General features: G+C 47.4%; 6 protein-coding genes and 1 long non-coding RNA gene across 12 annotated transcripts in view; 4 read left to right on the forward strand and 3 right to left on the reverse strand.

Annotated features, from left to right (window-relative positions):
* LOC140390138 (uncharacterized) overlaps positions 1-8954 on the reverse strand; it is a 12057-nt gene extending 3103 nt beyond the window's left edge. Inside the window, exons 1-2 of one of the 2 annotated variants that reach the window (XM_072475070.1) lie at positions 8819-8954; positions 701-1919 (exon numbers count right to left, since the gene is read on the reverse strand). In XM_072475070.1, the coding sequence (XP_072331171.1) occupies positions 701-1279 (579 nt within the window). In that variant the 5' untranslated portion in view covers positions 1280-1919; positions 8819-8954. Of the gene's footprint in view, positions 1-700; positions 1920-8553; positions 8737-8818 lie in introns of those variants that run through there. The other variant, XM_072475071.1, reaches the window with a different exon arrangement.
* A 69693-nt stretch (positions 8955-78647) lies between these two features.
* On the reverse strand, positions 78648-101360 carry LOC140390147 (uncharacterized). 3 transcript variants are annotated; one of them, XM_072475085.1, is made up of 5 exons: positions 101316-101360; positions 82900-84556; positions 82648-82776; positions 81105-81261; positions 78648-81021 (listed from the first exon to the last, which is right to left on the reverse strand). In XM_072475085.1, the coding sequence occupies exons 2-5, from the start codon at positions 84001-84003 to the stop codon at positions 80273-80275; spliced, it is 2139 nt and encodes a 712-aa protein (XP_072331186.1). In that variant the 5' UTR covers positions 84004-84556; positions 101316-101360; the 3' UTR covers positions 78648-80272. The 3 variants fall into 3 exon arrangements, with proteins under 3 accessions (XP_072331186.1, XP_072331184.1, XP_072331185.1); XM_072475083.1 differs by having other exon boundaries at positions 82648-84556; XM_072475084.1 differs by lacking the exon at positions 101316-101360 and adding an exon at positions 98330-99266 and having other exon boundaries at positions 82648-84556.
* Positions 101361-118696: 17336 nt separating this feature from the next.
* Positions 118697-143360, forward strand: LOC140390159 (uncharacterized). Its single transcript, XM_072475102.1, has 6 exons — positions 118697-118945; positions 119762-121078; positions 136553-137321; positions 138023-138214; positions 138301-138457; positions 138548-143360. The coding sequence occupies exons 2-6, from the start codon at positions 120294-120296 to the stop codon at positions 139234-139236; spliced, it is 2592 nt and encodes an 863-aa protein (XP_072331203.1). The 5' UTR covers positions 118697-118945; positions 119762-120293; the 3' UTR covers positions 139237-143360.
* On the forward strand, positions 134727-178057 carry LOC140390149 (uncharacterized). Of its 2 annotated transcripts, none has more exons than XM_072475087.1 (5): positions 134727-134752; positions 170884-172398; positions 175298-175405; positions 175741-175897; positions 175991-178057. In XM_072475087.1, exons 2-5 carry the CDS (start codon positions 171358-171360, stop codon positions 176746-176748), a joined length of 2064 nt encoding a protein of 687 aa, XP_072331188.1. In that variant the 5' UTR covers positions 134727-134752; positions 170884-171357; the 3' UTR covers positions 176749-178057. The 2 variants fall into 2 exon arrangements, with proteins under 2 accessions (XP_072331188.1, XP_072331187.1); XM_072475086.1 differs by lacking the exon at positions 134727-134752 and adding an exon at positions 169339-169377.
* A 14716-nt stretch (positions 178058-192773) lies between these two features.
* Positions 192774-210744, forward strand: LOC140390153 (uncharacterized). The gene is made up of 4 exons (XM_072475096.1): positions 192774-192928; positions 194027-195541; positions 207652-207744; positions 208080-210744. The coding sequence occupies exons 2-4, from the start codon at positions 194501-194503 to the stop codon at positions 208257-208259; spliced, it is 1314 nt and encodes a 437-aa protein (XP_072331197.1). The 5' UTR covers positions 192774-192928; positions 194027-194500; the 3' UTR covers positions 208260-210744.
* Positions 210745-233329: 22585 nt separating this feature from the next.
* LOC140390151 (uncharacterized) lies at positions 233330-244268 on the reverse strand. The gene is made up of 2 exons (XM_072475094.1): positions 240870-244268; positions 233330-239029 (listed from the first exon to the last, which is right to left on the reverse strand). Exon 2 carries the CDS (start codon positions 238565-238567, stop codon positions 236930-236932), a length of 1638 nt encoding a protein of 545 aa, XP_072331195.1. The 5' UTR covers positions 238568-239029; positions 240870-244268; the 3' UTR covers positions 233330-236929.
* A 42-nt stretch (positions 244269-244310) lies between these two features.
* On the forward strand, positions 244311-256380 carry LOC140390160 (uncharacterized). Of its 2 annotated transcripts, none has more exons than XR_011934570.1 (3): positions 244311-244477; positions 253370-254971; positions 255981-256380. It is a non-coding gene; the product is annotated as an uncharacterized lncRNA (long non-coding RNA). The 2 variants fall into 2 exon arrangements; XR_011934571.1 differs by lacking the exon at positions 244311-244477 and adding an exon at positions 252477-252498.
* Positions 256381-279283: the final 22903 nt, after the last annotated feature.

A 279283-nucleotide genomic window follows, 5' to 3' on the forward strand; every position in this document is an offset into this window, starting at 1 on the left:
GCACCAGGGACCCGGGTTCAATTCCAATTACTTAAATTGAGTAACTGGAGTTTGCACGTTCTCCGCATTCATGTGTGGGTTTGCTCCGGTTGTATCATTTCTTTCCCCACAGTCCAAAGATGTGAAGGTTAGGCGGATTGGCCAAATTGCCCCTTAGTCCAAAAGGTTAGGTAGGGTTACGAGGATAGGGTGGGACGTTGGCCGAGGTAGGGTGCTCTTTCCAAGGGCCTCCTTCTGCACTATAGGGATTTTTTGATCTGGTCAAAGGTTAAATTGATCTTTTTGAAACGATTGGACTGATGGGGAGAGGTTTGAGACAGATGCTGCTGAGACAGACAATGCTTTGGAAGGACAGCTCCCCTGTGTGAGCACTGGAGGGTAAACAACATAGACAACTCTGTGTAAGGGAAGGTGAGCCGCAGTATGAATGAGCTGGTATCTCATGAATGAGGTGATAACCTTGAGAATGATTTGTCACACACCTCACATACGAATGGTTTGTCACCAGTGTTCGCAGAGGGCTGATTAATCATAGAATGATTTGTTGTATACCATACATGTGACTGGTTTATCTCCTGTGTGAATGTGTTGCTATGCGCAGGGGGAAGGTGATTTAAGGAATGATTTGTAACATACCGTACATATGAATGTGTCAGTGTATGCAAGAAGCCAATGATTCCGAAAATAAATTGTCACACACCTTGCATGGGAACGGTATCTCCCCTGTGTGAATCCTCTGGTGTGCCTGAAGATGGGACGATTGGTTGAAAACTTTCACACAAAAATCACATTTGAAGGGTTTCTCCCTTGTGTGAGTGCGTCGATGCTGACGTAGGATCGATGACTCTGAGAATGATTTGTCACGCACCTCGCATTTGAAGGGCTTCTCCACGGTGTGAATCCTCTGGTGTATTAGAAGATGGTAATTTTGGTTGAAAGTCATCGCACAAACATCACACGTGAAGGGTTTCTCCCCGATGTGAAGACGTTTGTGTTTACTGAGGTTTGTTGACCGTGTGAATGATTTGTCACACACCTCACATGTGAAGGGTTTCTCCCCTGTGTGAATCCTCTGGTGTGACTGAAGGTTGCAATTTCGGTTGAAAGTCATCTCACAAACAGCACACTTGAAGGGTTTCTCCCCGGTGTGAAGACGTTGGTGTTCACTGAGGCTTGATGACCGTGTGAATGATTTGTCGCACAGCTCACACGTGAAGGGTTTCTCCCCTGTGGGAATCTTCTGGTGTGACACAAGATGGAAATTGTGGTTGAAAGACATCTTACAAACATTACACCTGAAGGGTTTCTCACCTGTAAATGCGTTGGTGTTTACAGACTGTCAATGACATTGGGAATGATTTCTTGCACACCTCACACATGAATGGTTTCTCCCGCAAGTGAATGGTGCCTCGGGAGATTCCTAGACATCACAAAACCTTCATCGCAAATATCACAACTGAATAGTTCCCCTTGTTTGTGTTAACAGTAGTTGTAACAAATGCACCTAAGATCATCAAATGAGTCCCCGATGCACGCCTCACACTTGAACAGCCTCCCACCTGTAGGAATGAGTCAGTGGTTCATGAATGATTAACGCTCTCACCACACTTGGAGCCCACTCACACTTCTTCTCAGCCTCACCCTGACCGATCACCCACAGCCAAACCTTCGGAAAGGTTGATTCTGATGGAAAGTTCCACACCACTGACCAGTTTCAGATCTGATGATATGTCAAAGCTCCCTGACCCGACCGATTCACAGATGATGGTTTCACTGCCCAACCTTCTCTGTGTTGAGCAATTCTGTGAAGGGACTGGATGTCATCTCACAGTTGTGCAGTTCATCTTTGAGTGATGGTCAGGATCTATCTGCGGTGTCTATCCTCTCTGTATTCTCTGGTGTCATATGGTGCAATCCTTCTGTAAAACAGCAAAAAGAAACATGATTTCCTCCAACTCCCTCTCCTCCTTTGCTGAAGGGGCTGACTCCTCAGTTAGAGACTGTAGCACAGCGAGTGTCAGTCTGCTATTCCCCTGTGTGGGGATCAAGTCCTTTCTTTTTCCTGACTTGACTGTCACACAGCCTCTGCTTCCAGCAGGGACACTGGACAGTGCCCCGGAACAGAAAATGTGGCTACTTTCTTTCCTCCACCTAGATTCCCATTCTTCCCAGACACTGTGAGGTCAATGGAAAAGAAAGTCGGGCGGAGTAAAACAGTCCATCAATTCACCATTTGCTCTTGTTGTTCTGGCAAAGACCAGTTTTATCCTCCGAGTATGTGTTTAACACAAAAAGTACGAGACTTCTGGTGGCGCGCTCGTTGAGAAGGGGCTTCCGTCGGTCCGAGATAATTTGGCCTTTTTTGGAGGTTTCCCCATTGTTTCGCCGATTGGGATTTCTTCGGCTGTTGGGGTCTGAGCTGGGCGCTGGGTCGGGCCGGTTTGGAGCCTGTGAGGAGCCCCACTGGAGTATCCAGCGGCCGGAGGAGCAGGGGGCATCGAGCTCGAAGTGAGTGGTGGGGGCAGAGCTTGGCACAAGGCGAGGCCAGAATCCAGGACACGATGTAGAGGGGGAACAGAGCACGTTGGGTAGCCCCCCGCTGAAAATGGATGTTTGAAGTCCGTTCCCAGGGGAAGAAACGTTTTATTTTTGAATTTTAAAAAATATTTAAAAACATTTTTTTATTTTACTTTTTTATTTCTATTTTATTATTTATTTATTTTAAGATTGAAGAATGAAGGGGGAAAATAATAAACCGTTAAAGAATGTCAAAAACAGCTCTGAAGGGAGGAAGTGCAGGTTCGCCGTCGAATGAGAGGACCAGTAAAAGCGTTGACAAGATGGCGGATATCGGACTGAGTGGTAGGGTCAAACTACTTCAGTGGATAGGATGACCGAGGTGGTAGCTGTGGAGCTGGAAAAGCAGTTTGCGAGGCACATGGAGGCGTTGAGGAAGGAGATAGCGGTCGCACTGAGATCATTGGTGGAGGAGGCAATCGCCCCGGTGAGGGTAGCTGTGGTAAAGACATCGGCCGAGGTGAGAGAGCTGGGCGAGAAGATGAAGGAAGTGGAGGAGGTTGTGCCACGGCACAGCTACCAGCTCACCTCGATGGGGGACGAGCTGCGGAGGTGATGGATGTCAACAGAGGACTCCGAGCAAAGCTTGAGGACTTAGAGAACCGCTCGAGGTGGCAAAATCTGAGAATTGTGAGCTTGCCCGAAGGGGCAGAGGGCTCAAGGCCAACAGAGTACTTTGCTAAGATGCTGGCGGAGTTGATGGGAGAAGGTGAAGGCCCCTCCCGGTATAAACTGGACTGAGCTCATCGGTCATAAGGCTGAAACCCAAAGTAAGTGAGCCGCCGAGAGCAGTAATTATCTGCTCCCATAAATACCACATGAAGGAGAAGGTGTTAAGCTGGACGAAGCAGAAGCGGGAGGTGCAGTGGGCTGGCGCTGGAGTTCGGATTTACCAGGAATTGATGGTGGAGTTGGCGAAGAGACGAGCGGCGTTCAGCCGAGTGAAGGCAGCAATGTACAATTTGGTATGGTATACCCGGCAAAGCTGAGGGTGACACCAACAACTTTTATTTTAAAACATTGGAGGCGGCTGAGACGTTCATGAAGGCAGAAGGCTCGGGACAGAAGTGAGGAGTGGAGCTGGAAGAGAGATCGTGGACTGTGATTGGGGAGCTGGAAACTGTATAAATGTTCTAACTTTCTTTTTCATTGACCTGTATTGTAACTTACTTCACATTGTTATAGAGTTTAAGTTTTTGTTTGGTTTGATTGGCATTTTTGTTGCGAAGGTTATTGAATTGTATGGGTTAGATTGTTTTTCTTTTGGGACTGGGTGGGAGGGGACGGTATGGTTTTGGGGGGGGGGGCGGGGGGCACCCGCACTAGCCAACTAAATTTGGCTGGTGAATGGAGCTGAGGTGAGAGGAGGGCTGCGGACATTGGAGCCTGGTTAGCAGGTTTCGATGGGCCTACGAGGTGAGAAGGTGGGGGGGAGGGAGAAGAGAGGATCGATACTGGGTGAGATTTCTTCGAGGAGAAGTGCAGGGGGGGGTTCTGGGAGGGGGTTTGATGTTAATAATGGAAAGGGATGGCTCATGGGGCAGGGTCTGGTGGTATGATGATGGTGGATAAGAAGGGATAATGGTGGGGGGCTGAGACACACCCAGTTAGGATAGTCACGTGGAACGTGAGGGGGTTGGGAGGCCCAAGTCAAGAAGTCAAGGGTGCTTGCGCATCTTAAAAGTTTGAAGGCCGATGTAGCAATGTTGCAGGAGACTCACTTAAGGGTGAAGGATCAAGTGAGACTTAAAAAGTGCTGGGTTAGTCGGGTGTTTCACTCTGGAATGGACAGAAGGGCTAGAGGGGTAGCGGTAATGGTCAGCAAAAGGGTACAGTTCCAGATGGAGAAGGTGGTTGCAGATCAGGGAGGTAGGTATGTGATTGTAACAGGGGCGCTGGAGGGGAGGTTAGTGACGCTGGTTAGTATGCATGGTCCCAATTGGGATGATGTGGGATTCACGAAGAAGGTGTTTGGGGCCATCCCCGATTTTGACATATACGAACTGATGAGGGGAGGAGGGGGGTCAGGAACTTGGTGCAGGAGTCAAGGTTGGACAGGTCACAGACGCGCTCGCTGGTCCCATCAGGGGGGGGGGGGCGAAGGCGTTGGCTGGGCTAATGGTAGAAATGGGAGGGATGGACCCTTCGAGGTTTCTGCATCCGAGGAAGCGGGAGTACTTGTTTTTCTCGGCGATCCATAAAGTGTGCTCGTGGATCAACCTTTTCATGGTGGGAAAGGTGCTGCTGGCTGGGGTTAAGGGGTCGGAGTACTCGGCAATTGCAATATCAGATCATGCTCCGCATTGGGTGGATATGGTGCTGGAGAAGGGGGTAGCACAGAGACCAGGTTGGAAGATAGATGTGGGACTGTTGGGGGAGCGAGAGTTCAGTGACAAAATTGAAAAAGTAGTCAAGGAATATGTAGGTTTTAACTGCACGGGGAGGTGTCAAAGTTGTCTGGGAGGCTCTAAAGGCAGTGGCGGGTTGTGAGATGATCTTGAGGCTAGGCTAGACAAAGAGGAGAGGTTGGAGCGTCAGAGGGTAACAGATGAGATGCTGGAAGTAGATAGCAGGTATGCAGAAGATGGGGACCCAGCGAAGTTGGGAAAGAGGAAGGAGCTTTGACCGACTATCTACCAGGAAGGTGGTATGCCAATTGAGGCAAGCAAGGGTGCAGTTTAAGAACATGGAGATAAGGCGGGTCAGCTCAGGAGGGAGGCTGCGGCAAGGGAAATTGTCCAGATGCGGGACAGAGCAGGGAAGTTGGTGGAACACCAGATCAGATTAACAAGGTCTTCAAGGAATTCGATGAGAGGTTGTACAGGTCAGAGCCACCTGGGGGAGGCAGGGAGATGCAGGAATTTCTAGATGGGCTGGAGTACCCGAGGTTAGCGGCTGGGGGCAGGGCTTCATTAGAAGGGGTGACAGTGGAGCAGGAGATAAAAAGATGCGATTGGGAGGATGCAGTCGGGGAAGGTGGCGGGGCGGATGGGTTTCTGGTGGAATATTGTAAAAAATTCAAAGATAAGCTGGTACCGCTGATGGTGGGAATGTTTGAGGAGTTGATAGGGAAGGGGATGTTACCACAAACTTTGGGGCAGGCATCGATTTTCCTGTTGCTTAAAAGAGATAAGGATCCGACAGAGTGTGGGTCATATAGGCCCATATCACTTTTTCAACATAAATTTAGAGTACCCAATTCATTTTTTCCAATTAAGAGGACAATTTAGCGTGTTCAATCCACCTACCTTGCACATCTTTGGGTTGTGGGGGCGAAACCCACGCAAACACGGGGAGAATGTGCAAACTCCAAACGGACAGTGACCCAGAACCGGGACCGAACCTGGGACCTTGGCGCCGTGAGACTGCAGTGCTACCACTGCACCACCGTGCTGCCCCCATATCACTTTTAAACGTGGACTCAAAGATATTGGCAAAGGTACTGGCAGGTAGGCTAGAGGAGTGCCTCCCGAAGGTGAGAGATGAAGATCAGACGGGGTTTGTGAGAGGGAGGCAGCTCTTTTCGAACATTAGGAGGGTATTGAACATAGTTATGGCATCGGCGGAGGGGAAGGAAACAGAGGTGGTTGTGGTACTGGACGCCAAGATAGCATTTGACAGGGGAGAATGGGGGTACTTGATGGCAGTTCTGGAGCAGTTTGAGATTGGACCATGATTTGTGTACTGGGTAAAGCTACTGTATAAGGAGCCAAGGGCGAGTTTCCACACAAATAACATCATCTCGGAATACTTTTCTCTCCACCATGGGACTGGGCAGGGATGTCCTATATTCCCCCCTGCTGTTTGCACTCACGATTGAGCCATTGATCAACGCGTTAAGAAGTTTGGTGGTATAGAAAGGAATAGTGCGGGGGGAGGTGGGGCAGGGGGATAGAGCAGAGGGTGTCCTTATATGCCGATGACTTGTTATTATACGTGTCAGAACCGAGTGTGTCAATAGAGGGAATACTGGAGCTGCTTTGGGTATTTGGGTAGTTCTCGGGGTACAAATTAAATCTAGACAAGAGTGAATATTTTGTGGTGTGTCGGCGGGGGGGGGGGGGGGCAGGGTTGGTGGGCCGCCATTCCGTAGGGCAGGGACTCACTTTAGATACCTAGGGGTGCATGTTGCTCGGGATTGGGGGGGGGGGGGGGGGGGGGGGGGGGGGGGAAGGGCTCCATAGGTACTACATTTCTAGTTTGGTGGGGAGGGTGAAAGTTGATCTTGCAGGGTGGGATGGTCTCCCTGTGTCACTGGCGGGTCCGATACAGGCGGTTAAAATGAATTTTTGCCGCGAGTTCTGTTTATTTTCCAATGCCTGCCGATTTTACTGCCAAAGGCATTTTTTAGAGAGATTGAAAGGATGATTATCTCGTTCATATGGGCGTGCTGCTTTAATGAATTCTATACTAGCGTTGAGGATGGGATTGGTCGGGCCGTCCTTGGTCCTGCCTTCACATAGATTTTGCAGGTCCGCTCCAGGGAGCGATGTTCCTCATCGTCCTAGACGCTCACTCCAAGTGGATGGAAGTCTATAAAATACAAAATATGACAACCCTAGCCACTATCCACAGGCTGTGGCAATCGTTCAGCGCGCACGGGATACCGGAGGTGCTGGTCTCGGACAATGGGACATCATGCACAACTGTGTGTTTGCGGCGTTCATGACCACAAACGGGATACAACATGTACATACCGTCCCTTACCACCCAGCGTCAAAGGGAGTGCTGAAGCGCAGAGTCCAGACATTCAAAATGAGGAAGCAGACTTCGGGGTCTTGGGTGACGCAGCTGGCACATTTCCTTTTTTGTTGCAGGACAATGGCACACGACCCGCTGAGGGTCGCTCCAGCCAAATTGCTTTTGGGCTGTCACCTGCGGATGCATTTGAGTTTGGTTCTCCCGGACACTGGCGGGAAAATCCGCTGGGGACAAGATAGAGCTGAGGCTGAGGTCGGATGGCATCCGCCTTTATGCACCTTCGCTGTAGGAGACCTGGTGCACATCCAAAACTTTGGGGAAGGTGTTACATGTACGCCAGACATCGTGTTGGCCCAGATAGGATTGGTCTCTTATTGAGTGAGGGCACAAAGGCGCCAATCGAATCGGCACATGGATTATCTCCAAGGACGCATCCCTGAGACCCCAGATCAGATTCTGGAGGGTTTCAGAGCAAAACCACCCCGAGTTTGATTTAACCTTCGACCCAGCTGCCGCCATTGGCCCCGGCCACATCTGCTGTGGAGAAGCCGGTTTTGGACTGAAGACACCGAGGTGCTGGACGAAGTCCCATTGAACTTCGAGTCCGAGACTGACATGGACATATTGCCACCACCAGAGCCACTTGTGTCAGTGCCCCCAGCTGACTCCGTGCCGACAACCCCGTCAAGATGCTCCATGCAGAAACACCACTCCCCAGTCTGGTACTCCCCTCCAGATGCCGCAGGCTAGCCCCCAATGGCTGTTCTCTGTCTCAGACAACGAGGGGTTCCTTGGACCTGGTCGCTGACATGGACATATATCCGGGCATGGCGGGGGATGGTGGCTGCAGTGTTATATCCCTCTTGGAGGTCATGGGATTAGGGCTATTAGATTCCCAGTGACCTCTCCTGAATAAGAGGTCCCTGGTAACGAGGGGACAGGGTTTTCCCCTTTAACAGGGGATTAGACCACTAGAATAAAAACCCCGACCTGCTCCAGGAGACTATATCGTAAATAAAGTTAACCTTTGTTTTCTACCTGCTTGGTCAATGTGTGCTGCTTTCGCAGAATCTGCACCTGGGAAACTAGACACACTGCACTCACTCAGACTGCACATCCCAAATTCAGCTCTCACACACAGCACTGGGCAAAACAATCAAATCCAAGCCCAGGCTTTTGGGAAAGGTCGAGGCCTTCAGGTAAAATCTTTAAAGAAGACATTAAAAGACATTTCAATAAATATATCTCTGCCCCTCCCAGATAATTACACCTCACCTTCTCATATTCAGTAATGACCCATCAACAAAACTCAGTCTGTAAATCAGAAGAGAAATGCTTCCAATAAACACTCAATACCCAACACACAGCCAATCAAACAGCTCAGCACAAAGCACCGAGTAAACAGGTCTCTGAGCTGGATCTTCTCACACAGCATAAGGGGCATTTCAACACCCGATTGTCCACAGGATAGTCAGACTGCCTGAACATTAGTATGGATATTGTGCAATGTAATTCTTCTAAATTCTGCTCCTTCACTCACCATCTCCTGACTTGGTTTGGAGTCCCTACAGGAAGTGAAGCAGCTGTGGTAGAGGAAGAGGAGAGAATGGGCAGAGTGGGTGGGCTCTCTGATTGACGTCTCTCACAGCCAATCCAAATATTTCTGCAGGAACAGGAGTTTCCTGAAGTTTGGGAAACTGACCGGGGAAACGGAGGCGACATTGAGCAGCAGATCAGGTGGGGCAGCATAGTAGTTAGCGCAAATGCTTTCACAGCTCCAGGGTCCCAGGTTCGATTCCCGGCTTGGGTCACTGTCTGTGCTGAGTCTGCACGTTCTCCCCATGTGTGCGTGGGTTTCCTCCGGGTGCTCCGGTTTCCTCCCACAGTCCAAAGATGTGCAGGTTAGGTGGATTGGCCATGCTAAATTGCCCTTAGTGTCCAAATTGCCCTTAGTGTTAGGTGGGGTTACTGGGTTAGGGTGGAGGTGTGGGCTTGGGTGGGGTGCTCTTTCCAAGAGCTGGTGCAGACTCGATGGGCTGAATGGCCTCCTTCTGCACTGTAAATTCTATGAAATTAAACTTGTCATTGTCCCATCTAAATAAAACTTCACTTATTGCAACTGCTGTCTCAGTTCCCCTGGTAAACATTTGACAGAGATTTATCGTGTGGGAATAGCATTCTTCATCCTCGGAGGCTTTCAAACTGACATCATCAGTGTGGGATGTGTAGCCTCGGATGTGTTTGACAGCAGATCAGAAGAGGAAGACCCACAGCATTCAAGGCAGTGATAATATACATGGTGTAATCAGCACATGCACAGGAGAGGTCCAGAGTCAGGAGATTGACCCAGTGATTGTGGGGTGTCTCTACACCTGGGAGAGTGACTTGGTGACTCAGGGAGTGTGCTGGAGCTCATTGAGTGAGTCGATGCCCCAGGTTTGATGTCTTACAGCCCTGCCTTGTCCAGACGTTACCTGCTCTGGAGCTTTAACTTCCCTCAGCTCCAATTACGGAGACTCATTCACCCCTTCCAGTTACTCTCCTGGGATATCCTGATACATTCAATTCTTCTGGACTGTACCAGTCCATTCACCTCTCCCAGGATGTCCCCTCTCTTTTCCTCTCACAAGATGTCCCGCTCTCTTTTTCTCTCCTGTGATGTCTCGATTCGTTCTCCTCTCCTGGAATGTCCCGGTTAAATCTCCTATCCCCAGATGTCACAGCCCCAGGTGTTTGAACATCCAAAAACTGAGTGTAATTGAAGAGTCGCCAAGAATAAGAATCTGGCCAGGCATATGTCGAGTGAGCCCAAGGTCTGCTTTTTCAATTCTCTCATGAACGTTTGTGATGTGTTAGGCAGGTAGGTTCGATGTGGACTGCATTCGATGCAGGGAAGCTAGAAACAGACCTGTAACACTGGAGAAGATCCAACACTGTTTTATTCAACAATAGAACTGATATACATATTCAGCTGTGGGTCGACACTATGCTGAACTGACTGGAGACCTTGTAATAGCCTTACCAGACTTACTGGCTACCGCATGGTGTTTTCACTTGCTAGCTCGTGGACTCTGACTGTCTCAGTGGCTGGGTCCCGAGAAAGCGGGAAACCTAGTGCCCACTGGCTTTATAGTGGTAGTGTCCTGTCTGGTGATTGGCTGCACTGTGTTATGTGCTTACTGGTCATCCTGTGTGTCAATCACTGCCTGTCTGCATCTCATTATTTACGTGAGTGGATATTATGACATCTCCCCTTTTTTTTTAGATCAATAAATACTAAGGTGTGCGTGCGTATATCTATGCCTGACTATATACAAAAGGTGTCTAAATGAACGTATATACATAGGAAGGTGTCGATAGTGCAGATACATGGCAAACGAAACAATATTTACAAAGGTTAAATTGATGAAGTCACAAAATGTACAAAAGTGCAGTCTATAGATTCAGTCTTTGTGGTGGGCGACGAATTCTTGTCGATCGCCGCAGAGGTGGATCAGGAGCCGCCTGCACGTGGTTGGGTGGGATCACTGCCATCGCGGTGGTCGCATGTGCCGGCAGGATTGCTGGTAGATCGGTGGCCTCGTGGCAGGGTTCGTCCGGAGGAAGCATCGTAGGTGGCGGGGCACTTTGGTCAGGTAGCGGGTGTGGAACTCTTCACAGTGCCCGTCTGTTGCACCGTAGCAGGGAGCCATCAGCCATGCGGACAAGGAACGATCTTGGGGCCACTTGTTTGATCACAACAGCTGTGGCTGACCAGTCGCCCTCAGGCACCTGGACACGAACATGATCAGTTGGGGCCAGCTCGGGTAGATCCGTGGCATGAGCATCGTATGTGGCCTTCTGTTGGGCATTTTCTGTAAGACCGTGAGGTGGTCAAGGTCTGGAACATGGATGGCTGGCTGGAACTGTGGTCCTCAGAGTGCGATTCATGAGCATCGGCGCTGGAGACAACCCAGTGGACAGTGGGGTTGCCCTGTATGCCAGCATCGCCAGGTTGAAGTCGGAGCCTGAGTCTGCAGCTTTGCACAGCAACCGCTTTACAATATGGACCCCTTTCTCGGCCTTTCCGTTTGACTGCGGGTAGTGGGGACTGGAAGTTACGTGACGGAAGTTGTAGGACTGTGCAAAATCAGACCGTTCCTGGCTGTAAAAGCAAGGACCATTGTCGCTCATTACCATGAGCGGAATCCCATGCCTGGCGAACGTTTCTTTGCAGGCTTTGATTACCACCTTCGACGTGAGGTCGGACAGTTTCACCACTTCTGGGTAACTGGAGAAGTAGTCGACCAGGAGTACGTAGTCACGCCCCTTGGCATGGAAAAGGTCTACACCTACTTTGGACCACAGAGAGGTCACGATCTCGTGCTGTTTCCTTGGGTTGAGCTGGCTGAAACTTCTGACAGGTAGGGCAGTTGAGGATTGTGTCGGCAATGTCCTGGCTGATGCCCGGCCAATAGACCGCCTCCCGAGCTCTGCGTCGGCATTTCTCGACCCCAAGGTGACCCTCATGGAGTTGGCCCAGCACCATAGCCTGCATGCTCTGAGGAATTACAATCCTGTCGAGTTTCAGAAGGATTCCCTCCACCACCGTCAGGTCGTCTTTTACCATAAGACCATAAGCCATAGGAGCGGAAGTAAGGCCATTCGGCCCATCGAGTCCACTCCACCATTCAATCATGGCTGATTTCAACTCCATTTACCCGCTCTCTCTCCATAGCCCTTAATTCCTCGAGAAATCAAGAATTTATCAACTTCTGTCTTAAAGACACTCAACGTCCCGGCCTCCACTGCCCTCTGTGGCACTGAATTCCACAGACCCACCACTCTCTGGCTGAAGAAATTTCTCCTCATCTCTGTTCTAAAGTGACTCCCTTTTATTCTAAGGCTGTGCCCCCGGGTCCTAGTCTCCCCTGCTAATGGAAACAACTTCCCTACGTCCACCCTATCTAAGCCATTCATTATCTTGTAAGTTTCTATTAGATCTCCCCTCAACCTCCTAAACTCCAATGAATATAATCCCAGAATCCTCAGACGTTCATTGTATGTTAGGCCTACCATTCCTGGGATCATCTGTGTGAATCTCCGCTGGACCCGCTCCAGTGCCAGTATGTCCTTCCTGAGGTGTGGGGCCCAAAATTCCTCACAGTATTCTAAATGGGGCCTAACTAATGCTTTTTTAAGCTTCAGAAGTACATCCCTGATTTTATATTCCAAGCCTCTTGAGGTGAATGACAACATTGCATTTGCTTTCTTAATTACGGACTCAACCTGCAAGTTTACCTTTAGAGAATCCTGGACTAGGACTCCCAAGTCCCTTTGCACTTCAGCATTATGAATTTTGTCACCGTTTAGAAAATCGTCCATACCTCTATTCTTTTTTCCAAAGTGCAAGACCTCGCACTTGCCCACGTTGAATTTCATCAGCCATTTCTTGGACCACTCTCCTAAACTGTCTAAATCTTTCTGCAGCCTCCCCACCTCCTCCATACTACCTGCCCCTCCACCTATCTTTGTATCATCGGCAAACTTAGCCAGAATGCCCCCAGTCCCGTCATCTAGATCGTTAATATATAAAGAGAACAGCTGTGGCCCCAACACTGAACCCTGTGGGACACCACTCGTCACCGGTTGCCATTCCGAAAAAGAACCTTTTATCCCAACTCTCTGCCTTCTGCCTGACAGCCAATCGTCAATCCATGTTAGTACCTTGCCTCGAATACCATGGGCCCTTATTTTACTCAGCAGTCTCCCGTGAGGCACCTTATCAAAGGCCTTTTGGAAGTCAAGATAGATAACATCCATTGGCTCTCCTTAGTCTAACCTATTTGTTATCTCTTCAAAGAACTATGTTACGTTATAGAACTGGGGACATTGTCCCTTCTGCCAGCCATTGGTAAGGCGCTGCGTCACACGCTGCAGCAGAGGATCCTTGGCCATCTCCTCACGAATTTGGACCACCCGTTCGTCAGAGGCCGGAAGGTTGGGGGCACACAACTGCACTTGGGCTTCTATGTGGCAGATGAAGTCACTTTGTTCACACGGTGTGGTAATGGACCTGGATAGGGCATCTGCAACGATCAGCTCTTTGCCTGGCGTGTAGACAAGTTCGAAGTCGTAGCGGCGTAGCTAAAGAAGAATTCGCTGTAACCGAGGTGTCATGTCATTTAAATCCTTCTGGATTATATGGACTAGAGGCCTGTGGTCCGTTTCTACTGTGAATTTTGGCAGGCCGTAAACGTAGTCGTGAAACTTGACTACCCCTGTCAGGAGGCCCAGACACTCCTTCTCAATCTTTTTTTTTTTTATTAAATATTTTATTGAAAATTTTTGGTCAACCAACACAGTACATTGTGCATCCTTTACACAATATTATAACAACACAAATAACAATGACCTATTTTATAAACAAAAAATGAATAAATAATAAATAACAAAAATGAAAACTAGCCCTAATTGGCAACTGCCTTGTCACAAGTAACACTCTCCAAAAATATAATTTAACAGTCCAATATATAATTATCTGTAGCAACGACCTATACATACTATACAGTATATATTAACAACCCTGAGAGTCCTTCTGGTTCCTCCTCCCCCCCCCCCCCCCCACCCCTCCGCCCCCCCTCTCCCCACCCCCCCCCCCCCCCCCCCGATCCTGGGCTGCTGCTGCTGCCTTCTTTTTTCCCATTCTGTATATCTTTCTGCGAGGTATTCGACGAACGGTTGCCACCGCCTGGTGAACCCTTGAGCCGACCCCCTTAGGACGAACTTAATCCGCTCTAGCTTTATAAACCCCGCCATGTCATTTATCCAGGTCTCCACCACCGGGGGCTTGGCTTCTTTCCACATTAGCAATATCCTGCGCCGGGCTACTAGGGACGCAAAGGCCAAAACATCGGCCTCTCTCGCCTCCTGCACTCCCGGCTCTTGTGCAACCCCAAATATAGCCAACCCCCAGCTTGGTTCGACCCGGACTCCTACCACTTTTGAAAGCACCTTTGTCACCCCCATCCAAAACCCCTGTAGTGCCGGGCATGACCAAAACATATGGGTATGATTCGCTGGGCTTCTCGAGCACCTCGCACACCTATCCTCCACCCCAAAAAATTTACTGAGCCGTGCTCCAGTCATATGTGCCCTGTGTAATACCTTAAACTGAATCAGGCTTAGCCTGGCACACGAGGACGACGAGTTTACCCTGCTTAGGGCATCTGCCCACAGCCCCTCCTCGATCTCCTCCCCCAGCTCTTCTTCCCATTTCCCTTTTAGTTCATCTACCATAGTCTCCCCTTCGTCCCTCATTTCCCTGTATATATCTGACACCTTACCATCCCCCACCATTGTCTTTGAGATCACTCTGTCCTGCACCTCTTGTGTCGGGAGCTGCGGGAATTCCCTCACCTGTTGCCTCGCAAAAGCCCTCAGTTGCATATACCTGAATGCATTCCCTTGGGGCAACCCATATTTCTCGGTCAGCGCTCCCAGACTCGCGAACTTCCCATCCACAAACAGATCTTTCAGTTGCGTTATTCCTGCTCTTTGCCACATTCCATATCCCCCATCCATTCCCCCCGGGGCAAACCTATGGTTGTTTCTTATCGGGGACCCCCCCAAGGCTCCAGTCTTTCCCCTATGCCGTCTCCACTGTCCCCAAATCTTCAGTGTAGCCACCACCACCGGGCTTGTGGTGTAGTTCCTCGGTGAGAACGGCAATGGGGCTGTCACCATAGCCTGTAGGCTAGTCCCCCTACAGGACGCCCTCTCTAATCTCTTCCACGCCGCTCCCTCCTCCTCTCCCATCCACTTACTCACCATTGAAATATTAGCGGCCCAATAATACTCACTTAGGCTCGGTAGTGCCAGCCCCCCCCTATCCCTGCTACGCTGTAAGAATCCCTTCCTCACTCTCGGTGTCTTCCCGGCCCACACAAAACCCATGATGCTCTTTTCAATCCTTTTAAAAAAAGCCTTCGTGATCACCACCGGGAGGCACTGAAACACAAAGAGGAATCTCGGGAGGACCACCATCTTAACCGCCTGCACCCTCCCTGCCATTGACAGGGATACCATATCCCATCTCTTGAAATCCTCCTCCATCTGTTCCACCAACCGCGTTAAATTTAACCTATGCAATGTGCCCCAATTCTTAGCTATCTGGATCCCCAGGTAACGAAAGTCCCTTGTTACCTTCCTCAACGGTAGGTCCTCTATTTCTCTACTCTGCTCCCCTGGATGCACCACAAACAACTCACTTTTCCCCATGTTCAATTTATACCCTGAAAAATCCCCAAACTCCCCAAGTATCCGCATTATTTCTGGCATCCCCTCCGCCGGGTCCGCCACGTATAGTAGCAAATCGTCCGCATACAAAGATACCCGGTGCTCTTCCCCTCCCCTAAGTACTCCCCTCCACTTCTTGGAACCCCTCAACGCTATCGCCAGGGGCTCAATCGCCAGTGCAAACAATAATGGGGACAGAGGGCAACCCTGCCTTGTCCCTCTATGGAGCCGAAAATATGCAGATCCCCGTCCATTCGTGACCACGCTCGCCACTGGGGCCCTATACAACAGCTGCACCCATCTAACATACCCCTCTCCAAAACCAAATCTCCTCAACTCGTCCCACAAATAATCCCACTCCACTCTATCAAATGCTTTCTCGGCATCCATCGCCACTACTATCTCCGTTTCTCCCTCTGGTGGGGCCAGCATCATTACCCCTAACAACCTCCGTATATTCGTGTTCAGCTGTCTCCCCTTCACAAACACAGTTTGGTCCTCGTGGACTACCCCCGGGACACATTCCTCTATTCTCATTGCCATTACCTTGGCCAGGACCTTGGCATCTCCATTTAGGAGGGAAATAGGTCTATCGGACCCGCATTGTAGCGGGTCCTTTTCCTTCTTTAAGAGAAGCGATATCGTTGCTTCAGACATAGTCGGGGGCAGTTGTCCCCTTTCCTTTGCCTCATTAAAGGTCCTCGTCAGTACCGGGGCGAGCAAGTCCACATATTTTCTATAGAATTCGACTGGGAATCCATCCGGTCCCGGGGCCTTTCCCGCCTGCATGCTGCTAATTCCTTTCACCACTTCTTCTACCTCGATCTGTGCTCCCAGTCCCACCCTTTCCTGCTCTTCCACCTTGGGAAATTCCAGCCGATCCAAGAAGCCCATCATTCTCTCCCTCCCATCCGGGGGTTGAGCTTCATATAATTTTTTATAAAATGTCTTGAACACTCCATTCACTCTCTCCGCTCCCCGCTCCATCTCTCCTTCCTCATCCCTCACTCCCCCTATTTCCCTCGCTGCTCCCCTTTTCTCAATTGGTGTGCCAGCAACCTGCTCGCCTTCTCCCCATATTCGTACTGTACACCCTGTGCCTTCCTCCATTGTGCCTCTGCAGTGCCTGTAGTCAGCAAGTCAAATTCTACATGCAGCCTTTGCCTTTCCCTGTACAGTCCCTCCTCCGGTGCTTCCGCATATTGTCTGTCCACCCTCAAAAGTTCTTGCAGCAACCGCTCCCGTTCCTTACTCTCCTGCTTCCCTTTATGTGCCCTTATTGATATCAGCTCCCCTCTAACCACCGCCTTCAACGCCTCCCAGACCACTCCCACCTGGACCTCCCCATTATCATTGAGTTCCAAGTACTTTTCAATGCACCCCCTCACCCTTAGACACACCCCCTCATCTGCCATTAGTCCCATGTCCATTCTCCAGGGTGGGCGCCCTCCTGTTTCCTCCCCTATCTCCAAGTCCACCCAGTGTGGAGCGTGATCCGAAATGGCTATAGCCGTATACTCCGTTCCCCTCACCTTCGGGATCAATGCCCTACCCAGCACAAAAAAGTCTATTCGCGAGTAGACTTTATGGACATAGGAGAAAAACGAGAACTCCTTACTCCTAGGTCTGCTAAATCTCCACGGGTCTACACCTCCCATCTGCTCCATAAAATCTTTAAGTACCTTGGCTGCTGCCGGCCTCCTTCCAGTCCTGGACTTCGACCTATCCAGCCCTGGTTCCAACACCGTATTAAAATCTCCCCCCATTATCAGCTTTCCCATCTCTAGGTCCGGAATGCGTCCTAGCATCTGCCTCATAAAATTGGCATCATCCCAGTTCGGGGCATATACGTTTCCAAAACCACCGTCTCCCCCTGTAGTTTGCCACTCACCATCACGTATCTGCCCCCGTTATCCGCCACTATAGTCTTTGCCTCAAACATTACCCGCTTCCCCACTAATATAGCCACCCCCCTGTTTTTCGCATCTAGCCCCGAATGGAACACCTGCCCCACCCATCCTTTGCGTAGCCTAACCTGGTCTATCAGTTTCAGGTGCGTTTCCTGTAACATAACCACATCTGCCTTAAGTTTCTTAAGGTGTGCGAGTACCCGTGCCCTCTTTATCGGCCCGTTCAGCCCTCTCACGTTCCACGTGATCAGCCGAGTTGGGGGGCTTCCTACCCCCTCCCCTTGTCGATTAGCCATCACCTTTTTCCAGCTCCTCACCCGGTTCCCACGCAGCTGTATCTCCCCCAGGCGGTGCCCCCCCGCCCATCCTCTCCCATACCAGCTCCCCCCTCTCCCCAGCAGCAGCAACCCAGTAATTCCCCCCTCCCACCCCCCCCCCCGCTAGATCCCCCGCTAGCGTAATTACTCCCCCCATGTTGCTCCCAGAAGTCAGCAAACTCTGGCTGACCTCGGCTTCCCCCCGTGACCTCGGCTCGCACCGTGCGACGCCCCCTCCTTCCTGCTTCTCTATTCCCGCCATGATTATCATAGCGCGGGAACCAAGCCCGCGCTTCTCCCTTGGCCCCGCCCCCAATGGCCAACGCCCCATCTCCTCCACCTCCCCTCCTCCCCCCATCACCACCTGTGGGAGAGAGAAAAGTTACCACATCGCAGGATTAGTACATAAAACCACTCTTTGCCCCCCACATTCGCCCCACCACTTTGTTCGAACGTTCTTTTTAATAACCCGCTCATTCCAGTTTTTCTTCCACAATAAAAGTCCACGCTTCATCCACCGTCTCAAAGTAGTGGTGCCTCCCTCGATATGTGACCCACAGTCTTGCCGGTTGCAGCATTCCAAATTTTATCTTCTTTTTATGAAGCACCGCCTTGGCCCGATTAAAGCTCGCCCTCCTTCTCGCCACCTCCGCACTCCAGTCTTGATAAACGCGGATCACCGCGTTCTCCCATTTACTGCTCCGAGTTTTCTTCGCCCATCTAAGGACCATTTCTCTGTCCTTAAAACGGAGGAATCTCACCACTATGGCTCTGGGAATTTCTCCTGCTCTCGGTCCTCGTGCCATCACTCGGTATGCTCCCTCCACCTCCAACGGACCCGCCGGGGCCTCCGCTCCCATTAACGAGTGCAGCATTGTGCTCACATATGCCCCGACGTCCGCTCCCTCCACACCTTCAGGAAGACCAAGAATCCTCAGGTTGTTCCTCCTTGCGTTGTTTTCCAGTGCCTCCAACCTTTCCACACATCGTTTCTGATGTGCCTCCTGCGTCTCTGTCTTCACCACCAGGCCCTGTATATCGTCCTCATTCTCGGCTGCCTTTGCCTTCACGACCCGAAGCTCCCGCTCCTGGGTCTTTTGTTCCTCCTTTAGCCCTTCGATCGCCTGTAGTATCGGGGCCAACAGCTCTTTCTTCATTTCCTTTTTGAGCTCTTCCACACAGCATTTCAAGAACTCTTGTTGTTCAGGGCCCCATGTTAAACTGCCACCTTCCGACGCCATCTTGGTTTTTGCTTGCCTTCCTTGCCGCTGTTCTAAAGGATCCACTGCAATCTGGCCACTCTCTCCTCCTTTTTCCATCCGTATCCAGGGGGGATTCCCTTCTGGTTTACCGCACAGTGTTTTTAGCCGTCAAAATTGCCGTTGGGGCTCCTATCAAGAGCCCAAAAGTCCGTTTCACAGGGAGCTGCCGAAACGTGCGACTCAGCTGGTCATCGCCGCACCCGGAAGTCCTCCTTCTCAATCTGAGCATACCGTTGCTCAGTGGGCTTCATGGCCCTGGAGGCATACGCCACTGGAGCCCAGGACGAGGAGTCATTTCGCTGAAGGAGCACCGCCCAATACCGTCCTGGCTTGCATCAGTCGATATCTTGGTTTCCTTGGTTGGGTCGAAGAACGCTAGAACCGGGGCTGTGGTGAGCTTTGCTTTCAGCTCACGCCATTCCTCTTCATTCATGGGCAGCCACTGGAATTCCGTCGACTTCTTGACGAGATGGCGGAGGGCTGTGGTGTGGGATGCCATATTGGGAATGAATTTCCCGAGGAAGTTGACCATCCCGAGGAAGAGGAGGACCGCCTTCTTGTCCTCCGGGGTCTTCATGGCGTTGATCGCCGAGACCTTGTCGGCATCTGGCCGCACGCCCTGCTGCGAGATGTGGTCACCCAGGAACTTAATATCCAATTGACCAAATGAGCACTTGGCCCTGTTGAGCTGGAGACCATGTTCATGAATTCTCTGGAATACCTTCTTGAGGCGAGCGATGTGTTCCTGGGGCGTTGTGGACCAGATAATTATGTCGTCAATGTATACTCGCACCCCCTTGATACCCTCCATCATCTGCTCCATGATGCGGTGAAATACTTTGGAGGCAGATATGACCCCCAAAAGGCATCCGGTTGTAGCAGTAGCGACTGAACATGGTGTTGAACGTGCACAGCTTGCGACTGGACGCATCTAGCTGTATTTGCCAAAACCCCTTGGAGGCGTCCAGCTTAGTAAAGAATTTGGCATGAGCCATCTCACTGGCCAACTCTTCACGTTTTGGTATCGGGTAATGCTCCCGCATGATGTTGCGGTTTAGATCCTTAGGGTCAATGCAAATACGAAGCTCCCCTGACGGCTTCTTTACGCAGACCATGGAGCTGACCCAGTCTGTTGGCTCTGTGACCTTCGATATGTTGCCCTGGTCTTGGAGGTCCTGTAATTACTTCTTCTGACGATCCTTGAGGTGTACCGGCACCCGGCTTGGTGCATGAATTACAGGGGTGGCGTTCGGCTTGAGCAGGATTTTATATCAGTGCCCATTCCATCGACTACACTGTGGCACTGCGTGATAATGTCATCTATGTCGGCTTGCAGTTTCCATCAGGCGAGGCCGTCGCCGGTGATGATGACATGGTGTGGACTCGCTGAACCAGGTTCAGGAGCTTGCAGGCTCGAGCACCGGGCAGGGACACTCTGTCAGGCCCGACGATTTCAGACCGCAGTGTTGCCTTGATCGCCTTGTTGGATACCTCTAGTTGACACGAGTCACTGGCAGCTCTGGCATTGCCATTGTAGTCAAGGATCTGGCAGGCCGGTGGAAGAATGCTTAGTCTGGCGCGGATGGTGTCGAGGTTGGATTTTGAGATGATGTTCGCTGATGCGCCGGTGTCCAGTTTAAATTGGATGCGAGCCTTGTTAACTGTGAGGACAGCACACCACTCGTCGTCGGGATCCACACTGAGGATCAAGAGGCGTTTCGCCGTTGTGGTGGAAGGCAGCGCATGTGTAGTTATGATGCCCACCCGGTATGGGGACTTGATGCACTCAGCATCATGGGCTGTCGGGATCGGAATCTGGCATGCCTTGTTGTATTGAGCGGACAGTCCTGCGCCGCGGCTGGGATCGCTGGCTGCTGAGCAGTGGAGCAGATCTGCAAAGGGCTGCGTAGTGGCCAAGCTTGTCACACTGTAGACACCGGCGTCCTTTTGCCGGACATTACCGCTTTAAATGGGCAGAGCCACAATTCGGACACGTCATGACGCCGATGTCCGCGCGTTCCGCCCTCCATAGCGCATGCGCAGTGCGGTCGGTCGATGTACGCACCTGCGCAGTCGGGTTGTTGTGCTCGTCATCCACTCAGTCGTGGCGCGCATGCGCAGGGACCCGGGAAAAGGGCGCGAAACGGCCACTCTCCTCGATGCTCAGGCGCTGCATTTGTGCAATGGCCTGCAACCGTTCCGCCTCATGGGAGGTCAGCTTTGCAGTTTCTGCTGCCCTGATGTGGGAGTAACGATTCGTAGCATGCTCATGGACAACGCACGTCTCGATAGCGACAGAGAGGGTCAACTATTTGCCTTTCAGAAGCTGCTGCCGAAGGGAGTCGGAGTGGACCCCGAAAACGATCTGATCCCGGATCATGGTATTAGCCTATCCAATAACCGCTTGAAAGTTCCTAAAGTGTCCAACTCCACTATCACAGCAGGCAGTCCATTCCACACCCTACAAGTCATCGAGTCATAGTTACATGACTGCGCTAGGATGCGGCGATGGGTCATGAAGGACTGGTTCGAGCCCCGGCTGCCCCTGCATCGTTTGGCTCTGCCAGCCCTGTCTGCACCATTGTGTCAGCGCCCTCGCCAATGCTCCTCTGTGATTGGGCCATGCTCTGCAGCGCCACAGCCATTCCCATCTGAGAGCGGGACATAAGACCATAAGGCATAGGAGCAGAATTAGGCCACTCGGCCCATCGAGTCTGCTCCGCCAGTCAATCATGGATGATATTTTCTCATCCCCATTCTCCTGCCTTCTCCCCATAACCCCTGATCCTCTTATTAATCAAGAACCTATCTATCTCTGTCTTAAAGACACTCAGTGAATTGGCCTCCACAGCCTTCTGCGGCAAAGAGTTCCACATTCACCACGCTCTGGCTGAAGAAATTCCTCCTTATCTCTATTTTAAAGGACCGCCTCTTTAATCTGAGATGGTGTCCTCTGGTTCTAGTTTTGCCTACAAGTGGAAACATCCTCTCCACATCCACTCTATCCAGGCCTCGCAGTATCTTGCACGTTTCAATAAGATCCCCACCCATCCTTCTAAACTCCAACGAGTACAGACCCAGAATCTTCAAACGTTCCTCATATGACAAGTTCTTCATTCCAGGGATCATTCTTGTGAACCTCCTCTGGACCCTTTCCAAGGCCAACACATCCTTCCTTAGATATGGGGCACAAAACTGCTCACAATACTCCAAATGGGGTCTGACCAGAGCCTTATACAGCCTCAGAAGTACATCCTTGGTCTTGCATTCTAGCCCTCTTGACATGAATGCTAACAGTGCATTTGCCTTCCTAACTGTCGACTGAACCTGCACATTAACCTTAAGAAAATCGTGAACAAGGACTCCCAAGTCCCTTTGTGCTTCTGCCTCTGAAGCATTTCCCCATTTAGAAAATAGTCTGTGCCTAGATTCCTCCTTCCAAAGTGCATAACCTCACACTTTTCCTTATTGTATTTCATTTGTCACTTCATTGCCACATGTCCCACAGCACCTCATCAACGTCAGCCTGGTACTGGGTCACGTCCCCCAGCGAGTCGGAATTTTCCCTCAGCCCTCAGCCATGGCCGTCACCGACTGTGCTACTCCTTGGACACCTGCCAATGTCGTTCACCAGGCTCTCCACTGCGGTCGCCACCCTAGCAGTGTTGGTCTCGGTGCCACGCATTGCCGGTGACATCTCCTACACTCGTAGCCTCTGGGACTGGAGTGTCGCTGACGTCACCCTCTGAATGTTCCGGTCGCTCCCTAACTTTTTAATCAGCTCCGAGTATACCTTTCCATCGGCTCAACACCTGTCTGGGACCCAACTGGGTCCTGAGATCCAGTAGACTATCAACTGCTGTCTCGTCTGGGCGTTCCTACCTCCACCTGATGTACATCAGCAACTTTGTGATGCTCACCAGATGGTGCCCCAGTCGCCTGTCCACTATCATTTCCCACCGAGGTGCATGTATCAGCGCTGGTGGAGGGTGGGATGACAGCTGTGAGGCGTCAATCCTCTGAGGTGATCTCATGGGAGGCAAGGGAGGGGGCCACCACGAATGGGCCAGCATCGTCAGCTGGAGGACCTGCGGGATAATGAACATGTGGTCAGTTGGAGAGTTGGTCAGTATGCCAATAGCAACTCATGTTTGACAGTCCTCCGGATGGAGCACAATGGATCCTCACCTCTGCAGCGTGCGTCAACCTCCTCACTGGTGACCTCTCTGCCCCCAGTCACCCCAGTCTCCTCCAGTGCACGTTCCTCAAAAGTGGTAAGAATTTCTATGTCCGGCATCCCTCCACCAGTCTGGGCCCTCTCCAAGTGATTGTGGGAGAGCTTGGCGGGCTGTGGGGATATGCTCACATGGGGGCAGAAAGATAGGTTGGTGGTGGGGGGGTGGGGGGGGGGGGGAAGTGTACACTCACCCATGCTGGCCTTCTTGCGACACTGGAAGTCAGTCCTCCTAGACACACTTCCCAACCTCATGGCTACCGCCACTTTGTCCCAGGCGGCACTGGCTGCCCTGTAGCTCACACTCTGGGACCCTCGGGGGAACAGGACAACCTCCTGGCCTCTACCGCATTTAGGAACCTCCCCAGGTCAGTGTCTCCAAATCTTGGGGCCGGTCCTCTGGGCGCCATGGCTGTGAGCTGACTGGGGTTGGCTGTGCATGTGCTGTTTAAGTGCTGCTTGATCTTGTTAGCAGGGGGCTGGCGAGCCCAATCCCATCGAATCGGCTGGTGAGTCTTCATTTGCGGCGTGAAGCTTTTGGGGCCTCATTAAGTGGGCCAGGTAACGTTGGACAGTGTTCCCGACCTCGCCGGGAAGCTCGTAGCAGTTCCCGCTCGCTACCACATGTAATTGAAAATGTGGAAAGGTATGTAATTTGAAACATGAAAGTCTGGCAATACCTGATCTAAGAAACATGAGAGAATGTAGGGAAAAATCCCACGAAGTGTTAACAGCAGCTGCAGGAGAGGGCTGTGAAATGCAGATAGCCTTTAACAGATAGTCAAGCATGCTCAGCAAACAAAACAAGTGGTCTTTCAAGTCACAATCGAGAGAATTTTAGTACACAGCTAAAAGCTATGTTTTGCACCTCCTTTTGAAGTTCGGTAAGCAGGTGGAAAAGAATGGATAAGGTTTTCAGCTGAATTAGGTGACAAATGTTTAAATGTGGGCAAGTCTTTTAACTCACCACCAATTGAATTTTTAGTATAAAGCTAAAAGCAACATTTCACACCTTCATTGAAATTAAGTAAGCAAATGGAAAAAAATGAAATGAAAAGTTGAATTAGGTGACAAATGTTTAAAGGTGAAATTCTGCTGACACCAGGTGAATATGGGAAGCTGGAGACAACGTGTCTACGAGAACACAAATTAGACCCAAATCAAAGTCAAAATTATGAGCTGGGGACACAATTTGATAATAATAAAACTATAGAAATGACAGGAACCAGAAGTGACACCCCTCTGGGATCAAAGCATTTTTGAACATCACAAAAGAAACAATGTAATCAGAGATCTATGAGCTGAGGTCATGCTCAAAATGAATACTTAGTTGTGTGAGAAAAATTTAGATTAAAGGTACCTTTTACAATCCAAGTGAAATAAAAGTTACTTTACAATAAAGTCATAAAAACCTAATATCTGTTAGAAAGATATATAAACCCTGAGAAAGGGGACGGTATGCAGAGAAGCAGAGAAGGAACAAGAGTCAGCGCAGAGTCAGCTCAGAGTCAACTCTCATAGCTCGGTCACGGGAAAGGGACAGAGCAAAGCAGCCGAGCTAAAACAGCTAATACATCTGAGAAAGACCAAAAGCTAAAGAAGAGAGAGAGCCAGCTCTCACAGCTCGGTACATGTGAAAGATAGAGCATAGCAACTGAGCAGAACAGTGAATCCATCTGAGGAAGACCAAAAGCTAAAGAAAAATGATTGTCAAGGTGGACCTGAAGGTCTCTTCAACCAACCAGGAGCATCCAGAAGCAAGATCTTTTTACTTTTCTGTAAAGACAGGGATTGCATCTTTCAAAAGAAAAAATATAATAATGAAATAACTTAAAATTTTAACCTGAAACAGTGGTTATTACAAAGCCTACTTTACTTACTTAGCAACACAGGACCCACGATATCAATGCTACTAAGTGGTAAATAGGTAAAATTCTTCTGTGAAGGTATGGGTTATACCAGGTGATAACTTGAAAATATAGTTTGACCTGAATAGCACCCACCTAAGCCTGCACAGGAGTCAGGGAGTGAGAATCCCCGTTCACCATTTAGAATATCGACCCTTTTTGGTATAGGGGGCAGTCTAAGAATAGTGGTGAGTTTTTAACTTCACACACGAAGAAATCTTTTGGGAGAATCGCGCCCTTCATGACAGAACTCACACTGATAGGGTTTCTCACCTATGTGAATGCATCGATGGACCAGGAGATGCACTAACTATCTGAGAGCCTTGTCGCATATCTCTCACCTGAATGGTTCCTCCTCCATTTGGATTCACAGATTTTTCTTTTTAAATTTAGAGTACCCAATTCATTTTTTCCAATTAAGGGGCAATTTAGTGTGTCCAATCCACCGAGCTTGCACATTTTTGGGTTGTGGGGGGCGAAACCCACGCAAACACGGGGAGAATGTGCAAACTCAGCACAGACAGTGTCCCAGAGCTGGGACCTCGGTGCCATGAGCCCGCAGTGTTAACCCACGGGGCCACCGTGCTGCCCATGGATTCTCTGATTGACCGAGAGGTTAAATGTCTGTGTGAATAATTGCTGTACACTACACATGTGAATGGTTCCTCCCGTGAGCGTCCTCCGGTGAATCTAGAGATTGGAGAAATAGAAATACATCTCACAACTTCACCCATGAAGGATTTCTCCCACTTGTGAATTGTCTGCTTCATTAGGAGTGTCAAAAACATCGCAAAACCACTTGTACGGTGTCTATTCTGTGTGAATGTATCGGTGGGCACGGAGGGACGATCACTTTGAGAATGATTTGTCACACCTCACATCTGAATAGTCCCTCCTCTGTGTGAATACATCAGTCATTCACCGATCACTGTGTGAAGGTTTGGTCTTATACCTCACACTTCCCACGTGAATGGTTTCTCCCCTGTGTGGATTGTCTGATGGATGTGGATGCTTGATAACAGTGAAAATGATTTCTCACATGCCTCACATGTGAATGGTTTCTGCCTGTGTGAATGTGTTCATGTAAGCGGAGTTTGTTAACTGTGAAAATGATTTGTCACACACCTCACACATGAATGTTTACTCCCTGGTGTGAATCCGTGATGATTGTGGACATTATTTGAATGTGAGAAGCATTTGTCACACACATCACACGTATACGGCTTCCGCCCAGTGTAAATGCGCCAGTGATTCATGAGTGTCGATAATGTGCAAAGGTTTGATCACGCACCTCAGACTTGAATAGTTTCTCATCCATGTATCTGTCCTTGTGTGACATTACAGATGCACCTAAGAGATCCTATGAGCTTGTGGAGCCCTCCTCCTCCATCTCCCACTTTCAGTCTCTCACCTGTATGAATGAGTCAGTGGTTCATAAGGCTTCATGAATGATTGAAGCTCTCACCACACAAACCTATTTATATCACCCGATTGCAGATCCTTCTATTCCTTTCTCCCTCATCTACTTACCTGACTTCCCATCAAATACAGTGAAACTGTTTGCCTCAACCATTCCCTGGGGGAGCATGTTCCACATTCTAATCATTCCCTTGGGAAACAGGTTTCACCTGAATTCCTCATTGGATTTATTATTATTTTTTAAAAATATATATTTATTAAAGTTTTTTAACACAATTTTTCTCCCTTACAAACAATAACCCACCCCCCCCCCCCCCTCGTAACAAAAAAAAAAGAGAAATCGCGCAGAGCAAGATATATACATGGCAAAATGATATATTTACACAGCTTTGTACACTGGCCCTCTCCCGTACGGGCCAGTTTCCCCAACCCTTCATGTTATCTCTTGCTCATCCACCCTCCCAGGCAGCCCCCCTTCCCCCCCCCCCCCCCCCCCCCCCAAGGTTGCTGCTGCTGCTGACCGACCTTCCTCTAACGCTCCGCAAGATAGTCTAGGAACGGTTGCCACCGCCTGTAGAACCCCTGCGCAGACCCTCTCAAGGCGAACTTAATCCTCTCCAACTTTATGAACCCAGCCATATCATTTATCCAGGCCTCCAGGCTGGGGGGGCTTCGCCTCCTTCCACATTAGCAAGATCCTTCGCCGGGCTACTAGGGACGCAAAGGCCAGAATGCCGGCCTCTTTCGCCTCCTGCACTCCCGGTTCGTCCACTATTCCAAATATTGCTAGCCCCCAGCTTGGCTTGACCCGAACTTTACCACCTGAGATATTGCTCCCGCCACTCCTCTCCAGAACCCCTCCAGTGCCGGGCATGACCAAAACATATGGACATGGTTCTCCGGGCTCCATGAGCACCATCCACATCTGTCCTCTACCCTAAAGAACCTACTCAACCTCGCCCCTGTCAAGTGCGCTCTGTGGACCACCTTAAATTGTATCAGGCTGAGCCTGGCACAAGAGGAGGAGGAATTAACCCTACCTAGGGCATCAGCCCACAGACCTTCCTCGATCTCCTCCCCCAGTTCCTCCTCCCATTTACCCTTCAACTCTTCTACCAGCGCTTCCCCCTCTTCTTTCAACTCCTGGTGTATTTCCGACACCTTGCCCTCCCCGACCCATACACCCGAGATCACCCTATCTTGAACTTCTTGTGCCGGGAGCAACGGGAATTCCCTCACCTGTCGCCTCACAAAAGCCCTCACCTGCATATATCTAAAGGCATTTCCCGGGGGTAACTCGAACTTCTCCTCCAGTGCCCCTAGGCTCGCAAACGTCCCGTCGATGAACAGGTCCCCCATTCTTCCAATCCCCGCCCTATGCCAGCTCTGGAACCCCCCGTCCATCTTCCCCGGGACAAACCGGTGGTTACCCCTGATCGGGGACCACACCGATGCTCCCATTGCACCCCGGTGCCGTCTCCACTGGCCCCAGATCATTAGTGTTGCCGCCACCACCGGGCTCGTGGTATACTTTGTCGGGGAGAGCGGCAGCGGTGCCGTCACCAACGCCCCCAGGCTCGTTCCTTTACAGGACGCCATCTCCATCCTCTTCCATGCCGCCCCCTCTCCCTCCATAACCCACTTGCGGATCATCGCCACATTTGCTGCCCAGTAGTAGCTCCCCAGGTTTGGCAGCGCCAACCCTCCTCGGTCCCTACTGCGTTCCAGGAACCCTCTCCTTACTCTCGGGGTCTTATTCGCACACACAAACCCAATAATACTCCTGCCTACTCTCTTAAAAAAGGCCTTAGTGATCACGATGGGAAGGCACTGAAACACAAACAGAAACCTCGGAAGGACCACCATTTTGACCGACTGCACTCTACCCGCCAGCGAAAGCGGTAACATGTCCCATCTTTTGAAATCCTCCTCCATTTGCTCCACCAACCTCGTCAGATTCAGTTTATGTAGGGTTCCCCAACTCCTGGCTATCTGGATCCCCAGATACCGAAAGGTCCCCTCCGCCCTCCTCAGCGGTAGGTCCCCTATCCCTCTTTCTTGGTCCCATTGGATTTATTATTGACCATCTTATATTTCTGGACCCGTGTTTTGGACTCCCCCAGACAAGTGGGAACATCTTCTCTCCATTTACCCCCAAATTCTTAATTTTATGATTCATCGTTTTAAAGATTTCTCCGATGTCCCCCCCCCCCTCAGCCTTCTCTTTTCTGGGGAAAAGTGTGTCAGCCTGTTCAGTCTTTCCTGATAGTTACAATCTCTTAATTCTCAATAACATCCTCATCAATGTTTTCTGCACCTTCTCACTTCTTTTCTGTCCTTTTCAATATGTTGATATGAACTGTGCACAGCTCTCCAAGTGAGATCTAAACAAGGTTCTAGACAAGTTCAACATCACTTCTCTGCTTTACAATTCTATTCCTCCAAAATTGGATCCCAGTTTTATTGTTTGATTTTCAAAAAAAATGTCCTTGTTGAGCTTTTAATGATTGAAGAATCTGTAGTTCTGCCCTTGCACAACTTGAAAATATGATCTTTGGTCCTCCCTAACCTCTCCAATTGAAATTATTTGTCCACATGAAGTCATGAAGACAAACTGTTGTTATTTTCAAAGCTCCATCAAATCAGCCCATAGTCTCCACTTCCCTAAAGTGCAAACAGCCAGCTCTTGGAATCCAATGGGGCAAAATACTGAGAATGCTGGAAATGTGATAGAGATTCAGAAACTGCTGGAAATGATCAAGTCAGGAAACATCTGTAGAGAGAGAAGCAACCTCTCTGCAGCCTTTGACATGCCCGACCACACTATCCTCCTCCTGCAACTCTGCTGTGTTGTCCAGTCAGTGGGACTGCTGAAACTTGTGGTACTTTTCCCTCTTCAGTTGTATGCAGAGAATCTGCTGCAATGGTGAATCTTCCCACTGCCATCGCTCTGGTTCCTACCAAGGGTCAGTCTCTGCTTTTCAATTCGATTCAGCTGCTCGGGCTTCCTCACATTCCAATTCCTGAACGCACACGGCAGAACTACAGCCCTCATCAGGCACCGCAGGCTGGCTCTCCCCCACTACAAGGCCCTGCGCCCACATGCCGCCCTCACTACAAGGCCCTGCGCCCACATGCAGCATGGGTAATGTAGTTCCGACTGGCTGAGAGTCTCTCCAGTGCATCTGTGTAGTGGAAACCATTTAAGTGCAAGCTAAGTGACAAAGCTACACCAATGCATCCACACAGGGTAGAAGGCATTTACGTGTAAGGTAGGCATGAAATCATTCTTGAATTCGTCGATTCTCTGCCGGCACCAACGCATACAAGATCATTGAACCTCCAGTTCTCTCACAGGAGCCATAGAGGGGAGTAACACTTCAAGTGTAAGGTTTTCGTTGAATCTTTTGTGGCATCTCCGAGCTTCCTGGGACAGCAGATGATTCACACAGGAAAGAAGCTTCAGGCGTGATGTCAGTGATAAAACGTCACCCACTCTCTAATCTCATGCACCACTGCCAAGGTGTTAAGCTGGCATTTTTTACGGGGTCGCAATTGCACCAGGGGTGCCCTGTACGAGTTTTGGGGGGAGTGCGGGGGGTGGGGCTGGGGACCCTCCCATCATGCCTTGGGGTGAGGGGCGGGGGGGGGGTGAGGCTCAGTGATTGCTTCAGGGACTCCAGAGATAAAGAAGCCATTCTAAAACGCTTCAGGAACTCCTCAGTGCACAAAACGGGACAACGTGCAGCCTCAGCTTTGCGATCCCCGCTGAGGCCCCCTATCTAACGGGAGTGCCGTTTTATAGTGTGTTTTGTGGCGCTGCGAGCACTGGAAAACACACAGCTAAATGAGCTCGCCAAGGGACTTTGTTCCCATTTAGTTCAATCATGCCCTGAATCTCTACATAAGTTCACTGCAAAGGATGTTCAGATGTTCAGTGGTGTTGGGACACAGGACAAGAAGCAGCTTTCACTCACAGCAAACAAGGGAATTGACCGCGCACTCGCCCAGGATGTCGTAACATAAATTAGAGGCTTGTCCGGGATTGGTAATGTTCGAAAGTGAATTTGGGGGTACAGAGTAAATTATAAAGAGGCACCAGGTTTGCCGTAATATAACAGTATGTCTATGGAAGTTGCTGAGACAATTCTCCAGGTGGACAACATAACTCTGGTATTTTTGGAGGAGCTTCGCAAAGACCCACTTATCGAATTGGCAAGGGAATTGAAACTGGTTGTACCAGCTAAAGCTAAGAAGGTAATTGATGCAATTGCTTAACATTTGAATATTGCAAATGCGAGGTGATGCATTTTGGAAGATCTAATTCAAGAGCGGACGATACGGTCAATGGAAGAGTCCTGGGGAAAATTGATGTACAGGTCCATTGTACCCTGAAGGTGGCAACGCAGATCGATAGAGTGGTCAAGAAGGCATACAGCATGCTTACCTTCATCGGACGGGGTATTGAGTACAAGAGTCGGCAGGTCATGTTACAGTTGTCTAGGACTTTGGTTAGGCCACATTTGGAACACTGCGTGCAGTTCTGGTCGCCACATTACCAGAAGGACGTGGATGCTTTAGAGAAGGTGCAGAGGGGGTTCACCAGGATGTTGGCTGGTATGGAGGGTGCTAGCTATGAAGAAAGGTTGAGTAGATTAGGATTGTTTTTGTTGGAAAGACGGAGGTTGAGGGGGGACCTGATTGAGGTCTACAAAATTATGAGAGGTATGGACAGGGTGGATAGCAACAAGCTTTTTCCAAGAGTGGGGGGTGTCAATTACAAGGGGCCACGATTTCAAGGTGAGAGGGGGAAAGTTTAAGGGAGATGTGCGTGGAATGTTTTTTATGCAGAGGGTGGTGGGTGCCTGGAACGCTTTGCCAGCGGAGGTGGTAGAGGCGGGCACAATAGCATCATTCAAGATGCATCTAGACAGATATATGAATGGGCGGGGAACAGAGGGAAGTAGATCCTTGGAAAATAGGCGACAGGTTTAGATAAAGGATCTGGATCGGCGCAGGCTGGGAGGGCCGAAGGGCCTGTTTCTGTGCTGTAATTTTCTTTGTTCTTTGTTCTTTGTATTTAAATTTGAAGGCAATGCAGCCAAGGCCATATCCACAGTCAGTAGAATTGGCTAAGATCCAGTGACAGATGAAACAGTTAGAAATGCAGAGAGAAATGGAAATGAGGAAGTTAGAATTAGAAGAGACTTCCAGCAAGGTACTGGAAAGGGGTGGGAAGCCTCCAGACGTGAAGGGATCCTAGTCTGAGAACAGAACTAAATGGTGAGATGTTTAAGTTTCTCTAGGCTCTCCCAAAATTTGAAGAGCAAGAAATAGAAACATTATTTTGGGCTTTTGAGAAAATAACCCAAATGGAGTGGCCAAAAGAGAAGTGGGAATTATCACTGCAGAGTAAGTTGTCAGGGAGGGCACAGGAAGCTTATGGTGCCTTGTCAGAGCAGGACTATAGGGATTATGACTTGATGAAAAAGGCTATTCTAGACGCATATGAGTTGGTTCCCGAAGCATATAGACAAAAGTTCCAGAATTTGAAGAGACCGCCGGGACTGACTTATGCAGAATTTGGGAGGGTTAAACAGAACAATTTTTTTTTTTAAGTACCCAATTATTTTTTTTTCAATTCAGGGGCAATTTTGCATGGCCAATCCACCTAACCTGCACATCTTTGGGTTGTGGGGGGAAACCCACACAGACATGGGGAGAATGTGCAAACCTTACACGGGCAGTGACCCAGGGCTGGGATTCAAACCCGGGTCCTCAGCGCCACAGTCCCAGTGCTAACCACTGCGCCACATGCCGCCCTACATTTTTAACAGATGGGTACGAGCATTGGGAGTTACAATTACCTCTGACCTGAGAGGTCATTCCCTTAGAGGAATTTAAGAATTCCTTAAGAACCCACGTTGAAGACCAGAGGGTACAAAGGCAAGCAGCAATTATGGCTGACATTATGAGCTAATCCATAAAGTTAAACTTTTGTTCCATCACCTCCATTATTTTGAAAAGGATAGGAAGTGGGAGAGTGAAAGTCGGCAGGTAGCCAAGGTAAAGAATGGATAGCTGGGAAGGCTCCGAGATCTCCTCTGCGGATCAAAAGGAGAAGGATTTGGTCTTTCCTCCAGAGAGCTCAGTGGAGGTATTTGTGAATGGGATGGGTGGAAGTTGTATCCCAGTTCAGCTGTATACAGTGCAATTTAGTGTCAGGCCCAGTAGTGGTTGGAGTGGTTAAGAAATTCCCAATGGAAGGAATAAACTTAGTTCTCGGGAACAATTTAACGGGAGTGAAGGCTGTGGCTTCACCCATGGTTACAAAGAGTCCGAAGGAAGTATTGCAGTTAGCCCCTGAAAGGCCGGGAACTAGGAAATCCCATTGGGCAGTAGAGGACTTAGAGAAAGAGATGTTGACGGCTGTTGCGACTGTTTCAGGCGACCATGGTAGTGAACCAGGTCCCAAGCATTTTCAGATTGACGGTGACTGTATGGCTGAGAAATTAGACTTTGACTTTGATTCTGATTATGAAGTGCTGGTGAACAGTTGTTGCAAGAATGTTAGTGAGTACGTGTCAGACAAAAGTTTTGACTTCGACTTAGGTCCTGGTTACAAAGTGATGGTGAATAGTTGTTGCAGGAATGATAGGGAGGAAGAGTCAGACAACAGTCTTGACTTCAATCTCGGGTTTGACTATGATGCAATGATATTGTTCCCGAGTAGACTTATCACCAATTGAGCTCGGACCACTGGCGAGCAGTTCTTCCAGAGCAAGTCAAGGACTTAGTAGCCTGGAGGAAGTGGGTGAAAGGGCCTTGCAAAAAGGTAGTTTGTGACCGCTTCTTGAGATAAACCCATTGCCACTCCCTCCAGGTGAAGGAAGTTCACAGAGCAGAATTGCCCTGAAGGAAAGTACATCTGACAGCACAGTGTCATTTAGTCAGGATGAGGACCGTATGGACTGGGGAGTGATACCAAGTGAGCGGATGGTCGACCCGCATCCTTTTGAAGGTTTACAGCTTCTCCTCAAGGTAGCAGAGGTTAATAGCCAGGAAGGTGGAGTGGTAGGCCATTCATCCTTTTGGGAAGTTAAGGGCAGAGTGGTTGGCAAATCCTGTTGTAGTTCTGCAATCACAGAGGTCAGGAAAACCCAAGCTGGTTGTAGAGTCAGTGAGGTCCCATACTCTGATTCTGAAAGTGGAGATGCAGGCGGTGGTCATGAAAACTCCGATGCAGAGGTAAAAGTTGCCACCCAGGGAATAGTGCCTGTTTAGTCAATTACCTTTGTGAGGTCTGATGCCTCAGCAGCTCCTGTTGCTGAAGGTGGTCCAGTGAAGGCCAAGCGAGAATGTAGAGCTGCTGGAGTAGAAAAGATTCTATTTGCTACCAGTGAACCCCCTATTTCATTCAGTGTTTACAACCCTACTTGTAGTGTAGTTGTAGGAAACCCTCAAAGTTGATGCAGAAGTACATCAGACGGTCAGGAAGGCTCATTACCTGAGGGACAGCAAGAGACAGGTCTAGAGCAGGTGCCAAAGGAATGTAGATGAAGGTGAAGTGAAGCACCATGTGGCACCCTGTTAACCACCCCTGGTGTGGACCTCAAACCTTTTGAACCACCAAAGCCACCTCCGTCTCAACTACAACCACTAGGTTGGCTCAGTTGGAAACTGAGGAGCGATACATGCTGGACATGTTGCAGGAATCCACAATGCTGTGTGATCCACGGAACGCCGAGCAGACTCTGGGAAGTTGGTAGCCATGTCAGCGGGTGAATCGGTGCTGGCCAGCCCGGACGTCTCCGAACTGTTGACTACTTGCATATATAGAGACATTTAAACACCCTGAGCACAGGGGTATTTTGTCAGAGTCATCATTGCAATTATTTGTTGTAAAGAATGTATACAGGCAGGTGAAAGCTCCATCTGGTGGTAAGAACGATTGGAGATGCCAGTATTGGACTGAGGTGAGCACAGTAGAAGTCTTACAATACCAGGTTAAAGTCCAACAGGTTTGTTTCGGAGCACTGCTCCTTCCTATTATGGGCCAGGGATTAGAGAACCCCAAAGTGTATCATGGAGGTCACCTGACCCATAACTTTTAATAGATGGTATGGGGAGCACACGGCCCACACCCCAGGTGTGGTACAGCAGAAATGGAAAAGTATTTTTTTAAAGCAAAACAATGTTTATTCTATGAACTCAAGTTAACTTTTTTAAAACATACAGTGAACATCTTAGCAACCATTAATTCAAATACAACGCCCAAAGACTACAACACTAAATAAACCTTTAAGCTTTCCCTTTTAACATCCATACGACTTAAAAACAAAACCTTTATCAGAAGCACATCAGGTTAAAGTCACTACTGAGAACATTTGTAATTCTGAATTCACCAAATGATCAAGAGATAGTCTTTTGATGCCAGAAAGATCAACAGTGCACCTGCTCTGTCTGGCTTCAGCTCCAACACTGAAAACGCATCCTGCTCAAAAACAAAAGTAAAAATCTGACAGACAGCCCAGCTCCACCCACTCTCTGACATCACTGCAGTAGTAAACACCAATTTCTTAAAGGTACTCTCACTACAGATATTTATATACATACCCATTTATAAACACCCATTTCTTAAAGGTACTCTCACATGACATTCCTCAGATGAATGAAGAGGTAGGTTCCAGAAACATATATATAGACAAAGATGCAAGACGATACTTTGAATGCGAGTATTTGCAGGTAATTAAGTCTTTACAGGTGCAAACAGAGCAACTGGAGAGAGGGATAATCACAGGTTAAAGAGGTGTGAATTGTCTCAAGCCAGGACAGTTGGTAGGATTTCGCAAGCCCAGGCCAGATGGTGGAGGGTGAATGTAATGCAACATGAATCCAAGGTCCCGGTTGAGGCCGTACGCATGTGTCCGGAACTTAGCTATAAGTTTCTGCTCGGCGATTCTGCATTGTCGCGCGTCCTGAAGGCCGCCTTGGAGAACGCTTACCTGAAGATCAGAAGCTGAATTCCCTTGACTGCTGAAGTGTTCCCTGACTGGAAGGCAACATTCCTGCCTGGTGTTTGTCGCGCGATGTCCATTCATTCGTTGTCGCAGCATCTGCGTGGTCTCGCCAATGTACCACACTTCGGGACATCCCTTCCTGCAGCGTATGAGATAGACAACGTTGGCCGAGTCGCACGAGTATGTACCACGTACCTGGTGGGTGGTGTTCTCATGTGTAATGGTGGTACCCATGTCGATGATCTGGCACATCTTGCAGAGATTGTCGTGGCAGGATTGTGTGGTGTCGTGGTCGCTGTTCTGAAGGCTGGGTAGTTTTCTGCAAACAATGGTTTGTTTGAGGTTACGCGGTTGTTTGAAGGCAAGTAGTAGGGCGTTGGGATGACCTTGGCAAGATGTTCGTCTTCATCGATGACGTGTTGAAGGCTGCGAAGAAGATATCATAGTTTCTCCGCTCCGGGGATGTACTGGACGACGAAGGGTACTCTGTTGGTTGTGTCCCGTGTTTGTCTTCTGAGGAGGTAGGTGCGGTTTTTTGCTGACCTCCGACCTCCTCAGAATACAAACACTTTCTTATTTGTTCATCTTTTCTCTTTTTTATTAATAAATAGTATGTTAATGTTTTACTTGCTGTCTGTAATTCATTGGAGCAGTCAAATGTTAAAGATCTTTGGAAAATACGAATGAATTATTGATTATTTCACTTATGCTGGGACTCCGGGGTCTGTGGGGCTGGAATTGACTGCACACTCATCCAGGGTGTTGTAACAATATCAGAGTGAGACAGCTAGTTAGTTTCCATGATCTACCCAAGGCGTGGGATCTAACCCCCTCGCCTTGAAGATCTCTGGCCGTAAAGTGTCATCTCCACAAATGGGAAACCGGACTGTATGGTACCCTTGGGGTTCTCCCAGGGGATCAGAGGCTCCTGGTGCTTGCCCTCTAGGCAGTGTGGCACCCTAGCACTGCTGATGTAACCCAGGTACCTGTGCACTTCCAATCTGCACCCTGGCAGTGCCGCATGGTACCAAGTGGCACTGGCAGGAGCATTGCCAAGGTGTTGGTGGCAAACTGGCATTTTTCCCGCGACAGAGGTCTGGCCTCGAGGTGCCCTGCATTGGTGCAGGGGAGTGTTGGGAGCCTGAGGACCCTCTTATAGGTGAGTTGTGGCTTAGCGGTGGTTCGGGAGTTGTGTCGGGGGAGAGGGGTCGAGAGCTTGGGATGCCATTTTGAAATCTCATCCTGCAATGAGGAGCTTCAGCAAGGAAACGGGACTAAGTGCGGCCTCAGCTGCTCATTTCCCACTGAGGCCCCCAACTTAGCCAAATGGCTTTTCGATAGCGTGGTGTTTCTCAGCGCTCTGAGGGTCGGGAAACACCTGGCTGATCGTGTGCACTACGTGACTCTGGTTCCCATTTGGGTAAATCACGCTCCAAGGCTGATCTGTGACCGAACTCCATATACCAGCCTTTGGCCCATATCCCATAATATCTTTTCTTAAATCTAGTTGTTAAGTTGTTAAGATGAACACCTATTCTAGCTTCAACTGCTGGTCATGGGAGAGAGTTCCAAATCTCTACCACCATTTGAGTGAAGAAGTTATTCCTAGCATTTCTCCTCAACGGTCTGGCCCTAATTTTTAGACTATGCCCCCCTAGTTTTAGACTATCCAACCATTGGAAATAGTTTATCTTTATCTACCGTGTCTTTCCCTGGTAATATGTTGAAGACTTCGATCAGATCATCCCTTAAACTTCAAAGTTCTTTACCCCTGTAGTCCAGGAATCATTTTTGTAAACCTGCATCATAGAATCATATAGCTTACAGTGCAGAAGGAGGCTATTCGGCCCATCAAGTCTGCACCAGCCCCTGGAAAAAGCGCCACAGTTAAGCCCATACCTCCACCTTATCCCTGTAACCCAGTAACCCCACCTAATCTTTTTGGACACTAAGGGCAATTTAGGATGGCCAATCCACCTAACCTGCATGTCTTTGGACTGTGGGAGGAAACCGGAGCACCCGGAGGAAACCCATGCTGACACAGAGAGAACGTGCAGACTCCACACAGACAGTGGCCCAAACTGGGAATCGAACATGGGACACTGGAGCTGTGAAGCAACTGTGCTAACCACTGTGATATCGTGCCGCCCCTCTCGTCGCAAGTCATACTCCCTCCAAGGCCAATATATCCTTCCTAAGGTGTGATGTCCAGAAATGCTGACAGTACTCCAAGTGGGGTCTAACAAGGGTTTTGTATAGCTGCAACATAACTCCTGTGAATGTATATTCCAATCTTCTAGATATAAAGGGTAGCATTCCATTAGTCTTTTTCTTTATTTTTGCATTTACTTGTGACATTTTAAAGATCCGTGCAACTGAACCCCCAAGTCTCTCTGGACATCCACTATACTTAACCTTTTCCCATTTAGAAAGTACCCTGCTCTGTCCCCTTTTTTGGTCCAAAATAGATAACCTCACACTTGCTTACACTGAATTCCATCTGCCACATTTTTGCTCGTTCACCTCGTCTGTCAATATCTCCTTGCAATTTTAGGCAATCATCTAGACTGTGTACAGTGCCGCCTAACTTTGTATCAGCAAATTGGATATATGACTTTCTATGCCAACATCCAAGTTGTTAATGAACAATGTGAATAATTGATGCCCCAACACAGATCACTGTGGTACACCACTAGTCACCTCCTGCCAATCAGAGTAACTACTTATTATCCCTATTCTTTGTCACCTGCCACTAAACCAATTTCTTAACCATGCCCTCAACTCCATGGGCTTCCACTATAGTTACCCGTCTCTAATGTGGGACTCTATCAAATGCCTTCTGGAAGTCCATATAAATAACCCATAGACCTCCCCTGTCCACTACTTTAGTCATCTCTTCAAAAGATTCAATGAGATTGGTCAGGCATAACATTCCCCATGATCTAGCCTTCACAAATCTATGCTGGCTCTTTGTGATCGACCAATGTCAGTTGCCCTATCCCAAATTATAAACTCACAGATGTCTGGCTAAACGGTCTGTAATTCCTGGTTTCCCCTTCTTAAAATGTCGAGTGACATGTGCAATTTCCCAATCCAGAGGAGCTACTCCTGAGTCTAGGGGACTCTGAAAGAATGTAGTTTGGGTATCTACAATGTGCTCCCCTACTTCCTTTCACACCTTGGATGGAAACCGTCAGGTCCTGGGGATTTGTCACTCTTTAGTTCCGTTAATTTTCTAGTTACTGATGCTGTAGTTATGTTAATTGTATTAATTCCCTGTCCTCTACTGACTGTTTTGGGATTTGGCAAGTTATTCTCCTTTTCAGCTTTAAATGCTGAGGCAAAGTATTTCTTCAACATGTCTGCAATGTCCCCATTATCACTGACAATATCTTCATTTTCAGTTTTCAATGGGCCTACATTGCTCTTCACCACCCACTTTCCCTTTATATAATTTTAAAATGTCTGCTTATTAATTTTGATGTCCCTTGCAAATTTCCTTTCTCATTCCTTTTAGGAGCTCTTCGAAGCTGCTTTGTGACCCTTTGCTGGTCTCCGTACGTCATATTCGTCCGGATCTGTGCTGTATGGCATTTTTGTAAGCCCTTTCTTTTAGATTTTATGCTGTCCCTAATCTCTTTAGTTGTCCATGGCTGGTTTTTTTTGTGAAGTGGAGTATATACTTCCTCTGTATTTCTTTAAATATTCTCCATTGTTCTTCAGTTGTTTGACCCATTAACAGATCTTCCCAGTTTACTGTGGACAGTCTCTGTCTCCTCCCGTTAATATCGGCTTCATTAAAGTCTAAAACTCATTTTTTTAAAAGTATTTTTATTGGAATTTTAACACAATATCAAAATTTACATAACACATAAATTTAAAAAACGAACAAGAACAAGAAGCACATCAACAACAGATATACCACAGGTTGTCCCCGCATCTGTGACCATAGTTTTCATAATCACATTTTTTTATTTACAATGGTGTACATAGTTACAAAGGGAACCTTTTATTTACATTCAAAGGTTACTAATGCAGGACGTCCTACCACCAAATTCTTTTCTTTTTTTAATAAATCTTTTTATTGGCATTTCCCATATTTATAAGCAGTTGCATGTATACACATCACATTTTTCTCACCCATGCTAATTTCCTTTATTATACAAAGAGGTTTAGTTTGTCCTTCGTTTAACTAACCCTATGTGCATTTTGTTGCCCTCTGGATCGGTCTATGGTTCCTCCCCCTTCCCGGCTTCGGCTGTGCTTTTCTTTTATTTTCCGGACAGAGTGGAGAGAAAATAAAGAAAAAAGGGGGGGAGTAGCTACCCCCCTCATCTCTCGTGGTTTCCCCGCCTTCCTTCCGCTTGTGCTTGTGCCTATCAGGTCCTCTAGTAGTGTGGTTTCTGGGACCCCGGGGTACCCTACCGTTTCTTTGCGGAGGAAGTGTTTTATTTGGAGGAGTCTCATTTCCTGTCCAATTGCTAGCCTCCACTTCCTCGTCAGTTCGTCTAGTGTCGCCAGTCTGTGCCCTACGTAGAAGTCCCCAACCGTCAATGTGCCCCCGTCCCGCCTCCATTTTTTGAAGGTGGTATCCAGCATGGCTGGGGGGAATCTGTGATTGCTGCATATGGGAGCCATTGGGTACACTTTGGCTATCCCGAAGTGTTGTCTCAGCTGGTCCACGTTCTCAGCGTGGCCGCTACCACTGGGCTCGTTGTGTATCTTGTTGAGGGGGATGGGAGTGCTGCTGTGTCCAGGGCCCGGAGGGTTGTTCCTTTACAGGATGCCTCCTCCATTTGTACCTAATCTGTGTCGGGTTCTTGTACCCATCCCTCATTCTTTCTGCTGTTGCTGCCCAGTGGTTATGAATTCTCGGGTTCTTACCCCCCCCCACACACACACACACACAAATGCCATGATTAGACTGTCTGCGTTTTGGAAAAAGGCCTTGGGGATGAAGATCGGAATGGATCCAAACAGGAAGAGGAACCTTGGCAGTACGTTCATCTTGATCGTCTGCATTCTCCCCGCCAGGGAGAGTGGGAGTGAGCCCCACCTTTGTAGGTCTCTTCTTACTTCCTCCACCAGGCTGGCCAGGTTCCACTTGTGGATCTGTGTCCAGTCTCTGGCTATCTGGATCCCCAGGTAGCGGAATCTGTTCTGGGCTGTTTTGAACGGGAGCCCCTCCAGCTCTCTCCCTCCCCCATTTAGGTTCACTGGGAATGTCTCGCTTTTGCCCAGGTTAAGTTTGTAGCCCGAGAAGGTTGCAAACTCTTTCAGTATTTGTAGCCTTCAGTCCCTCCTGTGGCTTCGAGACATAGAGGAGCAGGTCATCTGCATAGAGTGAGACTCTGTGCTCTCTGTCTCCTCTCCGGATTCCCTTCCAGCTTTTCACTTCCCGCAGGGCTATCGCCAGGCGTTCGATCGCTAGCGCGAACAAGAGTGGGGACAGGGGGCAGCACTGTCTTGTTCCTCTCTGCAGCTGGAAGTGTTCAGAGCTGGTGGTGTTAGTTCGGACGCTCGCTTTGGGAGCGTTGTACAGGAGCCTCACCCAGGTGGTGAACCCCGCTCCAAGCCCAAACCGTTCCAGTACCTCAAGGAGGTATTTCCATTCAACTCTGTTGAAGGCCTTTTCTGCATCCAGGGAGACGATCACCTCTGGTGTTCTCTCCCCGGAAGGGGTCATTATTACGTTCAGCAGCGGCCTGATGTTCGCTGTGAGCTGCCTACCCTTGACAAAGCCTGTTTGGTCCTCTGCGACCACCTCTGGTACACAGCCCTCCAGCCTTTTGGCCAGAACCTTTGCGAGTATTTTCGCATCCACGTTCAGCAGTGAAATGGGTCAGTATGATCCACATTCCGTCAGGTCTTTATCTTTTTTTGGTATCAGTGAAATTGTGGCCTGCGCTAGCGTGGGGGGCTAAAGTCTAAAATTCTAGTTGCTGATTCATGCTTTTCACTTTCAAACTCTACAATGAATTCAATCATTTTTTTTAATTTTTAAAAATGTTTTTATTCTCCATTTTCACATTTTCCTTCAAAATTTACACCCCGCCAATAGGCAACAAACGGTAACAAATACAAAGTCAATACTCTTAGCATCAACAACGATCCCATCCTCCCACCGCCCCACCCAACTGTCAATATATGCCTCAAATAAAACAAACCCTCCCACGGTGGGAGAAAAAAAAACAAAAGCGAAAAAGAAAAAGGAGTCCGGAATCACCCATGGCCACCATTAACCGATAGAGGCCCCCCACCCCCCCCCCACCCCCCCGCCAACACTCAATACCATCTAACCTCCAAAAGAGTACCGTAAATAACACCCAAGAGTGGTAAACCCCCCCTCCCCAACTCCTCCCCCTCCACTTCCTCTTGTAAGACTCCTCCCCCCAACCTCTGTTCCTTCCCCCCAACCTCCACCCCGGCTAGACCACTCGGATCCTGTTCTGCCAGGGTCCGATGGCCGCAGCCCCTCCCCCCACCTCATTCCCGTTCACTGGCCGGCTTAAACCGGCCAGCGTGGAGGCCCCTGCCCGGGTCCCTTTCCCCCTTGCCTGGCCCCAGGAAAAACCCAGAAGTCCCCTTTTAGCACACAAACACCGCATATCCACCTATCCCCCAAAGAGCCCTCATTCTGACTGAAAGTCCCATTTCTTCCCTTGTCCAAATATACACAACGTTGGCTCCTATAGCCCATACACCAGCACGCAGTGAAACAAAAAAGAAAAAAATACAGTCATGAGGCTACATTGATACATGACCATTTCTCAATTCTGCCACAGTCCTTCTGCCTTTGCAAACTCCTCCGCTGCTTCCGCCGTCTCAAAATAAAAGTCCTTGAACTTGTAGGTCACCCTCAGCTTCGCTGGATATACAATGCCGCACTGCACCCTGCTAACGTACAGTGCCCTCTTCACCCGGTTGAAGGCAGCCCGCCTCCTCGCCAGCTCGACCGTAAAGTCCTGGTATACATGTATACCAGCTCCAGCCCACTGCACCACCCGCTTCTGCTTAGCCCAGCACAGGACCTTCTCCTTTACACTGTACCTACGGAAGCACAGCGTCACTACTCTTGGCGGCTCACTCGCCTTTGGAACAGACCTCCACGACCGATGTGCCCGATCCAGCTCATATCGGGAGGGATCCTCCCCCTCCCCCAATAGTTGCGCCAACATCGCGGCAAAACACTCAGTCGGCCTCGGTCCTTCAACGCCTTCAGGCAGCCCCACAATCCTCAAATTCTGTCGCCTGGATCTGTTTTCCAGGTCCTCCATTTTGCCTCGCAGATTCTTGTTGATCTCCATCACCTTCCACATCTCCTTCCCCATCGAGGTAAGTTGATCACTGTGCTGCAGTAGTGTCTCTTCCACTTCCTTCAGCGCCTCCCCTTGCTCCTGCACCTCCGCCACTGCGCTCGCCATCGCCGTCCTCACCGGGGAAATCGCCTCCTCCACCAGCACATTCAAAATCGCCCCCATCTCCTTCCTCATTGCCTCCATATGTTTTGTAAACTGCCTTTCGAATTCCACGGCCATCACCTTAGTTATTTCTTCAGCCGTAAACAATGCGGCCTCCCCTAGCGCTCCAGCCTCCATTTTCTTTACTGACCCCACGGTGACCTTTTCACTCCCCGACGGACTTTCAGCTGCTTTTTCCACGGACGTTTTTTTGCCGGTCTTCGACATTTCCCTTCTTTGTGCTGTCTCCCGACTTTCACTGCCTTCGCTGGCCCTAAGACCGGGCGTTAACCCCCGACAATGTTGTTCCCGAACGGGAGCCCTCCAACGCACAGCTGCCTCCCACCCGCTGTCACCAGAGGTCCCACAGAGAGGGAATCCTTTTGGCAGTGTTCGCCTCACCAATCTGCCCCAAAAAGTCTGTGGAAACTCCTGAAAAAGGTCTGAGAGTCCGTTCCAGACAGGAGCTGCCGAATGCGCGACCTACTCATCCATGGCCGCCACCGAAAGCCTCGTCCCTGCTTCTTCAATGGCCTTGGTGAGATCTTTTCACAGTTGTTCCCTCTGCTGCTAGAATTCACCTTTAATAAAGGCCCTCAAGTCAGCTTGAAGCCTTTAAGCTTGATGAATTCAATCGTGTTGATTCAAGCGATAATCAAACCAGCACCCTTAATACCCAATCCAGCATTTGAAGACCCTTTTACTGGGGTCCAAATTGATTGCGTGAAACCCCTGCCCTTAATTGAAAAGTGTATCTGTTGACCATAATGGATGTATCGACTAGATTTCCGGAGGCCATTCCATTATTACAGCTGAGGGGATTGTAGACGAGTTAACCAAATTTTATACTAGATCGGCTACCAAAAGAAATCCAGTTAGATCAGTTTTCCAATTTTATATCAAAGTTATTCAGAGATGTTATGGACACCTTACGTGATTCATGAAGGCCCTGCCTTCTCAACCTTGTCCCTCGCCTGAGGTGTGGTTAAAGCACCACCAGTCAGGTCTCCCTCTCAAAGAGAAAAGCAGCCTATGGTCATCTGGGACAATGGCAACTTTACCTTACCTTACCTTACCTGGATCGTTTTGGAGTAAATCGATTTAGATCAACTGTGTGTCATCCAGAGTCACAGAGAACATTAGAAAGGTGGCATCAAACTTTATAGATCATGTTGACGGCCTACAGTCAGGATTATCCAGAGGATTGGGATAAAGGAATTCCATTTGTGCTATTTGCAATGAGGGGGCCCCAAATGAATCAACTAAACTCTGTCTTTTTGAATTTGTTTTTAGTCATGGGGTAAGTGGACCACTAAAATCGATCAAAGAGAAATTGGTGAATCAGCGTTCGGAGACTACGTTGTTGAATTTTGTGTCAAACATAAGGGGGAGATTAACTAGGGCTGGTGAATTGGTGAGAAAACATTTAAAATTGTCACACCATGTGATAAAAAAGAGGCGGATAAGAAATAAAAAATTTGTAGTTTGATTATTGTTACCAATGGTAGGTGGACCATTAAAAGCAAGATTTAATGGGCCTTATCAAATTAAAAGGAAATTGAGAGGGGAATTATTTCATTAGAATGCCAGCTAAGAGTGTGTCATATTAATATGCTCAAAGGGTACTTTGATAGAGAGGGATAGAAGGAGGAGGTGTTCATCATTGTAACTCAGGGAGAAGACATAAATCCAGATTATTCTGAATTTGACATTTCCTCCGGGTGCTCCGGTTTCCTCCCACAGTCCAAAGACGTACAGGTTAGGTGGATTGGCCATGATAAATTGTCCTTAAAGGTTAGGAGGAGTTATTGGGTTACGGGGATAGGGTGGAAGTGAGGGCTTAAGTGGGTTGGTGCAGACTCGATGGGCCGAATGACCTCCTTCTGCACTGTATGTTCTATGTTCTATGTATTTCTCAAATTAGATTGGACAATGAGGGAGTGATAAGAAATTGGGATAAACTACTGAGTTACCTTCCACAGGAAAATCAAAGTGACCTGAAAGAGTTATTACAGTCACATAGAGCTATATGTGGGATCAAATTGGGAAACACAGAAGTAATAATACATGATTATCATAGAATTTACAGTGCAGAAGGAGGCCATTCAGTCCATCGAGTCTGCATCGGCTCTTGGAAAGAGCACCCTACCCAAGGTCAACACCTCCACCCTATCCCCATAACCCAGTAACCCCACCCAACACTAAGGGCAATTTTGGACACTCAGGGCAATTTATCATGGCCAATCCACCTAACCTGCACATCTTTGGACTGTGGGAGGAAACCGGAACACCCGGAGGGAACCCACGCACACACGGGGAGGATGTGCAGACTCCGCACAGACAGTGACCCAAGCCGGAATCGAACCTGGGACCCTGGAGCTATGAAGCAATTGTGCTATCCACAATGCTACCGCGCTGGAGATATAGGAAATGCTAATCCAATTAAACAACAGGCTCCGTCCATTAAAGTTGGCACAGGTTCAAAAGGAGATTGTAAACATGCTCAAGAATGATATCATTGGACTTCAGGTGGCGGCCATGTGGTGGACAGCCATGGACTTGGTGGCTCCTGTGCAGGGAATTTTTTTTAACCTAAATGTTCCAATCGGATTTTTCAACACAATCCCAAAGTCCGAGCTCCACTCCGTGAAGGTGCCGGCAAACCTTTTGTGCATGTATTCAATTAAACATAACAGGGGGAAAATAAATGGTCGCAGAATAAATGGTTCTCGGGAAAGCTTTTGAAGGCATGATGGCGATGGGCCCATCGCCTGTACTCCCGGCCCCATGGTCTACAGCACAATTCGTGGATTTTTAACCACCCAATTTCAGAAGCAGAGGATGGAAACCTCCGAAGACCTGGCAAGGCCATCCACCCGATAAAAGCAGCAGTGGAGAAGGTTGAACAGCGATTGGAGTCCCAGGGCGCTTCGCTCCCAAAAAATGGAGGCGTCTGTCGCCGAAAATGAGGACCAGCTGGCTGTAATGGAAGCAGAGATTGAGGAGGATTTTAATCATACCCCAGAGGTGGACCGCGCATACAGGGCATATAAATGTTTTGGTACACTGCTGGGTCCTTTAATGGTACAAATGTACAATGAAGTGCTGCTGGAGAGGGGTTCGCTCCCCCTAAGGATCCTGAGCAATGCGGATCTTACCATCTAATTTCACTACTGAATGTAGATGCAAAGCTTCTGGACGAGATCTTGGCTACCCGTATTGAGGGATGTGTACCAGAAGTGGTTGGAGAGGATTAAACTGGCTTCGTAAAAGGCAGAGTGTTGCCGACCAATATTCGGAGGTTGCTTGATGTAATCATGACCCGCTGGAAGTAATGAGCTGGAGGCTGTGCTGTCAATGGATGCTGAGAAGGCATTTGACCGAGTGGAATGGGCATACCTATTTGACGTTCTGGAGCAATTTGGGTATGGACAGGGATTTGTGAACTGGGTTAAACTGTTGCATATAGCCCCAAAGGCAAGCATCTCCACTAAAGGGTTAGTTCTGAGTATTTCACTCTGCAGCGTGGGACGAGGCATGGGTACCCACTCTCTCTTTTACTATTCGCCTTTGCAATCAAGCCATTGGCAATGGCTCTTCGGATGTCTGAAGAATGATGGGGTATTAAGCGGGGGAGGGGGGGAGAGTAGACTATTGACTTACTTTTTATGAGGATGACCTCCTACTGTATATTTCCAACCCCTTGGAGTCTGTTGATAAGAGCTTGGGAATTTTGAGTTAATTCAGCGACTTCTCCGGATACAAACTTAATACGTCAAAGAGTGAGATGTTCTTGATTGGCTCCGCAGGGCGGGAGGGTGTCTGAGTGGGCTCCCACTTCGCCTGGCTAGGAAGAGCTTTCACTATTTGGGGATTCAGGTGGCGCGGGATTGGGCCCAGCTTCACAAACTCAATCTGACATGCTTAATAGAAAGTTGAAGGAGGAGTTGAAAAGGTGGGACAGTTTGCCTCTATCTTTGTCCGAAGAGTTCGGACTATTTTTTTCAAATTATTTCTTTATTTTTAAAAATAAATTTAGAGTACCCAATTAATTTAGCGTGGAAAATCCACCTAGCTTGCACATTTTTGGGTTGTGGGGGCGAAACCCACGCAAACACGGGGAGAATGTGCAAACTCCACACAGACAGTGACCCAGAGCCGGGATCGAACCTGGGACCTCGGCGCCGTGAGGCTACAGTGCTAACCTACTGCGCCACCCTGCTGCCCCCGAGTTCAGACTATTAAGATGGTGATCCTGCTGAGGTTCCTTTTTGCATTTCAGAACCTCCCAATCTTTCTGCCCAGATCCTTTTTCAGAGAGATTAATAGGCTTGTCCTGGGCTTTTTGTGGGCAGAACGGGTTCCCTGTATTGAAAGAGTTTGCCTGTAGAGAAGTAGACGAGGGGGGTGACCTGGCCCTTCCCAATTTTCAATGTTGCTACTGGTCTGCTAATACTGTTATTGTCTGAAGATGGTTGTTGGACTAGGGGTCGGTATGGTACAGGGTGGAGAAGGCCTCATGTAGAGGGACTTCCTTAAGGGCACTGGTTTCGGCTCCCCTTCATTTTTCACCTGGTAGGTACTCATCAAACCTAGTGGTGGTTTCCACTTTGAGGGTTTGGAACCAGTGCCGGTTATATTTTGGCTTGGAGGGCATGTACAGGAAGGCTCTGATTCGCGATAACCACAGGTTCATACCAGCGAGTTTGGATGTCAGGTTTAAGGAATGGGACCGCTTGGGGATCAAAAGCTTTCTTGGGTGGGAGGTTTGTGGACCTAACTGAGTTGATGGAGGCCTATCAAATGCTCGGCGGTAATGAATTTAGGTACCTCCAGGTAAAGGCCTTTTTGAGCAAGGAGTTGGGTTCGTTCCAGGTATTGCCACTCTTGGGTCTACAGGACAGGCTCCTTTCAGATGATGGGATTGGGGAGGGGAAGATCTCCAATGTATATGCTGAGTTGGCTAGCAGGGAGGAAGTCTTGATGGTAACGGTGCGGCAGAAATGGGAGGAGGATTTGGGAGGCGCGTTGCAGGGTTGGATTTGGGAGGAAGCGTTGCGTAGAGTTAACGCATCCTTTTTGTGTGCTAGGCTTATACATCTTAAAGTTGTGAACAGAGCGCATATGACACCGGCTCGGCTGAGCCGTTTCTTCCCTGAAGTGGCTGATCAATGTACGATGTGCCCAATCCTCTGCGAACCATGTCTACATATTCTGGTCCTATCCGAAACTACTGGGGTTTTGGAAGCGTGTTACGGATGTATTGTCTCGGGTGGTGGGGGCGGTGGTCATGCCTTCTCCATGGGTATCTATCTTTGGTGTGTCTGACGACCCTGGTATGGTTGGAAAGGGGGCCGATGTTGTGGCTTTCACCTCCTTATTAGCTTGAAGAGAATTTTGCTTAATTGGCGGGCCGCAGAACCACCACGCACTGGGTCATGAGTATGAGACCTTGCTGAGTTTCTTCATTTGGAGAGAATCAATTTTGCCATTAGAGGTTCGGATGAGAGGTTCTCCATGAGGCGGAAACTGTTCATCGACTTTTCCAAGAACTACCAGACCTTCAGCAGGGGGGGGGGGGGAATAGTAATTTTTGACTGTTAAGGGGTGGGAGGGTACATTATTTTGCTTTATTCAGGAACAAAAAAAAATTCTCCTTTTTGTTGAGGGCGTTAGTGTCGTGCTTGTGTATAGAGACGGGGTGCCTGTTGTATTGTATTGTTACAGTGCTATATGTATTGTTAATATGTTAAGTGGTGTTTGCTGTTGTTTAGTGTTAAGGACTGTGTGGTAGTATGTATTGGGGGTCATGTGGGACTGGAAGCCCTAATGTCATTGGCTGACAGATCCCGGGTCCTGGTTGACCGTTGACCTCAAGCTCCGCCCTGAAGGTGGAGTATAAGAAGCCGGTGTCTTCCCCCGCAGGCCAGTTTACTATCGAGCTGCTGGGGAACAGACACGCTTAATAAAGCCTCATCGACTTCACTATATTCGTCTCATGGAGTCTCAGACGAACAAAAACTGCAGGTCCTGCACTCGAGGGTGAGCACGGAGATTTTCACCCTCATTGAAGACACCGGCGATTTCCAGACGGCGTTCGCAGCACTCAGAAGTCTCTACGTTCGCCCAGTTAACCAAATCTACGCTCGCTACCAGCTCGCGACAAGACGGCAAGCTCCCGGAGAATCGATGGACGAGTTCTACGCCGCGCTGCTGATTTTGGGACGAGCCTGCAGCTGCCCGTCGGTGAATGCAAACGAACACACAGACATGTTAATGCGCGACGCTTTTGTGGCAGGTATGCAATCCTCCCAAATCCGCCAAAGACTTCTAGAAAAAGAGTCGCTAGGACTCTCAGAGGCACGGGCCCTAGCAGCCTCCCTAGACGTGGCCGCGCGTAATACCCGTGCCTACGGCCCCGACCGCGCAGCAGGCCATTGGGCCCCGTACGTACCCGTCGTGGCAAACCCCCTACCCCCCCCCCCCCCCCAGGACACCCCACAGGCTTGCGCAGTCCAAACGCCGAGTCGCACCGGGGGCGCCCGCTGTTATTTCTGCGGCCAGGCGAAACACCCCCGACAGCGCTGTCCGGCCCGCGCAGCCATCTGCAAAAGCTGCGGGAAAAAGGGCCATTATGCGGTGGTGTGCCGATCCCGCGAGGTCGCCGCCGTCCCGGGGCCACAGGGAGCCCTACAAGCAGTCTATGCGTCCCAACCCCCCCAGCACGCCATGTGCGACCCACAGGCGCAGCCGCTCTGGTTCCCGACCACCGCGGTCCCGGGAGAACTGGGAGCCCTGCACGCCGCCTACACTCCCCAACCCCCCTCCCCGCAGCCCATGTACGACCCGCCGCCGGCGCTACCGCTTTGGGTCCCGGCCAACACTCTCCACGGAGAGGAGGTTTTTTTTCGCGTCCCTAACGCCACCCGAACCCCCGTCCCGCGCCCCACGCCTGACCCGCCGGCGCCACCTACTTGGACCCCGACCACCGCTGTCCCCGGTGAGGGAGCTCCTCGCGCTCCTTGCGCTCGCGGCCCCACGCCTGACCCGCCGGCGCCGCCGACTTGGGCCCCGACCACCGCTGTCCCCGGTGAGGGAGCTCCGCGCGGTCCTAGCGCTCGCGGTCCTAGCGCTCCCCAGACCCCCCAGCACACCATGTGCGACCCGCAGACGCCGCCATTTTGGGTCCCGACCACCACGAGGGGAGGAGGGGCGCCATTGTGCGACCCGCAGACGCCGCCATTTTGGGTCCCGACCACCACGAGGGGAGGAGGGGCGCCGCCATCTTGTAACGCCCCCGACCTGTACAACGCAAGGGGGCGGCCATTTTGTCCACCCCCGCCGCCGTCTTGTGACCCCCCAGCCACGTGCGATGTATGGGGGCGGCCATTTTGTCCATCCCCGACGCCATCTTGGACGGCAACAACGGACCCCACCCCACTACTACAACCACGGCTCGCTTTGGTTACGCTCAATCAGGCTCGGCCACGGACACTCCAGACGACGATGCCAACGATCCTAATTAACAGCCACGAGACGCCATGCCTAGTCGACTCCGGGAGCACGGAAAGCTTTATACACCCCGACACGGTAAGACGCTGTTCCTTGACCACCTATCCCAGCGCACAAAAGATTTGCCTAGCTGCAGGATCCCACTCCGTACAGATCCAGGGATTCTGCATAGTTACCCTAACGGTGCAGGGGAGGGAGTTCAAAAACTACAAACTTAACGTCCTTCCCCAACTCTGTGTCCCCACCTTGCTGGGATTAGATTTCCAATGTAATCTACAGAGCCTTACGTTTAAATTCGGCGGCCCCATACCCCCACTCACTATCTGCGGCCTCGCTACCCTCAAGGTGCAACCCCCGTCCTTGTTTGCGAACCTCACCCCGGATTGCAAACCTGTCGCCACTAGGAGCAGACGGTACAGCGCCCAGGACCGGACCTTCATTCGGTCCGAAGTCCAGCGGCTACTAAAGGAGGGCATAATCCAGGCCAGCAATAGTCACTGGAGAGCGCAGGTGGTAGTAGTGAAGACAGGGGAGAAACAAAGGATGGTCATTGACTATAGCCAGACCATCAACAGGTACACACAACTAGACGCGTACCCTCTCCCCCGCATATCCGACATGGTCAATCGGATTGCCCAGTATAAAGTCTTCTCCACCGTGGACCTCAAGTCCGCCTACCATCAGCTCCCCATCCGCCCAAGTGACCGCAAGTACACAGCCTTCGAGGCAGACGGGCGATTATACCATTTCCTACGGGTCCCTTTTGGCGTCACAAACGGGGTCTCGGTCTTCCAACGGGAGATGGACCGGATGGTTGATCAACATGGGTTACGGGCCACGTTCCCGTATCTCGACAATGTAACCATCTGCGGCCACGATCAGCAGGACCACGACGCCAACCTCCAAAAATTCCTCCAGACCGCCAAAGCCTTGAACCTCACGTACAACGAGGACAAGTGCGTTTTTAGCCCCGACCGGCTAGCTATTCTGGGCTACATAGTGCGCAATGGGATAATAGGCCCCGACCCCGAACGTATGCGCGCACTCATGGAACTTCCCCTCCCGCACTGCTCAAAAGCCCTGAAACGCTGCCTGGGGTTCTTTTCGTACTACGCCCAGTGGTTCCCCCAGTACGCAGACAAGGCCCGCCCCCTAATACAGACCACGACCTTCCCTCTGTCGACAGAGGCTTGCCAGGCCTTCAGCCGCATCAAAGCGGACATCGCAAAGGCCACGATGCGCGCCATCGACGAGTCCCTCCCCTTCCAGGTCGAGAGCGACGCCTCCGACGTAGCTCTAGCGGCCACCCTTAACCAAGCGGGCAGACCCGTGGCCTTTTTCTCCCGAACCCTCCACGCCTCAGAAATCTGCCACTCCTCAGTGGAAAAGGAAGCCCAAGCCATAGTGGAAGCTGTGCGACATTGGAGGCATTACCTGGCCGGCAGGAGATTCACTTTCCTCACTGACCAACGGTCGGTAGCTTTCATGTTCGATAATGCACAGCGGGGCAAAATTAAAAATGACAAGATCTTAAGGTGGAGGATCGAGCTCTCCACCTTCAACTATGAGATCTTGTACCGGCCCGGAAAGCTGAACGAGCCGTCCGACGCCCTATCCCGCGGCACATGTGCCAACGCACAAATTGACCGCCTCCAAACCCTCCACGAGGACCTCTGCCACCCGGGGGTCACTCGGTTTCACCACTTCATCAAGTCCCGCAATCTCCCATACTCTTTAGAAGAGGTCCGTACAGTCACAAGGGACTGCCACATCTGCGCGGAATGCAAGCCGCATTTTTTCAGGCCAGATGGAGTGCACCTGATTAAGGCTCCCCGCCCCTTTGAACGCCTCAGTCTCGATTTCAAAGGGCCCCTCCCCTCCACCGACCGCAACGCATATTTTCTTAATGTAGTGGACGAATACTCCCGCTTCCCTTTTGCCATTCCCTGCTCCGACATGACCGCGGCCACAGTCATTAAAGCCCTGAACAGCATCTTCACACTGTTCGGTTACCCCGCATACGTCCACAGCGACAGGGGGTCCTCTTTCATGAGTGACGAGCTGCGCCAGTTCCTGCTCAGCAAGGGCATAGCCTCAAGCAGGACGACCAGCTACAACCCCCGGGGGAACGGGCAAGTAGAAAGGGAGAATGGCACGGTCTGGAAGGCCGTCCTACTGGCCCTACGGTCCAGGGATCTCCCAGTTTCACGGTGGCAGGAGGTCCTCCCGGACGCTCTCGATTCCATCCGGTCGTTATTATGTACAAGCACTAATCAAACGCCTCACGAGCGTCTCCTTGTCTTCCCTAGGAGGTCCTCCTCTGGAACGTCGCTGCCGACCTGGCTGGCGGCCCCAGGACCCATCCTGCTCCGAAAGCACGTGCGGGCACATAAGGCGGACCCGTTGGTCGAAAGGGTTCACCTCCTCCACGCAAACCCCCAGTACGCCTACGTGGAGTACCCCGACGGCCGACAGGACACGGTCTCCCTGCGAGATCTGGCGCCCGCCGGCAACACGCACACCCCCCCGACACCATCAACCCAACCGCCCCCCTTCCTGCCACCGCCGCACCCCGCGACAGCCCCCTTCCCAGGAGGATCAGTCCCCCTCCCCTTTGCACCGACAGCTGAAACCGTACGGCTCCTGGAGGCGACAACACTGGTACAAGCACCACCACCACCGCCGGGGCCGAGGCGATCGACACGGACGACCAGACCGCCCGACCGACTCGTGGCGTCGATGTAAAACAAAGATGAACTGTTCAAAGAACATTTTGTTTTTTTTCCTATACCCTCTGTAAATAGTTGCAACAGGACGAAACTGTCCAATACTGTACTACCATGTGAATGTTCTATCCTCCCAGGACCAGCCCTGTAAACCCTTACCACCATACGAAGCATCACCCCGCCGGGTTCATTTTTGACAAGGGGTGAATGTGGTAGTATGTATTGGGGGTCATGTGGGACTGGAAGCCCTAATGTCATTGGCTGACAGATCCCGGGTCCTGGTTGGCCATTGACCTCAAGCTCCGCCCTGAAGGCGGAGTATAAGAAGCCGGTGTCTTCCCCCGCAGGTCAGTTTACTATCGAGCTGCTGGGGAACAGACACGCTTAATAAAGCCTCATCGACTTCACTATATTCGTCTCATGGAGTCTTTGTGCGCTACAGACTGTTCCTGTTTTTGTATTCTCTATATGTTTTGGATGTACCTTCAATAAATTATCTTTCAAAAAAAAAGAATGATATAATTGAAGTGAGTTGCAGCAATTTGAGCGCCCTTATTGTGATGGTACCAAAACCAAATGGAAAGCAGCGATTGTGTTCTACAGAAACCTCAGTACAGTTATGAAGTCAGATTTGTATCCTATTCCTCGTTTGGAAAACTGTGTTGAAAAGGTGGGACAAGCGAGTTTTATTGCCAAACTTGACTTGTTTAAATACTGGCACGTACCTTTATCGGACAGAGCGAAGGAAGTTTTGGCTTTTGTAATGGTCTATCAATTTAAGATATGCTGCCGCTTGGAATGAAGAATGCACCAGCAATATTCCAAAGATTAACCAACAAGGTCATTTCAGGACTACAGAATTATGTCGTGTACATTGATAATCTGGTGGTGTTCAGTCAAACCTGGAAGGAGCATTTGGAACATATAAAAAACTATTATTACAAAATAATCTTCCAATATTGCAAAATCTATCCACAATAACTAATATATACCGATGGACTACATGAATAACACATTCCAACCATTTTCAACCCCACTAGCCCCTCCCCTCACACCTATAATTAAAAAAACAAGAAAACCCCAACAGTTAACTAATAACACCCCCCCCCCCCCCACTCCTAATAGATGACGGTGACTAACTCTTTGATAAAGGAAATGAACGGCTGCCAACTCGAGTAAAACTCTTCAACCGACCCCCGATGGTATACTTGACCTTCGCAAGATGTAGGAAATCCACTCGGTCACCCAACCAGACAAAGGTGCTGGGAGGAGTGGGAGAACTCCACCCCAGTAGAACTCATCTCCGGCTATCAATGAGACAAAGGCACGGAATCCGCCTTCACCCCCATCTGTGGCATCGGTGATTCCGATACCCTGAAAATGTCCACCATGGAACAAGGCTCCAGATCGATACCAAGAATCTCTGACATACATTCTCCCCATGTTTGCGTGGGTCTCACCCCCACAACCCAAAGATGTGCAGGCCAGGTGGATTGGCCATGCTAAATTGACCTTTATTGGGAAAAAGTAATTGGGCACTCTAAATTAAAAAAAAGAATCTCTGACATGGTGTTAAAGAAGGAGACCCAAAAGCCAACAAGTTTAGGACACAACCAGAACATATGGGTATGATTTGCCGGTCCCCGAGAACACCTCTTCAACCCCTGATGTAACACGTCCTAGTCCTAGTCAGATGCACCTTTGCACCACCTTGAACTTAATTAAACCGAGACTAGCACAGGAGGAGGTTGAGTAAACCCTCATTCTGCACCCCTCTCTCAAATACCAGACCCAGCTCCCCACTCACTTTTTCCTCCTTACCTTATCCAACAGAGACTGCCCCACAGCCAATATCTGACCAAAGATGTCTGAAATCTTACCCTCGCCCATTTCAGCCAGAGATAGGATCCTATTCATGAGGGAGGGCAAAGGTGCCAAAGTAAATCACATCATCTCCTTATGAAGGAAATCATGCATCTGGAGATACCTAAATAAATTTGATCTTGGGAGCTGGAATTTATCCAACAGCTCCTCAAATTCAACAAACCTACAAACCTATCCTCCACAAACATGTCAAGATGGCCACCAAACCCCACATCAAGAAAGAACAAAGAGCAAGCTACAGTCACCATCAGAAAACCGTCTGTGTCGTCCCAGTTGACCGTGTGCACATTTACCAGAACCACCGGTGTCCCGTCCAGGACACCGCTGACCATGATGTACCGTCCCCCTTGGTCCGTAACCCTCCTCCCTCCGCCTCCCATCCTCCCAACATCACCCAAAAAACAAACCAATGGCCAAAAAGCGAGCAAAACCCCTACCTCAAGCAAAACAAAAACTCCAAGCTCATTATCTAAACCTACCATAAAATAATGAGCTACAGTTACTCCCCAACATTACGTTTCCATTAGCTAAATTTGTCAGCTGGCAGGGCAGCCCCACCCGGAAAAAAGGACAAATACAAAACCTTGACAACAAGCCCTCCGCCCATATACCACTTTAACAAACCTGGAAAAAGTAACACACCCACACCACACAAAAACAATTTTAAAAAAAACTGCAACAAGAAAGCCCAGCAAGTCCCCATAACATGTGTCCACCCCGACAACAAGTCCCCATACAAATAACAATTAACTCGTCTCCAGCCAATGCTTCTTCACAATCGCCTCAGCCTCCTCAGCGCATCAAAATAATTGTCTTTCTTGTCAAAAGTCACTCAGCAGCGTTCAGGGTATACCACCCCAAACTGCTCTCCACTCTTTTTTTTTTAAATATATTTTTATCCAAGGCTTTTTACAGATGTACACAAAAATATCAGAAGACCAAAACATCAACCCGAACAAACAACCACAAATCTCCAATTTCCCCGATACCAAACCCCACCACATCGTGCCTTCCCAAATTTACCCCCTGAGCACCCCCCCAATCCACCCCCCCCTTGCTGACCCCTCAAACCTCCTTGATGAAATCGATGAACGGTTTCCACCTCCGGGTGAACCCCTCCTCCGACCCCCGCAAAGTAATCTTGACCTTCTCCAACCTCGGGAATTCTGCCAGGTCACACATACTTCCCCGCCTTCGGCAGCTCCAAGTCCCAACAACAAGATCCATCTCCGGGCTGTCAAGGAGGCAAAGCACATCGGCCACTCTCCCCACCTGCACTCCCGGATCTTCCGACAGACCGAGTATCGCCACCTCCGGACTCGGGGCCATCCCTTCACCCAGAACCTTGGATATAACGTCCGAGAGCCCTGGCAGTTACCCCTCAGTTTTGGCCAAGCCCAAAACATTTGGACATGATTTACCACCCCCCCCCTTCCCTCCCTGCCTTCCCCCACACCTGTCTTCCACGCCCGCAAAGAACCGACTCGACCTTGCCACCGTCAAGTGGGCCCTATGTACCACCTGAAACTGGATGAGGCTCAACCTTGCACACAATGAGGACGTGTTCACTCTCCGCAAGGCCTCTACTCATGTCCTGGCCTGCCCCTCCCCTCCCAGCCCCTCCTTCCATTTGCGCTTAATCTCCTCCACCGGAGCGCCCTTCCCCTCCATTAATTCCTTGTAAATATCTGACACCCTCCCCTCCCAGCCCCTCCTTCCATTTGCGCTTAATCTCCTCCACCGGAGCGCCCTTCCCCTCCATTAATTCCTTGTAAATATTTGACACCCTCCCCTATACCGTCCTCTGACAACAACTTGTCCTGCAACACCGGAAGAGCAGCCCTGGGAAGGACGGCAACTCTCTCCTCACAAAATCTCTCATCTGCAGGTGCCTAAAGTCGTCCATCTTGAGCAACTCATACAATTCATCCAGCCCCGCAAACTTAAAAAAAAAAAAATTTAGAGGACCCAATTTATTTTTTCCAATTAAAGGGGAAGATGGGGAAAGGATGACGTAGGGAAGTGGGGGGGGGGATGTGGGGAAGGAACAGAGCAGGAAAAATTAGTTGGGTTTCGTACGGGCTTCAGCAAGTGAGGAACAGGCTGCAGAAACAAGATGGCGCCGCAAGCAGCCACTTTGGAGGGTCCCTAAACAAAGGGAGACCCTGGAGCACAGGGGTGCACCCACCAGGTAAGTATGATTGATCCCGCAGGAATGGGGGGACAAAAACCCTCCACCAGGATTATAACCTGGAATATTAGGGGACAACGGCCCACTGAAAAGATCCAGAGTCTTTGCCCACCTAAGAATCCTGAAAGCCGACATGGTCTTCCTGCAGGAAACACACCTGAGGGAGAAGGACTGACTGCGGGGTAAGTGCTGGGTGGGACAGATGTACCATATATGTTACGGGGTGAGAGCTAGGAGAGTAGCCAGCCATATTGATTAGTAAGAGGACGAGGTTCACTGCGACAAGGACCGTTACGGACCAAGGGGGACGGTACATCATGGTCAGCGGTGTCCTGGACGGGGCACCGGTGATTCTGGTAAATGTGCACACGGTCAACTGGGACGACACAGGCTTCATAAAAAGACCACGGAGGAAATCCCCGAATTGATACGCACCGACTGATTATGGGGGGCGGCTTCAACTGTGTAGAAGACCCACTGACGGACCGATTGAACCCCAGATCGGGGAAAAGGACGGCATGGCTAGGGAACTGGGAACCGATGGGGCAGTGGTCCCATGGCGGTTCCTGCACACCAGTAAGAGGGAATTCTCGTTCTTTTCGCCAGTCCACAAAGCATACTCGAGAATAGACTTCTTTGTAGAGGGGAAAGTGGTGCTTCCAGAAATAGAGCAGAATATTCCGCGAACGTTATCTCCGACCACAGTATGTCCACATTATGTGAATGTGAGGTTGGAGACAGGCTGCAACCAGTGCCCCATGTGGAGGTTCGACATGGACCTGCTGGTTGATAACGTCTTCAGCCAAAAAAATATCACAAACCATAAGCGAGTATGTTACAAATAACCGGAACGGGAATGTCTCACCTTCCACGTTCTGGGAGGCACTAAAGGCGGTGATTAGAGGAGAGATTATAGCCTACAAGGCTTGAAGAGATAGGGAAGAGAGGGCGGCCAGGCAATAACTGATCGACTCCATTCTGGAGGACAGTTGAAAATACTCCGAAGCTTCGACCGTTCAGCTGCTGGCGGAGAGAAAAAAGCTACAGATGGACTTTAACCTGCTATCCACCATGAAAGCAGCGCACCAACTCCATCAGACATGGGCGACTTTCTACGAACACGGGGAAAAGGCTGGCCGCCTACTGGTTCACCAGCTGAGAAAGCCGGTAACCATGAGGGAGATAGCATAAATGAAGGGTAGCAGAGGCACACTGGTAATCAAGCAAAAAGATGTCAACCGAGCATGAACCGCCATGAGACCTTCTACCGAGGGTAGTACACCTCCCAGCCCCCCGACAGAAATACGGAGATGAAACAATGGACTGGATATGCCATTCGTGGGGGGGCAATAGGACTGGGAGAGATCTTGGAGAGTATCAGCTCCATGCAGGCGGGGAAGGCGCCAGGACCTGATGGGTTGCCAACGTCACCCACAAGCGAGCAGGGTACAATACCCCGAACTTCACCCCCTTCTTGTAGAGGGCAGGCTTTATCCGATTGTACCCGGCCCTCCGCCTAGCCAGCTCCACACTCAGGCACTCGAAAATCCACAGCTCACTCCCCTCCCAGGTGCACCTCTCGGTCTGCCTCGCCCACTTTATCCACGATGGCAGGTTGGCACAGTGGTTAGCACTGCTGCCTCACAGCTCCAGGGTCCCTGATTCAATTCCGGCCTGGGGTGACTGTGTGGAGTTTGCACATTCTCCGCGGGTCTGCGAGAGTTTCCTCCGGCTGCTCCAGTTTCCTTCCATCTAAAAAATATGCAGGTTAGGTGGATTGGCCACGTTAAATTGCTCCTTAGGGTCCAAAAAGGTTAGATGGGGTTACAGGGATAAGGTGGAGGCATGGGACTAAGTTGCATGCTCTTTTCATGAGCCGGTGCAAGCTCGATGGGTCAGTAAATTCTATGATTCTATGAAACAATGAAGCCTCACCACCATCGCCCTCAACAGTTTCCCCACCTGCAGCCTCTTCCTCAGCCCTCGTGCGCCCAATCCACCTTAAAGGGCCGGTCAATGGTCCTCTCTCCCATCAGCTTCTCCAGCATTCTCGTCACTAACTTGGCGGTCTCTGCTCCCTCGATGCCTTCAGGCATCCCAGCAATCCTCAAATTCTGTCTCCTGGAGCAGTTCTCGAGGTTCACCAATTTCGCTCTCAGTCTTTTCTTGCTACTCAGCACCATCCCCATCTCCAACTCCAGTGTCAGCTGATCCTTGTGCTCCAGCACCGACTTCTCCACCACCTGCCTCTGCTCCACTCACTCAATCACCGCCTGAAGTGGCTCCACCAGCTTGGCCAAATCCTCTAAGGCCTCTTTCCTCTGCTGCTGGAATTTGCCATTTAAAAACTCCACCAGATGCTCCGTCGATCACTGGGTGGGCAGCGCTGCCTCCCTTTCCCTCCGCCATCTTCACCTGTGTCACAGCACAAAACCTCTCCTGCTCCAATTGCGCTTTCTTTCTCGTACCACTTCTCATCCACTGATCCATAAACCAACCTCACCAGAGGAGTATTACCTTCCCTGGGCACTCATACACCTTTTGCCCTCAAACATCCAACACTCGGGTGGGGAAGGACCGACAAAGTCCACCTTGAGCGGGAGCCACCGAATATGTGACCACGCACTCCATGGCCGCCACCGGAAATCCATCAACCGCAGAATGCAGCCTTGGCCTTGATAAATCCCGCCCACCATTTGGGCAGCCCCACTCCCACAACGTGATAGAGCCTAATCGCGTGACCTTCCCGTTTGTAGTCCCAGTGCTCCTTCGCCCACCAATCGTTCCTTCTCCTGGTAGCTGTGGAATAGAACATAGAACATAGAACAATACAGCGCAGTACAGGCCCTTCGGCCCACGATGTTGCACCGAAACAAAAGCCATCTAACCTACACTATGCCATTATCATCCATATGTTTATCCAATAAACTTTTAAATGCCCTCAATGTTGGCGAGTTCACTACTGTAGCAGGTAGGGCATTCCACGGCCTCACTACTCTTTGCGTAAAGAACCTACCTCTGACCTCTGTCCTATATCTATTACCCCTCAGTTTAAAGTTATGTCCCCTCGTGCCAGCCATATCCATCCGCGGGAGAAGGCTCTCACTGTCCACCCTATCCAACCCCCTGATCATTTTGTATGCCTCTATTATGTCTCCTCTTAACCTTCTTCTCTCCAACGAAAACAACCTCAAGTCCATCAGCCTTTCCTCATAAGATTTTCCCTCCATACCAGGCAACATTCTGGTAAATCTCCTCTGCACCCGCTCCAAAGCCTCCACGTCCTTCCTATAATGCGGTGACCAGAACTGTACGCAATACTCCAAATGCGGCCGTACCAGAGTTCTGTACAGCTGCAACATGACCTCCCGACTCCGGAACTCAATCCCTCTACCAATAAAGGCCAACACTCCATAGGCCTTCTTCACAACCCTATCAACCTGGGTGGCAACTTTCAGGGATCTATGTACATGGACACCTAGATCCCTCTGCTCATCCACACTTTCAAGAACTTTACCATTAGCCAAATATTCCGCATTCCAGTTATTCCTTCCAAAGTGAATCACCTCACACTTCTCTACATTAAACTCCATTTGCCACCTCTCAGTCCAGCTCTGCAGCTTATCTATATCCCTCTGTAACCTGCTACATCCTTCCACACTATCGACAACACCACCGACTTTAGTATCGTCTGCAAATTTACTCACCCACCCTTCTGCGCCTTCCTCTAGGTCATTGATAAAAATGACAAACAGCAACGGCCCCAGAACAGATCCTTGTGGTACTCCACTTGTGACTGTACTCCATTCTGAACATTCCCCATCAACCACCACCCTCTGTCTTCTTTCAGCTAGCCAATTTCTGATCCACATCTCTAAATCACCCTCAATCCCCAGCCTCCGTATTTTTTGCAATAGCCTACCGTGTGGAACCTTATCAAACGCTTTGCTGAAATCCATATACACCACATCAACTGCTCTACCCTCGTCTACCTGTTCAGTCACCTTCTCAAAGAACTCAATAAGGTTTGTGAGGCATGACCTACCCTTCACAAAGCCATGCTGACTATCCCTGATCATATTATTCCTATCTAGATGATTATAAATCTTGTCTCTTATAATCCCCTCCAAGACTTTACCCACTACAGACGTGAGGCTCACCGGTCTATAGTTGCCGGGGTTGTCTCTGCTCCCCTTTTTGAACAAAGGGACCACATTTGCTGTCCTCCAGTCCTCTGGCACTATTCCTGTAGCCAATGATGACATAAAAATCAAAGCCAAAGGTCCAGCAATCTCTTCCCTGGCCTCCCAGAGAATCCTAGGATAAATCCCATCAGGTCTCGGGGACTTATCTATTTTCAGCCTGTCCAGAATTGCCAACACCTCTTCCCTACGTACCTCAATGCCATCTATTCTATTAGCCTGGGGCTCAGCATTCTCCTCCACAACATTATCTTTTTCCTGAGTGAATACTGACGAAAAATATTCATTTACTATCTCGCCTATCTCTTCAGACTCCACACACAATTTCCCATCCCTGTCCTTGACTGATCCTACTCTTTCCCTAGTCATGCGCTTATTCCTGACATACCTATAGAAAGCTTTTGGGTTTTCCTTGATCCTTCCTGCCAAATACTTCTCATGTCCCCTCCTTGCTCGTCTTAGCTCTCTCTTTAAATCCTTCCTCGCTACCTTGTAACTATCCATCGCCCCAACCGAAACTTCACACTTCATCTTCACATAGGCCTCCTTCTTCCTCTTAACAAGAGATTCCACTTCCTTGGTAAACCACGGTTCCCTCGCTCGACGCCTTCCTCCCTGTCTGACCGGTACATACTTATCAAGAACACGCAGTAGCTGATCCTTGAACAAGCCCCACTTATCCAGTGTGCCCAACACTTGCAGCCTACTTCTCCACCTTATCCCCCCCAAGTCACGTCTAATGGCATCATAATTGCCCTTCCCCCAGCTATAACTCTTGCCCTGCGGTGTATACTTATCCCTTTCCATCATTAACGTAAACGTCACCGAATTGTGGTCACTGTCCCCAAAGTACTCTCCTACCTCCAAATCCAACACCTGGCCTGGTTCATTACCCAAAACCAAATCCAACGTGGCCTCGCCTCTTGTTGGCCTGTCAACATATTGTTTCAGGAAACCCTCAACAAAGAACAAAGAACAAAGAAATGTACAGCACAGGAACAGGCCCTTCGGCCCTCCAAGCCCGTGCCGACCATACTGCCCGACTAAACTACAATCTTCTACACTTCCTGGGTCCGTATCCTTCTATTCCCATCCTATTCATATATTTGTCAAGATGCCCCTTAAATGTCCCTATCGTCCCTGCCTCCACTACCTCCTCCGGTAGTGAGTTCCAGGCACCCACTACCCTCTGCGTAAAAAACTTGCCTCGTACATCTACTCTAAACTTTGCCCCTCTCACCTTAAACCTATGCCCCCTAGTAATTGACCCCTCTACCCTGGGGAAAAGCCTCTGACTATCCACTCTGTCTATGCCCCTCATAATTTTGTATACCTCTATCAGGTCGCCCCTCAACCTCCTTCGTTCCAGTGAGAACAAACCGAGTTTATTCAATCGCTCCTCATAGCTTATGCCCTCCATACCAGGCAACATTCTGGTAAATCTCTTCTGCACCCTCTCTAAAGCCTCCACATCCTTCTGGTAGTGTGGCGACCAGAATTGAACACTATACTCCAAGTGTGGCCTAACTAAGGTTCTATACAGCTGCAACATGACTTGCCAATTCTTATACTCAATGCCCCGGCCAATGAAGGCAAGCATGCCGTATGCCTTCTTGACTACCTTCTCCACCTGTGTAGCCCCTTTCAGTGATCTGTGGACCTGTACTCCTAGATCTCTTTGACTTTCAATACTCTTGAGGGTTCTACCATTCACTGTATATTCCCTACCTGCATTAGCCCTTCCAAAATGCATTACCTCACATTTGTCCAGGTTAAACTCCATCTGCCATCTCTCCGCCCAAGTCTCCAGACAATCTAAATCCTGCTGTATCCTCAGACAGTCCTCATCGCTATCCGCAATTCCACCAACCTTTGTGTCGTCTGCAAACTTACTAATCAGACCAGTTACATTTTCCTCCAAATCATTTATATATACTACAAAGAGCAAAGGTCCCAGCACTGATCCCTGTGGAACACCACTGGTCACAGCCCTCCAATTAGAAAAGCATCCCTCCATTGCTACCCTCTGCCTTCTATGGCCTAGCCAGTTCTGTATCCACCTTGCCAGTTCACCCCTGATCCCGTGTGACTTCACCTTTTGTACTAGTCTACCATGAGGGACCTTGTCAAAGGCCTTACTGAAGTCCATATAGACAACATCTACTGCCCTACCTGCATCAATCATCTTAGTGACCTCCTCGAAAAACTCGATCAAGTTAGTGAGACACGACCTCCCCTTCACAAAACCGTGCTGCCTCTCACTAATACGTCCATTTGCTTCCAAATGGGAGTAGATCCTGTCTCGAAGAATTCTCTCCAGTAATTTCCCTACCACTGAAGTAAGGCTCACCGGCCTGTAGTTCCCGGGATTATCCCTGCCACCCTTCTTAAACAGAGGAACAACATTGGCTATTCTCCAGTCCTCCGGGACATCCCCTGAAGACAGCGAGGATCCAAAGATTTCTGTCAAGGCCTCAGCAATTTCCTCTCCAGCCTCCTTCAGTATTCTGGGGTAGATCCCATCCGGCCCTGGGGACTTATCTACCTTAATATTTTTTAAGACACCCAACACCTCATCTTTTTGGATCACAATGTGACCCAGGCTATCTACACCCCCTTCTCCAGACTCAACATCTACCAATTCCTTCTCTTTGGTGAATACTGATGCAAAGTATTCATTTAGTACCTCGCCCATTTCCTCTGGCTCCACACATAGATTCCCTTGCCTATCCTTCAGTGGGCCAACCCTTTCCCTGGCTACCCTCTTGCTTTTTATGTAAGTGTAAAAAGCCTTGGGATTTTCCTTAACCCTATTTGCCAATGACTTTTCATGACCCCTTCTAGCCCTCCTGACTCCCTGCTTAAGTTCCTTCCTACTTTCCTTATATGCCACACAGGCTTCGTCTGTTCCCAGCCTTTTAGCCCTGACAAATGCCTCCTTTTTCTTTTTGACGAGGCCTACAATATCATTCGTCATCCAAGGTTCCCGAAAATTGCCGTATTTGTCTTTCTTCCTCACAGGAACATGCCTGTCCTGTATTCCTATCAACTGACACTTGAAAGCCTCCCACATGTCAGATGTTGATTTGCCCTCAAACATCCGCCCCCAATCTATGCTCTTCAGTTCCCGCCTAATATTGTTATAATTAGCCTTCCCCCAATTTAGCACATTCATCCTCGGACCACTCTTATCCTTGTCCACCAGTACTTTAAAACTTACTGAATTGTGGTCACTGTTACCGAAATGCTCCCCTACTGAAACATCTACCACCTGGCCGGGCTCATTCCCCAATACCAGGTCCAGTACCGCCTCTTCCCTAGTTGGACTGTTTACATATTGTTTTAAGAAGCCCTCCTGGATGCTCCTTACAAACTCTGCCCCGTCTAAGCCCCTGGCACTAAGTGAGTCCCTCCTGCACACACTGTACAAAAAACGACCCATCTATTGTACTCGAACTATATCTTTTCCAGTCAATATTTGGAAAGTTAAAGTCTCCCATAATAACTACCCTGTTACTTTCGCTCATATCCAGAATCATCTTCGTCATCCTTTCCTCTACATCCCTAGAACTATTAGGAGGCCTATAAAAAACTCCCAACAGGGTGACCTCTCCTTTCCTGTTTCTAACTTCAGCCCATACTACCTCGGAAGAAGAGTCCCCATCTAGCATCCTCTCCGCCACAGTAATACTGCTCTTGACTAGCAGCGCCACACCTCCCCCTCTTTTGCCTCCTTCTCTGAGCTTACTAAAACACCTAAACCCCGGAACCTGCAACATCCATTCCTGTCCCTGCTCTATCCATGTCTCCGAAATGGCCACAACATCGAAGTCCCAGGTACCAACCCATGCTGCCAGTTCCCCTACCTTGTTTCGTATACTCCTGGCATTGAAGTAGACACACTTCAAACCATCTACCTGAACACTGGCCCCCTCCTGCGACGTCAAATCTGTGCTCCTGACCTCTATACTCTCATTCTCCCTTACCCTAAAACTACAATCCAGGTTCCCATGCCCCTGCTGCATTAGTTTAAACCCCCCCAAAGAGCACTAACAAATCTCCCCCCCAGGATATTTGTGCCCCTCAGGTTCAGATGTAGACCATCCTGTCTGTAGAGGTCCCACCTTCCCCAGAAAGAGCCCCAGTTATCCAGAAATCTGAATCCCTCCCGCCTGCACCATCCCTGTAGCCACGTGTTTAAATGCTCTCTCTCCCTATTCCTCATCTCACTATCACGTGGCACGGGCAACAACCCAGAGATAACAACTCTGTTTGTTCTAGTTCTGAGCTTCCATCCTAGCTCCCTGAAAGCCTGCCTGACATCCTTGTCCCCTTTCCTACCTATGTCGTTAGTGCCAATGTGGACCACGACTTGGGGCTGCTCCCCCTCCCCCCTAAGGACCCGGAAAACACGATCCGAGACATCACGTACCCTTGCACCTGGGAGGCAACATACCAAACGTGAGTCTCTCACGCTCCCACAAAATCTCCTATCTGTGCCCCTGACTATAGAGTCCCCAATTACTAATGCTCTGCTCCTCTCCCCCCTTCCCTTCTGAGCAACAGGGACAGACTCCGTGCCAGAGGCCCGTACCCCATGGCTTACCCCTGGTAAGTCGTCCCCCCCACAAGTATCCAAAGCGGTATACTTGTTTCTCAGGGGAACGACCGCAGGGGATCCCTGCACTGACTGCTTTTTCCCAGCCCCTCTTACAGTTACCCACCTATCTCCAATCTTTGGTGTAACTAATTCCCTGAAGCTGCTATCTATGACCCCTTCTGCCTCCCGAATGATCCGAAGTTCTTCCAACTCCAGCTCCAGTTCCCTAACTCGGTCTTGGAGGAGCTGGAGATGGCAGCACTTCCTGCAGGTAAAATCAGCAGGGACACTAACTGCATCCCTCACCTCAAACATCCTGCAGGAGGAACATTGCACTCCCTTCCCTGCCATTCCTCTAACTTTCTACCAAGATCTGGCTAACAACTAAATTAAATTTTTATAAAAAATAATAATAATATAATAAAATATGGTACTTACCTCAGCCCAATGGGTTTTATTATTAGGTTAGAGGAGGAGGGCGGGTGGGAGACACTACACGTGTAGTGTCTCGGGTTTCCTCTCCACCAGAATTTATTGGTGAGGGTCTTCCCAGACGTCCGCGGGTCGACTTCCTGTTCCCGCCTAAAAAACTAATTTAAAAAAAAGAAGAATCTGACTGTCCTTGGTGGGTCGCCTGAACAGGGCTTCTACCAGAGTGATCGTTGGGCCCGATCCAGCTCGGGAGGGGACGATGCTCCACTCTCATCTCTCCAAACATCATCAACATAAATTCGGTCGGATTTGGACCCTCTGCTCCCCCCAACAGCTCCACGATCCTGAGGTTCTGCCTCCTGGAGCGATTCTCCAAATCATCCACCTTGGCACCAGGCAGCATTGTCATTTCAGCCTCCAGCAAGACAATCCAGTCACTCTGATTTGAAAGAGCCTCTTCCACATGCGCTTTTACCTTATCTAGAACAGCGCCAAACGAATCGTTGCCAAAGCCACCTCTGTTGAATTATAGATAGCTTCAGAGACAGCCTTCCACTGTTTTTTGAACTCCGCTGCCAAGATGCCTGTAAGCATCTCAATCGTCAACAAAGTGACCTGTAACATGACATCAGCTTCCACCATTTTATCGACAGGTGAGCTTCGAGAGGCTTCCAAATCGGACTCTGATTCTTTGTTTGCTAGCTTCTTGGACCTAGAACCTCTGGACATTTTTCTTGTGTGGGACTCTTATCCCATCAAATTATTCAAATTTTACCACAAACACCACCAAAAACTAGGCGAAAAGGGGCCAAAAACAAAACACCTAGGCGGGGGCCACCTCGGTGCGACTACTTCCTTATGCCGCCACCGGAAGTCTGAATTAGCGTTTGGAATACTTATAGAATCGACTACAGTTGGTTGGATTGGTGGTCAGCTTGGCTAACAGTGAATTTGCGAAAGCTCAAGCACATTCTTAAGTCATATGATTGGACATGGTCAGGTGGCCCCATGGAATGTGAAAATGAAAGCTATTGGGGAATTTCCGATACCATCAACGAGAAGAGAGGTTCTGAGATTTCTGGTTTCTGTCAGAAACTTGTGCCAAATTTTAACAGTGTGGTTGCTCCACTGACTGAACTTCCGAAAAAACGCAGGAAATTTCAGTGGTCGTAAACATGTCAGGAGGCGTTTAATAATCTGAAAACTGTGTTAACCACCGCATCAATGTTGGCGACACCTAATTATGGCGAACATTTTAAGGGAGCAATTGATGCGAATGATGTGAGTTTGGTGTTGCACTGTTACAGGAAGACGACAAAAGAAGCTTATTTTTCTTTTAAAATATTCATCAATGGAAATATTCAACCATCAAGGAGATATTGGGGGCGATTCTCCGATATTGAGGCCAAGTGTTCGCGCCGTTGTGAACGCCGTTGCGTTTCACGACGGCACAAACAGGGCCCGGACACGACCTATTCTGGCCCCCCCAGGGAGCCAGCACGGCGCTGGAGCGGTTCACGATGCTCCAGCATCCTTACGCGGCGCCAAATGGGTGCCACGCCAACCCGCGCATGCGCAGTTGGGGCAGCCCAATCCTGCGCATGCACAGTTGGGCCGCACCATCCTGCGCATGCGCAGGGAACGTCTTACGCACGCCGGCCCCTCACCAACATGGAGCTGGTGTTCTGTAGGCCCGGGGGGGGGGGGGGGGGGGGGGAGGGGAGAGGCAAGCCCGCCGATCGGTGGGCCCCGATCGTGGGCCAGACCCCATCGGAGGCCACCCCGGTGAAGGAGCCTCCCTCAACCCCCCCCCCACCCCCACCCCCACAGGCTGCCCTCCTAGTGTTCCCGCAGAGTTCCTGCCGGCAGCGACCAGGGGTGGATGACGCCGGCGGGACCCTTTTGTGTCGTAGCGACCCCTCGCCCCTTCCGGCCGGAGAATCACCGCTTGCCGGTTCTCCAAGCGGCCCAGTGCGAATCGTGCACCGCTAGTTTCCGGGGGGTGGGAGAATCACATGCGAGGGTCGTGGTGGCGTGGCACGATTCACGCAGCGCCCCAGCAATTCTCCCACCCGGCGTTGGGGGGGGGGGGGGGGGGGGGGAGGAGAATAGCGTCCATTGTGTTTGGTATTGGCATTGCAAGATTTTGACATATATGTTGCTAACATTTCATTGAAGACAATTGTATATAGAGTATAAGATATTAATATTTTTGTAGAAGTTTACAGTTCGAAATGGAAGACTGTTTAAATGGAGCTTACTGCGGCAAGTATCTGACTTAAAAATTATATATGGAGCAGGAAGAGAAAAGTTGATTACTGATGCTTTGTCATGACTGTGAAATGGGAGAAGACTGGAACGTTCAAAGTTGGAAAAGAAAGATTGAAATAGACTCTACTCATGTTTAAATTTGCATGCTTAAATGTAATATGTGTATCTTATAGAGTAATGAGTAATGTTTTGAGTTGAAAGGCTTTGTAAAATGAAACCGTCTTTCAATATTGCTGGTTCATTTTTTTAAGAGGGGAGGTGTGATAAATGTCAGAATTTAAGATATATATTGTATTATATGTATCTGGTGCAGTAATGGTTAAACGCCTGGATTAGTGTGTGGCTATCTCTACTGCTGTGATGGTTTTTAAAAAGCCTGGTTTAAAAGACAGGTAGACATCTGTGTGCAGAAGGAATAATTAAAGCATCCTAAAAATAAGATCATAATTCATTCCAACCATGTATATTGTTTACCTAAACAGGGCTAATAGAATTTTGTTTATCGAAGAATGTTCTGGGGAAGAGATAGTTCAAGACATTGTGTTTAGCCTTAGTAACCCAGTTCGTGGGATGGAGGTGATGTAGTTAATGTGAGGAACCAGCAGCTAAAGCAGTCAGGTGAGTTTTCAGGAAATAACATGCTATGTGAACAGAGCAGGAGCTTTTTGCCAAATGCTTGGGAGTTAAACAGTAGTTTGACACAGTCAAGAAGCTGCAAGCTGTTCCCTGAAGGATCTCTCTCTCTCTCTCTCAAGCAGTTTATCCAATACATTTCTTTACAGCAAGTATTCCTAGGTTTGCTGTGTTTAAAAGTGGGGTTTGACCTGAGATGGGTTTGCTTGATTGGAGATGAAAAGAGAGAAGTAAGAAGTTAAAGTCTTTCATTCTATTGTTAAATATTGTTTAATTAGTCATTGTAAGCTATTTCTCATGATGGTAAAGTTAGGTTAATCCCGTGTTAGTAATAAAGTTTGTTTTAATATACCATATCCCTATTTGCACATGAAATCACTCCGAATCAGCAGCACGGTGGCACAGTGGCTAGCACTGCTGCCTCACGGCATTGAGGACCTGTGCTCGATCCCAGATCCGCGTCACTGTCCGTATGGAGTTTGCGCATTCTTCCCGTCTGCGTGGGTCTCGTCCCCACAACCCAGAAATGTGCAGTGTAGGCAAATTAGCCACAATAAATTGCCCCTTAATTGGAAAAAAGTATTGGGTACTCTAAATTTAAAAAAAGAAATCACTCTGGAATGAAGTATCCTTTCCTCATAGTCTTACAAATTAAATTAAATATTGTGGTTTCTGTCTGGTATCCTGGCAACTATTGGGGTCTGGTTTGGGATCGGAATACTGTCAACCTGTCTAATCATCTGAAACACCTCAATAAAACTACCCATTGATTTTCCATGTGACCACGGGATCTCTGTAACCTTTGGTGATAATGGCTTGTATGATGGAAACGAGCTCCATCCTGTGTCGCTAAAGTTCGGTGTTATTTCTGACCATCGGAATTGGGAGCCAGACTAAAACACAGGTAATTAAAAGAAACATCTGTCTGTAATATTCTGAGTTTCCCCTGATGTGTGTGTGTTAGGAAAGTGAGCCAACTCTCAGGAGTGGGTATGGCGTAGAATTGGACCCTGCATTAGTTGGTGATGTGAGTCATAGACAGATCCTCTTCAGGTGACGGGTGTGTGGTAAACCACTGTTACACCTGTATTAGGTGATGTAAGGTAGGACCTGTACTACAGGTTCGCCGGTAGCCCCTGCCTGTTGACTCCGCCCAGTACGAGGAGTATAAATATGCGTGTCCTCTATTCAGCAGCCATTTCGCCAGCTGCTGTGGGAGGCCACACATCTTACTGCAATAAAGCCACAGGTGTATCCAACCTGAGTCTTTGTACAATTGATCGTGCATCAATTTATTGCAGAGGGAGAATGGGACGGTTTGGAGGGCCATCCAACTGGCCCTACGGTCCAGGAACCTCCCAGCCTCTCGCTGGCAGGAGATCCTCCCTGATGCACTGCACTCCATCTGGTGCACTACTGTGCACCGCTACGAATAACACACCCCATGAACGTCTTTTTGCCTTCCCTAGGAAGTCCACTTCCGGGGTGTTGCTCCCGACTACCGGTCCTGCTCCGTAGGCACATCCGACTCCACAACCCCCAGTATGCCTATGTGGCGTACCCCGACGGCCACCAAGATACTGTTGCCCTCAGGGACCTGGCACCAGCAGGTTCCACTCATACACACTTCCCCGGCCCGGCGCCACCCTCCCCTCCCCCGGCGCCCCCAACTTTAACCCCACCAGGACCATCCCTCCTTCCCCTGCCCACGCAAGAGGATGAAGAGGGTTTCGGCACAGTCCCAGGGTCACCCGACATCAGGCCAGCACCGACGTCGCCGCCACCGTTATGTCGCTCCCAGCGGAACATCAAGGCACCAGACCGGTTGAATCTCTAATTGCCACCGGACTTTCAAAAGACATTTTTTTCTCTCCTAGTAAAACACTGTACATAAATTCACTACTGTATATAGTTCTCCACCACCCCCGCCGGACTCATTTTAACAGGGGGTGAATGTGGTAAACCACTGTTACACCTGTATTAGGTGATGTAAGGTAGGACCTGTACTACAGGTTCACCGGTAGCCCCTGCCTGTTGGCTCCGCCCAGTAGGAGGAATATAAATATGCGTGTCCTCTATACAGCAGCCATTTCACCAGCTGCTGTGGGAGGCCACGCATCTTATTGCAATAAAGCCACAATTGTATCCAACCTGAGTCTTTGTACAATTGATTGTGCATCAGGGTGTTTGATTAATATCATGGGTAATGTTTGTACTCTCTGAAGTTAAAAACTCACCACTATTCTTAGAATTCCCCCTATACTCTAAATGGTGAACAGGGATTCTCACTCCCTGACTCCTGTGCAGGCTTAGGTGGGTGCTATTCAGGTGAAACTATGTTTTCAAGTTATCCCCTGGTATAACCCATACCGTCACAGAAGAATTTTACCTACTTACCACTTAGTAGCATCGATATCGTGGGTCCCGCATTGCTAAGTAAGTAAAGTAGGCGTTGTAATAACCACTGTTTCAGGTTAAAACTGATTTTTTAATTATATTTTTTCTTTTAAAAGCTACAATCACTGTCTTTACAGAAAAATAAAGATATTGCTTCTGGATTCTCCTGGTTGGTTGAAGAGCCCATCAGGTCCACCTTGACAATCACTCTTCTTTAGCATTTGGTCTTCCTCAGATGTATTCGCTGTTCTGCTCGGTTGCTATGCTCTATCTTTCCCATATACCGAGCTATGAGAGCTGTCTCTCTCCCTCTCTTCTTTAGCTTTTGGTCTTTCTCAGATGTATTAGCTATTTTAGCTCGGCTGCTTTGCTCTGTCCCTTTCCTATGACCGAGCTATGAGAGCTGACTCTGAGCTTCTCTGCTTGCTTCTCTTGTTCCTTCTCTGCCTATCGTCCCCTTTCTCAGGGTTTATATATCTTTCTAACAGTTATTAAGTTTTTATGACTTTATTGTAAAGTAACTTTTATTTCACTTGGATTGTAAAAGGTACCTTTAATCTGAATTTTTCTAACACGAGTAAGTATTCATTTTGAGCATGACCTCATCTCATAGATCTCTGATTACATTGTATCCTTTGTGATGTTCAAAAATGCTTTGATTTCAAAGTGGTGTGACTTTTGATTCCTGTTATTTCTATAGTTTTATTATTATCAAATTGTGTCCCCAGCTCATAATTTTGACTTTGATTTGGATCTAACGTGTGTTCTCGTAGACACGTTGTCTCCAGCTTTCTTTAATTTACCTGATGTCAGCAGAACTTCACACCTTTGTCACCTAATTCAACTGAAAACCTCATCCATTCTTTTCCAGCTGCTTACTTAACTTCAATGAAGGTGTGAAATATTGCTTTTAGCTTTGTACTAAAGATTCGATTGGTGGTGAGTTAAAAGACTTGCCTCACATTTAAACATTTGTCACCTAATTCAGCTGAAAACCTTATCTGTTCTTTCCCATCTGCTTACTTAACTTCAAAAGGGGGTGCGAAACATTGCTTTTAGCTGTGTACTAAAATTGACTCGATTGTGACTTGAAAGACCTGCTTGTTTTGTTTGCTAAGGCTGTTTGACAAAGGTTACCTGCATTTCACAGCCCTCTCCTGCAGCTGCTGTTAACCCTTCATGGGATTTTCCCCAACATTCTCTCATGTTTCTTAGATCAGGTATTGCCAGACTTCCATGTTTCAAATGACGTATCTTTCCATATTTTCAATTACATCTCCTGTCTGGGAGGACTACTATCCTGTGTATGATGAGGGAGTGGGGGAGGAGTCTCTACAGACCCGAGTTCCCTCAGCCCATCAGATCTCGATGTAATAACCATGTGATATGATCACGTACACTTTTCAAAGTTTCATTTCACATTCTGGGAAAAATCTCACGTCATTTTCAAATGATTATTTTTGGTTGATTCTAAATTTAGTGCAAGGTGAATATTGTGTTGTTAATCTGCTGTATTATCAATATTCTGTATAGATTTATAACTCACCATAAATTTACATTCTTTTAGCCTTAACCCAAATCTATTTTGTGTTGATTGGTCAGCATTGTGTGTTCCTATTCACTGAAGCACTCAGCAGTCCACAGTAAGAGTCCACAAGATATTGGTCATTGTCACTGTGGGCTGGCATACTTTCTCCACAGTGGGTTCATAATTTTCACTTTACAGGAAGAATAACATTTCCCAAAGGAAGAAGGACTCGCATTTATCTATCAATGGTCGCACATTAAGACATCTTAAAGCACTTGACAGCCAATGTCATGAATGATAATAACAGAATAATTCTGTTGTATTATATTCAGTTTCTACGGTGTTAAGCCCCAAGGCTGTGTACAGAATGCTTTTCCCCTTGTAAACCTGCAGCCTGAAAGTTTGATTTGGTTTAAAGTGGTAACTAATTCGAGCTGCAGGTGTCAGTGTTGTCTTTGTGTCTGGGTTTCAGAGGAGGTGTTGTTTATTGATGCCTGTGTCTGAGGCAGCTCACAAAGAGAAACTAGTGGGATGTTCAAGAATTGTTTCAAGTACTGGCTACACATGGGAGTGGTTCACAGTATTCCCCAGAGAGACACAGAGAATGGTCACCATCATCCTAGTGTACTGCACACTGAACAATATCACTCTCAAACAAGGTGTAGACTGAGACAGGAACCGAGAGAGGTGAATGGACCGGGACGTCCTGAGAAAGGTTAATGAATGAGGTGAATGTTGCGCCTCTGAAATGAGAGCAATGGGAAGCTGAACCTTCACAGAAGTTGACCCTGAGACAGAGCAGGGATCTCAGACATGAACACGAGGGGACATCAAAATAATAACCCCCGACTCCGGTTGCAACATGGAGACGAAGGTCGCATGTTTGGTAGCTCCTGCCAGAGTAGTGTCTTTTTTTAGTGTTTGGGAAAATTCTTTGGTGAGAATCTGTAGGACGGTCTGAGGCATTTATAGAATGTCAAAAACCGGAATAAAGAACCCAGGGGAAAAGTGGGTGAGCGAATGTCCGCTGGCAAGCGTGGTGAGGAGTTCAGCGGGAATAAAAATGGCGGGAGAGAGACTGTCGGGTAGAGCCACACCTATCATGGTGGAAAAGATGGCTGAACTGATGGCCTGAGAGTTTGAGCTGCTGTTATTAAAACATTTTGAAAGGCATTGGACCAAATGATGTCCTCGCTTAAGGAGTGGGTGGGGGGTCACCCTTGCCCTGATGAGAAAGGAGTTGACGAAGACTTTGATGCCATGGGAGCAAGGAGAGAAAATGAAAAAGGGGGGGGGGGGGGGGGAGGAGGCATTGTCGCAGCACAGCGACCAGTTCACCTCAATGGGTGAGGAGAGGAGTTGCAGAAGGTGGCAGTGATCAACAGAGGGCTGAGAACTGAAGTAGAAGACCTGGAGAACAGGTCAAAAGGCAGAATCTGAGGATTGTGGATGTGCTTGAGGGGCTGGAGGCCTACAGGATACTTTGCTGACATGCTGCCAAAGCTGATGGGGGAGGGGGAGGCATGGGTATATGTATATACCAGGATCTAACGACAGAGCTGCCAAGGAAACAGGCGGCCTTTGGTCGAGCTGAGGTTGAGTTGAATAAATGCAATGTATGGTTTGGTGTGGTCTACCTGGTGAGGCTAAGGATCCCGCACAACGGCAGGGACTGCAACTTTGAGACAGTGGCGGAGGCGATGGTGAGCAGAAGGACTGGGACTGGACTGAGTTTCAAGTTTGACAGTTTCTGACTGGGTTTTTCTTAATGTTGTTTATGTCCTTTTATGGATGTTATGTGCAGTGGTTAGCACTGCTGCCTCATATGCCGAGGACTAGGGTTCGATCCCGGCCCTGGGTCACTGTCCGTGTGGAGTTTGCACATTCTCCCCATGTCTGCTGGGTCTCATCCCCACAACCCAAAGTTGTGCAGGATAGGTGAATTGGCCATGCTAAATTGCCCCTTAAATGGAAAAAAAAATAACAGGGTACTCTAAATTTATTCTTAAAAATGGATGTTATGGTGAACTGCTTTGCATAAAAGATGTTTGGGCTGAGGTGGTTTGGGAAGGACGATTGGAATTGATGGTTGATTGGGTTTTGGCATTTGTTTGGATGTCAGTTATTGGGAGTTTGGAAGAGGTGGGTATGAGGGCTTTGGAGCTAGTGTGTTTTTTCGATGTGGGCAACAGGGCTCTGGCAGGCGTCGCCATGCTAGCAAACGTAATGTTGGCTAGTGAAGGGGCCTGAGGTAGGGGAGGGACAGTGGCACTTTCTGATGGGCCTGAGAGCTGTGAATGGTGGGGGGAAGGGGATGATACTGCGTGGTGTTTTCAAAGGAAGTCGTGGAAGGATTTCTGGGAAGGGGAGGCAGGTGGCAGCGACTGGGCCAGGGCCGGGTCTCGCCTGCTAGGCGGGGCCTGGGATGATGGTCATGGCAGGGAGGAAAGGCGGTGAAGTGAGTGACACCCGGTTGGAGTGGTAACATGGAACTTAGGAGGACCGGTGAAGAGAGCGCATTTTTTCTCGCACTGAAAGGGCATGATAATGGATGTACTGTTACAGGGGACTCATCTGAGGGTAAAAGACCAGAAAAGGCAGAGGAAGGGCTGGGTGAATCAGGTGTTCCATTCGGGCTTCGTCAGTAGGGCCCGGAGTGGTGGCGATACTGGTGGGTAAACGGGTGAGTTCCAAATGGAGAAGGTGGTGGCAGACCAGGTACGTGATAGTAACAGGGGCGTTGGAAGGGAGGCTGGTGGTGCTGGTTAGTGTACATGCCCCAAATTGGAGCTACCAGGTTTGTGAGGAAAATGCCAGCAGCCGCACCTGATTTGGATACTCACCAGTTGATATTGCCGGCCACGCTCGCTGGTCCCTTCGGTGGGGGGGGGGGGGGGGGGGGGGGGGGGGGGGGGAGAGGGAGATGGGAGGTTTGGATCCGTGGAGGTCTTTGCATCCACGAGATAGGGAGTACACGTTCTTTTAGCCAGTGCTAAAGGTCTTCTTGAGGATCAACTTTTTTGTGGTGGGAAACGCTGCTAGCTGGGGTAAGGAAAGCAGAGTACTCGACGATCGTGATATCGGACCATGCTTCACACTGGGAGGCTGTGATCTTCGAGAAGGGCCAGGATGGGGAAGGTGTTTGAGGGGTTTGTGGACTTTAACCAAAATGGGGCGGTGTTGCCGTCAGAGATTTGGGAGGCGTTGAAGGAGGTAGTGAGGGGCAAGGCCATTTCATTCAGGGCGAAGGGAGGTGTGAGAGCAACCACAGCGGTTGGTAGAGAAGATTTTGGACGTAGATGGAAGATATGCGGAGGAACCGGAGCTGGGGGTTTTGGTGAGGAGGAAGGAGTTGCAGGCGAAGTTTGATCTTCTATCCATGAGGAGGGCAGTTTGGCAGCTGAGGCGAGTGAGGGGCTTTGTCTATGAGTATGGTGAAAAAGCAGCAATAGGGAAGATGCAGTCAGGTAAGGCATCAGGGGCGAATGGATTCCTGGTGGAATTTTATAAAAAATTCAAGGAAAAGTTGGCACCGCTGGTGGTAGAAATATTTGAGGAAGCGGTTGTAAGGGGAGCATTGCGGGAGACGATGATGCAGACACCCATCTCATTATTACTCAAAAAGGAGAATGATCTGGTCGTACAGGCCCATTTCACTACTGAATGTAATGCTAAGATATTGGCAAAGGTGTTGGCACCGAGGTTGGAGAAGTCTTTTCTCAACGTGGTGGGGAAGGATCAGACGGGGTTTGTCAAGGACATGCAGCTGTTGTCAAATGTGTGGTAGTTGTTGAATGTGGTGCTTTTTCTGGCATAGGGAAAGGAGCTGGTGGTGGTAGCATTAGATGCGGAGAAGGCATTTGGAGTTATTTGTTTGCGGTGTTGGAGAAGTTTGCCTTTGTGCCTAAAATTGTGGGAAGGGTGGAATTGTTATACAAGGACCCGACAGCATGTGTGTGGACGAATGATACGAATTTGGGGTACTCTCCACTATTTCAGGAACAAGGCAGGGATTCCCATGTCCCCTCTTCTCTTTGTGCAGGCGATTGAGTCCTTGGCCATTGGGCTGAGGGACTCAGACTTATGGAAGGGGATAGTGAGGGTGGGTGGGTGGAGCATAGGATGCCTCTGTACGCTGACGATTTGCTGCTGTACATCTCTGATCTTAGCTCGACGATGAGGGACATAATGGGGCTGCTGAGGGAGTTTGGGGCGTTTTCGGGTACAAGTTAAATTTAGAGAAGGACAAATATTTTGTGGCATCTTCTCCATATAACCCAAAATTTAATCCCCTATCAAAATTCATAGTCCCACTTCAAACTGTCCGTAACAATCAAACTGTGAAATTGCATGCATCCAACTGTGATCATGAATGGTTGTGAAATCTGTCATGCAGAACTAATCCAGTCAATCCTGGAGGTTTAGGTCATCAGACAGAGTGAAAGGCATTTTAACATTCCAAACAGTTTTTTCCAAGAGCTCAAGGCAGGAGTTTTAAATGCCTTTTGAGCTTGACAGATCCCTTTGATAGTTCATCTCAACATTTTTGGCAATTATTTTCAATGAGCTCCCAGTTCCAATGAGTTATTGCAGTTATCACACACATTCATTGCCAACTTTTAGTAATCTCAAAGAACATCTTACTTTTCCCAACTGGCACCTTAGCTGCCACAAATGTGTCTGGGGACCAGAACTAAAGGGGTACCATTCATCTCCACAAGGGCACTCTATTCAAACAAATCCATGGAGTTCAGACCAGCTCCTAATGAGTCAAATCTGCACACGTTGGGTTTCAGACACCTCTCACCCCAAAACCATGTCACAAGCTCTTGATGTAGTTAAAAAAAATTTTTTTAAAGAGTACCCAATTCTTTTTTTTCCAATTAAGGGGCAATTTAACACGGCCAATTAACCTATCCTGCACATCTTTGGGTTGTGGGGGTGAAACCCACGCAAACACGGGGAGAATGAGCAGACTCCACACAGACAGTGGCCCAGAGCCGGGATCGAACCTGGGACCTCGGCGCAGTGAGGCAGCAATACTAACCACTGCGCCACCCGTGCTGCCCGCCCAGTTGATGTATAACTGGACTGGAGGATCCCCAGAATTGAACCCTGGCTCATAAGTCCCTAACTTCTACTTTTAAAAAAATCAAATGTGGAGGAACAAAATCACATGACTGTGAATTAGTTTTAACAAGAATAATTTTTTTAATGAAACATGAAAAATGAATTATAATACAATTCTCAGTCACTCCTCCTTTAGGGCAGCAATCACACACAGGTTTTAAGATTAACACAGATGACAAAGTACATTTGAAGTTACAATGGTCTCATTAACAGTTAGTGTCTGGATTTCGCCTCAGAATCTCCCCCGATGATTGTCATGTGAGAGTTTCCAAACTCCACTCCCAAAATACATTTGAAAATCTTCTCTCGTAGTAATACTTTTACTTTGCAGTTTTCATTCCGAACCCTAGTCCAGATTTTACAAATGATACTCTTTCACAAAGCTTCTGCTCCACTTTAAACAGTGCCTCCCTTCCAGGAATTTGTACCAACCCCTTTAGGATATTGTTGGCTTGTGTGTCTTCCACTGTAACACAAATTCTGATTTCCAACTAATACTTTCTTCCCAAACACTTTAAGATTTGTTTCCGGGCAGCATGGTGGCGCAGTGGTCAGCACTGCTGTCTCATGGCGCCGAGGACCCCGATTCGATCGCGGCCCCAGGTCACCGTCTGTGTGGAGTTTGCACATTCTGCCCGTGTCTGTAACACAAATTCTGATTCCAACCAATACCTTCTTCCCAAACACTTTAAGATTTGTTTCCAAGAAGGTAATAAGCTATTCCAAACTTAAGAATTACTTCAGAGACCTTTCTTGAGCATTCTCACCAACCAATTCCTGCTCAGTCTGTGACCTGAAATGAACAGTACCGGGTTCTGCTCCCCATTCCTCTTTGTTTCTTTAACTTCAGACCAGGCGGAAACTTTTCTTCATTTCTCGAACTTGCATAATGAGCTGCTCGTTAGATTTCTGTCACTGGCTGTCTCAACCATTACTCTGTTGTATGGTTTTTCTCAGAGCAAAGCTGAGAGAGATGTTGTATCTCTAGCTGCTCATCACCAACTGCCTCTGGCTTCCAGCTAAAACTAAAGGACAAAGAATGCACGCCCGCTGTCTCTCCAATGGCCTCTAGTTGCTACGAAAGAGAAAATGCTGGAAAATCTCAATAGGTCTGGCTGCATCTGTAGGGAGAGAAAAGAGCTAAAGTTTCGAGTCCAATGACTCTTTGTCAAAGCCTCTGGTTGCTAAGCAACTATAATTATTCTTTATGTTTACCTCTCTATAAAAACAATAGAATCCCAGCTGGAACTGAAACCAACCCTCACACATACCAACATCTTTGTCCAGAATGAAATTTAATTACAGGTTCTTTTCCAGGCACAGAAACATTAAAAGAAACCTACCTAAAACCAGACCTTATTTCTAATGTTGACCAATACACATATAAATCCCATAAAACTATCTTTGGTTTCTGAACACATGAGTGGAAACAGCTACCAATTTCTATGAACAGCTGACTCTTTGAAATGTACAAACCACAACCCGGACCATTCTTGATCGCAGGAAAATGGGAGATGCTGTGATCTGGGGGTGTGACTTCCAGATTTAAACCTCTTCATTTTCCTCACAATGGGAGGCTCTCTGTCGTGGCAACAATCCAGACCAAAAAGAGAGAAAAATATTCCTCATGATAAAGGAGGGTGGAGATAAAGGTAGAGGTGGCGGTGTTGGAGGGAGGGACCCTACTTCGTTCTGTGTCTCCACCATCCATATGATGTGACCTTTCCTGTACGAGAGGCATGTCCAGGAGCAGATGTCTCTGCACTGGGCTGCTGCTTGCCAGAAGGCGCTACAGTCTGAGACAGAATCAGCCTCATTTCATTCAAAGTTTCATTGCTTCTTTGCAGAAGCTGACCAAGAAACTCATTCTGCCGCTGAAGAATCTCATTGTTTCTTTGAAGATTATGCTGAAGAATCTCATCATTTCTTTGCAGATTCTGTCTAAGCTCCGTCTTAAATTCAGCCAAAGTCTGCTGAAGCAAGTTAGAAGTGGCCTGATACCTCTCTGAACTTTGAATTGGTTCTTGATGTAAGCGCTGAAGAGGTTTAAGATCATCTTCATTTTCTTCACCAGCATGGGCCTGATGTTGTCTGCATGCTTGTGGGGACGGCGGATTTTTTGCTCCCAAAGTTGCAGGTTCCTCAGCTCTGGAAGGTTCTGAACGCCCTCCCTCCACCACAGCAGCCAGATCATCACAGGCCTCCTTCTTCAAACAAGCCACAATGTTTAACTTGAACTCACCAGCACCACCCTCCAAATCAGACATCTTATCCTCCTGACACTCCTCTCCCTCCTCCACTGCAGCTGCCATGCCACATTGCTGTGAAGTATTCACCTCCGTCCCTTCCTCATCAGCCCTTTCAGGAATCTCGGACGCTGCTGCCAACTCTCCTCCATCACCATCTGATGTGTCCATGGACACCTGTGTATCTGTCAGAAAAAGAAAATCACAATTATTATCTTTTATAAATTATCGCATAAATTAACTTTCCTCCTAATGGTTTAAACATCACCTTTGCTCATCACCATATCTGATCCGCAATTGGTTAGCGTGGGGTTGGAGAGGCCAAACAGCTTCCTTGTGAACTCCTCCTGTTCCGTCTGCTCCTTGATGTATGGAACCCGCCCTCCAGTCAACGAGCGCTCCTGGGCGTTATGGGCCAGCTTTACCTAAAGGAAGAAATGAAAAATGAAAAAGAAATCATGGTCCAGACTTTGCTGTGCTGTCTTGTGACTCATTTTCCGAGTGTTGGAGAGTTTTCAGCCTGCACCCAGGGGGACTTCTGATAGGAGATCAATCTTATGACAAAGTCAGAGCCATCTCCAAGGCATTTTAAAAAAACTTTTATAAATTTAGAGCACCCAATTAATTTTTCCAATTAAGGGGCAATTTAGCGTGGCCAATCCACCTAGCTTGCACATTTTTGGGTTGTGGGGGCGAAACCCACCCAAACACGGGGAGAATGTGCAAACTCCACACGGACAGGGACCCAGAGCCGGGATCGAACCTGGGACCTCGCCGACGCGAGGCCGCAGTGCTAACCCACTGCGCCACCGTGCTGCCCTTTTCTCCAAGGCATTTACACATCATAGTATTAGTTTAAAATATCTTGTGACTGGTCTGTATTTTCAATTCCAAAATGATTTAAAGTCTAACAAATGAACATATTTATATATTTAATATTTAGGTATTGCTCTCTTATCCATCGGAAATTAACTTGTGCATCAGCAGCAGCTTCTGTACAGATTGATGTCTTCATTTGGTGATGTTTGGCGATCACCCTGTGGTATGGAGGCACAGTGGTTAGCACTGCTGTCTCACAGCGCCAGGGACCCAGGATCAATAGCAGCCTTGGGTGACTGTGTGGAGTTTGCATGTTCTCCCTGTGCCTGCGTGGGTTTGCTACGGTTGTTCTGGTTTCCTCCCACAGTCCAAAGATGTGAAGGTTAGGTAGATTGACTATGCTAAATTGCCCCTTAGTGTTCAAAAGGTTAGGTAGGGCTGTGGGGATAGGGTGGGATGTGGGCCCGGTAGGGTGCTCTTTCCAAGGTTCAGTGCAGACTCAATGGACCAAATGGCCTCCTTCTGCACTGTAGGATTCTATGATCTGGTCAAAGATTAAACTGACCTTCTTGAAACGATTGGACTGATGGTGGGGGAGGATGAAGACAGATACTGCTGACACCGACAGTGCTTTGGAAGGCCAGCTCCCCTCTGTGAGCACTGGTGGGTAAACAACACATACAGCTCTCAGTGTAAGGGAAGCAGGTGAGCCGCAGTGTGAATGCTCTGGTGTCTGTGGAGATCTGATGACCGTGAGAATGATTTGAAGCGCACCTCACACGTGAATGGTTTGTCACCAGTGTGAGCAGAGGGCTCATCAGTCAGAGAATGATTTGTCACATATCATATATGTGAATGGTTTGTCTCCTGTGTGACTGTGTTGCTGAGTGCAGAAGGAAGGTGATTCAGGAAATGATTTGTAACATTCCGTACATATGAATGTGTCAGTGTACGCAAGAAGCCAATGAGTCCGAGAATAATTTGTCACATACCTTGACTGGGAGCGGAGTCTCCCCTGTGTGAATGCGTTGGTGCTGACGGAGGGTCGATGACTGCGAGAATGATTTGTCACACACCTCGCATGTGAAGGGTTTCTCCCCTGTGTGAATCCTCTGGTGTGCCTGAAGATGGGAAGATTGGTTGAAAGCTTTTTTACAAAAATCACATTTGAAGGGTTTCTCCCCTGTGTGAGTGCGTCGATGCTGACGTAGGGTCGATGACTCTGAGAATGATTTGTCACACACCTCGCACTTGAAGGGTTTGTTCCCTGTGTGAATCCTCTGATGTGTTAGAAGGTTGGAATTTCGGTTGAAAGTCATCGCACAAACATCACACGTGAAGGGTTTCTCCCCGGTGTGAAGACGTTTGTGTTCACTGAGGCTTGATGAACGTGTGAATGATTTGTCACACACCTCACATGTGAAGGGTTTCTCTCCTGTGTGAATCCTCTGATGTGACTGAAGGTTACAATTTCGCTTGAAAGTCATCTCACAAACATCGCACCTGAACTGTTTCTCTTGCATCCCTGTGTGAAGACGCTTGTGTTGAATGAGGCTTGATAACCACGTGAATGATTTGTCACACACGTCACACGTGAAGGGTTTCTCCCCTGTGTGAATGCGTTGGTGCTGCCGGAGCGTCGATGAGAACGAGAATGATTTGTCACACACCTCGCACTTGAAGGGCTTCTCCCCGGTGTGAATCCTCTGGTGTGATAGAAGATTGCAATTTTGGTTGAAAGTCATGGCACAAACATCACACTTGAAGGGTTTCTCCCCGGTGTGAAGACGTTGGTGTTCACTGAGGCTTGATGACCGTGTGAATGATTTGTCACACAGCTCACACGTGAAGGGTTTCTCCCCTGTGTGAATCCTCATGTGTGACAGAAGGTTGAAATTTTGCTTGAATGTCAGCTCACAAACATCACACCTGAACTGTTTCACTTTCTCCCCTGTGTGAAGACATTTGTGCTTACTGAGGCTTGTTGAGCGTGTGAATGATCTGTCACAAACCTCACACGTGAAGGGTTTCTCACCTGTGTGAACACGCTGATGTACACGGAGAATACATGACAGCGAGAATGATTTGTCACATACCTCACACGTGAAGGGTCTCTCCCCTGTGTGAACACGTTGGTGTTTATGGAGGTTCGATGACCATGCAAATGACTTGTCACACACCTCGCATGTGAAGGGTTTCTCACCTGTGTGAATCCTCTGGTGTGACACAAGATGGAAACTGTGTTTGAAAGTCATCTTACAAACATTACACCTGAAGGGTTTCTCACCTGTGTGAGTGCGTTGGTGTTTACGGAGTGTCAATGACATTGAGAATGATTTCTCACACATGAATGGTTTCTCCCTCAAGTGAATGGTGCCTCAGGGGATTCATAGACATCACAAAATCCTTCATCACAAATATCACAACTGAATAGTTTCCCTTCCTTGTGTTAACAGTAGTTGTAACAAACGCACCCAAGAAGATCTAATGAGCCTGTGGAGTCCCCAACGCACTCGTCACACTTGAATAGCCTCCCACCTGTAGGAATGAGTCAGTAGTTCATGAGGCTCGATGAATAATTGAAGCTCTCACCACACTTGGAGCCCACTCATCACATCTTCCCAGTCTCACTCTGACCGATTGCCCAGAGCTGAACCTTCGGGAAGATTGATTCTGATGGAAGGTTCCACATCACTGACCAGTTTCAGATCTGATGATCTGTCAATGTTCCCCGGACCCGACTGATTTCCAGATGATGGTTTCACTGCCGAACCTTCTCTGTGTTGAGCAATGCTGTGAAGGAACTGGATGGCTTTGCACAGTTGTGTAGTTGATCTTTGGGTGATGGTCAGGATCTATCTGCAGTGTCTATCCTCTCTGGTGTAGTACGGCGCAATCCTTCTGTAAAACAAAAAAAGGAAATATGATTTCCTCCAACTCCCTCTCCTCCTTTGCTGAAGGGACTGACTCCTCAGTTAGAGACTGTTCCACAGTGAGTGTCAGTCTACTATTCCCCTGAGTGGGCATCAGATACAAGTCCTTTCTTTTTCCTCACTTGACTGTCACACAGCCTCTGTTTCCAGCAGGGACACTGGACAGTGACCAGGATCAGAAAATGAGGCTATTTTCTTTCCTCCACCCAGATCCCCATCTTCCTAGGCACCATGAGGACAATGGAAAAGACAGTCGGGCAGAGTATAAAACAGGCTATCGATTCACCATTTGCTCCTGCTTTTCGGGCAAAGCACTCAGGAGAAATCTTAAGCAATGGAGATTTTGAAATTTCTACGTGTTTTCCCAAAATCTTTTGAGAAAACTGAGGGCAGCATGGGAGCACAGTGGTTAACACACGTGCATCACAGCGCCAGGGTCCCAGGTTCAGTTCCCGGCTTGGGTCACTGTCTGTGCAGAGTCTGCACGTTCTCCCCGTGTCTGTGTGGGTTTCCTCCGGGTGCTCCGGTTTCCTCCCACAGGCCAATGATGTGGTTAGGTGGATTGGCCATGATAAATTACCCTTAGTGTCCAAAGAAAAAAGGTTTGGTGGGGCTACTGGGATAAGGAGGCGTGGGCTTAAGTAGGGTGCTCTTTCCAAGAGTCGGTGCAGACTCGATGGGCCGAACGGTGTAATAGAACATACATACAATGCAGAAGGAGGCCATTCGGCCCATCGAGTCTGCACCGACCCACTTAAGCCCTCACTTCCACCCTATCCCTGTAACCCAGTAACCCCTCCTAACCCTTTTGGACACTAAGGACAATTTATCATGGCCAATCTACCTAATCTGCACATCTTTGGACTGTGGGAGGAAACCGTAGCACCCAGAGGAAACCCACGCACACACGGGGAGAACGTGCAGACTCCGCACAGACAGCGACCCAACAGGGAATCGAACCTGGGACCCTGGCATTGTGAAGCCACAGTGCTAACCACTATGTTACTGCGCTGCGTCCTTCTGCACTGTAAATTCTATAATCCAAAACACAGTGAACCTCCAGTGGCAACCATGGAGTGAGTGGCTGCACATAATGTAGCTCCTCCCTGAGGAATTTGGCCCTTTCTGCCCATTATACGGGGGTGCTGCAGGTGGAGAAAGTGCTCCCAGTGCAGAACAAGATATTATCCTTTGCTGGGTGATGTCAAGGAGTTGTCAAACAAGAGCTGTGTTGAACAAAGGGCATTCTTTGGTTCAGGAGGACACGCATGGCTCAACAAGGATGGTATTTATGGTGTTGTTGCCCACACAGTGGTCAACAGAGGAGTTAGTCAAATTTTTCTCAGATGAATTTGAAGCCTCCGAGGACCCGGCGAGAGTGGCAGAGCCAATTCAGGCTGCCCTGGAGAGTTTGGAACAGAGGCTAGAGGCACAGAATGCGAGGCTTCAGGAAGTGGAGGAGACGGTGGTTGACCACAAAGATCAGATGGCCTCTTTGGAGGAAAAAATGTTGATGATGGCGGGGTGTCAGAAGAAGTTGAGGGCGAAGATTGATGACCTGGAAAATTGCTCAAGGAGGCAGAATTTAAGGATTGGATTGGATTTGTTTATTGTCACGTGTACCGAGGTACAGTGAAAAGTATGTTTCTGCGAGCAGTTCAACAGATCATTAGGGATTGTGGGGCTGCCGAAAAGCATTGAGGCACGAAGGCCATGGAGTATGTGGCGAGGATGTTTGGGACGTTGGTGACTGAGGGGGTCTATGACCATCCTTCAGAGGTCGATCGGACTCATTGATCATCGAGGAGGAGGCCGAGAGCTGGGGAGCTGCCGTGGGCGATCATCGTATGGCTCCATCGGTATTTGGTCAAGGAAAGGATCCTGATGTGGACAAAGGAGACTCAGGAAAGCATCTGGGAAGGGCATGCTGTCCACATCTACAACAACCTAGGCTCGGAGCTGGCCAAGAGAAGGGCCAGGTTCAACAAGGCCAAGGCTGCGCTTTTGAGGGGCAAGGTGCGATTTCAGATGATATACCCAGCTCACCTGTAGGCCACACATGGGGTAAAAGAGCGCTAAAAGAGTACCTTTTTTAGAGATTATATTGGGGGACATTTGAGGACTTGGGTTTCTGGGTGGGTTCACCTGCAAGGCTGAACTGTGGAACTCTACTCGTGGGGGAAGGGGGGGAATTGTTTGTCTTCATGTACTATTGTTACCCACTTTGTATTGTTAATGTGTAATAGTAGGGTTTTGTAATGTTTGTTGCCCTACGGATATGGGGTTATGTGCGGGACATAGTGGGAAGCGCAGAGGAGTGGAGGAGTTTGTGGTTACGAGGTGGTAGGGTGGAGCGGGGTATAAGGGTTTTTTTATTATAAGGGAATTGTGTTTTTAGCCTTGGGTGGGGGTCACCTGGCTATCAGAAATGCTAGGTAACAGAAGTTTGGTGGAGGGGGGGGGGGGGTGCTGCAACTGGCTGCATGCGGAGGTGGCATTGCTCACTTTCTTGTTCTTGATTTAGGAAGCAAGCCTGGGGTGGTGGAATTTTTTGTTTGGATTGGGGGGTTTGGGTGGGGGGTGGGGGTTGGTTGCTGACATGGAAGGTTTCTTTATTGAGTAGTTGGTGGAGGGGGAATGGCATCTTGGGAGGAGCCAGGAGGTGGTGATATAGGAGCCTGGGGGAGTCCATTAAGATTTGGGTAATGCTGATCGGCGTTGATTGGGTGTGGGGGGGGGGGAGGTGCATGTCTGGAGCCCCCCCGACCAGATTGGTTTCATGGAATGGGAGGAGGCTGAATGGGCCAGTTAAGAGGTCTCAGGTATTCACCCATTTAAAGAGTTTAAAGGCGGATGTGGTTTTTATGCAGGAGACTTACTTGAGGGTTAAAGGTCAAACGAGGTTGATAAAAAAGGTGGGTGGGAGAAGTGTTTAATTTGAAGATGGATATGAAGGCAAGGGGGGGCAGTGGTGTTCATTAGTAAGAGGGTGGCTTTCTCGGCAAGTAACATAATAAGGGACACGGGGTAGATAGGTGATGGTGAGCAGAAGGTTAGAGGGAATGCCCTGGTGTTGGTGAATGTCCACGTCCCTAACTGGGATTTGGACTTCATGAAGAAAGTTTTAGCAAAGTTTAAAAAAAAATATATATTTTTATTCTTCTCCTTTTTCATATTTTCTCCCAAATTTACACCCACCAACAATAAACAATAATCAGCAACAAATATGTCAATCCCCATATCAAAAACAACGATCCCATCCTCCCACCAAACCCCAAACATTAACCCGCATGTTTACATAAACAAATGACAAAAAGGAATCGGGGATCACCCATAGTCACCCTTAATACACACAGCCCCCCTGCCCCCAACCTTCCCACCCATCCCCCCCGACTAATGTTCAATGTTATCCGGTTCTTGAAAGTGCATAATGAATAATGCCCATGAATTGTAGAACCCCTCCATCCTTCCCCTCAGTTCAAACTTAACCTTCTCAAGAGTCAAGAATTCCAACAGGTCCCCCCGCCACGCCAGGGCACAGGGTGGAGAGGCTGCTCTCCATCCCAACAGGATCCGCCTTCGGGTGATCAACGAGGTGAAGGTTACATCATCTGCCTCCGCACCCGTTTCTACCCCTGGCTGGTCCGACACCCCGGATATGGCCCCCCGGGGACCCGGGTCCAGTTTCACGTGCACCACCTTGGAAATTACCCTAAAAACCTCCTTCCAGTAATCATCTAGCTTTGGACAGGACCACAACATATGAACGTGATTAGCCCCCCCCCCGGCAATGCTCACACACATCTTCTACTCCTTCAAAGAATCGGCTCTTCCTCGCAAGTTTTAGCAATGTTACCAGACTGGGATACGCACCACTTGATTACGGGGGGAGGGGGGACCTTAACACTATCTGAAACTCTGGGTTGGACCGGTCGTGCCCCACGTCCTTGAAGGTGTTGGGGTGGCAAAAGAGCTGCTGGGGTTCATGGAGCGGATTTGAGGGGGGGGGGGGGGGGGGTGATCCGTGGCGGTTTGGCGCCCGGGGGCTCAGGAATTTTCTTTCTTTTTGCATATGCATCAGGTGTTCTCCCGTATTGACAGTTTTGTTCTGGACAAGACACTGCTGGTTGGGGAGGTTGGTTCGGAATATTCAATGATTGTTGTGTTGGATCAGTTGCCGCATCTCAGACTTGTGTGTGGAAAAGAGGAGCTCCCAGCGACCACAGTGGAGGTTGGATGTGGGGCTGCTGGTGGATAAGGGGGTTCGTGAAAGAGTTGGGGTGGCTATAGGCAGCTATGTCTAGCTGAACAAAAGTGGGGAGGACACTCCCTCTGTGCTGTGGGAGTCTTTGAGGGCAGTAGTTAACGGGGAGCTGATATTGATTAAGGGATAAGGATGAAGAAGCATTTTTGGATTTCGGCGGCAGCGGTGCGCAGGGGCCTTCTTGGAGGTGAGTAGTGTATTTAAAAGCCTTACCTTTACAGGAGCAGCCCTTTGGATTTCGGCGGCAGCGGTGCGCAGGGGCCTTCTGGGAGGTGAGTACTTACTTTAAAAAGCCTTGCCTTTACAGGAGCAGCCCTTTGGATTTCGGCGGCAGCGGTGCGCAGGGGCCTTCTTGGAGGTGAGTAGTGTATTTAAAAGCCTTACCTTTACAGGAGCAGCCCTTTGGATTTCGGCGGCAGCGGTGCGCAGGGGCCTTCTGGGAGGTGAGTACTTACTTTTAAAAGCCTTGCCTTTACAGGAGCAGCCCTTTGGATCTCGGCGGCAGCGGTGCGCAGGGGCCTTCTGGGAGGTGAGTAGTGTATTTAAAAGCCTTACCTTTACAGGAGCAGCCCTTTGGATTTCGGCGGCAGCGGTGCGCAGGGGCCTTCTTGGAGGTGAGTAGTGTATTTAAAAGCCTTACCTTTACAGGAGCAGCCCTTTGGATTTCGGCGGCAGCGGTGCGCAGGGGCCTTCTGGGAGGTGAGTACTTACTTTAAAAAGCCTTGCCTTTACAGGAGCAGCCCTTTGGATTTCGGCGGCAGTGGTGCGCAGGGGCCTTCTTGGAGGTGAGTAGTGTATTTAAAAGCCTTACCTTTACAGGAGCAGCCCTTTGGATTTCGGCGGCAGCGGTGCGCAGGGGCCTTCTGGGAGGTGAGTAGTGTATTTAAAGCCTTACCTTTACAGGAGCAGCCCTTTGGATTTCGGCGGCAGCGGTGCGCAGGGGCCTTCTTGGAGGTGAGTAGTGTATTTAAAAGCCTTACCTTTACAGGAGCAGCCCTTTGGATTTCGGCGGCAGCGGTGCGCAGGGGCCTTCTTGGAGGTGAGTAGTGTATTTAAAAGCCTTACCTTTACAGGAGCAGCCCTTTGGATTTCGGCAGCAGCGGTGCGCAGGGGACTTCTTGGAGGTGAGTAGTGTATTTAAAAGCCTTGCCTGGTCCCGTGTCTGTTCTTCTTTTCTGTTTTATTTGTTTTTATATAAGGCGGGAACCGGAAGTTCGACCCGCGGACCTCTGGCAAGTCTCCCCCCCCCACCAACCAATAAATTCTGGTGGAGAGGAAACCCGAGACACTACACGTGTAGTGTCTCCCACCCGCCCTCCTCCTCTAACCTAATAATAAGACCCATTGGTGTAAGGTAAGTGCCATATTATATTATTATTATATTATTTGCATTGTGCAGGTCAAGGTTCGGAGGTGAAGGAGCAGTCTCTGTCAGCGAGAGAACCTGTGAACATCTAAGACACTCAGAAGGTAAGTAAGTTATTTTTACTTTTATACCTTTTTTCAAATTGTGTGTGTCGGGGGGAAACTAAAGTGACATCACAGAAAAGCTGTGGCCAGAGTGGCTGGTTGGGATTCTAACCTAAATTTAAAAAAAATTTGAGTATCTGGGAACTAATTAAACATAATAACTTAATTATAATTTGGAGGATATCTAAGCCAGAGATCGGAGAGTATTATAGTTAGCTATCGCATTTCTATTAGAAATCTAGTGCTAGGAAACAGATAGTTGACAGTAACTTTGAAATTTTAAAAAAAGTATTAAAAAAAAAAGACAAATTTTAATTAATTGACGCAATGTCAGTTAGAGAGGTGCTGTGCTCTGACTGTGAGATGTGGCCGGTCCGGGAGGCTTCCAGCGTCCTGGATTGCTTCATCTGCAGAAAGTGCACCCAACTGGAGCTCCTCACAGACCGCATGGTTCGGTTGGAGCGGCAATTGGATGCACTTAGGAGCATGCAGGTGGCGGAAAGCGTCATAGATCGCAGTTATGTAAATGTGGTCACACCCAAGGTGCAGGCAGAGAAATGGGTGACCACCAGAAAGGGCAGGCAGTCAGTGCAGGAATCCCCTGTGGTTGTCCCCCTCTCGAACAGATATACCCCTTTGGATACTGTCGGGGGGGATAGCCTATCAGGGGAAAACAGCAGCAGCCAGAGCAGTGGCACCACGGCTGGCTCTGATGTTCAGAAGGGAGGGTCAAAGCGCAGACGAGTAATAGTAATAGGGGACTCTATAGTCAGGGGCACAGATAGGCGCTTCTGTGGACGTGAAAGAGACTCCAGGATGGTATGTTGCCTCCCTGGTGCCAGGGTCCAGGATGTCTCCGAACGGGTAGAGGGAATCCTGAAGGGGGAGGGCAAACAGGCAGAGGTCGTTGTACATATTGGTACTAACGACATAGGCAGGAAGGGGCATGAGGTCCTGCAGCAGGAGTTCAGGGAGCTAGGCAGAAAGTTAAAAGACAGGACCTCGAGGGTTGTAATCTCGGGATTACTCCCTGTGCCACGTGCCAGTGAGGCTAGAAATAGGAAGATAGAGCAGATAAACACGTGGCTAAACAGCTGGTGTAGGAGGGAGGGTTTCCATTATCTGGACCACTGGGAGCTCTTCCGGGGCAGGTGTGACCTGTATAAGAAGGACGGGTTGCATCTAAACCGGAGAGGCATTAATATCCTGGCCGCGGGGTTTGCTAGTGTCACACGGGAGGGTTTAAACTAGTATGGCAGGGGGGTGGGCACGGGAGCAATAGGTCAGAAGGTGAGAGCATTGAGGGAGAACTAGGGAATAGGGACAGTGTGGCTCTGAGGCAGAGCAGACGGGGAGAAGTTGCTGAACACAGCGGGTCTGGTGGCCTGAAGTGCATATGTTTTAATGCAAGGAGCATTACGGGTAAGGCAGATGAACTTAGAGCTTGGATTACTACTTGGAACTATGATGTTGTTGCCATTACAGAGACCTGGTTGAGGGAAGGGCAGGATTGGCAGCTAAACGTTCCAGGATTTAGATGTTTCAGGCGGGATAGAGGGGGATGTAAAAGGGGAGGTGGAGTTGCGCTACTTGTTCGGGAGAATATCACAGCTATACTGCGAGAGGACACCTCAGAGGGCAGTGAGGCTATATGGGTAGAGATCAGGAATAAGAAGGGTGCAGTCACAATGTTGGGGGTATACTACAGGCCTCCCAACAGCCAGCGGGAGATAGAGGAGCAGATAGGTAGACAGATTTTGGAAAAGAGTAAAAACAACAGGGTTGTGGTGATGGGAGACTTCAACTTCCCCAATATTGACTGGGACTCACTTAGTGCCAGGGGCTTAGACGGGGCGGAGTTTGTAAGGAGCATCCAGGAGGGCTTCTTAAAACAATATGTAAACAGTCCAACTAGGGAAGGGGCGGTACTGGACTGGTATTGGGGAATGAGCCCGGCCAGGTGGTAGATGTTTCAGTAGGGGAGCATTTTGGTAACAGTGACCACAAGTCAGTAAGTTTTAAAGTACTGGTGGACAAGGATAAGAGTGGTCCTAGGGTGAATGTGCTAAATTGGGGGAAGGCTAATTATAACAATATTAGGCGGGAACTGAAGAACCTAGATTGGGGCGGATGTTTGAGGGCAAATCAACATCTGACATGTGGGAGGCTTTCAAGTGTCAGTTGAAAGGAATACAGGACCGGCATGTTCCTGCGAGGAAGAAAGATAAATACGGCAATTTTCGGGAACCTTGGATGACGAGTGATATTGTAGGCCTCGTCAAAAAGAAAAAGGAGGCATTTGTCAGGGCTAAGAGGCTGGGAACAGACGAAGCCTGTGTGGCATATAAGGAAAGTAGGAAGGAACTTAAGCAAGGAGTCAGGAGGGCTAGAAGGGGTCACGAAAAGTCATTAGCAAATAGGGTTAAGGAAAATCCCAAGGCTTTTTACACGTACATAAAAAGCAAGAGGGTAGCCAGGGAAAGGGTTGGCCCACTGAAGGATAGGCAAGGGAATCTATGTGTGGAGCCAGAGGAAATGGGCGAGGTATTAAATGAATACTTTGCATCAGTATTCACCAAAGAGAAGGAATTGGTAGATGTTGAGTCTGGAGAAGGGGGTGTAGATAGCCTGGGTCACATTGTGATCCAAAAAGACGAGGTGTTGGGTGTCTTAAAAAATATTAAGGTAGATAAGTCCCCAGGGCCTGATGGGATCTACCCCAGAATACTGAAGGAGGCTGGAGAGGAAATTGCTGAGGCCTTGACAGAAATCTTTGGATCCTCGCTGTCTTCAGGGGATGTCCCGGAGGACTGGAGAATAGCCAATGTTGTTCCTCTGTTTAAGAAGGGTAGCAAGGATAATCCCGGGAACTACAGGCCGGTGAGCCTTACTTCAGTGGTAGGGAAATTACTGGAGAGAATTCTTAGAGACAGGATCTACTCCCATTTGGAAGCAAATGGACGTATTAGTGAGAGGCAGCACGGTTTTGTGAAGGGGAGGTCGTGTCTCACTAACTTGATAGAGTTTTTCGAGGAGGTCACTAAGATGATTGATGCAGGTAGGGCAGTAGATGTTGTCTATATGGACTTCAGTAAGGCCTTTGACAAGGTCCCTCATGGTAGACTAGTACGAAAGGTGAAGTCACACGGGATCAGGGGTGAACTGGCAAGGTGGATACAGAACTGGCTAGGCCATAGAAGGCAGAGGGTAGCAATGGAGGGATGCTTTTCTAATTGGAGGGCTGTGACCAGTGGTGTTCCACAGGGATCAGTGCTGGGACCTTTGCTCTTTGTAGTATATATAAATGATTTGGAGGAAAATGTAACTGGTCTGATTAGTAAGTTTGCAGATGACACAAAGGTTGGTGGAATTGCGGATAGCGATGAGGACTGTCTGAGGATACAGCAGGATTTAGATTGTCTGGAGACTTGGGTGGAGAGATGGCAGATGGAGTTTAATCCGGACAAATGTGAGGTAATGCATTTTGGAAGGTCTATTGCAGGTAGGGAATATACAGTGAATGGTAGAACCCTCAAGAGTATTGAAAGTCAAAGAGATCTCGGAGTACAGGTCCACAAGTCATTGAAAGGGGCAACACAGGTGGAGAAGGTAGTCAAGAAGGCATACGGCATGCTTGCCTTCATTGGCCGGGGCATTGAGTATAAGAATTGGCAAGTCATGTTGCAGCTGTACAGAACCTTAGTTAGGCCACACTTGGAGTATAGTGTTCAATTCTGGTCGCCACACTACCAGAAGGATGTGGAGGCTTTAGAGAGGGTGCAGAAGAGATTTACCAGAATGTTGCCTGGTATGGAGGGCATAAGCTATGAGGAGCGATTGAATAAACTCGGTTTGTTTTCACTGGAACGAAGGAGGTTGAGGGGCGACCTGATAGAGGTATACAAAATTATGAGGGGCATAGACAGAGTGGATAGTCAGAGGCTTTTCCCCAGGGTAGAGGGGTCAATTACTATGGGGCATAGGTTTAAGGTGAGAGGGGCAAGGTTTAGAGTAGATGTACGAGGCAAGTTTTTTACGCAGAGGGTAGTGGGTACCTGGAACTCGCTACCGGAGGAGGTAGTGGAAGCAGGGATGATAGGGACATTTAAGGGGCATCTTGACAAATATATGAATAGGATGGGAATAGAAGGATACGGACCCAGGAAGTGTAGAAGATTGTAGTTTATTCGGGCAGTATGGTCGGCACGGGCTTGGAGGGCCGAAGGGCCTGTTCCTGTGCTGTACATTTCTTTGTTCTTTGTTCTTTGTAAAGGTTGGTGGAGGCCATTTTAGCAGATCGGGGGTACTCGGCAGCCCCGAAGAGGTTGTTGAAAGAGCCGAAGAAGTTCCAAATGGAGTTTGATCTTATGTCTACGGGAAGGCGGTGGGGCAATTACGTTAAGTATGGAGGGAGTTTTATGAGCATGGGGAGAAGTCCAATAGGCTACTGCCGCAGCAGTTGAGGCGGCAGGCGGCGACAAAGGAAATTGGGCAGGTTAAGGATTCTGGGGGCAGGATGGTCACCAAGGCAGGGAAGGTGAACAGAGTGATTGAGGCCTTCCACCAGGCGCTGTACAGGTCAGAGCCGTGGAGGGGAACTCGGGCATGAAACAGTTTTTGGATGGCTTGGATTTCCTGGTGGTGGAGGAGGGTAAAAATGCAGAGGTTGGACGCTCCATTTGGTTTGGAAGAGATGATGAGGTGCTTCGTGTCGATGTAGCCCAGGAAGGCCCCGGACCTAGGTGGTTCTCAGTGGAATTCTACAAAGGTTTGCCATAGAGACGGGGCCACTCCTAGTCAAAATATTTAATGACATTGGATAAGGAGGGGCTCCCGCCCATGCTGGCACAAGCATCAATCTCACTTATTTTAAACAAAAACAAAGATCCGGAGGATGTGGGTCGTATCGATCGATAGCGCTTTTGAACATGTACGTAAAATTGCTGGCTAAGGTGTTGGCAACCCGCCTGGAGGGTTATGCCTGGGGTGATAGCTGAGGGCCAAATGGGATTCATGAAGGACATCAGTTATCGTCAAACGTTAGGAGGTTGTTGAATGTGGTGATGACACCCCCGACGGGTCAGGAAAGCGAGGTGAGAATATCCTTGGACACAGAGAAGGTGTTCAACCGGGTTGATTGGCAGTATCTTTTTGAAGTACTTGGCTCTGCCAAACGTATTGAAGCATTCCTGGGCGGCAAATGTTGAGAAGGTGCGGCGGTGGGTTGTGGAGGGGTCAATTTGGGGGCATTTGAGGAGGTGTTGTACAGCGGGGACAAGTCTGAGGGCACTGTTGATGGCACCCTTTCTTTTCATAGTAGCCTCATTGAGAGCCTGGAATCAGCTCAGGCAGTAATATTTTTGTATATTTAGAGTATCCAATATTTGATTGGGGTGTTTGGACTGAGGCCCTGCAGATGAGGCCATGCAGAGCGGAAATGTGGCCCCCTCTTCTGTGCGATTGAGGTTAATTCAATTTAAAGTGGAACGACTGAAGCGGAGATGAGCGCGAGACGACAACGGCAGCGAGATCCGTCAGGGAGAAGCAAGTGACAACACCAACACCAGACCCATTCGCGTATTGCCCTCTGTAATTGTTTCTCCGGCACCCAAATGTATATTTACCTCCCTGGTCTCCACCCCCCCCCCCCCCCCCCCCCCACCCACTTCCTCCCCACCCACAAACAGTTGCCTACTTATGTGTTGTAAATAATTTTGCCAGTTGTACAGAGTTGCTGCTGTTGAGCTGGTGCACAATACCCTACCAGTTATTCTATTTTCTTTTTTACTTTTTTTTGGTATGTTTGGGTGTGCCCTTCTCTTCTGTATATGTATATATATATATATATATTTCTTATTCTGTGTACATAACGGTAAATATACTTTGTTCAAAAAACCAATAAAAAAACATTTATAAAAAATTCAATTTAAATTGGTGCATCGAGCGCACATGACAAAGTCACGTGTGAGTCAATTTTTTCTGGAGGTGGAGGATAGATGTGGGTGGTGTTTGGGGGGGGGGGGGGGGTGGGGGAGAGTGGGGTTTGGCGAGCCACACTCACATGTTTTGGTCCTGCCAGAAATTGGTGGAGTTTTGAGACCTTCTTGGGGAGCATGTCAGAGATTTTGGAGGTTTAGGTGGTTCCGAGGCTGTGGGTGGCGATATACAGGATTTCGGAGGATTTGGGAGTGCAGGTCGGGAGAGAGGCTCACTTGTTGGCCTTTGCCTCCCCGATAGCTTGGCGGCAAATCTTGTTAAGGTGATCCGGAGCCTCCAAAGTTGGAGAAGATAAAATATGCCATGAGAGGGTCAGAGGAGGCGTTCCTATCAAAGTAGAGGTTGTTAATCTCCATCTTTAAGGGTAGAACGGTGGCGCAGTGGTTAGCACTGCTGCCTCACGGCGCCGAGATCCCAGATTCGATCCTGGCTCTGGGTACCATTCCGTGTGGAGTTTGCACATTCTCCCCGTGTTTGCATGGGTTTCACCCCCACAACCCAGAGATGCGCAGGGCAGGTTGATTGGCCACGCTGGATTGCCCCTTCATTGGAAAAAATGAACTGGGTACTCTAAATTTATTGAAAAAACTTTGATAGGGACCAAGCCCAACAGGATGCCTGGGCAACAGGTTTCTCTGCCATCGCCGGGATGCCCGAGGTCCAGGGGCCGATAGACTGCACGCATGTCGCCTTGCGCTCACCGGGCCTTCTGGGAATGCCCTACTGTCATGGGAATGTCACTTTAAGAAATGTTTGTCTTCTCAAGTGGCTGCAGTGATGTCAGTGTGTGGGTGGAGCTGGGCTCTGGCTCTGCGTTTTACTTTTGTTTTGAGCTGGAAGCTGTTTTTGGCTCTGAGTTTTACTTTTGGTTTTCAGTTGGAGAGCTGCATTCAAACCAAGAAGGTTTGGTCTCTCTCTCTGCATGCTAAAGAATGTCTCCAGATCACTTGATAATTTCAAAGTAATACCTGTGTATGTAAGGAATGCAAACCTACTGTTTTTGTAGGCAAAAAGGGTGTTTGGCTTATGAATGTTGTTAGGAAAGTTACTAAGGGTTACCTATAGAGTACTGTATCTTTGGGGGGGTATCAGTGTTGATAGTTGATAAGATGTTTACTGTGTGTTTTTAAAATATTAACTGGATTCATAGAATAAACATTGTTTTGTTTAAAAATATTTCAGATCTCTGTTGCATAACACCTGGAAAGTGGGCCCCTGTGCTTTTCATAACCAAAATCTATTAAAAGTTGTAGGTCAGGTGAACTCCATTATATACTTTGGTGTTCTCTAAACCCTGGCCCATAATACTACGTTAACAGGCAGTGGTTCCACTCTCTGAACATGCAGCTCGTGTGTGACCACCACATGTAGATCATGCACGTGTGTGCAAGCTGCCCAGGGAGTGTGCACAACAACTACATCCTGGGGCAGTCAGATATCCCCGGCCACATTAAATTGCCTCTTAATTGGAACAAAATGAATTGGGTACTCTAATTTTTTTTTTTTTAAATCTCCATCTGTAAACATCGGGCAGAGCGGTGTGGGGGCGGGAGGTTGGTTTTTGGGTTTTTGTGTGCCATAGTCTTACTTTATGGTTTACGTTTATGGTGTGGGGTGCAGTAAGATAGTAGGGAGGTTTTGTTTCATGATAACTGCATGAAGGTGATTGTAGTTTGGCCTTTGCATAGAAAATAAAAAATGCCGCAAATACATTTGTTTGTAAAAAGAAAACACATTGGGCGGGCAAGAGGAAAATATTGTTTCAATGTAATTGATTGAAGGATTCTGGGTAATGCTGGTGTTATAACCCTCATGGAGGTTACGGTATCAGGATTATTAGATTCCCGGTGACCTCCACTGAATGCGACCTCCCACAGTAACAAATGGGCAGGGCTTCCCCTAAAACAGGGGATTAGGCCACTGGTATAAAAACCCTGACCTGGGAGCAGGTCGAGGAGGGAGAACCTTCATGGAATGTAGATTGTACATCGTCAATAAACAATTTTCTACCTGCTTCGTCAATGCGTGCTGCTTTAGTAGATTCTACACTGGCGACGAGGATGGGATTGGCCGGGTCGACCTTGGTCCCGCCTCCACATAGATTTTGCAGGACCATCCCGGGGAGCGATGTTCCTCATCATCGTAGACGCTCAGTCCAAGTAGATGGTGGTCGTGAAATTACAAAATATGACTACTCGAGCCACCATCCACAGGCTCTGGCAATCCTTCAGCATGCACGAGATACCGGAGGTGCTGGTCTCGGAGAATGGGACATCGTTCCCAAGTGTAGAGTTTGGGGCGTTCATGACCACAAACGGCATACGACACATACATACCGTCCCTTACCACCCAGCGTCAAACGGAGTACTGGAGCGCGGAGTCCAGACATTCAAAAACTGAATGAGGAAACAGACGACGCCACACGCCACAACGAGGATCACTCTGGCCGAATTGCTGACTGACTGGCCGGTGCCTGTGGACGCGTTTGAGTTTGGTAACACCGAACACTGGCGGGAAAATCCGCCGGGGCCAAGATAGAGCTGAGGCTGAGGTCGGAGGGCATCCGCCTTTATACACCTTCGTTGCAGGAGACCTGGTGTGCATCCAAAACTTTGGGGAAGGCGTTACATGCAGCCCAGGCGTTGTGTTGGCCCAGATAGGATCGGTCTCTTATTGAGTGAGGGCATAAAGGCACTAATCGAATCTGCACATGGATTACCTCCAAGGGCGCATCCCTGAGACCCCAGATCAGATTCCAGAGGTTTTGGACCAAAACCACCCCAACTTGATTTAACGCGTTCGACCCAGCTGCCGCCATTGGCTCCGGCCACACCTGCTGTGGAGAAGCCGGTTTTGGACCGAGGACACAGGGATGCCGGACAAAGTACCACTGAACTCCGATTCAGAGACTGACATGGACGTATTGCCACCACCAGCCACTTGTGTCAGTGCCCCAGCTGATGGTGGTTGGGGGGGGGGGTTTAATCATGGAGGTCACGGTGTCAGAACTATTAGATTCCCACTGACCTCCCCTGAATACGAGCTCCCAGTAATGAGGGAGCACATTTCCGCTTCAACAGGGGATTAGACCACTAGTACAAAAACCCCAACCTGCTCCAGGAGACTATATATTGTAAATAAAGTTAACCTTTGTTTTCTAGCTGCTTGGTCAATGCATGCTGCTTTAGCCTGGGAAATTAGATACACGGCACTCACTCAAGACTGCACATCCCAAATTCGGCTGACACAACACTGGCCAAAACTGGACGGCACGGTAGCATAGTGGTTAGCACTGTTGCTTCACAGCGTCAGAGACCCGGGTTTGATTCCGACTTGAGTCACTGTCTGTGTGGAGTGTCCACGTTCTCCCTGTGTCTGCGTGGGTTTCCTCTGGTTTCCTCCCAAAAGTCCCAAAAGACATGCTTGTTAGGTGAATTTGATATTTGAATTCTCCCTCAGTGTACCCGAACAGACGCCAGAGTGTGCCCATGAGGGGATTTTCACAGTAACTTCATTGCAGTGTTAATAATGTAAGCCTACTTCTGACACTAATAAAGTTGATTATAATAATAACTATCAAATGCATGCCCAGGTTTTTGAGGGTCGCTCCAGCCAAATTGCTTTTGGGCTGTCGCCTGCGGATGCATTTGAGTTTGGTTCTCCCGGACATTGGCGGGAAAATCCGCTGGGGACAAGATAGAGCTGAAGCTGAGGTCGGATGGCATCCGCCTTTATGCACCTTCGCTGTAGGAGACCTGGTGCACATCCAAAACTTTGGGGAAGGTGTTACATGTACCCCAGACATCGTGTTGGCCCAGATAGGATCGGTCTCTTATTGAGTGAGGGCACAAAGGCGCCTATCGAATCGGCACATGGATTACCTCCAAGGACGCATCCCTGAGACCCCAGATCAGATTCTGGAGGTTTCAGAGCAAAACCACCCCGAGTTTGATTTAACCTTCGACCCAGTTGCCGCCATTGGCCCCGGCCACACCTGCTGTGGAGAAGCCGGTTTTGGACTGAAGACACCGAGGTGCTGGACGAAGTCCCATTGAACTTCGATTCCGAGACTGACATGGACATATTGCCACCACCAGAGCCACTTGTGTCAGTGCCCCCAGCTGACTCCGTGCCGACAACCCCGTCAAGATGCTCCATGCAGAAACACCACTCCCCAGTCTGGTACTCCCCTCCAGATGCCGCAGGCTAGCCCCCAATGGCTGTTCTCTGTCTCAGACAACGAGGGGTTCCTTGGACCTGGTCGCTGACATGGACATATATCCGGGCATGGCGGGGGATGGTGGCTGCAGTGTTATATCCCTCTTGGAGGTCATGGGATTAGGGCTATTAGATTCCCAGTGACCTCTCCTGAATAAGAGGTCCCTGGTAACGAGGGGACAGGGTTTCCCCTTTAACAGGGGATTAGACCACTAGAATAAAAACCCCGACCTGCTCCAGGAGACTATATCGTAAATAAAGTTAACCTTTGTTTTCTACCTGCTTGGTCAATGTGTGCTGCTTTCGCAGAATCTGCACCTGGGAAACTAGACACACTGCACTCACTCAGACTGCACATCCCAAATTCAGCTCTCACACACAGCACTGGGCAAAACAATCAAATCCAAGCCCAGGCTTTTGAGAAAGGTCGAGGCCTTCAGGTAAAATCTTTAAAGACATTAAAAGACATTTCAATAAATATGTCTCTGCCCCTCCCAGATAATTACACGTCACCTTCCCATATTCAGCAATGACCCATCAACAAAACTCAGCCTGTAAATCAGAAGGGAAATGCTCCCAATAAACACTCAATATCCAACACACAGCCAATCAAACAGCTCAGCACAAAGCACCGAGTAAACAGGTCCCTGAGCTGGATCTTGTCACACAGCATAAGGGGCATTTGCACACCTGATTGCCCACAGGATAGTCAGACTGCCTGAACATTAGTGTGGATATTGTGCAATGTAATTCTTCTAAATTCTGCTCCTTCACTCACCATCTCCTGACTTGGTTTGGAGTCCCTACAGGAAGTGAAGCAGCTGTGGCAGAGGAAGAGGAGAGAATGGGCAGAGTGGGTGGGCTCTCTGATTGACGTCTCTCACAGACAATCCAAATATTTCTGCAGTAACAGGAGTTTCCTGAAGCTTAAAAAACTGACCGGGACACGGATGCGACTATTTTTTTTAAAAAAATTTGGAGTACCCAATTCATTTTTTTCCGATTAAGGGGGAATTTATTGTGGCCAATCCACTTACCCTGCACATGTTTGGGTTGTGGGGGTGAAACCCACGCAAACACGGAGAGAATGTGCAAACTCCACATGGACAGTGACCCAGAGCTGGGATAGAACCTGGGACCTCGGCGCCGTGAGGCAGCAGTGCTAACCACTGCACCACAATCCTGCCCACGGATGCGACTATGAGCAGATCAGGTGGGAATTTAAACTTGTCATTGTCCCAACTGAATAAAATCCAGGGTTTCTGTGGCTATGACTCAACCTTCATTCTCACTTCACAGTATAAATATTTCCCACTTTCTCTGTCTTTTAGCTTTGACAAAGGGTCACTGGACTTAAAACGTTAGCTCTTTTCTCTCCCTACAGAAGCTGACAGACCTGCTGAGATTTTCCAGCATTTATCTCTTTGGTAATTCTTATAATTACAGAACTCCCAGGAAGGATTAATCTCAAATGTTTATTAAGTAAATAAATGCAAGGCTGCAAGGCAACGGGCAGTACATCCAGTCCCAGCCGGGACTATCCGAAGATGCCGGTACCCATCCTGGCTGGCTTTTATCGGTCTGCTTTAATGAGCTCCTCTAATAGGCCTCCGCCCCTTAGCGGGGGAGCTTGTATTCCATGAGCCCCACAGGGAGATCAATCGGGTTGTCCCTGTGGGGGTTATTACATCCCTCCCACGACAAAGTCCGTAAGTCCCGCTGTCGCAGAGCATGGAGGCGCCTTTCTCCTTGCTTCACCAGTGGTTGCTCTGCCAACCGTTGCGGAATTCAAATTAATTTACGGGATGTTGGCGTCGCTGGTTAGGCCAGTTTTTATTGTCCATCCCTAGTTGCCCTTCAGAAGATGGTGGTGAGTTGCCTTTTTGAATCGCTGCAGTCCTTGAAGTGTAGGTACACCCACTGTGCTGTTAAGGAAGGAGTTCAGGATGTTGCCCCAGTGACAGTGAAGGAGCAGCGATATATTTCCAAGTCAGGTGAATGACTTGGAGGGGAACCTCCAGGTGATGGGGTTCCGAGGTATCTGCTGCTCTTATCCTTCTAGATGGTAGTGGTCGTGGGTTTGGAAGGTGCTGCCTAAAGAACCTTGGTGAGTTACTGCAGTGCATCTTGAAAATCTGCTGCGAGTCCAGGTGTTCTCTCTGCAGCCAGTTATGACCCAACTGACTGGGTCTGGGCCCTCGCACTGTCAGCGGCAAACAAACGGATTGCTGCCCATATGCAACCGGAGTTGTCGTAGTACCCGCGATGACCAACGGTTCTCCCGTGTATGTTGTCAAACGTGCATCAGTGTCTTTCAGGTCCAGGTGTTGGATTCCTGTCCGGACTTTCTGGTACATATTGACCTATGACCGAGACTGCAGCCCCTGTATCAGTTTCTTTTTCAAGCAGGTGGCCATTAACCTGGACGGTTATTTTGATCAGGGCTAATCTTGGTGTGGAAATGTAGTTTAGCTGCATGCACTTTTCTTCGTTGGTCTGTGCTAGGTGTAAAGCCTTAGCTTTGGGTGGGCACGTCCCTCGACAAGGGCTGCGCACTTACTGATACATACATACATAGACCATACAGTGCAGAAGGAGGCCATTCGGCCCATTGAGTTTGCACCGACCCACTTAAGCCCTCATTTCCACCCTATCCCCGTAACCCAAAACCCCTCCTAACCTTTTTGGACACTAAGGGCAATTTATAATGGCCAATCCACCTAACCTGCACGTCTTTGGACTGTGGGAGGAAACCGGAGCACCCGGAGGAAACCCACGCAGACACGGGGAGAACGTGCAGACTCCGCACAGTGACCCAGCAGGGAATCGAACCTGGGACCCTGGCGTTGTGAAGTAACAGTGCTATCTACGTGTGCTACCATGCTGCCCTTGATGGATCTGGTGTTCCTGGTCCCCACTGTTTCTCCGACCACAGTGTAGTGTAGCACCACTGTGAATCTTCCTCCTGGGGCTCAGAGGAGACACCTTTCCTGGCTATAGAGAGCCTTGGCCAATGATTCTGGACCCAAATTGCTTAATGGTGGCTGGGTCCCTCTTGCTCATCTGAATGGGGTGTGTCCAATGCGATTCATCTCCATATCCAGCAAGCCCTGTTGCTCCTGGACTCCCTTCTCCACGTTGTCAATTGAGAGGGTTATCTTTTTTTTTAAATTTAGAATACTCAATTAATTTTTTCCAATTAAGGGGCAATTTAGCGTGGCCATTCCACCTACCCTGCACATTTTTTGGGTTGTGGGGGCGAAAACCACGCAAACACGGGGAGAATGTGCAAACTTCACACGGACAGTGACCCAGAGCCGGGATTGAACCTGGGATCTCGGCACCGTGAGGCACCAGGGCTAACCCGCTGCACCACCGTGCTGCCCTGTGAGAGGGATATTTTTATGGCCCTTTTCAAGTCCAAAGATGGTTCAGCCAGCAACTTGTGTTGGGTTGCAGAGATCTACGGTAATGCTCTGGGGTCCCGGGTTCGAAGCCCAGCATGGCAGAGGGAGAAATTTGAATTCAATTAAAATTTGGAATTAAAAGTAACCATGAAACCATTGCCGATTGTTGTATAAACCCATCTGGTTCACTAACTTCCTTCAGGGAAGGAAATCTGCCGTCCTTACCCGGTCTGGCCTACATGTGACTCCAGACCCACACAGCAAAGTGGTTGACTCTTAACTGCCCACTCTGAAATGGCCTAGGAAGCCAGTCAGTTTAAGAGCAATTAGGAATGGGCAATAAATGCTGGCCCAGCATCCACATCAAACAAATGAATAAAAGATAAATGGGCTGATGGCTGGTCAGACGAGGATGTTTCAGCGGACAACAGGTCTTGACTGAATCACCCTGGATAAACAGGTGTACCCTGTTTTTCCCTTCAATGAGTTGAGCTCTGGATGGGACAATGGCCGGTTGTGGGAGTATACCTATGCATCTATGCTCGCAGACCAGTATAAAGGAAAGAACATCAGAACAGATCCTGAGTGATAACCTGGGAGTCCCCCAGGCACACCATTGTAAGAAGAAGGAACCCTGGGTTTCGAAGCCCAAAGACATCCACATCGAGAGATCGTAGCCTCATCAGCCTCCTTCACTAAGTTCAGGTAAAACTGAAAGCTCAGCTATGAGTCTGAGTCATACTTTGTCGAGTGAGAGAATTGTGAATAAAATTACGTTAAACCATCTCGCAAATAAGGGCACTTGGGTAAAACTTTTGATTAATACACTGGTTGAAGTATCTGAGATTTCACAGATATACTTCTGACTTTGCTCCCTTATAGCGAAATTCTGCCGTGGTCTGGATGTCCAGAATAACAGCCTGTAGTTCCATTTTTCCTCATCACCATTAATCACAGGAGTCCCAAGAAGGATTTAAACTCAGTGGTTTATTCAGAAAATACATGCGAGGTCGCAAAGCGATGGCCATACATCCAGTCCCAGCCAGGACCATCTGAAGATGCCGGTTCCCATCCTCGGTGGCTTTTATCGATCTGTTTTAATTTGGCCTCCGCCCCTCAGCGGAGGAGATCGTACTCAACGAGCCCCATGGTCTTGTGGGATTATTACAGTAATGTTTGTACTTGCCTGACTGGCAGGATCACGATTCTGGTGAGGGAGTGGCAGTGAGTCTCCAGACCTAAGTTTCCCCAGCCCATCATACCTCGATGTAACAATGGTGTGATATGTTCACATTACAGGCTTACACTCTTCCAAGATTCATTACATGTTCTGGGAAAGATCTTGAGTCAGTTTCAAAAGCTTTGTTATTTTGGTTCTTGCAAGCTGAATATTGTGTTATTGTTTGTCTTCTGTTTTATCAATCTTCTGTACGGATTTAGAACTCACAATGAATTCATTTCTTTAGCTAACCTAAACGACCCGATTTGTCAGCATGGTGTGTTCTTGTTCACTGAAATACTCAGGAGCCTACATTAAGAGTCCTGTATACAATATATGATTAATGTCGCTGTGGCTGGTATACTTTCTCCATGAATGGGTTGACAATTTCCAGTTCATAGGAAGAATGGTTATATATCATCTGCTCCCCTAAATAGCAATCATAGAATCCTAGGGCGCGATTTTTCCAAAAGGGAACACAGTCCCATAGCGAGTGTGTTTATCCACCTGTTTCCTGGCGCTCGCAGTGGCGAGAAACACATGGCTCTTCAACGTAACTCATGCTGTATAAGGGGCCTGAACTGGGAACGCGCGGCCGAGGCTGCACATATCCCCGTTTTGTACAGTTGGGAGCTCCGCTCGCCAGGACACCCCGTGTAGTGAGAGATCGGGGTGTCATGCACCAGCCTGCCAAAAGGGCATGCAGCTAGGGGTCTCCGATCCCCTGGGAGACCCCCCATGAGTGCCGTTCCATCTGGTCCTCATTTGTGGGGACCACTGCAAAACGGCACTTGCCCAAGGTCTCCAAAGCAAAGGGGATGAATCCCAAAGCCTGAGGTACTTTGGGAATCTGAATATCGTTCTAAAATACAGATTGTCAAAAAATGCTCCTGCCAACAATGGGCGTTAGATCTCGCGAGACGTTGCAAGCTGGGGGGAGCGGAGTCTCCCGGATATTTTTGGACACACTGCCATGGTGAGCTGCTTTAACAGTGTGGCCGTTGGATCGCACCCATAGAATCTCTACAGTACAGTCGGCGGCTATTCAGCCCATTGAGCCTGCACTGACCCTCTGAAAGAGCGCCCTATCCATCCCCATAAGCCCACCTAACCTGTAGATCCCTGGACACTAAGGGGCATTTTTTAAATCATGGTCAATCTACCTATGGGAGGATTGGAGGAAACTGGAGCACCCGGAGGTAACCCACACAGACACGGGGAGAAAGTGCAAACTCCACAGTCACCCAAGGTTGGAATTGATTCCGGGTTCCTTGCACTGTGAGGCAGTCGTGCTAACCATTGTTCCACCATGTCACCCCATGTGTCAGCCTTAGTGCTCTGAAGTGAGACTAGAACATGTCACAATATACACCAGTATATCATGGTGCAGACACACACACACACACTGATGGACATGCAGTGGGACCAATCAGCATACACAACACCGCAGCCAATCACCAGTGAGAGCACACGCACTATAAATACAGGGGACAGGAGAGTTCCTGCTCATTCTAGTAGCAGCCAGCTCAGAGCACAGAGCTCACAGCCTGCAACACAGACATTCACCATGTGCTGAGTGCATCACCTGGTTAGGACTAGGCAAGAGTCAACAGTTAAAGCAGGTATTGCACTTACCCACAGTTCAAGTATGTTAATATAGTTAACCTTATAATAAAATAGAGTTGCACCACTTCCAGTGTTGGTGACCTGTTTGTGATCCAGAACACCCAACACATCATGGTACAAGGAGTGGTTGCATAATAGCACTTCTGAGACCCACCTGCAACTAATCAGCATTCCGGCATCCTGAAGTTTGGAGAACATCAACACGCCGCCGCCGCTCCGCATTGCCGGCACCTCAGCGTACAGTGACAACCAGCAACGATACCCAGGCAAGATGTTCAAGATCCGGGTTCCGCAGCAGCTCCATTGCCACGACGATCTCCGTGAAAACTGGCGGGCATTCCGGCAAAAGTTTGAAATCTTCCTGCTGGCAGCCGAACTAGAAGACCTGGCCGATCCTGAAAAAACAGCTTCTCCTCACCATCGCCAGGACCAGAGCAGAAGAAATCTTTTAAAAATTCAAGTTCTCCAAGGGGCAAAACAGGAGCGACTTCCAGGCAGTCCTGGACAAACTCGGCAAATACTGTGAGGAAAACACACTCCAACCAGCAAGAAAAGGTAAGAGAAGCGCCAGTACTCACCTCGAAGCCGAAATCCCGGAGCAGAGAACGATTTTGGTCAGTGGCCATCTTTCTAAAGGGACTGCAGTTGCGCGATGCCGCGCATGCGCAATCACGAAAACGGCCATCAGTAAAGGAACCGCGATCTGCGCATGTGCAAACACCTCCTACGTGCTACGTCATGGGCGCCATGACGTCAGAGGCACCGGACCACGCCCATTTAAAGGGGAAACGTCCCAAATAAAATAAAAAATCTTTTAAAGCTGTAAAATCACCTTCCTTCACCTGGAATGACAGCACAATGCCTCAAATTGAACCAGGAAATGAAATAAACCTCCGACAAACCCTGCAACAGGCAGTTACCTACGCCCAAACCGAGTCCGATTCCAACTTCCCGCAGACCAGTGACACCGAGGACCCGAGGGAGCCTTTTCGAGTCGCTGCTATAACAAAGAACAGGCTGTCCCCGAATCAAAACCACCAGCCGCTGTCGGTGCACAGCATTGATCCAGACGACGAGTGGTGTGCCACACTGAAGGTCAACCGATCCCAGATACGATTCCGCCTGGACACTGGTGCTTCCGCTAATCTCCTAGCATGGTCAGCCTTTCAAACCCTTGGGGTTAAACCAACCATTCTTCCGTCGACATGCCAACCAGTGGACTACAATGGCAACGTCATTCCTGCTACTGGTTCATGCCAACTCGAAGTGACCCACAACTCGCGAAAAGCCATCCTTCCCTTCGAGATTGTGGGCTCCTCGAAGGACTCTGTGCTAGGCGTACAGGCGTGCAAACTCCGATAACCTCGTTCAATGAGTACACTCTCTCTCTCCAGAGGACATGTCTGCCTTCCAGGATGCGGACTTCAGGGCGCAACTCAATGCCATCATTCGAAGGCATGGGCACGCTTCCATACACTTACAAAATCCTGCTCAAACAAGACGCCATGCCTGTGGTTCATGCACCTCGGAGAGTCCCAGCACCCCTCAAGGACCGCCTCAAGCAGCAGCTGCAGGACCTCCAGGACCAAGGAGTTCTCTCCAGAGTGACGGAACCAACCGACTGGGTCAGTTCAATGGTGTGCGTAAAGAAGCCCTCCGGCGAGCTCCGGATCTGCATTGACCCAAAGGATCTGAATCGCAACATCATGAGGGAGCATTACCCTATCCCCAAGCGCGAGGAGATCACGTGCGAGATGGCTCGGGCCAACATCTTCACCAAACTTGACGCCTCGAAAGGATTCTGGCAAATTCAACTAGACAGGTCCAGCAGAAAGCTGTGTACCTTTAACACCCCGTTTGGCAGATACTGCAACAACAGGATGCCGTTTGGGATTATATCGGCATCAGAAGTATTACACCGGATCATGGAGCAAATGATAGAGGGCTTTGAGGGTGTGCGCGTCTATGTTGACGACATCATCATTTGGTCCACCACCCTGCAGGAGCATATCAGTCACCTCCAGCGTGTTTTCAAACGAATACGGGACCAAGGCCTTTGCCTCAACAGAGTCAAATGTTCCTTCGGCCAGACGGAACTCAAGTTCCAAGGGGACCATATCTCCCTGTTGGGTGTGCGGCCGGATGCGGACAAGGTGACAGCCATCACGGCCATGCAGAAGCCAGGGGATAAGAAGGCGGTCCTCCGATTTTTGGGCATGGTCAACTTCCTGGGGAAGTTCATCCCCAACCTCGCCTCCAATACCACAGCTCTCCGGAACTTGGTCAGGACGACAACAGACTTCCAATGGCTTCCCGCCCATGAGCGCAAATGGGAGGAGCTTTAGACCAAGCTTACCACTGCCCCGTATTGACATTTTTTGATCCCACGAAGGAAACAAAAATTTCAACGGATGCCAGCCAATCTAGTATTGGGGCGGTGCTCCTGCAACGCGATGAGGCCTCATCCTGGGCCCCCGTTGCATATGTGTCACGTGCCATGACCCCCACGGAACAGCGCTACGCGCAGATCAAAAAGGAGTGCCTGGGCCTGTTGACTGGGGTCGACAAATTTCATGATTACGTGTACGGCCTCCCCCAATTCACTGTCGAGACGGACCATCGCCCGCTGGTCAACATTATACAAAAAGACCTGAATGATATGACACCTCGCCTCCAGCGCATTCTGCTTAAACTCCGGCGGTACGATTTCCAGCTCCTTTACACCCCGGGCAAGGACCTGATCATAGCCGACGCTCTGTCCAAAGCAGTCAACACCCTGTGTGACCCAGAGGGGTTCGTCTTCCAGGTTGTCGCCCATGTGGCCTTCACGGCCTCCAATCTGCCGGCCACGGATGAACGCCTTATCCACGTTCGCCGCGAGACTGTGGCCGACCCCCTACTACAGCGTGTCATGCGCCACATGACGGACGGGTGGCTCAAGGCCCAATGCCCGCAGTTCTACAATATCAGAGACGATCTGGCAGTAGTCGATGGTGTCCTCCTGAAGCTGGACCGCATCGTGATCCCGCACAACAAAGAACAAAGAAATGTACAGCACTGGAACAGGCCCTTCGGCCCACAAAGCCCGTACCGACCATGCTGCCCGACTAAACTACAATCTTCTACACTTCCTGGGTCCGTATCCTTCTATTCCCATCCTATTCATATATTTGTCAAGATGCCCCTTAAATGTCCCTATCGTCCCTGCTTCCACTACCTCCTCCGGTAGCGAGTTCCAGGCACCCACTACCTTCTGCGTAAAAAACTTGCCTCGTACATCTACTCTAAACCTTGCCCCTCTCACCTTAAACCTATGCCCCCTAGTAATTGACCCCTCTACCCTGGGGAAAAGCCTCTGACTATCCACTCTGTCTATGCCCCTCATAATTTTGTATACCTCTATCAGGTCTCCCCTCAACCTCCTTCGTTCAAGTGAGAACAAACCGAGTTTATTCAATCGCTCCTCATAGCTAATGCCCTCCATACCAGGCAACATTCTGGTAAATCTCTTCCGCACCCTCTCTAAAGCCTCCACATCCTTCTGGTAGTGTGGCGACCAGAATTGAACACTATACTCCAAGTGTGGCCTAACTAAGGTTCTATACAGCTGCAACATGACTTGCCAATTCTTATACTCAATGCCCCGGCCAATGAAGGCAAGCATGCCATATGCCTTCTTGACTACCTTCTCCACCTGTGTTGCCCCTTTCAATGACCTGTGGACCTGTACTCCTAGATCGCTTTGACTTTCAATACTCTTGAGGGTTCTACCATTCACTGTATATTCCCTACCTGCATTAGACCTTCCAAAATGCATTACCTCACATTTGTCCGGATTAAACTCCATCTGCCATCTCTCCGCCCAAGTCTCCAGACAATCTAAATCCTGCTGTATCCTCCGACAGTCCTCATCGCTATCCGCAATTCCACCAACCTTTGTGTCGTCTGCAAACTTACTAATCAGACCAGTTACATTTTCCTCCAAATCATTTATATATACTACAAAGAGCAAAGGTCCCAGCACTGATCCCTGTGGAACACCACTGGTCACAGCCCTCCAATTAGAAAAGCATCCCTCCATTGCTACTCTCTGCCTTCTATGGCCTAGCCAGTTCTGTATCCACCTTGCCAGCTCACCCCTGATCCCGTGTGACTTCACCTTTTGTACTAGTCTACCATGAGGGACCTTGTCAAAGGCCTTACTGAAGTCCATATAGACAACATCTACTGCCCTACCTGCATCAATCATCTTAGTGACCTCCTCGAAAAACTCTATCAAGTTAGTGAGACACGACCTCCCCTTCACAAAACCGTGCTGCCTCTCACTAATACGTCCATTTGCTTCCAAATGGGAGTAGATCCTGTCTCTAAGAATTCTCTCCAGTAATTTCCCTACCACTGAAGTAAGGCTCACCGGCCTGTAGTTCCCGGGATTATCCTTGCTACCCTTCTTAAACAGAGGAACAACATTGGCTATTCTCCAGTCCTCCGGGACATCCCCTGAAGACAGCGAGGATCCAAAGATTTCTGTCAAGTCCTCAGCAATTTCCTCTCCAGCCTCCTTCAGTATTCTGGGGTAGATCCCATCAGGCCCTGGGGACTTACCTACCTTAATATTTTTTAAGACACCCAACACCTCGTCTTTTTGGATCACAATGTGACCCAGGCTATCTACACCCCCTTCTCCAGACTCAACATCTACCAATTCCTTCTCTTTGGTGAATACTGATGCAAAGTATTCATTTAGTACCTCGCCCATTTCCTCTGGCTCCACACATAGATTCCCTTGCCTATCCTTCAGTGGGCCAACCCTTTCCCTGGCTACCCTCTTGCTTTTTATGTACGTGTAAAAAGCCTTGGGATTTTCCTTAACCCTATTTGCCAATGACTTTTCGTGACCCCTTCTAGCCCTCCTGACCTCCTGACAGCATGCAGCAGCTCATTTTGGAACAGCTACACGAGGGCCATCTTGGCGTGGAGAAGTGCCGACGGAGGGCCCGAGAGGCTGTGTACTGGCCCGGCATCAATGAGGACATCGCCAACTCAGTGCTCAACTGCTCCACCTGTCAGTGGTTCCAGCCGGCCCAACCACGTGAGACCCTACACCCCATGAGTTGGTCACATCCCCTTGGTCTAAGGTAGGCGTTGACCTGTTCCATGCGCTCGGCAGGGACTATGTTCTGATTGTAGACTATTTAAAAAAAATTTTTTTTTAATATATTTTATTCAAGATTTTTTGGCCAAACATAACAGTACACAGATTTTCTTTTTAACAACAATAAAGCAATATAAATAACAGTGGCCAGTTTTAAACAAATAAATAAATAATATATAAACAAAACCGAAATGGCAACTGCCTGATCAACACGAGTTACTCTCCAAAGGTACAATCCAACAGTCCAATATACATTACCTAAAACAAATGCCTATACATATACAATGACATCCCTGAGAGCCCGCCCGGGTCCCCCCCCCCCTCCCCCCTGGGTTGCTGCTGTTGCCTTCTTTCTTTCCATTCCCTCTATCGTTCTGTGAGGTAGTTGACGAACGGTTGCCACCGACTGGTAAATCCTTGAGCCGAACCCCTTAATGAGAACTTGATCCGTTCTAGCTTTATAAACCCTGCCATGTCATTTATCCAGGTCTCCACGCCCGGGGGTTTGGCTTCCTTCCACATAAGCAATATCCTACGCCGGGCTACTAGGGACGCAAAAGCCAAAACATCAGCCTCTCTCACCTCCTGCACTCCCGGCTCTTCTGCGACCCCGAATATAGCCAACCCCTAGCTTGGCTCGACCCGGACCCCCCACCCAAAACCCCTGTAGTGCCGGGCAAGACCAGAACATGTGGGTGTGATTCGCTGGGCTTCTCGAGCATCTCCCACACCTATCATCTACCCCAAAAAATTTACTGAGCCGTGCTCCAGTCATATGCGCCCTGTGTAAAACCTTAAATTGTATCAAGCTCAGCCTGGCACACGAGGACGACGAGTTTACCCTACGTAGGGCATCAGCCCATAGCCCCGCTTCAATCTCTTCCCCCAACTCTTCCTCCCATTTCCCTTTCAGCTCATCTAGCATGATCTCCCCCTCGTCCCTCATTTCCTTATATATATCCGACACCCTACCATCCCCCACCCATGTCTCTGAGATCACTCTATCTTGCACCTCCTGCGTCGGAAGCTGCGGGAATTCCCTCACCTGTTGCCTCGCAAAAGCCCTCAGTTGCATATACCTAAACGCATTCCCTTGGGGCAACCCATATTTTCGGTCAACGCTCCCACACTTGCAAACGTCCCATCCAGGAACAGATCTCTCAGTTGTACTACCCCAGCTCTTTGCCATACTCCAAATCCCCCATCCATTCTCCCCGGAACAAACCTATGGTTATTTCTTATCGGGGACCGCACCGAGGCTCCCGTCCTTCCCCTATGCCGTCTCCACCACCCCCAAATTTTTTGTGTTGCCACCACCACTGGGCTTGTGGTGTATTTCTTCGGTGAGAACGGCAACGGTGCCGTCACTATTGCTTGTAGGCTGGTCCCCTTGCAGGACGCCATCTCCAATCTCTTCCACGCCGCTCCCTCCCCTTCTCCCATCCACTTACACACCATTGAGATATTGGCGGCCCAGTAATAATCATTTAGGCTCGGTAGTGCCAGCCCCCCCTATCCCTATTACGCTGCAAGAACCCCCTCCTCACTCTCGGGGTCTTCCCGGTCCACACAAAACTCATAATACCTTTCTCAATTCTCTTTAAAAAAGCCTTCGTGACCATCACCGGGAGGCACTGAAACACAAAGAGGAATCTCGGGAGAACCACCATTTTAACCGCCTGCACCCTACCTGCCAGTGACAGGGACACCATGTCCCATCTCTTGAAATCCTCCTCCATCTGTTCCACCAATCGTGTTAAATTAAGCTGGTGTAAGGTTCCCCAATTCTTGGCTATCCGAATCCCTAAGTACCGGAAATCTCTTGTTACCTTCCTCAGCGGTAAATCATCTATTTCCCTGCTCTGCTCCCCCGGATGCACCACAAACAACTCACTTTTCCCCATGTTCAGTTTGTACCCCGAAAAATCCCCAAACTCCCCAAGTATCCCCATTATCTCTGGCATCCCCTCCACCGGGTCCGCAACATACAACAACAAATCATCCGCATACAAAGATACCCGGTGTTCTTCTCCTCCCCTGAGCACTCCCCTCCACTTCCTGGAACCCTCAGTGCTATGGCCAGGGGCTCAATTGCCAATGCAAACAGTAACGGAGACAGGGGACACCCCTGCCTCGTTCTTCTGTGAATCCGGAAATAATCAGACCTCTGTCCATTCGTGACCACACTCGCCCTCGGGGCCCTATACAGCAACTGTACCCATCCGATATACCCATCTCCAAAGCCAAATCTCCTCAGCACCTCCCACAGATAATCCCACTGTCCTCTGTCGAATGCTTTTTCGGCATCCATTGCCACCACTATCTCCGCCTCCCCCTCTGGCGGGGGCATCATCATTACCCCTAGCAACCTCCGTATGTTCGTGTTCAGCTGTCTCCCCTTCACAAACCTGGTTTGGTCCTCATGGACCACCCCCGGGACACAGTCCTCTATCCTCGTCGCCATCACCTGGGCCAGAATCTTAGCATCTACGTTTAAAAGGGAAATGGGCCTGTAGGACCCGCATTGCAGCGGGTCTTTTTCCTTCTTTAAAAGGAGCGATATCGTTGCCTCTGACATAGTCGGGGGCAACTGCCCCCTTTCTCTAGCCTCATTAAAGGTTCTCGTCAAAAGCGGGGCCAGCAAGTCCATATACTTCCAATAAAATTCCACCGGGAATCCGTCTGGTCCCGGGGCCTTCCCCGCCTGCATGCTCCCAATCCCTTTCACTACCTCCTACATCTCAATCTGTGCTCCCAGTCCCGCCCTCTCCTGTTCCTCCCTCCACCTTAGGGAATTCCAGCTGGTCCAGAAAGCACATCATTCTCTCCTTCCCTTCCGGGGGCTGAGCTTTATATAACCTTTCATAGAATGCCTTGAACACCCCATTCACTCTCTCCGCTCCCCGCTCCATCTCTCCCTCCTCATCTCTCACCCCCCCTAAATCCCTCGCTGCTCTCCTCTTCCTCAGTTGGTGGGCCAGCAACCGGCTCGCCTTCTCTCCATATTCGTACTGTACAACCTGTGCCCTCCTCCATTGTGCCTCTGCATTATCCGTGGTCAGCAGGTCAAATTCTACGTGTAGCCTTTGTCTCTCCCTGTACAGTCCCTCCTCCGGTGCCTCCCCATATTGTCTGTCCACCCTCAAAAGTTCTTTCAGCAACCGCTCCCTTTCCCTACCCTCCTGCTTTCCTTTATGTGCCCTGATGGATATCAGTTCCCCTCTAACCACTGCCTTCAACGCCTCCCAGACCACTCCCACCTGAACCTCCCCATTGTCATTAAGCTCCAAGTACCTTTCAATACACCCCCTCACCCTTAAACATACCCCCTCATCCGCCAATAATCCCATGTCCATTCTCCAGAGTGGGTGCTGTTCTTTTTCCTCTCCTATCTCCAGGTCCACCCAATGTGGGGCGTGGTCCGAGATAGCTATGGCCGTGTACTCCGTCCCTGTCACCTTCGGGATCAATGCCCTTCCCAAAACAAAAAAGTCTATCCGTGAATATACTTTATGAACATAGGAGAAAAACGAGAACTCCTTACTCCTAGGCCTGCTAAATCTCCAGGGGTCTACTCCTCCCATCTGCTCCATGAAGTCCTTGAGCACCCTAGCTGCAGCCGGCCTCCTCCCGGTCCTGGACCTCGCTCTGTCCAGCACCGTATTAAAGTCTCCCCCATTACCAACTTTCCCACCTCCAGGTCCGGGATACGTCCCAGCATACGCCTCATAAAATTTGCATCATCCCAGTTCGGGGCATATACGTTCACTAGAACCACCGCCTCCCCTTGCAATCTGCCACTCACCATCACGTATCTACCCCCACTATCCGCCACTATGGTCTTTGCCTCAAACAGTACCCGTTTCCCCACTAAAATAGCCACCCCCCTGTTCTTTGCATCTAAACCCGAATGAAACACCTGCCCACCCATCCTTTGCGTAGTCTGACCTGGTCTATCAGTTTCAAATGCGACTCCTGCAACATAACCACATCTGCCTTTAATTTCTTTAGGCGTGCGAGTACCCGTGCCCTTTTCATCGGCTCGTTCAACCCTCTCACGTTCCACGTGATCAGCCGGGTTAGGGGGCTCTTTACCCCCCCCCGCCCTTGTCGACTAGCCATCCCCTTTTTTAATCCAGCTCCTCACCCGGTTCCCACGTACCCGTATATCCCCCCGACGGCGCCCTCCCGCCTCGACCACCCCATACCAGCTCCCCCTTCTGCCCAGCAGCAGCAACCCAGTTAACCCCCCCCCCCCCCCCGCTAGATCCCTTTCTAGCGTAGTTGCACCCCCCATGTTGCTCCCAGAAGTCATCAAGCTCTGGCTGACCTCGGCTTCCCCCCCGTGACCTCGGCCCCCACTGTGCGAGGCCCCCTCCTTCCTGCTTCCCTGCTCCCGCCATGATTACCATAGCGCAGGAACAAAGCCCGCGTTTCCCACTTGGCCCCGCCCCTAGTGACCGGCGCCCACAGTTCCTCATCCTCCCTCCCCCCCCCATCCCCCACAACATGGGGAAGAGAGAAAAGTTACAGGGTTGCAAGATTAACAACTTGAAAGATCATCCCCTCCCCCTTTTTCCCCCCTCACCCCACATGATCACCCCACCACTTTGTCCCAAACGTTCTTTTTCTTGCCCGCCTATTCCAGCTTCTCGTCCACAATAAATGTCCACGCCACTTCTGCCGTCTCAAAGTAGTGGTGCTTCCCTTGGTGTGTGACCCACAGTCTTGCCGGCTGCAACATTCCGAATTTGACCTTCCTTTTGTGAAGCACCGCCTTAGCCCGATTAAAACTCGCCCTCCTTCTCGCCACCTCCGCACTCCAATCTTGGTATACGCGGATCACCGCGTTCTCCCACCTACTGCTCCGAGTTTTCTTCGCCCATCTGAGGACCATCTCTCTGTCATTATAGCGGAGAAACCTCACCACTCTGGCTCGAGGTATTTCTCCAGCCCTTGGTCTTCACGCCATAACTCGATAAGCTCCCTCCACCTCCAAAGGGCCCGTCGGGGCCTCCGATCCCATTGGCGAGTGAAGCATCGTGCTCACATATGCCCCGACGTCCACCCCTTCTGCGCCTTCGGGAAGACCAAGAATCCTTAAATTCTTCCTCCTCGAATTGTTCTCCAGCACCTCCAGCCTTTCCACACACCTTATGTGTTGTGCTTCGTGCATCTCTGTCTTCACCACCAGGCCCTGTATTTCGTCTTCATTTTCAGCGGCCTTTGCCTTCACGACCCGAAGCTCTTGCTCCTGGGTCTTTTGCTCCTCCTTTAGCCCTTCAATCGCCTGTAATATCGGGGCCAACAGCTCCTTCTTCATCTCCTTTTTCAGTTCTTCTACACAGCGCCGCAGGAACTCTTGTTGGTCAGGGCCCCATACTAAACGGCCACCTTCTGACGCCATCTTGCTTTGAGCTTGCCTTCCTTGCCGCTGCTCTAGAGGATCCTCCGCAATCCGGACGCTTTCCTCTCCTTTTTCCATCCGTGTCCAGGGGGGATTCCCTTCTGGTTTACCGCACAGTGTTTTTAGCCGTTAAAATTGCCGCTGGGGCTCCTATTAAGAGCCCAAAAGTCTGTTCCACCAGGAGCTGCCGAAACGTGCGACTTAGCTGGTCATTGCCGCACCCGGAAGTCTTGTAGACTATTTTTTGAACTACCCGGAGGTCGTACGCCTGCACGACATCACATCATCGGCGGTCATCCATGCCTGCAAGGAGACCTTTGCTCGTCACGGCATCCCACTCACTGTGATGTTGGACAAAGGCCCCTGCTTCGCGAGCCAGGAATGGTCCAACTTTGCCAGCAGGTACAACTTTGTGCATGTGACATCCAGTCCCCTGCACCCCCAATCCAATGGTAAAGCGGAAAAGGGGGTCCACATCGTCAAACGGCTCCTCTGCATGGCTGCCGATGCAGGATCCGACTTCTACCTCACCTTCCTGGCCTATCGTTCGGCCCCACTCTCCACGGGCCTGTCGCCAGCCCAGCTGCTCATGGGTCGCACCCTCAGGACCACGGTGCCGTCCATTCACGTCCCAGACCTCGACCACGTTCCGGTCCTTCAGCGGATGCCACAGTCTCGTGCACAACACAAGGCGGCGCATGGCGCTCGGGCGACTGGTCTCCCTGCTCTGGCGCCGGATGACAACGTCCGCATCCATCTTCCGGAGGGTGGCTGGTCTGCAACTGCTGTGGTTCTTCGGCAAGTATCTCCCCGCTCGTTCCTGGTTCGTCTGCCAGATGGTTCCATTCGCCGCCGTAATCGGCGTGCCCTTCGTCTCGTTCCACGCTCGCTACGTGATCCTCCACCGGTGCCACGCCCTCCTGTTGTCCCCAACCTGGACCATGTGGAGTGCATCATCTGGTTAGGACTAGCAAGAGTCAACAGTTAAAGCTGGTATTGAATTTACCCACAGTTCAAGTATGTTAATACAGTTAACCTTATAATAAAATAGAGTTGCACCACTTCCAGTGTCGGTGACCTGTTTGTGATCCAGAACACCCAACACATCAGAACCCACCATCTCTCTTCTTTGCCCCTCCCTCCTTTGCCCCTCTCTCCTTCACCCCCTCTCTCTTCTGATCCTCCCAATGCATGTGCTGATCCTACCACTGCATATTATCGCTGCCTTGGATGCTGTTGGGCTTCTTCTTCCGATCTGCTGTCAAACACATTCGAGGATGAAGAATGTTATTCCCACACTAGAAATCTCTGTCACACATTTACCCGGGGAACTGAGACAGCAGCTGCAATAAGTGAGGTTTTATTCAGATGGGACAATGACAAGTTTAAATCCCCACCTGAGCTGCTGCTCAAAGTCGCCTCCGTTTCCCCGGTCAGTTTCCCAAACTTCAGGAAACTCCTGTTCCTGCAGAAATATTTGGATTGTCTGTGAGAGACGTCAATCAGAGAGCCCACCCACTCTGCCCATTCTCTCCTCTTCCTCTACCACAGCTGCTTCACTTCCTGTAGGGACTCCAAACCAAGTCAGGAGATGGTGAGTGAAGGAGCAGAATTTAGAAGAATTACATTGCACAATATCCATACTAATGTTCAGGCAGTCTGACTATCCTGTGGGCAATCAGGTGTGGAAATGCCCCTTATGCTGTGTGAGAAGATCCAGCTCAGAGACCTGTTTACTCGGTGCTTTGTGCTGAGCTGTGTGATTGGCTGTGTGTTGGATATTGAGTGTTTATTGGAAGCATTTCCCTTCTGATTTACAGGCTGAGTTTTGTTGATGGTCATTACTGAATATAAGAAGGTGAGGTGTCATTATCTGGGAGGCGCAAAGACACATTTATTGAAATGTCTTTAAAGATTTTAACTGAAGGCCTCGGCCTTTCCCAGAATCCTGGGCTTGGATTTGATAGTTTTGTCTGATACTGTGCCTGAGAACTGAATTTGAAATATGCAGGCTGAGTGAGTGCAGTGCATCTGATTTTCCAGAGGAATAACAGACTGGTACTCATAGTGGAACAGTCTCCCACGGAGGTGTCAGCCCCTCCCAAGTTCTACGTGCTAGAGAGAGCAGGAAAAGGAGAATAGATCAGATGGGTGAGGTTGCTGGGTTGTGGGGATAGGGTGGAGGTGTTGACCTTGGGTAGGGTGCTCTTTCCAAGAGCCGGTGCAGACTCGATGGGCCGGGTGGCCTCCTTCTGCACTGTAAATTCTATGATCATCAATGATTAATCTAGGACAAAGGTTCGGCACAACATCGTGGGCCGAAGGGCCTGTTCTGTGCTGTATTTTTCTATGTTCAGTAAAGGAGGAGAGGGAGTTGGAGGAAATCATATTTCCTTTTTCTGTTTTACAGAAGGATTGCACCATACTACACCAGAGGATACAGAGAGGATAGACATTGCAGATAGATCCTGCCCATCACCCAAGGAACAACTGAACAACTGTGGGAAGGCATCCAGTCCCTTCACAACATTGCTCAACACAGAGATAGTTGGACAGTGAAACCATCATCTGGAAATTGGTCGGGTCAGGGAAGCTTTGACAGATCACCAGATCTGATACTGGTCAGTGGTGTGGAATCTTCCATCAGAATCAACGGTTTTGACGGTTCAGCTGTGGGCAATTGGTCAAGGTGAGGCTGGGAAGAAGTGTGAGTGGACTCCAATTGTGGTGAGAACTTCAATCATTCATTGAACCTTATAAACCACTGACTCATTCCTACAGGTGAGAGACTGTTCGAGTGTGATTCAGGACTCCACAAGCTCCTAGTTTGCAAGGTGGATCTAAAATAGAATCGAGTCTGCACCAACCCTTGGAAAGATCACCCTACCGAAGCCCACACCTCCACCATAACCCAGTAACATTTGTGTTAGAGGGGCAGCCACATGGCAGGGAAACCATTCAATTGTGAGGTGTGTGACCAAACCTTCACACGGTCATCAACGCTCATGGAACACCGACGCATTCACACAGGGGAGAAGCCATTCACGTGTGAGGTGTGTGAGAAATCATTCTCGCAAACATCAGTCTTCCGCTCACATCAGTTCATTCACACTGGGGAGAAACCATTCACTTGCAGTGTGTGTGACAAAGCCTTCGTAAATTTATCAAACCTCTTGCGCCATCAGTCAGTCCACACAGGGGAGAAACCCTTCAAATGTGAGGTTTGTAATAAAGCTTTTGCAACATCTACGAGGCTCTTGAGACACCAGAGCGTTCACAGAGGGGAGAAACCCTTCAAATGTGATGTTTGTGAGATGTATTTCACACAATATTCCCATCTCCTGTGTCACCAGAGGATTCACACAGGGGAGAAACGTTTTAAGTGTCAAGTGTGTGACCGAGCCTTCACACAGTCATCGACTCTCATGCAACACCAACGCATTCACACAGGGGAAAAACCATTCAAATGTGAGGTATGTGGCAAATCATTCTCTGATACATCCACCCGCCGTGCACACCAACGCATTCATACGGGAGAGAAACCATTCACATGCAATGTGTGCAATAAATCATTCTCGCAGTTGGCAAACCTCCGTGCACATGGACGTATTCACACAGGGGAGAAACCGTTCACATGCAAAGTATGCAACAAATCATTTTCACGGTCATCGACCCTCCATGAACATGAACGCATTCACACAGGTGAGAAACCGTTCACATGTGAGCTGTGTAGCAAAGCCTTCAGACGCTTATCAATGCTCCTGGTCCATCAACGGATCCACACAGGGGAATAACGCTTCAAGTGTGAAATTTCCAATGAAGTCCTCTTGAGACCTTTGCACCTCCTGGGCACCAGTGGATCCATATGGAGAGAAACCATTCAGGTGTGAGATGTGTGACAAGGTGATTACACAGTCCGTTTACCTCCTGATCTCTCACCACACTCACACAGGGGAGAAACCCTATCGGTGTGAGATCTGTAATGAAGTCTTCACACCATTGTTAAACTTCCTCGAACATCAGTGAACCCACACGGACCTCAAACGCGTCTAGTGTGACGTGTCAGTATTGTTACACCCGCTTCTCCTCTCGCCAAACATTGACATCTCCACATGGACATGGAGCCGGCTGACCTGCTTCCCTTACACTGAGAGTTGTCTGTGTTGTTTACCCTCCAGTGCTCACACAGGGGAGCTGTCCTTCCAAAACATTGTCTGTCTCAGCAGTGTCTGTCTCCAACCTCTCCCACCATCAGTCCAATTGTTTCAAGAAGGTCAATTTAACCTTTGACCAGATTGTCAAACATCACCAAAAGACAACATCAATATGAATAGAAGCTGCTGTATAAACTCAGCATCCTTTCAGTGCAGCATCAGGTACAAGTCACTCAGTGACTCACTCAGATCAAGAAGACAATCAGATACTCAGTGGTTAGAAAGGTTTCAGCTTCTGATCTACCAGCACAAGCACCCGGGGGAGGAGCCATTCCTGGTGTAGTAATGGAGGGACTTCAATTAGCCTCAGTATCTCTGATCAATGGAGGGGGAGAATCAGCCAGGAATCCTGTTCCTCATCAGTGAGCCCAGCTGGGAAGTCAGGGGGAGGGCTGGATGTGTCTTGGCTGTGACAGTCTCCAGTGTCTCTCAACATCCACTATCTGGGTCCACAAGTAGAATTCATAGAATCCCTACAGCCAATTGAGTTTGCACCGACCCTCCAAAGTAGCACCCTGCACCCTTCCCATACCGGCCTCCCCGAACAGGCGCCGGAATGTGGTGACTAGGGCTTTTCACAGTAACTTCATTGAAGCCTACTTGTGACAATCAGCGATTATTATTATTCCCTAGATCAAGTCCCGCGCCCATCCCCGTAACCTGTCCTTTACATCCCTGGAAACTAAGGGACAATTTAGCATGGCCAATCCACCTAGCCTGCACATCTTTGGGCTGTGGGAAGAACCGAAGGAAACCCACGCAGACGTGGAGAAAGTGCAAACCACACAGACAAGTCACCCAAGGCTGGAATTGTGATGCAGCAGTGCTGCCCACTGTGCCACCATGCTGAATGGCCACTTGAACAGAGCACTAGAGGACAATCAATGTCCACAGTCCGTACTGCAGGTCAGTACCTTGAGGATTGGAGGGAATGTGAGATAGGAAAGAGGATATTAACCCTTCACCAACAACTTGCATTTCTACATCACCTTTAACATAGTAAAACATCCCAAGGTGTTTCGGACAGACATTATCACAGAAGAATTAACACCAAGACAAAGAAAGATATGAGATGGGGATGTTACCGAGTCTCTGGGACAATTTCCTCAGCCACAGGAAGGTGATTCAGGAGAATGTGACAGGACAAGAGGAAAAACCTCAATTGTTTCCACAGTATGATTTATCGCCCTTGTGGATTTATCTTTGGGTGTCAGCCTTGAGCTGTTGGAAATTCTGCGTCCTTGAGTTATGACCTTGGGTTGTTCTGTCAGGGAATGAAGGTGGATCATTTTTGTCCCAGGAGACCACATAATTACCTCGCAGGGGCAGAGACACATGTATTGAAACGTTTTTTAATGCCTTCCCAATAGAGTTTATCTGAAGATCTCGACCTTTCCAAAAAGCCTGAGCTGGGATTTGATTGTTTTCCCCAGTGCTGTGTCTGAGAGCTGAATTTGGGATGTGCAGTCTGAGTGAGTGCAGTGTATCTAATATCCCAGTAAAACCAGAACCCTTCACTCAGCTAAGGGCGGCACAGTGGTTAGCACTGCTGCCTCACAGCGCCATTGACCCGGGTTCAATTCCGGCCTTGGGTGACAGTCTGTGTGGAGTTTGCACACTCTCACTGTGTCTGCGTGGGTTTCCTCCAGGTGCTCCAGTTTCCCCCCACAGTGCAGAGATGTGTAGGTTAGGTGGCCTTGCTACAATGCCCCTCAGAGTCCAAAAGGATAGGTGGGGTTACTGAGTTCTGGGATGGGGTAGATAGGGTGCACTATCGGAGGGTCGGTGCAGACTCTAAAAGAAAGAACAAAGAGTACACAGGAACAGGCACATCGGCCCTCCAATACTGTGCCGACCATGATGCCCTAACTTAAAAAAATTCTGCCCTACTCGGTCCGTATCCCTCTACTTCCTCCCTATTCATGTACCCATCCAGATGCCTCTTAAATGTTGCGAATGTGCCTGCTTCCACCACATTCTCAGGCAGCGCTTTCCAGGATCCCAACACTGCATGAGAAAACGTAGCCCACATCTCCCTTAAACTTTCCCCCCTCTCACCTTGAACCTGTGTCCCCTTGTAATTGACACTTGTACTCTTGGAAAAAGCCTCTGACTATCCACCGTGCCTCTCATAATTTTATAGACCTCTATCAGGTCTCCCCTCAGCCTCCATCTTTCTAGCGAAGGAAATCCCAGTTGATTCAACTCTCCTCCTCGCCAACACCCTCAAGACCAGGCAACATCCTGGTGAACCTTCTTTGCACTCTCTCCAAAGCTTCCACGTCTTTCTGATGATGTGGTGAGAAGAAGTGCACACAATATTCTAAATGTGGTCTAACCAAGGTTTTATATAGCTGCAACTTGATTTCCCAACTCCTGTACTCAATGCCCCGGCTGATGAAGGTAAGCATGCCATATGCCTTCTTAATCCCTTAGCCACCTGTGTTGCCGCTTTTAGGGAACTGTGGACCTGCACGCCCCGATCCCGCTGTACGTTAATGTTCCTAAGGCTTCTGCCATTTCCAGTATAATTCATAACTAGATTTGATCCTCCAAAATGCATCACCTCGCATTTGTCCTCGCCCAAGTCTCCAATCTATCTATATCCTGTTTTCTCCTCTGACAATCCTTGGCACTAACAGCAACTCTGCCAATCTTCGTGTCATCTGGAAACTTACTAATCAGACCACCCACATTTTCCTCCAGATCATTTATATATATTACAAGTAACAGATGTCCCAGCACTTATGCCTACGGAACAGAATTAGCTACAGATCTCCATTCTGAAAAACACCCTTCCAAAGCTACTCTCTGTCTTCTATAACCAAGCCAGTTCTGTATCCATCTAGCCAACCCACCCCGAATCCCATGTGATTTTAGTTTTTGTAACTTACTAAAGTCCATATAAACTACATTCACAGTCCTGCCCTCATTAATTTTCTTTGTCACCTCTTCAAAAAACACAATCAAGTTGGTGAGACATGACCTTCCCCGTACAAAGCCATGATGCCTGTCACTAACAGGTCCATTTTTCTCCAAATGTGCATAGATCCTGTCCCTCAGAATCTTTTCCAAAAACTTCCCCACCACTGATGTCAGGCACACCGGCCTGTAATTTACTGGATTATCCCTGCTTCCTTTCTTAAACAAAGGCACAACATTGGCTATTCTCCGGTCCTTTGAAACCTCGGGCGGGATTCTCCTTTCCGGGGACTAAGTCCCCATGCTGGCGGAAAAACTGGCGCGAACCACTCCGGTGTCAACAGTCCCCGAAAGTGTGGAATTCTCGGGGGCTAGGTGGATGCCGGATGGGTTGGCGCCACACCAGCTGGTGCCGAAGGGACTGCGCGAGTTAGCGCATGCACTGAAGGGCCGGCGTGATCTCGCGCATGAGCTGAACCACCGGCGTGGTTCTGCACATGCGCAGACTGGCCGGCGTATTCTGGCGCATGCACAAAGGGTTGTCTTCCCCGCATCAGGCATGGCGGAGCCCTACAGGGCCCGGCATCGAAGAATAGAGTGCCCCCACGACCCGTCCGCAGATCGGTGGGCCCCGATCGCGGGCCAGGGCACCGTGCCCCCCCCCCCCGGGGTTGGGCCTCCCCGAGGACCGCCCCAGCCGACTTACCTGCCAAGTCCCGTCATGTGGGACCATGTCTAATCCACGCCGGCGGGACTGACCAGAAACGGACGGCCGCTCGGCCCATCGGGGCCCGGAGAATTGCCGGGGGGGGGCGCTGCCAATGGCTCCTGACCGGCGTGGTGTGAACCCCGCCCCCGCCTGAAAACTGGCGCCGGAGAATACGGCAGCCGGCCCCGGGGCGGGATTCGCGCCACCACCCCGGGGATCATCTGTGGTCAAAGAGGATGTGAAGATATCTGTTAAGACATCAGCTATTTCTCCCCTTGCCTCCTGCAGTAACCTGGCATAGATCCCATCTGACCCCGGGGACTTGTCTACCTTAATGCAATTTAGGATACTCAACACTTCCTCCTTTGATATATTGAAGTTCTCAAGAGTGTTCCCTGACCTCAACATCTGTCATGTCCTTCTCCCTGGTGAATACTGATCCAAAGTACTCAATAAAGATTTTACCCACTTCCTGTGATTCCACGCATAACTTCCCTCCATTGTCCTTGAGTGGGCCTACTCTTTCTCTTGCTATGCTCTTGCACTTAATATATGCATAAAAGGCCTTGGGATTCTGCTTGACCATGTTTGCTAATTCCATGTTTAAATTCCTTCCTACTTTAACTGTATTCCTCAAGGGCTTCGTCAGTTTCTAGATGCCTAGACCTATCGGATGCTGCCTTGTTTGTTTTGACTAAGCTTACAATTTCCCTTGTCATCCATGGTTCCAATCCTGCCATTTCTATCCTCCATTTTTTGGGGAATATGCCTGTCCTGCTCTTCAATCGACTGGCCTTTAAAAGCCTCCCACATGTCACATGTGGACTTGCCCTCAAATAGCCGCTCTCAATCCACATTCCCCAGTTCCTGTCTAATTTGGATGTAATTAGCCCTCACCCATTTAAGTACCCTCACCCGCGGGCCACTCTTGTCCTTTTCCTGACTACCCAAAATCTTATGGAATCTTTTTTACATTCTGCCTCACTATCTTTTCATTGAAACATAGAAAATAGGAGCAGGAGGAGGCCATTCGGCCCTTCGAGCCTGCTCCACCATTCATTATGATCATGGCTGATCATCCAACTGAATAGCTTGATTCAGCCTTCCCCCGATATCCTTTGATCCATTTCGCCCCCAAGTGCTTTATCTAATTGCTTCTTGAAAGCATGTGTTTTGGCCTCAACTACTTTCTGTGGTAGTGAATTCCACAGGCACACCACTCTGGGTGAAGAAATTGTTCCTCCTCTCTGTCCTAAAGAGTGTACCCCGTAGTCTCAGACTGTAACTCCTGGTTCTGGATACCCCCACCGTGGGGAACGTCCTTCCTGCATCTGCCCTGTCTTCTGGTAGAATTTTTTAGATTTCTATGAAATGCCCCCCTCATTCTTACTCCAGTAAATACAATCCGAACTGAATCAATCTCTCCTCATATGTCTGTCCTGCCATCCCAGGAATCAGTCTGGTAAACCTCTAGAACAAGATTGCCAATGATTACATTACACAGAACGCAGTCTAGGATGGCCTGTTCGCTAGTTGGTTCCTCAATTGGTCCAGAAAATAATCCCATACACACTACAGGAATTCCTCCTCTATGGTTGCCCTCATGGTGCCTGGGAAGATGGTGCCTGGGCGGAGGAAATAAAGTTAGCGCTCCAGGACATTATCCAGTGTCCCTGTTGGAAACGGGGTGTGTGACAGTCAAACAAGGAAAGAAAAAGGACTTGTATCTGATCCCGCCCCCATACAGGGAAATAGTAGACTGACACTCACTATGGAACAGTCTCTAACTCAGGAGTCAGCCCCTTCGGCAAAGGAGGAGAGGGAGTTGGAGGAAATCATGTTTCCTTTTCCTGTTTTACAGAACTACACCAGAAATTACAGATAGGATTGACACTGCAGATTAATTCTGAGCATCCTGCATAACTGAGAATGCATCCAGTTCTTTCACAGCATTGCTCAACACAGAAAGTTGGGCAGTGAAACCATCATCTGGAAATCAGTGGGGGAGCTTTGACTTAGCATCAGATCTGAAACTGGTCAGTGGTGTGGAACCTTCCATCAGAACCAACCTTTCCGAAGGTTTGGCTGTGGGTGATTGGTCAGGGTGAGGCTGGGAAGAAGTGTGTGGTGAGAGCTTTAATTATTCGTCAAGCCTCGTGGACCACTGACTCAATCCTACAGGTGAAAGTTTGGTGTAAACTGAAATTGTGTAGTTTGCTTTTTAATCCATCTTCTGCATAGATTAATAACTCACAATAAATTCACTTTTTTAACTTCTCCAAACTATCTGACTTGGCAGTGTGATATTTTCCTATTCATTGAAACTCAGGCCCTTACAGTAAGAGTCCTGTATACAATACATTGGCCAATGTCACTGTGGCTGGTATACATTCTCCCTCAATGGGTTTCGAATTTCCAGTTCACAGGAAGCAGAATATTTCTCGAACAAATAAATACTTGCATTTTTATATCAACTTTCATGAATTCAGGACATCCAAAAACACTTTGGAGACAACAAACTGTGTTTTCAAGTGTAGTCATTGTTGTAATGTCGGAAATATGACAGCCAATTAGTGCATAGCAAGCTCCCACAAACAGCAAGGTAATAATGACCAGATAATCTGTTTTTGTGATGTTGATTGCTGGATCCATTTTGACCAGGACATCGAGATAACGCCCCTGCTATTATACAACATAGTGTCATGGGGTCTTTTACATTCACCTGATAGGGCAGGCAGGGCCTTTTTTAAATGATCTGAAAGATGGTACCTCTGACAGTGCAGCGCTCTCTCACTGGAGTGTCAGCCTCAGTGCTCAAGTCCCTGGAGTGAGACTTGAACGCAAGCTTTCTGACTCCAAGACGAGAGTGCTAACTAAGCCACAGCTGACAATAATTTGTTACCAAAAGAGAAAATGCTGGAAAATCTCAGCAGGTCTGGCAGCATCTGTAAGGAGAGAAAAGAGCTAACGTTTCAAGTCCAGATGACCCTTTGTCAAAGCTTGTAATAATTAGTAATATTTCTGTTGATTTAGATTCAGTTTCCAAGGGGTTAAGTCTCAGGGCTGTGTACAGAATGCTTTCCCTCTGTAAACTGGCAGCCTAAAACGTTAATTTGATTAAAGTGGTAACTAGTTGGAGCTGCATGTGTCAGTGTTGTCTTTGTGTCTGGGTTCCTGAAGCTGTGAAAGGTGGTAAAGTCCCTGGTATCAGCTGGAATGGACATTTTAAGGGATTGTCTTCAATCAGTGCTGCTGATTAGCCATTCTGCATTCATTCACTCATGAAAATTCTATTGTTCAGGCACAGTTCTTACAGTCTGTCGGGAATAAAACTCGAGGAATTAACTACTCTTTCCAAGAAAGCTGAGAGATATTTTTCGTGAGGTTTTTGAGCTTGGTTTCAAATCTCTCTGTAAAGTCTTAGTCAAACGACCGTTCAGAAGCGATGACTGAGAAAAGTTTGATTTATTCTCCTTAGTGTTTACACCTCCTACTCCCCGAAGGATCTCCCAGGTCCGGACCGGGGTATTTATGTCCCAGCAGTCCTAGGAAAAAGGGGGTAGCCCCCCCCCCCCCCCTCATCTGAATAAATCGTACTCCGGTGAGGCCACAGGGACTCTGAGGGTGCAGATCCCTGGGCATCCTGTAGGGATATAACACCCTCCACAAAGCTCAGCGTTGGTTTTAGGGAGGTTTTTGAGGTTATTTTCTAATATCTCCATGGGCTCTCCTCTCCCTATCTCTGTAATCTCTCCCACCCTTCTGGAGTGTCAGCCTGGGTTTTTTGTGCTCAAGTCCTGGAGTGGGGACTTGAACCCCACTCCAGGACTTACAACCTTCTGACTCAGAGAGAAGGTAGTAAGTTCATGTCCAGCTCCAAATTTGTTATTCCACGAACATGGATTGAAGTTGTCAGGGCCACGAATAATTCCTCAGACTCTGGGTTCCCTGAACAAACCTACCCATCATTTATTGAAACACAAACATGTAAAATGAGTGAAGGAATTAAACTGTGAATATTTACACACTGCATTGATCATGAAGCCTGCCTGCAATGTATCTGTAGAACTGCAGGTAGATAAGGTTGTAAAGAAGGCATATGGAATGCTCTCTTTCATTGACAGAGGTATAGAATACAAAAGTAGGGATATAACTGTATAAGACACTAGTGAAGCCACAAGTGGAGTATTGTGCGCAGTTCTGATCACCACATGACAGAAAGGATGTAATTGCTCTGAAAGAGAGTGTAGAGAAGATTTACTGGAATGTTAAGTGTTGGAGAATTGCAAGTATGAGGAGAGACTAGAGAGTATGGGGGAACCAAAGAGAATACTGGAAAATCTCAGCAGGTCTGGCAGCATCTGTAGGGAGAGAAAAGAGCTAACGTTTTGAATCCAGATGACTCTTTGTCAAAGCTATGATACAGAGGAAGTGGGAAATATTTATACTGTAGAGTGAGAATGAAAGATGAGTCATAGCCTCAGAAACCCAAGGAAATGGGGTGCTGATAGCCACAGAAACCACAGGGACAGAGTTCAAATGGCAGTCCCCAGAGAGAACAAAAGGTGTGAAAGGCCAAACAGCAGAGAAACTAACATCAGAGGGTAAACTGTGACATGTAGATGTGGGGGAAGGGGAAGCAAAGGGGACAACGGGTAAGGAAAGGTGGATAAGATGGGGGGGGGGGGGTAAATATATATAAAGAAAGACGAGAGAAAGAAATGGTAAAAGACAGTTAAAATGAAATAGGATGAAAACAAAGGAGTATGGGGTCGTTTTCTTTGGAACAGAGAAGGCTGAGGGGTGACGCGATTGAGCTGTACAAAATTGTCGGGGTAGAAATAGAATAGACTGGAGGAACCCGTTTCCCTTGGCTGAGAGTTCAACAACCAGAGGTCATAGGTTCAAGTTAAGTGGCAGAAGGATTAGAGGAGACATGAGGGAAAACCTTTTTACGCAGAAGGTGGTGGGTGTCAGGAATTTGCTGGATGAGTTGGTGGTGGAGGCAGAGACCCTAAACTCTTTTTTCAAAGTAAGAAGTTTTGCAACACCAGGTTAAAGTCCAACAGGTTTGATTCGATGTCACTAGCTTTCGGAGCGCTGCTCCTTAGGTGAATGAAGAGGTATGTTCCAGAAACATATATATAGACAGATTCAAAGATGCCAGACAATGCTTGGAATGCGAGCATTAGCAGGTGATTAAATCTTTACAGATCCAGAGGTGGGGTAACCCCAGGTTAAAGATGTGTGAATTGTATCAAGCCAGGACAGTTGGTAGGATTTCCCAGGCCAGATGGTGGGGGATGAATGTAATGCGACATGAATCCCAGGTCCCGGTTGAGGCTGCACTCATGTGTGCGGAACTTGGCTATAAGCTTCTGCTCGGTGATTCTGCGTTGTCGCGCGTCCTGAAGGCCGCCTTGGAGAACGCTTACCCGGAGATCAGAGGCTGAATGCCCTTGACTGCTGAAGTGTTCCCCGACTGGAAGGGAACATTCCTGCCTGGTGATTGTCGCACGATGTCCGTTCATTCGTTGTCTGCATGGTCTCGCCATTTTTCAAATACTTGGATCTGCATGTTAAGTGCTGTAAGCCGCAGGGCTACGAGCCGTGTGCAGGAAAATGGGATTAGAAAGGGCACCCGGGTGTATTTAGATTGGCATGGACATGATGGGCCGAATGGCACCCTTCTGTGTTGTATCATTTTTATGGTACCACCGTAAATAAAATTGCTTCAATTGATCACAATTTTTAAAAAAAATTGCTTTAATTCTTCCATGTCCTCTCCCCTCCCTTTCTCTGGAATCTCTTCCACCCCTCAGTACTGCAGTGGAGTGTCAGCCAGGATTTCTTGTGCTCAAGTCCTGGAGCGGGACTTGAACACACAGCCTTCTGAGTCAGAGAACAAGGTCGTGGGTGCAAATCCAACTCTAGATGAATTATTCCACGAACATGGATTAAAGTTGTTGTCAGGGCCACACGAATAATTCCTTTGACTCCGGACCCCCTGGACAAACCACACCCACCATTTATTGAAACACAAGCATGTAAAATGAGTGACGATATTAGCCTGTAGATGTTTGCACATTGCACTGATCATGAAGCCAATCAGATCACAATGTACCATCCTTAAATAAAACTGCTTTATTTATTTTTTTAAAGGTTTCTTTAGTGAAACCCCTTGACAAATATGCAACAACCACCTACACACAGGTTGGTCTTGAGTTTACATTTGTGTCAGTTTTGTTAGCATAATCCGGCTGTAATTGATTGTATCAGGAAATTTAAATCTAAGTTCATTGTCAATTGAACTTTTGTAATTTTTAACATTGGTTTATTAAACATCACCCAGGAAGCTGGCACCAACCACAGAAATGACCATGGCTCCAGATGGGAATAATGAGAGTGGTGAGTTTCTGCCGACTGTGCCTGTTTGAAGTGGCTCTTCAAATTACACTCAGGGGTTTTGGGTGGTCAGGCACCAACTACCTGAGGCTGAAACATTTGGGAAGAGGGAATTAGCCCGGGATATTGCGGGAGGAGTGAATGGACCGGGACATCCCAGGAGAGGTGAATTGATCGGGGGGTCCCAGGAGAGGCAAATTAATCGGGGGGGAGCAGGGGGGCGTCCCAGGAGAGGAGAGTGGACCGGGAATCCCAGGAAAGGAAAAAGGAGTGAGACATCCCTGGAGAGGTGCAGAGATAATGGATGCATTGGTTATGATATTTTCAAATTCTCTGGACTCTGGAAATGTCCCGGTGGATTGGAAACACACTTATTCAAAAAGAGAGAGGCAAAAAGTCGGAAACTATAGACTGGTTAGCTTGATCCCGGTGGTGGGGAAGTTGCTGGAATCAGTCATTAGGGAGGAGATGAACATTTGGAAAGACAAAACTCAATCGCCATTGTCAGCATGGTTTTATGAAGGGAAAGTCATGCTTGACAAACTTGCTTGAGTTCTTTGAGGATGTAATCAGCAAGGTGGATAATGGGGAACCTGTGGGTGTGGTATATCTAGATTTCCAGAAGGTGTTTGGCATGGTGCCACATAAAAGACTAACCCAGAAGATGAGATTACAGAGGATTAGGATAGAGTCGTCGATTGAATTGAGTATCGGCTGACTGACAGAAAGCAAAGAGTTGGGATAAATGGGTCCCTCTCTGGCTGGCGAACTGTAACCTAGCGGGAGGCTGCAGAGGTCAGTCTTCAGACCGCAACTGTTTACAATCTATAAAAATGATCTACAAGCAGGGACAGAGTGTAAGATTTGTGGATGATACTGAAATAGGTGGGAAAGCAGGCAGTGAAGAGGAGATAAAGAGTTTACAAATGGATATAGATAGGCGAGGAGAATGGGCCAAAATCTGCAGATTGAGTTTAATGTGGATAAGTGTGACGTTATCAATTTTGGCCGAATAAATAGAAAGGTAAATTATTATCTAAATGGAAAGCAGATTCAAAATGCGTCTGGGTGTCTTTGTTCGTGAATCGCAGAAAGTCGATTTGCATGTACACCATGTAATAAAAAGGGCAAATGGAATTTTAGCTTTTATCGCAAAAGCACTGGAGTAGAGAAGTGTTGTTACAATTGTATCGATGGTGAGACCACATCGGGAGTACTGTGTCCAGTTTTGGTCTCCTTATTTTAGGAAGGTTGTGGTGACATTGGAGGCAGTTCAGAGGAGGTTCGCCAGATTAATTCCATGAAGGAAAGGGTTGACGGAGGAGGATATATTTAACAATTTGAGCTTATACTCGCTGGAGTTTAGAAGAATAAGAGAGGATCTGATTGAGGTATATAAAATACTAAGAGGGATTGATAAAGTAAATGTAGACCAAATGTTCCCCCTTTTGGGGCAATTTAAGCCAAGAGGCCACAGATATGGGTTGAGAGGCCGTAGATTTAAAACTGAGATGAGTAGGAACGCCTTCGTGCAGAAGAACGTTCTTTGGGGAACTCGCTGCCCAATAGTGCAATGGAATCTGAGTCATTAAATGATTTCAAGAAGGGGATATATATGTTCCTGATATTAAAAAACAGGTTAAAGGGATATGGGAAACAGGCAGGGAACTGGATTTGAGACCAGGAAGAGATCAGCCATGATCTGATTAAATGGCGGAGCAGGCTCGATTGCTGAATTGCCTACTTCTGTTCCCAATACCTATGTACATATTAGGGCGTCCCAGGAGAGGAGAGTGGATCAGGAATCCCAGGAAAGGAAAATGGAGCGGGACATCCCAGAAGGGGAAAATGAACTGGGACATCCCAGGAGAGAAAAATGGACCGGGGCATCCTGTGAGAATAACCCACAGGGCTGAATGAGTCTCAGAAATTGTAGCTAAGGGAACCTGAACATCCACAGAAGGTGTCCCCTGGACAGGGCAGGGCTGTAACATATCAAATCCTGGGGAATCTACTCACAATGAACCCTAGCACAGTACCTGAGTCACCATGTCACTCTGAGGGATAGAGAAGCTCCCTATTTACAGGGCCAATCTCCCTTCGCCAAAACACTCACTCCTGTCTCTCTTCCATGTCTCTCTCCTGTACATACACTGACACCACTACTGTACGCCATCTCTGTGGGTGCTGTGGGTCTTCCTCTTCTGATCTGCTGTCAAACAAAGCCAAGGCGACAAATCCCACACTGATGTCAGCTTGAAATCCTTTGAGGATGAAGAATCATGGGCCGGTTTCTCCGTCCCGCCGCTCCAGATTTCTGGTTCAGCATGCCGTTGGGATGCTCCGTTTCGCTGGCTGGTCAATGGGGTTTCCCATTGTGGGGCAGCCCCGCGTGGTCAGGAAACCCCTAGGCTACCGGCAAAACGGAGCATCCCGACGGCGGAGAATTCAGCCCGCTATTCCCACACTAGAAATTGTAGTGATCTCTGTGTGTGCATGTACACAACGGGTTAATGTGTAATCAGCAGCACCACATGATCACTAGAGGACTGGACCAACAGGGGTATAAAAAGCAACCACATTGTGTCTCCCTCAGTCTCTCGGGTGCACTGCGACCAGGACAATGTCAGAATAGTTCAGATGGCTAGTGGAGTTACGTATAGTTATTGTAGTTAGATCTTGCTAACCTTATCACTAGTAGCAAAGTTAAAGTAAATAATTCATGCACTTGTTGTTATAGTTACACAATAAACCTTTGTTGTTACTGGACGAGTTTGAGTCTTCATCGAGATTCAGAAGACCTCACCATCAACCAAGGATTGAGTAGCACCAGTTACCTACCACACAGGTAACAAAACCAAAATCTGTGTCAAACGTTTACCCGGGGAACTGAGAAGCAGCTGCATTAAGTGAGGTTTTATTCAGATGGGACAATGACAAGTTTAAATCCCCACCTGATCTGCTGCTCAAAGTCGCCTCAGTTTCCCTGATCAGTTTCCCAAACTTCAGGAAACTCCTGTTACTGCAGAAATATTTGGATTGGCTGTGAGAGACGTCAATCAGAGAGCCCACCCACTCTGCCCATTCTCTCCTCTTCCTCTACCACAGCTGCTTCACTTCCTGGAGGGACTCCAAACCAAGTCAGGAGATGGTGAGTGAAGGAGCAGAATTTAGAAGAATTACATTGCACAATATCTACACTAATGTTCAGGCAGTCTGACTATCCTGTGGGGTATCATGTGTGCAAATGTCCCTTATGATGTGTGAGAAGATCCAGCTCAGAGACCTGTTTACTCGGTGCTTTGTGCTGAGCTGTTCGATTGGCTGTGTGTTGGATATTGTGTGTTTATTGGAAGCATTTCCCTTCTGATTTACAGGCTGAGTTTTGTTGATGGGTCATTGCTGAATATGGGAAGGTCAGGTTATTATCTGGGAGAGTCAGAGACACATTTATTCAAATGTCTTCTTTAAAGATTTTACCTGAAGGCCTTGGTTTTCCCAAAAGCATCGGCTTGGATTTGATAGTTTTGCCCAGTGCTGTGTGAGAGCTGAATTTGGGGTGTGCAGTCTGAGTGAGTGCAGTGTATCTAATTTCCCAGGATAATCCAGAACATTTCAGTCAGCTACGCTGAAGCAATATTTTCCTTCGCTTCCAGCATTTCCTGCCCAGTGAGTTTTCTTCAAATAGTTTTGGAAAACAAATTTCAAAATCTCCATTGAATTAGCAATTTTCATGTGTGTTTTTTTTTATATTGAACACATGCTTGGAGGGTAAAGCTGGTGTTTTCCTGCTCAACACGAGCTCACAGTGAATTCATAGATCATAGAATTTACAGTGCAGAAGGAGGCCATTCGGCGCATCGAGTCTGCACCAGCTCTTGGAAAGAGCACCCCACCCAAGCCCACACCTCCAACCTATCCCATAACCCAGTAACCCCACCCAACACTAAGTGCAATTTTGTACACTAAGGGCAATTTAGCGTGGCCAATCCACCTAATCTGCACATCTGTGGACTGTGGGAGGAAACCGGAGCACCCGGAGGAAACCCATGCACACACGGGGAGAACGTGCAGACTCCGCACAGATAGTGACCCAAGCCGGGAATTGAACCTGGGACCCTGGAGATGTGAAGCAATTGTGCTAACCACAATGCTACCGTGCTGCCCATTGAATTGATAGCCCATTTTACACTCCTCCTGACTGTCTTTTCCATTGCTCTCACAATGTCCGGGAAGATGGGGGTCTGGGCAGAGGAAATAAAGTAGCCATGTTGTCTGTTCCTGGTCACTATCCAGTGTCCCTGTTGGAAACCAGGTGTGTGACAGTCAAGTGAGGAAAAAGAAAGGACTTGCATCTGATCCCCACACATGAGACTAACAGAGTGGCACTCATTGTGGAACAGTCTCTAACTGAGGAGTCACCCCCTTCAGCAAAGGAGGAGAGGGAGTTGGGGAAATCATGTTTCCTTTTCCTGTTTTACAGAAGGATTGCATCGTACTACACCAGAGAATACAGAGAGGATAGACACCACCGAAAGATCCTGACCATCACCGAAGACAGAACTGTACAACTGTGGGAAGACATCCAGACCCTTCACAGCATTGCTCAACACACAGGAGGTTGGGCAGTGAAGCCATCATCTGGAAATCAGTCGGGTCATGGGAGCTTTGACATATCATCAGATCTGAGACTGGTCAATGGTGTTGAAGGTTTGGCTGTGGGTCATTCGTCAGGGTGAGGCTGGGATGAAGTGTGATTGGGCTCCAAGTGTGGTGAGGGCTTCAATCATTCATTGCGTCTCATGGAGCACTGATCCATTCCTATAGGTGGTAGGATCTCAAGTGTGAGGTGTGTGTTAGGGATACCACAGGCTCATAGGATGTCCTTACGGTGCATTTGTTACAACTGCTGTTAACACAAGCGCAGCCACATGGAAGAGAAACGATTCAGGTGTGATGTTTGTGATAAAGGTTTTGCGACGTCTACCACACTCCTGCGGCACCAGATGATTCACACAGGTGATAAACCATTCAAATGTGAGGTGTGTGACAAGTCCTTCTCAGCATCATCGACTCTCAATCGACATCAACTTGTTCACACAGGTGAGAAGCCCTTCACATGTGATGTGTGTGAGAAATCCTTCTCAGCATCATCGAACCTCCGTCAACACCAGCTCGTTCACACAGGTGAGAAACCCTTCACGTGTGATGTGTGTGAGAAATCCTTCTCAGCATCATCGACCCTCCGTCAACACCAGCTCGTTCACACAGGTGAGAGACCCTTCACATGTGAGGTGTGTGACAAATCATTCATTTGGTCATCAAGCCTCAGACAACATCAACGCCTTCACACAGAGCAACAAGAGAAACCCTTCAGGTGTGATGTCTGTGAGATGACTTTCACCCGAAATTCACATCTTCTATTACACCAGAGGATTCACACAGGGGAGAAACCCTTTGTCTGTGAGGTGTGTGACAAATCGTTTTCACAGTTAGGCGCCCTCCGTAAACACCAACGCACTCACACAGGGGAGAAACCATTTACATGCGAGGTTTGTGACAAATCATTCTCGCAGTTGGCCAACCTCCGTAAACACAAACGTATTCACACAGGAGAGAAGCCATTCCCATGTGAGGTGTGTGACAAATCATTCTCGCAATTATCGAGCCTCCAGAGACATCAACGCACTCACACAGTGGAGAAACCCTTACCATGCAAGGTATGTGACAATTTATTCTTGGAATCACTGGCTTCTTGCAAACATTCATATGTACCGTGTGTGACAAATCATTTGCTGAGTCACCTTCCCTCTGCGCACAGCAACACATTCACACAGGAGACAAACTATTCACGTGTGACATGTGCGACAAATCATTCTCATGGTCATCAGACCTCCCCAGACACCAGTGCATGCACACTGCGGGTCACCTGCTTCCCTTACACAGAGTTGTCTGTGTTGTTTACCCTCCAGTGCACGCACAGGGGAGCTGTCCTTCCAAAGCATTGTCTGTCTCAGCAGTGCCCGTCTCCAACCTCCCTCGCCATCAGTCCAATCATTTCAGCAAGGTCAATTTAACCATTAGCCAGATCGCCAAACATCACCAAAAGAAGATATCAATCTGTACAGAAACTGTTGCTTATGCACAAGTTTCTCCATGATGGACAAGAGGACAATATTTGATTATTAAATATACATGTTAATTTTTGATAGTTTTTGAGTTGAAAATACAGAAAGATCACAAGAGTATCTTGTTAATTCTACGCGGTTTTGTAAAATGCAATTGTTTTGGAGATGGTTCTAACTTTGTCATAAGATGGATCTCTAATCAGAAGTTCCCCTGGACGCAGCACTCAGAAAATGTGTCACAAGACAGCACAGCAAAGTCTGGATCGTAATTTCTTTTTCATTTCTTCCTTCAGGTGAAGCAATCCTTCAGGTGCAAGGTGTGTGACCAATCATTCTCAAAGTCATCAACGCTCCGTGTACACCAACGAGTTCACACAGGAGAGAAACCTTTCAGCTGTGAGGTGTGTGACAAATCATTCTCGGTGTTATCAAACCTCCACAGACACCAACGCATTCACACAGGGGAGACTCCGTTCATGTATGAGGTGTGTGACAAATAAATCTCATGGTCATCCAAGAGAGTCCAGCAAAGTCTGCACCATGATTCATTTTCCATTTTCTTTTCTTTTAGGTAAAGCTGGCCCATAACACTCAGGAGCACTCGTTGACTGGAGGGCGGGTTCCGTGCATCAAGGAGCAGACTGGACAGGAGGAGTTCACGAGGAAGCTGTTTGGCCTTTCCAACCCCACGATAACCAATGGTGGATCAGATATGGTGATGAGCAAAGGTGATGTCAGCAGCTGAGTGTTTAAACCATCAGGAGGAGAATTAATTTATGTGACAAAAGATAATAATTGTGAATTTCTTCCTCTGACAGATACACAGGTGTCCATGGACACATCAAATGGTGATGAAGGAGAGTCGGCATCAGCGGCCGAGATTCCTGAAAGGGCTGATGAGGAAGGGACGGAGGTGAATACTTCACAGCAATGTGGCATGGCAGCTGCAGAGGAGGAGGGAGAGGAGTGTCAGGAGGGTAAGCTGTCTGATTTGGAAGGTAGTGTTGGTGAGTTCAAGTTAAATATTGTGGCTTGTGTGAAGGAGGAGGCCTGTGATGCTCTCGTTGCTGTGGTGGAGGGAGGGTGCTCAGAACCTTCCAGAGCTGAGGAACCTGTGGCTTTAGGAGCAGAAGCTCCGCCATCTCCACGAGCACATGGACAACATCAGGCCCATGCTGCTGGTGAAGAAAAAGAAGATCTGAAGCCTCTTGAGTGTTTAAATCAGGAACAGGTTCAAAGTACGGAGAGTTATCAGGCCACTTCTAACTTGCTTCAGCAAACTTTGACTGAATTTAAGATGGATGTTAGCCAGAATCTGCAAAGAAACAATGAAATTCTTCAGCATCATCTACAAAGAAACAATGAGATTCTTCAGCAGCATCTACAAAGAAACAATGATATTCTTCAGCAGCAGAATGAGATTCTTTGTCAGCTGCTGCGAAGAAGTAATGAAACTTTAAATGAAATGAGGCAGATTCTGTCTCAGATTGTAGTGCCTACACTCTAGCCAGCAGCAGCCTACTGTAGGGTCAACTGCTGAACATGCCTCTGGTTCACGAGTGGTCATGTCATGGGAATGGGAGACACACAGAAGGAATTAGGGACCCAAGAGCGACACGGTGGTGCAGTGTTTAGCACTGCTGCCTCATGGGGCCAAGACCTGGGTTCGATCCTGGTCCCGGGTCACTGTCCGTGTGGAGTTTGCACATTCTCCCCATGTCTGTATGGGTCTGACCCCCACAACCCAAAATTGTGCAGGGTAGTTGGATTGGCCACGCTAAATTGCCCCTTAATTGGAAAAATAAAGAATTGGGCATTTAATATTAATTTTTAAAAAAGACCCTCCCTCCAGCACGGCCACCTCTGCCTCATTCTCCACCCTTCTGTTTCATTATGAGGGATATTTTTCCCTCTGGATTTTTGCCATACCGAGAGCCTCTCCATTGTGAGGAAAATGGCAGAAAAGGGTTGCATCTGAAATCCTGCTCCCTGATCACAGCACCTCCCATTTTCCTGGGATCAAGAATGGTCTGGATTGAGAATTGCACATTTCACAAAGGCAACTACATAGAAATCAGCAGCTGGCTCCACTCGTGTGTGATAGGAAACCAAAGATAGTTTTAAGGGATTTATATTTGTACGGGTAAATATTGGAATGTACATATTGTCAACCTGAAGTACTGAACTATCAAAGGGATCTTTCTGACTCAATGACCAAAGGCACGGATTTTAAAATGATGTTTGGTGATGCTACACAAGTAGTAGTAGTTGGTGGAAAGGAAAGTGAACAATTTGCAAAAGACCAATCAAAATCTACTGGGAACTGGACGGAGATAATTCAGAAATTGTGAAAAAAAGTTGAAGGATTGGAATGAATGATGAAACTTCAGAGAGAGGAAGTGATTTGACATCGCTCATGGAATTGTAAAGAACCCGTTTGAAATGGGACTGGGAGAAACAAAAAGATCACAAGTTCAAAAATCAAACAAAGCCAAGAGTATGATGTTATCATGAGTGAACATAAGCATTGCAATAAAAATCTTGAAACAGCTAAAAGATTTTGATAAGAGAAGAAAGGAGATGTTAATGCACAACTGCATGGTAGACTTAAATGAAACATTCTTTTCTAATGTGAAAAGTGGAAATCAGAAGAAAAAGAAACACTAGACTTGAGTATTATGTTACCATGTGCAGAGTCTGATAATGTTGTGAAAGTTATCGTCTTTATTTTGGCTAGATCATTGTAATTATATATTATGACATGTAAATGTGTGAACTGAGGAAACTACGTGTGTGATATAATAAGTTATGTGGTTAAATATTTGTGATGTTAAGTTTGGGTAAAGTGGATCTAACACCAGTGTAATTTATTTATTTCAAAGGGGGAGATGTTAGGAAACCAAAGATAGTCTTAAGGGATTTATATTTGTATGAGTAAACATTAGAAATAAGGTCTAGTTTTAGCTGGGTTTAACTTAATATGTTTGTGCCAGGAAAGGGGCCTATAGTTAAATTTCATGCTGGACAAAGGTGTTGGTTTTTGTGGCGGTTAGTTTCAGTTGGGATTCTATTGTGTTTATATAGAGCAACAGCGTGAAGAATAAATATCATAGATTATCATAGAATTTACAGTGCAGAAGGATGCCATTCGGCCCATTGAGTCTGCATCGGCTCTTGGAAAGAGCACCCTACCCAAGGTCAACACCTCCACCCTATCCCATAACCCAGTAACCCCACCCAATACTAAGGGCAATTTTGGACACTAAGGGCAATTTATCACAGCCAATCCACCGAACCTGCACATCTTTGGACTGTGGGAGGAAACCGGAGCACCCGGAGGAAACCCACGCACACACGGGGAGAATGTGCAGACTCCGCACAGACAGTGACCCAAGCCGGAATCGAACCTGGGACCCTGGAGCTGTGAAGCAATTGTGCTATCCACAATGCTACCGTGCTGCCCTATATAGTTGCTTAGCAACTAGTGGGCCGTGCAGAGAGCGAGGGGGGGCTTTCTTTGTTCTTTAGTTTTAACTGGAAGCCAGAGGCAGTTGGCGACAGGCAGCACAAGAGAGAACATTTCTCTCAGCCTTGCGATTATTTAAAAAAAAACATATAATGGAGTAATGGTTAAGACAGCCAGTGCCAGAAATCTAAAAAGGAAATGCGAAATGAAGAAAAGTTTCCACGAGGTCTGAAGTTAAAGCAACAAAGAGGAACGGGGAGCAGAACAGGATACTGTTCATTTCAAGTCACAGAACTGAGAAGAAATTGGTTGGTGAGAATGCCAGAGAAAAGTAATCCTAAAATTTGGAATATCTTACTACCATCTGGGAAATAAATTTTGAAGTATTTGGGAAGAAAGTATTGGCTGTAAATCAGAATTTGTCTAATAGTGGAAGGCTGTCAAGGCAAAGAAATCCTAAAGCGATTGGTACAAAATCCTGGAATGGACTAACCGATAAAAGTGGAGAGGAGGCTTTGTGGAAAAGAATCATTTGTAAAATCTGGACTAGCTTCTGAAATGCAAACTGCTGAGTCAAAGTGTTACTGCAAGAGAAGATTTTAAAACGTATTTTGGGAGTGGAGTTTGGAAACTCTCATATGACAATCATCTGGGGGATTCTGAAGAGAAATTCACAGACACTAACTGTGTGTTACCACAGGCACTGCTGCCTCACAGCACCGAGGACCCGGGTTCAATCCCGGCCCAGATCACTGTCCATGAGGAATTTGCACCCCCCATGTCTGCACGAGTCTCACCCCCACAACCCAAAAAAGATGTGGTGTGCGGGGTAGGTGGATTGGCCGCGCTAAATTGTTCCTTGGGTCCCCAGAAATCTTTGTAGCACCTATGCTGTCCATTGGGAAAAGTAAGATGTCCTTTGAGATTACTAAAAGTAGGCAATGAATGTGTGGAAACTGCATAAACCCATTGGAACAGAGAGCTCATTGAAACTCAAAAACAATTGCCAAAGCTGTCTGAATGATTTGTCATAGGGATCTGTCAAGTTCAAAAGGCATTTAAAACTCCTTTCTTTCATTTTTGGAAGAAACTATTTGGAGTATTAAAATGATTGCCTTCCACCCAGACCCCCTCCTCGCCCAGCGTCCTCCTCACTCATTCCAGGATCACTCGACTCGACTCCCAGACTAGTCTGCCATTCTGGAACAAATATCCAAATTACCAGGTCCTTTCTCCAGGGTTGGGTTTGCTCCAGTCAAACAGCTCAGCACAAAGCACCGAGTAAACAGGTCTCTGAGCTGGATCTTCTCACACAGCATAAGGGACATTTTCACACCTGATTTCCCACAGGATAGTCAGACTGCCTGAACATTAGTGTGGATATTATTGGTTGAAATTCAGAGGAACCTTCATCTATCAGTCACTGAATATTCATTCCTGAACACGTGTGGACATTACAGGGTGCCATCTCTAAAACTGCTCCATCGCTGACAAACATTTGACAGAGATTTATATTGTGCAAATAGCATTTCTCATCTTAAGAGGCTTTCAAATGGACAACTTTGTGTGGGATGTTTATCCTCAGATGATTTTGACAGCGGATCCGAAGAGAATTATCCACAGCATCCAAGGCAACAATGACATGCAGTGATTGGATCAGCACATGTAGAGGAGAGGAAGACAGGAACAAGAGGGAGATAGATGGGGAGAGGGGCACAGCAGAGAGGGATAGAGAACTAGAGCCAGTGTTTGGGCATTGACTCGAGGTGTGAGGTGGGGGTCATTGTGTCGATGTGCCCGTGTGACAGCCCTGTTCTGTCTATGAAGTCTCAACTTCCCTTGGCTCCAATTTCAGAGACTCAAGATTCACGCGATCCATTCCCCTGTCCTGGGACACTCGCACTCTCAGTTTACAGGAGTAAAGCATTCTGTATACAGCCTTGGGACTTAACCCCTTAAAGTATTTCTGTTCTGTTACTTTAAAGTTATTGTCACTCGTGACTTGGTCAGCACTCTTGTCTCCGAGTCCGAGGCTTGTGGATTCAAGTCACACATTACAACACTCATACACTTCAAAAATCTTGTCATTGGCTGTGAAGTGCTCTCTGATAGCTTGAATTTGTGAAAGTTGATACATAAATGCAAGTCTTTCTTTCTAAGGGAAATTGTATGCTTCCTGTGAAGTGGAAATTATGAACCCATTGATGGCAAAAGTATGGGCGCATTGCAGCACTACCAGTGCCATCTTGTTGGCTGGGATAAGTGTGTGTGGGGAGTGTAATATGTATGTGCAGCTGCAGCTTGTCAGCCTCCTGAGTGTCAATTACGGACCAGGCGAATCCCGCACCGTTTTTCATTGGAATCGATTGTGTTCCACGCGGCACCGGTGCTAGCCCTTTAATAGTAGCGGAAGCATTCCAGGTGTGGTGCCAGTTTTTCTGTCGTGAAAGGCCTTGAATTCTGCGTTGGCATGGAGAATCTCGTCCCAGGTCTTTTACACTGGATAGAATTATAGAATTTACAGTGCAGGAGGCCATTCAGCCCATCGAGTCTGTACCGGCCCTTTGCAAGAGCACCCTACTTAAGCCCACGCCACGACCCTATTCTCCATAACCCAGTAAAACCACCTAACCTTTTTGGACACTAAAGGCAATTTATCATGGTCAATCCACTTAACCTGCACATCTAACCTGCCAGCACATCCCAGTTCTTGAAGTCTCCCTTCATCTGCTCCACCAACCAAATCAAATTAAACTTGTGCAGCTAGCCCAACCCTGCGTCACCTGAATGCCCAGGTATCTATAACGCACCGCCACTACCTTAAACGGCACCTCCCCTAACCTCTCCTGCCCTATGGTCTCAATCGGGAACACCTCGCTCTTTCCCATATTCAACTTGTATCAGAAGAAGAGGCCAAAGTCCTCCAAAATCCCCATAATGCCCCCAATGGGTCCAAAATATATAACAAGTTGTCCCCGTACGGCGAAACCCTGTGCTCGATACCCCTTGCACAATCCCTTTCCAATCCCTCGACTCCCTAAGGGCCATTGCCAATGGCTCGATTGGCCCTTCGCAATTGCCTCACTGCCTTCCCATGGACACTAATCTGAACTCCACCTGGAGCCTTTACCTCTCCCTCAGCAACCCCACCTCCGGGGCTTCCGAATTCCTCCTGTCCACCCTCAGAATCTCTTCCACCAGCCTTGCCATCTCTGCTCACTCTGCCTTCTCCCTTTGCGCCTGAATTGAAATAAACTTAGCCCAAACCACTGCCTTGAGTGCCTCCCACAGCATGGTGGCCGTAACCTTCCCCCGTGTCATTGAGCTCCACATAACCCCAGATGGCGGCCCTCACCCGCTTGCATACCTCCTCATCCACCAACAATCTCATATCCAGCCTCCACTGCGGGCGCTAATCCCCCCGGTCCACTCGCAAATCCACCCAGTGTGGCGCGTGGTCAGATACCACAATCGCCGAGTACTCCGGGTCGACCAACCCCATCATCAACACCTTATCCACCACAAAAAGTCAATCCGGGAGTACACCTGCACATGGGAGAAATATGAAAATTCCTTCGCCCTCTGCCTCCCACACCTGCATGGCTCTACCCCCCTCTTCCCCCCCCCCCCCCCCCCCATACACTCCATAAACCCCTTTAGGTCCCTTGCCACAGCTAACACCTTCCCTGTCCTTGGGATCAACTGGTCCAAGCTTGGCCCGATGACCGTACTATATCCCCCCCCCAACGATCAACCGGTGTGTGTCCAGGTCTGGAATCCTCCCCAGCACCCGCCTCGTAAAATCTACATCATCCCAATTAGGGGCATAAACGTTTACCAGAACCACCGGCATCCCCTCCAGCTTCCCAGTCACCATCCCGAACCTCACTCCCGCCCCCAGAATCGGCCACAATATTCCCCACCTCGAATGCCACCTCCTTATTCACCGACACCGCCACCCCCTTCATTGTCATGTTCGGTCCCGAATGGAACGCCTGCCACACCTATCCTTTTCTCAACCTTGTCTGATTCCCTATCTTTAGGTGCATCTCCTGCAAAAAACCACGTCCGCCTTCAGACCCCTCAGGTGCCTGAACACACATGACTGTTTGACCGGCCCATTCAGCCCCCTCACGTTTCACGTGACCAACCTGGTTGGGGGCTCCCCACCCCTTTCCCCTGCTGATCAACCATATCCCTTTTTGGACCAACTCCCAGCCCGTTCCACGTGACCCTCCCGGCCCACCTCGAGATGTCCACCGTCGTCACTTCTTTTCCAACTGCACCACAGGAAACTCCCCCCCCCCCCCCCCCCCGCCCCACCGCAACAAAACAACAACCCCATCCCCCTCCCTAGCACCTGTCTGCCCAGCTAGCATGACAGCCCCCACCCAATGCCTCCAAACCCACCCCAAATTCTAGATTCTGGAAATTCATCCAGAGGTGGGCCGTGTACAGCACTCCAAACTTCACCCCTTTCTTCAAGAAGGCAGCCTTGATCCGATTAAATCCAGCCAGCTCTGCACCCAAGCCTAGATACACCCGCAGCTTGTTCCATTCCCAGGTGCACTTCCTCGTCTACCTTGCCCATCGGAGAAACTTCTCCTTATCCAAGAAGTGGTGCAACTTCTGGCAACCCTACAATCCTCAGATTTTGTTATCTGGAGCGATTCTCCAGATCCTCCACCTTCTCCTTCAGCCTTTTCTGGGTCTACCGCATCACCCCCACTTCGGTCACGAACGTGGCCAGTTACTTCTCGTGCTCCCCACCGCCTCCTCCACTTTTTGGAATGCCCTGCCCTAGGACTCCAGCCTCTGCTCCACTCTTAATACTGCTTTGACCGGCTCCATCACCTTGGCCAGGGCCTCCTCCTCTGCTGGCTGACCTTAAGTGTTTAAAAATTTGACCTGGCTGAAATTAAGTGTTCGACCAGCTGCTCTGTGACCACTGGGCCCTTTGCCCTCCACCATCTTGGCCTGTGGCGCACCACAAAGACTCTCCTGCTCCAACAGGTCCTTTCTTCTCGACCAACTCCTAGTTTGTGGATCAATCCATCCACCAGAGGAGTGACACCTTCTCCTAGCACTCCTAAACCTCTTTCCATCCATGATGAAGTGCTTCGAGAGATGCATCAACTCCATACTCCTAGAATGCCTTGATCCACTGCAATTCGCATACCACCACAACCGATCCACAGCAGACTCCATCTCCCTGGCCTTACACTCATCCCTGGAGCATCTCGACAACAAGGACTCCTAGGTCAGACTCCTATTCATTGACTACAGCTCCGCATTCAACACCACAATCTCAGCCAAGCCCATATCAAAGCTTCAAAACCTAGGACTTGGCTCCTCCCTCTACAATTTCCTGACCCAAAGACCACAATCAGTAAGGATAAACAATACACCTCCTCCAGGATAGTCCTGAATACTGGGGCCTCGCAAGATTGGGTACTTAGTCCCCTACTATAATTCCTATACACACAGACGACTGTGTGGCAAAATTTGACAAGTTGTTTGATGACATGACTGTACTGGTCGGATCTCGAACAACAGGAGGGAGATAGAGAGCCAGGTGGCGTGGTGGAATGATAATCTCTCCCTCAATGTCAGCAAAACTAAAGAGCTGGTCATTGACTTCAGGAAGCAAAGTATCGTACACACCCCTGTCAGCATCAATGGTGCCGAGGTGGAGAGAGTTGACAGCTTCAAATTTCTAGGTGTACACATCACCAACAATCTGTCCTGGTCCACCCATGTCAACACTACGACAAAGAAAGCACAACAGCACCTATACTTTCTCAGGAAACTAAGGAAATTTGGCATGTACACATTGACTCTGTTATCCCCACTGTTATCAGACTCCTGAATGACCCTGTTATGGGCTGAACTGATCTCTTCACACGTCTTCTCTGAGTATATGCACTCCTGTATGCTTCACCCGATGTCTGTATCTATGTATTTACATTGTGTATTACGTATTCCCGAGGTTTTTTTTTCATGTATGTGTTATGGGCCAGGGTTCACCGAGCCCCAAAGTGTATCATGGAGTTCACCTTACCCACAACTTTGAATAGATTGTGGTTATGGGGAAACACACGGGTCTATTCTGCAGGTGTGGTGCACCAGAAATCTACAGTACTTTTAAATTAAAACAGTGTTTATTTATGAAACCAGTTAACACTTTATAAACCCACAGTAACCATCTTATCATCTACAAACACCAATAAATCCCCCAAAGAATACAGTACTCTCGAAGTAACTCTTATTCTTTCCTTGCAACATCCATAAGACAAAAAGAACCGTCTTTAGAAAGAAACCTCACATCAGTTTTAAATTCTTTACTGACAGCAGTTATCACTCTGAATTCACCAAATGATCTGGAGATAGTCTTTAGATGGCAGAAAATCAAAATTACACCTTCTTTGGCTGGCTGCAGCTCCAACACTAAAAGAAAACTAAAAATCACAGACACACCCTAGCATTTCCTCAAAGCGAAGCTAAAAAAGCAGAGCCCAGCTCTACCCACACTCTGACATCACTGCAGCCACTTGAGCAGACAAACATTTCTTAAAGTGACATTCCCATGACATATGGAATGATCTGTTTAGACTGCACGCAGAACAATACTTTTCACTGTACCTCGGTACACATGACAATAAAACTAATCCAAATCCAAAAACTTTGCACCTCAGACGAAAAATACCACCTTAAGTGGGAGCTACCAAATGTGCAACCGATCACTCCATGGCCACCACTGGAAGGCTTGCAAGTGCACATCTAAGTACTTCTGAAATGTTATGAGGGTCTCTGTCTCCAACACCCTTTCAGGCAGCAAGTTCCAAATTCCCACCACCCTCTGGGTAAAAAGGTATTTCTCACATCCCCTTTAATTCCTTCCCCTTACTTTAAAACTATGTCCCCTGATCATTGATCCAGCCGCCAAGGGGAAAGGTTTGTTCCTGTCTATCCTATCTATGCCCTTCATAATTAAAAACATTTTTTTTTCCAATTAAGGGGCAATTTAGCATGGCCAATTCACCCAGCCTGCACATCTTTGGATTGTGGGATGAGACCCACGCAAACATGGGGAGAATGTCTCCACACAGACAGTGACCCAGGACTGGGATCGAACCCGGGTCCTCAGTGCCGTGAAACAGCAGTGCTAACCACTGCAACACCGTGCCGCCTTTGTCTTCCATAATTTTACACATGTCAATTATGTCCCCCCTGTCTCTGAGCAAACGAAAATAATTCAAGTGTATCTAATCTCTTCACAACTAAACTCTCCAGCCCAGGTAACATCCTGATGAATCCCTTCTGCATCCTTTCCAGTTCACTTACATGCCTCCTATAATCTGGATTCCAAAACTGCACACAATACTCCAGCTGTGGCCTAACCAAGGTTTTATACAGTTCCAGCATAACCCCCCAGCTATTAAAATCTAAACCGTGGCTAATAAAGGCAAATATATCAAATGCCTTCTAAATCACTGTATCCACCTGCTCTGCCACCTCAAGGGACCGGTGTACATGCACACCAAGGTCCTCTGATCCTTGGTACTTCCTGCGGTGCTGTTGCTTATCACGTATTCAGGTGCCTTGTTTGTTCAGCCAAGCTCATATCCACACTCCAAAATGTAGGACTTGGCTCCTCCCTCTGCAACTGGATCTTCGACTTACTGACCCATAGATCACAATCAGTAAGGATAAACAACACCTCCTCTACGATAGTCCTCAATACGGGGAGGCTGCGTACATAACCCCCTACAATACTCCCTATACACACACACAGGACTATGGCAAAATTTGGCTCCAACTCCATCTACAAGTTTGCTGCTGACACAAATATTTTTAAAAAATCTTCATCATCACAAGTAGGCTTACATAGAACATACAGTGCAGAAGGAGGCCATTCGGCCCATCGAGTCTGCACTGACCCACTTAAGCCCTCACGTCCACCCTATCCCCGTAACCCAATCATCCCTCCTAACCTATTTGGCCACTAAGGGCAATTTAGCATAGCCAGTCCACCTAACCTGCACGTTTTTGGACTGTGGGAGGAAACCGGAGCATCCGGAGGAAACCCACGCAGACATGGGGAGAACGGGCAGACTCCGCACAGACATTGACCCAGCGGGGCCCATCAAGTCTGCACCAGCCCATTGAAAGAGCACCCCTCCCAAGCCCACGCCTCCACCCTATCCCCGTAACGCAGTAATCCCACCTATCCTTTTTGGACATTAAGGGCAATTTAGCATAGCCAATCCACCTAACCACATCTTTGGACAAGCCAGTAACACCACTTAACCTTTTAAAAATAATAATAATAATAATCTTTATTGTCACAAGTAGGCTTCCATTAACACTGCAATGAAGTTACTGTGAAAAGCCCCGAGTTGCCACATTCCGGCACCTGTTCGGGTACACGGAGGGAGAATTCTGACTTCTCAGCTGGTACGGGAATTGAATCCGCGCTGCTGGCCTTGTTTGCATCACAAACCAGCTGTCTAGCCCACTGAGCTAAATCAGCCCCACTATATAGTGTGTTGGATCTCGAACAATGATGAGTACAGGAGGGAGACAGAGAAGCTGGTGGAGTGGTTCACAACAACAACAATCTCTCCCTCAATGTCAGCAAAACGAAAGAGCTGGCCATTCACTTCAGGAATCTTCAGACAGGTACACACCACTGTCTACATCAATGGTGCCGAGGTGGGGATGGTTGACAGCTTCAAATTCCTAGGTGTGCACATCACCAACAATCTCCTGATCCACCCACATCGACGCTATGACCAAGAAAGCACAACAGCGTCTATACTTCTTCAGGAAACTAAGGATATTCGGCATGTCCACATTCACTCTTACCAATTATTACAGATGCACCACAGAAAGCATCCTATCTGGCTGCATCATAGCCTGGTTTGGCAACTGCTCAGCCCAAGACCGTAAGAAACTACAGAGAGTTGTGAATGCAGCCCAGTCCCATCATGCAAACCCACCTCCCATCCAGTACCGTACAGATCGTATCATACAGGAAAAAACATAGGACATTTATAATGGGCAGCACGGTAGCCTTGTGGATAGCACAATTGCTTCACAGCTCCAAGGTCCCAGGTTCGATTCTGGCTTGGGTCACTGTCTGTGCGGAGTCTGCACATCCTCCCCGTGTGTGCGTGGGTTTCCTCCGGGTGCTCCGGTTTCCTCCCACAGTCCAAAGATGTGCGGGTTAGGTGGATTGGCCATGATAAATTGCCCTTAGTGTCCAAAATTGCCCTTAGTGTTGGGTGGGGTTACTGGGTTATGGGGATAGGGTGGAGGTGTTGACCTTGGGTAGGGTGCTCTTTCCAAGAGCCGGTGCAGACTCGATGGGCTGAATGGCCTCCTTCTGCACTGTAAATTCTATGATAATCTATGATAAATACAGGCATCGGGTGAGTATACGAGTGTAGTACCAATCAGTAGAGAAGATGTGAGAGGTCAGTTCTGTCCATAACCCACGCAGATACGGGGAGAACGTGCAGACTCCGCAGACACCCATACAGGTCCCTGCAGTTCCCTTCTCCCAAATTGCCCGCGTCCAACAGTTCCTCAACCCGTGAGTGTCTCGGCATCCATGGGTACGTAGTAATTTCCCTACAGAGTAAGTTTTTAAGTTCTGGGTGATTCATTTTCTTTGGGAAGTTGGAACCTCTCCATAAGTTCTTCCAGCGTCGCTAACTCATCATTTATGTCTCAGTTGCTAACTGTCAATGTTCACCCATCTTGCCTCAACCATTTAAAGGTAGCGTCCATTGTTGCTGGCATGAACCTTTGATTGTTACAGATGGGGGCCATGGTGGACATTTCGGTAAGGCCAAAGTATTGCCTCATTTGGTACCATGTCCGGAACGTGGCTACTATAACTGGACTTTGAGTGTTGGTTGGCGGGGAGGGAGTGTTGTCGTGACTAGGGCTTGGAGGGACGTCCCTATGCAGGTACTCTCCTCCAGCTTCACCCACTATGCTCCCGGCTCCTTCACCCGTCTCCTCACCCTCTCAGCTGTGGCTGGCAAGTGGTAGAATTATAGGTTTGGGAGGGCCTGCCTCCTATGCTTTTCCTTTGCAGGACACTTTTTGGGTCCTTTTCGCCCTCCCCCCCCCTCCACCCCTCACATACAACACCATGATCAGTTTGTCTACCATGTTGAAGAAGGCCTTGGGGATGTAGATCGGTAGGGATCTGAACAGGAAGAGGAACCTGGGCAATATGCTCATCTTGATCGTCTGTACTATCCCCACCAGCGAGAATGGGAGTGTGTCCCACCTCTGCAGGTCCCTTTTTACTTACTCCACCAGACTTGTCAGGTTACATTTGTGGATATGTGTCCAGTAATGGGCAGTTTGGATCCCCAGGTAGCGGAATTTGATTTGGGTTTGTTTAATCGGCATTCCTTCCAGCTCTGCCCCTCTCCCTTCAGAGTTCACCGGGAAAATCTCACTCTTCCTCAGGTTGTTTGTAGCCCGAGAAGGCTCCAAACTCTTTCTGGAGCTTCATGATTCCTTCCATGCTAGCTTGGTGGTCCGAGACATAGAGGAGCCATGCTCTCTGTCACCCATCTGGATACCTCTCCAGTTTTAGCCACTGAGGGTGATTGCCAGTGGTTCGACTGCGAGGGCAACAGAAGTGGGGACAGTGGGCATCCCTGCTTTGTGCCTTTGTGCAACTGGAAGTATTTAGAAGTGGTGATAGTCCGCACGCTCACCCTGGGAGCGTGATAGAGGTTTCACCCAGGCGGTAAACCCTGAACCAAGCCCGAACCTTCTATCGGGTACTTCTGCTCAACTCTGCCAAAGATGTCAGGCGGCACAGTGGTTAGCACTGCTGCCTCATGGCGCTGAGGACCTGGGTTCGATCCCGGCCTCCGGTCACGGTCCGTGTGGAGTTTGTACATTCTCCCCGTGTCTGTGTGGGTCTCACCCTCAACCCAAAATGATGCACAGGGTACGTGAATTGGCTCATCCTAAATTGCCCCTTAATTGGAAAACAAGGAATTGAATACGCTAAAAAAAAATTTTAAACATTTTTTAATGAACTGTCAAAGGCTTTGTCTGCATCCAGGGGGACGATCACCTCAGGCGTTCTCTCCCCGAGTGAGGCCATTATGTTCAGCAGGCGTCTGATGTTCGATCTTAGCTGCTTACCCTTGACAAAAGCCCGTCTGGTCCTTTGCAACCACCCCTGCTATGAGTTCACCAGTCGTCTAGCCAGGATTTTGATGTCTACATTGAGCAGCGAGATGGGTTTGTAGGACCTGCACATCATCGACATCGGTCCTTGCACCCGTCTGCAAACACGGCAGGTCTGACACCCCAAATATGGCCTCCAGGGGACCAAGCTCCAAATCCACACACAGGACCTCTTGACATGGTGCTGAAAAACTACCCCAAAATTTCTCCAACTTCGGGCAGGACCAGAACATATGGACATGATTAGCTGGTCCCCTCCCACACCGCTCGCATCCATCCTCCACCCCCTCAAACAGCCGGCTTATCCTCACCTTCATTAAGTGCGCCCTATGCCCCGCTTTTAATTGAGTCAACCCCAGCCTCGCGCATGAGGTTGAGGCGTTTACCCTTCCCAGCACCTCGCACCACCATCCCTCCTCCAAAGCATCCCCAGATCCTCCTCCCACTTAGCCTTAATCCCTTCCATGGATACTTGGGCCGAATTCTCCGTTTCTGAGTCTAAGTGTTGACGCCAACGGAGAACCGTAGACTTTCACATCTAAAAATCTGCACCATACCTGCCCCAATTCTGCTACCAGTGAGAGGCTAGCACTGGCGCCGCGTGCAACACAATCGAAACCCATGGAAAATGATGCGGGAATCGCCAGGTCCACATTGGACTCTCGCAGGGCCGACAAATTGCAGCCATGCTTAAACAATACACCCCCCCCCCACACACACGCACTGATCAGGGCCGAAAAGATGAGACAGGTTGCGCTGGAGCGCGCATATGGCTTGGGCCGGAGGGCACCCAGGGGCGTGCCGGGAGAGTGGGGGAGGAGGTCACCTTTACGACCAGGTGTAAAGCGGGCTGTCAGCAGCATGCTCAGCTGCATGGCTGGCTTGCTGGCTGCGGTAATGGTGTTGCGTACCTATCCACCCCGACTCCACAGCCCAGCTCCTGGCCACCCCCAACTACTCCCTCCGGCCCTGGCAGAAGCCCCATGGCCAGCGGCATGGCTGGCGGCAAAGTATGACAGTGCTGGACACTGTCCGCACACCCTCTCTCAGCAGCCACCACGCCAGGTTGACGATTTATGAGAGCATACATGGATCGTGCCGTCGGGAACTCGGTCCATCGGAGGCAGAGAATCGCAGGTGGGCCCACTAATGATATGTGAACGGTGTTTTAACTACACATGCGTCGCATTGATGCCGTTTTCGAGGAGGCGGAGCATCGCAATTCAGGATCAAAACGGCGCCCGCTGCGATTTTGGAGTCGGGAGCTGTACTCCGCCCAATTACACGCTCCGATTTCGGTGTCGGCTAACAGAATCCCATCCCTTATCTTCCTCCATGACCCTCCCATAATTCGCCGAAATTACCCCAGCCCCATCACCGACAGCATCTCCTCTAACAATGAAGAGGACGGTGCCACCGGAGGCGACGGGAAGACCTTTCTTGTGAAGTTCTACACCTTTGTGTATCTGAAACCCTCCTCACGCTGAAGCTCAAATCCCCCCCCCAAACTCCTCCAAGCTCGCAACCTGCCCTTTCAAAAACAAGTCCTTCATCTCCTTTACCCCCTGTCCTCCCATCCCCGGAACCTCACATCCATCCTTCCTGGATCAAACCTATGGTTCCCACTTATCGGCATCACCATCAAGCCTGCCCTCAACCTAAAATTCTGCCGGAACAACCTCCAACTCTTCAATGTGACTACCACCACAGGACTACCCGAATACTTCCCTGGGGCGAATGGCAGTGGCACCGTTGCCAGTGCCTGTAAACCCTACCCCTCACAGGATCCCACCTCCATCCGCACCCATAAGGCCTCAATCCCACTGCTCCAGCCACGCACCTTCTCCGCATTCGTCACCCAGTAATTTACACCTTTGTGTATCTGAAACCCTCCTCACGCTGAAGCTCAAATCCCCCCCCCAAACTCCTCCAAGCTCGCAACCTGCCCTTTCAAAAACAAGTCCTTCATCTCCTTTACCCCCTGTCCTCCCATCCCCGGAACCTCACATCCATCCTAATAGCAAGTTCGGAAGGGCCAAGGGCCAACCTGCCCCCTCCCCTGACTACTGCCCACTTTGGAGCACCGCTTTCTTTATCCTAACCACCATCCTTGCCCACACAAATGACAAAACCAGCCTATCAGCCCCCTTAAAAAATGACTTTGGGAAAAAGACCGACACACTGAAACAGAAACAAAAACCATGACAGAATGTTCATCTTCACTACCTGCATCTGGCCTGCCAATGACAAGGGGAGACTATCCCCTGCAACAAGTCCTACTTCACCCTTCCCAACAAGCTCGTGAAATTGAGGTTTACGAAGCCAGTGCCACGCCACCTGCACCTCCAAATACTAAAAATGAGTTTTTGCTACCTGGAATGGCAACCCCCACACTCCCACGCCTGGAGAAGATAGCACAAAATATTAACTTTTCCCTAGATTCAACTTATACCCTGAAAACTACTCTAATTTCCTTAGCAACCCCATTATATCCCTCACCGACAAGCTCGGATTTGAGATGTACAACAGCAGATTGTCCCCATTACAGAGTCACCCGATAATTCACCCATCCCGCTTCCGTAAGTCTGAACCCCTCAGCGCAATGGCCAAGGGCTCAATCGCCAGCGCGAACCGAAGCAGCGCCTTCCCCACCACAAAGTACACCTTATGCACCAGTGAAAAAAATGAGTACTCCCTATCTCGTGAATGTAAAAACCTCCAGAGGTCCCCCTTCCATCTCCAGACTCACCCAGCTCTTCCTCAGCCTCATCTGGCCCATCACCCTCAGATGTGTCTCCTGCAACAGCACCACGTCCACTTTCAGGCCCTTCAAGTGCGAGAAAACATGCTCTCTTCACTGGCCCCCGCAACCCGCACACGTTCCACGTCACCACTCTGACCGGGGTATCTCACCCCGCCCCTCCCCCCATACCATTTCCCCAGGCCCCGTCTGACTGGCGAGACCCAGCCCTGGCCCTAGGCACTGTCACTCCCCACCCTCCCAGAATCCCCCAACCACTCCTTCTTGAAAACACCTCACCCAGTATCATCCCCAACCTCCCCACCATTCACACCTCCCAGGCCCATCGAAACCTTCCCATACAGGTTCCAATAACCGCAGCCCCTCCCCACACCTCGCTTCTGTTCACGAACCAATATTGTATTTGCTAGCTTGGTGACCTCTGCCAGAGTCCCTTCCCCCACATCAAAAAAAGTCACCAACTCTAAAGCCCCCCACACTCATTCCCTCGATGCTCCCCACATCCTGCAACACCAGTCCCCTAAACCAGCAAACCAGAAATTCCATCTGTCCTCCAAACCACCTCAGCCCAAACACCTCTTTCACAAAACAGTTAATGGCAAACAGTCATAAAGGCAAAAACCAACATAAAGGAAAGACCAGGCCTAAAACCGTTAAAGTCCAAACTCAGTTCAGTCCGAGGCCTTCTGCCTTCACAAACCCCTCTACCACCGTCTCGAAGTAGTAGTCTCTCTCATTATGCGTGACCTTTAGCTTCGCCAGGTAGACCACATCAAACTACGCATTGTATTTACACAACGCCGCTTTAGCCCCACCGGCTCCAGCTCCGTCGTAAGATCCTGGTCTATACATATTGTTATGGCCCAGGGCTTAGAAACTCCAAAGTGTATTATGAAGTTCATCTGACCTGTAACCTTTTATGTTGAATTTGGCTAGGATGAGTGTAAAAGCCTTCGCTTCAGGGTGATGCATCTGACTTCCTAGGTGCTTTAATCAAAACAAGCTTTATACTTCTTTCTCCTTCTGCAGTCCAAAGCAACAAAACGAAAACTGAAACCAAAAAAAAAAACCCTCTCCCCTGACAGCCACAGCCCAGTTCCACCCACAAAATGACTTCACTGAAGCTGTGCTACAAGTCACATGATAAGAGACCAAACCTTTCTTAAAAGGACACTCATGTGACAATAAACTGTTACCATCCCACTCCATCTCCTATTTTTGCTTCGTCCACCTCAGCACCTCCTTTACCTGAAAATTGTGAAAGCAGACGATCTCTCGGTGGGCGGTTCATTCGATTTTTGGTTTTGGCTGGAGTGACCGGTGGGCTCTATCCAACTCGCAGTGAGTGGGAGAGATCCTCCCCCTTCCCCATCAACTTAGCAAGCATCTCAGCAAAGTATTATTTTTTGTTTGAAAAGTTTGGAATACCCAATTTTTTTTCTCCAATTAAGGGGCAATTTGGCGTGGCCAGTCCACCTACCCTGCACATCTTTGGGTTGTGGTGTTGAAACCCACGTAGACACGGAAGAATGTGCAAACTCCACACGGACAGTGACCCAGGGCCGGGATCGAACCCGGGTCCTCAGCACCGTAGGCAGCAGTCCTAACCACTGTGCCACCGTGCCACCTCAGCAAAGTATTCTGTAGGTTTCTGGCCCTCTAGCCCCTCAGGCACACCCACGATCTTCAAGTTCTGCCTTCGAGACCTGTTCTCCAGGTCCCCTACTTTGGCTCTCAGCCCTTTGTTAATTTCCGCCACCCTCCGCAGCTCCTCACCCATTGTAGGGGACTGTGTGTGGGAAGGTCGGAAGCATTGCTGTGACAATGCCTCCTCCACCCTCTTCATCTTACTCCTGCACCGCCTTTGAAGTCTTCGCCAATGCCTCTCTCATCAGGGCAAAGGCGTCACCCACCCACTCCTTGAATGAGGTCAACATTTCTGTCCAATGCCTTTCAAAATGTTTTGAGAACAGCCGCTCAAACTCCCCGTCCATCATTTTGGCCAGCGTTTCCACTGTGATGGGCACGGTCCCACCCGGTGAACTCTGTCCTGCCATCTTTTCTTCTGCTGAACACCTCACCACGTTCGACAGTGGACATTCACTCACTCCCTTTTTTTCCTGGGTTCTTTTTTCTGGCTTTTGACATTCTTGAAATGCTTCCGACCTTCCCACAACTTCTCTCATAAATATTTTTCCAAAGAACTGGGTGTAAAGAGTCTAACAAAGACATCTCTGGCAGGAGCCACCAAACATTCAACTTCCACACACTTACCACAACCGGAAGTCCCCTACAATCATAAATCTAATGGAGTTATGATCACTGTCTGCAAAATGCTCCCCCATTGATACTTCAACCACTTGCCCAGCTTCATTACCAAAAATTAAGGCAAGAACCATCCCCTCTTCTAGGTCCTTCTACCTACTGGTTTGAAATGTTCTCCTGCATACATTTTAAGAATTCCACTCCCTCTGAACCTTTCACGTCTTAATATTGGGGAAGTTGAAGTCCCCCACTATCAGTACCTTATTACTTTTACCCTTCTCTGAAATTTGCTGACGTATCTGCCCTTCTATTTTTCTCTTGAACTGTTAGGAAGCCGATAGAACACTCCCAATGATGTGATTGCTCCTTTTTGGTTTTTAGGTTCTTCCCATATGAAGAGTCTTCAAAGATGTCATCCCACATTACTGCTGTAATTGATTCCCTGATCAGAATTCTGACACACCTTCCTCTTTTACCTCCTCCCCTATCTCGCCTGAAGATCCTATATCCTGGAATATTGAGCTGCCAATCCTGCCTCTCTCTCAACCATGTCTGAGTGAAAGCAATGACATCACACCACATGTTTTAATTTGTGCCCTCAATTCATCTGCCTTGTTTGTCAGACTCCTTGCTTTAAAATAAATACCATCCAATCTTGCCAAACTCCCTTTTGACTTAACTGGTCTTGCAATTCTATGCCTTTCTGACAAATTTGATGCCTCTTCTAATGTTGGCTGTGCATCTATCCCTGCTGAACCTTCTCTCAGGATCCCAGGCCCCTGCCAAGTTAGTTTAAACTCTCCCCAGCAGCACAATGTCCCCGCAAGGACACTGATCCCATTTCAGTTCAGGTGCAAACCATCTGCCTTGTAGGGGTCCCAATGTCTCCAAAAACGGTCCCAATGTCCCAGAAATGTGAAGCCCTCCCTCCTGCACATTGTCTCCAGCCATGCATTCATCTGGACTAACTTCCTATTCCTATACTCACTAGCATGTGGCACTGGAAGGAATCCAGAGATGACTACCTTCTGGGTTCTGTTTTTTAATCTACTTCTGAGCTCCCTAAATTTTGCTTTCAGGACCGCGTCCCTTTTTCTGCTTATATCGGTGGTACCAATGTGTACCACGATATCTGTCTGTTTGCCCTCTCCCTTCAGTATGGGTTTCCTCTGCGTTCCCTGGTTTCCTCCCACAGTCCAAAGATGTGCAGGTTAGGAGTATTGGCCATGATAAATTGTTCCTTAGTGTCCAGATTAGGTTGTAGGGTTGCAGAGATAGGGCAGGGTGGGGTGGGTGGACATGGGTGGAGTGATCAATTGAAGGGCTGGTGTAGACCCGATGGGCCGAGTAGTCTCCCTCTGCACTGTGGGGATTCTATGATTCTATGAGTATGCACTGCAGCCATTCATTGACATCCTTTACTCTGGTATACTCTTTTGCGGCCACAGAAACGCCTGTCTGTTCCCTTTACAATTGAATCCCCAACCACTATAGCCCTGACATTCTTCCTCCTGACCTCTTGTGCAGCAGACCCACCCATGGTGCCATAAAGCTGGCTGCACTGCTTTCCCCGACACAGTCATCTCCCCTAACTGCAAGCAAAACGGTACATCTGTTAAAAAAGGGGATGGTCACAGGGATCATCGGCACTACCTGCCTCCCTCTACTCTGCCTGGTACTCTGCCTTTTCTGCGTGTTCAATCCTCACCTGCAGTGTGACCATCTCACAGAACGTGCTGTCCATGACCTGCTCAGGTTCACGGATGCTCCCAGCGAATCCACCCTCAGCTCCAGCTCCAAAATGCGGTTCGCCAGTCACTGCAGTTGGACACTTCCTGCACCCGTGGTCGCCAGAGACAAGTGAAGCTTCCATGATTTGCCACGTAATACAGGAGGAGCATATCACCGGTGCAAGCTCTCCTGCTATGACTATCCTTAAGCTCAGAAGCTGAACCTCCACCTACATTTTTGGGGCCCTGAAGCTTGAACTGTTATGGGGCCCCTTCGCAACCAGCAACGAGGTCTGGGTAACCACTGTTATCTTCTTCAATGGGGTTGTTCCACAACAGATTTTTAAAAAATGTAACCACTACACCTCAGATTTTAATCAAAATTGCTGTACTGGATTATCTCACATGTCAAAGTCACTGGTGTGAATAGACATTTCCTATACCTTATATTTTTCGAGTTATGGGGGGGATGAAAATGAGGGAAATGTTATATACATGCATGATGCATCATAGAATGATGAAATAAAACATAGAATAGACCACAGTCAATATAATATTTTATTTTAAACACCTATGAGAATACATACTACATGAAGCACATTTTACACATTTTACAAAATTGTCTTTTTTCTTTTTTTTCTACCAACATATTCACGTACAGTTTTGTCATATGAGAGCTTCCTTGCAATGTCATTTTCTAGAGACAATATGCATAAAGAATTTAAGCGCTCTTCAGTCATGGTAGACCGAAATTTGTTCTTTATAAAGGATAGCTTTGAAAAATTCCTTTCTGCTTCACAGCTCGTGATAGGCATTGTCAAGTACAGCTTAAGCGCAGTAGTAATATTGGGGAACACTTCAATTAGGTGTTGCTCACAAATAAGCTGAAGAACTTCTGGCATTGCATTTTAGATGACGTGTTTTCTTCTGTGTTCTGGGATTTCCTAAGGTGCAAATATTCTTTGAACTGATAACACTCGTTTACTAATTTGTGGTCAATATCATCTTTGTAATAGGATATTATAAGTTTAATACTGTCCTCATCAATTTCAGAATTGTTCACCAATTCTGAGAGGAACTTGAACCTTTTCGCAATCTGCTCATATGGGTCAATCCTCTTGCGTAACTGGATTATCAAGCAGTCATAGAGTTGATATAGAACTTCTATCCTAAATTTGTCAGCTCCTCTCAAAGAAGCAATACCACTTGTTCCATCTGAAAATTTCCTTGTAACAATGCGCTTGGAAGCATCAGAATAACTTGAGGTGATATCTTCACACAAACCTTTTGCTTCTGATTCATAGTGTGCAATCCTATCGGCTGAATTTTCTCTGAGTTCCTTAACGAACGAAAGTAAAGATGATAGCAGAAGATAACCTTCAAATACATCAAAACCAGGGGTTTGGAGTTTCTTACTTGTTTTGTTGAAACGCTCCAGCACTTCTTCCCAAACGACTGTCAAAATACCATATTCCAGCTTTACCAACTTGTGGTATAAATTTTTTGCATCTCGTTTACATTCAGGCTTCTCTTCTGAGTCTTCAAAAATATGTTTGAGAGTTTGTAAAATACCCATATATCCATTTTTAATTGCCCGGACTGCTTCATAGTGTGCAGACCATCTAGTTACACTTAAGAACATAAGAACTAGGAGCAGGAGTAGGCCATCTGGCCCCTCGAGCCTGCTCCGCCATTCAATGAGATCGTGGCTGATCTTTTGTGGACTCAGCTCCACTTTCCAGCCCAAACACCATAACCCTTAATCCCTTTATTCTTCAAAAAACGATCTATCTTTATCTTAAAAACATTTAATGAAGGAGCCTCTAGTGCTTCACTGGGCAAAGAATTCCATAGATTCACAACCCTTTGGGTGAAGAAGTTCCTCCTAAACTCAGTCCTAAATCTACTTCCCCTTATTTTGAGGCTATGCCCCTTGGTTCTGCTTTCACCCGCAAGTGGAACCAATCTGCCCACATCTATCCTATCTATTCCCTTCATAATTTTATATTTTGCTATAAGATCCCCCCTCATCCTTCTAAATTCCAACGAGTACAGTCCCAGTCTACTCAACCTCTCCTCGTAATCCAACCCCTTCAGCTCTGGGATTAACCTAGTGAATCTCCTCTACACACCCTCCAGTGCCAGTACGTCCTTTCTCAAGTAAGGAGACCAAAACTGAACACAATACTCCAGGTGTGGCCTCACTAACACCTTATACAATTGCAGCATAACCTCCCGAGTCTTAAACTCCATCCCTCTAGCAATGAAGGACAAAATTCCATTCGACTTCTTAATCACCTGTTGCACCTGTAAACCAACTTTTTGCGACTCATGCAATAGCACATCCAGGTCTCTCTGCACAGCAGCATGTTTTAATATTTTATCATTTAAATAATAATCCCTTTTGCTGTTATTCCGACCAAAATGGATAACCTCACATTTGTCTACTTTGTATTCCATCTGCCAGACCCTAGCCCATTCACTTAGCCTATCCAAATCCCTCTGCAGACTTCCAGTATCCTCTGCACTTTTTGCTTTACCACTCAGCTTAGTGTCATCTGCAAACTTGGACACATTGCCCTTGGTCCCCAACTCCAAATCATCTGTGTAAATTGTGAACAATTCTGTGCCCAACACTGATCCCTGAGGGACACCACTAGCTACTGATTGCCAACCAGAGAAACACCCATTAATCCCCATTCTTTGCTTTCTATCAATTAACCAATCCTCTATCCATGCTACTACTTTCCCCTTAATGCCATGCATATTTATCTGATGTAGCAACCTTTTGTGTGGCAACTTGTCAAAGGCTTTCTGGAAATCCAGACAAACCACATCCATTGGCTCCCCGTTATCTACCGCACTGGTAATGTCCTCAAAAAATTCCACTAAATTAGTTAGGCACGACTTGCCCTTTAAGAACCCATGCTGCGTCTGCCCCATGGGGCAATTTCCATCCAGATGCCTCGCTATTTCTTCCTTGATGATAGATTCCAGCATCTTCCCTACTACCGAAGTTAAGCTCACTGGCCTATAATTACCCGCTTTCTGCCTACCTCCTTTTTAAAATAATGGTGTCACGTTTGCTAATTTCCAATCCACCGGGACCACCCCAGAGTCCAGTGAATTTTGTTAAATTATCACTAGTGCATTTGCAATTTCCCTAGCCATCTCTTTTTGCACTCTGGGAAGGATTCCATCAGGGCCAGGAGACTTGTCTACCTTTAGCCCATTAGCTTGCCCATCACTACCTCCTTAGTGATAACAGTCCTCTCAAGGTCCTCACCTGTCATAGCCTCATTTCTATCCGTCACTGGCATGTTATTTGTGTCATCCACTGTGAAGATCGACCCAAAAAACCTGTTGAGTTCCTCAGCCATTTCCTCATCTCCCATTATTAAATCTCCCTTCTCATCCTCCAAAGGACCAATATTTACCTTAGCCACTCTTTTTTGTTTTATATATTTGTAGAAAGTTTTAGAATCTGTTTTTATGTTCTGAGCAAGTTTACTCTCATAATCTATCTTCCTCTTTATAGCTTTTTTAGTAGCTTTCTGTTGCCCCCTAAAGATTTCCCAGTCCTCTAGTCTCCCACTAATCTTTGCCACTTTGAATGCTTTTTCCTTCAATTTGATACTCTCCCTTATTTCCTTAGATATCCACTGTTGATTTTCCCTCTTTCTACCGTCCTTCCTTTTTGTTGGTATAAACCTTTGCTGAGCACTATGAAAAATCGCTTGGAAGATTCTCCACTGTTCCTCAACTGTTTCACCATAAAGTCTTTGCTCCCAGTCTACCTTAGCTAGTTCTTCTCGCATCCCATTGTAATCTCCTTTGTTCAAGCACAAAACACTAGTGTTTGATTTTACCTTCTCACCCTCCATCTGTATTTTAAATTCAACCATATTGTGATCGCTCCTTCCGAGAGGATCCCTAACTATGAGATCATGAATCAATCCTGTCTCATTACACAGGACCAGATCTAGGACCGCTTGTTCCCTTGTAGGTTCCATTACAGACTGTTCTAGGAAACTATTGCGGATACATTCTATAAACTCCTCCTCAAGGCTTGCGTAACTGGATTATCAAGCAGTCATAGAGTTGATATAGAACTTCTATCCTAAATTTGTCAGCTCCTCTCAAAGAAGCAATACCACGTGTTCCATCTGAAAATTTCCTTGTAACAATGCGTTTGGAAGCATCAGAATAACTTGAGGTGATATCTTCACACAAACCTTTTGCTTCTGATTCATAGTGTGCAATCCTATCGGCTGAATTTTCTCTGAGTTCCTTAACGAACGAAAGTAAAGATGATAGCAGAAGATAACCTTCAAATACATCAAAACCAGGGGTTTGGAGTTTCTTACTTGCTTTGTTGAAATGCTCCAGCACTTCTTCCCAACCGACTGTGAAAATAGCATATTCCAGCTTTACCAACTTGTGATATAAATTTTTTGCATCTCGTTTACATTCAGGCTTCTCTTCTGAGTCTTCAAAAATATGTTTGAGAGTTTGTAAAATACCCACATATCCATTTTTAATTGCCCGGACTGCTTCATAGTGTGCAGACCATCTAGTTACACTTAAGATCATAAGAACTAGGAGCAGGAGTAGGCCACCTGGCCCCTCGAGACTGCTCCGCCATTCAATGAGATCATGGCTGATCTTATGTGGACTCAGCTCCACTTTCCGGCCCGAACACCATAACCCTTAATCCTTTTATTCTTCAAAAAACTATCTATCTTTATCTTAAAAACATTTCATGAAGGAGCCTCGACTGCTTCACTGGGCAAGGAATTCCATAGATTCACAACCCTTTGGGTGAAGAAGTTTCTCCTAAACTCAGTCATAAATCTAGTTCCCCTTATCTTGAGGCTATGCCCCTTGGTTCTGCTTTCACCCGCAAGTGGAAACAACCTGCCCGCATCTATCCTATCCCCTTCATAATTTTATATGTTTCGATAAGATCCCCCCTCATCCTTCTAAATTCCAACAAGTACAGTCCCAGTCTACTCAACCTCTTCTTGTAATCCAACCCCTTCAGCTCGGGGATTAACCTAGTGAAACTCCTCTGCTCACCCTCCAGTGCCAGTACGTCCTTTCTCAAGTAAGGAGACCAAAACTGAACACAATACTCCAGGTGTGGCCTCACTAACACCTTATACAATTGCAGCATAACCGCCCGAGTCTTAAACTCCATCCCTCTAGCAATGAAGGACAAAATTCCATTCGACTTCTTAATCACCTGTTGCACCTGTAAACCAACTTTTTGCGACTCATGCACTAGCACACCCAGGTCTCTCTGCACAGCAGCATGTTTTAATATTTGATCATTTAAATAATAATCCCTTTTGCCGTTATTCCGACCAAAATGGATAACCTCACATTTGTCAACATTGTATTCCATCTGCCAGACCCTAGCCCATTCACTTAGCCTATCCAAATCCCTCTGCAGACTTCCAGTATCCTCTGCACGTTTTGCTTTACCACTTATCTTAGTGCCATCTGCAAACTTGGACACATTGCCCTTTACAAATCATCTATGTAAATTGTGAAAAATTCTGGGCCCAACACTGATCCCTGAGGGACACCATTAGGTACTGATTGCCAACCAGAGAAACACCCATTAATCCCCACTCTTTGCTTTCTATTAATTAACCATTCCTCTATCCATGCTACTACTTTCCCCTTAATGCCATGCATCTTTATCTTATGCAGCAACCTTTTGTGTGGCAACTTGTCAAAGGCTTTCTGGAAATCCAGATATACCACATCCATTGGCTCCCCGTTATCTACCGCACTGGTAATGTCCTCAAAAAATTCCACTAAATTAGTTAGGCACGACCTGCCCTTTATGAACCAATGCTGCGTCAGCCCAATGGGACAATTTCCATCCAGATGCCTCGCTATTTCTTCCTTGATGATAGATTCCAGCACCTTCCCTACTACCGAAGTAAAGCTCACTGGCCTATAATTACCTGCTTTCTGCCTATCTCCTTTTTTAAATAGTGGTGTCACGTTTGCTAATTTCCAATCCGCCGGGACCACCCCAGAGTCTAGTGAATTTTGGTAAATTATCACAAGTGCATTTGCAATTTCCCTAGCCATCTCTTTTAGCACTCTGGGAGGCATTCCATCAGGGCCAGGAGACCTGTCTACCTTTAGCCCCATTAGCTTGCCCATCACTACCTCCTTAATGATAACAGTCCTCTCAAGGTCCTCACCTGTCATAGCCTCATTTCTATCCGTCACTGGCATGTTATTTGTGTCTTCCACTGTGAAGACCGACCCAAAAAACCTGTTGAGTTCCTCAGCCATTTCCCCATCTCCCATTATTAAATCTCCCTTCTCATCCTCCAAAGGACCAATATTTACCTGAGCCACTCTTTTTTGTTTTATATATTTGTAGAAAGTTTTAGAATCTGTTTTTATGTTCTGAGCAAGTTTACTCTCATAATCTATCTTCCTCTTTATAGCTTTTTTAGTAGCTTTCTGTTGCCCCCTAAAGATTTCCCAGTCCTCTAGTCTCCCACTAATCTTTGCCACTTTGAATGCTTTTTCCTTCAATTTGATACTCTCCCTTATTTCCTTAGATATCCACTGTTGATTTTCCCTCTTTCTACCGTCCTTCCTTTTTGTTGGTATAAACCTTTGCTGAGCACTATGAAAAATCGCTTGGAAGATTCTCCACTGTTCCTCAACTGTTTCACCATAAAGTCTTTGCTCCCAGTCTACCTTAGCTAGTTCTTCTCGCATCCCATTGTAATCTCCTTTGTTCAAGCACAAAACACTAGTGTTTGATTTTACCTTCTCACCCTCCATCTGTATTTTAAATTCAACCATATTGTGATCGCTCCTTCCGAGAGGATCCCTAACTATGAGATCATGAATCAATCCTGTCTCATTACACAGGACCAGATCTAGGACCGCTTGTTCCCTTGTAGGTTCCATTACAGACTGTTCTAGGAAACTATTGCGGATACATTCTATAAACTCCTCCTCAAGGCTGCCTTGACCGACCTGGTTAAACCAATCGACATGTAGATTAAAATCCCCCATGATAACTGCTGTACCATTTCTACATGCATCCGTTATTTCTTTGTTTATTGCCTGCCCCACCATAATGTTACTATTTGGTGGCCTATAGACTACTCCTATCAGTGACTTTTTCGCCTTACTATTCCTGATTTTCACCCAAATGGATTCAACCTTATCCTCCATAGCACCGATGTCATCCCTTACTATTGCCCGGATGTCATTCTTAAATAACAGAGCTACACTACCTGCCTTACCATCCACTCTGTCCTTCCCAATAGTTTGATACCCTTGGATTTTTAACTCCCAGTCGTGACCATCCATTAACCATGTTTCAGTAATGGCCACTAAATCATAATCATTCACGATGATTTGCGCCACCAACTCATTTACCTTATTACGAATACTACGAGCATTCAGGTAAAGTACGCTTATGTTGGCTTTTTTACCTCTGTTCTGAATCTTAACACCTCGATCAGTAACCTCTCCTAAGTTATATTTCCTCTTAACTTTTCTCCTAATTTTCCTTGTCATTAAACCCATATCTTCATGTAACAACCTGCCGTGTCGCTTACTATTAATGTTGTTACTTCCCGTTTTATTCCTTTTAGTATTACTGGTCCTATTCACTGAGCTCCCCTCAGTCACTACCTTGTACTGTCACCCTTTTTGATTTTTGACTATGGCTTCTCTGCCTACACTTTCACCCTTACTGCCTTTTGTTTCTGTCCCTGTTTTACTACCTTCCAACTTCCTGCATCGGTTCCCATCACCCTGCCATATTAGTTTAAACCCTCCCCAACAGCTTTAGCAAACACCCCACCTCGGACATCGGTTCCAGTCCTGCCCAGGTGCAGACCGTCCGGTTTGTACTGGTCCCACCTCCCCCAGAACCGGTTCCAATGCCCCAGGAATTTGAAACCCTCCCTCTTGCACCATCTCTCGAGCCACATATTCATCCTATCTATCTTGCCATTCGTACTCTGACGAGCTCGTGGCACTGGTAGCAATCCTGAGATTACTACCTTTGATGTCCTACTTTTTAGTTTAACTCCTAACTCCCTGAATTCAGCTTGTAGGACCTCGTCCCGTTTTTTTAACCTATATCGTTGGTGCCTATGTGCACCACGACAGCTGGCTGTTCACCCTCAGCACCCACCCCCCCCCCCCCCCCCCCCCCGCCAAGAATGTCCTGCAGCAGCTCCGAGACATCCTTGACCCTTGCACCAGGGAGGCAACATACCATCCTGGAGTCTCGATTGCGTCCGCAGAACTGCCTGTCAATTCCCTTTACGATTGAGTCCCCTATCACTAAGCTCTTTAGAGAAAAATGTAGATTGCCCTGTGTGTTTAAAATCACCCATCTTCGTGGAGATCTTGAAAGGAAAACATACAGCTCCTGCAAAATGCCAAAATAGTCAACAACTTCAGGTACAGTAGACACTGCCTTTTCTCCAACAAGGTTAAGTGAAGGCACATGGTACATAGTCTGCGTACCTGTTAATGTTAATGTTTTTAAAGAGTGCTTGCAGCCCTTTCTCCGAGCCCTTCATGTTAGATGCATTATCGTAGGACTGACCACGGATATTTTCAAGTGAAAGCTTATGTTCACCCAGGACTTGTTGCATTTTGTTGAACAAGGTCTGTGCTACTGACTGTCAAACTTTGGGATTGTTGAAAACCCCTTCTCAGAAAGTAAAGCGCCAGTTTTTAAGATTTATAATAAATAAGCTAATTCGGCTAAACTAGGCTATGTTCAAGCTAGCCTACACGAGGCTAGACTAAGTTAGGCAAGACTAGGCCACCAAAACTCAGAGGCTAAGGTAATGTAACACAATTTTACCATTATTTGAACACTTTTCATAATAAACACCTGTAATTTAACACAAATTCACCCTTTTATTACTTTTTCATAAATACGTGTAATAGTATTAGCCTAGGCTATGCGGTCATAGCCTACCTTCCGTTCACCTCTTCATAAAAACAATAGGCTTAGGCTAATCTAACACTTTCACTTTTAATGACAAGGAAAATAAAATATATTTATTTTTGAGTAGGGGTAATTAAAATATAGTATCCTTATGAACACTTTATAGAAAAAAATTCTTGTCTAGATCGCTATCACGTGTGCTATCACGTTGAAAATTCACGTTAGCATTGTGATTGCCTTTTCAACGGCTCCCCTTTTTTGTTACGACACGTCATCTACTGGTTGTATTTCTATCATCAATGTTAATAGTGTTTTAAATTATTTATAATTATTTTATATTAAATATATTTAGAATGAAACATCCTTAATTTGAATGTTTTTTCGTTTACGGCTAGCCTACATGATACTTTAATAACATTTAAATTTTTATTTTAACTATTATTTTGTATTGAATTACACTATATTATTAATATTATTATTTTTTTAAAAAACCTTCTCATACAGTCGACCCAAAATTTTTAAGCAATGTGGACTAAAGTCGCTTCTGGGGCCCCTCTGGGATTAGAGGCCCTGAAGCTTAAGCTTCATTAGTTTCACAGTAGATCCGCCCCTGCCCGCAAGTGACCCCAGGACAGGGCCGGGCTGGAAGATATCAAACCACGGGGTATATACTCATATAATGAGCCCCAGCACACTCCCTCAGGCACCAGGTCCCTCTTCCAGGAATGAAGACACTCCCCAATCACTGGGTCAATCTCTCCTCTCCAGACTTCTCTGTCTCCTGTGACCCACTCTCCTATACATGTGTTGATCCTACTACTGCAGGTCATCGCTGCCTTGGATGCTGTGGGTCTTCCTCTTCTGATCTGCTGTCAAACACATCCCACACTGATGTTGTCAGTTTGAAAGCCTCAAGCTGAAATATTCTGTTCCCATACGAGAAATCTCTGTCAAACATTTACCCAGGGAACTGAGAAGCAGCTGCAATAAGTGAGGTTTTATTCAGATGGGACAAGGACAAGTTTAAATCCCCATCTGAGCTGCTGCTCAAAGTCGCCTCCGTTTCACTGGTCAGTTTCCCAAACTTCAGGAAACGCCTGTTCTTGCAGAAATATTTGGATTGGCTGTGAGAGACGTCAATCAGAGAGCCCACCCACTCTGCCCATTCTCTCCTCTTCCTCTACCACAGCTGCTTCGCTTCCTGTAGGGACTCAAAACCAAGTCAGGAGACGGTGAGTGAAGGAGCAGAATTTAGAAGAATTACATTGCACAATATCCACACTAATGTTCAGGCAGTCTGACTATCCTGTGGGCAACCAGGTGTGGAAATGCCCCTTATGCTGTGTGAGAAGATCCAGCTCAGAGACCTGTTTACTCGGTGCTTTGTGCTGAACTGTTTGATTGGCTGTGTGTTGGATATTGAGGGTGTTTATTGGGAACATTTCCGTTCAGATTTACAGGCTGAGTTTTGTTGATGGACCATTACTGAGAAGGTGGGGTGTAATTATCTGGGAGGGGCAGAGACATATTTATTGAAATATCTTTTAATGTCTCTTTTAGTGATTTTACCTGAAGGCCTCCGCCTTTCCCAAAAGCCTGCGCTGTGTCTGAGCTGAATTTGAGATGTATAGTCTCAGTGAGTGTAGTGTATCTAATTTCCTAGGATAAACCAGAAGCCTTTAATCATAGAATCATATAATTTACAGTGTAGAAGGAGGCCATTTATCCCATCGAACCTGCACTAGCTCTTGGAAAGAGCACCCTACTTAAGCCCACACCTCCACCCTATCCCCGTAACGTAGTAATCCCACCTAACCTTTTTGGACATTAAGGGCAATTTAGCAGAGCCAATCCACCTAACCTGCACATGTCTGGGCAACCCAGCAACACCACTTAACCTTTTTAAAATAATAATCTTTATTGTCACAAGTAGGCTTCCATTAACACTGCAATTAAGTTACTGTGAAAAGCTCCTCGTCACCACATTCTGGCGCCTGTTCGGGTACAGGGAGGGAGAATTCAGAATGTCCAAATTACCGAACAGCATGTCTTTTGGGAATTTTGGGAGGAAACTGGAGCACCGGAGGAAACCCACGCAGATCTGGGGAGTACGTGCGGTCTCTGCATAGATAGTGACCCAAGCCGGTTATCGAACCTGGGACCTGGAGCAGTGAAGCAACAGTGCTAACAACTGTGCTACTGTGCGGTTGTACTGAAGCAATATTTTCCTTTGCGTCCAGGATTTCCTGCCGGGGGGTGGGTGGGAGGTTAAAATTATTTTGGTGCAAGTTAAATCATTGTTCAAATAATTTAGGAAAAAACGTAGAAATTTCAAAATCTTCATTGAATTAACATTTCTCCTGAGTGTCTTTTATATTAAACACATACTCGAAGACCAAAACTGGTCTTCACCAGCACTGCTCGAGCCCCTAGTGAATTTATAGCTCCTTTTACATTCCACCCGACTGTTTTTTCCATTGCCCTCACGGTGCCTGGGAAGATGTGATCTGGATGGAGGAAAGAAAGTAGCCACATTGTCTGCCCCTGGACGCTATCCAGGGTGGAAACAGGGTGTGTCACAGTCAAGGGAGGAAAAAGAGATGACTTGTATCTGATCCCTACACGGGAATAGCAGACTGACGCTCACTATGGAACAGTATTTAACTGAGGAGTCAGCCCCTTCAGCAAAGGAGGAGAGGGAGTTTGAGGAAATCATGTTTCCTTTTCCTATTTTACAGAAGAATTGCATTGGACTACACCAGAGAATACAGAGAAGATAGACACCGCAGGTAGATCCTGACCATCGCCCGAGGAATAACTGTCAACTGTGGGAAGGCATCCAGTCCCTTCACAGCATTGCTCAACACCGAGAAGGTTGGGCAGTAAAACCATCATCTGGAAATCGGTCGAGTCAGGGAAGCTTTGAGATATCATCAGATCTGAAACTGGTCAGTGGTGTGGAACCTTCCATCAGAACCAACCTTTCTGGAGGTTCAGCTGTGGGTGATCAGTCAGGGTGAGGCTGGGAAGAAGTGTGAGTGGGCTCCAAGTGTGGTGAGAGCTTCAAAAGTTAATTGAGCCTCATGAACCACTGATTCATTCCTGCAGCTGAGATGCTGTTCAAGTTTGAGGTTTGTTTAGGTAACTCCACAAGCCCATAAGATCTTCTAGGGTGTGTTTGTTACAACTACTGTTAACACAAGGGCAGCCACATGGAAGAGAAACGCTTCAGGTGTGATGTTTGTGACAAAGGTTTTGTGACGTCAACGTCGCTTCTGAGGCACCAGATGATTCATACAGGTGATAAACCATTCAAATGTGAGGTGTGTGACAAGTCCTTCTTGGCATCGTCGACTCTCAATCGACATCAACTTGTTCACACAGGTGAGAAACCCTTCACATGTGATGTGTGCGAGAAATCCTTCTCAGCATCATCGAACCTCCGTCAACACCAGCTCGTTCACACAGGTGAGAAACCTTTCACATGTGATGTGTGTGAGAAATCTTTCTCATCATCATCGAACCTCCGTCAACACCAGCTCGTTCACACAGGTGAGAAACCCTTCACATGTGAGGTGTGTGACAAATCATTTATGTGGTCATCGAGCCTCAGTGAACACCAACGCCTTCACACAGGTGAAAAACCCTTCACATGTGATGTGTGTGAGAAGTCCTTTTCAGCATCATCGAACCTCCGTCAACACCAGCTCCTTCACACAGGTGAGAAACCCTTCACGTGTCATGTCTGTGAGAAGTCCTTCTCAGCATCATCGAACCTTCGTCAACACCAGCTCGTTCACACAGGTGAGAGATGCTTCACGTGTGAGGTGTGTGACAAATCATTCACATGGTCATCAAGCCTCAACGAACACCAACGCCTTCACAAAGGGCAGCAAGAGAAACCCTTCGGGTGTGATGTCTGTGAGATGACTTTCAATCGCAATTCCAATCTTCTATCACACCAGAGGATTCACACAGGGGAGAAACCTTTTGTCTGTGAGGTGTGTGACAAATCATTTTCACAGTTAGGCACCCTCCGTAAACACCAACGCACTCACACAGGGGAGAAACCATTTACATGCGAGGTGTGTGACAAATCATTCTCGCAGTTGGCCAACCTCCGTAAACACAAACGTATTCACACAGGAGAGAAGCCATTCCCATGTGAGGTGTGTGACAAATCATTCTCGCAGTTATCGATCCTCCAGAGACACCAACGCACTCACACAGGAGAGAAACCCTTCCGATGCAAGGTATGTGACTAGTAATTCTCGGCTTCTTGCGTACACCAACATATGGTATATGGCAAATAATTTCTTTAGTCACCTTCACACTTCGCACAGCAACACATTCACACAGGTGACAAACCATTCACATGTATGGTAAGGTAGAGGTAAAGTCACCATCGTCCCAGATGACCAGATGCTGCTTCTCCTTTGAGGTGGAGAGCTGACTGATGGTGATTTAACTTGAGGATCACCACACCTTGGGCAAGGGGCAAGGTTGAGAAGGTGGGCCTTCAAGAACAACCTCAGCTGGTACAGGAATTGAACCCGCGCTGCTGGCCTCGCTCTGCATAACAAACCAGCTGTCTAGCCAACTGAGCTTATCTGGAACCCAGCCCCCACATATATGGTATGTAACAAATCATTGTCGGCCTAAACAGCCCTCTGGACACACTGGTGAGAAGCCATTCACATGTATGGTACGCAGACAAATTACAGCCCCCACATGTATGACACCTAACAAATCAGTGTCTGCCTAAACAGCCCTCTGCACACACTAGTGAGAAACCATTCACATGTATGGTACGCAGACAAATTACAGCCCCCACATGTATGACACCTAACAAATCATTGTCGGCCTAAATAGCCCTCTGGACACACTGGTGAGAGACCATTCACATGTATGGTACGCAGACAAATTACAGCCCCCACATGTATGACACCTAACAAATCAGTGTCGGCCTAAACAGCCCTCTGCACACACTAGTGAGAAACCATTCACGTAGGATATGCAGACAAATTATTCTCTGACTAATCAGTCCTTTGCACACATTGGTGAGAAACCATTCATGTGTGAGATGTGCGACAAACATTCTCACGGTCATCAGACCCCACAGACACCAGCTCATTCACACTATGGCTCACCTTCCCTTATACTGAGAGTTGTCTGTTGTTTAGCCTTCAGTGCTCACACAGGGGAGCTGTCCTTCCAAAGCATTGTCTGTCTCCAACTTCTCTCACCATCAGTCCAATCATTTCAAAAAGGTCAATTTAATCTTTGAACAGACGGTCAAACATCACCAAAAGAAGACATCAATCTGTGCAGAAGCTGCTGTTTATACACAAATTTTCCCCCAATGGACAGGAGGAAATATCTGAACATACATATAGTTTGAAACTTTAGATTTTTGAGTTGAAAATACAGCAAGGTGATTTTACTTATTTTAGCGTGTTTTTATAAAATGCAGTTCCCAGCAGGTGAGGCAGGATTGTCCAATGTCCCCTATGTTGTTCGCGTTGGTAATCGAGCCATTGGCGATTGCCTTGAGAGCCTCAGACAAATGGAGCGGGATTGTGACGGGTGGAGTTGCTAAATTTGATGTTTTATTATTGGACGGCCAATGTGGAGAAGGTATTGGTTTGGTTTGGGGACCAGGACTTTATTTGGGTGCGGATGGAGTCTGGGTCATGCAACGGGTTGTGTTTGGAGGCGCTGGTGATAGCACCTCAGCCATTTGCCCCAGCAAAATATTCTTTGAACCAAGTGGTCATCTCCACGCCAAAAATATGGCGGCAACTCAGTATTTTAAGTTTTGTGCAGTGTCAAGATGGGGCCCAATCTGTAGGAACCATTTGTTTGAGCTGGCAAAATTGGAAGCCGCATGTGGGGGGTGGCAGGGTTAGGGGCTGGAGAGGGGGAGGGACTTATTTCAGGAAGGACAATTTACCAGCTGGGAGGAGTTCAAGAAGAAAGCAGGACTAGTGGGTTAGGACTGCTGCCTCATGGCACCGAGGTCCCAGGTTCGATCCCGGCTCTGTGTCACTGTCCGTGTGGAGTTTGCACATTCTCCCCATGTTTGCGTGGATTTCGCCCCCACAACCCAAAGATATGCAAGGTAGGTGGACTGCCGTGCTAAATGAAATAAAATGAAAATCGTTTATTGTCACAAGTAGGCTTCAATGAAGTTACTGTGAAAAGCCCATAGTCGCCACATTCCGGCACCTGTTCGGGTAGGCTGGTACAGGAATAAGCTGGCCTACCGAGGTCTGCTTTAAAAGCCAGCGATTTAGCCCTGTGCTAAACCATCCCCTCTGATCTAAATTGGCCCTTAATTGGAAAAATAAATGAATTGGGTACTCTAAATTTATTTTTTAAAAAGCAGTGCTACTGCTGCCTACAATACTGAGGACCGGGGTTCAATCCCAGCCCCAGGACACTGTGTTCACAGGGAGAATGTGCAAACTCCACACGGACAGTGACCCAGAGCCGGGATCGAACCCAGCTCCTCAGTGCCCTGAGACAGCAGTACTAAGTACTGCACCACCATGCTGCCCTGGGGGTAGGGGGGTTGCTATAGTTATTAGTAGGAGCTTTTTTCTATTCTTGACACCTGTACGTGCAAACTCCGCACAGACAATGACCCAACCGGTATTCGAACAGCGCCAGGGTCTCTGGTTCAAATACCGCTTGTATCACTGTCTGTGCGGAGTCTGCATGTTCTCCCGTGTCTGCATGGATTTCCTCCAAGTGCTCTGGTTTCCTCCCACAAGTGGTTATTAGGTAATTTGGACATTCTGAATTCTCCATCAGTGTACCCGAACAGGCACCAGAATGTGGCGATGAGGTGATTTTGACAGTAACTTCATTGCAGTGTTCATGTAAGCCTACTTGTGACAATAATAAAGATTATTATTGTTTTATTGTTTTGATTTGTGTAAATGTTAAAAGTTAAAAAAAATATATTTCAAGTAAAACCAAATGCAGTTCCCTTGGAGATGGCTACGACTTTGTCATAAGTGTTCTCTGTAATCAAAAGTCCCCCTGGGTGCAGGCTGAAATCTGTCTCCAACACTCGAACATGGGGCACAAGAGAGCACAGCAAAGTCAGGACCATGATTTCCTTTTCATTCTCATCTGTTCCTTCAGGTGAAGCAACCCTTCAGGTGTAAAGTGTGTGACCAATCATTCTCAAAGTCATCAACGCTCCGTGTACACCAACGAGTTCACACAGGAGAGAAGCCTTTCAGGTGTGAGGTATGTGTCAAATCATTCTCATTGTTTTTGAAGAATAAAGGGATTAAGGGTTATGGTGTTCGGGCCGGAAAGTGGAGCTGAGTCCACAAAAGATCAGCCATGATCTCATTGAATGGCGGAGCAGGCTCGAGTGGCCAGATGGCCTACTCCTGCTCCTAGTTCTTATGTTCTTATGTTGTCATCGAACCTCCACAGATACCAATGCATTCACATGGGGGGGGGGGGGAAGACTCCTTTCATGTGCGAGGTGCATGTCAAATCAATCACGTGGTCTTCAAAACAGCACAGCAAAGTCAGCACCGTGATTAATTTTCCATTTTCATTTCCTCCTTTAGGTAAAGCTGGCCCTTAACCCCCAAGAGCTCTCGTTGACCGAAGGACGGGTTCCGTACATCAAGGAGCTGACGGAACAGGAGGAGTTCACGAGGAAGCTGTTTGGCGTCTCCAACCCCAAGATAACCAATGCCGGTACAGATATGGGGATGAGCAAAGGTGATGTCAGCAGCTCAATGTTTAAACCATCAGGAGGAGAATTAATTTATGTGACTAAAGATAATAATTGTGATTTGATTTTCTTCCCGACAGATACACAGGTGTCCATGGACACATCAGATGGTGATGGAGGAGAGTTGGCAGCAGTATCTGAGATTCCTGAAAGGGCTGATGAGGAAGGGACAGAGGTGAATATCTCACAGCAATGTGGTATGGCAGCTGCAGTGGAGGACGGAGAGGAGTGTCAGGAGGGTAAGATGACCGATTTGGAGAGTGGTGTTGATGAGTTTAAGTTAAATATTATGGTTCGTGTGAAGAAGGAGGCCTGTGATGCTCTGGCTGCTGTGGTGGAGGGAAGGCAGTCAGAACCTTCCGGAGGTGAGGAACCTGCGGCATTGGGAGCAAAAGCTCCGTCGCCTCCACGAGTACACGGACATCATCAGGCCCATGCTGCTGGTGAAGAAAATGAAAATGAAATGAAACCTCTTGAGCGCTTATATCAGGAACAGGTTCAAAGTACAGAAAGTTATCAGGCCACTTCTAACTTGCTTCAGCAAATTTTGACTGAATTTAAGATCGATGTTCGCCAGAATCTGCAAAGAAACAATGAGATTCTTCAGCATCATCTACAAAGAAACAATGAGATTCTTCAGCAGCAGAATGAGCTTCTTTGTCAGCTTCTGCAAATAAGGAATGAAACTTTGAATGAAATGAGGCAGATTCTATCTCAGATTTTAGCACCTGCACCTTCTGGCCAGCAGCAGCCCAGTGCAGAGACAACTGCTAATGGACCCACCTCTGCTACAGGAGAGGTCACGTCACAGGAATGGGGGAGACGCAGAAGGAAGTAGGGTCCCTCCCACCAACACTGCCTCATTCTCCACCCTCCTGTTTTATCATGACGGAAATATTTCCCTCTGTCAGTCTGGATTGTTGCCACGACAGAGAGCCTCTCTATCGTGAAGAAAGTGGCAGAAATCCAGAAGTCTCGCCCCCTGATCCCATTTCCCTGAGATCAAAAATGGTCCATGTTGGGTTTTGCACATTTCACAGAGGCAGCTGTCCATAGAAATCAGCAGCTAGCTCCACTCATGTGTGTTCAGAAATCAAAGATAGTTTTAAGGGATTCATATTTGTAACGGTAAACATTGGAAAGTACATATTGTCAACCAAAAGTACATATTGTCTACTAAAATTGCAAAGTGATCTTTCTGAGTCAATGACAAGAGACATTAATTTTAAAATGCTGGTCAGTGAAATTACACAAGTAGTAGTAGTTGGAGTAAAGAGAAGTTAACAGTTTGTGAAAGACCAATTGAAATCTACTGGGAACTGGACTGAGATAATTCCAAAATTGTGAAAACAAATTGAAGGATTAGAATGAATTATGTAACTTCAGAGCAGAAGTGACTGACATCGCTCATGGAATTAAAAAGACTTTGTTTGAAACAGATTGGGAGAAACATCGAGATCACAACCAGTTCAAAGAAGAAAAAAATATGTATAGATATATGTATTTTAATTTCGAGTACCCAATTATTTTTTCCAATTAAGGGGCAATTTTAGCGCGGCCAATGTGTGCACATCTTTGGGTTGTGGGGGTGAGACCCACGCAGACACGAGGAAAATGTGCAAACTCCACCCAGCAGTGACCCGGGGAAAGGATCAAACCGGGTCCTCAGGGCCGTGAGGTATCAGTGCTAACCACTGCGCCACCATGCCGCCTCAGAGTATGAGATCATGAATAAACATAATAAGCATTGTAACAATATTCTCCAAACAGCTAAAAGAGATTTTGATAAGAGAAGAAAGAAGATGTTAATGCACAAAAATGACATTTTGATTGTGTTAAATGAAAATGCAAATTTACCACATATGAATTTGGAAAGTGGGCTTGAGAATAGAACTATGTCTCCAATTGACGAAAATTCCATGAAACATGCTTGTCTAAGGTGAAAACTGGAAATTAGAACAAAAAGCAACATGAGACTTGAATATTATGTTTCCATGTATAGAGCCTGATAATTTTGTTAAAGTTATTGTCTTTGTTTTGGCTAGATCACTGTAATTACATACATTGACATTTGTAAATGTGAACTAAGGAAATTAGTATGATGTAATAAGTTATGTGATTAAATATTTGTGATAAGTTTGGTTAAAGTGGATCTAACACCAGTGTAATTTATTTATTTCAAAGGGGAATGTGTTAGGAAACCAAAGATAGTTTTGCGAGATTTATATTTGTATGGGTAAACTTTAGAAATAAGGTCTAGTTTTAGGTGGGTTTAATTTAATGTTTCTGTGCCTGGAATGAGACTGATAGTTAGATTTCATGCTGGACAAAGGTGTTTGTATGTGTGGGGGTTGGTTTCAGTTTAAGCTGGGATTCTATTGTGCCACAAGTCACATGATAAGAGACCAAACCTTTCTTAAAAGGACACTCACGTGACAATCTACTGTTACCATCCCACTCCATCTCCTTTTTCTGCTTCGTCCACCTCAGCACCTCCTTTACCTGAAAATTGTGAAAGACGATCACATCTCTTGGTGGGCGGTTCATTCGATTTTTGGTTTTGGCTGGAGTGACTGGTGGGCTCTATCCAACTTGCAGTGAGTGGGAGAGGTCCTCCCCCTTCCCCATCAACTTAGCAAGCATCTCAGCAAAGTATTATTTTTTGTTTGAAAAGTTTAGAATACCCAATTTCTTTTCTCCAATTAAGGGGCAATTTGGCGTGGCCAGTCCACCTACCCTGCACATCTTTGGGTTGTGGTGTTGAAACCCACGTAGACACGGAAGAATGTGCAAACGCCACACGGACAGTGACCCAGGGCCGGGATCGAACCCGGGTCCTCAGCACCGTAGGCAGCAGTCCTTGCCACCGTGCCACCTCAGCAAATTATTCTGTAGATCTCCTCTAGCCCCTCAGGCACACCCACGATCTTCAAGTTCTGCCTTCGAGACCTGTTCTCCAGGTCCTCTACTTTGGCTCTCAGCCCTTTGTTAATTTCCGCCACCCTCCGCAGCTCCTCACCCATTGTCGGGGACTGTGTGTGGGATTGTGTGGGAAGGTCGGAAGCATTGCTGTGACAATGCCTCCTCCACCCTCTTCATCTTACTTCTGCACCGCCTTTGAAGTCTTCGCCAATGCCTCTCTCATCAGGGCAAAGGTGTCACCCACCCACTCCTTGAATGAGGTCAACATTTCTGTCCAATGCCTTTCAAAATGTTTTGAGAACAGCCGCTCAAACTCCCCGACCATCATTTTGGCCAGCGTTTCCACTGTGATGGGCACGGTCCCACCCGGTGAACTCTGTCCTGCCATCTTTTCTTCTGCTGAACACCCCACCACGTTCGACAGTGGACATTCACCCACTCCCTTTTTTCCTGGGTTCTTTTTTCTGGCTTTTGACATCCTTGAAATGCTTCCGACCTTCCCACAACTTCTCTCATAAATATTTTTCCAAACAACTGGGTGTAAAGAGTCAACTCTGGCAGGAGCCACCAAACATGCAACTTCCACATACTGACCACAACCGGAGGTCCCCTACAATTATAAATCTAATGGAGTTATGATCACTGTCTGCAAAATGCCCCCCCCCCCTTGATATTTCAACCACTTGCCCAGCTTCATTACCAAAAATTAAGACAAGAACCATCCCCTCTTCTAGGTCCTTCTACCTACTGGTTTGAAATGTTCTCCTGCATACATTTTAAGAATTCCACTCCCTCTGAACCTTTCACGTCTTAATATTGGGGAAGTTGAAGTCCCCCACTATCAGTACCTTATTACTTTTACCCTTCTCTGAAATTTGCTGACATACCTGCCCTTCTATTTTTCTCTTGAACTGTTAGGAAGCCGATAGAACACTCCCAGTGATGTGATTGCTCCTTTTTGGTTTTTAGGTTCTTCCCATATGAAGAGTCTTCAAAGATGTCATCCCACCTTACTGCTGTAATTGATTCCCTGATCAAAATTGTGATACACCTTCCTCTTTTACCTCCTCCCCTATCTCGCCTGAAGATCCTATATCCTGGAATATTGAGCTGCCAATCCTGCCTCTCTCTCAACCATGTCTGAGTGAAAGCAATGACATCACACCACATGTTTTAATTTGTGCCCTCAATTCATCTGCCTTGTTTGTCAGACTCCTTGCTTTAAAATAAATACCATCCAATCTTGCCAAACTCCCTTTTGACTTAACTGGTCTTGCAATTCTATGCCTTTCTGACAAATTTGATGCCTCTTCTAATGTTGGCTGTACATCTATCCCTGCTGAACCTTCTCTCAGGATCCCAGGCCCCTGCCAAATTAGTTTAAACTCTCCCCAGCAGCACAATGTCAATGTCCCCGCAAGGACACTGATCCCATTTCAGTTCAGGTGCAAACCATCTGCCTTGTAGAGGTCCCAATGTCTCCAAAAACGGTCCCAATGTCCCAGAAATGTGAAGCCCTCCCTCCTGCACATTGTCTCCAGCCATGCATTCATCTGGACTAACTTCCTATTCCTATACTCACGAGCATGTGGCACTGGAAGGAATCCAGAAATGACTACCTTCTGGGTTCTGTTTTTTAATCTACTTCTGAGCTCCCTAAATTTTGCTTTCAGGACCGCGTCCCTTTTTCTGCTTATATCGGTGGTACCAATGTGTACCACGATATCTGTCTGTTTGCCCTCTCCCTTCAGTATGGGTTTCCTCTGCGTGCCCTGGTTTCCTCCCACAGTCCAAAGATGTGCAGGTTAGGAGTATTGGCCATGATAAATTGTTCCTTAGTGTCCAGATTTGGTTGTAGGGTTGCAGGGATAGGGCAGGGTGGGGTGGGTGGACATGGGTGGAGTGATCAATTGAAGGGCTGGTGTCGACTCGATGGGCCGAATAGTCTCCCTCTGCACTGTGGGGATTCTATGATTCTATGAGTATGCCCTGCAGCCGTTCAGTGACATCATTTACTCTGGTATACTCTTTTGCGGCCACAGAAACGCCTGTCTGTTCCCTTTACCATTGAATCCCCAACCAGTATAGCCCTGACATTCTTCCTCCTGACCTCTTGTGCAGCAGACCCACCCATGGTGCCATAAAGCTGGCTGCACTGCTTTCCCCGACACAGTCATCTCCCCTAACTGCAAGCAAAACGGTACATCTGTTAAAAAAGGGGATGGTCACAGGGAACATCGGCACTACCTGCCTCCCTCTACTCTGCCTGGTACTCTGCCTTTTCTGTGTGTTCAATCCTCACCTGCGGTGTGACCATCTCACAGAACGTGCTGTCCATGACCTGCTCAGGTTCACGGATGCTCCCAGCGAATCCACCCTCAGCTCCAGCTCCAAAATGCGGTTCGCCAGTCACTGCAGTTGGACACTTCCTGCACAGGTGGTCGCCAGAGACAAGTGAAGCTTCCATGATTTGCCACGTAATACAGGAGGAGCATATCACCGGTGCAAGCTCTCCTGCTATGACTATCTTGAAGCTCGGAAGCTGAACCTCCACCGCAAGCAGTGGCGGACCTACATTTTTGGGGCCCTGAAGCTTGAACTGTTATGGGGCCCCTTCGCAACCAGCAACAAGGTCTGGGTAACCACTGTTATCTTCTTCAATGGGGTTGTTCCGCGACAGATCACCACAAATTTTTTAAAAATTTAACCACTACACCTCAGATTTTGATCAAAATTGCTGTACTGGATTATCTCACATGTCAAAGTCACTGGTGTGAATAAAAATTTCCTATGCCTTATAGTTTGCGAGTTATGGGGGGATGAAAATTAGGGACATGTTACATACATGCATGATGCATCATAGAATGATGAAATAAAACATAGAAAAGACCACAGTCAAGAAAATATTTTATTTTAGACATCTATGAGAATACATACTACATGAAGCACATGTTACAAAATACTCTTTTTTTCTTTTTTTTCTAGCAACATATTCACGTACAGTTTTGTCATATGAGAGCTTCCTTGCAATGTCATTTTCTAGAGACAATATGCATAAAGAATTTAAGCGCTCTTCAGTCATGGTAGACCGAAATTTGTTCTTTATAAAGGATAGCTTTGAAAAATTCCTTTCTGCTTCACAGCTCGTGATAGGCATTGTCAAGTACAGCTGAAGCACAGTAGTAATATTGGGGAACACTTCAATTAGGTGTTGCTCACAAATAAGCTGAAGAACTTCTGGCATTGCATTTTAGATGACGTGTTTTCTTCTGTGTTCTGGGATTTCCTAAGGTGCAAATATTCTTTGAACTGATAACACTCGTATACTAATTTGTGGTCAATATCATCTTTGTAATAGGATATTATAAGTTTAATACTGTCCTCATCAATTTCAGAATTGTTCACCAATTCTGAGAGGAACTTGAACCTTTTCGCAATCTGCTCATATGGGTCAATCCTCTTGCGTAACTGGATTATCAAGCAGTCATAGAGTTGATATAGAACTTCTATCCTAAATTTGTCAGCTCCTCTCAAAGAAGCAATACCACGTGTTCCATCTGAAAATTTCCTTGTAACAATGCGTTTGGAAGCATCAGAATAACTTGAGGTGATATCTTCACACAAACCTTTTGCTTCTGATTCATAGTGTGCAATCCTATCGGCTGAATTTTCTCTGAGTTCCTTAACGAACGAAAGTAAAGATGATAGCAGAAGATAACCTTCAAATACATCAAAACCAGGGGTTTGGAGTTTCTTACTTGCTTTGTTGAAATGCTCCAGCACTTCTTCCCAACCGACTGTGAAAATAGCATATTCCAGCTTTACCAACTTGTGATATAAATTTTTTGCATCTCGTTTACATTCAGGCTTCTCTTCTGAGTCTTCAAAAATATGTTTGAGAGTTTGTAAAATACCCACATATCCATTTTTAATTGCCCGGACTGCTTCATAGTGTGCAGACCATCTAGTTACACTTAAGATCATAAGAACTAGGAGCAGGAGTAGGCCACCTGGCCCCTCGAGACTGCTCCGCCATTCAATGAGATCATGGCTGATCTTATGTGGACTCAGCTCCACTTTCCGGCCCGAACACCATAACCCTTAATCCTTTTATTCTTCAAAAAACTATCTATCTTTATCTTAAAAACATTTCATGAAGGAGCCTCGACTGCTTCACTGGGCAAGGAATTCCATAGATTCACAACCCTTTGGGTGAAGAAGTTTCTCCTAAACTCAGTCATAAATCTAGTTCCCCTTATCTTGAGGCTATGCCCCTTGGTTCTGCTTTCACCCGCAAGTGGAAACAACCTGCCCGCATCTATCCTATCCCCTTCATAATTTTATATGTTTCGATAAGATCCCCCCTCATCCTTCTAAATTCCAACAAGTACAGTCCCAGTCTACTCAACCTCTTCTTGTAATCCAACCCCTTCAGCTCGGGGATTAACCTAGTGAAACTCCTCTGCTCACCCTCCAGTGCCAGTACGTCCTTTCTCAAGTAAGGAGACCAAAACTGAACACAATACTCCAGGTGTGGCCTCACTAACACCTTATACAATTGCAGCATAACCGCCCGAGTCTTAAACTCCATCCCTCTAGCAATGAAGGACAAAATTCCATTCGACTTCTTAATCACCTGTTGCACCTGTAAACCAACTTTTTGCGACTCATGCACTAGCACACCCAGGTCTCTCTGCACAGCAGCATGTTTTAATATTTGATCATTTAAATAATAATCCCTTTTGCCGTTATTCCGACCAAAATGGATAACCTCACATTTGTCAACATTGTATTCCATCTGCCAGACCCTAGCCCATTCACTTAGCCTATCCAAATCCCTCTGCAGACTTCCAGTATCCTCTGCACGTTTTGCTTTACCACTTATCTTAGTGCCATCTGCAAACTTGGACACATTGCCCTTTACAAATCATCTATGTAAATTGTGAAAAATTCTGGGCCCAACACTGATCCCTGAGGGACACCATTAGGTACTGATTGCCAACCAGAGAAACACCCATTAATCCCCACTCTTTGCTTTCTATTAATTAACCATTCCTCTATCCATGCTACTACTTTCCCCTTAATGCCATGCATCTTTATCTTATGCAGCAACCTTTTGTGTGGCAACTTGTCAAAGGCTTTCTGGAAATCCAGATATACCACATCCATTGGCTCCCCGTTATCTACCGCACTGGTAATGTCCTCAAAAAATTCCACTAAATTAGTTAGGCACGACCTGCCCTTTATGAACCAATGCTGCGTCAGCCCAATGGGACAATTTCCATCCAGATGCCTCGCTATTTCTTCCTTGATGATAGATTCCAGCACCTTCCCTACTACCGAAGTAAAGCTCACTGGCCTATAATTACCTGCTTTCTGCCTATCTCCTTTTTTAAATAGTGGTGTCACGTTTGCTAATTTCCAATCCGCCGGGACCACCCCAGAGTCTAGTGAATTTTGGTAAATTATCACAAGTGCATTTGCAATTTCCCTAGCCATCTCTTTTAGCACTCTGGGAGGCATTCCATCAGGGCCAGGAGACCTGTCTACCTTTAGCCCCATTAGCTTGCCCATCACTACCTCCTTAATGATAACAGTCCTCTCAAGGTCCTCACCTGTCATAGCCTCATTTCTATCCGTCACTGGCATGTTATTTGTGTCTTCCACTGTGAAGACCGACCCAAAAAACCTGTTGAGTTCCTCAGCCATTTCCCCATCTCCCATTATTAAATCTCCCTTCTCATCCTCCAAAGGACCAATATTTACCTGAGCCACTCTTTTTTGTTTTATATATTTGTAGAAAGTTTTAGAATCTGTTTTTATGTTCTGAGCAAGTTTACTCTCATAACCTATCTTTCTCTTCTTTATAGCTTTTTTAGTAGCTTTCTGTTGCCCCCTAAAGATTTCCCAGTCCTCTAGACTCCCATTAATCTTTGCCACTTTGTATGTTTTTTCCTTCAATTTGATACTCTCCCTTATTTCCTTAGATATCCACTGTTGATTTTCCCTCTTTCTACCGTCCTTTCTTTTTGTTGGTATAAACCTTTGCTGAGCACTATGAAAAATCGCTTGGAAGGTTCTCCACTGTTCCTCAACTGTTTCACCATAAAGTCTTTGCTCCCAGTCTACCTTAGCTAGTTCTTCTCTCATCCCATTGTAATCTCCTTTGTTCAAGCACAAAACACGAGTGTTTGATTTTACCTTCTCACCCTCTATCTGTATTTTAAATTCAACCATATTGTGATTGCTCCTTCCGAGAGGATCCCTAACTATGAGATCATGAATCAATCCTTTCTCATTACACAGGACCAGATCTAGGAACCGCTTGTTCCCTCGTAGGTTCCATTACATACTGTTCTAGGAAACTATTGCGGATTCATTCTATAAACTTCTCCTCAAGGCTGCCTGGACCGACCTGGTTAAACCAATCGACATGTAGATTAAAATCTCCCATGATAACTGCTGTACCATTTCTTTTTTTTTTAAAACATATTTTATTAAAATTTTTCAAACAAACAGAGATTTTCCGTTTTTGCAACTTAATAAAAGAATATACATTAAATGTTATTTAAATAATATATTAAACTAACAGTAAATGAGAAAAGAGATGAACCAAAAAGCAAATATCAACAACTGGCAAGAAACAAAAACACGAAATAGTACCCCCCCAGGTTGCTGCTGCTGTCTGTCTTTTCTGTTTTCCCATTATCGTTCCGCGAGATAGTCAAGGAACGGTTGCCACCGCCCGGTGAACCCCTGAGCCGATCCTCTTAACGCATATTTTATTCGTTCCAGTCTTATGAACCCTGCCATGTCGTTTATCCAGGCCTCCACGCCCGGCGGCTTCGCTTCCTTCCACATAAGTAGAATCCTTCGCCGGGCTACTAGGGGCGCAAAGGCCATGACGTCGGCCTCTTTCGCCTCCTGCACTCCCGGTTCTTCTGCAACCCCAAATATAGCTAACCCCCAGCCTGGTTTGACCCGGACCCCCACCACCTTTGAAATCACCCTTGCCACACCCTCCCAGAACTCATGCAGTGTCGGAAACGCCCAGAACATGTGAGTGTGGTTCGCCGGGCTTCCTGAGCACCTTCCACATCTATCCTCCACCCCGAAAAACCTGCTCAGTCTTGCTCCCGTCATATGCGCTCTGTGTAGAACCTTAAATTGAATCAGGCTAAGCCTGGCACACGAGGACGAGGAGTTTACCCTACTTAGGGCATCTGCCCACAGCCCCTCCTCGATCTCTTCCCCCAGCTCCTCTTCCCATTTTCCCTTCAGCTCCTCTTCCCATTTTCCCTTCAGCTCCTCTACCATCGCCTCCCCCTCGTCTCTCATCTCCCTGTATATTTCGGACACTTTACCTTCTCCAACCCATGCCCCTGAAATCACTCTGTCCTGGATCCCTTGCGTCAGGAGCTGCGGAAATTCCCTCACCTGTTGCCTCATAAATGCCCTCACTTGCATACATCGGAAAGCATTCCCTGGTGGCAGCTTATATTTTTCTTCCAATGCTCCCAGGCTCGCAAACGTCCCGTCTACAAACAGATCCTTCAACTTCCTGATTCCTGCTCGTTGCCAGCATTGAAATCCCCCATCTATCCTCCCCGGGACGAACCTGTGGTTATTCCTTATCGGGGACCACACCGAGGCACCCGTCACTCCCCTATGTCGTCACCACTGCCCCCAGATCTTCAAGGTCGCCACCACCACTGGGTTCATGCTGTACCTTTTCGGGGAGAACGGCAGAGGTGCCGTCACCAGCGCTTTTAGGCTCGTTCCCTTACAGGACGCCATCTCCGACTTTTTCCATGCCGCACCTTCTTCTTCCCTCATCCACTTACAGACCATTGACACATTAGCGGCCCAATAGTAGTCACTCAGACTCGGCAGTGCCAGTCCCCCTCTGTTCCTGATGCGCTGCAGGAACCCCCGCTTTACCCTCGGGGTCTTTCCCGCCCACACAAATCCCATAATGCTCCTGTCTATTTTTTTGAAGAAGGCCTTTGTAATTAGGATGGGGAGGCACTGAAACACGAAAAGGAACCTCGGGAGGACCACCATTTTGACGGCCTGTACTCTGCCCGCCAGTGACAGGGGCACCATATCCCACCTCTTAAAGTCCTCCTCCATCTGCTCTATCAATCTCGTCAGATGAAGTTTATGTAGGGTTCCCCAGCTCCTGGCCACCTGAATCCCCAGGTATCGAACGCTACTTGCCACTCTCCTCAGCGGCAAAGCATCTATCCCCCTGCCCTGTTCCCCGGGGTGCATCACAAAAAGCTCACTCTTTCCCATATTTAATTTGTATCCCGAGAATTCTCCAAACTCTCTGAGTATCTGCATTACCTCTGGCATCCCCTCTACCGGGTCCGCCACATATAGCAGTAGGTCATCTGCATATAGTGACACTCGATGTTCCTCTCCCCCTCTAAGCACCCCCCTCCACCTCTTAGAGTCCTTCAGCGCTATGGCCAATGGTTCAATTGCCAACGCGAACAGTAACGGGGACAGGGGGCACCCTTATCTTGTACCCCTATGTATTCGGAAGTGTCCTGATCTTTGCCTGTTTGTAACGACACTTGTCACCGGGGCCCCGTACAAGAGTCTAACCCACCTAATGAACCCCTCCCCGAACCCAAATCTCTTCAGCACCTCCCACAGATAGTCCCACTCCACCCTATCGAATGCCTTCTCTGCATCCATCGCCACCACTATCTCTGCCTCCCCCTCCGATGGGGGCATCATCATCACCCCCAGCAGCCTCCGTACATTGGCATTCAATTATCTCCCCTTTACAAACCCTGTCTGATCGTCATGTACCACCCCTGGGACACAATCCTCTATCCTTGTCGCCATCACTTTGGCCAACAGTTTGGCGTCTACATTTAGGAGGGAGATGGGCCTGTATGACCCGCACTCCAGCGGGTCTTTGTCTCGTTTCAGTATTAACGATATCGTCGCCTCCGACATTGTCGGGGGTAGTATCCCCCTTTCCTTAGCCTCATTAAAGATTCTCGCCAAGAGCGGGGCCAGCAGGTCTATATATTTCCTATAAAATTCCACCGGGAACCCGTCTGGTCCAGGGGCCTTCCCTGCTTGCATGTTCCCTATTCCTTTAATCACCTCCTCCACCTCAATCTGCCCCCCCAGACCTGCCACCTCCTGTCCCTCCACCCTCGGGAACTCTAGCTGATCCAAAAAGTGCATCATTCCTTCTTTCCCCACCGGGGGTTGGGACTTATACAGCCTCCCATAGAATGTCTTGAACACCTCGTTCACTTTCCCTATTCTCTGCTCCATCTTTCCCGTTTCGTCCCTAACTCTCCTGGAGCATAACTACGTCCGCCTTCAGTCTCCTTAAGTGCGCAAACACCCTCGCCCTCTTAATCGGCCCATTTAGACCTCTCACATTCCACGTAATCAGCTGAACTGGGGGGCCGTTTACCCCCCCCCCCCCCCCCCCCCCCCGTCGACTAGCCATCCCCTTTCTTAAGCCATCTCCTCACCCAGGTCTCACACACCCGTCTGTCCCCCAGACGGCGCGCTCCCGCCTCGACCGCCTCGTCTCGTATCAGCTCCCCCTTACCCTCAGCAGCAGCAACCCAGTTAAACCCCCCCCCCCCCCACGCGAGAGCCCCCTCTAGCTTGGTTACTCCCCCCATATTGCTTCCGGATGTCAGCTGACTCTTGCTGACCTCGGCTTCCCCCATTCGTTCTTTGACCTCCCTACGTGTGAGGCTCCCTTCCTTCCTGCACCCCTTTTCCCGCTATAATTTCCATAGTGCGGGTAAATACCCGCGCTTTCCTCTCGACCCCGCCCCTAATGGGGCTCTCCTTCCCCTTCCCTGTCCCCTTTTCCACTGACGCCCACATTTCTTCGTGTCCCCCCCCCATCGGGGGGAGAAATATTCCCCGTCCAACATTATTATACAGTAGCCCTCCCCTCTCCCCACTTTACATTTCTGTGCCACCACCTCGCTACCTCCCTTCGAACATCCATTTCTCAAATCTAGTCCAGTTTCTCATCTTGAATAAATGTCCATGCCTCCTCCGCCGTCTCGAAGTAGTGGTGTTTGCCCTGATGCGTGACCCACAGTCTCGCCGGCTGCAGCATCCCAAACTTGACTTTCTTCCTGTGGAGCACCGCCTTGGCCCGGTTGAAACTCGCCCTCCTTCTTGCCACCTCCGCACTCCAGTCTTGATATACGCGTATCACCACGTTCTCCCATTTGCTACTCCGTGTCTTCTTAGCCCAGCTCAGGACCATCTCCCTGTCCCTGTAGCGATGGAATTTCACCACCATTGCTCTTGGTGTTTCGCCTGCCTTTGGTCTTCTCGCGAGGACCCGGTACGCTCCCTCCACTTCCAGGGGGCCCGTTGGGGCCTCAGCTCCCATTAGAGTATGCAGCATCGTAGTCACATACGCCCCAGCATCAGCTCCCTCTGTTCCCTCGGGGAGACCCAGAATCCGTAAGTTCTTCCTCCTCGCGCTGTTCTCCAGGGCTTCCAGCCTTTCTATGCACCTTTTATGTAGTGCCTTGTGCGTCTCCGTCCTCACCACCAGGCCCTGTATCTCATCTTCGTTCTCGGCTGCCTTTGCCTTCACTCCACGGAGCTCCATCGCCTGCACCTTTTGTGCTTCTTTTAATCCCTCGATTGCCAGCAGCATCGGCGCCAGCACCTCTTTCTTGAGCTCCTCCACACATCTTCGGAGGAACTCCTGCTGTCCGGGCCCCATACCATCTGGGTTCCCTCGGCCGCCATCTTGCTTCTCCCTTTTCTTCCCTGCCGCTGCTCCACTGGATCCTCCGTAATCCGGCCGTTACTGCCGCTCCTTTCCATCCACCTCCGGGGGGACTGCTTCCTTTATCGCCTCACAGTAGGTTTGACAAAAAAAAAAATTCCCGTTGCGGCTCCCGATAAGAGCCCAAAGGTCAGTTGAAACGGGAGGTGCCGAAACGTGCGGCTTAGCGATGCATCGCCGCAACCGGAAATTCCCTGCTGTACCATTTCTACATGCATCCGTTATTTCTTTGTTTATTGCTTGCCCCACCATTTTGTTACTATTTGGTGGCCTATAGACTACTCCTATCAGTGACTTTTTCGCCTAACTATTCCTGATTTCTACCCAAATGGATTCAACCTTATCCTCCATAGCACCGATGTCATCCCTTACTATTGCCCGGATGTCATCCTTAAATAACAGAGCTACACCACCTGCCTTACCATCCACTCTGTCCTTCCCAATAGTTTGATACCCTTGGATTTTTAACTCCCAGTCGTGACCATCCTTTAACCATGTTTCAGTAATGGCCACTAAATCATAGTCATTCACGATGATTTGCGCCATCAACCTTATTACAAATACTACGAGCATTCAGGTAAAGTACACTAATGTTGGCTTTTTTATCTCTGTTCTGAATCTTAACACCTCGATCAGTAACCTCTCCTAAGTTATATTTCCTCTTAACTTTTCTCCTAATTTTCCTTGTCATTGAACCCATATCTTCATGTAACAACCTGCCGCGTCGCTTACTATTAATGTTTTTACTTCCCGTTTTATTTCTTTTAGTATTCCTGGTCCTATTCACTGAGCTCCCCTCAGTCACTACCTTGTACTGTCGCCCATTTTGATTTTTGACTATGGGTTCTCTGCCTACACTTTGCCCCTTAACGCCTTTTGTTTCTGTCCATGTTTTACTACCTTCCAACTTCCTGCATCGGTTCCCATCTCCCTGCCATATTAGTTTAAACCCTCCCCAACAGCTTTAGCAAACACCCCGCCTCGGACATCGGTTCCAGTCCTGCCCAGGTGCAGACCGTCCAGTTTGTACTGGTCCCACCTCCCCCAGAACCGTTTCCAATGCCCCAGGAATTTGAAACTCTCCCTCTTGCACCATCTCTCGAGCCACACATTCATTCTATCTATCCTGACATTCCTACTCTAACCAGCTGGTGGCACTGGTAGCAATCCTGAGATTACTACCTTTGAGGTCCTACTTTTTAGTTTAACTCCTAACTCCCTGAATTCAGCTTGTAGGACCTCGTCCCGTTTTTTTAAACCTATATCGTTGGTGCCTATGTGCACCACGACAGCTGGCAGTTCACTCCCCTCGCCGCCCCCCCACCCCCCCCAAATGTCCTGCAGCCGCTCCAAGGCATCCTTGACCCTTGCACCAGGGAGGCAACAGACCATCCTGGAGTCTCGATTGCGTCCGCAGAACCGCCTGTCTATTCCCTTTACGATTGAGTCCCCTATCACTAAGTTCTTTAGAGAAAAATGTAGATTGCCCTGTGTGTTTAAAATCACCCATCTTCATGGAGATCCAGAAAAGAAAACATACAGCTCCTGCAAAATGCCAAAATGGTCAACAACTTCAGGTACAGTAGACACTGCCGTTTCTCCAACAAGGTTAAGTGAATGGCTGCACATGGTACATAGTCTGCGTACCTGTTAATGTTTTTAAAGAGTGCTTGCAGCCCTTTCTCCGAGCCCTTCATGTTAAATGCATTATCGTAGGACTGACCACGGATATTTTCAAGTGAAAGCTTATGTTCACCCAGGACTTGTTGTATTTTGTTGAACAAGGTCTGTGCTACTGACTGTCAAACTTTGGGATTGTTGAAAACCCCTTCTCAGAAAATAAAGCGCCATTTTTAAAGATTTATAATAAATAAGCTAATTCGGCTAAACTAAGCTATGTTCAAGCTAGCCTACACTATGCTAGACTAAGTTAGGCAAGACTAGGCCACCAAAACTCATAGGCTAAGGTAATGTAACACAATTTTACCATTATTTGAACACTTTTCATAATAAACACCTGTAATTTAACACAAACTCACCCTTTTATTACTTTTTCATAAATACGTGTAATAGTATTAGCCTAGGCTATGCGGTCATAGCCTACCTTCCGTTCACCTCTTCATAAAAACAATAGGCTTAGGCTAATCTAACACTTTCACTTTTCTAAATATCACATTTATTTTTGAGTCGGGGTAATTAAAATATAGTATCCTTATGAACACTTTATAGAAAAAAATTCTTGTCTAGATCGCTATCACGTGTGCTATCACGTTGAAAATTCACGTTAGCATTGTGATTGCCTTTTCAACGGCTCCCTTTTTTTGTTACGACACGTCATCTACTGTTTGTATTTCTGTCATGAATGTTAATAATGTTTTAAATTATTTATAATTATTTTATATTAAATATATTTAGAATGAAACATCCTTAATTTGAACGTTTTTTCGTTTACGGCTAGCCTACATGATACTTTAATAACATTTTAATTTTTATTTTAACTATTATTTTGCATTGAATTACACTATTATTAATTTTTTTTTTAAAAACCTTCTCATACAGTAGACCCAAAATTTTTAAGCAATGTGGACTAAAGTCGCTTCTGGGGCCCCTCTGGGATTAGAGGCCCTGAAGCTTAAGCTTCATTAGTTTCATAGTAGATCCGCCCCTGCCCGCAAGTGACCCCAGGACAGAGCCGGGCTGGAAGATATCAAACCACGGGGTATATACTCATATAATGAGCCCCAGCACACTCCCTCAGGCACCAAGTCCCTCTTCCAGGAATAAAGACACTCCCCAATCACTGGGTCAATCTCTCCTCTCCAGACTTCTCTGTCTCCTGTGACCCTCTCTCCTATACATGTGTTGATCCTACTACTGCAGGTCATCGCTGCCTTGGATGCTGTGGGTCTTCCTCTTCTGATCTGCTGTCAAACACATCCCACACTGATGTTGTCAGTTTGAAAGCCTCAGAAGCTGAAAAATTCTGTTCCCATACGAGAAATCTCTGTCAAACATTTACCCAGGGAACTGGGAAGCAGCTGCAATAAGTGAGGTTTTATTCAGATGAGACAATGACAAGTTTAAATCCCCACCTGAGCTGCTGCTCAAAGTCGCCTCCGTTTCACTGGTCAGTTTCCCAAACTTCAGGAAACTCCTGTTCCTGCAGAAATATTTGGATTGTCTGTGAGAGACGTCAATCAGAGAGCCCACCCACTCTGCCCATTCTCTCCTCTTCCTCTACCACAGCTGCTTCACTTCCTGTAGGGACTCCAAACCACGTCAGGAGATGGTGAGTGAAGGAGCAGAATTTAGAAGAATTACATTGCACAATATCCACACTAATGTTCAGGCAGTCTGACTATCCTGTGGGCAACCAGGTGTGGAAATGCCCCTTATGCTGTGTGAGAAGATCCAGCTCAGAGACCTGTTTACTCGGTGCTTTGTGCTGAGCTGTTTGAGTGGCTGTGTGTTGGTTATTGAGTGTGTTTGTTGGAAGCATTTCCCTTCTGATTTACAGGCTGAGTTTTGTTGATGGGTCATTGCTGAATATGAGACGGTGAGGTGTGATTATCCGGGAGGGGTGGAGACATATTTATTGAAATATCTTTTAATGTCTCCTTTTGTGATTTTACCTGAAAGCCTCCGCCTTTCACAAAAGCCTGCGCTGTGTCTGAGCTGAATTTGAGATGTGCAGTCTCAGTGAGTGTAGTGCATCTAATTTCCTCGTATAAACCAGAACCCTTCAATCATAGAATCATATAATTTACAGTGTAGAAGGAGGCCATTTATCCCATCGAATCTGCACCAGCTCTTGGAAAAAGCACCCTACTTAAGCCCACACCTCCACCCTATCCCCGTAACGCAGTAATCCCACCTAACCTTTTTGGACATTAAGGGCAATTTAGCAGAGCCAATCCACCTAACCTGCACATGTTTGGGCAACCCAGTAACACCACTTAACCTTTTTAAAATAATAATAATCTTTATTGTCACAAGTAGGCTTCCATTAACTTTTATATTAAACACATACTCGAAGACCAAAACTGGTCTTCACCAGCACTGCTCGAGCACCTAGTGAATTTATAGCTCCGTTTACATTCCACCCGACTGTTATTTCCATTGCCCTCATGGTGCCTGGGAAGATGTGATCTGGGTGGAGGAAAGAAAGTAGACACATTGTCTGCCCCTGGTCACTATCCAGAATCCCTGCTGGAAACAGGATGTGTCACAGTCAAGGGAGGAAAAAGAGATGACTTGTATCTGATCCCTACACGGGAATATCAGACTGACGCTCACCATGGAACAGTATCTAACTGAGGAGTCAGCCCCTTCAGCAAAGGAGGAGAGGGAGTTTGAGGAAATCATGTTTCCTTTTCCTATTTTACAGAAGAATTGCATTGGACTACACCAGAGAAGACAGAGAAGATAGACACCGCAGGTAGATCCTGACCATCGCCCGAGGAATAACTGTCAACTGCGGGAAGGCATCCAGTCCCTTCACAGCATTGCTCAACACAGAGAAGGTTGGGCAGTGAAACCATCATCTGGAAATCGGTCGAGTCAGGGAAGCTTTGACGTATCATCAGATCTGAAACTGGTCAGTGGTGTGGAACCTTCCATCAGAACCAACCTTTCTGGAGGTTCAGCTGTGGGTGATAAGTCAGGGTGAGGCTGGGAAGAAGTGTGAGTGGGCTCCAAGTGTGGTGAGAGCTTCAAAAGTTAATTGAGCCTCATGAACCACTGATTCATTCCTGCAGCTGAGATGCTGTTCAGGTTTGAGGTTTGTTTAGGTAACTCCACAAGCCCATAAGATCTTCTAGGGTGCGTTTGTTACAACTACTGTTAACACAAGGGCAGCCACATGGAAGAGAGACGCTTCAGGTGTGATGTTTGTGACAAAGGTTTTGTGACGTCAACGTCGCTTCTGAGGCACCAGATGATTCACACAGGTGATAAACCATTCAAATGTGAGGTGTGTGACAAGTCCTTCTTGGCATCGTCGACTCTCAATCGACATCAACTTGTTCACACAGGTGAGAAACCCTTCACATGTGATGTGTGCGAGAAATCCTTCTCAGTACCATCGAGCCTCCGTCAACACCAGCTCGTTCACACAGGTGAGAAACCTTTCACATGTAATGTGTGTGAGAAATCTTTCTCATCATCATCGAACTTCCGTCAACACCAGCTCGTTCACACAGGTGAGAAACCCTTCACGTGTGAGATGTGTGACAAATCATTTATGTGGTCATCGCGCCTCCGTGAACACCGACGCCTTCACACAGGTGAAAAACCCTTCACATGTGATGTGTGTGAGAAGTCCTTTTCAGCATCATCGAACCTCCGTCAACACCAGCTCCTTCACACAGGTGAGAAACCCTTCACGTGTCATGTCTGTGAGAAATCCTTCTCAGCATCATCGAACCTTCGTCAACACCAGCTCGTTCACACAGGCGAGAGATGCTTCACGTGTGAGGTGTGTGACAAATCATTCACATGGTCATCAAGCCTCAGACAACACCAACGCCTTCACAAAGGGCAGCAAGAGAAACCCTTCAGGTGTGATGTCTGTGAGATGACTTTCAATCGCAATTCCAATCTTCTATCACACCAGAGGATTCACACAGGGGAGAAACCTTTTGTCTGTGAGGTGTGTGACAAATCATTTTCACAGTTAGGCACCCTCCGTAAACACCAACGCATTCACACAGGGGAGAAACCATTTACATGTGAGGTGTGTGACAAATCATTCTCGCAGTTGGACAACCTCCATAAACACAAACGTATTCACACAGGAGAGAAGCCATTCCCATGTGAGGTGTGTGACAAATCATTCTCGCAGTTATCGATCCTCCAGAGACACCGACGCACTCACACAGGAGAGAAACCCTTACCATGCAAGGTATGTGACTCGTAATTCTCGGCTTCTTGCGTACACCAACATATGGTATATGGCAAATCATTTCTTTAGTCACCTTCACACTTCGCACAGCAACACATTCACACAGGTGGCAAACCATTCACATGTATGGTAAGGTAGAGGTAAAGTCACCATCGTCCCAGATGACCAGATGCTGCTTCCCCTTTGAGGTGGAGAGCTGACTGATGGTGATTTACCTTGAGGATCACCACACCTTGGGCAAGGGGCAAGGTTGAGAAGGTGGGCTTTCAAGAACAACCTCAGCTGGTACAGGAATTGAACCCGTGCTGCTGGCCTCGCTCTGCATAACAAACCAGCTGTCTAGCCAACTGAGCTTATCTGGAACCCAGCCCCCACATATATGGTATTTAACAAATCATTTTCGGCCTAAACAGCCCTCTGGACACACTGGTGAGAAACCATTCACATGTATGGTTAGCAGACAAATTACAGCCCCCACATGAATGACACCTAACAAATCATTGTCGGCCTAAACAGTGCTCTGCACACACTAGTGAGAAACCATTCACGTCGGATATGCAGACAAATTATTCTCTGACTAATCAGCCCTTTGCACACATTGGTGAGAAACCATTCATGTGTGAGATGTGCGACAAACATTCTAACGGTCATCAGACCCCGCAGACACCAATTTAATCTTTGAACAGACGGTCAAACATCACCAAAAGAAGACATCATAGAACATAGAACATAGAAAATACAGCACAGAACAGGCCCTTCGGCCCACGATGTTGTGCCGAACCTTTGTCCTAGATTAATCATAGATTATCATTGAATCTACAGTGCAGAAGGAGGCCATTCGGCCCCCTGAGTCTGCACCAGCTCTTGGAAAGAGCACCCTACCCAAACTCAACACCTCCACCCAACACCAAGGGCAATTTGGACATTAAGGGCAATTTATCATTGGCCAATTCACCTAACCCGCACATCTTTGGACTGTGGGAGGAAACCGGAGCACCCGGAGGAAACCCACGCAGACACGGGGAGGATGTGCAGACTCCGCACAGACAATGACCCAAGCCGAAATCGAACCTGGGACCATGGATCTGTGAAGCAATTGTGCTATCCACAATGCTACCGTGCTGCCCTTAAGAACAAATAAATCTACACTATATAATTTTCCCGTAATCCATGTACCTATCCAACAGCTGCTTGAAGGTCACTAATGTTTCCGACTCAACTACTTCCACAGGCAGTGCATTCCATGCCCCCACTACTCTCTGGGTAAAGAACCTACCTCTGATATCCCTCCTATATCTTCCACCTTTCACCTTAAATTTATGTCCCCTTGTAATGGTGTGTTCCACCTGGGGAAAAAGTCTCTGACTGTCTACTCTATCTATTCCCCTGATCATCTTATAAACCTCTATCAAGTCGCCCCTCATCCTTCTCCGCTCTAATGAGAAAAGGCCTAGCACCCTCAACCTTTCCTCGTAAGACCTACTCTCCATTCCAGGCAACATCCTGGTAAATCTTCTTTGCACCTTTTCCAGAGCTTCCACATCCTTCCTAAAATGAGGCGACCAGAACTGTACACAGTACTCCAAATGTGGCCTTACCAAAGTTTTGTACAGCTGCATCATCACCTCACTGCTCTTAAATTCAATCCCTCTGTTAATGAACGCGAGCACACCATAGGCCTTCTTCACAGCTCTATCCACTTGAGTGGCAACTTTCAAAGATGTATGAACATAGACCCCAAGGTCTCTCTGCTCCTCCACAATGCCAAGAACTCTACCGTTAACCCTGTATTCCGCATTCATATTTGTCCTTCCAAAATGGACAACCTCACACTTTTCAGGGTTAAACTCCATCTGCCACTTCTCAGCCCAGCTCTGCATCCTATCTATGTCTCTTTGCAGCCGACAACAGCCCTCCTTACTATCCACAACTCCACCAATCTTCGTATCGTCTGCAAATTTACTGACCCACCCTTCAACTCCCTCATCCAAGTCATTAATGAAAATCACAAACAGCAGAGGACCCAGAACTGATCCCTGCGGTACACCACTGGTAACTGGGATCCAGGCTGAATATTTGCCATCCACCACCACTCTCTGACTTCTATCGGTTAGCCAGTTCGTTATCCAACTGGCCAAATTTCCCACTATCCCATGCCTCCTTACTTTGTGCAGAAGCCTACCATGGGGAACTTTATCAAATGCCTTACTAAAATCCATGTACACTACATCCACTGCTTTACCTTCATCCACATGCTTGGTCACCTCCTCAAAGAATTCAATAAGATTTGTAAGGCAAGACCTACCCCTCACAAATCCGTGCTGACTATCCCTAATCAAGCAGTGTCTTTCCAGATGCTCAGAAATCCTATCCTTCAGTACCCTTTCCATTACTTTGCCTACCACCGAAGTAAGACTAACTGGCCTGTAATTCCCAGTGTTATCCTAGTTCCTTTTTTGAACAGGGGCACGACATTCGCCACTCTCCAATCCCCTGGTACCACCCCTGTTGACAGTGAGGACGAAAAGATAATTGCCAACGGCTCTGCAATTTCATCTCTTGCTTCCCATAGAATCCTTGGATATAACCCGTCAGGCCCGGGGGACTTGTCTATCCTCAAGTTTTTCAAAATGCCCAACACATCTTCCTTCCTAACAAGTATTTCCTCGAGCTTACCAATCTGTTTCACACTGTCCTCTCCAACAATATCGCCCCTCTCATTTGTAAATACAGAAGAAAAGTACTCATTCAAGACCTCGCCTATCTCTTCAGACTCAATACACAATCTCCCGCTACTGTCCTTGATCGGACCTACCCTCGCTCTAGTCATTCTCATATTTCTCACATATGTGTAAAAGGCCTTGGGGTTTTCCTTGATCCTACCCGCCAAAGATTGTTCATGCCCTCTCTTAGCTCTCCTAATCCCTTTCTTCAGTTCCCTCCTGGCTATCTTGTATCCCTCCAATGCCCTGTCTGAACCTTGTTTCCTCAGCCTTACATAAGTCACCTTTTTCCTCTTAACAAGACATTCAACCTCTCTTGTCAACCATGGTTCCCTCACTCGACCATCTCTTCCCTGCCTGACAGGGACATACATATCAAGGACACGTAGCACCTGTTCCTTGAACAAGTTCCACATTTCACTTGTGTCCTTCCCTGCCAGCCTATGTTCCCAACTTATGCACTTCAATTCTTGTCTGACAACATCGTATTTACCCTTCCCCCAATTGTAAACCTTGCCCTGTTGCACGTACCTATCCCTCTCCATTACTAAAGTGAAAGTCACAGAATTGTGGTCACTATCTCCAAAATGCTCCCCCACTAACAAATCTATCACTTGCCCTGGTTCATTACCCAGTACTAAATCCAATATTGCCCCTCCTCTGGTTGGACAATCTACATACTGTGTTAGAAAAGCTTCCTGGACACACTGCACAAACACCACCCCATCCAAACTATTTGATCTAAAGAGTTTCCACTCAATATTTGGGAAGTTAAAGTCGCCCATGACTACCACCCTATGACTTCTGCACCTTTCCAAAATCTGTTTCCCAATCTGTTCCTCCACATCTCTGCTACTATTGGGGGGCCTATAGAAAACTCCTAACAAGGTGACTGCTCCTTTCCTATTTCTGACTTCAACCCATACTACCTCAATAGGGTGATACTCCTCGAACTGCCTTTCTGCAGCTGTTATACTATCTCTAATTAATAATGCCACCCCCCACCTCTTTTACCACCCTCCCTAATCTTATTGAAACATCTATAACCAGGGACCTCCAACAACCATTTCTGCCCCTCTTCTATCCAAGTTTCCATGATGGCCACCACATCATAGTCCCAAGTACCGATCCATGCCTTAAGTTCACCCACCTTATTCCTGATGCTTCTTGCGTTGAAGTATACACACTTCAACCCATCTCCGTGCCTGCAAATACTCTCCTTTGTCAGTGTTCCCTTCCCCACTGCCTCATTACATGCTTTGGCGTCCTGAATATCGGCTACCTTAGTTGCTGGACTACAAATCCGGTTCCCATTCCCCTGCCAAATTAGTTTAAACCCTCCTCTTCTTCAATCTGTGTAGAAGCTGCTGTTTATACACAAATTTTCCCCCAATGGACAAGAGGAAATATCTGAACATATATATAGTTTGAAACTTTAGATTTTTGACTTGAAAATACAGCAAGATTATTTTACTTATTTTAGCGTGTTTTTATAAAATGCAGTTCCCAGCAGGTGAGGCAGGATTGTCCAATGTCCCCTATGTTGTTCGCGTTGGTAATCGAGCCATTGGCGATTGCCTTGAGAGCCTCAGACAAGTGGAGCGGGATTGTGACGGGTGGAGTTGCTAAATTTGATGTTTTATTATTGGACGGCCAATGTGGAGAAGGTATTGGTTTGGTTTGGGGACCAGGACTTTATTTGGGTGCGGATGGAGTCTGGGTCATGCAACGGGTTGTGTTTGGAGGCGCTGGTGATAGCACCTCAGCCATTTGCCCCAGCAAAATATTCTTCGAATCAAGTGGTCATCTCCACATCAAAAATATGGCGGCAACTCCGTCAGTATTTTATGTTTTGTGCAGTGTCAAGATGGGGCCCAATCTGTAGGAACCATTTGTTTGAGCTGGCAAAATTGGAAGCCGCATGTGGGGGGTGGCAGGGTTAGGGGCTGGAGAGGGGGAGGGACTTATTTCAGGAAGGACGATTTACCAGCTGGGAGGAGTTCAAGAAGAAAGCAGGACTAGTGGGTTTGGACTGCTGCCTCATGGCACCGAGGTCCCAGGTTCGATCCCGGCTCTGTGTCACTGTCCGTGTGGAGTTTGCACATTCTCCCCATGTTTGCGTGGATTTCGCCCCCACAACCCACAGATGTGCAGGGTAGGTGGACTGCCGTGCTAAATGAAATTAAATGAAAATCGTTTATTGTCACAAGTAGGCTTCAATGAAGTTACTGTGAAAAGCCCCTAGTCGCCACATTCCGGCACCTGTTCGGGAAGGCTGGTACAGGAATAGGCTGGCCTGCCTAGGTCTGCTTTAAAAGCCAGCGATTGGACTTCCGGGTGCGGCTATGCAGAGCTAGGTCGCATATTCGGTAGCTCACGCTTGGAATGGACTTTTGGGCTCTTTTACAGGGCCCCCACGGCATTTGTTTGACATTTCCCGGTGTGGGAAGAAGACTGTAACATTCCCCTGACAGTGTCCCCCAGGAATGGTATGTCTTTTGGTTACCAGACCCGGCAGAAACAGTAAAAGATTTGGCTGCAACTGCAGGGGAGAGTGGAGCCTCTTCCAGCATGCAGGCGGGGGAAGGGCAAGCTTAAAGCTGCAAGCTGAGTTGAACATAGAACATAGAACATTACAACGCAGTACAGGCCCTTCGGCCCTCGATGTTGCGCCGACCTGTGAAACCACTCTAAAGAGGGCCTCTATTAAAGGTGAATTCTAGCAGCAGAGGGAACAACTGTGAAGAGGTCTACCAAGGCCATTGAAGAAGCGGGGACGAGGCTTCCGGTGGAGGCCATAGAGGAGTAGGTCGGGCATTCGGCAGCTCCCGTGTGGAACTTACTCTCAGACTTTTTTCAGGAGTTTTCACAGACTTTTTGGGGCAGATTGGTGAAGTGAACACTGCCAAAAGGATTCCCTCTCGAGACTTCCGGTTGCGGCTATGCGGAGCTAAGTCTCACATTCGGCGGCTCCCGCAAAGACGGCCTTTTGGGCTCTTTTCAGGGCCCCCAAGGGCACTTTTTCGATCTTTCCCGGTGTGGGAAGGAGTTAATAATAGCTCCCCGTCAGTATATGGCTTTAACTAGGAGCGGGGCGACAAAAAAGGTGGCGGTGGACCAGAAGAAGGGAGGGAAGAAGGACAAAATGGCGGTGGGCGGAGACCAGGCAGCGTGGAGGCAGTGGACGGAGGAGCAACAGGAGGGTATCCAGCGCTGCCTCAGAGAGATTAAAACGGACCTGCTAGAGCCGATGAAGGCTTCTATTGATAAGCTGCTGGAGACACAGACGGCCCAGGGGGTGGCGATCCGAGAGGCTCGACAAAAGATTTCTGACAATGAGGACGAGATCTTAGGCCTGGCGGTAAAGGTGGAGGCGCACGAGGCGCTTCACAAGAAATGGCAGGAGCGGTTCGTGGAGGTGGAGAATCGGTCGAGGCGGAATAATCTGCGGATTCTGGGCCTCCCGGAGGGGCCGGACGTGGGGGCCTATGTGGTCACCATGTTGAACTCGCTGATGGGAGCGGGGTCCTTCCAGGGGCTCCAAGAGCTGGAAGGGGCCCATAGAGTGTTGGCGAGGAGGCCCAAGGCTAACGAGCCTCCGCGGGCGGTGCTGGTGCGGTTCCATCGGTTCGTCGATCGGGAGGGTATGCTCAGGTGGGCCAAGAAGGAGAGGAGCAGCAGGTGGGAGAACGCGGAGGTTCGGATATATCAGGACTGGAGTGCGGAGGTGGCGAAGAGGAGGGCCAGGTACAATCGAGCGAAGGCGGTGCTGCACAGGAAGGGGGTGAAGTTTGGCATGTTGCAGCCGGCGCGACTGTGGGTCACCTACAAGGACCGGCACCATTATTTTGAGTCTCCGGAGGAGGCGTGGGCCTTTGTTCAGGCCGAGAAGCTGGACACAGACTGAGGGTCGGGATGGGCGATTTGGGACTGCGGTGGATATGTTATGCCTATTTTTGGTTCGGGGGGGGGGGGGGGGGGGGCCTTTGCATTGTTTTGGGTTTCTTTTTCTCTGTGTTTTTCTGTTTCGGGTTGGGGAGGGTGGATGAGGCGGGTTGGGCACTGTTTTGGTTGGTGGCGGGGCCTGGTAGGTGGAGAGCGCGGGCTTTTTTCCTGCGCCGAAGACTGGGGGAGAGGGGAAGCGAGGATTGTTTCCCGCGCTTAGAACGGAGGGGGGAGGGGGAGAGCCTGTCGATGGGGAGCGGGAGAGGAGGGTGTGCCACACAATGGGAGGAGTCGAAGGGGAGGCGGGAGTGGCCGGGGTCAGCAGGAGTCAGCTGACTTGCGGAAGTGCAATGGGGGGAGTAAACCAGCTAGGATGGGTCCTAGCTGGGGGGTGGGGGGGGGTGGGTCGGGGGGCATCGAGTTGCTGCTGCTAAGGTCAAGGAGGAGCTGGAGCGAGTGGGGGGGGGGGGGGTCGAGACGGGGGTATGCCGCTGTGGGGAACGGGCCGGGTGTGGAGTGCGGGCGCGTGGCTGGCCGAGAAGGGGTCATGGCTAGTCGGCGGGGGAGGGGGGCGGGTAGCCCTCTGATCCGGCTGATAACCTGGAATGTAAGGGGACTGAATGGGCCGGTTAAGCGGGCCCGCATGTTCGCGCACCTGAAGGGGCTCAAGGCGGATGTGGTTATGCTCCAGGAGACACACCTGAAGGTGGCAGACCAGGTAAGACTGAGGAAAGGGTGGGTAGGTCAGGTGTTTGGCTAGATGCCAAAAATCGAGGGGTGGCGATCTTGGTGGGAAAGAAGGTGTCATTCGAGGCGTCGAGCATTGTAGCAGATAATGGAGGTAGGTACATAATGGTAAGTGGTAAGTTGCAGGGAGAGAGGGTGGTACTGGTCAATGTGTATGCTCCGAACTGGGACGATGCGGGTTTTATGCGGCGTATGTTGGGTCGGATCCCAGACTTGGAAGTGGGGGGCCTGATAATGGGGGGAGACTTTAACACGGTGTTGGATCCGGCACTGGATCGCTCCAGGTCTAGGACGGGTAGGAAGCCGGCGGCGGCTAGAGTGTTGAAGGGATTTATGGACCAAATGGGAGGGGTGGACCCTTGGAGATTTGCAAGGCCGGGGGCTAGGGAATTTTCATTCTTCTCACATGTCCATAAGGCTTATTCTTGAATCGACTTTTTCATTTTGAGTAGGACGCTGATAGCGAGAGTAGAGGAAACCGAGTATTCAGCAATAGCCATTTCGGACCACGCCCCGCATTGGGTGGACTTGGAGATGGGGAGGAGAGGGACCAGCGCCCAAGGTGGCGCTTGGAGGTGGGGCTGTTAGCAGACGAGGAGGTGAGCGAGCGGGTCCGAGGAAGTATAGAGAGGTACTTGGAGACCAACGACAACGGGGAGGTCCGAGTGGGGATGGCATGGGAGGCACTGAAGGCGGTGGTGAGGGGAGAGCTGATCTCCATTAGGGCCCACAAGGAGCGGAGGGAGCAGGGGGAGAGGGAGAGGCTGGTGGGGGAGATGGTGAGGGTAGACAGGAGGTATGCGGAAGAGCCTGAGGAAGGATTGTTGAGGAAGAGGCGCAGCCTCCAGGCTGAATTCAACCTGGTGACCACCAGGAAGGCGGAGGTGCAGTGGAGGAAGGCCCAGGGGGCGGTCTATGAGTATGGGGAAAAGGCAAGCCGGATGCTGGCGCATCAGCTTCGGAAGCGGGACGCAGCTAGGGAGATCAGGGGAGTTAAGGACAGGGGAGGGAGCGTGGTGCGGAGTGGGGTTGGCATCAATGGGGTCTTCAGGGACTTCTACGAGGAATTGTACCGATCCAAGCCCCCACGGGAGGAGGGAGGGATGGGCCGTTTCCTGGACCAATTGAGGTTTCCAAAGGTGGAAGAGGGACGGGGGCCCCGATTGGGCTGGAGGAGCTGATCAAAGGGATAGGAAGCATGCAGGCGGGGAAGGCACCGGGGCCGGACGGTTTCCCGGTCGAATTCTATATAAAATATATGGACCTGTTGGGCCCGCTGTTAGTTAGGACCTTTAATGAGGCAAGGGAGGGGGGGGGCTTTACCCCCGATGATGTCCCAGGCACTGATCTCCTTGATCCTGAAGCGGGACAAGGATCCCCTGCAATGTGGGTCTTACAGACCGATTTCCTTGCTAAATGTAGATGCCAAGGTGCTGGCGAAGGTCTTAGCCACGAGGATTGAGGATTATGTGCCGCAGATCATCCATGAAGACCAGACGGGGTTTGCGAAGGGGAGACAATTGAACGCGAATGTGCGGAGGCTTTTGAATGTTATCATGATGCCGGCGAGGGAGGGGGAGGTGGAGAATGTGATGGCGATGGACGCTGAAAAAGCCTTCGATCGGGTAGAGTGGGGGTACCTGTGGGAGGTGCTGAAGAGGTTCGGGTTTGGGGAGGGGTTTGTCAGGTGGGTTAGGCTGTTGTATGAGGTCCCGATGGCGAGTGTGGCCACAAATAGGAGGAGGTCCGAGTACTTTCGGTTGCACCGAGGGACGAGACAGGGGTCCCCCCTGCTCTTCGCACTGGCGATTGAACCCCTGGCTATGGCACTGAGAGAGTCGAGGAACTAGAGGGGGTTGGTGCGGGGTGGGGAGGAGCATAAGGTGTCGCTTTATGTGGACGACCTGCTGCTGTATGTGGCGGACCCGGTGGGAGGAATGTCAGAGGTAATGAGGATCCTTAGGGAATTTGGGGACTTTTCGGGGTACAAGCTCAATATGGGGAAGAGCGAGCTGTTCGTAGTTCAGCTAGGGGACCAGGAGAGGGGGATTGGCGAGCTCCCACTAAAAAGGGCGGAGAGGAGCTTCAGCTATTTGGGGGTCCAGGTGGCCAGGAGCTGGGGGGCCCTGCATAGGCTTAACTGCAAGGCTGGTGGAGCAAATGGAGGAGGAGTTCAAGAGGTGGGACACGTTGCCGCTGTCCTTGGCGGGTAGGGTGCAGTCAATCAAAATGACGGTGCTCCCAAGGTATTTGTTCCTGTTCCAGTGCCTCCCCGTGTTTATCCCGAAGGCTTTGTTCACGCGGGTTAACAGGAGTATAATGGGGTTTGTGTGGGCGCGAGGGACTCCGAGGGTGAGAAGGGTGTTCCTGGAGCAGAGTAGAGATGGGGGGCTGGCGCTGCCCAACCTCTGTGGGTACTACTGGGCCGCCAATGCGACGATGGTGCGCAAGTGGGTGATGGAGGGGGAGGGGGCTGCATGGAAGAGGCTGGAGACGGCGTCCTGTGTGGGTACGAATCTGGGGGTGCTGGCAACGGCGCCGCTGCCGCTCCCTCCAAGGAGGTATACCACGAGCCCGGTGGTGGTGGCGGCCCTCAAAATTTGGGGGCAGTGGAGGTGGCATGGGGGGAAGTTGGGGCTTCGGCGTGGACCCCATTATGGGGGAACCACCGGTTCGCCCCAGGAAGAACAGGTGGAGGGTTTTCGGGGTGGCACAGGGCAGGGATACGAAAGTTGGGGGACCTGTTTGTGGACGGGAAGTTCGCGAACTTGGGTGAGCTGGAGGAGAAGTACGGGCTCCCCCCCGGGGAACACCTTCAGGTACTTACAGGTAAGGGCATTTGCCAGACGGCAGGTGGTGGAATTCCCGCGACTACTGCCACACAGTACAGGAAAGGGTGCTCTCGGGGGGGTGAGTGGGAAAGATCTCAGAAACTTACCAGGTGATGCAGGAGGAGGAGGAGGCCTCGGTGGTGGAGTTGAAAGGTAAGTGGGAGGAGTTGGGAGAGGAGATTGAAGAGGGGAAGGGCAGATGCCCTAGGGAGGGTGAATTCTTCCTCTTTGTGCGCGAGGCTCAGCCTCATACAGTTTAAGGTGCTGCACAGGGCACACATGACCGGGACAAGGATGAGCCGGTTCTTTGGGGGTGAGGACAGGTGTGTTAGGTGCTCAGGGAGCCCAGCAAATCACACCCATATGTTCTGGGCATGCCCAGTGCTGGAGGAATTTTGGAAGGGCGTAGCAAGGACGGTGTCGAGGGTGGTAGGATCCAGGGTCAGATCGGGCTGGGGGCTCGCAATATTTGGGTTGGCAGAGGAGCCGGGGAGTGCAGGAGGCGAAAGAGGCCGGAATTCTGGCCTTTGCGTCCCTGGTAGCCCGGCGAAGGATTCTCCTTCAGTGGAAAGATGCCAGGCCCCCAAGCGTGGAATCCTGGATCAGCGATATGGCAGGGTTCATTAAATTGGAGAGGGTGAAATTCGCCTTGAGAGGGTCGGTACAAGGGTTTTTTAGGCGGTGGAAACCGTTCTTAGACTTTCTGGCAGAACGATAGACATTGGTCAATGGCAGCAGCAGCTCGGGGGGGTGCGGGGGTGTTTACTTTATTTTTGTTTATGTTATTTACACTGGAAGGGTCTGAGGGGGTGTATACACCTGTTGTGTTAAGTCGGGGTGTTAATGTTAATTTATTATTTATGTACGGGGGGGGGGTGCTTGGGGGTTTGCTTTTTTAGATTGTGTTTTGTACTTAACCCTGTTGGGTTCTTTTTTCTTTCTCATTTTGTTGTTGATATTTTATGAAAACCTTACGTTAACATTTTTTTTTAAAAAGCCAGCGATTTAACCCTGTGCTAAACCAGCCCCTCTGATCTAAATTGCCTCTTAATTGGAAAAAAAAATGAATTGGGTACTCTAAATTTATTTTTTAAAAAGCAGTGCTACTGCTGCCTACAATACTGAGGACCGGGGTTCAATCACAGCCCCAGGACACTGTCTTCACAGGGAGAATGTGCAAACTCCACACGGCAGTGACCCAGAGCCGGGATCGAACCCAGGTCCTCAGCGCCTTGAGACAGCAGTACTAAGTACTGCACCACCATGCTGCCCTGGGGGTAGGGGGGTTGCTATAGTTATTAGTAGGAGCTTTTTTCTATTGTTGACACCTGTACGTGCAGACTCCGCACAGACAGTGACCCAAGCGGTATTTGAACCAGAGACCCTGGCGCTGTTCGAATACCGGTTGGGTCACTGTCTGTGTGGAGTCTGCATGTTCTCCCGTGTCTGCATGGATTTCCTCCAAGTGCTCTGGTTTCCTCCCACAAGTGCTTATTAGGTAATTTGGACATTCTGAATTCTCCATCAGTGTACCCGAACAGGCACCAGAATGTGGCGGCGAGGTGATTTTGACAGTAACTTCATTGCAGTGTTCATGTAAGCCTACTTGTGACAATAATAAAGATTATTATTGTTTTATTGTTTTGATTTGTGTAAATGTTAAAAGTTCAATAAAAAATATTTCAAATAAAACCAAATGCAGTTCCCTTGGAGATGGCTACGACTTTGTCATAAGTGTTCTCTGTAATCAAAAGTCCCCCTGGATGCAGGCTGAAATCTGTCTCCAACACTCGAAGATGGGGCACAAGAGAGCACAGCAAAGTCAGTACCATGATTTCCTTTTCATTCTCATTTGTTCCTTCAGGTGAAGCAACCCTTCAGGTGTAAAGTGTGTGACCAATCATTCTCAAAGTCATCAACGCTCCGTGCACACCAACGAGTTCACACAGGTTTTGAGGTATGTGTCAAATCATTCTCATTGTTTTTGACGAATAAAGGGATTAAGGGTTATGGTGTTCGGGCCGGAAAGTGGAGCTGAGTCCACAAAAGATCAGCCATGATCTCATTGAATGGCGGAGCAGGCTCGAGGGGCCAGATGGCCTACTCCTGCTCCTAGTTCTTATGTTCTTAGGTTGTCATCGAACCTCCACAGATACCAATGCATTCACATGGGGGGGGGGAGAAAGACTCCTTTCATGTGCGAGGTGCATGTCAAATCAATCACGTGGTCTTCAAAACAGCACAGCAAAGTCTGCACCATGATTCATTTCCCATTTTCATTTCCTCCTTTAGGAAAAGCTGGCCCTTAACTCCAACCCCCAAGAGCTCTTGTTGACCGGAGGGCGGGTTCCGTACATCAAGGAGCTGACGGAACAGGAGGAGTTCACGAGGAAGCTGTTTGGCGTCTCCAACCCCAAGATAACCAATGGTGGATCAGATATGGGGATGAGCAAAGGTGATGTCAGCAGCTAAGTGTTTAAGCCATCAGGAGGAGAATGGACCCGCCTCTGCTACAGGAGAGGTCACGTCACAGGAATGGGGGAGATGCAGAAGGAAGTAGGGTCCCTCCCACCAACACTGCCTCATTCTCCACCCTCCTGTTTTATCATGACGGAAATATTTCCCTCTGTCAGTCTGGATTGTTGCCATGACAGGGAGCCTCTCTATTGTGAAGAAAGTGGCAGAAATCCAGAAGTCTCTCCCCCTGATCCCATTTCCCTGGGATCAAAAATGGTCCATGTTGGGTTTTGCACATTTCACAGAGGCAGCTGTCCATAGAAATCAGCAGCTAGCTCCACTCATGTGTGTTCAGAAATCAAAGATAGTTTTGAGGGATTCATATTTGTAACGGTAAACATTGGAAAGTGCATATTGTCAACCAAAAGTACTAAAATTGCGAAGTGATCTTTCTGAGTCAATGACCAGAGACATTAATTTAAAAATGCTGCTCAGTGAAATTACACAAGTAGTAGTAGTTGGAGTAAAGGGAAGTTAACAGTTTGTGAAAGACCAATTGAAATCTACTGGGAACTGGACTGAGATAATTCCAAAATTGTGAAAACAAATTGAAGGATTAGAATGAATTATGTAACTTCAGAGCAGAAGTGACTGACATCGCTCATGGAATTAAAAAGACTTTGTTTGAAACAGATTGGGAGAAACATCGAGATCACAACCAGTTCAAAGAAGAAAAAAAGCAAGAGTATGATATGTATAGATATATGTATTTAAATTTCGAGTACCCAATTATTTTTTCCAATTAAGGGGCAATTTTAGCGCGGCCAATGTGTGCACATCTTTGGGTTGTGGGGGTGAGACCCACGCAGACACGAGGAAATTGTGCAAACTCCACCCAGCAGTGACCCGGGGAAAGGATCAAACCGGGTCCTCAGGGCCGTGAGGTATCAGTGCTAACCACTGTGCCACCATGCCGCCTCAGAGTATGAGATCATGAATAAACATAATAAGCATTGTAACAATATTCTCCAAACAGCTAAAAGAGATTTTGATAAGAGAAGAAAGAAGATGTTAATGCACAAAAATGACATTTTGATTGTGTTAAATCAAAATGTAAATTTACCACATGTGAATTTGGAAAGTGGGCTTGAGAATAGAACTATGTCTCCAATTGACGAAAATTCCATGAAACATGCTTGTCTAAGGTGAAAACTGGAAATTAGAACAAAAAGCAACATGAGACTTGAATATTATGTTTCCATGTATAGAGCCTGATAATATTGTTAAAGTTATTGTCTTTGTTTTGGCTAGATCACTGTAATTACATACATTGACATTTGTAAATGTGAACTAAGGAAATTAGTATGATGTAATAAGTTATGTGATTAAATATTTGTGATAAGTTTGGTTAAAGTGGATCTAACACCAGTGTAATTTAGTTCTTTCAAAGGGGAATGTTTTAGGAAACCAAAGATAGTTTTGCGAGATTTATATTTGTGTGGGTAAACTTTAGAAATAAGGTCTAGTTTTAGGTGGGTTTAATTTAATGTTTCTGTGCCTGGAATGAGACTGATAGTTAGTTTTCATGCTGGACAAAGGTGTTTGTATGTGTGGGGGTTGGTTTCAGTTTAAGCTGGGATTCTATTGTGTTTAGAGAGCTACAGCGTAAAAAATAAATATAGTTGCTTAGCAACTAGAGGCTCTTGCAGAGAGGGAGGCCGTTCTTTGTTCTCCGGTTTTAGCTGGAAACCAGAGGCAGTTGCCGATGAGCAGCTAGAGAGGGACCATCTCTCAACGTTGCTGTAAGAAAAACTATACAATGGAGTGATGATTAAGTCAGCCAGTTCCAGAAATCTAAAAAGCAGCTAGTAAAGGAAACTCAAAATGAAGAAAAGTTTCCACGCGGTCTGAAATTAAAGCAGCAAAGAGGAACGGAGAGCAGAACAGGATACTGTTAATTTCAAGTCACAGAACTGAGAAGGAATTGGTTGGTGAGAATGCTCGAGAAAGGTTTCTAAAATAATCCTAAAATTTGGAATATTTTACGAGCTGGGAAATATTTTAACGTATTTGGGAAGAAAGTGTTGACCTGAAATCGGAATTTGTCTAACAGTGGAAGACAGTCAAGGCAAAGAAATCCCAAAGGGGTTGGTATGAAATCCTGGAATGGACTTTCTGTTAAAAGTAGAGTGGAAGCTTGATGGAAAAGTGTCTTTGTAAAATCTGGAGTAGATTCCGGAATGCAAGCTGCTAAGTATTACTCCGAGAGAAGATTTGGGAGTGCCGCTTGGAAACTCTCATATGACAATCATCTGGGGGAATTCTGAACAGGAATCTGCAGACACTAACTTTGTGTGTTAATGAGACCATTGTAGCTTCAAACGTACTTTGCCATCCGTATAAAACCTGTATGTGATTTCTAAGGTAAAGGAGTATAGGAGCATTGTATTAAAATCAATTCTTCATGTTTAATAAATGTTTTTCTTATTGTTAAAACTAAGTCGCTGTCCTCTGACTCTGTCTCTCCACGTTTGTTTTTAAAAAAGCAAACGTTAGTGTTTCTTCAGCCAGGGTTCCATGCCAGGGCGTCATTTAGAATGGATGGAATGTGGGGAGCGTGTGAATGGTGACGGCTGTTTTATGTTTCTTTGTTTTTTAAACTGTGATATTGTGCCGATTCTCTGAGACAGGCATTCCACTCAGCATCCTCACCCAGCATCCTCCTCACTGATTCCAGGGTCACCCGGCCCGACTCCAGGGTACTCCACAAACCTGGAAAGAATGTCCTAACTTCCTAGCTCTTTCTCCCGTGTTGGGTTTGCGCCAGTCAAACAGTTCAGCACAAAGCCCTGAGTAAGCAGGTCTCTCACTGGATCGTCCTACATAGCAAAAGGGACATTTCTGATAGAAACATAGAAAAGAGGTTAAGACGTAGGCCATTAGGCCCTTTGAGCCTGCACCATCATTCAATATGATCATTGCTGATCTTGCAAATTCAGCATCCCACTCCCTCTTTCTCTCCATACCCATTGGTCCCTTTCGCTGCAAGGGCCACGTCCAGCTCCTTCTTGAATATATCCAACGAACTGGCCCCAATAGCTTTCTCTGGTAGAGAATTCCACAAGTTCTCAATGCTCTGAGAGAAGAAGTTCTTCCTCATCTCAGTCCTGAATGGCTTCCCCTTATTCTTAGGCTGTGACCCCTAGTTCTGGACGTCCCCAACATTCTATCCGCATCTTGCATGTGCAGATCATCAGGATTTTATATTTTTCTATGAGATGCCCGCTCATTCTTCTAAACTCCAGTGAGTACAAGCCCAGTCGATCCAATCTTTCTTCATATTACAGTCCTGCCATCCAGGGAATTTGTCTGGTGAACCTTTGCTGGACACCCTCAATAGAAAGAATGTCCTTCCTTAAACTAGTAGACCAAAACTGCACACAATACGCAAGGTGCGGCCTCACGAAGGCCCTATTTAACTGCAGCAAGACATCCCTACTCCCACACTCAAATCCTCTCGCTATGAAGGCCAGCATGCCATTAGATTTCCTCACCACCTGCTGTACCTGCATGCCACCTTTCAGCGACTGTTCCACCACGACACACAGGTCTCGTTGCACTGCCACCTTTCAGACATTAATCTGCCTTCCTGTTTCTGCCAAAGTGGATAACCTCACATTTACCCACATTATATTGTATTTTCCCACTCAGCCAGCCTGTCCAAATCAACCTGCAGCCTCTTTGCAAATTTGTCATCTGCAAATTTGGAGATATTGCATGCAATACCTTCGTCATCTAATTAATCTATATCATGAACAGCTGGGACCCCAGCACTGACCCCTGTGGTACCCCACTAGTCACTGCCTACCACTCTGGAAAGGCCCTGGGGATTTACCGGGTTTAATCCCATCAGTTTCTCCAATACAATTTCTCTAGTCCATTTGTCTCTTTCGGGATGTCTCCGGTCCGTTTGCCTCTCTCGGGACTTCTCTGGTCCATTTGCCTCTCACGGGATGTCTCCGATTAATTTGCCTCTCTCGGGACGTCTCCGGTCCAGTCGCCACTCTCGGGACATCTCCGGTCCGTTCGCCTCTATCGGCATGTCTCCGGTACATTCGCCTCTCTCGGGCTATCTCCGGTCCTCTTGCACCATTCCTCAAGCCACGTATTCATCTTAGACATCCTGCCATTCCTACTCTGACTAGTACGTGGCACTGGTAGCAATCCTGAGATTTCTACCTTATAACTGCTTTTTAGTTTAACTCCTAACTCCCTAAAGTCACCTTTTAGCATATTTTCCTGTTTTTTACCTTTATCGTTGGTGCCTATATGCACCACGACAGCTGGCTGTTCAACCTCTCCCTTCAGAATGCCTTGCAGCCACTCCGTAACATCTTTAACCCTTGGACCAGGGAGGCAACACACCATCCTGGAGTCTCTTTTGCGGCCGTAGAAATCCAAAGCAGATTATCTGTTTGACGTGAGATGATCACAAGGGACCTCTGCACTACCTTCCTACTTTCCTACTCTTTCTCTGACTGGTGGTCATCCATTCCCTATCTTCCTCAGTAATTTTTATCTACGGTGTGACGAACTTACGGGTGCTCCGAAGTGAATCCACCTGCAGCTCCAGAATCATCAAGCGGTTTGACAGGAACTGCAGTTGGACACATATCCTGCATGTGAAGGAGTCAGGGAGGCCAGAATGGTCCCTGAATTCCCACATCGCACAGGAGGAGCACGACATCGAGTTCTTCCACATTCCTCTGTTCAGTCATGGTGACTGTGCCGACTGCTTGCAGAATGCACCTCAGTGACGTTTCTCTGCCACCCTCAGCTGGATGCTTTCAAGTCTCTCTGCCGCCCTCTGCTGGATGCTTTTCTCCTGTTTTGGAGGGAAGGATGGAAACACGACAGTAATGCAATGCTTGGGGCTTACCGTTCCTTGACACCGAGTTCTTCCGCGATCCGCTGTTCAGTCATGGTGACCGCCGACTGCTCCCAGAATGCAACTCGGTGATGTCTCTTTACTGTCCTCTGCTGGATTCCCCAAAGGATAATCAGACTGCCAGAACATTAGTGTGGATATCATGGGAAGCATTCCTTGGGAATACTAATCCATCACTCACTGGATATTCATTTGTAATGAGTGTGGATATTATGGGATGCCATATCTAGAAAACCTGCTCCTTCCCTGACAAACTTTTGACAGAGATTTCTAGTGTGGGAACAGCATTCTTCATCCTCAGAGGCTTTCAAATTGACACAGTCAGTGTGAGATATGTAGCCATGGATGTGTTTGACAACAGATCAGAAGAGGAAGACCCACAGCATCCAAGGCAGTGATGACATACAGTGGTGGGATCAACATATGTACGGGAGAGAGGGAAAGAGGAGAGAGTGACACAGGTGAGAGGAAGACAGGACAACAGAGAGCAAGAAGGAGATAGAAGCCAACTATTTTCTAATACACCTGATAGGTAAAAGATAGCTATTTAGCGTAAATATTAAGCCCCAGCAGACCTTGTACCTGGTTCCAAGTGATTGGACTTGGTCCCAATCACTTGGTTCGATATGCTCCAATAATGGGGTGATTCCTTGATCGGGGGGTGGTCGTCTACCTTCCTTTGTGTCAGCCCCTGCTGGCACCGAAAAGTCTGGGTCGGCTTTCAATTGCTAATTTGTAGCAATTGTTCCCGGGGATGGCTGATTAGAATGCAGATGGCTGGGTTGTTTTGATGTTGATGGCTGCAGGTATCGGTCTGGGCTGACTTCCCCAGAGGCGAATACACTGTTTTACCTGCAGCTGTCCGTTTGAGTCCTGTTGGCTGATTTTCCCATCAGCCTCTTCCGTTCGCCATTTTAGATCGGGGTTTGACCATTCTAATCGGGAATCAGCCATTTTAGGTGGCTACAGTATTAAATACATCAAAGAATTATTTGCTAAACGCAAGGGCCCAACTGTCAGAATGATTTACACTAACCCAACTGCACCACCATTAGATGAAGTATTATTGTTGAAATGTTACTGATCAATCATATGGTTAACATATTGATAATATATTAATACTGAATCAGTAGAATCAAATGTGATTAATTGTTATTTCATAATAATGATTCTTTAAGAATTATAATAATCTTTGCTAAAATGCTTGTAATGCAATGCTTGCCCACTCTATTGTTTAAAACTGCAATGACAATATGAATGAGTTATTCTTTGCACCTTTACCTATCCTATCGCATCAATGGTGTCTTTTATCTTATTGTGATATATCTCACTTATTCTTTCGATTTATCAAAAGCGGGGACTGTAGAAGCCAACTATTTTCTAATACACCTGATAGGTAAAAGATAGCTATTTAGCATAAATATTAAGTCCCAGTCTTTCTAAATACCCATTTTAAATTCACTCATTACCTCAGGTCATCTCAGAACATACAGAGACACAAAACAGCACGAAACAGCATAATTCCATTATAGATTAAAACGGCACATTTGCAAGACAGTTTGACACTATACTTGTGTGTCAGATCAAGGACATAGCAACACCATAGCAATGCCACAGTAATATGAAGGCACCATTGTTCATAATGGTGATAACAGCTAAGTCGCAGAAGACCAGTTTAAGCTGGTCGCGATAACAGTACAATATCGCATTCCATAACATGTACAAGAATTCAGACATGAAACAATTAAAGCCAATGTTGCACATTGAAGATTGACAGCTAACCGTCAAATCAATCTCATTTGATTCTAACCCAAACCAATTAGGATTACATAAGGGTGTAGATAGATGGCTAAAGACTGATATGATTTAGTATAACCGTGCGGCTCCGTACGGCCATTTTTATCCATATCATTCTATACTTTGATCTAAGCTATTCTCTATCTCTATACTTTCATTTTTCCATTCGAACTAGGGGACAACTCCTGTGAAGGTTCAGCTTTGCTTGGCTCCAATTTCAGAGACTCAATATTTACCTCATCCCTTCATCTCTCAGGGATGTCCTGGTCTAGTCGTCCCTCTCTCTCTCTCTCTCTCTCGACATCTCCGTGTCACCTCTCTCGGGACATCCCTGGCCATTCACCTCTCCTGGGACGCCCCGCTCCATTCTTCCCTCCAGGAACATCTCCAATCCATTCGCCTCTTTCGGGACGTCGCCGGTCCATTCGCCTCTCTCGGGACATCTCCGGTGCATTCTTCTATCTCGGGACGTCTCCGGTCCATTCGCCCCTCTCGGGACGTCTCCGGTCCATTCGCTTCAATTGGGATGTCTCCGATCCATTCGCCTCTATCGGGACATCTCCTGTCCATTCGCCTCAATTGGGACGTCTCCGGTCTGTTCGTGTCTCCGGTCCATTCGCCTCAGGATGTCTCCGGTCCATTTGCCTCTCCTGGTTTCTCTTTTGGACTGTCCCAGATCTTATTTGAGAGTGATATTGTTCAGTGTGCAGTGCACCGGAGGATAGTGACATTCTCTCTCTCTCTCCCTGGGGAATATTGTGATCCATCCCCAGATATAACCAGTACCTGAAACCGTTTTTCACCATCCCACTAGTTGGGCGGCACAGTGGCTCAGTGGTTAGCACTGATGCCTCACGGTGCCGCGGACCCCCTTTCGATACCGACCCCGGGTTACTGTCCGTGTGGAGTTTGCACAGCCACAACCCAAAGATGTGCAGGGTAGGTGAATTGGTCATGCTAAATTGCCCCTTAATTGGAATAAAAATAATTATGTAATCTAAATTTATTTAAAAAACATCCCACTAGCTTCTCTGTGTGAGCTGCCTCAGAGAGACATGGCATCAATAAACAACACCTCCTCAGCAACCCAGGCACAAAGACAACACTGACACTTGCAACAAACTGGTTACCACTTTCAATCAAATCAGACTTTCAGGCTGGCTGTTTACAGGAGGAAAGCATTCTGTGCACAGCCTTGGAACTTAAACCCTTAGAAACTGAAACTAATACAACAAAAATATTGCAAGTTGTCACTCGTGACTTGGTCAGCACTCTCGTCTTTGAGTCAGAGGGTTCAAGTCATACATTACGACACATACACTTCAAAAATATTGTCATTGGCTGTGATGTGCTGTCAGATATCCTGAATTTGTGGAAGTTGATACATAAATGCAAGTCCTTTGGGAAATTATCTGCTTCCTGTGAAGTGGAAATTATGAACCCATTGATGGCAAAAGTATACCAGCACACAACGACATTGACCAATATATTGTGTACAAGACCCTGACTGCAGGCTCCTGAGTGTTTCAGTCAATAGGAACACGCCATGCTAACAAAACAGGTGGTTTGGGTCAAGGATAGAAGACCATGAATTTATTATGAGTTATAAATCTAAACAGAAGATTGATAAAATAGGATACAAACAACAACACAATATTCAGCTTACACCAAATTTAGAATTAACCAAAATAATAAAGCATTTTAAAATTACTTTACAATCTTTCCCAAAACACGAAATTGATCTTAGAAGAGTGTAAAGTGAACATATATTGTTATTACATCGAGTCATGGTGGGCTGGGGGTGCTCAAGTCTGCAGAGACTCATCCCCACTCCCTCACCATACTCAGGATAGTAGTCGTCCCAGACAGGAGAGTACAAACATTACCCATGGTGTTAGTCAAACACCTGTCTGGCTCCCAACTCTGATGGTCAGAAATGACACCGAAAGGGTAATTTAATTGAGGTGTCTAAGATGATTCACAGATTATCATAGAATTTACAGTGCAGAAGGAGGCCATTCGGCCCATTGAGTCTGCACCGGCTCTTGGAAAGAGCACCCTACCCAAGGTCAACACCTCCACCCTATCCCCATAACCCAGTAACCCCACCCAATACTAAGGGCAATTTTGGACACTAAGGGCAATTTATCATGGCCAATCCACCTAACCTGCACATCTTTGGACTGTGGGAGGAAACCGGAGCACCCAGAGGAAACCCACGCACACACGGGGAGGATGTGCAGACTCCGGACAGACAGTGCCCCAAGCCGGAATGAACCTGGGACCCTGGAGCTGTGAAGCAATTGTGCTATCCACAATGCTACCGTGCTGCCCCTAAATGAGTTGATATATCTGATTAGAGAAAATGTATTCCTCTGGTGGAAGAGTCCATAACTAGAGACAGAGCGTTAAAATTAGAGCTCGGCTGTTCAGTGGTGATGTCAGCAAACACTTCTTCACAAAAAGGGGACTGGAAATCTGGAACTCTGTCCCCACAAAATCTGTTGATGTTGGGGTTCAATTCAACATTTCAAAGCTGGTTGATAGATCAAGGAATGACTCCAGTTTCTACATTCTTAAATCCCTCTCGTTTGCCCTCTCCACTCTCATCTCCAACAAATATGGTCAGTGTCATCCTCTTCAACCTCCAGCTGAGTTTCCGACCCCATGCCCTCTCCATCACAAAGATCGCTGATTTGCCCCTCTGTAACGTTGGCCATTTCCAACACCCTCACATTCGTTCATCTGCTGTTGAAAACCTCATCCATGACTGGACCATTCCAATGCTCTCTTGTCCTGCTTCTCGTCTTTCACCCTCCAGAAACTTCAGGTCAGCTAAAACTCTGCCATCTCTATCCTAACTCACACACCTATCACCCCTGTGCTCACTGTCCTACACTGGTTCACAGTCCCCTAGTGCCTCCAATTTAAAATTCTCCTACTCAAGTGTAGGTTGCTCCATGCCCTCACCCCCTCCCTATTTCTGTCACCACCAGCCCCATTTCCCTACGACACCTCTGCCTTCCTCCAATTCTGGCATTTCGCACATCACCCACTTCCTTCATTTCACCACTGATGGCTATATCCAGGCGCATTCCCTCTTTAAACCTCTCTGAATCTTTATCTCTCTCCCTCCTTTAGGACCCTCATAATCCCACTTCTTTGACCATATTTTTGGTCAACTCCTAATATCTCCTCCTTTGTCTCAGTGTTTATTTTCTCTGATTATGTTTCAATGAAATACTTTGGGATGTTTGACTATATTAAAAATTGAAACAATTGGACTGATGGTGGGAGGTTGGAGACAGACACTGCTAAGACAGACAATGCTTTAGAAGGAAAGCTCCCCTGTGTGAGCACTGGAGGGTAAACAACACAGACAACTCTTAGTGTAAGGGAAGCAGGTGAGCCGGCTCCAAATCCGCGTGGAGATGTTGGTGTTTGGTGAGAGAGGAGGAGTAGCTGAGAGAATCCTGATACACGTCACACTGGAAGGTTTGTCTCCCGTGTGGGTTCACTGATGTTCCAACACCGGTGTGAAGGCTTTATTACTCACTCTTATAGGATTTCTCCCCTCTGTGTGTCGATGGACCAGGAGACAACCTGACTGTATGAACGTTTTGACAGACATCTCAAACGTGACTGGCTTCTCACCAATGTGGATCCATTGATGCTGCAGGAGATCAGAGGAATGGGTGATATCCTTGTTATACACCTTACAACTGAAGAGTTTCTAACCTTGTTGAAGCTCTGGTGTTTGAACTTAAATTTGGGTGGTGGAATGATTGGGAAGTTTGCAGATGACAAAAAAATTGGCTGTGTAGTTGATAGTGGACAGAATGGTTGACAACTGCAGAATGAGATTAACTGTTTGGTTGAGTGGGCAGAGAAGTAGCAAATGGAAGTCAATCTGGAAAAAGTGTGAAGTTAGGCATTTGAGGAGGCAAACAAAGCAAGAGAATAATCAATAAGCGGGAAGATATTGAGGGGTTGGTGGCACCGTGGTTGCCTCACAAAGCCAGGGACCTGGGTTCGATTCTGACTCTGGGCGACTGTGGAGTTTGCACGTTTTTCTTGTTTCTGTACGGGTGTCCTCCGGGTGCTCTGGCTTCCTCCTACAGTCCAAAGATGTGCAGGGTGGTTGGATTGGCCACGCTAAATTGTCCCTTCATGTCCAACGGATAGGCGGTTACAGGGATAGGGCAGGGTAATGGGCTTGGGTGGGGTGCTTTTTCGGAGAGTTGGTGCAGACGCAATGGATCGAATGGCCTCCTTCTGTACTGGAGGGATTCCATTCTATGATTCTAAGTGAGAGACCTTGGAGTGCATGCCCCTGATGGTGACAGGACAGGTGGACAAGGTGGTAAAGAAAGCACATGGGATTTTTCCTCTTTTGGGCGAGGTATTGAATACAACAGCAGGGGTGTAATGATGGAACTGTATAAAACACTGGTCAGGCCACAGCTGGAGCTTTATGTACACTGGCCACCACATCACAGGAAGGTCAGAATTGCTCTGGAGAGAGTACAGAGGAGATTTACAAGAATGTTGCCACGGCTTGGAAATCGCAGCTATGAGGAGACTGGATAGGCTAGGGTTGTTTTCCTTAGAACAGAGGTGGCTAAGGGGTGCCATAATTGAGTTACACAAAACTATGAGGGACTGAGACAGAGTAGACAGGAAAGACTTATTTCCCCGAACTGAGGGATCAATTCGAAGGGGGCACAGATTATAAAATGAAGGATGAGAAGGCACATGAGGAAAAGCTTTTTCACCCAGAGGTTGGTGGGAATTCACTGACAAAGTTGGTGGTTGAGGCTGAAACACTCAACTCATTTAAAAGGAACCTGGATCTGCATTTGAAGTGCTGGAACCTGCAAAGCTACAGACCAGATGCTGGAAAGTGGGATTAAAATGAGGGGCGAGATTATTTTTTCTCTTTTTTGACTGGCACAGACACAATGAGCTGAATGGCCTCTTTCTGCACCATAACCTTTCATTAATTCCATGGTTCATAGATCTCACCAAACCTTTACTGCAAACCGCACATTTAAATGGTTACTCCGCTGTGTGAATTCTCTAATGCAGCAGAAGCCTCATCGATGTTGCGAAAGCTTTATCGCACACCACACACTAGAACGGTTGTTTCACTGTGTGGATTGTCTGATGTTGCAGGAAGCTTAATAACTGTCTGAAGGCTTTTCACACCCTCACACATGAATAACTTCTCCTGGGTATGAATCCATTGGTGTACCTGGAGGTTCATTGTAGCCACCTGGGTTGGCCACTTCCCGACTTAAAATGGAGAACATTTGGCTGAAGGGAAATTCAGCCAACACAGCCAAAAACTAGCAGGTGCAAGTTTACTGTGTATTAGACTCTGCAAAAGCCCAGACAGCATCGATACAAGCAGCCATCTGCATAGTAATGTAGCAGCCATCTACATAGTAATGAGCGATCCCCGGGAACAATCAAAACATTTGAGGTAAACAAGGCCAAGCCAGACTCCTCGGCGCCAGCAGGAGCCAACACAAAAGAGGTTAACGGACACATAAAGACCGCCCAACGTCAGGGAACAGCTCCAGTATTGGAGAAATCGAACCAAGCGATTGGAACAAAGTCCAATCACATGAAACCAGGTATGGGGTCCGCCCCGAAAGGCGGGAAGCCCTTGGGGACCATAAAGTAAAGCCCCCAATTCAAATCGTCCTTCTTGACAGGGTCACTCAGCAACGCGAACCAACCCTTGACAGTGACCTGTCCAGCTGCCGCCAAAGAACGTAAGTCTCAAGTCAAAGTTCGCTACAAGATAGGCGCTCCTAGCTACCAGTCCATACCAGCTTTTGAATCCCGCAGACTCAGAACCCGAACGAAAGGCCATTTGTTCCCCTGACCTGGTGGGCCAGTCCGAAGCTAAGTATAGGCCTGTTAGTTATAGAAATAGCTTAGACAGTAGAGTTTATGCATGAGTAGCGATTTATTGTGTACAAAAAATGTGCTTTGATTTGATTCTTACTAATTGGTGTATTGAGTTATTGATCATTACTTGAACTTGAACCTCATGGCGGTATCATAAAGATACCTGGCGACTCTAGAGCAAAGGTTATAAAACAGAGCCAATTGAACCAACCAAAAGTTAGCAACATCATGAAGCACGCGAATGATTTGTCACCACTTGACATTCGAACAATTTGTCCTATTTTAAAAAAATATTTTAAGTAGCCAATTCTTCTTTTTCCCAATTAATGAGCAATTTAACGTGACCAATCCACCTACCTTTCACATCTTTGTGTTTGTGGGGGTGAGACCCACGCAGTTAAGGGGAGAATGTGCAAATTCCAAAAGGACAGTGACTAGGGGCCGGGATTGAACCTGGGTCCTCGGTGCCGTGCACAGCAGTGCTAACCACTGTGCCGTTCTAATTTGTTCCCTTTGTGAATGCAGTGGTGTCTACGGAGGTTCAAATATTGAGAGAATGATTTGTTACATACCTTGCATGTGAAGATTTTCTCACGTGTGAATGCGTTGGTGACTCATGAGCATCGATGACTGCGCAAAGTCTTGATCACACACCTCACACTTCAATGGTTTTTCTTCCATGTGGTTGATCCACAGATGCACCTTGCCTGATAGATCTTAAAAGCTCATGGAGCTCTCCTCCCACACCTCACACTTGAACAGCCAATCTCTCTACTGTAGGAATGAGTCAGTGGTTCAGGAGGCTTAATGAATGATTGACGCTCTCATCCACTTGGAGCCCACTCACCACATCTTCCCAGCCTCACCCTGGCTGATCATCCACAGCTGAACCTGCGGAAAGGTTGGTTCTGATGGAAGGTTCCACACCACTGATCAGTTTCAGATCTGATGGTATGCCAAAGCTCCCTGACCCAACTGATTTCCAAATGATAGTTTTATTGCCCAACCTTCTCGGTGTTGAGCAATGCTGTGAAGGGAGTGGATGTCTTCCCACAGTTGTGCAGTTACCTGAGTGATGGTCAGGATCTATCTACGGTGTCTATCCTCTCTGTATTCTCTGGTGCAGTACGATGCAATCCTATAAAACAGGAAAAAGAAACATGATTTCCTTCAACTCCATCTCCCTTTTGCTGAAGGGGCTGACTCTCAGACTATGTGCTTACCGTAAAAGGCACTCAGGAGAAATGTTAATTCATAAGAACGAGGAGCAGGAGTTGGCCATCTGGCCCCTCGAGCCTGCTCCACCATTCAATGAGATCATGGCTGATCTTTTGTGGACTCAGCTCCACTTTCCGGCCCGAACACCATAACCCTTAATCCCTTTATTCTTCAAAAAACTATCTATCTTTATCTTTAAAACATTTAATGAAGGAGCCTCTACTGCTTCACTGGGCAAGGAATTCCATAGATTCACAACCCTTTGGGTGAAGAAGTTCCTCCTAAACTCAGTCCTAAATCTACTTCCCCTTATTTTGAGGCTATGCCCCCTAGTTCTGCTTTCACCCGCCAGTGGAAACAACCTGCCCGCATCTATCCTATCCATTTCCTTCATAATCTTATATGTTTCTATAAGATCCCCCCTCATCCTTCTAAATTCCAACGAGTACAGTCCCAGTCTACTCAACCTCTCCTCGTAATCCAACCCCTTCAGCTCTGAGATTAACCCAGTGAATCTCCTCTGCACACCCTCCAGTGCCAGTACGTCCTTTCTCAAGTAAGGAGACCAAAACTGAACACAATACTCCAGGTGTGGCCTCACTAACACCTTATACAATTGCAGCAGAACCTCCCTAGTCTTAAACTCCATCCCTCTAGCAATGAAGGACAAGATTCCATTTGCCTTCTTAATCACCTGCTGCACCTGAAAACCATCTTTGTGCGACTCATGCACTAGCACACCCAGGTCTCTCTGCACAGCAGCATGTTTTAATATTTTATCATTTAAATAATAATCCCTTTTGCTGTTATTCCTACCAAAATGGATAACCTCACATTTGTCAACATTGTATTCCATCTGCCAGACCCTAGCCCATTCACTTAGCCTATCCAAATCCCTCTGCAGACTTTCAGTATCCTCTGCACTTTTTGCTTTACCACTTATCTTAGTGTCGTCTTAGTGGGTGCCTGGAACTCGCTACCGGAGGAGGTAGTGGAAGCAGGGACGATAGGGACATTTAAGGGGCACCTTGACAAATATATGAATAGGATGGGAATAGAAGGATACGGACCCAGGAAGTGTAGAAGATTGTAGTTTAGTCGGGCAGCATGGTCGGCACGGGCTTGGAGGGCCGAAGGGCCTGTTCCTGTGCTGTACATTTCTTTGTTCTTTGTTCTTTGTTTGATGATAGATTCCAGCATCTTCCTTACTACCGAAGTTAAGCTCACTGGCCTATAATTACCCACTTTCTGCCTACCTCCTTTTTTAAACAGTGGTGTCACGTTTGCTAATTTCCAATCCGCCGGGACCACCCCAGAGTCTAGCGAATTTTGGTAAATTATCACTAGTGCATTTGCAATTTCCCTAGCCATCTCTTTTAGCACTCTGGGATGCATTCCATCAGGTCCAGGAGACTTGTCTACCTTTAGCCCCATTAGCTTGCCCATCACTACCTCCTTGGTGATAACAATCCTCTCAATCCTCACCTGTCATAGCCTCATTTCCATCAGTCACTGGCATGTTATTTGTGTCTTCCACTGTGAAGACCGACCCAAAAAAACTGTTCAGTTCCTCAGCCATTTCCTCAGCTCCCATTATTAAATCTCCCATCTCATCCTCTAAAGGACCAATATTTACCTTAGCCACTCTTTTTTGTTTTATGTATTTGTAGAAACTTTTACTATCTGTTTTTATATTCTGAGCAAGTTTACTCTCATAATCTATCTTTCTCTTGTTTATAGCTTTTTTAGTAGCTTTCTGTTGCCCCCTAAAGATTTCCCAGTCCTCTAGTCTCCCACTGATCTTTGCTACTTTGTATGTTTTTTCCTTCAATTTGATACTCTCCCTTATTTCCTTAGATATCCACGGTCGATTTTCCCTCTTTTTACCGTCCTTCCTTTTTGTTGGTATAAACCTTTGCTGAGCACTGTGAAAAATCACTTGGAAGGTTCTCCACTGTTCCTCAACTGTTTCACTATAAAGTCTTTGCTCCCAGTCTACCTTAGCTAGTTCTTCTCTCATCCCATTGTAATCTCCTTTGTTTAAGCACAAAACACTAGTGCTTGATTTTACCTTCTCACCCTCCATCTGTATTTTAAATTCCACCATATTGTGATCGCTCCTTCCGAGAGGATCCCTAACTATGAGATCCTGAATCAATCCTGTCTCATTACACAGGACCAGATCTAGGACCGCTTGTTCCCTCGTAGGTTCCATTACATACTGTTCTAGGAAACTATCGCAGATACATTCTATAAACTACTCCTCAAGGCTGCCTTGACCGACCTGGTTAAACCAATCAACATGTAGATTAAAATCCCCCATGATAACTGCTGTACCATTTCTACATGCATCTGTTATTTCTTTGTTTAATCCTGCCCCACCATAATGTTACTATTTGGTGGCCTATAGATTACTCCTATCAGTTACTTTTTCGCCTTAGTATTCCTGATTTCCACCCAAATGGATTCAACCTTATCCTCCATAGCACCGATGTCATCCCTTACTGTTGCCCGGATGTCATCCTTAAATAACAGAGCTACACCACCTCCCTTACCATCCACTCTGTCCTTCCGAAAAGTTTGATACCCTCGGATATATTTAACTCCCAGTCGTGACCATCCTTTAACCATGTTTCAGTAATGGCCACTAAATCATAGTCATTCACGATGATTTGCGCCATCAACTCATTTACCTTATTCCGAATACTATGAGCATTCAGGTAAAGTACACTTATGTTGGCTTTTTTACCTCTGTTCTGAATCTTAACACCTCGGTCAGTAACCTCTCCTAAGTTATATTTCCTCTTAACCTTTCTCCTAATTTTCCTTGTCGTCGAACCCATATCTTCCTGTAACAACCTGCCGCGTCGCTTACCATTAATGTTTTCACTTCCCGTTTTATTTCTTTTAGTATTCCTGGTCCTATTCACTGAGCTCCCCTCAGTCACTGTACCTTGTACTGTCGCCCTTTTTGATTTTTGACTATGGCTTCTCTGCCTTACACTTTCCCCCTTACTGCCTTTTATTTCTGTCCCTGTTTTACTACCTTCCAACTTCCTGCATCGGTTCTCATCCCCCTGCCACATTAGTTTAAACTCTCCTTAACAGCTCTAGTAAACACCCCCCCTAGGACATGGGTTCCAGTCCTGCCCAGGTCCAGACCGTCCGGTTTGTACTGGTCCCACCTCTCCCAGAACCGGTTCCAATGTCCCAGGAATTTGAATCCCTCCCTCTTGCACCATCTCTCGAGCCACGTATTCACCCTCTCCATCCTGACATTCCTACTCTGACTAGCTCGTGGCACTGGTAGCAATCCTGAGATTACTACCTTTGAGGTCCTACTTTTTAGTTTACCTCCTAGCTCCCTAAATTCAGCTTGTAGGACCTCGTCCCGTTTTTTACCTATATCGTTGGTGCCTATGTGCACCACGACAGCTGGCTGTTCACCCTTCCCCCCCCCCCCCCCCCCAGAATGTCCTGCAGCCGCTCCGAGACATCCTTGACCCTTGCACCAGGGAGGCAACATACCATCCTGGAGTCTCGATTGCGTTCGCAGAACCGCCTGTCTATTCCCCTTACAATTGAGTCCCCTATCACTATAGCCCTGCCATTCTTCTTCCTGCCCAGCTGTGCAGCAGAGCCAGCCACGGTGCCATGAACCTGGCTGCTGCTGCCTTCCCCTGGTGAGCCATCTCCCTCAACGGTATCCAAAGCGGTAGATCTCTTTTGCAGGGAGATGACCGCAGAGGACACCTGCACTGCCTTCCTCCTCATGCTCTGTCTTTTGGTCACCCATTTACTATCTCCCTCAGTACCTTTCCCCTGCGGTGTGACCAACTCGCTAAACGTGCTATCCACGACGTCCTCAGCATCGCGGATGCTCCAAAGTGAGTCCATCCGCAGCTCCAGAGCCATCAAGCGGTCTAACAGGAGCTGCAACTGGACACACTTCTTGCACGTGAAGGAGCCAGGGACAGTGGACGTGACCCTGAGTTCCCACATCGCACACGAGGAGCATGACACGGGTGTGAGATCTCCTGCCATGTCTTAAACCTTCGGTTAACTTCAACAATTACAATTTCCCCCCCCAAAATTTAAATAAATAAATAAAAATGGAAGAAAAAAATAAATAAATATACCAATGAAAAGAAACAGAAAAACAGAAACACTACTCACCAGTCACAAAAAGCACTTCCTCCCCACCCAGCTTAGAATTCCCACCTAGATTCAAATTCCCAAACTCACTCTTTGCTGTCTCACTCTGGCTGTGTCTTCTCTCTGGCTCACTGGGAGAACTCACTGGGAGTGAGTTTACAAGTGGCTCTTTTTAAACTGTCCTGAATTGACTCCCCTCTCCCACTTGCTTTTAGATCAAAGTAGATTAAAGTGACTGACACTTAACTGCCAACCAGTTATGTGAGTGGGTGGGGCAGCCCTTGTTAACCTACACTGCACAATACTAGCTTAATTTAAATTAATTTAAACTCCTGAAATTTAAAAGGAGCTGCCTTACTGATTCAATTCAATTCAATTCAATTCCCACCTAGATTCAAATTCCCAAACTCACTCTTTGCAATTGAGAGTTTGAAAGTTCTCCTCCTATTTGAAGAAAATTCACAGGGAATTCAAATATTTCTGCAGTAATAGGAGTTTCCTGAAGTTTGGAAAGCTGACCGGGGAAACGGAGGCGACTTTGAGCAGGAGATCAGGTGGGGATTTAAACTTGTCATTGTCCCATCTGAATAAAACCTCACTTATTGCAGCTGCTGTCTCAGTTCCCCTGGTAAATGTGTGACAGAGATTTCTAGTGTGGGAATAGCATTCTTCATCCTCGGAGGCTTTCAAACTGACAACATCAGTGTGGGATGTGTAGCCTCGGATGTGTTTGACAGCAGGTCAGAAGAGGAAGACCCACAGCATCCAAGGCAGAGATGATATGCAATGGTGGGATCAGCTCATGTGCAGGAGAGAGGGGTAAGGGAGAGAAGGACACCGGAGGGAGAAGCATGGGCAGAGCAGGCACAGGAGGGTTAATAATAATCTTTATTAATGTCACAAGTAGGCTTACATCAACACTGCAATGAAGTTACTGTGAAAATCCCCTAATCGCCACACTCGGGCCCTGTTCGGATACATTGAGGGAGAATTCAGAATGTCCAATTCACCTATCAAGAACGTCTTCCGGAACTTGTGGGAGGAAACGGAGCTGCTGGAGGAAACCCATGCAGACACGGGGAAAACATGCAGACTCCGCACAGACAGTGATCCAAGCCAGGAATCGAACCTGGGTCCCTGGCGTTGTGAAGCAATGGTGCCAACCACTATGCTACTGTGCCGCCCCCAAATGTATTTTTTCATGGAACTGAACATGGAGTTTGTGAACTAATGCCAGAAAGTTTACCCTGAGCCAGCCAGGAGTTGAACCTGGAATCTCCTGATCTGTAGTCAGGCGCATTATCCATTGCACCACTGGGGTTGGGAGAGGAGAATATGGCATTTAGGGTGTTAAGAGCCGGGCATGGCAGGGAACTATATTGAAGATAGCTGGAAAGAAAAAGGTACCATTGCTTGAGGGGAGACTCGGGTTGACAGACTTGGAAAATGAGACTGAATTATGAAGTGACACTCGCTCTTGATGAGTAACCTTGGGGTCTCTGGAATTGACTGTGTTTGGAGAGTAATTTGGGGAGTGACTCTGCAGGGGCCACATTCCATTTCTTGGAGAGTGATTCTAAATTTTAAAGCACGGAAAGACCATTCAGCCCATCTACTTTCTATCTGTGCTTTTGCTCCACATGAGCTTTCACCCCACCTAGTTTGTCTCACCTCTTAGCAGATCCTTCTATTCCTTTCTTCCTCATCTACTTACATGCCTCCCATCAAACACATATGGTACAATCTAGTGCATTGCAATGATTGAGTCAGTGCACCAAATAACGTCTAGTTCGTGACTAGGTAAGATTAATTAAATTACAATAACGTGGGTAAAAAACAATACTATTGCTACTAACGAACTATAAACAGTTAACAACTAGAATATGAAAGCTATTCACGGTGACTCCTAACCCAGGCTCCTCGAGGTTGCAGTGTCATGTGGTGTAGTTGTACTGCCACCTGCTGGTTGGAGGTCTAACATATAAATATATCGAATTGTTTATGCATATCATTACAACGTGGAAGTAGTGTGAATGCTGGAAATGTGATAGAGATTCAGAAAATGCTGGAAATGCTCAGGTCAGGAAACATCAGTGGAGAGAGAAGCAACCTCTCTGCAGCCTTTGCCATGCCCGACCACACTGTCCTGCTCCTGCAACTCTTCTGTATTGTCCAGTCAGTGGGGCTGCCCTGACTTGTGCATTTTCTCCTCTTCAATTGTATGCAGAGAATCCGCTGCAATGGTGAATCTTCCCAGCGCCATCGCTCTGGTTCCTACCAAGGGTCAGTCTCTGCTTTTCAATTCGATTCAGCCGCTCGGGCTCGCGCTTCCTCACATTCCAACTGCCGAACGCTGGGCGCCAACCGCTGCTGCGCGCGGCAGAACTACAACTCCCATCGGGCACCGCGGGCAAGTTATAAAAAATATAATATTTTTTATTGCCTGTCAACATTATCCAGGCATGGGCTCCCATGCAGTCTGGCTAATGTCGGTCCCACATGATTCAAAGCTGTCTCCAATATGCATGCACCGAACCGGAAAGAGCCATGAGAATACCCGAGGGTCACAAAGTGGGAAACCCAGACAGCAGGCGCTGGCTTTCCAGAGGAGACTGGATTGTCATGGAAAATGTGAACAAATGGGAAAGGAAGGACTGGAAAAAGCAGAACTCCCTGGATGTTAAAACAGGTTGAATATAGGATGTGGCAGGATGTCAGTTTAATAATTCAAATTATGATCAGGATGTAAAGAGAGCGGATGAGTATAATTGGCAGCTAAATAATGGGAATGTTTGATAGGCAAATGAATAGTTAAAAATTAGTACGGTTATGTGTGGGTGAATTACCAGAACGGTAATGAAAAACTCGGAGACAGTGTGGCGACAGAGATCCTAAAAGAAAACCTGGTGCTCGCCAAGGGATAAGATGGTTGAAATCATAGTAACAGAGGAAATAATTGAAACACTGGGCATGTTAAAAATTGGTAAAGTGTATTTAATGGAAAGTCTGTTGTATTTAAAGTTGCTAAGTCACCAGGACCAAATGGAATGTGCATTGTGGACACTGAGGGAAGTGTGGAGTGGAAATCTCAGAGATGTTGGCCATATCTTCCAATCTTCCTTGGATACAGGGATGCCAGAGGACTAGAGAATTGCAACAGCTTTGTTGAAAAAAAGATGTAAATATAAGCAGTAAATACGGATTGATGAGTTTAAGCTTGGTGATGAGAAAGCTTCTAGACATGATATTCCAGGACAAAATTATGAATCCCTTTGGCAAATGTGGATTTAATTAAGGGAAGCCAACACTTAATTTTCAAGGCAAAAAAAATCAAATCAATTTTTGCCTGAGTGTGGCATCAAGCAGCCTGAGCTGCCGGTTGGAGTCATACCGAGCACAGAGGAAGATGGTTCTGCTGGTTGGAGGTTAGTAATCTCAGTTTCAGGTCTGCCCTGAGGGCTGTCTTGTTGCATGAGAATGCAGCTGGAGTTTGGTGAAACAGGGAGACAGGTGAAAAAGGGAGCAGGTGATCAGTCTCTTCTTTTCGCTGTCTGGTGGATAGTAATTGGGAATACTTCTGCTCTTTAGAATAAAAGGAAGGTCTTAGGGAATTTGGAGCATAAGGGAAAAGAGGGTCTTTAAGTAACTTTTTTAATTGTCTTGTGTCATGTGCAAGTAGGTTACTGGTTTTTATTATTTTTTTCATAAATCTAGAGTACCCAATTATTGTTTTTTCCATCTAGGGATAATTTAGCGTGGCCAATCCACCTAACCTGCACATCTTTTGGGTTTTGGGGGTGAGACCAACGCAGACACGGGCAATTTTGGTCTATTGTGTGCAGTTTTGGTCTCCTTATCTGAGGAAGGGTGTTCTTGCTCTCAAGGGAGTGTAGCGAAGGTTTACAAGACTGATTCCAGGGATGGCGGGAATGTCATATGAGGAGAGATTGACTAGGTTAGGATTGTTCTCGCTGGAGTTCAGAAGAATGAGGGGGGATCTCATAGAAACTTATCAAATTCTAACAGGACTAGACAGGTTGAGGCAGAGAAGATGTTACCAATGATGGGTGTGTCCAGAATCAGGGGTCAGTCTGAGGATTCAGGGTAAACCATTTCGGACAGAGATAAGGAGACATTTCTTCACCCAAAGAGTGGTGAGCCTGTGGAATTCATTACCACAGGAAGGAGCTGATGCTAAAACATTGAATATATTCAAGAGACGGTTAGATATAGCACTTGGGGAGAATGGTTTCAAAGGCTATGGAGAGAAAGCAGGAGAAGGTTGGATGATCAGCCATCGTTGTGATGAATGGCGGAGCATGTTCGAAGGGCCAGGGCCTACTCCTGCTCCTATCTTCTATGTATCTAACACTGTGTTCCCCTGTTGAAGGCTACCCGCCATCTTGCCAGCTGCACTGAGTTCTTGGTATATACGAATACCACTGCCTTCCCTCCTCACCTCTCGATTCTGCTTCGCCCATCTCAGCACCTTCTCTTTCATCTGGTAGCTATGAGAGCAAACTATCACAGCTCTTGGCAGTTCATTCGCCTTTAGCTTCTGCTGGAGTGACCGGTGAGCCCTATCCAGCTCAAAGAGGGAGGTGTCCTCCTCCTTCTACCCAAATAACTTAGTAAACATCTCTGCAAAGTACTCTGTCAGCCTCTGGTCCTCCAGCCCCTCAGGCAGTCCCACAATCTGCAGATTTTGGAGGACCTGGACCTGTTCTCCAGGTCCTCCACTTTGGCTCTCAGCCTCTGTTGCTCTCCTCCACCCTCCGTAGCTCCTCTCCCATCAAGGTGAACACATTGCTGTGCCGCAACAATGACTTCTCCACCCCCTTCAACATCTCTCCCTGCTCCCGCACCGCCGTCGACGTCTTTCCAAAAGCCTCATCGGGGCCAGCATATAGTCTACCAACTGCTCGAGGGAAGCCATCATCTCCTTCCCATGCCGCTCAAAATGCTCAGCAAACTGACACTCCAACTCCACCGCTATCACCTCAGCCAACGTATCACCGTAATGGGCGCTGCCCCACCCGGTGAGCTTGTTCCCGCCATCTTACCATCAACAGAACTCCACACTGAACTTGAGTTCGCAGGTGGACTATCACTCGCTCCTTTTTGTCCATATTTTTTCGTTGGCTTTCGACGTCCTTTCGTTGCCTCAACTTTACTGGAGATGAATCATATGAAATTTCCACCCAAATCTGGGTGAAAAGGGCTGTGGCCACCGAAATTGGCATCCGGCAAGGGACGCTGGGAAAACTGGCCATGTTCAGGGTGCAGCTCGCAAATAAACAGAAAGCTGCAGCCCAGACTTTTGCTGACAGTCCAGGAAAAAGGCCATTGAGAGGCCATCCTGGGACAATGGGTTTGAAATGTCAATCGACAGTGTTGCAGACTTGGTGGCGTTTCCTTATTTGGGAGGGCCAATGTGCCTCGGACACCAACAGACATGGCCGTTAAGGACACGCTCCGTCATCAAGATGGGAGGCCTTAATTGGACCTAATCGATCAGGGTGATCAAGCCCTGATCGATTGATTGGACATTCACCTGGGGCGGCCCAAAAGGGCACGAAACCCATGAGGGATAAAGAATGTTGCACAACCCCACACCCACTCTCTCGACCACTGCTCCCGACCACAGCATTCTCGAAAGCAGTCAACAACGGTGACCCTTCAAACCTCCGAGTGTGGAGACTTGGGTTAGCGATATGGCGGGGTTCCTCAGCCTGGAGCGAATAAAGTTCGCCTTAAGAGGGTCCTTGTTGGGGTTCTCCCGGCGGTGGCAACCTTTCCTTGACTTTCTAGGGGAGCAGTAAGTGTCAGCAGCATCCTGGGGGGGGGGGGGGGGGGGAGGCGGGGGTGGGGTTCAGGTGGGGGTACTGTTGCTATAATGTGAGTTGGGTATGGAGACAAAACCCACCTTGTTTTTTAAAAAAAATTCTGTTGTGTAAGTCGTTTCACTGTAAGCTTTGGGATATGTTTATTGTTATTTTTTAATACTATCTGTATTTCTATTTTTGTTATGTAAAGTCGCTCATTGGAAAAACTTTAATAAAACATTTATTTTAAAAAAAACAACGGTGACCCTTCACTGGCCAAAGATGAAGACCATCCACGCCATCAAAGAAAGGGCCAGAGCCAAGGGCAACGATGACCAGCAACAGACTTTCAACACTGCCAAACTACGGACCCCAGATAAGGCCATATTGCCCAGTGCTTGCCAGTCATTTGAAAGTTAAGTTAAGGTCTTGTGTGTATTAGTTTATAGTTCAACTTGCATGTGTGTGTGTGTGATTGATTAACAGTAACAATTGTGTGACAGTAAATAAAGTATATTATTGTACAAAACTATTTGTGGTCATTTGTCCATCGTATACGGGTTAAAGACAGACTGTGGTTCAGGCACAACATGGCCAAAAAACAAAAGTTCTGGCAGGAGCCATCCTACATGTCGCCACCATAGGTCCCGGGGCAGCGGCCTTAAAGAGTGACGGGAACCAGGCCCGAGACATAGCAGGCAGTTGCGATTGGAGCAACAGCCTTAAAGAGTGGGAGGGACAAGGCCTGAGACCACACCAATACTGGGAGCCAGCAGGAGAGGAGCAACAGCCTTGGTAAGTTGGAACTGGTGAGTGTTTCGACTGTCCAGTCTATAATGTGAAAATTGATCTTTAGTTTAAATAGCGTTTAAAGTATAAGATATAAGATCCCTTGTGTACTACTTAATATTCCTTAAACTAGAGAAAGTAAAAGCAAAGGGAGTACTTGAAGGCAAAGACATGGCAGGGAAAACATCTTGAATGTTCCTCCTGTGCGATGTGGGAAGTCAGTGTCCAGGACCACCACGTGTGTAGGACAGGTCTCCAGGGGCAGCTACTCGAAATCAGCGATCAGGATCTGGAGCTGCGACTGGAGCACTGTGGATAAAATCTTTATGGATAACATGTGCAGTGAGGTGGTCACATCTGTAAGATGTGCATGCTCCAATAACCTCTACTGTCAGTTCAGATTTTATAAAGGACAAACTTACATGGACACAGGCTCAACCAGAAACATGTTTATTAACAAAACACTCCCAATGCCCTAATGCAACATCTGAAAAGTAGTTTAATGATGCCGCACAACACTTAAAACTACAGCTTGTTAATAAAATCCTCCACTGAAAAACCACAGGAAAAACCTCACATTTCTACCCAAATTTTAACCAGTTCAACTCAAACCCCCTCAGGATTTAGTTGCTATCTTAATCTATCCTTGAAACTCAGCACCACTATTCCTCGGATCTGGCTGATACTCGGTTGGTCCTTCTGGTGTGAGCTGTATCAGATTGATCCTTCCTGACTCTCCTTGGTGACTGTAGTGTCACACACGACGGTCTTGGCCTTTTTATTTCAAAACTTTATTGAAAATATCAAAACATATTTTCTGGAGACATTCTGTTTGGACGGTCGGTGCTTAGCACCTTTTTAGGGTCTCTTTAGCCTGGTCGAGACAAATCCATTCATCACAATGGTGTTTCCATGACCAAAACAATGGAGCTCATTCAGGTGAGATGTCATAGACTCATAGAGGTTTACAGCATGGAAACATGCCCTTCGGCCCAACTTGTCCAAGCCGCCCAGTTTTTACCACTAAGCTAGTCCCAATTACTCGCATTTGGCCCATAGCCCTTTTTATCCACCTTACCCATATAACTGTCTAAATGCTTTTTAAAAGACAAAATTGTACCTGCCTCTACTACTGCCCCTGGCAGCTCATTCCAGACACTTACCACCCTGTGTGGAAAAAAAATGCCTTTGTGGACCCTTTTGTATCTCTCCCCTCTCACCATAAACATATGCCCTCTAGTTTTAGACCACCCGACCTTTGGGGAAAGTGTTGACTATCTACCTCATCTGTGCCTCTCATTGTTTTATAGACCTCTATAAGATCACCCCTAAGCCTCCTATAATCCAGGGAAAAAAGTCCCAGTCTATCCAGTCTCTCTTTACAACTCAACCATCAAGTCCCGGTATCATTTTCCTAAATATTTTCTGCACTCTTTCTAGTTTAATAATATGCTTTCTATAATAGGATGACCAGAACTGTACACAGTATTCCAAGTGTGGCCGAACTAATGTCTTGTACAACTTCAACAAGACGTCCCAACTCCTATTTTTTATGTTTTTATATATTTTCAGATTGAATCAATTTGAACCCCAATACATAAACATCAAAATGTTCCATGTATGATTTGGTGTGTGATTTATAAGGAATCTTGCAGGTGGTTCCCATGTATCTGCTTAGCACCTTTTTAGTCCCTTTAACCTAGTCCAGGCAAATCCATTCATCACAATGTTGTTTCCACGACCAAAACAATGGAGTCTATTCAGGTGAGATGTCATAGAGGTTTCCATGCAGTTCTTGGTCGAGATCATTGGATTGGGAGGTGCTATAGAAGAATGGTTATTTTTCAGCTAACTGTTCTGGTGGGGGAGGGGTGGGGGGCAGGGGAGGTTAAAGATCGATCTAGTGCTCTTTGATTAATATTTCTTGGAAGATTGAAACGGTCACCAAACAGCTTTCTCACAAATCTATGATTAAAATTAATTAACTTTTGAGAGTAAGGCACAGAATAGTAATACATAAAACATTGTGATGGTTATATACCAAAAATTCAAACTGATTCCATCTGAAAATACATAAGAAATAGGAGCAGGAGCAGACTATTTAGCCCCTTGAATCTGCTCTGCTAATTCTGTAGGATCATAGCTGATCTGCTCTTGGCCTCACTCCACTTTCTGGAATGTTCCCCCAAACCATTTGCACATTATAATTCACAAATCTGTCTGTCTAGCCTTGAATTTATTCAATGACTCAGCCTCCAGTTTTCTGGGATAGAAAATTCAAATTAATAATAACAATAATAATAATCTTTTATTGTCACAAGTATGAAGTTACTGTGAAAAGCCCCGAGTCGCCACATTCCAGCACCTGTTCGGGTAAATTGGTACGAGAATTGAACCCGCGCTGCTGGCCTTGTTCTGCATTACAATCCAGCTGTCTAGCCCACTGAGCTAAACCAGCCAAAACACTTACAAGTCACTGAGAGAAGCAATTCCTCATCTCTGCATTCAATGGGTGACCTATTTTAGGAAAGTAGCTGCCTAGTCTAGATTCCCCCACAAGATGAAATATTCTCTCAACATTAAGTTTGTCAATTCCGCTCAGATTCTGACTTGTTTCAATAAAATTATCTCTTATCCTTCCAGACTCTGAAGAGTCATAATCAACTCAAACTTCCTCATAAGAGAACCCTTTCATCTCTGGCTCCCATGTTGATGTGTATGTGATAAAGTCCATTTCTCCTCAGCTGTTGTCCGTGTGGTTTGTTTGTCTGTCATCTGATCAGCTCTGATGGTCTCTCAGTTTCTTTAATTGGATTGTCTGATGGTCGTTGTTTTGTGCCTTTGAAATGATAATATCCCGGCTTTGCACAGAATCGACTTGATCTCGGTGTCAACATGCTTTGTACATTAACCCCTGACAGTACAGCCTGCCTCTGTGTGTTGAGGTTTGGCCTGTTTGTTTGCCGTGTTTATGTCCATGAAGCTTTCTGGGTTATATATTTACTAAGAGTCCAGTTGGAGGGGATTACAATCCTACAAATTCCCTTTTATTTACAATTTACTCAGAGATAGTCCATGATCACATGAAAATGATCACACTTGAACAAAAACCTTTGTTCTTTCCAGTCCGGTCCAATTTTGTCTGTCCCTACACACACATTGCACATATAATCTTTAAAATGTTCAGGTCTTCACTTCCAAATTATATCTCTGCAAATGAAGTAACATCCATTGTAATCACTTTGGAGCAGATAGAAGTGGCTTGAGAAAGATGCCATGAAGTGGTTTGTGGTCAGACTCTACCATCACTTTTTCTTTCCCAAACAGGTACTGGTTGAAATACTCACAAAGACAATAACAAGGCACTCTTTCTCAATCTGTGCATATCATTGTTCAGTTTTTGTTAATGCTCTGGGTACAAACACAACTGGTTGTTCTTGCTGCATGAGGGTTGCTTCAAGTCCTGTTTCATTGGCATCTCACTGCAGGGTAACTTCATCATTGGCACCATAGTACCTCAGCACTAGCTTTGTCGTCATAGTTATTTGATGTGAGTGAAAGCTGCTTCTTGCTCTGTATCCCAACATCACTGAACATCCTTTGCAGGAAGCTTGAGTGGAGATTCACATTCTGATGATAGATTGACCAGAACATGGTTAGGTGGTTCCCGTATGGGTTCACTGATGTTCCGGAGGTTCAAAACTTGTGTGAAGGTTTTATTACTGAACTCAGACTAATAGGGTTTCTCTTCCTGTATGTATTTATGGATCAGGAGATACATTGACTGTCTAAAAGTTTTGTCGCACACCTCAAACCTGTACGGTTTCTCACCAGTGAGAATCTTCTGGTGCTTCAGAAAATCTCAAGAATTAGTGAAAACTCTCCCAGGAACATCACATCAGAAAATGTTTACACTGTGATATCTCTGCTGTCCCAGAAGAGTTGAAAACATAATCGAAGCATTATCACAACCTTACATTTAAACGGTTGCTCCCCTGTGTGGATCCTCAGATGGAACAGGAAGGTTGATGGCCTTAAAGTGTTTTTCTGACCACCTTGCATGTGAATATTTTCTCCCCGTGAAAATGTTGGTGTTCATGGAGACTTGATGCAGAGAATGGTTCATCACACACCTCACACTTGAATAGTTTCTCCCTCGTGTGAATGCCTTGGTGTCTGTGGAGGGTTGATGAAGTTGTGAATGATTTATCACACACCTCACACTTGAACGGTTTTTCTCCTGTGTGAGTGCGTTGGTGTAAGAGGAGGTCAGATGACGATGAGAATGATTTGTCACACACCTCACACTTGAACGGTTTCTGCCCTGTGTGAATGTTCTGGTGCCTGTAGAGGTTTGATGACTGAGAGAATGATTTTTCACACACCTCACACTTGAATGGTCTCTCCCCAGTGTGAATGTGTTGGTGTGCTCGGAGGTTCCCTGATTCAGAGAATGATTTGTCACACACCTCGCATTTAAATGGTTTCTCCCCTGTATGAATGCGTTGATGCACGAGGAGACTTGATGACAGCATGAATGATTTGTCACATACCTCGCAAATGAATGGTTTCTCCCCTGTGTGAATGCGTTGATGCACGAGGAGGCTCGATGATAGCATGAACGATTTGCCACACATATCACACATGAATGGTTTCTCCCCTGTGTGAATACGTTGGTGTGTGCGGAGGTTCGATGAATCTGTGAACGATTTCTCGCACACTTCGCATGTGAATGGTCTTTCCCCGGTGTGAATGCGTTGGTGTTTGTGGAGAGTCGACGACTCTGAGAATGATTTGTCACAGGTTTTGCATGTGAACGGTTTTTCCCCTGTGTGAACGCGTTGGTGTTTGCGGAGAGTCGATAAATCTGAGAATGACTTGTCACATGTTTCACAAGCGAATGGTCTCTCCCCTGTGTGAATACGTTGGTGAATATGGAGACTTGATGACAACAAAAAGGATTTGTCACACATTTGGCATGTGAATGGTTTTACTCCTGTGTGAATGCGTTGGTGTTTGCGGAGGTTCGATGAAGTTGTAAACGATTTGTCACATACCTCGCACGCGAATGCTTTTTCACCTGTGTGAACAGGCTGGTGTTTGTGGAGACTTGATAAATGTGAGAATGATTTGTCACACACTTTGCATGTGAATGGTTTCTCCCCTGTGTGAATGCGTTGATGCAGGTGGAGAGTTGATGCCAACAAGAAAGATTTGCTGCACACTTGACATGTGAATGTTTTTACCCCTGTGTGAGTGCGTTGGTGTGTGCGGAGGTTTGATGGATTTGTAAATGATTTGTTGCACACCTCACAAGTGAATGGTTTTTCCCCTGTGTGAGTACGTTGGTGTGTGCGAAGGTTCGATGACTGTGAGAATGATTTGTTACACACCTCACATGTGAATGGTTTCTTCCCTGTATGAATGCGTTGGTGTTTGCGGAGGTTCGATAAATTTGTGAATGATTTGTCGCACAGCTCACATGTAAATGGTTTTTCCCCTGTGTGAACGGGCTGGTGATTCACCAGGCCTGATAACTGTGCAAAACCCTTGTTACACACCTCACATTTGAATGGCTTCTCCCCAGTGTGGCTGCGTCGGTGAATCATGAGCTTCCTTTGGTGTGTGAAGGCTCGGTCACAGATCTCACACTTGAATTGTTTCCCTTCCATGAAGCTAGTGTTAATGGTTGTAGAACAGATGCACGTTTTAGTGTTAGGAGACCTTATGAGCCTGTGCAGCCCTCCTCACGCACCTCACACTTGAACAATCTGTCATCTGTCGGAATAAGTCAATGGTTCGCGAAACTTGATTGACGCTCTCACCACACTTGAAGCCCACTCACACTTCTTCACAGCCTCACCCTAACCAATCACCCACAGCTGAACCTTCGGAAAGGCTGGTTCTGATGGAAGGTTCCACACCACTGACCAGTTTCAGATCTGATGATATGCCAAAGCTCCCTTGACCCGACCGATTTCCAGATGATGGTTTCACTGCCCAACCTTCTCTGTGTTGAGCAATGCTATGAAGGGACTGGATATCTTCCCACAGTTGCTCCTTGAGTGATGGTCAGGATCTATCTGCAGTGTCTATCCTCTCTGTATTCTATGATGCAGTACGAGGCAATCCTTCTGTAAAACAGGAAAGGAAACAATTTCCAGTTTTTAAAATTTATAATTTGATAAGATGTGGGTCTCGCTGGCTAGGCTAACATAGACAATAGGGGACAAAGAAATGGCTGTGCAACTGAAGACATACTCTTTGGTTCTGTCTTCACAAATGAGGACACAAATCAGATACCAGAAATGTCGGGGATGCAGGGTTTAGTGAGAGGAAGGAACTGAAGGAGCTCAATATTAGTAGGGAAATGGTATTGGGGAAATTGATGTGATTGAAAGCTGATAAATCCCCAGGGACATAATGTAGAATCTATATCCCAGAGTACTTAAGCAAGTGGCTCTAGAAATAGTGGATGCATTGGTGGTCATCTTCCAAGATTTTACAGACTCTGGAACAGTCTCTGCAGACTGGAGGATAGCTAATGTAATCCAACTATTTAAAAAGGTAGGTAGAGAGAAAACAGAATTATAGATCAGTAAGCCTGATGTCGGTAGTGGGGAGAATTTTCGAATCAAAGGTTTATCGCAGAGAACGTAGAAAACTGTAGTAGGATCGGACAGAGTCAGCATGGATTTATGAAGGGGAAATCATGCTTGTCAAATCTACTGGAATTCTTCGAGGATGTAATTGGTAGAGTTAATGAAAGGGAGCCAGTGGATGTGGTTTATTTGGACTTTATTAAGGCTTTTGACAAAATCCCACATAAGAGATTAGCGTGTAAAATTAAAGCGCATGGGATTAGGGGAAGATTAGGGAAATTGGATAGAAAACCTGTTGGCAGACAGGAAACAAAGAGTTGGAATTAAGTGGTCTTTTTCCAAATTGGCCAGCAGTGATGAGTGGGGTACTGCAGGGATCAGTGCTATGACCCCAGCTATTCACAATATATATTAATGATTTAGATGAGGCAACAAAATGTAATATCTCCAAATTTGCAGATGACGCAAAGTTGGGTGGGAGGGTGAGCTGTGAGGAGGATGCAGAGATCCTTCAGTGTTATTTGGACAAGTTGAGTCAGTGGGCAAATCAATGGCAGATGCAGTATAATTTGGATAAATGCGAGGTTATCCACCTTGGTAGCAAAAATGGGAAGGCAAACTATTATCTGAATGGCCATAAAATAGGAGAGGGGAATGTGCAACAATACCTGGGTGTCCTCATACACTAGTTGCTGAAGGTAAGCATGCAGGTACAGCAGGTGGAAAGAAGGCAAATGGTATGCTGGCCTTCATTACGAGAGGATTCGAACACAGAAGCAGAGATGTCTTTCTGCAATTAGACAGGCCTTGGTGAGGCCACATCTGGAATATTGTGTGCAGTTTTGGTCTCCTTATCTGAGGAAGGATGCTCTTGCTATAGTGAGGGAGCAGTGAAGGTCCACCAGACTGATTCCTGGTATGGCAGGATGGACATTTGGGAAGAGATTAAGTCGGTTTGGACTGCATTCGCTGGAGTTCAGAAGAATGAGGGGAATCTCATAGAAACCTAAAAAATTCTAACAGGACAAGACAGGGTAGATGCAAGAAGGATGTTTACGATGGTGGGGGTGTCCAGAATCAGGGGTCACAGTCAGAGGGCAGACCATTTAGGAAAGAGATGAGGAGAAATGTCTTCACTCAGAGAGTGGTGAGCCGTTAAAATGTGTTACCACAGGAAGTGGTTGGGGCCAAAACATTATGTTTTCAAGAAGCAGTTAGAAAAAGCACTTGGGGCGTTATGGATCAAATTATATCGGGGGAAGGTGGGATTAGGCTATTGAGTTGGATGATCAGCCATGATCATAATGAAAGGTGGAGCTGCCGCGAAGTGCCAAATGGCATCCTCCTGCTCCTATTTCCTATGTTTCATTACCTTAAGATGAGCCACTTTCTTGAACCACTGAACTCCATGGGGTACAGGTACACCCACGATGATGTTAGGGTGGGAGTTGACACAATAACAGTGAAGAAACATCGATAAAGTTCCAAGTCAGGATGGTATGAGGCTTGGAGGGGAATTTGCAGGTGGGTCTGTTACCATGCATTCAGTGCCTTTGTCCTTCCAGATGGTAGAGGTCGTGGATTTGAAAGAAACTGTTGAATGAACCTTGGTGAGTTGCTGTAGTGCATCTTGTAGATTGTGCACAATGCTGTCACTGTGCACTGCTAGTGGAGGGTGGAGTGAATGTTGAAGGTAGATGCGGTGCCAATCAAGCGGGCTTTGTCCTGGATGGTGTTGGGCTTTGTGACTTTGTGGAGCTGCACTGATTCACGTACGTAGAGAATATTCCATCACATTCCTGTCAGGCAAGTAGTAGATAGCTTTCGGGAGTGGAGGTGAGTTACTCACCGCAGAATTCCCAGCTTCTGACCAGTTCTTGGAGCTACCATATTTATTTTGCTCTTCCAGTTCAGTTTCTCGTCAATGGTAACTCCCAGGATGTTGATGGTGGGAATTCTGCAATCCGACAACCAATGGATCAGATCTAAGCTCTGCAGTTCCGCCACATCTAGTTGTCAATGGTGGTTGGTAATTAAACAACAATCAGACAAATGTCTCCACCCCCAATGATGGAGGAGATCAACAAATCGGTGCAGAAGAAGCATTTGCAATAATCTTCACCCAGGAGGGCCAAGAAGATGATCCAATTTTGCCTCCTCCTGAGGTCTCCAGCATCACAGATGCCAGTCTTCAGCCAATTTTATTACCAAGAAACATTTGAAGACAACTGGATACAGCAATATGGGCCCTGACAACATTCTGGCAAAAGTACTGGAAACCTGAGCTCCAAAACTCAGTGGCTGAATCTGTTTGAAATTCATGCAATTTAACACAGTGGTAGTGTCACGCAACATGATCCTCAAGGTGAAAACAGGACTTTGCCTTCACAAGGACTGTGTGGTAGTTACTGCCAATACTGACATGGACAATATATTAGTTTCAGGTAGATTGATGAAAATGTGGTCGTGTAGCCTTTCCCTCTTGTTGCTTCCCTCATCACCTGCCCCAGACCAGTAGCTATGTCCTTTAGGACTCACTCAGTCGGTTAGTATTGGTGCTGAGTCCCCTGTCAGTGATGGAGAATGAGGTTTTCACCCAGAGTATATTCTGTGTCCTGGACATCATCCAATTGGTCAACTGGTATTCAACATGGAGGAAGTACTGATTGATCAGCTGAGGGGCGTGGGAGGGGAGGGGAAGGTTATGGGGGAGGGGAGAGGAAGGTTGTGACCAGCAGGAGGGTTCCTTGGCCATGTTTAACCTGATAAGACCATAAGCCATAGGAGCAGAATTAGGCCACAGCCCATCGAGTCTGCTCCGCCATTCAATCATGGCTGATATTTTTCTCATCCTCATTCTCCTGCCTTTTCCCCATAACCCCTGATCCCTTTATGAATCAAGAACCTATCTAACTCTGTTTTAAAGACACTCAAGTGATTTGGCTTCCACAGCCTTCTGCGGCAAAGAGTTCCACAGATTCCGCACAATCTGGCTGAAGAAATTCCTCCTCATCTCAGTTTTAAAGGATCTTCCTTCAGTCTGAGGCTGTGCCCTCTGGTCCTAGTTTTTCCTACTGGTGGAAACTTCTCTCCACATGCACTCTATCCAAGCCTCGCAGTATCCTGTAAGTTTCAATAAGATCCCCCTCATCCTTCTGAACTCTGAGTACGGACCCAGAGTCCTTAACCGTTCCTCATACGCCAAGATCTTCATTCCAGGGATCATTCTTGTGAACCTCCTCTGGAACATGAAACTTCATAGGTTCTGAGTCAATGTTGTGCACTCCCAGCATAACTCACTCTGACTGTATTCTGCTGTGCCTGTGACCTCTGGTGGGTCTGTCCTGCTGGTGGGATGGGGCATTCCCAGTCAGGGTGATGGTGGTGTCTGGGGTATTATTCAGTGAATGTGAGGCAGTAGCTTGATCAGTCTGTGGGATAGCTCTCCCAATTTTGGCACAAGCCCCCTAGGAGGACTCTGCAGGGTCGACAGGGCTGGGTTTACCATTGTCGTTTTCCAGTGCATAGGTTGATGTCTAATGTGATTTCATTGCACTGTGAATAGTCATTAAACAATTGAGTGGATTGCTGAATTAATTTCAGAGTGTATTTAAGAGTCAACCACATTACTGTGGGTTTGCATTCATATGTAGACCAGATCAGGTAAGGATGGCAGATTTCCTTCTCCAAAGGACATTAATGAACCAGAGGGTTGTTTTGACAATTGACAATGATTGCATGGCCATTATTACTGAGACTAGCTTTTAAATCCAGATTATAAATTGAATTTAAATTCCACCACCTGCTGTGAGGTGATCTGAATCCAAGTCCCCAGAGCATTAGCCCGAGTACCTGGTAATATTGGTCCAGTGAATGTGCCACTGCCACCTCCCAGTTAGAGACTGTTCCACAGTGAGTGCTAGTCTGCCATTCCGCTGTGTCAGGCATCAGATACAAGTCCATTCTTTATCCTCACTTGACTGTCCAGCAGGGACACTGGATGGTGACTGGGAGCAGACAACGTGGCTACTTTCTATCCTCCACCCAGAACCCCATCTTCCCAGGCACCATGAGGGAAATGGAAAAGACAGCTGGGCGAGTGTAAAACATGCTATCAATTCTCTATGCGCTCGAGTTGTGCCAGCGAAGTCCAGTGAGCATGTGTTTAACATAAAAACGCTCAGGAGAGGTGTTAATTCAATGGAGATTTTGAAATTTCATCTCTTGTTTTCACAAATTATTTGAAGAAAACACACTGGCCAGGAAGTGCCGGAAGCTAAGGAAAATACTGCTTCAGCGTAGCTGATTGAAGGGTTCTGGTTGATCCTGGGAAATTAGACACACTGCACTCACTCAGACGGCACATCCCAAATTCAGCTCTCAGACACAGCACTGCACTATTGAATCCAAGCTCAGGCTTCTGGGAAAGGCCGGGAACTTCAGGTAAAATCTTTGAAGACATTTAAAGACATTTCAATAAATGTGTCTTTGCGCCTCCCAGATAATGACACCTCACCTTCTCATATTCAGCAATGATCCATCAACAAAACTCAGCCTGTAAATCAGAAGGGAAATGCTTCCAATAAACACCCTCAATATCCAACACACAGCCAATCAAACAGCTCAGCACAAAGCACCGAGTAAACAGGTCTCTGAGCTGGAACTTCTCACACAGCATAAGGGGCATTTCCACACCTGACTGCCCACAGGATAGTCAGACTGCCTGAACATTAGTGTGGATATTGTGCAATGTAATTCTTCTAAATTCTGCTCCTTCACTCACCATCTCCTGACTTGGTTTGGAGTCCCTACAGGAAGTGAAGCAGCTGTGGTAGAGGAAGAGGAGAGAATGGGCAGAGTGGGTGGGCTCTCTGATTGACGTCTCTCACAGACAATCCAAATATTTCTGCAGTAACAGGAATTTCCAGAGGTTTGGGAAACTGACCGGGGAAACGGAGGCGACTTTGAGCAGCCGATCAGGTGGGGATTTAAACTTGTCATTGTCCCATCTGAATAAAACCTCACTTATTGCAACTGCTGTCTCCGTCCCACTTGGTAAACATTTGACAAGAGATTTCTAGTGCGACAAATAATTCTTACAGTTATAAAACCTCCATACACAGCAGCTCATTCAAACAGAGGAACAACCAATCACGGGCAAAGTGTGCAACAAATCATTCTCACACATTATCAACCTTTGTGTACTTCAAAGCATGCACACAAAGGTAAAACCGTATGTTGTGTTTGTACTCTGGGATAACACAGGCTGCAACTCAATGCAACTTTGACCAATAGATATTCCAGACTTTGAAGTAATTCAATGTGATTTATTGAACCATTAGCACAGTTCTCTATGAGTTTGACTCTCCTGCTAATCTTGCTATAGTAACTCAGTCTAACTAACCAGCCTGCTCTCAGCCACGTGGTGGGTGTGATGCTTCTGATCTGCCCCTGGCCTACTCTCTAAGTGTCGCCTGTGGAAAGAGACAGAGCATGTGTGCCCTGTACTTATATATGGGTTGTGTAATGCCCCCTTGTGGTAGTGTCACCTCTGGATGTCTTGATTGCCCATTGGTCGTGTCCTATTCTATGTGCTCATTAGCTGTATGTCTGCATGTCATGACGTCTCTGGTGCTCCCTCTAATGTTAACTTAGTCGTAGTGTATTTACATTAACCCCTTGTGTATTTACAGTGATGCATATCACCACATTCCCCCCTTTTTCATGTTACATATTTTCTCTATAATGTTCAAGAAAAATTGAACATAAACAGGTAAATAAGCGATGACATGTACAAGTTATGATGACTGTGATGACGATACAAGATAAAAGAATAGTTATGATGACATTGAGGATCATACAATACCAAATAATAGTTATGAGTCCAAAATTCATGAATTTACACGGTCGAGTGGCTTTCGTGTGCTGTTATGGAAGTGTCGATGTTGATGTTGTCATTCCCTTGTGAACGCCGTCAGTGTCCTGGTGTTTACGTAACCAAGAAGTCATCGAGAGGTGTTCAAATGGTCAAATCACTTCATTGTCTGAGGTGGACTCTTTTTTTTAATGCTTGTGGTAGCAATTCTTGATGACATCTTTCCTGAAAGCTGGTTTGCTTGTCCGTAGTGTAGCAAACGTGAATTGGTAAGATGCATTGACATCCCATGGTATGTTTGCACTCTCGCCATTGTTCTGAGCGGAGCAGCAACATTGTCCTTCATGGGCAGAGTTGTACCATGTCGTCGCAGTTGTTGTTCTATTGTTATTGTCATTGTTGTTATTGACGTGCTTGTTGTTGTGTTTGTTGCGCTCAATGACCACACCGAGTTGAGAATTCAAGTCCTTCACAAAGTTACTTGTGTCAGTGCCCTTTGTGGCATCTGCTGTTTTATTGAGCGTGCCTTCTCTGATTCCTCGGCGCTGTCTGGAATCATGTCCGGTTCACTTGAATCATCTTTGGCTTGTCGATGCTCCCCGCCTGGAGTCATTTCAGGTTCTCGTGGAGAGGCTCGAGTAGATGAGGTTTGAATTAACGTGGTGTCACTGGAGTCACCAGTAGCCTCACTTTGATTGTCGAGTGCCTCTGTACATACTAGCTGAGATCTGTCAGTCTCGCTGAGATGTTGCACATCTTGTATGGCAATTGTGAAGCCTTTGTCACTTGTCGCACATACAGTGGGTAGACCTTCAGTGTCTTCTTGTCAGTTAGATGAGCTGGGTAGACTGTCAGAGTCTTCTTCTGGTGGCTCAAATAATCTGGGTAGACTTTCATAGTCTTTTTGTTGTTCACGTGAGCGTGGTAGACTGTCATCGTCGTCTTGCTGTGCACTTGAGCATGGCAGACTTGCATCGGTCTGCTGCTGGTTGCTCAGATAAGGTTGCTCGACCTTCATGGTGTTGTTCATGCAAGGACTGTGCTCTGGTTGCATTACTGGTCAGAGAGGGTATCACAGCTGTGCTGAAGGAGGGCACTATGGAGGACTCGAGCAGTGAGGCGATCTGGGCAGAGCTCAGAAATAGGAAGAGTGCGGTAATAATGTTGGGGCTGTACTACAGACCTCCCAACAGCGAGCGTGAGATAGAGGTACAAATATGTAAACAGATTATGGAAAGATGTAGGAGCAAAAGGGTGGTGGTGATAGGAGATTTTAATTTTCCCAACATTGACTGGGATATACTTAGTGTCAGAGGTCTAGATGGAGAAGGATTTGCAAGGAGATCCAGGAGGGTTTTCTAGAGCAGTATGGGAAGGGGCCATACTGGACCTGGTGTTGGGGAATGAGCCCGGCCAGGTGGTTGAAGTTTCAGTTGGGGATTACTTTGGGAATAGTGATCACAATTCCTTAAGTTTTAGAATACTCATGGACAAAGACGAGAGTGGTCCTAAAGGAAGAGTGCTAAATTGGGGGAAGGCCAACTCTACCAAAATTCAGCAGGAGCTGGGGAATGTGGATTGGGAGCAGCTGTTTGAAGGTAAATCCACATTTGATATGTGGGAGGCTTTTAACGAGAGGTTGATTAGAGTGCAGGACAGACATGTCCCTGTGAAAATGAGGGATAGAAATGGCAAGATTAGGTAACCATGGATGACAAGTGAAATTGTGAGACTAGCTAAGAGGAAAAAGGAAGCACACATAAGGTCTAGGCGACTGAAGACAGACAAAGCTTTGGAAGAATATCGGAAATGTAGGACCAATCTGAAACGAGGAATCAAGAGGGCTAAAATGGGTCATGAAATATCTTTCGCAAACATGGTTAAGGAAAATCCCAAAGCCTTTTATTCATATATAAGGAGCAAGAGGGTAACTCGAGAAAGGGTTGGCCCAGTCAAGGACAAAGGAGGAAAGGTATGCGTGGACTCAGAGAAAATGGGTGAGATTCTTAACGAGTACTTTGCATCGGTATTCACCGAGGAGAAGGACATGACGGATGTTGAGGTTAGGGATAGATGTTTGATTTCTCTAAGTCAAGTCAGCATAAGGATGGAGGGTGTGTTGGGTATTCTAAAAGGCAATAAGGTGGAAAAGTCCCCAGGTCTGGATGGGATCTATCCCAGGTTACTGAGGGAAGTGAGAGAAGAAATAGCTGGGGCCTTAACAGATATCCTTGAACACGGGTGAGGTACCGAAGGACTGGAGAATTTCTAATGTTGTCCTCTTGTTTAAGAAGGGTAGCAGGGTAGCAGTGATAATCCAGGTAATTATAGATCGGTGAGCCTGATGTCAGTGGTAGGGAAGCTGCTGGAGAAGATACTGAGGGATAGGATCTATTCCCATTTGGAAGAAAATGGGCTTATCAGTGATAGGCAACATGGTTTTGTGCAGGGAAGGTCATGTCTTACCAACTTAATAGAATTCTTTGAGGATGTGACAAAGTTGATTGATGAGGGAAGAGCTGTAGATGTCATATACATGGACTTCAGTAAGGCATTTGATAAGGTTCCCCATGGTAGGCTGATGGAGAAAGTGAAGTCTCATGGGGTCCAGGATGTACTAGCTAGATGGATAAAGAACTGGCTGGGCAACAGGAGACAGAGAGTAGTAGTGGAAGGGAGTTTCTCAAAATGGAGAACTGTGACCAGTGGTGTTCCACAGGGATCCGTGCTGGGACCACTGTTGTTTGTGATATACATAAATAATCTGGAGGAAGGTATAGGTGGTCTGATTAGCAAGTTTGCAGATGATACTAAGATTGGTGGAGTAGCAGATAGTGAAGGGAACTGTCAGAGAATACAGCAGAATATAGATAGATTGGAGAGTTGGGCGGAGAAATGGCAGATGGAGTTCAATCCGGGCAAATGCGAGGTGATGCATTTTGGAAGATCCAATTCAAGAGCGAACTATACGGTAAATGAAAAAGCCCTGGGGAAAATTGATGTACAGAGAGATCTGGATGTTCAGGTCCATTGTACCCTGAAGGTGACTGCGCATGTCGATAGAGTGGTCAAGAAGGCATATGGCATGCTTTCCTTCATCGGAAGGGGTATTGAGTACAAGAGTTGGCAGGTCATGTTACAGTTGTATAAGACTTTGGTTTGGCCACATTTGGAATACTGCGTACAGTTCTGGTCGCCACATTATCAAAAGGATGTTGGTGCTTTGGAGAAGGTGCAGAGGAGGTTCACCAGGATGTTGCCTGGTATGGAGGGCGCTAGCTATGAAGAGAGGTTGAGTAGATTAGGATTATTTTCATTAGAAAGACAGAGGTTGAGGGGGGACCTCATTAAGGTCTACAAAATCATGAGAGGTATAGACAGGGTGGATAGCAAGAAGCTTTTGCCCCAGAGTGGGGGAGCAATTACTAGGGGTCACGAGTTCAAGGTGAGAGGGGAAAAATTTAAGGGAGATATGCGTGGAAAGTTCTTTACGCAGAGGGTGGTGGGTGCCTGCAACGCATTGCCGGCGGAAGTGGTAGAGGCGGGCACGATAGCGTCATTTAAGATGCATCTAGACAGACACATGAATGGGCAAGGAGTAGAGGGATATAGATCCTTAGAAAATAGGCGACAGTTTTAGATAGAGGATCTGGATCGGCGCAGGCTTGGAGGGCCGAAGGGCTTTTCCTGTGCTGTAATTTTTCTTTGTTCTTTGGAGTCTTGCGTTGCTTCCATCGTGGAGTCTGTCAACGAGCCCGCTGTGGAGGCTTGTATCGCTCTCTCTGTGGAGTCTGGCATTGTTCCCTGTGTGGAGTCATGCAGTGGTCTCACTGTGGAGTCTGTCATGCTTTCTGTGTGGAGTCAGGGACTCTTCGTGGTGCGTGGACCAATCCCTTGGCGTCAGGCCGCTCTCGGTGGGCTTGTACTGCTCTCTGTCTCTTGGCGTCAGGCCGCAGCAGAATCCTGTACTCATGAGTCGGGATGTCATCTATGCTGGGCTGCGGATCCTCAAATCCAAAGAACTCGTCCATGACTGTGTTGGATGCTTCAATGTGCAACACATCTTGTTGCGGTTAGGATTTGTACTGAGGTCGCCACGTCCAATGATGAAATCATCGTCTGAGTCGTAGTCTTCAAGGACTAAATCATCTCTTAGGGCGGTGCTAACTGCTTGTCGCAGGGTTCTGCAGAGGTTACTTTCAGCTACTGATCAAAGTCCAGACATTGTGCTGTCGTTCCAGGTGAAAGAATTGTGTTTTCTGGGTTAAAAAAATTTTTTTCACTATTTTTGGACATTTCCCCTTTAAGTGGATGTGGTCCGGGGCCTCTGACGTAATGACGTTTGTGACGTAGAGCGTAGGAATGGATTGTGCATGCGCAGATTGCTTTTCATCCACTGTGCTCTCTATTCTCAACTGCGAAACACTGTTCCGCCAGTTCGCGTCTTCTCGGGAACTGCGCATGTGCGGCTCCTTGCGCAAGATGGCTGCCAATCAAAATTGCCGTTTGCTTCTGTTGCAAGCCTACCTTTGCCTCGTGGTGAGTGTAGGTGCCAGTTTTACCGATTTCTGTTGTGTTCACCTCGCAGTCGTTTTCAAACTTGTCCAGGACTGTCTGGAAGTCTCTCTTGTCCTGCCCTTTGGAGTACTTGAAGGAGTTGAAGATTTCTGTTGCACTTTCACCCGCAATGGTGAGTAGAAGATCTATCTTCTCAGCATCGGCCACGTCATATAGGTCGGGTGCTACCATGTAAATTACAAATCTCTGCTTGAATGCACGCCAGTTGGCACTGAGATTGCCGTGGTACCTGAGCTGCTGAGGAACCGGAATCTCGATCATCTTGCCTGGGTGATGTTGCTGGTAGTCACGGATCTTGCTAAGTTGAACTATATAGATTCAACAGGCACGACTGGTACCATGTTGTGTTATGTACTCTGGGATAACACAGGCTGCAACTTCATGCAGCTTTGACCAAAAGATACTTCAGACTTTGAAGTAAGTTCAGTATGATTTATTGAACCATTAGCACAGTTCTCTATGAGTTCGACTCTCCTGCTAATCTTGCTATAGTAACTCAGTCTAACTAATCACTCTGCTCTAAGCCACGTGGTAGGTGTGATGCTTCTGATCTGCCCCTGTCCTACTCTCTGAGTGTTGCCTGTGGAAAGAGACAGAGCATGTGTGCCCTGTCCTTATATATGGGTTGTGTAATGTCCCCTTGTGGTAGTGTCACCTCTGGGTGTCTTGACTTCCCATTGGTCATGTCCTATTCTATATGTTCATTATAGGGGCAGCACGGTAGCATAGTGGTTAGCACAGTTGCTTCACAGCTCTATGGTCCCAGGTTCGATTCCCGGCTTGGGTCACTGTCGGTGTGGAGTCTGCACGTTCTCCCCGTGTGTGCGTGGGTTTCCTCCAGGTGCTCCGGTTTCCTCCCACAGTCCAAGGATTTGCGGGTTAGGTGGACTGGCTATGCTAAATTGCCCTTAGTGTCCAAAAAGGTTAATTGGGGTTACTGGGATAAGGGGGTGGGGTGGAGGCAGTGTGTGCTTGAGTGGGGTGCTCTTTCCAAGGGCTAGAGCAGACTCGGTGGGCCGAATGGCCTCCTTCTGCACTGTAAATTCTATGATTAGCTGTATGTCTGCATGTCATGACGTCTCTGGTGCTCCCTCTAGTGTTTACTTAGTTGTAGTGTATTTACATTAACCCCTTGTATATTTACAGTGATGCATATCACCACACCGTACACATGCAAGGTTTGTGACAAAACCTTCACACAGTTACCGAGCCTCACGAAACATCAGACAATCCACATGGAAGAAACATTTCAAGTGTGAGGTTTGTGACACCTACGAGGCTGCTGATACACCTGACAATTCACAGGACACAAATCGTTCAAGCGTGTAATAAGGGCTTTACATGATCATAGGAACTGGTGAGACACCAACACGTTCATCCAGAGTAGAAGCTGTTCATGTGTAAGGCCTGTGAAAAAATGTTGACACAATTATTGAGCCTCCTACTACATGAGACAATCCACATATCAGAGTAACATGTCAGATTTGAGGTTTGCAGTGAAGCTTCTGTGCATCTTCAAACCTCCTGGGAAATCACAGAATTCACACAGGTGAGAAACAATTATGTGCAATGGTTTTTAGAAGGCTTTACCTAATCGTAGATTTCCTGAAGCACAAGCAGATCCACACTGGTGACAAACCATTCAGGTGTGAGTTATGTGACAAGCATTTCACACAGGGGAGAAACCCTATTGGGGAGTTCTGTAATAAAACCTTCACAGTTGTCAGATCTCCTGGAACCACACAGGAATCAAACCCTTCCGGAGAGACGCGTGTCAGAAATGTTTCACCTATTCCTCTCTCGCTAAACTCCAACGTCTCCACATGGATTTGGAGCCGACTCACCTGCTTCCCTTACACTGAGAGTTATCTGTGTTATTAACCCTCCAGTGCTCACATTGGGAGCTGTCCTTTCAAAGCACAGTCTGTCTCAGCAGTGTCTGTATCTAACCTCACTCACCATCAGTCCAATCATTTCAAGGTCAATTTCATCAGTGACCAGATCGCCAAATATCACCAAATGAAGACATCTATATGTAAGACATCAGTAGAAGCTTTTGTATAAACTCAGTATCCTTTCAAAGCAGCATCAGTGTCATGAAATAGAGGCAGTATTAAGAAACTAAGGGGAATTTTAGCATGGCCAATCCACCTAGCCTGCACATCTTTGGACTGTGGGAGGAAACCGGAGCACCGGGAAGAAACTCATGCAGATCCGGGGAGTAAGTGCAACCTCCACACAGACAGGCGCGAAGGCCGGAATTGACCCTGGGACTCTGGAACAGTGAGGCAGCAGTGCTAACCACCGTGCCACCGTGCTGCCCTCAGAAGAGACAATGACAAGTTTAAATCCCCACCTGATCTGCTGCTCAAAGTCGCCCCCGTTTCCCGGTCAGTTTCCCAAACTTCAGGAAACTCCTGTTACTGCAGAAATATTTGGATTGTCTGTGAGAGACATCAGAGAGCCCACCCACTCTGCCCATTCTCTCCTCTTCCTCTACCACAGCTGCTTCACTTCCTGTAGGGACTCCAAACCAAGTCAGGAGATGGTGAGTGAAGGAGCAGAATTTAGAAGAATTACATTGCACAAAATCCACACTAATGTTCAGGCAGTCTGACTATCCTGTGGGCAGTCAGGTGTGGAAATGCCCCTTATGCTGTGTGAGAAGATCCAGCTCAGAGACCTGTTTACTCGGTGCTTTGTGCTGAGCTGTTTGATTGGCTGTGTGTTGGATATTGAGGGTGTTTATTGGAAGCATTTCCCTTCTGATTTACAGACTGAGTTTTGTTGATGGGTCATTGCTGAATATGAGAAGGTGAGGTGTAATTATCTGGGAGGGGCAGATGAACATGGGATGTGCAGTCTGAGTGAGTGCAGTGTATCTAATTTCCCAGGATAAACCCGAACCCTTCAATCAGCTGCACTGAAGCAATATTTTCCTGAGCTTCCTGCTCAGTGTGTTTTCTTCAAATAATTTTGGAAAACAAGGGAATAAATTTCAAAATCTCCATTGAATTAACATTTCTCCTGAGTATTTTTCTATTCAACACATATTCTAAGAGTAAAACTGGTCTGTCTTCATCAACACATCTCAGACCTCACACTTAATTGGTAGTTCATTTTACACTCCGCCTGACTGTCTTTTCCATTGTCCTCACAGTGCCTGGGAAGATGGGGTGGGTCTGAGCAGAGGAAGAAAAGTAGCCACATTGTCTGTTCCTGGTCACTATCCAGGGTCCCTGCTGGAAACAGAAGGTGTGTGACAGTCAAGTGAGGAAAAAGAAAGGGCTTATATCTGATCCCCACACAGGGGGTTAGCAGACTGACACTTATTGTGTAAACATCTCTAACTGAGGAATCAGTCTCTTCAGCAGAGGAGAAGGAGTTGGAGGCAATCATTTCCTTTTCCTGTTTTACAGAAGGATTGTATTGTACTGTACTACACCAGAGAATACAGAGAGGATAGACACCGCAGATAGAGCCTGACCACCACCCAAGGAACAACTGCAAACCTGTGAGACGATATCCTATCATCCAAGCTCAACACAGGGAAGGTTGTGCAGTGAAAACATTAACTGGAAACCAGTCAGGTTAGGTGTGTGGATCTGTTCAACAACTTAACACAAGGCATGGAAGTGAAACCATTTAAGTGTGAGACGTGCGATAAAGCTTTTGGGACATCTAGCATTCTCTTAAGACACCAGAGAAAACACACAGGGGAGAAACCCTTTAAATGTGAGGTTTGCAAGTTGACTTTCACCCAATTTGGTCAGCTCCTTCGGCACAGGAAGATTCACACTGGGGAAAAACTGTTCACCTGTGAGTTGTGCAGGAAATCATTCTCACAGTCATGTAATTTCTGTAGACACCAACGCATACACTCAGCCTTTACACAGTCTTCTAAACTCCTGGTCCATCAGAGTTCACACAGGGGTAAAACCATTCACGTGTGAGGTGTGTGACCAATCATTCTTGTCATCATCAACTCTCCGCTCACATCAACGCATTCACACTGGGGAGAGACCATTCGCCTGTGAGGTATGTGGCAAATCATTGTCACAGTTATCGACACTCTGTGTACACCGACATACTCACACAGGAGAGAAACATTTCAAGTGCAAAGCGTGTGCCAACTCATTCTCGGGGTCATCACACCTCCGTGTGCATGAATGCATTCATAGAGTGGAGAAACCATTCAAATGTGAGACATGTAACAAATCATTCTCCCAGTCCTCAAAACTGCTCCTCCATCAGAGGATTCACATAGGGGAGTGACCCTTCAAGAGTGAGGTTTACGATGAAACTTTCTTGATGTCTTTGACCCGCCTGGGACACCAGAGGATTCACACAGGAGAGAAACTTCTCAGTTGTCAGGTATATGATGAGGATTTCACACAGTCAGCATATATCCTGCTCCATCAACAGACAGACCCACACACACACACAGTGGAGAAACCCTACTGAGGTGAGTTCTGTACCCCTGGAATAGGTGAACCCACATGGGGACTACCTAACTACAGTCTTACTCGTCTGTCATCAGTACTAGTGTTTCTCTTTACGCAAGCTCAGTGAAAAGGATATTCAGTGGTATTGGGGCACAGAACAAGAAGCAGCTTTCACTCCCATCAAGCCACGAGTGACATCAAAGCCAGTGCTGAGGTACGATGGTGTCAATGATGCAGTGAGAGGCCGGTAAAACAGGACTTGGAGACACTCTCATGCAGCAAGAACAACCAGTTGTGTTTGTATTCGGAGCATTTACACAAACTGAAAAATGCTATGCACAGATTGAGCCAGGAAATTGGCTTAGCTTGTGAGCATTTCAACCAGCACCTGTTTAAGAGAAAGTGATGGTCTGACCACAAACCACTTCAAAGCATCTTTCTCAAACTGCTTTCATCTGCTGCAAAGTGATTACAGTGGATGTTATTTCATTTGCAGAGATATCATTTGGAAGTCAAGACCTGAATGTTTTCGAGGTTATGGGTGTTGGAACATAGCAACAAGAACAGTTTGCTCATGTATGTCAATTTTCGTTGTGGATTATGTGTCATGTTCAATGGTTTAATTGATCAGAATTTGATTATCAGTCGATTCTTAGATCTATGCAATTGTGCTTGATTGCTTAAACCTGTGGGTGGAGCTACTAATTTAGTTCCATGGAGAAGCCATGGGCGGGATTTTCTCACCCCGGGGCCGGGTCGGAGAATCGCCGTGACCGACGCGTATCACGCAGAGCGGGGCCATTGGCGCCGGCGCGGTTGGCCAATGGCGAGTCCCGCAAGCGGCGTTCTAACATGGTCTTACCCGGCGGGACTTCGGCGTGGAAGGGTCCGGGGGCGGCGGGTGGGGGTGGGGGGGTGGGGGTGGGAGTGGGGGGGGGGGTGGGGGGGGCCTCCGGTGTGGCCTGGCCCGCGATTGGGACCCACCGATCGTTGGGCCGGCCTCTCCGGCTGTGGGCCTCCTTTGTTCCGCGCCGGCCCCTGTAGCCCTACGCCATGTTGCGTCGGGGCCGGCGCAGAAAAGGGAGACACCGCGCATGCGCAGTAATCGCACCGGTCCTACCGTGCATGTGCGGACCCGCAGCGCCCGTCTGACGCCGGGATCGACAGCTGGAGCATCATGGGTCGCTGATCCTGAGACCACCTTGACGCCGTCGAGAAATGTGACGCCGTTTACGACAGCATCAACACTTAGCCACAGGATCAGAGAATCCCGCCCCACGTGTATAGAATGTTGTAATTTATGAGATTTTTAAAAAGTACCTAAATAAACCTGTTCAATTTTGAACTAGTGTCAGCTCTGCATTGTTCTGCGATGAAGCAATTATCTAAGATATATAGCAAACCTGTGAACACACAACACTCTTTATTTGCCATGATAGTACATGTAATTGTTTTTATATAAGTGGGGTATTTGGATAAATACCTCTGTAGTATTAGTTGTCACCTGCAAATAAAGGTTTGAGGACTGTAGCCATTTTGACACAGCATGTGGATCATTGTTTAAAATTCTAATTGCTCCAAATAGGAGGAACAAATTTCCTGACGCTTGGGAAACTGACCGGTGAAATGGAGACAACTTTGAGCAGCAGATCAGATGGGGATTTAAACATGTCATCGTCCAATCTGAATAATATCACTTATTGCTGCCCTGGTAAATGTTTGCCAGAGATTTCTAGTGTGGGAATTACATTCTTCATCCTCGGAGGCTTTCACACTGACAATATCAGTGTGGGATGTGTAGCCTCAGATATGTTTGACAGCAGATCAGAAGAGGAAGACCTGCAGCATCCAAAGCAGCAATGATGTGCAGTGGTGGGATCAGCACATGTCCAGAAGAGAGGAACACAGAGGAAAGGAGTAATTTTCCACTAGGTCTTGACTCTAGCTGGTTTTGGGGGGACTGGAATTGATTTTGAATTAAAGGAGTCTGTGTTTCTAAGATAAATCCATTGTCTTTTTTTAAAATTTAGAGTACCCAGTTATTTTTTTTTCCAATTTAGGGGCAATTTAGCGTGGCCAATCCACCTACCCTGCACATCTTTGGGTATTGGGACTAATGCAGACAAGAGGAGAATGTACAAACTCCACACAGACAGTGACGCGGGACCGGGATCGAACCTTGGTCCTCAGCGCCGTTGGCAGTACTACTAAGCACTATGCCACCATTCCGCCCTTCAATCAGTTTTCTTGATTGAGTTAATAACAGACGGGCAAAGAAGCCATTTTGAGACTAATGATCGTGGCGTCTTTGGCCATTTTGTATGCTGCATTAGTGTTTCACCGTTTTATGATTCATTCAAAGCTCTGATTGAGTTATGTAATTAATCAGTTGAAAGCCGAGACAAACTATCAAAGCTTTTTATCTTATACGCATCAGGACAATCGTAATAGATTTCCAACAGTAATGGGAACAACAATTTATACTGCATGAGACGAGAATGATGTTGGGTTCACAAGTGGACACTGATTGGTGGAACAATAGTTCCCTGGTTCATTCACCAGGGAAATCCCTTGACCAATTCGCAATTGACCTGCCCAGTTTGAGTTTGAACAAAATCTGGAGTTAACTGTATCATGCTGGAATCTGCAAGGCAATGTCTCCGCAAATCAGGGTTCACAACCAACCAATCAGCTGTCTAGATGAGACAAAACGCCTTCACAGCATGTCTCTTTTTAAACAATACTCCAGTTCTGTACTACCGAAGAACCAATGAATATGTTACAGGAATATAGGATTTCGGAGCAGTGGGCCATTCAGCCCTTTGAACCTGCTCCGCCATTCAGCAATATCATGACTTTCTTGGGTGGCGCAGTGGTGCAAGCATTGAGCTCATTTGTTCGTCTTACAAGAATCCTGAGTCTTGCGCACCTTTGGCACTTTCGACTTTGAGACTGCAGGATCGACCTGTCGATCACGATCGACTATTTGGAGACTACGTTAAGAATAAAGACGCGTTTGTTCTTTATGGGAGATACATTGCTGACATTTTGAACTGGGTGTCACTGGGAATCATTAATATATACTGTGAACAGTTAGGGTCCTACCTCAAAGATCCCTGCGGTACCCCACTAGTCACTGCCTGCCAATCAGAAAAAGGTCAGTTTATTCCAACTTTCTGCTTCCTGTTTGCTAACAAGCTTTCTACCCATCTCGACACGACCTGTATTCCCATGTGCTTTAATTTTACATATTAATCTGCTATGTGGGACCATGTCGAAAGCCTTCTGAAAGTCTAAATGAACCACATCCACTAGTTCTCCCAGGTCAATTCTACTAGGTGCATCTTCAAAGAATTTAATCGATTTGTCAAGCATAATTTTCCTTTCACAAATCCATGCAGTCTTTGTCTGATTACACCACTGCTTTACAAATGCTGTGCTATGAAATCCTTGATAATACATTCCAGCAACTTCCCTACTACTGATGTTAGGCTCACTGGTCTATAGTTCCTTGTTTTCACTCTACCTCCCTTTTTGAATAGTGGGATTACATTTATTACCCTCCAATCTGTAGGAATCATTCCAGATTCCAAAGAATTTGTAAAATGACCACCAATGGGTCTACTATTTCTCGGGCCACTTCTTTAAGTTCTCTGGGCTGAAGATTATCAGGCCCTGGAGATTTGTCCATCTTCAATCCCATTCATTTCCCCAAAACTATTTCTTTACTAATATTGATTTCCTTCAGCTCCTCACTAAAACTTGTGTTTCTCAGAACTTCTGTACATTATTCATGTCTTCCTTTGTGAAGACAGAAGCAAAGTACGAATTTAGTTCCTCAGCCATTTCTTTGTTCACTGTTATGAATTCACCGATTTCAAACTGTAAAGGACCTACATTAGTTTTTAGGAATCTTTTTCTCTTTACATATCAATAGAAACTTTTACAGTCAGTTTTTATGTTCCCGACTAGTTTACTTTCAAAATGTATTTTCCCCTTCTGAATCAATCCCTTGGTCTGCCTTTGCTGAATTTTAAGCTGTTCCCAATCCTCAGGTGTATTGCTTTATCTTGCTAATTTGTATGCCTCTTCTTTGAATCTAATACTATCACTAATTACCCTTCTAAGCCATGGTTTGGCCACAGTTCCCTTTCTACTCTTGCGCCAAATAGGAATAAACAACTTTTGGAGTTCACCTGTTCGTTCCTTGAATACCTGCCATTGCCTGGCCGCTGTCCTTCCTTTCAGTAATGTTTCCCAGTCCGTCATAGCCAGCTCATGCCTCATACCATCATAGTTACCTTTATTGAGGTTCAGGATCTTGGTCTCAGAATCAACTACCTCACTATTCACCTTGATAAAGAATTCTACCATATTATAGTCACTCATCCCCAAGGGTTCGCTCACAACTAGATTGCCAAAGAATCCTTTCTCATTGCACAACATCCAGTCCAAGATGGCCTGTTCCCTTGTTGGTTCCTCAACATACTGGTACAGAAAACCATCCCCAATACACACCAGAAATTCCTCTTCTATTTTACTGTGACAATTTGAGTCACCCAATCATTGGCAGATTGAAGTCACCCATAATCACAGATGTTCCTTTATCACATGCATCTCTGATTTCCTGTCCAATGCTATTCCCAACATTACCGCTGCAGTTTGGTGGGCTGTATACCACCTCTCTGAATGTTTTTTGACCTTTGATGTTTCTTAACTCGACTCAGGCTAGTCCTTTTCATATTCCTTGGCCCGTCCCTACTATTGTTTCATGTCATTATATGATACAAGCTTTGATTTCTCTCTATCACTTTCCTTGTTCTCCTTTCTGTCTTTTTCTCTTGTTCTTGATTCTCCCTGCTCTGAATCCTTACATAAGTTCCCATTCCCCTGCCTTTAAAACCCCCTCAATTGCTCTAGCAAGTGCCCCGGCCCCCCTCCTCCCCATGCACATCAGTCCTGGTCCTGACCAGATGTAAACCGTCCAGTTTGTACAGATCCCGCCTCCCCCAGAACCGGTCCCAATGCCCCAGGAAACTGAAACCCTCCCCCTCATACCATCTCTTCAGCCACATATTTATCCAATACATCCTACTATTTCTACTCTGACCAGCATGTGGCAGTGGTAGTAATCCTGAGATCATTACCTTTGAGGTCCGACTTCTCAACTTTCTTCCTAACTCCCGATATTCTGCTTTCAGGACCTCATCCCTTTTTTTTACCGAAGTCGTTGTACTGATGTGCACCATGAAGATGTAATTAAAAACCAATTATATCAGCTCAGTGACAGTCAGGACCAAGGGTCTGGCCAGTCGTGGCCTGACAGTCACTGGGGTGAGAATCAGAAAAGAATAGAAATATGAAATCTGGCAAAATTGAAATGATTTCAAGGGGAAGTCTGAAGCCTTAAGTCAGACATTTGCACAAATGTGTCTCCAGATATGGAGATTAATTTCTATGCTGTTGGATTAACAATATAGAGATTGAGAGTTCAAATCCAACCATGGTAAGTTATATGCGTAGAATTACAGAGCAGAAACAGGCCATTCAGCCCGATTGCTCCATGCTGGTGTTGATGCTTCACACGAGCCTCCTCTTACCCCTCTTCATCTCATCCTATCAGCAAATCCTTCTGTTCCTTTCTCCCTCAGGTGTAGTTTCCCCTGGAAGATTATATTCTATTTATCTCAGCCACTCCATGGAGCAAAATACATTTTTAAAATGAAATTTGTTGAATAGAATCAAAATAAAAACATGAAAGCTTTCATATTGTCTGAAAAAACCCAATCTTGTCCTTCAGGGAAGGGGATGTGCTACCATTGTCTGTGACTGCCGGAGTGACTTTGGGATTTGTCAGCCTCGCACCCCTCACTTGCTGATTGCCTGACCACTCACTCTGTCTGTCACCCCTTGCCTGACACTAAACCCCTTTCCAGCTTTATAATAGGGGTCAGAATTCTGATCATAGCACATCTAGTGGTGGGAGAGGCAACTCCAGACATAGTAGCACAGTGGTTAGCACTGTTGCTTCACAGCGCCAGGGTCCCAGGTTCGATTCCCGGCTTGAGTCACTGTCTGTGCGGAGTCTGTTAGTTCTCCCTGTGTCTGCGTGGGTTTCCTCCGGGTGCTCCGGTTTCCTCCCACAAGTCCCAAAAGACTTGGTAATTTGAACATTATGAATTCTCCATCCGTGTACCGGAACAGATGCCGGAATGTGTTGACTAGGGGCTTTTCACAGTAATTTCATTGCAGTGTTAATGTAGGCCTACTTGTGACAATAAAGATTATTATTATTAAATTCTCATCCAAATCATTAATATAAATAACAAGTAACAGTGGACCTAGCACTGATCCCTGAAGCATACCACTGGTCACAGGCCTGCAGTTTGAAAAACAACGCTCTATAACCACCCTTTGTCTTCTGTCGTCAAACCAATTTTGGATCCAATTGGCTACCTCATCTTGGATCCCATGAGATTTAACGTCATGCAAAAACCTAGTGATCCCTTTGAACTCAAGGTTCCAGTATGTGGCATGTTGCCAAGTGGTAATGGTCACTTTGGTCGGAGCTAGGCTTTACTTTGCGCTTGGAGGGCTGAACTGGTTGGAACACTCAGAACAAGAGGGAGCACAGTGGTTCACACAGTTGTTTCACAGCTCCAGGTTCCCAGGTTTGATTCCCAACTTGGATCACTGTGTGTTATGGGCCAGGGTTTAGAGAACCCAAAGTGTATCATAGAGTTCACCTGACCCACAACTTTTAATAGATTGTGGTATGTGGAGCACACAGCCCACTCTACAGGTATGGTAGAGCAGAAATGGAAAAGTATTTTTTAAAGTAAAACAATGTTTATTCTATGAACTCAAGTTAACTTTTTTAAAACATACAGTGAACATGTTAGCAAGCATTAATTCAAATACAACCCCCAAGGAATACAACACTAAGTAATCCTTTAAGCTTTCCTTTTAACATCCATAAGACTTAAAACACCTTTTACCAGAAGCACATCAGGTTAAAGTCACTACTGTTATTAGTTTTAAATCACCAGGATCGATTTACAGTCTTTACATTACAGAGATTCATACACCTTCTGGCTGTGGACTGCAGCTATCCAACTCTGAAAACGAAACTAAAACACACCCTGCAGCAAACAGCCTAAAACGAAAGTAAAAAGCTGACAGATAGCCCAGCTCCACCCCCTCTCTGACATCACTGCAGTAGTAAACACCCATTTCATAAAGGTACTCTCACTACAGATATTTATATAAACACCCATTTAGAACATAGAACATAGAACGATACAGCGCAGTACAGGCCCTTCAGCCCACGATGTTGCACCGAAACAAAAGCCATCTAACCTACACTATACCATTATCATCCATATGTTTATCCAATAAACTTTTAAATGCCCTCAATGTTGGCGAGTTCACTACTGTAGCAGGTAGGGCATTCCACCACCTCACTACTCTTTGCGTAAAGAACCTACCTCTGACCTCTGTCCTATATCTATTACCCCTCAGTTTAAAGCTATGTCCCCTCGTGCCAGCCATTTCCATCCACGGGAGAAGGCTCTCACTGTCCACCCTATCTAACCCCCTGATCATTTTGTATGCCTCTATTAAGTCTCCTCTTAACCTTCTTCTCTCCAACGAAAACAACCTCAAGTCCATCAGCCTTTCCTCATAAGATTTTCTCTCCATACCAGGCAACATCCTGGTAAATCTCCTCTGCACCCGATCCAAAGCCTCCACGTCCTTCCTATAATGCGGTGACCAGAACTGTACGCAATACTCCAAATGCGGCCGTACCAGAGTTCTGTACAGCTGCAACATGACCTCCTGACTCGGGAACTCTATCCCTCTACCAATAAAGGCCAACACTCCATAGGCCTTCTTCACAACCCTATCAACCTGGGTGGCAACTTTCAGGGATCTATGTACATGGACACCTAGATCCCTCTGCTCATCCACACTTCCAAGAACTTTACCATTAGCCAAATATTCCGCATTCCTGTTATTCCTTCCAAAGTGAATCACCTCACACTTCTCTACATTTAAACTCCATTTGCCACCTCTCAGCCCAGCTCTGCAGCTTATCTATATCCCTCTGTAACCTGCTACATCCTTCCACACTATCGACAACACCACCGACTTTAGTATCGTCTGCAAATTTACTCACCCACCCTTCTGCGCCTTCCTCTAGGTCATTGATAAAAATGACAAACAGCAACGGCCCCAGAACAGATCCTTGTGGTACTCCACTTGTAACTGAACTCCATTCTGAACATTTCCCATCAACCACCACCCTCTGTCTTCTTTCAGCTAGCCAATTTCTGATCCACATCTCTAAATCACCCTCAATCCCCAGCCTCCGTATTTTCTGCAGTAGCCTACCGTGGGGAACCTTATCAAACGCTTTGCTGAAATCCATATACACCACATCAACTGCTCTACCCTCGTCTACCTGTTCAGTCACCTTCTCAAAGAACTCGATAAGGTTTGTGAGGCATGACCTACCCTTCACAAAGCCATGCTGACTATCCCTGATCATATTATTCCTATCTAGATGATTATAAATCTTGTCTCTTATAATCCCCTCCAAGACTTTACCCACTACAGACGTGAGGCTCACCGGTCTATAGTAGCCGGGGTTGTCTCTGCTCCCCTTTTTGAACAAAGGGACCACATTTGCTATCCTCCAGTCCTCTGGCACTATTCCTGTAGCCATTTCTTAAAGGTACTCTCACATGACACCTCCCCCCAAGAAAAAAAAAAAAACATCAACTTCAAGATGGTTTTATTTTTCACCTTTTCACTATCCTTTAAGAAATGCCCACAGTAAATCTACTTTTTTGTTTCAAAAAACAACACACGCAAACAGGTATAATAATGTAGTCCATTTTTTTTTCGTTTTTCTTCCACCAACTGAAATCCTTCTCGATTGACAGTCTCTTTGAAGAAGAAGGTCCTTGCACAGCCCGTCCATTTCTCTGCACCTCGGCATTTCCCTTTACAGTCAGATACTTTAGTTCAATCTGACCACAGAGTCCCTTGCAATTCTCCAACACATGAGCATTGGTTATCACAGCTTTCAGGCAGTCAAATGCCTGTTGAAAGTCCGCTGTCCACTGAAATTTTGAACGTTTCTTCAGCTAGTCTATCAGTGGAGCAATCACGCTACTAAAATTTTTCACAAATGTTCAATCAGATCCATTCATGCCAAGAACTCGCAATATTTCCCGTTGTGTCGATGGTATCGGAAACTCCCCAATAACTTTTGTTTTCACATCCCATGGGACCATTTGACCCTGTCCGATTGTATGGCCAAGGAAAGTGACTTGGGCCTTTCCAAATTCACTTTTGGCTAAGTTCATCACCAAACCCGCCTCCGGAAGTCTATCAAATAACTCAATCAGATGTTTTAAATGTTCTTTCCATGTCTGGGTGAAAATTACCAGATCTTCGATGTACACCGCACAATTGGGTAATCCTGAAACGACTTTGTTAGTTAACCGTTGAAATGTGGCTGGGGTGTTTTTCATGCCAAATGGCATAACTTTGAATTGGTATCCCATCTAGAGTCACAAAAGCTGAAATCTCCTTCGCCCTTTTGGCTAGAGGTACCTGCCAGTAACCGTTAAGTAAATCCAGTTTGGAAATAAAAGCTGATTGTCCCACTTTCTCAATGCAATCCTCCAAACGTGGGATAGGATAAGAGTCCGTTCTTGTAACTGCATAACCTTTCTATAGTCCACACACAACCGTTGGGTACCGTCTGGTTTTGGTATCATCACTATGGGTGAGCTCCATTGGCTGCAACCCACTTCAATTATGCCATTTTTAAGCACACTCTCAATCTCTTTGTTAATCTGTGCCAATTTTAACGGGTTAAGTCTGTATGGATGTTGTTTGATTGGAACAGCATTTCCCACATCTACATCATGTATAGCCATTTTAGTACGTCCCAATTTATCTCCACAAATATGCCCATGTGATATCAATAACTCTTTCAGGTCAATCCGTTTTTCCTCTGGAAGGTAACTCAACAATTGGTGAGTCTTCCTTCTATAATTCTATATTGACTGGAAAAGATATAGTTCGAGTACAATAGATGGGTCGTTTTTTGTACAGTGTGTGCAGGAGGGTTTCCTGAAACAATATGTTGACAGGCCAACAAGAGGCGAGGCCACGTTGGATTTGGTTTTGGGTAATGAACCAGGCCAGGTGTTGGATTTGGAGGTAGGAGAGCACTTTGGGGACAGTGACCACAATTCGGTGACGTTTATGTTAATGATGGAAAGGGATAAGTATACACCGCAGGGCAAGAGTTATAGCTGGGGGAAGGGCAATTATGATGCCATTAGACGTGACTTGGGGGGGATAAGGTGGAGAAGTAGGCTGCAAGTGTTGGGCACACTGGATAAGTGGGGCTTGTTCAAGGATCAGCTACTGCGTGTTCTTGATAAGTATGTACCGGTCAGGCAGGGAGGAAGGCGTCGAGCAAGGGAACCGTGGTTTACCAAGGAAGTGGAATCTCTTGTTAAGAGGAAGAAGGAGGCCTATGTGAAGATGAAGTGTGAAGTTTCGGTTGGGGCGATGGATAGTTACAAGGTAGCGAGGAAGGATCTAAAGAGAGAGCTAAGATGAGCAAGGAGGGGACATGAGAAGTATTTGGCAGGAAGGATCAAGGAAAACCCAAAAGCTTTCTATAGGTATGTCAGGAATAAGCGAATGACTAGGGAAAGAGTAGGACCAGTCAAGGACAGGGATGGGAAATTGTGTGTGGAGTCTGAAGAGATAGGCGAGATACTAAATGAATATTTTTCGTCAGTATTCACTCAGGAAAAAGATAATGTTGCGGAGGAGAATGCTGAGCCCCAGGCTAATAGAATAGATGGCATTGAGGTACGTAGGGAAGAGGTGTTGGCAATTCTGGACAGGCTGAAAATAGATAAGTCCCCGGGACCTGATGGGATTTATCCTAGGATTCTCTGGGAGGCCAGGGAAGAGATTGCTGGACCTTTGGCTTTGATTTTTATGTCATCATTGGCTACAGGAATAGTGCCAGAGGACTGGAGGACAGCAAATGTGGTCCCTTTGTTCAAAAAGGGGAGCAGAGACAACCCCGGCAACTATAGACCGGTGAGCCTCACGTCTGTAGTGGGTAAAGTCTTGGAGGGGATTATAAGAGACAAGATTTATAATCATCTAGATAGGAATAATATGATCAGGGATAGTCAGCATGGCTTTGTGAAAGGTAGGTCATGCCTCACAAACCTTATTGAGTTCTTTGAGAAGGTGACTGAACAGGTAGACGAGGGTAGAGCAGTTGATGTGGTGTATATGGATTTCAGCAAAGCGTTTGATAAGGTTCCCCACGGTAGGCTATTGCAAAAAATACGGAGGCTGGGGATTGAGGGTGATTTAGAGATGTGGATCAGAAATTGGCTAGCTGAAAGAAGACAGAGGGTGGTGGTTGATGGGAAATGTTCAGAATGGAGTACAGTCACAAGTGGAGTACCACAAGGATCTGTTCTGGGGCCGTTGCTGTTTGTCATTTTTATCAATGACCTAGAGGAAGGCGCAGAAGGGTGGGTGAGTAAATTTGCAGACGATACTAAAGTCGGTGGTGTTGTCGATAGTGTGGAAGGATGTAGCAGGTTACAGAGGGATATAAATAAGCTGCAGAGCTGGGCTGAGAGGTGGCAAATGGAGTTTAATGTAGAGAAGTGTGAGGTGATTCACTTTGGAAGGAATAACAGGAATGCGGAATATTTGGCTAATGGTAAAGTTCTTGAAAGTGTGGATGAGCAGAGGGATCTAGGTGTCCATGTACATAGATCCCTGAAAGTTGCCACCCAGGTTGATAGGGTTGTGAAGAAGGCCTATGGAGTGTTGGCCTTTATTGGTAGAGGGATTGAGTTCCGGAGTCGGGAGGTCATGTTGCAGCTGTACAGAACTCTGGTACGGCCGCATTTGGAGTATTGCGTACAGTTCTGGTCACCGCATTATAGGAAGGACGTGGAGGCTTTGGAGCGGGTGCAGAGGAGATTTACCAGGATGTTGCCTGGTATGGAGGGAAAATCTTATGAGGAAAGGCTGATGGACTTGAGGTTGTTTTCGTTGGAGAGAAGAAGGTTAAGAGGAGACTTAATAGAGGCATACAAAATGATCAGGGGGTTGGATAGGGTGGACAGTGAGAGCCTTCTCCCGCGGATGGATATGGCTGGCACGAGGGGACATAACTTTAAACTGAGGGGTAATAGATATAGGACAGAGGTCAGAGGTAGGTTCTTTACGCAAAGAGTAGTGAGGCCGTGGAATGCCCTACCTGCTACAGTAGTGAACTCGCCAACATTGAGGGCATTTAAAAGTTTATTGGATAAACATATGGATGATAATGGCATGGTGTAGGTTAGATGGCTTTTGTTTCGGTGCAACATCGTGGGCCGAAGGGCCTGTACTGCGCTGTATTGTTCTGTGTTCTATAAGAACATAAGAACTAGGAACAGGAGTAGGCCATCTGGCCCCTCGAGCCTGCTCCGCCATTCAATGAGATCATAGCTGAACTTTGTGGACTCAGCTCCACTCTCCGGCTCGTACACCATATCCCCAAATCCCTTTATTCTTTAGAAAGGTATCTATCTTTTTCTTAAAAACGTTTAAAGAAGGAGCCTCAACTGCTTCACTGGGCAAGGAATTCCAGAGATTCACAACCTTTTGAGTGAAGAAGTTCCTCCTAAACTCGGTCCTAAATCTACTTCCCCTTATTTTGAGGCTATGCCCCCTAGTTCTGCTTTCCCTAACCAGTGGAAACAACCTGCCGGCATCTATCCTATCTATTCCCTTCATAATTTTATATGTTTCAATAAGATCCCCCCCGCATCCTTCTAAACTCCAGCACTATCTGGTGTTTTTAACCACATAATTCACCTCACTTAATTTCCTTTCAATCTGATAAGGTGCACAAAACCTAGCTTCTAAAGGTTCCCCTACCACTGGTAACAATACTAAAACTTTATCTCCACAGGCAAAACTACGAACTTTGGATTTCTTGTCTGCTACCCGTTTCATCACATTTTGTGCAACTTTTAAATGTCTAGCCAATTCACCTGCTCTATTTAATCATTCGCTAAAATTTGACACGTAATCCAATAATGTAATTTCCAATTTCTCACTCACCATTTTTTCCTTAATCAATTGAAGTGGTCCTCTTACCTCATGACCAAAGATTAGTTCAAAAGGACTAAATTTGGTTGATTCATCAGGTGCATCCCTAATTGCAAACAGTACGAATGGAATTCCTTTATCCCAATCTTCTGGATAATCGTGCCAATAAGCCCTCAGCATTGTCTTTAATGTCTGATGCCACCTTTCTAATGCTCCCTGCAATTCTGGATGATACGCAGTTGATTTAAATTGTTTTATTCCTAAGCTATCCATAACTTCTTTGAATAACCTTAAGGTAAAATTTCATCCTTGATCCGATTTTATTCCTGTGGGTAGTCCATATCTGGTAAAGAATTTAAGTAACTCCTCCACAATCGTTTGAGCTGTAATATTACGTACTGGAATGGCCTCTGGAAACCTAGTAGACACATCCATTACAGTCAAAAGATATTGATTCCCACTTTTTGTTTTAGGAAGCTGTCCTGTGCAATCAATTAGGACCCTTGTAAAAGGTTCCTCAAATGCTGGAATGGGTCTTAAGGGCGCTGGTTTTATCACGTCTTGAGGTTTCCCTATCACTTGACATGTGTGACATGATTGACAAAATTTAACGACATCTTTATGTAGTCCAGGCCAATAAAAATGTTTTTGGATTTTAGCATGAGTTTTCCTTATTCCCAAATGACCTCCCAGTGGTACCTCATGTGCAACTCGCAACACCTCCTTTCTATACCCTACTGGCAATACTACGTGATGAACCTCTGCCCACTTTTCATCCACCTGCATATGTAAAGGTCTCCATTTTCTCATCAAGACATTACTTTTACGGTAATAACACTCTGGTATACACGCAGATTCCTCTTCCATGTATGCTTTCTGATACATCCGGTTTATTTCTACATCTTTTTGTTGTAACTCCGCCAATTTTCCTGAACTAAAAATATCCGCCTCATCCTCCACCTGTTCTTGTTCTTTTTCAACCATCTGATCAAAATTCGTTCCTGATAATTGCACTTCAACTTCATCTTCACTTTTTGATTTCTCCTTTTGTCTTAAGCTGTGACTTTGCGACCTTGTTACCACACAATCTGAAAAAATCCCAGGATAATCGTCCATCAACACATCAGTTGTCTGATTTTCCAATGGCTTATCAACCACAGTAGACATCACTCCCACCTGCGATCCAGTTATATCATTACCCAAGATAAACTGTATTCCAGGACAAGATACCACTTCATCACTCTTCACTGGACTTTCCAACCTTACCTTATATAATGGAACGCTACTCCTCTCACCCTGAATTCCACATATCACCATCTTTTCTGGCAACATTCTTCCCAAACTACATAATTGCTCATCTCTTACCATTAAAGATTGACTAGCCCCTGTATCTCTTAAAATTGTGACTTCTTTACCTGCTCCTCCTGATACACATGAGTAAACTTTACCCACACAAGTAAATTATTTAAAGAGATCTGGCACCTTCTTATCAATCACCTCTTGATCAGGCGGCACAATCTTTTGCACCTCCTTCACTTATGTTAGGCTTTCCTTTACCACTTTAACAAACCCCACTGTCTTATCCCATCTTACCACATCAGCCTTCCCAGTGCTTTTCTTCAACCACCAACACTGTGACTTTACATGGCCTAGTTTATTACAGTGAAAACATTTGTTATGGGGAGGTGTTTTCAGAACCCCAAAATAGATCATGGAGTTCAACCAACCCTCTCCCTTTAATGGATTTGTTGCTTTTCGGAGCACACAACTTTTTCCCTGGGTGTGGAATTACAATTATGGACACGTGGGTTTTTAAACACAAAACACTGTTTATTCCATGAACTCAACCTAACATCTTAAATAAACCTTGAATCTCTTAACACCCCTTACTTCAAAGATAACTCAGAAAATATTGCAACCGTAAATAACTCCTTAAACTGTTCCTTCAAACTTCCAAGAGACTTAACACCTTTAAACAAAATCACATCAGGTTAAAGGATAAATATATTTTCTGTAGAATGGCAGAGATATATTAGCTTGGTTGATTTCAGCTCCAGCACCTTGTTTTTTCCCTGCAAACTCTCTGGACACACACAGACACCCTGCTTTTTCCAACTGGCTTTCTCCTTTTAATCAGCTCACAGCAAAACAGCCAGGCACGTTGAAGCTGCTCTCAGCAAAACCAGCCGGGCACTTTTTAAAACTGCAAAAACCCAACTGCAAAACTTGCAGCTCTTTGGAAACACACAGACACACACACACTGCTTTTAAACTGAAACTAAAAACCTGCAAAATGGCTGAACTGAGCTGAGCTCCACCCACTCTATGACATCACTGTTATCTTAAAGGTACATTGCTTACACATCCAATTCTTAAAGGCACTCTCGCATGACACATTTGAAACTTTTCATGTCTCTTCCACCCTCCTGGATTTCTTTTTTAATCTGAGGTACACTTGCCTTATTATCTCCCATCAGCTCACCTTTACCTTTACCACTTGAGTATTTCTCATGTCCCCAGTTTCTATCCCTCACAGGCTGAAACTGATGTTGGAAACCAAGTTTTGATTTATGAACTAATTCATAATAATGCCATTTCTGTTGCAAGTCTCGCAGTTTTAACCCTCTGCTCTTCCACATGAGTTCTCACTACATCAGGAATTGAATTTTTAAACTCCTCCAAAAGTATAATTTCTCTGAGAGCTTCATACGTTTGGTCTATTTTCAAAGCCTTTATCCACCTGTCAAAATTGCTCTGTTTGATCCTTTCAAACTCCATGTATGTTTGACCAAATTCTTTCCTTAAATTTCTGAACCTTTGTCTGTAGGCTTCAGGCACTAGTTCATATGCACAGAAGATGGATTTTTTCACCTCCTCATACGTCTCAGATACCCCCTCCGGTAGTGATGCAAACACTTCACTAGCCCTACCTATCAGCTTTGTTTGAATCAGTAATACCCACATGTCCTGTGGCCATTTCATTTGTTTTGCCACCTTCTCAAATGAAATGAAAAAGACTTCTACCTCCTTCTCATCAAACCTTGGTAAAGCTTGGTCATATTTAAATAGATCCCCACCAAGCCTTCGACGATTACGCTCTTTCTCACTATCCTCATCACTAGCAACCAACCGTACGTTTCCCTTTACGTCTTCCAATTTTAATGGCTATTTTCTGAAGTTCAAACTCTCTCTCTTTATCTTTTTCCCTGATCTGTATCTCCCTTTCTCTTTCTTTTTGTTCTGCTCGGGCTATTCTTTCTGTTTTCCTTCCTTCTCTCTTTTTTTCCTCTCTCTCTCTTTCTCTTTCTTTTTCCTCTCTCTCTCTTTCGTATTCAAGCTGCTTTAATTCTTTCTCATGTTCCATTTGTTTAATATGTAACTGAATTTTTGCCATTTCCAATGAGTCAAACTGTATCTCAGGCAACTTAAATGCTTAGCCACCGCCATAATTACCTCGTCTTTTCACATTTTGTCAGGTAATGTTAACTGCAATGTTTTTGACAAATCTAACAGTCTGCTTTTAGTCTCTGTCCGTAAGGTACTGCGTGTGACCGTCTCCACCCCCAAAACCTTCTGAGCCTCTGAAAGAGCCATTGTTCACAACACACTCCCCACTTAAACTAGAATACCACACCTGAAAAGCAACCACAATATGCTCAACCCTCACTGTCTTTAAGTTCACTAAGCCAATCTAATAGATAGACTTTTATCCCCCTCGAGCCCCCAATTTGTTATGGGCCAGGGTTTAGAGAACCCCAAAGTGTATCATGGAGTTCACCTGACCCACAACTTTTAATAGATTGTGGTATGGGGAGCACACGGCCCACTCTGCAGGTGTGGTGGAGCAGAAATGGAAAAGTATTTTTTAAAGCAAAACAATGTTTATTCTATGAACTCAAGTTAACCTTTGAAAACATAACAGTCAACATCTTCACAACCATTAATTCAAATACAACCCCCAAAGAATACAACACAAAGTAATCCTATAAGCTTTCCTTTCAACATTCATAAGACTTAAACAACTTTTACCAGGAGCACATCAGGTTAAAGTCACTACTGTTATCAGTTTTAAATCACCAGGGTTGATTTACAGTCTTTAGATTACAGCGAGAGATTAATACACCTTCTAGCTGTGACTGCAGCTATCCAGCTCTGAAAACGAAACTAAAACACACCCTGCAGCAAACAGCCTAAAACGAAAGTAAAAAAGCTGACAGACAGCCCAGCTCCACCCATTCTCTGACATCACTGCTGTAATAAACACCCATTTCTTCAAGGTACTCTCACATGACATGTGGAATCTGCACATTATCCTCATGTCTGTGTGGGTTTCCTCTGGGTGCTCTGGTTTCTTCCCACAGTCCAAAGATGTGCAGGTTAGGTGGATTGGCCATGATAAATTGCCCTTAGTGTCCAAACAGGTTAGGTTCGGTTACTGCGTTACGTGGATAGGGTGGAGGTGTGGGCTTGGGAGGGGTGCTCTTTCCATGGGCTGGTGCAGACTCGATGGGCCGAATGGCCTCTTCTGCCCTGTAAATTCTGTGATAATCTATGATGATATGATGAAAGAGGTGGAACATCACGGACAATGTGTTCAAATGTTGCGACAGCAATTTGGAATGTTGCGATAATGAGTTTGAAAGTTCCAACAATTGCATGGAATGTGCTGCCCGCAACTCAACATTCCAAATCTGCCCAGCTTTCCGGACATGAGCGGCGACCCATCCCTCGGCATACTCAGGGAATGCTGCACTGCCAGAAGAACCATCTTTCAGAAGAACCATCTTAAGGCCCTGTCTGCCCTCTCAGGTGAATGTAAAAGATCCCATGACACTACGGTGTGGAGAGAAGGTGTGGGTGGGGGAGGGGGTTGGTTACCGCTGATGTCCTGGTTTACATGGATTGAACACCCAAGCTGACCAATCAGCTAGTTTGGTTTAAGCTAAAAAAATTAATTTATTGTGAGTTATAAATCTCTGCAGAAGATTCATAAACAGCAGACAAACAACACAATATTCATCCTACACCAAACATAAATCAAAATAACAAAGCATTTGAAAATGACTCAAGATCTTGCCCAGGACATGAAATTCATCTTGGAAGATTGTAAGATGAACTTATTACATCGATGTATGGTGGGCTGAGGAACTCAGGTCTGTAGAGACTCACCCCCACTCCCTCACCATACTCAGGATAGTCGTCCTCCTAGACAGGAGAGTACAAACATTACCCGTGGTATTAGTCAAACACCCGTCACCTGAAGAGGAACTGCCTATTATTCACATCACTAACTAAAGCAGGGTCCGATTCTACCAATACCCACTCCTGAGAGCTGGCTCACTTCACTAACACATATTCACATCAGGGGAAACTCCCTCAGAATACTACCGACAGAATTTTCTTTCTAATCCCTGTGCTTTAGTTTAGCTCCCAATTCTGATGGTCAGAAATGACACCGAACTTTAGTGACACAGGATGGAGTTTATTTCCATTATATAAACATGTCCAGAATTGAAGAGATTGAGAGAAGGTGCAAAATTGGTGCACAGTGGACAACAACACTACAGTCATCTATAAACTATATCATGGGTATCGATGGTGGTCAGTTTAGTTTTGGCATGGAGGTGATCGAGGCAAATTCGTTTTCCATCATGGTCATATTTAGTACTGATACCAGAGAGCAGTTGATCTTTGATGAGGTGAATAGTCACTGTCAGGTATATTGTAAATAGAATAGGTCTATCACACAGCCTTGCTTGCTTGTATTTTCAAGACGTGTTTCTGATCTCCCACTCAAGACAGTTACAGTCATACCATCATGAAGTAATTGCAGGATTGTGATGAATGTAATGAAGAGTTCCTGGTGTTGTTCTTAATACTTTTTTGGCAACAAAGATCATTTTGGTGTTCCTCTGAAAGGTCTAAAGCCAAGTCAAAGTTCTAAGTGATGTCTGCATCACTCGATGATGTGGGGGACTGATGCCTGCTGGACAGATCATCGACTTGTTCGATTGGTTATGAACATCCACCCAGCACCAAGACATCACAAGACCCAAATGTCTAAGAGGAAGATCAATGTCTCAGCCCTAAAACCCGACAGAAGAGAGGAATTCCAGGAGCAGCTCATGACCAATCTGGGAAATGTTCACAAATACAACTCAATTCCCGAACAGTGGGATCAAAATAAAGTCAGCTATCCTAAACTCCTGTTTCCAGATTAGCGGGTGTGAGCATCATCATCACCAAGATTGGCTCGACGAACATGACGCTCAAATATGTGACCTGGTAGATCAGAAGCTGGAGCCTTTCTATTTTTTTCTTTTTAAAAAAATATTTAGAGTACCCAATTAATTTTTCCAAATAAGGGGCAATTTTGCGTGGCCAATCCATCTACCCTGCACATCTTTTGGGTTGTGGGGGCAAACCCCACGCAGACACGGGGAGAATGTGCAAACTCCACACGGACAGTGTCCCAGAGCTGGGATTGAATCTGGGACCTCGGCGTCGTGAGGCAGCAGTGCTAACCACTGCACCACCGTGCTGCCATCGCTGGAGCCTTTCTAACCACTCAGTATCTGATTGCCTTCATGATCAGAGTGAGAGTCAGTGAGTGACTTGTACCTGGCGCTGCACTGAAAGGATGATGAGTTTATACAGCAGCTTCTATATAAACTTTTGTCTTTTGGTGATGTGGTCAAAGGTTCAATTGGCCATCTTAAATTATTGGACTGATGGTGCGGCAGGTTGGACACAGGCACTGCTGAGAAAGACAGTGCTTTGGAAGAACAGCTCCCCTGTGTGAGCACTGGAGGGTAAACAATACACACACTCATGCCTGAATGGTTTCTCCCCAGTGTAAATCTACTGGTACTTTTCACATTGGGGGGGGGGGGGGGGTTGCTGGGTGAAAGCTACATTCTCTCCTGTGTGAATCCTCTGGTGGCCCAGGAGGGTCAAAGACTTCAGAAAAACCTCACTGTAAATCTCCCTGTTACTCCCCCGAGTGAATCCTCTGATGAAGCAGCAGATTTGAGGAACTAATGAAGTCTTTGTTGCTAATTTCACACTTGAATGGTTTCTTCCTGGTGTGCACATGTTGATGTGTATGGAAATGTGATAACTGCGAGAATCATTTGTCACACACCTTGCACGTGAATGGTTTCTCACCAGTGTGGATACCTTGTTGTTGCACGAGTGTTGTGGACTGTGTGAAAGCCTAGCCACACATCTCACACTTGAATGATTTCTCCACTGTATGAATACGTCGGTGTGTGTTGATGTTCGATGATTTGCCACACACCTCGCACGCGAATGGTTTCTCCCCGGTGTGGATACATTGGTGTTGCACGAGTGTCACTGACCATGTGAAAGCCTGGTCACACATCTCAGACTTGAATGGTCTCTCCCCTGTATGAATGTGTCGGTGTGCACCAAGGGTTGATGACAGTGTGAATGATTTGTCACACACCTCGCAAGTGAATACTTATTCCCTCCTGTGGTTCCGCTGGTGATTCATGAGATTGGAGGTGCGGGTGAAAGCCTTCCCACAAACCTCACACCATAATGATTTCTTCCCAGTGTGAATCCTCTGGTGCATCAGGAGATCGGAGGAGTGGGGAAAGCCTTGTCACAAACCTCACACTGGAATGGTTTCTCCCGTGTGAATACGTTGGTGTGCACGCAGAATTGATGAGTGTGAGAATGATTTATCACACAACTCATACATGAACGGCTTCTCCCCGTGTGAATGCGTCAGTGCACCTTAAGTGTTGATAACCCTGTGAAAGCCTTTCTGCACACCTCACACTTGAATGGTTTGTCCCGTGTGTATCACCTGGTATTTAAGGAGGCTACAAGGTGTCACAAATGTTTTGTCACAAAACTCACACTTTGATAGATTTTTCCTCTGTGTGGACTGTCTGATAATCAAGGAGCCCTGAAAACCCTGGGACTGATTTGTCACACACTTCATGCGTGACTGTATTTTCCACTTCGAGAACATGTTGGCGTATGCAGCAGTGAGATGAGTGCGAGAATGAGTTGTCACAAACTTCACACTTCAGTGTTTTGTTTTCCATGTAGCTGCACTTGTGTTAACCGTGCTCGTAACAGATTCACCTTGCCTGTTCTCGGATCTTATGAGCCTGTGGGGCCCTCCTCACATTTGAAGAGACTCACTCTCACCTGCCAGAAAGAGTCAGTGGTTCATGAGACCTTGATAAATGATTGAAGTTCTCACCACACTTGGAGCCCACTCACATTTCTTCCCAGTCCCACCCTGACCAATCTCCCAGAGCCAAACCCTTGACAAGGTTCTGGTGGAAGGTTCCACACCATTGACCAGTTGCAGATCTAATGATATGTCAAAGCTCCCCTGACCCCCACTGATGGCCAGATGGTGGTTTTACTGCCCAACCATCTCTATGCTGAGCAAAGCTGTGAAGGGACTGGATATCTTCCCACAATTGTGGAGTTTGTTCCTTGGGTGATGGTGAGGATCTAGCTGCGCTCTCTATCCTCTCTGGTGTAGTACAATACAATCCTTCTGTAAAACAGGAAAAGGAAACATGATTTTCTCCAACTCCTCTCTGCCTTTGCTGAAGGCTATTACTCCTCAGTTAGAAACAGTTCCACAGTGAGCGTCAGTCTGCTTTTCCCCAGTGTGAGGATCAGATGCAAGTCCTTTCTTTTCCTCACTTGACTGTCATGCACCCTGTTTCCAGAGACTGCAGGAGCAGATAACATGGCCACTTTCTTTATTCCACCCAATCTTTATATTCTTGTTTCCAAAAATGATTTGAAGAAAACACACTGGGCTAGAAGCTAAGGAAAATATTGCCTCAGTGTAGCTGATTGAAGGGTTCTGGTTTATCCTGGGAAATTAGATACACTGCACTCACTCAGACTGCACATCCCAAATTCAGTTAAAATCTTTAAAGAAGACATTAAAAGACATTTCTGATGTGTTATGCAGGTCGGTTCGGTGTGGACTGCACTTGATGCGAGAAACAGACCTTCATCGTTGTAGAAGATCCACCACAGTTTTGTTGAACAATAGAACTAACATACATCTTTAACTGTGGGTCAACGCTATACTGAGCTGACTGAAGACCTTGTACTAGCCTGACCAGACTTACCAGCTACCGCATGGTGTTTGCACTGTGCTAGCTCGTGGACTCTGACTGTCTTAGTGGCTGGGTCCAGAGAGAGTGGGAAACCTAGTGCCCTCTGGCTTTATAGTGGTGGTGTTCTGTCTGGTGATTGGCTGCACCGTGCCGTGTGCTCACTGGTCCTCCTGTGTGTCAATCACTGCCTGTCTGCACTTCGTTATGTACATGCGTGGATATTATGACAATTTCCATGAATTGTGTCTGCCAGATAATTACACCTCACCTTCTCATGTTTAGTAATGATCCATCAACAAAACTCAGCCTGTAAATCAGAAGGGAAATGCTTCCAACAACCACACTCAATATCCAACACACAGCCATTCAAACAGCTTAGCTCTCTGATTGACAGCTCTCTCAGCCTATCACAGAGGAAACCGATGACATGCCAGTCATTATGGACAGCCAATTGCAAATGTGGACGGGGCTTCACTGACTCCATGCTCCCCAGTTCTACGCAGCCGCATTCCAGACAGTAAGAAGTCTGACAACATCAAGTTAAAGTCCAACAGGCTTGTTTCGAATCACTAGCTTTCGGAGCACTGCTGCTCAGCCGAGGAAGGTTTTGCTGTGTCCAGAGACCCCACTGAGTTGCGTTCCCCAATACCACCCCGACACAATTCTCATCCCCACACCACCCTTATCACCACACTACACCCACACCCCGCTCCAACACCACCCCTATTTCTCCCTCCCAAACACAGACCTCTCTCCAACAAACCCCACTCGCCCCCTCGGCCCCTGGTCTAATCACGCGTCTTGTCTGATGTCTTGATGGACCTGTTGGTGATGGGGCGGGCACTTCTGGTGTCCCCGGCCACAGCGAAAACCTCAAGCGCCGACCAGCGACGAGGACACCAATGTGGATGCAATCCATAGACCCAAAATCCAGGATATCCTAGAGCTTGAGTCCGAGGATGACACAAACTTTCCGTCACAGCTGTATCCAATACCCTCCACCATCCCAGGGACACGCACCTCGGTTGGGCAATTTGGTGAAGACACTCCTGGGACACTATCTGGTGCGTACCACACATATGTTTTGGCACATCAGGTGGAGCTAGGAACTCCCGAGAAGGTGGACGGTCGGAAGGCGGGCCGACCCCAGTAACCAGCTGTTGTCCATACAGGTTTCGGACTGCTGAAATGGACAGTCCCATTGATCGTGGAGATTCACTAGCAGAGCCGGGGACTACATGAGGGACTGTCGGCGAGCATCCAGCACCTGCAGGTGGAGGAGTCCAACTACGTGCAGGAGCAGGAGTTGATGCCAGCCTTACGTGCCACCCAGGACAACACTGCACGTGTGGCGTCCGCGGTGGAGGCTTTGGGGGTGTGGGTTTCGGCTATGGATCAACATCTCCAAGGCCTGGGGCAATCTGTGCAGGTGGTGGCTGAGGCCCATGCCAGGGCGGCTCTCTGACAGGCAGTCATGTGACAGAGCCATCTGGACATTGCAGTGGTACTCCTGAGCGCGGCCCAGACACAGCGGGTCATGGCTGAGAGCATTGGCAGCATTGCGCAGGCATTACCAATGTGGCACAGACATTGAGGAGGTGGCCCAGTCCCAGAACGAGATGGTACAGTCACTGTCTGATGTTGCACAGACCCAGAAAGTGGTGGAATAATCACAGCGCGATTGGCACAGACCTAGACTGAGGTGGTCCACTTCCTGTGCTCCATGGCCATGAGCATGCAGACCCTGGCCAAGATGGCAGCAAGCCTCCAGGACTGGCAGCGCCAGGTGGCGGGTGAGCCTCAGGGGTCAGCTCTGCTCGCACCCCCGTCCAATGCAGTAGCCCGGGGGCCATCGGGAGGAGGAGGTGATGGGGTCCATACCGGTGACTCCCACAGGGGAGGTGCCAGAAAACTGCAGCACGTGAGGGGCAGCACGGTGGCACAGTGGTTAGCACTGTTGCCACACGGCGCCGAAGTCCCAGGTTCAATCCCGGCTCTGGGTCACTGCCCGTGTGGAGTTTGCACATTGTCCCCGTGTTTGCATGGGTTTTGCCCCCACAACCCAAAGATTTTTTATTTTAAAAAATAAATTTAGAGTACCCGGTCAATTTAGCGCAGCTAATCCACCTGACCTGCACATCTTTGGGTTGCGGGGTGAAACCCACGTAGACAAGGGGAGAATATGCAAACTCCACACGGACAGTGACCCAGGGCCGGGATTCGAACCCGGATCCTCAGCGCCATAGGCAGCAGTGTTAACCACTGTGCCGCATGCCGACCCCCTGTGCCTGTATATATGTACTCACATTAAACACCTGTGCACAATGTTGCAACCTGCCTCGGTGCTCTGTTAGAAAGGTGTGAGGGGTAGGCTGCTCCAGTCTGGCCGCAGAGTGGGTGCGGGGGGAGAAGGGGGAGTGGGGGGGAGAAATGCACATTTGTTGGGCATGGGATTGGCTCAGGGACCGCACCAGTGCTCACCGCTCCGGTAACCCACCCTTATTCCAACACAACCCACCCACCCCCCCCCCAACCACCTCTGCCGCACCAGGGAATCGATGCGACCATGTGGTGGAATGGCCAGTTCATATGC

This window comes from Scyliorhinus torazame, chromosome 14 (genome assembly GCF_047496885.1).
Source record: "Scyliorhinus torazame isolate Kashiwa2021f chromosome 14, sScyTor2.1, whole genome shotgun sequence".
NCBI classification, from domain to species: domain Eukaryota; kingdom Metazoa; phylum Chordata; class Chondrichthyes; order Carcharhiniformes; family Scyliorhinidae; genus Scyliorhinus; species Scyliorhinus torazame.

Coding starts and splice junctions, on each gene's coding strand:
- LOC140390153 (XM_072475096.1), top strand. CDS start 194,501: ATGGAAGAGAGACGCTTCAGGTGTGATGTTTGTGACAAAGGTTTTGTG. Junction 195,542..207,651: donor AGAAACCCTTACCATGCAAG/GTATGTGACTCG, acceptor TTGTTCCTTCAG/GTGAAGCAACCCTTCAGGTG. Junction 207,745..208,079: donor GAGTTCACACAGGTTTTGAG/GTATGTGTCAAA, acceptor TTCCTCCTTTAG/GAAAAGCTGGCCCTTAACTC.
- LOC140390151 (XM_072475094.1), bottom strand. CDS start 238,567: ATGGAAGGGAAACAATTCAAGTGTGAGATCTGTGACCGAGCCTTCACA.
- LOC140390147 (XM_072475083.1), bottom strand. CDS start 84,003: ATGTGTGAGAAATCATTCTCAATGTCATTGACACTCCGTAAACACCAA. Junction 81,262..82,647: donor AGACTCCGCTCCCAGTCAAG/GTATGTGACAAA, acceptor TTCTTCCTTTAG/GTAAAGCTGGCCCATAACGC. Junction 81,022..81,104: donor AGATATGGTGATGAGCAAAG/GTGATGTTTAAA, acceptor TTTTTCTGACAG/ATACACAGGTGTCCATGGAC.
- LOC140390159 (XM_072475102.1), top strand. CDS start 120,294: ATGGCAGGGAAACCATTCAATTGTGAGGTGTGTGACCAAACCTTCACA. Junction 121,079..136,552: donor AAACCGTTCACATGTGAGCT/GTGTAGCAAAGC, acceptor GAAACGATTCAG/GTGTGATGTTTGTGATAAAG. Junction 137,322..138,022: donor AGAAACCCTTACCATGCAAG/GTATGTGACAAT, acceptor TTCTTCCTTCAG/GTGAAGCAATCCTTCAGGTG.
- LOC140390149 (XM_072475087.1), top strand. CDS start 171,358: ATGGAAGAGAAACGCTTCAGGTGTGATGTTTGTGACAAAGGTTTTGTG. Junction 172,399..175,297: donor AGAAACCCTTCCGATGCAAG/GTATGTGACTAG, acceptor CTGTTCCTTCAG/GTGAAGCAACCCTTCAGGTG. Junction 175,898..175,990: donor AGATATGGGGATGAGCAAAG/GTGATGTCAGCA, acceptor TCTTCCCGACAG/ATACACAGGTGTCCATGGAC.